The 287,336-nt window shown below is 48.2% G+C and overlaps 3 protein-coding genes across 5 annotated transcripts; 2 read left to right on the top strand and 1 right to left on the bottom strand.

Annotated features, from left to right (window-relative positions):
• Positions 1–77,824: 77,824 nt before the first annotated feature.
• HIPK2 (homeodomain interacting protein kinase 2) lies at positions 77,825–199,741 on the top strand (the record flags this gene model as incomplete). Of its 2 annotated transcripts, none has more annotated exons than XM_079710918.1 (14): positions 77,825–78,906; positions 152,105–152,228; positions 152,522–152,641; positions 154,444–154,530; positions 156,720–156,904; positions 162,273–162,435; positions 166,092–166,218; positions 167,303–167,424; positions 176,710–176,849; positions 179,623–179,802; positions 182,876–183,157; positions 192,807–193,051; positions 198,082–198,215; positions 199,280–199,741. In XM_079710918.1, 14 exons carry the CDS (start codon positions 77,825–77,827, stop codon positions 199,739–199,741), a joined length of 3,453 nt encoding a protein of 1,150 aa, XP_079567044.1. The 2 variants fall into 2 exon arrangements, with proteins under 2 accessions (XP_079567044.1, XP_079567043.1); XM_079710917.1 differs by having other exon boundaries at positions 166,011–166,218; positions 176,707–176,849.
• A 25,596-nt stretch (positions 199,742–225,337) lies between these two features.
• On the bottom strand, positions 225,338–239,832 carry CLEC2L (C-type lectin domain family 2 member L; the record flags this gene model as incomplete). Of its 2 annotated transcripts, XM_079710920.1 has the most annotated exons (5): positions 225,338–225,449; positions 227,051–227,151; positions 228,025–228,191; positions 230,547–230,621; positions 239,643–239,832. In XM_079710920.1, 5 exons carry the CDS (start codon positions 239,830–239,832, stop codon positions 225,338–225,340), a joined length of 645 nt encoding a protein of 214 aa, XP_079567046.1. The 2 variants fall into 2 exon arrangements, with proteins under 2 accessions (XP_079567046.1, XP_079567047.1); XM_079710921.1 differs by lacking the exon at positions 230,547–230,621.
• Positions 239,833–266,919: 27,087 nt separating this feature from the next.
• Positions 266,920–282,569, top strand: KLRG2 (killer cell lectin like receptor G2; the record flags this gene model as incomplete). Its single annotated transcript, XM_079711044.1, has 5 exons — positions 266,920–267,703; positions 271,232–271,333; positions 272,267–272,412; positions 280,432–280,535; positions 281,012–282,569. 5 exons carry the CDS (start codon positions 266,920–266,922, stop codon positions 281,130–281,132), a joined length of 1,257 nt encoding a protein of 418 aa, XP_079567170.1. The 3' UTR covers positions 281,133–282,569.
• Between the last annotated feature and the right edge of the window lie 4,767 nt (positions 282,570–287,336).

Below are 287,336 nucleotides of genomic sequence, written 5' to 3'. Positions count from 1 at the left end.
GGGAGGAGAGGACTTTGGGAGGTGGCTGCCATGTGTACGAGATACACACGGGATGCAAAGGTCGAGACGCAAGAAGACTTACAGAGTTTGTGCATTTAGAACATAATTCTTCTCTGAAGTTCTCTTGAGCAACAGTAGCCAGGGTTTAAATTTACCTTTCTTACTGTGATGATTTCTTGAGGCTGAACCTATGTTTCTTTGAACATGACCCAGTGCAGAACTGGGCCCTTGGCGGTTCAGGGACTGTATGGTGCTCCTATAACTTGCTCTCCTTCTCTTGGAGAAGATCCATTTCCCAGCCCACTCTTGTTAGGTAGAGCCACGTGACTGAGTTGTAGCCCTTGGAGTGAGGATGGAAGACAGGGACACCACCCCTAGGCCTGGCCCACGAAAACCTCCCATTGCGACCCCCCATTCTCTCCTGTCTGCCAGCTGGAAGCAAAGGGCTCTGAGGTCCCACACACCAGTGGGGGAAGCCTTGGTCCCTGCATCATTGCACGAAAGGTCGCCTGCTGAACACCCACTCTGGACTGTTAGGAGAAATCAACTTCCATTGTGTTAGGCCATTGTTAGCTTTGATCTGTTACAGCAGGTGTGTGACGTAACCAAGGCCATGGCTTCCCCCGTACGTATTAGGGTTTCGGTTTGTTGTTTGTTTGGGTTTTTTAAAATGAATAACCAGATAGGAAATCCAGAACCTGTCTCAATCAATAGTGCCATCACTGTTACCCATTCTGTTAACATCCACTAACTCATACAAATTTCATATAGAGACCTAAACCTCCCACCTTATCCATGAGAATGAATGCACAGGAGCAAGGGGAAAAATGGTCTGACATTAAAAATTTTCCTTACTACCATGTAACTTAGTTCAGTCTGATCACAGTGCAAACTTGATTTCTTTTCTCCAGAAGTTTAAGGAATCATGTCTCTTTTTGGAGTACTTTTTGTCAATTGCTCTTGCCTGAGAGGTTTTGTTGTCTTGACAGGAGGGGAGATTTTCTAAATAATTATTTCAGTTTTTCTTGCTTTAAAAGTAGGATAAAAGATGAATAGAAAACAGTTGGGGAGGAAAAAGAAAGGAGGATGAAAGGAAATTAGCAGGACTTGAATTGTTCCAGTTGTCAAAAATCATCAGCATGCTGTTAGTGGTAGTAGTAGAAGTGGGGGACGTTTGAATACTTCATTCAACCATGAAACCCAAAGGATCCCCCTGGTCCCTACTTGCATTTTAAATTAAAGCTCCACTGACTCTGTAGCTAAGACAAATTATTTAGTAAGCCTAAGATCTTGATGCAGCTGTTTGGGATAGAATGATTACCACGTGGTCACAGGTATGTGGGATAAAGGGGAAGTTATTGTAGAGAGATATGTACACTTGATGTTGAGGAGGAAATGATGGAACATATAAACAGATGCCTTGGCATTTCACCCGTGGGCCTAACTAACCATACTGTTCAGATGACGAAGCAGCAGTTAAAGCTCAGTGTCAGTCGAAGGAGGAATTGACCTAGAACTACACATACAGACCTAAAAATACTCTAGAAAAAAATACTCTAGATAAAAATACTCTTACAGGATACAGTGAGCTGAGACCATAGTAAAAAGATCATCAAATCCTAGTCACTCGGTTGGCCATTTCATTAATAAAGAGATACTAAAAGGATAGGCATTTTCTGTAATTTCTCAAATTATTACAAAGCAGACCAAAAGGTGAGTCTGTGTGTCTGGGGTGTGGGTGTGCTAAACCCGGTCAGAATGACACACCATCACCCCAAGGACCATCATTCAGCATATAGGCAGGTGTCATGCACAGAGAGCTGGGGAGAGGGGTTAAGTCTTCTTCTGATAATAGTTTACAAGGTAGGATTGACCTGGACTCAAAACCTTATAGCTTTTGTTTCCCAACCCTTCCTTTCCGTTTTTCACTCTCTACCAACTTGGACTCCTGCTGGAAAATATTCAGTGCTCCTCCATTGCTTATAGAAATAGAGTCGAACATCTCTGCTTGGCACTAAAGGCTGTCCCCAGTGCAGGCCCAATGTAACTGTCTACATGTGTGTTGTATTCAGTCTTGCCTAACCTCTGTCCCCTGTTGGGCAGGGCACTCTCCATTCAATGCACTACGTTCATCCCTCCATTCTCATCCCTGAGCCTTTTCTCCCCGTTTCTCCTCTTCCCTCCAGTCCAATCCTATGGTGCTCTGGGCACAGCTCAGCATTCTAAGCCCCACCCCACCCCCATGGGTCTGGCTGCTCCTTTCCCAAGGGCAGGTGCACAGGACCATGTGCTTGGCTTGATGCTCTGCTGACACTGTCCTGAAATTCTCAATAATTTCTGAACCAGGGGCTCACATGTTCAACTTGCACTGGGCTCCACAAATTATGTCACCAGGCCTGTGGGTGGGAACTATTTGTGTGGGCAACTCCAACACATGACCTTGTGTTTTGATTTAATTAAAGTGAAGACAGAGCTTTCACACACCCAGAGCACTTTACGTGTACAAAACAATTTTACACGCATCACCTCATCTAAACCACCAGGCAAACCCAGGGGCTGAGGAGACTGAGTTCCAGCAGCAGCTGTGGGGCTTCAGGCATTTCTGAATTGATGTGAAGCATTTTGGGGTTTTCCTTTTAATTTATGTTCATATTTTCCAGCTCCTCTTTCTCTGTAATGGTTGTAATAATAAAAGTTCAGAGTAGCCTGCATGTTCACCGCTCTGGTGTGGCTTAACCGCCTCCTGTACGAGTTTCCTTTAGCTGCTGTAACAAAGTACCCGAGACTCAGTGGCTTAAACACCAGGAATGTATTGTCTCATAGTTCTAGAAGCAAGAAGTCTGACCTCAAGGTGTCTACAGGCCATGTTCCCTCTGAAACCTGGAGGGGAATACTTCCTCGCCTTTTCCTAGCTCCTGGTGGTTCTCTGGCAATCTTCGGCATTCCTTGACTCATGGATGCACCCCTCCAATTCGCTGTCTCCACATGGCCTTCTCCCTGTGTCTCTGCCTTCACACGGCCATCTTCTTATAAGGACACCAGTTATATTGGAGTACAGCCCACACTACTGCACTATGACCTTATCTTAATTGAACTAATTACATCTGCAATGGCCCAATTTCCAAATAAGCTCACATTCTGATGGTTAGGACGTCAATATGTCTTTTTTTTTTGGTGGGGGACACAATTTAACCCGTAACACTCCCCCTTCCTCCCCATACGACTAGTCATTAAGGCCTATAGATTCCAGCTCTGGAATGTCTCTTTTTTTGTGTGTGTGGTACCTTGGCCTCTCACTGTTGTGGCCTCTGCTGTCCGGACGCGCAGGCTCAGTGGCCAAACACGGGTTCGTGCCCCGGTCTGGGAGGATCCCACATGCCATTCGTGCCCCGGTCTGGGAGGATCCCACATGCCGCGGAGCGGCTGGGCCCCTGAGCCATGGCCACTGAGCCTGCACGTCTGGAGCCTGTGCTCCGCAACGGGAGAGGCCACACAGTGAGAGGCCCACGTACCAAAAAAAAAAAAAAGTTTAAGAACACTGGGTAAGGGAAATGGGGTTCAGTGAATGACAGCGGGGGTTGGGGGACAAGGTGGGCAGGGTTGGTCTCATACCTAATGCCCTGTTGAGCCCGTTTCTAGCACATGTTCTCCAGGCATGGCCCTGGCTTTGCCCAAAGTTCAGACTCAGGTGCCCAGTGATGTATTCTTGTTACTCACCAGCCTATTTTCCTGAAGAAAGAACTCTGACCCCTCCCTGCTGCTCACCACCTTCCCCTCTCAGTGGTTATTTAACCCAGAATTTAACGTTCAGGAGTTAGAATCAGCAAAACAGTGTTGAAAGAACACAAGGAAATTTAAGAATATTAAAAAGAAATCTTACTTTTTGTTTTTGTTCTGCCTTCTATTGAAACATCCAACTCAACCAGACAAACTAGCTCAAATCAGCCAGGCAGTATATGTCTCCTCAAGAAAAGATAAGCAAATCAGCAGTTTCTGAATGTTGATTAAGTGTATCACCCACAGCAAACAGAATGTGAGCTGAAGATACTGCCATATTTCAAAAGAAATTCTTTAAAAATTCAAATTTATCTCACATGTACAGTGAAAGTCCTCAGAATTCTATGACAAAAGAACCTTTTTTTTAAAAGAAAAAAACTAGGGCCTCCCTGGTGGCGCAATGGCTGAGAGTCCACCTGCCAATGCAGGGGACACGGGTTCGTGCCCCAGTCCGGGAAGATCCCACATGCCGCGGAGCGGCTGAACCTGAGAGCCATGGCCGCTGAGCCTGCGCGTCCGGAGCCTGTGCTCCACAACGGGAGAGGCCACAACAGTGAGAGGCCCGCGTACCTCAAAAAAAAAAAGACCTCACTTCTCTCATTTAACAAGATTCTTGGAAATTAGTGGTTCCAAGTCAGTTCATCTCCAGGATGTCAGGACTCTGGGGTAGCACCTAATCCTAGAGAAAATCACACAGCCTCTTGAAGGATTAGGTGTTCCCCTTCTGAGTTCCATCCTTTAAACTCTTAGCTTCTCATACCAGTGGCTGCCCCAGACCAGTGGCTGTTGAACTTCCCTATTATAACTGTATTCTCTAGGGGGTGAATTTAAAATGCAGATTCCCAGGCACTACCCTCAGAGATTCCTGAGTCAGTAGGTTTGGGGTTCCCCCTGAGGAATCTGCATCTTTAGAAAGTCCCTGTGTGGTTTTGATGCAAGTGACCCAAGGACCACACTTTGAGAAACACCACCATGTATATATAACCTCTCCCTGTGTGATCTCCCTGCTCCCATGGGATTAGCCACCCATGATATACTGATGACTCAAAAATTTTTTTATCCCCCAGCCCTCTACACCCACTTGGCAACTGAGCATTCCTATCTGAATATCTCATAGGAACCTTAAACTCACCAGTTCAAAATTGAGCTCATTTTCTCCCCACACCTGGCACATATAGAATATGTACCCACATTCCTTGACTTGGCTTCCCTCCCTGACCACTGCTCTTTGTGTTTAGCAGTATTCTGACTTCTTACAGATCCTGGACACACATGCCTTTCTACATACTGTCCCCAAGCCAGAATTCATGCTGCTGGGCACAGACACCCATCTCCCCCCCTTCCTATAAACACACTCCTTGCCATTTGTCCCTCTGTGCCAGCTTTTGACCATGTGCATCTTTTAATTGTTGTACTCACCATACTGTATTGTACACTTTACCTGGTAGTTTTGAACTGGAGCTCCCTGAAAAGGGGTTCTGTGGCTTATTCCCTTTTTACTCCCAGCTCCTGCTATAGACTCTAACACATAGTAAGCAATCACTGAACATTTGATGAACGGAATTTCTTGGTGAAAAGAAAGAAAGGGAAAGAAAGAAAGAAAAAAAGAAAGAAAGAAAGAAAAGGAAGGAAGGAAGAAAGGAAGAGAAAGGGGGAGAGAGTGAAAGGGAGAGAGAGAGAGAAAGAGAGAGAGAAACAAAGGAAGAAAGAGAGAAAGGAAGGAAGGAAGAAAGGGAGAGAGAAGGAATGACCAGGAGAGTTGAAGGGAAATTTTAGAAGTGCATTGTTATGAAAAGGGAGGGGATTGATTCAAGAACAATGAAGGGATTAACAGCATCTAACTAATGTTTTTCTAGAGATCAACCAGGGGAGGAGATGGAAAAGGGCACTGGATTTGGCATCGAAGCGTTCAGGGCAACATCAGAGCAAAGAGCCAGCCCTGACAGCCCTCTGCCATTCCAGTCAGTCTCCCTCTGGGGGCTACCACATAGGGGCAGGCTCTTTCATGCCGGGGGAGGAGACTTTATGATACAAACTGTGCACAGCACAGAAATGCTCAATCCCGCTGATTAATCACTGAGCTAGGTTTAACTTGGCTTAACAGGACCCTCGGGCTTTTAAAGGAGCTCTTCCTGTGTCTGCCCTCCTTTCTGCATCCACTCTTGAGCTAGAGGCTTCTCTCTGTGCCGTGTCTGCCTAGTTTATCCAAGTTCAGCCTGGACTGCATGTCAGGCAAACCAAGCTATTACCCATCTTCCCTCATCACAGAAATTTCCCTGCAGGGCTGGATTGCTTCTTTTTCTCCTGCAGATCCACCCTAATCTGCCATTCCTGAAACCTCCAACAAAATCACCCTATCTTCTGTGTGTCTACATCATAGCTTGTTTTACATTCACAGGCTGATTGTGGTTTTGGGTTTTTTTGTGAGTTTGTTTGTTTGTTTGTTTCTATGACTCTTTTCTGCTGAATGCCATTCCTGCCTCTCTTTACCTTTCCCGTATCCCCGTTCAGGTGTCTGATCATTTTTCTAGGAGCAGAAGCAGAAAATGAATGGTTTCCCTATTCCCCTGATTTTGCTGGTGTAATTCCTCCAAGGCTGCCATTTCCACAAACAGATTCCCGTCACCCTGCCAAGCCTCACTGTACCCTTTGCCCTTAAAGCCATAGCTCCTGTTTTTCCTGATTTGAATGCAGTGTCCAGCCTTTCACATCCTCTGTGGTATAATGCCCTGCCCCTGAAGCTTTTAAGGAGTCCTGTAGTTATCAAACACCAGTTCCATGCAAAATGTATCATTTCAGACGATCGAAGGTTTAAAGCAGAAATAGGAAGTAATTTCTTAAGAATAACTAAAACAAATATAGGCCTGCATTGTGACTTGTTAAGAAACAGAATTATAAGAAAGGGGAAAGGAGAGAGAGAAGAAATAATGTGTGGAAGAGGTAGAAAGATACAGAGGAAAAGAAGATGAGACAGATACATTGTCAAAGAGAGAGAGGAAAACACACAAAGAGCAAAACGCCAAAAAAGAGATGAGATCTGGAAAGACGAATCCTGAAAAGTGAACTGCCTCCCGCTGGCCACATCCTCAAAGACAAAGCCACAGCCTCTGACCCAGAAATAAGGCCCAGGAAGGCAAATGAGGGCAACACACACCAAGTCTGAATGAGGTGCAACCTGCAGGGGCAGCAGACGGTGAGCACCCTGAGAGTGAGAGCAAGACATGCACACCTGAATGTATACACCACAAAGAAAAATATCTCCATCTTGTGGCCTTGAGGATATTGTGATGCTGTGCATTTTCACAACTGCAGGCATAAATGAAGAAAAGACCCTTTGTTACTTGTCCTGTGAGCAAAATGAATTTGAAACGAGGTCCAAGCTCCCCCATGTTTACTCTACTGATCCCTGGGAAAGATATTACTCATGCCATTTTGTAGAAAGCAGATTTAGAAGAGGTAACTGCTGTAGGTGGTTACTAAATCCCTTCCAGTTCTCTTGCCTTTATTATGTTTCTCATAGCATACCGAAGTTGAATGGTCTTTCGGCAACCTAGAGTTCTACGTAGTGTAAATTACTGGATTTGTTAAGTGAGCTAATATTTGTAAACATCTTAGAACACTGTCTAGGTGCTAATGTGTTTATTAAATAAATAAGATACAATGCATACTATCTCTGGGCCAAATGTGCTAGTTCCTGGGCCCATCTCATGTCTCACCCGGGGACTTTGGTCATGCTCTGGGTCTGGAATGCTCTCTAGTGCCCTCTTCTGGCACCTCCCTGATCCTCCTCCCTTCTTCCCATCTCTCCCTATCAAACACTACGCATTCTTTGGAGGCTGAATTTAAGAACCCTATATGTGCCCCATAATTAGTCTTACTAAAGGCACTAATGTAACTCTCGTTGCTCAGACCTTTGGTTGCTCCCCACCCGCGTCTTGTGCGACCCCTGATTAGCACACAGCACTGCTGACCTCACCTCCCTTTGCAATGGTCTCTGCCCTAGGATGTCAAGGGACCATCCATCCAGGTTTTCCTCCTCCTTCCCTCTCTCTCCTGTTCTTTTCCCTCTTCCCATCTTTCAAATGCCCCCTGGGACTCCGTGTCAGATTCTCTCCCTTCCCGCTCTCCCTCAGTGGAGTTTCGCTGTTGGGTTTATATCCCCCTCTCACCTGACTGCTGTCACTGGAGGGAAGGGAGACAGGCAAGCAGATTCAATCTGTCAAATCATGAAAACGTATCTAAATTCATTAAATAACATTTCCCATCTATACGATGCCAAGTACGCTAGCTCAGTGGAACGTTTTCTACTGCAGTTGTGCATCACATGGGTCAGCTTTGGTCACCGTGATCTGAAGAGCAGGTGGGGGGGGCTTGTCTGTTGGGCCCCATCTTCCTCTTCTTTCATGGGACTCCATTTCCACACCCAAGACGGTTCCCTTCCGGTGGGAAGGAGGCCACCCTCAAGATGTTTTCAGTTGACACAAGTGATCTTTCTTCATTTGAATTTGCCTTCTAGTGGGGTGTATTCATTTGCTTGGGCTGCCATACTAAAGTACCACAAACCGTGTGGCTTTAACAACCAAAATTAATTTTGTCACAGTTCTGGAGTCTCTGAGATCAAAGCGTAGACAGGGTTGGTTTCTTCTAAGTCCTCTTTGCTTGGCTTGCAGAGGGCCTCCTTCTCCCTGTGTCTTCATATGGTCTTTCCTCTGGTGTCTCTGTCTTAATTCTCTTTTTATAAGGACCCCAGCAATATTGGATTAACGCCCACCTGAATGACCTCCTTTTAACTTAATGACCTCTTTAAAGAGCCCCATCTCCAAATACAGTCACATTCTGAGGTACCGGCGGTTAGGGTTTCAACATATGAATTTTGGGAGGACAGAGGAGGTGTTCCAGAGAGTGAGACCACCTAGAATCACTCATGGCTAGACAGCAGCGGGGACGAAGTTAGAGGCAGCTACAACACATGAATCAGTGCAAGACCTGAGCCGAGGGACATCCAAACAAGTATGCCATGGACCTTGCCCCAAGATGCTGCCAACCCAGTTGTGGGGACAGGGTGCCAATACAGAAAAGGAGAGTCAGCCATCTAGACTGGAGTGTGCTGAGTCCAACAGAGTGTGTGTGATGGGCAGGAGAAAGAAAAGATAAAAAATCAGTTGGATTTTGGTCACAGGGAGGTTTTCATGATAATAAAATCCACCTTTCATGGAACTCTACTATCTGCTAGCCCTCTGTACAAACTCTGTCCCTAATCTAATCCCACCCCAGGGGCTGTAGGGAGGACTGTATGAAATAAGTTACACCAAGCTCTTGGTGTTGTGTTTGACATGAGGGAGCATGCTATAAATGGTAGCTATTATTCATCGAACAAATATTTTTGCAGTACCTACCATGTGTCAGGCAGTGTGCTCATTGCTGGAGATATCACGTCAACCAAGATGGTCTCTGCCCCCACTGAGCTTACAGCTTAGAGATGCATTATCCAGTATGGTAGCCACTAGCCATATGTTGGCTATGAAAATCAATTAAAATGAAAAATTCAGTTCCTCAGTCACATCAGCCACATTTAATGCACTCCACAGCCACAAATGGTTACATTCCCAGCACTGCATAAAATTCTATTAGATAGTGCTGGAAAGGGGACGAGAGATTATACCTGTATGGTAAAGGTCATGATAGAGACTTGCAGGTACAAGGGAAGAATATTATTATTATTACTACTCTCATTATAATCAAGATGCAGAAACTGAAGATCAGAGAGGTTAAGTAATTTGATCAAGTTCACACAGCTACTAAGCGGAAGAGCTGGGATGGGAACCAGGTCTGTCTGAATCTCACGCTACCTCAGGCCATTTTGTGGAGGAAATGAGTCAGGCACAGGTGGAATCTGGTTAAAGAGAGAAGATGGAGAAGGCATCCTCGGTGGGAAAACAGCAGCTTGGACAAAGGCACAAAGGCACAGCTGGGCAAGGTTGGGAGAGGACCACGAGTAAACCAGTCTGGCTGGAGAGGCAGGGACTTGCTGAGCTCATGTGCTTAGAAAGGTAAGTCGGAGCCTGCCTGCCTTGATTCAGAGCCAAGGAGCTAGGAAACTCAGCCCTAGGTGCACAGGTTGACTCCTTGAAGGTTGTTAGCAGGAGCATGGCATGGTCAAAACTGTATGTTTTGAAGGTGGAAGTGTTCAGGGTGAACTGGGCTGAGGACCAGTAAAGGATGGCCGGGGGATAGAAAAAAGGGAATGAATGAATGGTATGAAGCAAAGAACACCAGAGTGGGAGCCAAGAGCTTAACCCTAAGATTGACTGATTGATTGATTCTTGTTTTCTCCCTTTTAAAAAAAAATTTTTATTGGCGTATAGTTGCTTTACAATGTTGTGTTAGTTTCTACTGTACGGCAAAAAATCAGCTATACGTATACATATGTCTCCTCGTTTTTCATTTCCTTCCCATTTAGGTCACCGCAGAGCATTGAGTAGAGTTCCCTGTGCTACACAGTAGGTTCTCATTCCTTTTCTATTTTATACATAGTATCAATAGTGTATATAGGTCAATCCCAATCTCCCAATTCATCCCACCCCAGCCCTTTCCCCTTGGTATCCATATGTTTATTCTTTACATCTGTGTCTCTATTTCTGCTTTGTAAATAAGATTGCCTATACCAAGTTTTTCAGATTCCACATATATGCATTAATATACGACATTTGTTTTCCCTCTTTCTTACTTACTTCACTCTGTATGACAGTCTCTAAGTCCATCCACATCTCTGCAAATGACCCAATTTCGTTCCTTTTTATGGCTGAGTAATATTCCATTGTATATACGTACCACATCTTCTTTATCCATTCCTCTGTCAATGGACATTTAGGTTGCTTCTGTGTCTTGGCTATCGTAAATAGTGCTGCAATGAACACTGGGGTGCATATATCTTTTCGAACTATGGTTTTCTCCAGATAAATGCCCAGGAGTGGGATTGCTGGATCATATGGTAGTTCTATTTTTAGTTTTTTAAGGAATCTCCATACTGAACTCTAAGATTTAATACTGTGTTAACACTGGGCAATATACTTCATTTCCCTGGGCCTCATCCTTTCAATTCTAAAAGGGCATGGCTGGCCCACATGATCTCCGAGACCCCCTTTAGCAATGGTAATCTAGGATTCTGCAAATGTGAGTGACATTAGGCTAAGAGAAGCAGTGTAAAGTGTAGCACTGAATATAGGGGCAAGGAAGACGGCAGAGTCAAAGGTCATCCTGAGACAAAGGGGGAATGATGTGCTACTAACAAAACTAGGTAAGTGTGTGAAAGGGCTTGTCTTTGGGGTTTTTTTTGGGGGGCGGTGACAGGGTATGGAGGTTGGAAAGGATAAGAGGTAGTGGGAAAATAATGGGTTTGTTCATTATTTTATATTCCCCAAATACAGATTTCAAACTTTTGACCTATGACCCACAGCAGGAAATACAACTTGTATCCTGGTCCTGCACAGTTGTCCAGTATATATAACCGAAACAAAAGGTTTATGAAATAAACAGGTACTCTTACTAAGGGCAATGGGTCTAATCTTTTCTATTCTAGTACACTTCATGTTTTTAAAAAGCTGCTTGCCATCCACTGAATATCTTTTATGATCAATCTATGTGTCACTGACTAAGAGGAGGCTCCAGTCTTCTTAAGTTGGGGGCGATGGCAGGGCATCCCATCACAGAATCCAAGAAGAAGCTGCAGCAGTGAACTGGCGAGGCTTCGGACTGGGGAGAGTCTGGAGCGTGTTTAGTTGAAGCCCCGTTCGGAGAGAGCGTTGAGGCAGGTAGAGGGAACCACCCGTCCAGGTTATGGGGGTTGGGGGGGGTGCCCTCAGGACACCACAGGCGTGAGGACCGGGCGGAAACCTGATTCCCGCAGGAATCCAGCGACCACCCGGGGGCTGCATTTCTTAAGCGTGCTCGGAATGGCTTCTGCATCTCTGACCTCATTTGGATTTCAAAAGCTCCTCCGCTTACTCATCCTCCCCCCGAGGACGGCGTGCGCCCACTCCTCCATTCATTCATCGTACACCGATCTCAGGGAGCGCCAACCAGGTGCGAGAAGGGCGAGCCGCTGCCGGCCGGGGCTCCCCTTCTGGTCTGTTCTCCCTCCCGCCCAGCTCGCGCGCACACACAAAGTTCTGGCTGCTACCCCTGCGGACCGGCTCCCCTTTGCCAATCAGAGCTGAAGCGTGTGCACACCGGGCCGCGCCGAGCCTCCCTGGCCTCGCCGAGCCTCCCTGGCCTCGCCGAGCCTCCCTGGCCTCGCCCGCTCCTGCCCTCGGCTCGGCCTTCCCCGCCTCGCATCCGTGCCATCGGCGCTCGATTGCGCGCGGAATCCGCTCTCCGGGCTCGCTCGCTCGCTCGCTCGCGCTCGGCCGCCGCTCCCGCCCCCGCCCCCCGCCCCTCCCCCGGCTCCTCCCGCCCCTCCTCCGCCTCCCGTGCAACTTTTGCCGAAGCCCCCACACACAGCCATGCTGAGCTGAGCCCCGGCCGGGGACTGGCCGCGCGCTGCCCGCCCCGGCTCCCGCCCCACCGCGGACCCGCTCGGGGGCCGCGGCCGCTCGGCCCTCGGCCTCGGCCGCTGCGCCCGTCCGCCCGTCCGCCCCGGAGCCCCGCGCAGGGCCCGGGCCGCGGCGGCGGCGGCGGCGGCGGCGCCCGGCCCCCTCCCCCGGCGCCGGCCAAGTGAGGCGGTGATGCGGGCGCTGGCGGCCCCGGCTGCACGGAGAGCGGAGACACAGGCTCAAGATGGCAGATTCCGACTGAGGCTGGGGGGGCCGAGCTCGCGCGCCGCGTTCCCTTCTCCGTTGCCATGAATCGCGGACACCCCGGCCCCGATGGCCCCCGTGTACGAAGGTAAGCGGCGCCGGCCCGCCGACCCCGCTCGCCCCGCGCCGCCTCGCTGCCGCGGCCCCCGCAGCTTTGTTCTGCCCGCCGCCCCTTGCCGGGCAGCCCCCGGGCCCGCAGCCCCCGGGCGCCCGGCCTCCGCGCCCCACCCCCGGGGCTCGAACCGGCTGCCCGCCCCCTCCACGCCGCCCCCACCCTCGCCCAGCAAACGGCCGGGATCCGGAATCGAACAGATCTTATTTCCAGGGTGGAGAAAGAGGCGCGGTGGGGGGGGGGGGGTGTTGGTGGGTGCGAGGGTGGGCTCCTGGCCGAAGAAAAGAAATTAGGAGGGGGCGCCGGGGAAAAGACAGACCCATGACGGTGCTCTTTATTTATTTGGAATAAATAAAGGTGATACGGTGTAGCTTTCCTCCTCCCCCCTCCCCCAAAGAAAATTACCTTTAAGATGATGTGCTTTCCACTCTCTGTCCTCGCAGCTCCCTTCCCATTTCCCTCCACTCCCACCCCACGCTCCTTTATTCTTCGCGAGTCTCTGATTTTGGGGGACTGTCGGGTCGGAATGTACGGGGCTAGGTGATGAGAGGGGGTAGAGAGGAAAAGTCCATTTCAGACCCAGGCAGAACAATGCAGTAAGCTAAAATCTCCCCGCATTAGCGTGTGTAAGGGAAAAATGTAGTTTAGGTTTTCAAGTCGGGGAGGCAGCCAAGACGTCTGTTCGTCTCGATCGGTCTGGGTAAACCTGCGTCGTGCACCTTCACCTGGCGTCGGGTCCTTTTTCTGATCTGTCTTTAGGAAGAAAGAAAGGAACGGAAGGCACGAGCGCTCCGTTTTCCCCTGCACTCCCTCTCTCTTTCGTTTCTCTTCAGTCAGTTCTGTCAGCTTCCAGGCAGAAATCAAACTGAAATCAACTAAGTTTTTACACTTCGGTGTGTTTTTTGTGTGCTTGTAGTAGGAGGAATTTTGAAGCAAAGGGTGCCTGATTTTTTTCAGTCATTTTCGTCGTGGAAATGTTTTCTCGTGCAATCACTGAAGTAGCAGCCTTTACATACTTTTAGCGTCAATCCATCCGGCTTTCTTTCGGTTTTGTTCAGATATTCTGTGGATGAAATAGCAAATGAGAGGGGCAAGGGTTTGTGGGGGAACAGAGAGGAGGGGCGAGGAGATGTTAATCCTCTGTAAATCCGGAGAGCTGTCCTGGCGAGTGAGACAGGGAACGCATTAATAGTTTTATCTCTGTTATAAAGGCAGATTAAAAAAAAACTTATCTGAAAAGAAAATCTGTTATTAGTTCCAGGGCTCCAAATGAATTAGGTTTCTGGGTGGAATAAAGTTACCAGTCAGGTCCTGGATAACGAGGCTGTAAATAACCTATGGACTGTAAATATTTTTTTTCAGACTCTCTTAGAAACAAAGGGGCCTGTTTAGAAGGCAACAGAGAGATGTTATTCCAGGGGCTTTCCTCTTTGATTCTGAAGAACACAAGGTCCATTTAACCATTCAACAAAACAAAACGAAATTTCTGATCACTCCACCACGCAGAAAAGAGCGAGCCGGTGGCTCTGTGAACACGCTAGGAGGACCCAGTCGGGCGTTCATTGTTTGTCTGTGTCTCTGGGAGGGGGCTACAGTCAATGCTTCCACTGTCTGTGGAGTGTTAAAATGAAACAATTTTCTCTTTATTAAGTACCTCTTTTGAGACTCCCTCTGCTGGACACTCCGGGTGAGCACTGGAGAAGGAACTTGGCATTGAATTCAGAACTATAGTAAAGGGCTGCTTTCCCTTTTCACAGGGGGCTGGGTATGTGGGTTGGGATGTATTTAGTCAACTTTGTGGAAAGCCATCCTGGGAACTGTGCTGTTCTCCTCCTGTCCCTTGCGTTCTAAATCCATATGGAATGTAGGCCATACCCCTGAGGCCAAGACTTGGCACTCCTGTTCTTCCAACAGTGCTCTTCTAGTGCATGATACCAGATAAAGACCTGTGGGTGTGTAAGATGTTGTGGTGTAAGAATCATCACCGATCTCAAAGGTCTCAGGAGCTCACTTTTAAAATTTGCAAGCCTGCCGTCTGTGTCCCAGGTGACCTGCGTGGTCACCCCGTCCACCCTGGGTTTCCCTCAGTCTTGTCTGTGTGCTCTCTTAATTATTCCTGTGCTTTGTGCCCTTTGATTCTGAGACAGTTTCTGCATACCTTTGTAATTCTTCTCCTAGTCTTCTCACTCCTCCTCAAGCAGTCCCAGCTTCACTCTGCACAAGCTTAGGTCTGGGTCTTTTTTGAAAGAGACTGTTGGTCATGCTCTAAAACAGACAGGTGACCTCTATAATCAGGCATTGTATTGCGGAACCCACATTCCCGTCCTGCTATGAGTGCCTCGAAGACTCCAGTGACCTCCTTTTTCCCTCCTTGGTGACGTCTGCTTGATTTAGCGAACCTGATTTTTACCGTATCCCCATCAGAGCACATGGACTCCTTGCGTGTATCCTGGAGGAGCAAGGCTTTTCCTGTGGAATTCTCCAAGAAGAGTGATTTCTAATAGTTTTTAAGCTACTGAAAGATTGAACATGGGGTTCTCAGGAGAAGGATAATGACAGGTGAGGCATTTCAGCTGGAATTCAGGGGTGTACTCATTTGTTTAAATGGGATGCAGTTGCCCCAAGCTGGGATTTGGTGTGAAGACCCGAGTGCATTAGTGGAGCATTCTGAGCTGCCAGGTTTTTAGAGAGAAATGCTCTGTTGGAAACAGGGTATGTTTGATAATACAAATTAATGGGTAGGAAAGTATAATCAGTCTTCTGTGACTTGCTTTTAAGGATAGGTTTATAAATAGCACATTCGTTTTCAATGGCTTGGTACTGATCAAGGTAAACTTCTTTAAAAAGGTTTATTTTCTTTAGAAGGTTAAACATTCGCCTTGCAATTATGTTTACTCCATCAACTTGCTTAGCAAGGCTTTTTCCAATATGTAGTGCAAAGGCCAACCACAAAGGTCTATAGTGCCATAGGTTCTGAATTAGAGGACCCTAAATCCCACGTTAATTGTGTTCCACTGTCCCTGGGCTGTGCCATGTCCACTAGTGTTGGCTTATACAGTCAGAGTTCTCAAAACTGTAGCGCTGAAGTCTATCATCAGATGGGCCTGAAGACACCTACCAAGAAGTGGATTCTGAATCATCTTCCATTAAAAGAATTTGATGACACATGTTCAAAACTATCTTTTCCTGTGTTTATGTTTTATATTTTTAAAATGAGGAAGTATAAATATTGTTTTCATTCTTACCACACTTGAGGAGTGAATCAAGGCTCATTAATTTTATCCCTGATCCTGGACAGTGTGGTACGATACTTGAATCAGAGAAACCTGGGGTTTGAATCTAGCTATATGGCTTTGGGGCATGTTACTTAACTTCTCTGAGCTTTTTTTTTTTAAAACCTTGTTCGATTGTGCCGGGGCTCCATTAGAAGCGAGTACAGGTAAAGCGCTTGGCTGTAGTAGGCATTTTCTCAGTGCATGTTAAATCCCTCTAGCTTTTGAGCTGCTTACAGGCATGATGACTCCAGGGAAAGAATAACCCACAAATAGTTTAGAAAACCAATAATAGCAACATTCCAATTATTGATCTCCTGCTATTCCTTTTCCAGTTTGGGCACCAGCAACAATAAACCCCCTATGGCCACAGAAGAAAGAGCCTTTTTTGACCCCCTCTGTGACTTTTCTAGATTCTTTATTCCCACCGAGCTTCTGCTGGTTTCAGGTAGAGGATTTCTCTTCTCTAGTGGCACATTCTATTCCACTTTAAAAATGAGGCAACAAGCCGTTAGAACAGAGTTTCAGGGGCTGCAGCTGTGCCTCTGGGAAAGTATCCCAAAGTATGAAAGATAATCTTTGCCCTTAATCAGGATGCATTCGTAACCCAGGCAGCAGGCCAGGAGAGGGAGCGCCCAGAGGTGGCTTCCCTACCAAGGGCTCCTCAGAGGGGAGGCACCCGCCCCACCATGAGCCAGGCTCTGGATCAGTGCACCAAACAGTTTTCCTACAGAAGAAAATTGGGTGCTTTATGCAAGTTGCAGATGCTCATAGTCTTCGTATTTTATTTTATTTTAATTTATTTATTATTATTATTATTATTATTATTTTATTTTATTTATTTATTGGCTGCGTTGGGTCTTCGTTGCTGCGCGCGGGCTTTCTCTAGTTGAGGTGAGTGAGGGCTACTCTTCGTTGCTGCACGCTGGCTTCTCATCGTGCTGGCTTCTCTTGTTGTGGAGCACGGGCTCTAGGCGCTCCGGCTTCAGTAGCTGTGGCATGCAGGCTCTAGAGCTCAGGCTCAGTAGTTGTGGCACACGGATTCAGTAGTTGTGGCCCGTGGGTTCAGTAGTTGTGGCTCGTAGGCTCTAGAGCACAGGCTCAGTAGTTGTGGCGCACAGGCTTAGTTGCTCCGCAGCATGTGGGATCTTCCCAGACCAGGGCTCGAACCCGAGTCCCCTGCATTGGCAGGCAGATTCTTAACCACTGCGCCACCAGGGAAGTCCCTGTGTTTTATTTTTTATGTTTCTTTATTTCTCTCTTCCTTCCTCCCGTAGAGACCAATCTTAAAGGAACCGCCTTTGAGGTGTGTATGGAACAAAGTAGTGACAATCAGGAGGGTATGATACGTGAACATTTTTTATTGTTCTCTGAACGTGTCATTTGCCAATGCTTTTTGGTGGTCTTACGATGACAATTCAAGCTCTTCGGGTTGCTGTCAAAGGCGAGGTTCAGAATAATGCCAGCAGATGTCATATAACCTCTGATGGAGTGTGAACTTGAAAGGCCCAAACTCATAATAGTTCCATTTTGTATGGCAATACCCTATTGGGGGTGGGGGAGGGATTGGAGGTAGAGAAAGAAAATGGAAAACCTGGAATATAGAAAGGTCTTTTTTTTCCTCTAAAAGAAACCAAGATGCCTGAAGTTAATGGCAGTAATTGCGACTTAGACCCCACTTAGTTTGTGGCACACGCTCTACCCACATTGACTTGGTTGTCCTCCTAACAGCCACAAAATAGGCACCGTCACGCCCACTTTACAGGCAGGGCACGTCTTTAAAACATCCATTTCACAAACGTTTATGCAGGGTCCCTGTCCTCGAGTTCAGGGTGCATGGGAAGTGAAAGTCAAAACTAAACATGAGCTCACCGGACCGTGGTCTGACTCAAGATGGAATGCCTTTAATGTGTGTGTGTGCGTGCACGCACCCTTGCATCGGTTCTTAATTCTTAGGTGCTCATGTTTCTTGAGTTATAAAGGGAAGACCCCACTTCTCTATTTTCTCTTGAAATATTTTCTTTATTTGGAATCAAAAAAGTATTTCTGAATGTAGAAAATAGCTATTACAAATTTCCTTAGAAATATCCCTGGAAATTACCATCTCTCATTTGCAGAAGAGTCCATCTTCCTCTTTCATTACTTACATCTTATATCTTTGTAAACATATTACACTTCTGATTTGCACATGCTGCTCAGAGACTTTCTGTTTTTGGCATTTGGCATTACCAGCGCCGTTGCCAATGGACCCATTCATCTTACGTGGCTGTCGGAGAATTAATTCCTGGCTTTGCTGCCTGGCTGAGATCTTTAATTCCAGGTAGTTTTGTGGTACTTATTGGTGGGGATATAGATCGGGTGGTCACTCAGCAGATCCCTCAGGGAAGGAAGTTGTAGAAAAAGAAAACCTAGCTCCACCTGTTGGGAGCGTGGAGCCCAGAGCAGGAAAGGACCTTGGGAGAATTTAGTCTGACAAACAGAATGCAGCTGACATAAGTCATAAAAAAAAAAGTTGAACTACTCTCAAAAGAAGAGGAGAGAGTGCACAGAAGAATCTTGACGATTCGGTGTAATATTCGGTGTAATTCATCCAGGTTTAGAAAGGACAGTTCATCAAATTCTTCAGAGGTTCTGAGTCAGCGAAAGCCATACCTGTTTTTCCAGGTTCTCTACGAGTAAGTGAGGTGTTCATGAGAGTGGCTACAAGTCAGACTTGCAGCCCGTATTCCTCTGTCTTTGGTCTAGAGCCAATGGAAAAGGCAAAAGATATGATGGGCAAAGCCATTCAACTTGCGATTTTCTGATGGGTAACTTTGCCATTAGAAAGTAAGCTAGTGAAATAGTTGCCAATAAAAAAAAAAGCAGCAACCTTTTTTTTTTAACATCTTTATTGGAGTATAATTGCTTTACAATGGTGTGTTAGTTTCTGCTTTATAACAAAGTGAATCAGTTATACATATACATACATCCCCATATCTCTTCCCTCTTGCGTCTCCCTCCCACCCTCCCTATCCCACCCTCTAGGTGGTCACAAAGCACCGAGCTGATCTCCCTGTGCTATGCGGCTGCTTCCCACTAGCTGTCTATTTTACATTTGATAGTGTATATATGTCCATGCCACTGTCTCACTTTGTCCCAGCTTACCCTTCCCCCTCCCCGTATCCCCAAGTCCATTCTCTAGTAGGTCTGTGTCTTTATTCCCGTCTTGCCCCTAGGTTCTTCATGACCATTTTTTTTTAGATTCCATATATATGTGTTAGCATACGGTATTTGTTTTTCTCTTTCTGACTTACTTCACTCTGTATGACAGACTCTATGTCCATCCAACTCACTACAAATAGTTCAACTTCGTTTCTTTTTATGGCTGAGTAATATTCCATTGTATATATGTGTCACATCTTCTTTATCCATTCATCTGTCGATGGACACTTAGGTTGCTTCCACATCCTGGCTATTGTAAATAGAGCTGCAATGAACATTTTGGTACACGACTCTTTTTGAATTATGGTTTTCTCAGGGTATATGCCCAGTAGTGGGATTGCTGGGTCGTATGGTAGTTCTATTTTTAGTTTTTTAAGGAACCTCCATACTGTTCTCCATAGTGGCTATATCAATTTACATTCCCACCAACAGTGCAAGAGTGTTCCCTTTTCTCCACACCCTCTCCAGCATTTATTGTTTGTAGCTTTTTTGATGATGGCCATTCTGACCCGTGTGAGATGATACCTCATTGTAGTTTTGATTTGCATTTCTCTAATGATTAATGATGTTGAGCATTCTTTCATGTGTTTGTTGGCAATCTGTATATCTTCTCTGGAGAAATGTGTATTTAGGTCTTCTGCCCATTTTTGGATTGGGTTGTTTGTTTTTTTGATATTGAGCTGCATGAGCTGCTTGTAAATTTTGGGTATTAATCCTTTGTCAGTTGCTTCATTTGCAAATATTTTCTCCCATTCTGAGGGTTCTCTTTTCGTCTTGTTTATGGTTTCCTTAGCAGCAAACCTGTAAAACTGCAAAATAATTTTGTGGTTTTACAGCCACTTATTTCTAAACACGGCATTTAAGAGATTTGTAGTGTTCTTGAAAGTGGCCTGTTTTAGCAATTCTTGCCTAACTTATTTTGCTCTAGTAGGTTCTGATTAATTAAATGCCACCGTGTTTAAGTAGAATTCACATTGATTGACTCTTGCATGTGCTAATGCTGTAGACTTTATAAAACCTTCATTGTCACAGAAAGAATACAGTTTAATCTATGAGTGGACAAGGGCATCTCCCCCCAGGTTGTGCTGTCCATCCTCAGTGAAAGATCACTGTAGAACCTGCCATAACATTGGGTTATGACACTTTGGATTCACAGAGTGACAGACTGTATTCTGATGAAATAAGGTTTTTTTCCCCCTATATTTTTACCATTTTCCTCTAGATCAATATTACCCTTTTGATTCAACCTATGGAATGGTTATTCACAATATAAAATGATTTTCCAAGGGCTCATCATAAGAAAAGTGATCCATCATGCCAGTTCTGTATAGAACTTCTAGTTTCATAGCATTAAGGAAGCAAATTTTAATGATATGTGTGTCTGGAATCCTTTTAAAAGTCACATGGTAAGGCAATTTGGAAAACTCTGGTTCATTGCTTGTTATGGAAGTTTGATCTTTTTTCCCCTAATGAAGAATTTACAGAGCTCTGACAAAAAGCAGCATGTAAGTTCTTAAAATTGTGCAGAAAGGCAGCAAGTTACACCCTCGTTCTGTGTCACTGCACCTACTCCACCAGCATCCAGGCTGATAGCAGGAGCTTCTGCAGGAAGGTGAATTTCAGGGGAACTCATAATGGGGGCGGGGATTGGGGGGGCACACGCCCCTGAGGCAGGTGCATTTGAAGTTCCTGCCCGTGAAGCACAGTGTGATCACTGTTATTCATTAAGGATGACCTGCACCATCAGGAAAAGATTAATCAATATTCATTATGTTCTGTTAACTGAGACGGGGAGTTTCTCTAACGTATTACAGAAATGTTTCCATAAGAAAAGGGTTAAAATAAAGAAACTCTTTCGTTTAATTAAATCATGACTTACTCCCCCGAAAGGATTTAAGGCCTCTTAAAGGGTTAAGTTACTGGAAGAGGGAAAATTAATTTATATAGATCAATTCTGTGGATCGGCCTATTTCCAAAGATGTTGGGTAAGTGAGGTTTTCCTATCCAGAGCGACAACAGAAACAGTCAAAGCTCTTGTGCCGGTGTAACCAGGTGAACAAGCAGAGTGCATAATGGAATTCATTTGCAAGGTCATTTTTGCTTGGCCGGAGGGGTAAGCACAAAACAGTCCAGCAGCCGAGAACGGTCAGCGTTTGGGATCAGTTGTTGAAAGGCTTAAAACGGGTTCTAATTCGAGAGACATTTTGTGGTGTGGAAAAGGGAACCAATATAATCAAAATGATACTTGAACCAGGTAATTTTTTTCCTGGCCTGGATGTCATAGAGGGGATGAGGCAGCAGAGGGTGAGCCACGTGGTGCGGGGGTGGGAGGGGGGAGGCGAGCTCGCCGCGGTGATGGAGGTGGGCTGTTGCTGAGGTCACACGAGACAGCGTGGCGGAGCACCTAGCCACGTGCCTGATCCGGGCATTCAGTAAATATTTGCTCCTTTCCAGTTTCCTCCCCACCCCTCACGGCCATGGTCTAGGACCAGGGAAGCTTGCTGGTGTTAGCAGTACCATGATACTTAGAGTCTGCCCGCTATATCCACAGCTTGCACATCCATGGAGTCAACCAACCATAGATTGAACATATTTGGGGGAAAAATCCAGAAAGTTCCAAAAAGCAAAGCTTGAATTTGCTGTGCACCCGTCAACTATCTACGTAGCATTTACATTGTATTAGATATTACAAGTAATCTAGAGATGATTTACAGTAAACAAGCAGATGCGTGTAGGTTATGTGCAAATACTGCACTGTCTTATGTAAAGGACTTGAGCATACTAGGCGTTTGGTATCCACAGCGGTCCTGGAACCAGCACTCCTCAGACACCGAAGGACGACCGATTCTGTTTTTCTCAAGACTCTCTTCTTTTGGTAGGCTCTCTTACATTCTGCCCTGGGATCACAGTATCTCAGGATCTTACTGGGTCAGTCTTCACACACTCGTATCAATTTGACACTTGAGGAAACTGAGGCCCAGAGCACTGAAGAGGCTGCCTCAACATTGCCTTGAGAGTCACTCCGGCCGTGGGCGCAGAAACTCCAGGACAGTGCCCACTGAGTGGGGCTTCACTGGGCCGCACTGCCAGTGGGAGCTCCATGGTGTGCTTCCCACGAGGCTGTCACAGCCACGAACCTTCTCCCAGACCTGGGGGAGGTCCTGGGCCTGGTCCTCCTGGGTGCCCTGCCGCCCACGGTACCTCCCCGAGCCCATCCCTGGGGGGCTGTTTCCCACTGTCCCGAGCAAAGTAAGGCCACATGCCCTCAGCTCTGGTTTTTTGTTTGTTTGTTTGTTTGTTTGTTTTTTGCGATACGCGGGCCTCTCACTGCTGTGGCCTCTCCCGTTGCGGAGCTCAGGCTCCGGACGCGCAGTCTCAGCGGCCATGGCTCACGGGCCCAGCCGCTCCGCGGCATGTGGGATCTTCCCGGACCGGGGCACGAACCCGTGTCCCCCGCATCGGCAGGCAGACCCCCCAACCACTGCGCCACCAGGGAAGCCCTCAGCTCTGGTTTTTAAAGAGTCTTCTGTTAGGAAGTTGTTCCTTATGTTTCCCTGAGAAAGTTCGCAGCTTGTCACCACGAACTACTTATTAACAACAACAACAAAAAAAAAAAACCACAGAAGAGAAATCGGTACAATTGTGATGAGTTTCACAGAACCTCAGAGCACTTTTCAGTCATTAAGTGGCTTAAAAAAAAAAAAAATGCTGGGACTTCCCTGGCAGTCCTGGGGTTAAGACTCCACGCTTTCACTGCAGAGGGACCAGGTTCGATCCCCAGTTGGAAAACTAAGATCCCACAAGCTGCGCTGCACAGCCAAAAATAAAAATTAATTAATTTTTAAAAAATGCTGATTTCCCAGGGTAGAGCTTCGAGTCATTCTTTCTCTTTGATGTGACCAAAACTTGAACCCCATCCCTGTTGTCAGGCATGCCTTTCTGACCCCACAGAGGATCCTGTTGGGGTCCCTTCCGTCTTGCGCTTCCCACCTCCCTTGGAAGCTCTTCCATCCCAGTGAGTAACCCTTCATAGTATTTGAACACACAGACTTTCACACAAAGGGATGGCTTGACTTGACATTGCTGAATCCCAGCGTGACGGTGCAGGGCAACCTGCAGCCCACTGATTCCTGGTTTGTGTGTCCAACCTACGACCACCTCCACCTCCCTGCGGACCTAGGGGTGCCTCCTGGCCACCTGCTCGGCCCCTGTGTGCACCCCACAGGCCCTGCCAGGGGAAGGCCGGCCTACAAGTGGGTGCGAGGCCTTTTGGACGGGGATTACCAGGGTCCCAGGGATCCGGAACAGGGTCTGGAAGAGGACAGGGGCCCAGCTGGTGACCCTGGGGACACCTGTCCCCTTGGGGAGGGGTGTGGCTGGGGGTCTTGAAAGTATGGGGCTCAGGGCTGGAGACCCTGTTGCCCTGTTCTCAGGGCAGTGCTGATAAGGGGACTTCTTGCTGTACAAACTTGGGCAACAGAGGCACCTCAAAATGTTCCCTGTTGACACAAGTCATGGCTGGTGATTGCTTCACTGGATGTTCTGCTCCTTTCTGTCCCTGCTCAGCCTTGATGTTGTGCTACAGTTGCTCCATAAAGCACGGTTGATGCAAGCGCCCATTTCCCGTTGCTGCCTAAGGAAAGCCCGGGAACCAGTATGCTGTTCCCACAGTGAAACGTGACAGAGAGCCTGGTCAGTCCAGCAGCTCTTCCGTTTTGTCTGTTTCAGCCCTTGACGTTCGCTGCCTCTCCCACTTCTGTCCTCCCTTGACGTCATCTCACCTCCCTGCTTCCACCTGCTTACTATTCCCCACTCACCTACCCACAGCGAGCCCGGCTTCTTACCTGCCTGCTCATCGTTTGACTCTGTGTATCTTGGCTGTGTCTCTGCCTTGTCATACTCGTAGGTTGTCAGGGTCCAAGTGCAGGTACACTGGGGCTCACTTTGGGGAGTATTTGTGCAGGGGGCTGTTTTGGAGAAGCGCTTCTCCAGCTTTGGAAACCGTCAGTCACCAGGAGGGCTTCTTAAAACAAATCGCTGGGCGCCACGCTCAGAGTTTCTCTTTCAGTAGGTCTGGGGTGGGGCTGGAGAATTTGCATTTCTAATTGAGAGCCCCTACTTTAGAGGAATGCATTCAGAATGAGAAATCAGTGTATATTTAAAATCAGATGTAGTTGCTTTGATGAAAACTTTCCTTGGGCGTGTGGGAGTCGGAGACCTGGCCAGGGTATTAATTGCTGGTGGCTGAGACGGCCTCGAGCCTCCAGCCTTTCTGCCTCAGCTCCGGGAGAGCTGAGGCCCCATCTCCTCCAGGGCCCGTCCATGCAGGGGCTACTTTCTCTTGTTCTCTCTCTCCAGAGCCGGCCAGTCTGTAGTTCATCCAGTTTGGCCTGGGGCCTCAGAGTAGAATGGGCAGATATCATTCTCACGGTAATAATCTATTATTATTAATCGACATAAAGAGCTCTGTGATTGTCTCCATTTACGGAAGAGGAAATCGAGGCTTAGAGATATTAAAGGACCTGTCCAAAGTCTCCTGAGCCAGGCCCTGAGCCCTCCTGACGCCAGAGCATGCTCTTGTCTTGACCGGCCGGCCGGCCGGCCGGCCGGCCGGCCGGCCCTCCAGCTCCTCACGGGGCAGTTGGAGTGGTCGGTGCAACATGCGGCACGGGAGAGCCACAATTAACTCGAGTAGGAAGGATCCGGGATCCTTCCTGGAGCAGCGCAGCCACGGCGGGGGGCTGGCGGTGCTGGAGCGTTGATGTTGCCAGACACACATCCTCCCACCCCACGCTCACCCCCGCTCTGCTGTCCCATCCGCCTCTTCTCCATCCATTAGGGACCAACGAGATGGTGAGTGTAAAGCACTTAGTCCGGGAGCCGGCATGTAGGAGGGTATATAGTAAGGGGCAGCCACGCCATGAACCCATTTGAGCAGCTAAACCAGATATCTGAGAATAATCTGCCTGAGACCTCTAAGAAAAAGAGTTATGAAAAGGTGGTAACAGCTCATACTTATCAAGCCCTTGGTATTGCCAGTTCTGGTCTAAGGTTTCAGTTATATGAATTCATTGAATGCTGTAGTAATGCTGCAGGGTAGGTTCTGCCCAGCTGTGTTACGCTGCGGAGGCCCTGGAAGGTTCGGCCGCTCACAGGCGGCTGAGCTGAGGTTGCCCCCCGGCAGCCTGGATCCAGAGCTCCCACCCCTACCCACCAGGCTCTAGCTGCAAAGCAGAAAGTCTTCCCAATCCCTTCCTTGATAAGAGAGCGGAACTGGTAAATCCGTTGGTTCTGCTCCCAATGTAAAATGTTCTTTGTTTCAATCAGAATCTGAACAAATGTTTTAAAATTTGAGAAACTGATTTCTGTTGGTCTTCTTGAAAGATAAGGTGGCCGGCGTAGAACAGTCAGGTCTGAAAGGTAAGAGCAGCGGAGGGGCCAGCTCTGCCATGTGTTAAACCAAACCATACAGGTTCAGATTCAGCACGAAACTTGACAGACCCATCAGTGGGCAGAGTAGGTGTGCCAGATTTAAGATCCTGTTGTCTGTGAGCATTTAATAGATGATGAAGGAGGTTCCACGAAGCGGTGGGGCAAGGAAACCTGATTTAACAAATGGGAATGGGACCACGTGATAGCAGTTTGAAAAATCGCAACGGGTATTATCACCTCACAACATTATACCAAGATAAATTCTATGTGATTAAAATGTTAAATTCAACAAAAGTCTGCTGAGCACATTAAGTATGCCGGAGACTGTTCTAGGTGCCAGAGGTGCAGCAACGAACAAAACAGATGTACACCCCTGCCCTGAAGCAGCCTGCATTTTAATGGATAAAGGTAAATTTATCAATGGATTTAAAAAATCCGTTTTTTAAGAAAGCTTGAAGGAAACAGAAGTGGATATTTATTAAACCTCTGGAGGGGTTGAAATTTCTAAGCTTAGAATCTGTTGAAGAACTCGCAGAGGAGAATATCGGTAGTTTTATTAGTGTAGCATTCCCCAAATGTAAGGTTGTTTCTGGTTTTTCTATCATGAATCATTTCTCAGTGTCATTCAGTGTACCATTAAGGGCTGTCTGAATTTTAGGATCGGCTCTTCAAAGAAGCATTACTAGGTGAAGGGGTGTGAACATTTGTCCAGTTCTAGTCATAGACCACTGGATTAGTTTCCTCCCCTAAGTGTTTTTATATTAAACAAATCAAACCACCTAGGTAAAGGTTTAAATTCACCTGCTGTTGATTCAGGAAGGCACAGAGTTCCTCCTGCTCGGGGGTCGGGTGGGGGGCACATACCACTCCCAAGGGCTTTCAAACACCATCGTCTCTGTATGTCAGTGACTCCCAAAGCTGTGCCTTTACCTAGACTTCTTTTCTGAGCTCCAAAGTCATAAAGCCAACAATTTACACGACATCTCTATTTGGATGTCTCACAAGCATCTCAAACTTAACATGTACAAAGAAAAAAAATCTTGGTCAACCACCTGAAATATGTGCTTCTCCCAGAAACCTTTATTTCCATAAATGGCATCTCCTTCCACCCAGTCGTTCACATCAGAAACCTGAGTGTCATCCTCGACTTCATTTCACTTCATATTTAATCCATCACCGAATTTTATTGATTTTTGCTTCCCAAATATAGCCATTCTTGTTTTTCGCTATAGTTATGTTCTATAAAGTCACCGCAGAGGCTGGATTAGGGGATGATGGACCACCACTCCTAGGATTAGCTTCCTGCGAGCCTCTGCTCATATTTTCATCAACTGATCAGTACATAACCTTGTTTTATGTGTGTTTTTGTTTAAAGACACCTTATTTAATATGTATCGTTGATTGATTAGCATTGAATCACAGCCCACAGCACTGTAACTCATGCCCGAATGAAGCTTACCTAACATGCATTTTTCTATGAGACACGTCACAGCTTCCTTGCACTTAGGAACACTAGACAGCCCTTCATCACTATGCTTGGGGGTCATTTAAAAATCCCCAGCAAAAAAGTACCAAAAAATGTGAAAAACGTGGTACTAAATAGACCACGGAAAGTAGGCTTGCTTATAGTATAAGAGCTGAAGCAAGAAGGCAGAGCCTGACCTCTTTTGACCTCAACTGGGAACACAGGCATCAAGCATCGTGCAGCCCGGGTTTTTCCTGGCAGCGTGCGCGTGCCCAGGGATGACTGAAAGCACCTGCTGAGGATTGGTTTTGAAGTTACAAATAAATTTTAGCAAGGTGGTGAATTCGCAGATACGGAATCCACAGATAAATACAATCTGCCTTGTATGGTGAACCTGTTTCTCTCTCCACTGCCATCCGCTAGTCATCGGTCAGCAGGCGTTCTGTAAAGGGCCACATAGTAGATATTTTAGGCTTTGCAGGCCAAATGGTCTCTGTCACAGCTACTCAGTTCTGCTGTGGTAGTGAAGGCAGCTGTAGACCAGACGTAAATGAGTAGGTGGGGCTGTGTTCCAGTAAAGCTTTACTTACACAAACAGGCTTTGGGCTGAATTCGGCCTTCAGGCTGTAGTTTGGACCCTTGCAGCCTAGTCTAACCCGCCTCTGTATCTCGTCTGCACTACCTGCCTGAGCTGTCCCCACCCCGCCCCCCATCCATTCTTGAGCCTCCAGCCGATTTCCATGTGGATTTTAAGTGTAACAGATCTGATCACTCTCCTACTTCAGATGGCCAACCGCTTCCCATCACACTTCTAGTAAAATCCCAAATCCTGAGTAACACAGCGACAGCACGGCCCCTGCTGACTTCTGCAATCTTACTTTAGGTCAGTCTTCCCCCTTGTCCCCTTCGTGACTGTCCCTTGCTGCTTCCTGCTTCAGCACCTTTGCACACAGTCTCCCTGCTTGGAATGCTCGTCTGCCCTCTGCCTGGCCAGCACCTGCTCACTCTGCAGTCACAACTGAAATGTCACTTCCTCCTGTAAATTAGATGCCCCTGTTCTGATCGCAGGGCACGCCGCTCTTTTCCCTCGTGACACTTAGAGTGTTCAGGTGTCTGTGTGTTCGGGTGTATTTGTTTTCCACCTGCCTGCCCCATTGGACTGCAGGCTCCGGGAAGATGGGCCGAGTCTGTCATTTCTGTCTTCTCTGCTCGTGTCACCTTCACATGCATTGTAGACACTTTCCAAGACTTGTTAACTCAGCACATGATTGTACAGCACACTTTTGTTCGTACAGATCTTTGTATGATGCTGCAATATAGAAACCTGCAAAAGTCACCCTTTTAGAGCCTCTAGTATATCTTCTCAGTTTGAGAGTGATGATTAAAGAGAAAAGAAATCCTGATAAGTGAGTTTCTAAATGGGTGTGAACGTGTCTTTATTGTCAGAGGGTGATTCTCCATCAGGTACACCTAGTCCAGGGCTTTCTCCCTGGGACTTGAGTGCTGTGTTCAGTCCTGCTGGTCTCCCTTTTCTCCTAAAGAGTTTTTTGAACTTTGCTGGTAACGTTTTTCACACAGGGAAGTGGAGGTGAAGCGTGCTTGAGGAGCCATTTAGGTACCCTTTTTAAAAACTGACTTTCGTTTCTTATCTTAAACCATCACCTCATCCCTCTGAGACCTTAACTGGTATTAGTTTTTTCCTACAGCATTGCCATCATCTGAGGAAGAAAATCTTTGATTTGTCAGAGAATCATCCAAGTAACAAAGCTGCAAATTGAAGAACATCCCAAGGATCCTGTGTGCTCTCAATGGACAGACCACTTAGCATATTTTAGGAAGATCATGCATCATTTCTTAGGTGGTCTTTTGTAGATTAGCAGTGATGAAATATAAAGACTTATTTAACTACTTTTATTTTTTCAAGAGATGTATTATAGAAACACCACTTGTGCATTACAAAAATTAGAAGATTAAGGCAAACAAAACATACACACACCCTTTCTCTTTCCTTTCTCCAGAGATTACCACTGTTATCCTTGTAGGTCTTTTTCTGTGCATATATATGTACGCATACTTTTTTCTTTAACACCAAAATGATGTAGTACTGTTTTGTAATCTGCTTTTTTCAATGAACAATTTACAGCCTTTATTTCAGTAAACTTTATTTCCTTTAGTTCCTTGTCCATATTCAGATTTCCAATATTGGCCTTCAAATGTCCTTTGAAGCCAGTTTGTTGAAATCAATATCTAATCACAGACCACGCACTGCATCTGGTTGTAACTTTCTTTTCATCTCCCAACCTGGCAGTCTCCCTCTAAAGAAATAGGCCAGTTGCCCATAGAAGCTGTCACCTTCTAGATGTGTGGGGCTGCTTCCTTAGGGTGGTGCCGAGCTTGATTCTTCATCTCCTTTATTTCCTGTGTCTTAGGGGCTCAATGAATTCAGGTTCATCATTTTGGGCTAGAATACCCTAGAGTTGATTCTGGGCGCTTGCTTCACCTTCCAGAGACCCACTGTTAGTGAAGCTCAGATTGACCCCTGGCTGAGGGTTATGGCAGCCTGAACCCTTCCCTGTCCAGTTCCATTTTCCCCCTTGAGACCAAAAAGTGATCTGTGAGGTATAACTTTGGCATACAGACCATTTACCGAATGGTTTTAGCACCAAATGATAATTCTTACCTGAACTCATACATTTCATTAGGTTTTGTAAAATGATGTTTTTGTAATTCTTTCCTAATTCTTATATAAAGTAGAGCTTTTCCTCTTCAACTGGGGCCAACTGGTTACCCCGAAATAATAGTTCTCACTGGAAAAGCAGGATCTTTGCTAATACTCACCCTTTAATGATTAATTTTCAAGTTAAGGAGTTGCATGGTAGCCATTTCAAATAGTGAGAAATGAGTTTTTTCTGCCTTTTTTATCATTAAGTAGTCGTGGATTTTTATTGATTTGGTATGTTTTGATCATTAATCTTTTTGTTACAACTTTAGGCAGTGAGGCCCCCTCAGCTAGCTCCTGTGACCTCTTGACAGGGCCTCACAATCGTGAAAAGCTTTCTTGCTAAATGGTACAGAGGCCCCAGGCTCATCTTGGACTTTGTAGTGGTATTGGACAATGGTGTTAGGGACCACGATCTGGGCATTAGAGGTGGTTATTACTACAGAGGTGACTTTTTTCTAGAGAGTTTCAGTGGACAGACCTAGAAAGTACATGTTGTTAAAAACTAAGAGTTCAGACATGTTTAGTTTTAATTACCCTGTGCATTTGCTTACTTCCCTCAATTTTATCATCGTAACTCCTTTCTTTTCTAAAAAAAAACTTTTATTTCTTCTATAACCTATAAATATAAGAATAAAGTTTCAAAACACCAACATTTATATTATTACAAATGCTGAAACTACAAAAGAAACTTTAACACATCTTTGTAATTTTGTCTTCTCTTTAGCATGCATGCAACTAAGGATATACAGTTGACCCTTGAACAGTGCAGGGGTTAGGGGTACCAGCCTACACCCCCTGCACAGTCACAAATTCACATACAGCTTTTGACTTCTGCAGAGCTTAACTACTAATAGCCTGCTGTTGACTGGAAGCCTTACCAACAATATAAACAGTTGACTAACACACATTTTGTATGTTACATGTATATCTGCATATATCTTATGCATTCATGACATACCTAACTTTTTCTTGATTTTTTTGTGGATATTTCTAGGGCTACACAGTTCATCTGCAGGTTTTTTCAAATTATTGCAAATCTCTAAAAAAAAAAAAATTCCAGTATTTTTACTGAAAAAACTCACATAGGTCAAACCTGCGTTGTTCAAGGGTCAACTGTATAATTAAAAGCTGCGTTCTAAAATCTCTAAAAATAAATTCTTCTTCAGTGTGACTGTGTCACCAGTTTGACGTATGGTTAGGTTCATATCTTTCAGCTTCTTTTCAGTTTAAGAAATTTTTTGATTTAGCTTTTTTTGAGAGAGGTGATGCATTTATATGACCGCAACGTCAAAACTACACCAATGTTAAACGTAGATGACAGGTATATGGGAATTTGTTAAGTTATTCTTTCTACATTTCTTTTTTGTTTGAAAGTTAAAATAATTAACCTTAAACCATACAGGGACTTACCTGGTGGCGCAGTGGTTAAGAATCCACTTGCCAATGCAGGGGACATGGGTTTGAGCCCTGGTCCAGGAAGATCCCACATGCCATGGAGCAATTAAGCTCATGCGCCAACAACTACTGAACCTGCTCTCTAGAGTCCACGAGCTACAACTAGTGAGCCCGCGTGTCACAACTACTGAAGCCCGTGTGCCTAGAGCCCATGCTCTGCAACAAGAGAAGCCACCACAATGAGAAGCCTGCGCACCGCAACGAAGAGTAACCCCCGCTCACCGCAACTAGAGAAAGCCCACGGCTGCAGCTAGAGAAAGCCCGTGGCCACAACTAGAGAAAGCCCACGTGCCGCAATGAAGACCGAACGCAGCCAAAAAGAAATTAATTAATTAATTTTTAAAAATTTATAAATTTAAACCATATAGAAAGATATACACAATGAAGTCTTTACTTTGTTCCCTCATAGATAGCCATTTTTATTAGTGTCTTGACCCTCTTTGAGTCTTTCATTTTGCATATTCAAATTGTGTGTGTGTGTGTGTGTGTGTACACTCTTACTCATTTATACAAAAGGTAACATACAATATATATTGTTCCACATCTTAACTTTTTCTCTTAACAATGTATTCTGGAGCTCTCTCTATAGTAGTACATAGAGATTATCCTCAGGCTTTTTTACAGCCACAGAGTACCTATTTTGTTGACATACCAGGTTTATGGAACATTAACATAATCTTGGATTGTATCCAATCCTCTGCTATTTACAAACCATCTGTAGCATGTCACCTTATAAACTTGTCATTTCATACTCATGCAGGTGCATCTGTAGGATAGAATCCTGTAAGTGGGATTGTATGGTCAAGGGGTAAATACATCTGTAACTTTTAAAAGGTATTGACAAATTCCTCCAGTTAGGATTTGTACCATGTTTCACTAGAACAAGCATTCTACGAATGTGCCTGTTTCCCTAGAGCAGAGCCCATAGAATCTGTTGGGAAACTTTTGTATTTTTGCTGGTAGGTGAGAAATGGTATTTCAATGTAGTTTTCATTTATATTTCTTTTATTATAAGTGAGGTTGAGCATCTTTTCATTTGTTTAAATGTCATTTGATATTTATTTTATGCAAACTGTGTTTTGAACTTTATACGTTTTCCTACTATGTTGGTCTTTTTCTTCTTTATTTCTAAGGGCTCTTTATATATTTTTTGTGATAGAAGTTGCAAATATTTTTTCCCAGTTGGTCATATGTGTTTTTTGTATGTGTGTATTTATTTATTTATCTTGAATTTTTGAATTTTATTTTGTTTTTTTATACAGCAGGTTCTTACTAGTCATCAGTTTTATACACATCAGTGTATACATGTCAATCCCAATCGCCCAATTCATCACAACCCCACCCCCAGCCCCCAGCCCCCCACCGCTTTCCCCCCGTGGTGTCCATATGTTTGTTCTCTACACTTGTGTCTCAATTTCTGCCATGCAAACCAGTTCACCTGTACCATTTTTCTAGGTTCCACATATATGCGTTAGTATATGATATTTGTTTTTCTCTTTCTGACTTACTTCACTCTGTATGATAGTCTCTAGATCCATCCATGTCTCAACAAAGTACCCAATTTCGTTCCTTTTTATGGTTGAGTAATATTCCATTGTATATATATACCACATCTTCTTTATCCATTCATCTGTCAGTGGGCATTTAGGTTGCTTCCATGACCTGGCTATTGTAAATAGTGCTGCAGTGAACATTGTGGTGCATGTGTCTTTTTTTTTTTTTTTTTTTTTTTTTGCGGTATGCGGGCCTCTCACTGTTGTGGCCTCTCCCGTTGTGGAGCACAGGCTCTAGAGCGCAGGCTCAGCGGCCATGGCTCACAGGCCCAGCCGCTCCGCGGCATGTGGGATCTTCCCGGACCGGGATACGAACGCGTGTCCCCTGCATCGGCAGGCGGGCTCTCAACCACTGTGCCACCAGGGAAGCCCCATGTGTCTTTTTGAATTATGTTTTTCTCTGGGTATATGCCCAGTAGTGGGATTGCTGGATCATATGGTAATTCTATTTTTAATTTTTTAAGGAACCTCCTTACTGTTCTCCGTAGTGGCTGTATCAGTTTACATTCCCACCAACAGTGCAAGAGTGTTCCCTTTTCTCCACACCCTCTCCAGCATTTGTTGTTTGTAGATTTTCTGATGATGCCCATTCTAACTGGTGTGAGGTGATACCTCATTGTAGTTTTGATTTGCATTTCTCTAATAATTAGTGATGTTGAGTAGCTTTTCATGTGCTTCTTGGCCATCTGTATGTCTTCTTTGGAGAAATGTCTGTTTAGGTCTTCTGCCCATTTTTGGATTGGGTTGTTTGTTTTTTTAATATTGAGCTGCATGAGTTGTTTATATATTTTGGAGATTAATCCTTTGTTGATTCGACTGCAGATACTTTCTCCCATTCTGAGGGTAGTCTTTTTGTCTTGTTTATGGTTTCCTTTGCTGTGCAAAAGCTTTCAAGTTTCATGAGGTCCCATTTGTTTATTTTTGTTTTTATTTCCATTACTCCAGGAGGTGGATCAAAAAAGATCTTGCTGTGATTTATGTCAAAGAGTGTTCTTCCTATGTTTTCCTCTAAGAGTTTTATAGTGTCTGGTCTTACATTTAGGTCTCTAATCCATTTTGAGTTTATTTTTGTGTATGGTGTTAGGGAGTGTTCTAACTTCATTCTTTTACATGTACCTGTCCAGTTTTCCCAGCACCACTTATTGAAGAGACTGTCTTTTATCCATTTTATATCCTTGTCTCCTCTGTCATAGATTAGTTGACCATAGGTGCACGGGTTTATCTCTGGGCTTTCTATCTTGTTCCATTGATCTATGTTTCTGTTTTTGTGCCAGTACCATATTGTCTTGATTACTGTAGCTTTGTAGTATAGTCTGAAGTCAGGGAGTCTGGTTCCTCCAGCTCTGTTTTTTTTCCCCTCAAGACTGCTTTGGCTACTCGGGGTCTTTTGTGTCTCCATACAGATTTCAAGATTTTTTGTTCTAGTTCCATAAAAAGATGCCATTGGTACTTTGATAGGGATTGCAATGAATCTGTAGATTGCTTTGGGTAGTATAGTCATTTTCGCAATATTGATTCTTCCAATCCAAGAACATGGTATATCTCTCCATCTGTTGGTATCATCTTTAATTTCTTTCATCAGTGTCTTATAGTTTTCTGCATACAGGTCTTTTGTCTCCCTAGGTAGGTTTATTCCTAGGCATTTTATTCTTTTTGTTGCAATGGTAAATGGTAGTGTTTCTTTAATTTCTCTTTCAGATTTTTTTATTTTTTTTGCGGTACGCGGGCCTCCCACTGTTGTGGCCTCTCCCGTTGTGGAGCACAGGCTCCAGACGCACAGGCTCAGCGGCCATGGCTCATGGGCCCAGCTGCTTCGGGGCACGAACCCGTGCCCCCTGCATCGGCAGGCGGACTCTCAACCACTGCGCCACCAGGGAAGCCCCCATCTCTTTCAGATTTTTCATCATTAGTGTATAGGAATGCAAGAGGTTGCTGTGCATTAATTGTGTATCCTGCAACCTTACCAGATTCATTGATTAGCTCTAGTAGTTTTCTAGTGGCATCTTTAAGATTCTCTATGTATAGTATCACGTCATCTGCAAACAGTGACAGTTTTACTTCTTCTTTTCCAATTTGTATTCCTTTTATTTCTTTTTCTTCTCTGATTGCCGTGGCTAGAACTTCCAAAGCCATGTTGAATAATGGTGGTGAGAGTGGACATCCTTGTATTGTTCCTGGTATTAGAGGAAATGCTTTCAGTTTTTCACCATTGAGAATGATGTTTGCTGTGGGTTTGTTGTATATGGCCTTTATTATGTTGAGATAGCTTCTCTCTATGCCCACTCTCTGGAGAGTTTTTATCATAAATGAGTGTTGAATTTTGTCAGAAGCTTTTTCTGCATCTATTGAGATGATCATATGGTTTTTATTCTTCAATTTGTTAGTATGGTGTATCACATTGATTGATTTGTGTATATTGAAGAATCCTTGCATCCTTGGGATAAATCCCACTTTATCATGGTGTATGATCCTTTTAATGTGTTGTTGGATTCTGTTACTAGTATTTTGTTGAGGATTTTTGTGTCTATATTCATCAGTGATATTGGTCTGTAATTTTCTTTTTTTGTAGTATCTTTGTCTGGTTTTGGTATCAGGGTGATTGTGGCCTCATAGAATGAGTTTGGGAGTGTTCCTTCCTCCGCAATCTTTTGGAAAAGTTTGAGAGGGTTGGGTGTTAGCTCTTCTCTAAATGTTTGATAGAATTCACCTGTGAAGCCATCTGGTCCTGGACTTTTGTTTGTTGGAAGATTTTTAATCACAGTGTCAATTTCATTACTTGTGATTGGTCTGTTCATATTTTCTATTTCTTCCTGGCTCAGTCTTTGAAGGTTCTACCTTTCTAAGAATTTGTCCATTTCTTCCAGGTTGTCCATTTTATTGGCATAGAGTTGCTTGTAGTAGTCTCTTAGGATGCTTTGTATTTCTGCGGTGTCTGTTGTAACTTCTCCTTTTTCATTTCTAATTTTATTGATTTGAGTCCTCTCCCTCTTTTTCTTGATGAGTCTGCCAAATGGTTTATCAGTTTTGTTTATCTTCTCAAAGAACCAGCTTTTAGTTTTTACTGATCTTTGCTGTCGTTTTCTTTGTTTCTGTTTCATTTATTTCTGCTCTGATCTTTATGATTTCTTTCTTTCTCCTAACTTTGGGTTTTGTTTGTTCTTCTTTCTCTAGTTCCTTTAAGTGTAAGTTTAGATTGTTTATTTGAGATTTTTCTTGTTTCTTGAGGTAGGCTTGTATAGCTATAAACTTCCCTCTTAGAACTGCTTTTGCTGCATCCCATAGGTTTTGGATCATCGTGTTTTCATTGTCATTTGTCTCTAGATTTTTTTTTGAGTTCCTCTTTGATTTCTTCAGTGACTTCTTGGTTATTTAGTAACGTATTGTTTAGCCTCCATGTGTTTGCGTTTTTTACGTTTTTTTCCCTGTGATTCATTTCTAATCTCATAGCATTGTGGTCAGAAAAGATGGTTGATATGATTTCAGTTTTCTTAAATTTACTGAGGCTTGATTTGTGACCCAAGATGTGATCTATCCTGGAGAACGTTCCATGTGCACTTGAGAAGAAAGTGTAATCTGCTCTTTTTGGATGGAATGTCCTATAAATATCAATTAAATCTATCTGATCTATTGTGTCATTTAAAGCTGTGTTTCCTTATTAATTTTCTATTGGGATGATCTGTTCATTGGTGTAAGTGAGGTGTTAAAGTCTCCTACTATTATTGTGTTACTGTCGATTTCCTCTTTTATAGCTATTAGCAGTTGCCTTATGTATTGAGATGCTCCTAGGTTGGGTGCATATATATTTATAATTGTTATATCTTCTTCTTGGATTAATCCCTTCATCATTATGTAGTGTCCTTCCTTGTCTCTTGTAACATTCTTTATTTTAAAGTCTATTTTATCTGATATGAGTATTGCTACTCCAGCTTTCTTTTGATTTCCATTTGCATGGAATATCTTTTTCCATCCCCTCATTTTCAGTCTGTATGTGTCCCTAGGTCTGAAGTGGGTCTCTTGTAGACAGCATATAGATGGGTCTTGTTTTTGTATCCATTCAGCAAGCCTGTGTCTTTTGGTTGGAGCATTTAATCCATTCACGTTTAAGGTAATTATCGATATGTATGTTCCTATGACCATTTTCTTAATTGTTTTGGGTTTGTTTTTGTAGGTCTTTTTCTTCTCTTGTGTTTCCCACTTAGAGAAGTTCCTTTAACATTTGTTGTAGAGCTGGTTTGGTGGTGCTGAATTCTCTTAGCTTTTGCTTGTCTGTAAAGCTTTTGATTTCTCCATCGAATCTGAATGAAATCCTTGCTGGGTAGAGTAATCTTGGTTGTAGGTTCTTCCCTTTCATCACTTTAAGTATATCATGCCCCTCCCTTCTGGCTTGTAGAGTTTCTGCTGAGAAATCAGCTGTTAACCTTATGGGAGTTCCCTTGTATGTTATTTGTCATTTTTCCCTTGCAGCTTTCAATAATTTTTCTTTGTCTTTAATTTTTGCCAGTTTGATTACTATGTGTCTCCGTGTGTTTCTCCTTGGATTTATCCTGTATGGGACTCTCTGCACTTCCTGGACTTGGGTGGCTGTTTCCTTTCCCATGTTAGGGAAGTTTTCGACTATAATCTCTTCAAGTATTTTCTCTGGTCATTTCTCTCTCTTTTCTCCTTCTGGGACCCCTATAATGCGAATGTTGTTGTGTTTAATGTTGTCCCAGAGGTCTCTTAGGCTGTCTTCATTTCTTTTCATTCTTTTTTCTTCGGTCTGTTCTGCAGCAGTGAATTCCATCATCCTGTCTTCCAGGTCACTTATCCGTTCTTCTGCGTCAGTTATTCTGCTATTGATTCCTTCTAGTGTATTTTTCATTTCAATTATTGTATCGTTCATCTCTGTTTGTTCGTTCTTTAATTCTTCTAGGTCTTTGTTAAACATTTCTTGCACATTCTCGATCTTTGCCTCTATTCTTTTTCCAAGGTCCTGGATCATCTTCACTATCATTATTCTGAATTCTTTTTCTGGAAGGTTGCCTATCTCCACTTCATTTAGTTTTTTTTCTGGGGTTTTGTCTTGTTCCTTCATCTGGTACATAGCCCTCTGCCTTTTCATCTTGTCTTTCTGTGAATGTGGTTTTTGTTCCACAGGCTGCAGGATTGTAATTCTTCTTGCTTGGTCATATATGTTTTGATTCACTGATGGTGGTGTCTTTTGCCCTTCAAAAGTCTTTTTAATTTTATGTAATCACTTTTACCTTTTTGTTTATGGCTTCTATATTTTGAGTCAGAGTTAGAAAGACATTTCCTGTTTCAGGTTTTAAGTTCCCTCTGGTACTTCTGTAATTTTATTTTTCCACTTACATCTTGGTTCATTTGGTGTTTATACTAGGGTATGTTCTGAGATTTTGGTGCCAACTTTATATTTTTCCAATATTCAGTTGTCCAAACACCATTTATTAAAAAGTTTACATTTTTTCCACAGTATCATGATGTCTACTTTATCATATATTAAATTCCTGTAGGCCCAGGGGTCTATTTCCAGATTCTGTATTTTTCCACTGGTCGATCTGTTGTTAATTATTGAGGTTTATATTGTCTTTTAATATCTGAAAGGACTAGTTCTCCCTCATTGCTATTTCTTTTCAGAGTTTTCCTGGCTATTCCCCCTGTTTGTTTTTCCATATGAACTTTGGAATCAGCATGTCTTGTTTTCAGAAGAAATCTGTTGGTATTTCCATTGGGATCACGTTAAATTTATAAATTGCTTGGGGTATTAACATCTTTATAAGGTGTTGAGTCTTATCTAAGATCATGTTTTCTTTCCATGTGTTCTTTTCTTGGTGTGTGCTTTAGTAATGTTTAAAGTTTACTGTATATAGTTTATATATATCTTAAGTTTATGCTTATAGTTTTTCATTGTCTTGTAATTGGTTGTTGTTTGCATGTATGAAGATTGTTGATTTTCATATATATTTTTAGCAGGCTTATTGAGCTGTAATTCACCATTTAAAGGGTACAGTTCAGTGGTTTTTAGGATATACACAGCATTGTGCAGTCATCACCCCTATCTAATTTTATAACATTTTCCTCACCCCAGAAAGAAACTCTGTGCCCATTAGTAGTTATTCCCCAGTCCCATCTTCCACTCATTCCTTGGAGACCACTAATGTATTAATACTTTCTGTTATGGAATTTCATATAGATGAAATCATACAACACATGGTCTTTTGCAACTGGCTTCTTTCATTTAGCATAACATTTTCAAGTTCTTCCATGTTGTAGCCTGTGTCCATCTTTTTTTTTATCATAGCCATCCTTGTGGATGTGAAGTGGTATCTCATTGTGGCTTTGATTTGCTGATTTCTTTATGTATTTAGTTTCCTTTTGCCGCCACCCACTCTAGTGAGACTTCATGAGGGCAGGGAGTGGGCTTTCAGTTCTTATTGAATGAGTGATTGGATCTATTATATTTCTAGACCACCTCTACTTTTGAAAATTACTGTGTGGTTTAGCACACATAAATTAATTATTTTACCCTAGGCAGAATATAATTAGAGAGTGTTTTTTTTTTTTTTTCCACTAGGAGAGAAGGTCATGTGTTATATCCAACAGCCCTGTAAAAACAATTTTGTGTGATACATGATTTGTGATGGCCAATGCTACCTTCTCTTACATTAGAATGAATGACTGAGAGTTGCTGAACATATGTCTAGGAGACTCATTATCTTTGCAGGAGGATGATTTTAAGCCCTAGATTCTATTGTTGTTGGAGACTCCTTGGTAAGATATATAAGATAAACATGAGAAATTAGGTAAAGGTGTTCTGAGCCTGGGAACAGGGAGTTTTGAGTGAGGTAGATCAGCTCAGGTATATTTAAGAAGTCCTAAGCTTACCGGGGGGCTGTGTTCCAGAATTTCTTTTATAAGGTGGTTGTGTGGACACAAATCACATTTAACAATAGAAAAAAGTGGTATTAGTTAAGATCAGGGTCTCAAGCAAGCCTTAAAGAACATTAAAGAGAGCGTGGCTGATGCGTGGGTGGGGGCAGGGCATATGTGGGAAATCTTCATGCCTTCTGCTCAATTTTGCTGTGAACCTAAAACTGCTGTAAAAAATAAAGTATTATAAAAAATTTGAAAAAATAGCGTAGCTGAAATACATATATTTTGTAGGAAAAGAAATAATTTAATGTCAGAAAAATAAGATTGAATAAGAAATTATTTCTCTTTAATGTCAGTGTATGAAGAAAGATATTTTAATAACAGAAATAGGTGAGATCTTGTGTGTGTATGTGTGTGTGTATGTGTGTGTGTGTGTGTGTGTGTGTGTTTGCAGGAGACTTTTGATCACCATCCAAGGCTGACAATACTGGATTTTTATATTGCTCCAATTTTGTTCAAAAGATGTGACTTTTAACAAGATTATTACCCTCATATTATTATTAGGCATGTTTGGGTTGAGGGTAGGAGAAAGAGAGAGATTGATAAATTCACTGATTCCTTCATTTAGATAGATTTTCCTAAAGTACCTGAACCTGAGGAACAGGGATGGTAGAATATTGTTCTAAAGCATCTGCATTTGCTGTAAGAAAAGATTCGTCTGAAAGGCACTGGTTGAGAATTGAAATGTACGAGATAGAAGCCGTATCTGAAGGGGAGATGGATCAAAAAAGGTAGCTGTGGACCCACCTGGAACCAGTGATTTGGGGAGCTACAGAGAGCAGAGTTAATCAGACTGTCAGGAAGAACGTTTTAATGCCCAGATCTCTCTACAAATGGACAGTCCTGGGGATCAGAGACTCCTTTCGTGCTGGAGGTGTTCAAGATGAGCACCTTTTGACGGGACTGCTGGGGAATAGGATCCAGTGTAAGATGGACAGTTGGGCTAAGGGACCTTTAAAATTCCTTCTGAGAGAGACGGTATAGTCCTGATATACAGGACTGTAGAGAGAAGCTATACACTCCTGATAGGAGGGAATGTGTCTGAAGTGTGTGGGTCCAGCCCTTCTCATGACCTCCACCAAACCTGATGCATCGGTTCTCTTCTCCAGCAGCACACATGAAGCTTCAGCTGGGCATTTCCTTGACCCAAAGCCAGGTGACAGCACCGAGCACCTCCCGATCACGCTCCTTCTATCAGGAGAGACTTATAACTATTTTTCTTTAAATGGTTCTGAAATGAAAGGACAGGGCCTGGTGTGCCGTGCCCTCTTTCCAGCCCTCAGTTCAGGCCTGACCTGCAGCTTTTCCCCACTTTCTAAGGGTGTAGACGCAGAGATAACCAGGACGCGACCCTGAACTGGAGCAGGGAGCACGGCCCCGAGCTGTTCTGGCTCCGGCGTGGCGCCCGCCTCTGAAGTCCGGTTGAAGCCCAGCAGCCCGGGCTGCTGCCCTCATGCTCCTTGGTTATTCAGTGCAACCTTTAGTCTAGGAAACGTGCCAGTCTTCCTTTCCAAGAATCATATCTCCCTAAATGGGGCAATCTGCTTTAAATGCCTTCTCGGCTGGCGCCTTCCCCATCCTGCGATCGGCACAATTAAAGCAACAGTTTCACCTTTTTAACTGCCTGTACTGTGCTAGATTGGGTGGGTCGCTGTGGGCGTGTGTGTGTGTGTGTGTGTGTGTGTGTGTGTGTGTTCCTGCCTGCCCGTGCGTACATGCCCATGTGCACCAACACGTCATCCTTCCACCCTCAAAATGGTCATTTTCAGAAGTGCTAAGAGTCACAGATAAGCCCTGCATTTGCATTTTCCCTATTGTGCTCAACCTAAAAAAAAAATTTTTTTTAAAGCAGGCTGGCTACTGTGATGCACAGGCTTTTTGTATCTCGCTGGGAAGACCTTCTGCTGAGCTGAGAGATACCCTTCTCTCTGCATGGTCCCAAGTCGGAATTTGCTCTATCACTCATGACATTGGGCATCTTTCTCCAGGCTCTCCCCTTTCTCCTCCTGCACTCACCGTTCACCGTCCGAGGGAGAGTTGGGGCTGCTCTCAGCATGATGTGAAGAAGCCTCCTGTGGTTGCTCTGTCTTCTCTCTGATTCCCAGTTCAGCTAACAAGCCAGCCCCTGTTCAGCTGAGCTCCTTTGGAACCTGGTTTTTATTACCTGCCACTCGGCTTGAACCAGAGGCTTCTATCAGGGCATGCCGGTGACTGCTTTGCTACCCTCTGTGCCATGAAGGCAGCCAGTTATTTGCCAGCACTTCACCCTCAGAAGTCAACCTTTCAGCACCATTTGAGGCCCACTGGGTGTAGAGCCCTGTGTTAAGTGGTTCAGCTGGGAACAGAAGACACCACCTTACCTTCTGGGTCACCTAAAGAGGGATAGAAGAACCTTGGGGCAGACCCCCACCAGTGCTCTCCCAGTAACGCAGATGGAGACACCCTCCTGTGGGACATGGGCTTGGAGTTGACTTCCTGGTCGTGGGGACAAACCTGTACTCACTTCTGCCTTGTTTGTCACCTAGGTCCCCTTGTGATTAAATCAGCTGTGCAGACGTTCAGCCTCTAGCAGTGGCATTGGACTCATGTTGTAAGTTAAGTAATTTTCAGCCTGGCGAGTCTGGCGAAGTAAAACCCCTCACATTTCAGCCGAGCAGGTGTGGCCAGTACCCCACGTGTTTCAGCAGAGTTTACTGTTTTGTTTTGTTTTGGTTTTTTTCTGCCGTAAGGAAATACAGGTTAGTGAGAAGTAGGATTTGCTTTGCAGAAGATAACTTTGGAGAATCATTTCCTCCAAAGCAAAAGCCTAAAGGTGTGAGCACTGAGGGGCTATTGGGTGTAGTGGTCCTGACCCCAAGGAGTTAGCTTTGAGCGCCTTCAGGAAGATTTCTGGCTTTTCGGCGGTTCAGAAGGGCAGTGGACGTGGTTTGGTGCAGAAGGGAGAGAGGTGAGTGTGGAAGTGAGAAAATCACGTGCAGACTCCACACCAGGGGAAGGACAGGAAGGGTCTGGCAGTGGGGATTACTGGATTCCTGGAATATATAGGAATGTTACTTTGTTCTGCTGTGTGCGAGGCCATCTGGGGAGTGGGGAAGAGCTGTGTGAGGCACTACGTCTCAGGTGTCTCTGGGGCAGCAGTATGGCGTCCTCGGGACCGCTAGAGGAGCAAAGACTCAGGGTGGGAAGCTACTGACACCTGGGGGCAGAGGACGCAGGGCGATGGCGAGGAAGGAGACACAGCCCCTGCCCAACCAAAGGAAGACGCATCTGTGCGCAGGAGGGGGCGGGCGCGTGGGTGGGTTGGAGAACGTTTAAAATATTGGAATGTTTCCGAGCGTGTGTGTGTGTGTGCCGCCCACGGGTGTCTGGTGTGGAAAAGAGAGAAAAGGCAGCGTTACTGGTGACCTGAGAGCAGTTGATTTAAACGTGGGGGCAGTGGTACCTGGTCCAGAGAACACACAGAGTGTACTTCCCGGCGGGGTACTAAGTTCCCCTGGCCTCCGCCATCCCTTTCCTCTGTTTTCCTTTTGTGGAAGATCGAGAGCTGTTCCTCTGTTGGTGGTGGGGAATTTGGTGCTTGTGTAGAGATCCTGAGAGCGCTGACCAGAGGTGACCCTTTAGGGCTCCCTATGTTCCCGGGAGAATCTGGAGAGCTGCGTTTGGAGCAGCGTCCTCAGGAGCGTCTCAGCCCTTAGGGCGTCTGCCTCCTTGAGCCCTTTGTCGTTTCTCACTCATCCCGGTATCTCCCAGTGGGTGTGCTTTAGTATCCAACACTTGGTGATGGTAAAAATTAGTATGTTTGGTTGGCCCAGGAGAAATCCATGTTTGTTCATCCATTCACCCATCCATCCATCTGTCTGCGATTCTAGCTGCACCGATAAGCCACTCATCAAACAAGGAGGCTTCCCCATGGCCCCCAGCTGTTCTTCTCTCCCTTCTTACAGGTAGAACCAGGTGTGTGCCCCGCCCGGATCCCTGACTGGCAGGCACAGGAAATGATCAGCTTAGACTCATCAGGATTGGATTCTGAGTCACGAGGGGGAAGGTGGGAGGTGGTTGGCGGTGGTGACGGTTGGGGGCGTGGGGCTGGTGACGTCCGAACCAGATCCGGGCTTTGCCAGAGGAAAAAGTGGAAGTGGCTGTTAGGAAGGCAACTTACAGTGTCTGCTTCAACATCTTAATTTTTTTTAATGTTTTGTTCTGATTGTGTCACTTTTTTTTCTTTTTTTTAACTAAAGCATTCTCTAAATTTGACTATACTTACTATGGTAATTATTTCAATTGAGTTCTATCCAATTAATTATTTATACCTCATCTTGATCTGTAAATTCTGATTGGTTTTATAGTATAATAAAAACATAGACTATAATAACCCATACAATACAAAAAAGAATTTAAGAACAGGACCAGGAAAAATGCAAATCAATATAGAAGCTCAAAGCCAGGAGGAAAAAAGAATCACAAATGTGCCAACAATGAGACCCCTGCATTGCTTTAGCTGAGCCTCACATTTTCTCTGAGCTTCATAGGATCAAAGGGAAGTGGTCACTTCAGTAATTCTTGCTGCCAGACAAGGAAGACATACCACGTCCTCAAGAGAAGCAAAGAGTTTTTTGTCTTTTAAACTCAATTTTGCATGTGAACTTTTATCTGGGAAGAACTGAGTGGTATCACAATCGGGCTGTTCCACATCCCCACAGCAGACAGACAGCTGAGCTCTTACGGCTCTTTCTCACATCGGTCCTCTGCGGAAGCGTGAGGCATAACATCAGAATGCGACTCAGCAAATGGAATTCTAGCCTTCTGGTGTGGTGTGATGCAGTGCCCCAAACAACCAGTGGAAATGCTGCTCTGGGTGTCCATCAGACAGTCTTTACAACCATTACTTCTTTTAACTGGTGTGTGTGTGTGTGTGTGTGTATGAATAGGTATATATGTATACGTGTGTATATACATATATAAAGTACTATATATATATATATATATATATATATATATATATATATATATATATATAGAAGAGATAGTTTGAGGTTATATTCCATCGCCTACCATGTTGTTTTCTAGCTCACTGATTGAGGCTTTAGGAATCGACCTTGTAAGGTTGACATCTTTTGTAGAAATTAAGGATTCTATTTGAAACACTCACGGAGGAGAGTTCTATTTTTGTAAATAGGATAATTAGGTGGAAAACTGTGCTAATCTCTATCTTTATTTAACTACTCCCAAGGACGAAGCCTAGCAGTTAAAACCATGAGGTTATAACCAAGAAACTACCATTCACCCAGGGTCAGTGTCATCTGTATACAGGCTAAGTAGATAAAAAGAGTGGGGACGTCAAGAGCCATACCATGCAGTCTCATCCTGTTGTCTCAGGTGTGTGAATGAAGGGTGGGAATGAGTAGGGAGACTGAAGCAGGCTGTGCGGTGAGGGGTGGGGTATTCAGAGATACCACCCCTAAGTGCCAGGAGTGTTCTGTAGTGAGTAGGAGGTTACAGAGGAGGGAGGGTTTGGAGAGGTGGCAAATGAGATAATAATGGTGTCCTGACAGAGGTGACATTTATTCTAACTGACGTTTGATGATCTTTTACCCTTGTGCAGGTGTGAGGAGTGGTGGCTGGCAGCACGGCGTGGATTGTTACACAGTGTGTTCAGTCCCACGGAAGAGAGTAGGGGTGGGATGGAGAAGGGACAAGCATTTATAGAGCTCCCACTGTGTACCAGACCCATCATGAAATGGTTAGGGGCGTGGCTTTGCCATCAGAGAGACCTAGCTCTAGGCTCTAAGTCTAAGTTTGCTCATTCAAAAATGGGGATAGGGACTTCCCTGGTGGTGCAGTGGTTGAGAGTCCGCCTGCCGATGCAGGGGATGCTGGTTCGTGCCCCGGTCCAGGAGGATCCTGTGTGCCGCGGAGCGGCTGGGCCTGTGAGCCATGGCAGCTGAGCCTGCGCGTCCGGAGCCTGTGCTCCGCGGCGGGAGAGGCCACAACAGTGAGAGGCCCGCGTACCGCAAAAACAAAACAAAAACAAAAATGGGGATAACGGCGGCACCTTACCCCACAGACCGGTTGGGAGGCATCATGAATACATCGCCAGTATTCAGTAAAAGTCGTTATTAGAATGATGGCCATCAGCAGGTCTTTCTCAACATAATATGAGGTGGGTCTTGTGCTCCCCCTTTTACAGATGGCTAAACTGAGGCTTAAGGAGGTAATTACCTTGTCCAAGATCTTTCTTCTCATAAGTATTGAGGCTGGGATTCAAACCAGGTTTTCTAGCACTAAAGCCTGTTGTTTTTCTCTGCTCCAGGCTGTCCGGATTTGTAGATAACCCTCTTGTATCTTGTAACTCAGATGTGTGGGCTGTGAACCAAAGCGCCTTTCTGGGTCCGTGTGCTGGTGGATGACTTTCTGTCCCTTATGATCACATTTGATGAGCTCGGACAGTGATTTGTATGATGATTGTGAAAAGCAGCCCTGTGTTAACGAGTCTGAGTGAGGAGAGATTTTTCTGCATCTGTGTTTGTCACACTGCCTGGAGATCATACCTGTACAGTGAGGTGGCTTGATTGAAGGAACGTAGAGGGACTTCCCAGCACTGATTTTAGGACCATGACAGTTGTGACAGTTTTCCTCTAGCACTTCTGGCAAAGTCCACGTTTTGGTTTTTGCTTTTGGACCTTATTAAATCTAGTATCGTGAGCTTGAATTGCCTCGATGGATAATGGAAACAGTGTTATGTAGTACGAGCTTCGGCCTGGGTCGCCACCTGCCCCCACAAAGCTCAGTAGCCAGTAGCTCCTTACGGGTTGTCTCATATTAATAGAATAAGGGAAAACAGTGTGCCAGGAGGAGTGCTTTTCCTTGGAGGCTTGAGGGCCCATGATGGGTTGAGTTGTGTCCCCTTCAAGTTTATATGTTGAAGTCTTAGCCTCCAGCACCTCAGAATGTAACTTCATTTGGATATAGGGTCACAGCAGATGTAATTAATATGAGTTCATACTGGAATGGGGGGACCCTAATCCTATATGACTGGTATCCTTGTAAAAAGGGGGAGATTTGGACACAGACATGCATGCAGGTACTTCATGTGAACATAAAGACAGAGATCGGGGTGATGCATGTACAATCCCAAGGAGCACCAAAGGTTTCCAGAAACCACCAGAAGCTAGGAGGGGGGCCTGGGACAGATTCTTTCTCAGAGACTCAGAAGGAGCCAGCCCTGCTGACACCTTGATCTTGAACATGTAGTCTAGATGATAAATTTCTGTTGTTTTAAGCCACCCAGTTTCTGGCACTGTGTCCCAGCAGCTCTAGCAAGCTAATACAGGGCCCGTGGAGAAATAGTGGCTTATAAACTCCAGAAGAGGAATGAGAATCACTCATGTGCTTTGGTTAATGTTTCCATCGGAGAGTGGGAGCTGGATGTAAGGCTATGAGGTCAGGAAGTAGAAAGAAGAGAAGCACAGACAAGCAGACCACCTTCTGAAGAATGTGAGTGTTTGTTGTATGAGGGACATTGCTCTGAGGTGACCTTTTGCCTTGCTGGGTTTTTTTTTTTTTTAAGGAAAGCAATTTGTCCATTAGAGTTGGAAATATATTTTCTTCAAGACCACAAGGTGATGGTTTAAAAAAAAAAAAAGTCCACCTCTAAGTTTAAATTTCACTGTGTAGAACTGCTTTGTCTAAAGAACTTTCTGTACTGATTATAGTGTTCCAGATCCACGCCATCCAGCCTGGGAGCCACGTGCTGCATGTGTAGCTGTTTGGCACTTGAAATGTGGCTAGTGTGGCTAAGGAACTGAATTTTTAGTTTTTAAAATTTTAATTTAAGTTTCCACTCGTGGCTAGTGAACAGTTGGACAGTGCGGATCCAGAACATAAGGGCAGCGGTGGGAAAGGACCCAGAGGACAAGACTGAGGTGTGGGCTCTTTACTGAGGCTCAGGGGACGGTTGGGTTAACGGGTCACCGTGGGTTTGCTGGTGCCCCTGAGCGTGGCCTTGTCCTCAGCTAATGGAGCACTGGTGGCAATAAAAGTGAAGTAATGCAAGCAGACGTTTCTAGGTGCTTTGCTAAAAAGATGCTTAATACAGGGCTTTCTTTTTGGAGCCCAAATCATCTTAGACGGTTCAGTACTCAGTAGAGAGGCGGGGCAGATGAACGAACAGGAGAGGAGGGGTCCAGACGGGCCGAGAAGTTGCTTTCAGGTTGTGTGTGCTGACCCTCGACCTGTCCTGAGGGACCCGTCGTCGCAGATTAGGAAGCCAAGGATGCCCAGGTTAGACCGCCTTCTCTGATGACGGCAGAAGGTTGCGCCTGGAGTATTTTGTGCTCGATTTGCTGTGTGCAGATGCCCAGGAGGAGCCCCTGGAGCCCAGCCTCCCCACCCCCCCACCCCTCCACCCCTCTGCACTGACGGCCGCTGCATGGAGCGTGTGGCCAGAGGATGCTGGTTTGGAGAGAGTGCAGGTGGGAGGTTTCAGGACCTAAAATGGAGCCAGAGCCGGGCGTTCTCAGATGCAGTTTCACACCGAACAAGAACGGATCCCCACGCCTGTGTTGGCCAGCCCTGGACAAATGACTGTTGTCATTGCTCACCACTGGCTTTGGCTCAGGGCCCCATATAATTTTAAAATTGCTCCTTTTTCCAACTCTGCTTAGCTATCATTTTGATTTCACAGAGAAGCAAACGGTTCATCAAGTCTTGTGATTTTTCTAAACCCTGAGTCAAAGGAGGGGCGTCATGCGGAGACGCTTTATGTCAGGATGGTGCCTGCCTCTCGCCCTGCCCCCTTCACTCCAGCAGACGGGACTCTTAACGGTGTAGGGGCTGCCTTGGAAGGAAGGGGCGGGCTCTCCTGACTGAGCAGTGAGCTGCTGGACGTTCAGCCGGAATGTCTGGGCCTTAGAGGGCAGGGGTTTTCGTTGGAGAAGAGGTTAAGGAGAGAAACGGGGTTGAGGGAAAGCTGCTTGTCAACAGCGCAGTCGGTAGCTTGTACCATGTGCACGGCCTCGTGCTCCGGGGCTTGGGGGCAGCAGTAAGTAGTGCTAGCTCGTCGTGGCTCACGCCCACACAGACGGTGTGACAGTGCCCGCCGAAGCACTCGCCTGCTTTTCGCCAAGAACTCATCAACTCATTGCAGACGGGATTAAACAAAGCAACAAAAGAGATCAAGGGATGCAAGGTAAGATGTGATGAGCACCGTCAGCGAGACACAAAGAAAAATCCCTGAGGTCCCGAATGACCAGGGATGCTTGATTCGATCTGGTCTTTGAAGGATGGCCTTGATTCGGCTGGGCGGCGGGGAGCCCGAGGTCGCTGCAGGCGCGAGGCTTGGCTGGGGACAGTGGGTGTCTACTTTGGTCCAGCTGGCGCAAGTTATAGGTCACAGGTTTTTCCATTTGAATGTAATGATTTGACTGTAGTAGCCATCAGCAAATGGAGAGTTCAGGGGGACCACACTGAAATAGTTAATAATTTACAGGTTCAGGCAGTGGCCCCGCTGTCTTGGTGTGCCTTTCCGTTCCAGCAGAATACACGCAAAGAGCGGCATCTACTCTGCTCTTCCCGGCTCTGTCTTTTATTTAATAACCTCTCTGTGACCTATTCATGTGAGGTCACCCATCTCCTCTTTTTCTGTGTTGCAGTCCTCTTGGCCGCCACTTGCTGGGAAGGACTCAGCTAGTCGTGGATGGGATTGGCCTCTCAATTCAGTGAGCATTTATTGAGTCTGGGACAGGGCTTGCGGTGAGCACACGCGGGCGGAGGTGGACCCTAGTGCCCAGTGGGTGGGGACGTAGAGCCAGGGGACCCCAGGCAAGCCCCAGGGGTATGTGAAAGGCAAGCAGCGTATTTCGCTTGGGCCACAGGGAGAATGGTGATGATCGTATAGTCATGGGAGAAAGGGAAGACAGAAGGAAGAGCAGGTTTGTGGGATGGAGAACAGGGCTGTGAGCTTGATTGGGGACATTTTAACTTTGAGACAGGACATCCCCATGGAGCCATTAAGCAGGCATTGAAAAGACCCCCAACTTAGAGCATTCGAGACCCCATGGTTGCAGCAGCAATTCCTTTGGCTTCAGCTTTCCTCCCCTTCCCTTCTCAAGTGGCTCCCCATAGTGTCACTTCAGACTAAGGGGGAGGAAGTTTCTTAAGTCTCCAGTGCTTTATCCTCACACTTAAATGCTAAATCCAGAACTCCCTGTTCCTGCTAAGTAGTTCAAAAGCTCCGAGGGATCCTTGGAACAGTTGCACCCTAGTGGGACTTTTCAGAGCACTCCTGGGGTTGGGAGAGAAATTTCAGGGTAACCGTAGAATAGTGTTGAGCTATAACCGGCTTGAGTGATCTTCTGGCTGGGATACGGGTGTGAGGCCAGCATGTTTGAAGGTTGCTGAATACCTGTTGACCTGTGTGCCCCGACTGGGTGAACTCCAGCTACCTTTTCATTCCTGGCTAATTGCAGCGAACAATACGCCAGCTCGTCTTCTGTAAAAGGAGAGGGGTGAACGTTCCCACCAGCCTTGCCGCCTTGGTTGGGCAGGTCAGTTGACTGCCTTGAAGCCCTACTTATTCATCTGTAAAATGAAGGGACTTGGCGAGATGCCCCGTAATGTGACTTCCAACACTAGCATTTTATGTCGGTCAGTGATTCTTTATCCAGGGAGTGCTATTTTTTCCATAGGAACCGTTCTGCAGTTGCCAGTTAGCTTATCATCTTGGCAAGAAGCAGCATGATGAGGTGGCCAGAATGTGGCCTCTGGAGCCAGTGACCCAAGTTTAGGCCCCATCACCCCGTCACCTGGCTAGCTGGGCACTTCTTGGCAATTAGCTCTTCCTTGCCAGTCCTCAAGTTTCCTCACCTGCAAAAAGCGAATGATAACACACTTCAGCTTCACTGGGTGTTAATATGTATCAAGCATTTACCCTTGTGCCTGTTTTTCAGCTTTATTGAGATGTAATTCACATACCAGAAGGTTTATCCTTTTGAAATACAACGCAGTTTTTAGTATATTCACAGAGTTGTGCATCGATCACTACTCTCTGATTCCAGAACATTTTCCTCACCCCCAGAAAGAAATCCCAGCCCCATTAGCAATCAGTCCCCATTCTCCCTTCCCCCTGGTCCTTGGCAACTGCTCTCCGCTTTCTGTCTCTATGGATCTGCCTGTCCTGGACATTTCATATGAATGGAATTCTAGAACATGTGGGCTTTTGTGTCTGGCTTCTTTTGCCTAGCATAATGTTTTCACATTTTGTTCACATTGTAGCAAGTATCAACACTTCATTCCTTTTTCTTGCCAAGCAGTAGTCCATTGTGTAGATGCACCATATTTTGTTTATCCATTGATCACTTGGTGGACATGGGGTTGTTTCCATTTCCTGGCTATTCTGAGTAATGCTGTGAACATTGGCGTACAAGCTTTTGTTTGGACATGTGTTTTCCCTTCTCTAGGTATCTCACTGTGGTTTCTATTTGCGTTTCTCTAACAACTAATTACGATGAGCGCTGTTCAAGAGCTTATTGGCCATTTGTGTGTCTCCTTTAGAAAAGTGTCTACTCAGATTCTTTGCTCATTAAAAAAATTGGGTTATTTGTCTTTTCATTGTGGAGTTGTAAGACTTCTCAATATATTTTAGATACTGTGCCTGGCTTTTAAATAGGCATGCAGTCAATGTTAATCACTCTTACCAGGTTTCTCACAGAAATCTGTAACCTTTTAGGTGACATCTAGAACTAACTGCCCAGATATTGAATGCCCAGTATCCTGAGTCTTAACGCCTACCCTTATGTCTTGTCATGAGCTCTTCTAAGCACAAAGCTCTCATCGTAGAGCCCACATTTGGAACCTAGAACAGCAGGGATAGCGAGGGTCTGGAAGGGAGCTCTGGCAGAATCTGTAGGGCAGTGGCTATTTCTAAGTCTTGGTTTTTTTCTAGATGGAGAACTTAGGGGGTAATTGTACAGCTTTTTTAGTTGCTGCAGCACCACGGTATCCTCCATCCTGCCCCCATGGTCTGGGCACCTGGATGTCGGGGCTGAAGACCCCATGGAGGTATACCTGAGAACATCATCTTCCTTCCACAGTGCCACTGCCACGATGAGTCATGTATTTTCCAAGAGTGATCTGGCAATTTTAAGTCATATATAAAAATGTCCCGGGACGTCCCTGGTGGCCCAGTGGTTAAGAATCCACCTGCCAATGCAGGGGACACCAGTTTGATCCCTGGTCTGGGAAGATCCCACAAGCCCCGGAGCAACTAAGCCCGTGTGCCACAACTACTGAGCCTGCTCTCTAGAGCCCGCGAGCCACAACTATTGAACCCACACGTCACAACTACTGAAGGCTGCATGCCTAGAGCCCATGCTCCGCAACAAGAGAAGCCACTGCAATGAGAAGCCTGCACACTGCAGTGAAGAGTAGCCCCCTCTCACCACAACTAGAGAAAGCCCACACACAGCAACGAAGACCCAGCGCAGCCAAAAAAAAAAAAAAGTCCCAAGGAAAATCATGGGTTTATTTTAAGGAGAAGGGAGTTTTATGGGGAACCCTTGAAGCTGCCAAGAGGACCTGGAAATTATTCTCTGTTCTGAGAACTGTACTCAGCATCCCCGAGACATGTTCTGTACTTGCTGCCCCTTGGCCTTTGCAGCCGTCATCCTCTCCCTGCATCCCCCCAGCCTGACACTTATAACCATCCCTTTTCTGCCAGTTCAAATCCAGGTCATCCCTCAAGACCCAGCGGGGCTTCCTGCCCCTCCCAGAAGCCTCTCGGGGCCTCTATAGTTGGGGCCCCTTCTCCCTGCACACTGGGGGAAGGGAGCCTCCAGAGAAGTGAAGGCCTTGGCAGTCTGGCCTGGACTGTCCTCTAGAGAGCCAGCGCCACCAATTTGTGAAACTGCCGAACCACACATCTGCCCTGACAACTTAGCCTTTCCTTCAATGTGGATTTGAAGTGTCGTGGACAGACATTATTGATTCCTCCTCTTAAGTCAGTCAGGACAGTTGTAAATCTCTTTAATACCCAGCAAATTTGCTTTGGAGGCCAAAGCCAGTCCAGTTGCATTTGGATGATGGTTACTTATTTTTAAAGGGTAGGAGGTCCCTCCAGACATGCATGTCCATTATTGTGCAGCCATCTCTGTCTCCTTTTGCTTCTCTGATGAACATTTGGACCTGCCTCTACCTGGCTGCCATCTTCTTGATGTCACAGAAAAGCACATTCTACCCTCAGGACGTGTGTCATCTACTTGGAAGGGTAAGATAAATCAGAAAATTATTGACTGTTAGAGCTAGAAGATTCCTTGGAGATTATCCAATCCAGTATTTTCCAATCACCCATCTTGACCAAAAACCATTAAATGCTTTATGTGGAAAAGAAAAAGTTGTCCTTTGATAAATAACTTTGGGCTGTGGAGCATATTGTGTGGCCCTCTTGGAGATTCAGTGCGCACTGGTGCATTAAAGGCTCTGAGAAGTCTTGCAGTAAAGACAACAGCTTAATTTGATTTAACCCAGCCTTTCTTAAACTGTTTTGGTCTCAGATTTTGTTCTTTTTTTTCATAACAGATATTAACAGTTCCCAGGTCACACAGCACACTTTGGGAAATGTTGCCTTGTTCACACGAGAAAACCTGCGTTCAGAAATATTAAGTGACTTGCTCAAAGTTAACAGAAAGCCAGACTTGAAACCAACCTTTCTAACTCCTACTCCATTGCTCTTTTTACGAATATTAGCCATATCATGCTCGAAAGGGGGTGTATGATGTTTAAAACGTTGCCACTTATGTTATTAATGAAAACCACACAGGCTTCAGGGTATAGTGACATGCATGTGAACACTGGCTCTGTCCTTTTGCTAGCTTATGACCTTTGTCAGCTAAGCCTGTGAGTCTGAGTCTCTTTCTTCTTCTGTAAAGAGAGGGTAACGATAACGGCCTCACAGTGTTGGTGTGAGGATGAGGTGAGATAGTAATGTAAAGCTCGAGTCTATGTTCATATTGGTTTCCTCAGACTTTTCTCCTTAGATCAGGTGTGGGACCCACTTATCTATGATTTTAAAAGGCTAGGCATATTATAGACACCACGAAATTAATAATGGTGATCGTAATGGATATTTACTGAATGCTGACTTAAAGAGTGAAGGCACGTGGGATACAAGTAATTACCTATGGAAATTCAGAGCTGTATTGAACTGCTAACTATTCATGGAACTGAGGGGAAACTGTTGGAGGGATGGACTAGAACATGTAGATTGCATGGGGCCCAGTGGGCAGACTCTGTCCAAGTAGGAGCCATTCAGGATCTCAAGCCACCTGCCTTCCCTTTTTCCATCCCCACAACACAAAAATGTGGTTGAGGTATCTTTTAAAATAGATCGCAGGGACTTCCCTGGTGGCGCAGTGGTTAAGAATCCACCTGCCAATGCAGGGGACACGGGTTCGAGCCCTGGTCCGGGAAGATCCCACATGCTGCAGAGCAACTAAGCCCGTGCGCCACAACTACTGAGCCTATGCTCTAGAGCCCATGAGCCACAACTACTGAAGCCCGCACGCCACAACTACTGAAGCCCACGCACCTAGAGCCCGTGCTCTGCAACAAGAGAAGCCACCGCAATGAGAAGCCCACACACCACGACGAAGAGTAGCCCCCGCGCGCCGCAACTAGAGAAAGCCCGCGCGCAGCAACGAAGACCCAACAAAGCCAAAATAAATGAATGAATTAATTAACCAATTAATAAAATAAAATCGGTAGCCATTTTCCTTTGAAATACCATTTATTTAAAACATTTGGCACCAAAGTTTGTCCAAGGTGGGAAAGGTAAAGGACAAGTGACACGTTGCAAGAGAACGGGACGGTGCAGGGCCCAGAGTTCAGGATGGCAGAAGGGACCCAGGGGCTCCCCAGAGCTGTGACGGAGCCACAGAAATCATCCTCACCTCAGCAGCCCATCACCCCAACCTCAAAACTTGCTGGTGTGGCTTCGGAATTTGCACTTCTGCCTAGGAATTTAGTCCGGTGCCCTAACATGAAGCTCAGGCATTTGTCTACCACCAGCTTGGCGGGGGCCACAGGCCTGTTACTGAGCCGCCAGTTGCATCGGTGGGGGCCTGGCTGCTTTCCTGGGCTTCTGTCTTAGCCCTCACCCTGGAATGTATCAGGACTCACAGGCCCCGAAGGCCCTGTCTCTTTGACATCGCCCCCCGGCCCGCCCCGTCTGATTGCTCTCTGGATCCCTGATGGCCCTCACTCTCTTCACGTCTTTCTCTGCCAGTTTCTCAGTGGGCGGTTGTAGGAGCTCAGTCTGCGGGTGACAGTAAATCACTCTCCCTGGGCTTTGACCGGTAGCAAGACAGCCTCGCCATGGTGAGGGGACCGGCGGAGAGAGTGCCAGCTTGCGTCCTGCTGCAGCTGCTCTATGCACAGAGAGCCTCTTCATCTGGCACCAGCGCGAGACGTGCCAGCCTCGCCTCCCATGCCAGGTGCTGGCTCGGCCTCTGGACGGTACGAGGCTAAGCGTGCTGCTGGCACCGAGCGAGTCACAGCTTCTCTAATTTATTTACCTCGAATCAAACAAACCCGGACTCCTGCTTTGAATGGAGACTGTGCTGTTTCACAGGATGACAGAGGGCAGCCGTGTCTGTGGAGTTGCCTTCCGTGGGCTTTAACCGGGACCGCTGTCTGCCATGACTCTCGGGGACTTCGGAGTCCACTTTGGAAAACAGTGTGGCACTTCCTCAAAAGACTGAACCTGGAGTTACCACACGACCCAGCAGTTCCACTCCTAGGTCTACACCCAAGAGAATTGTGGATGTTTTTCCACACAGACTCTTGCACGTGAGTTCTCAGCAGCATTGTTCATAAATATAGCCAGAAACGAGAAACAACCCAAATGTCCACCAGCTGATGAATGGATAAACGAATGTGCTATATCCGTTCAATGGAACATTTGGCAGTAAAAAGGAATGAAATGCTGATACACGCTACAACATGGGTGCACCTTTAAAAATCAGGTTAAGAGAAAGAAACCAGACACAAAAGACCACATATTGTATGATATTATTTATATGAATTGTCCAAGATGGGTAAATCCACGGAGACAGAAAGTAGATTGGCTGTTACCGGGGACTGGGGGAGAGGGAACTGGAGGGACTGCTAATGGGTGTAGGATTTCTGTTGAGGGGGTGAGACCGTTTTGGGATTAGATAGTGATGATGATCGCCCAACTCTGAATATACTCCAAACCACTGGACTGTATGTTTTAAAAGGATGACTTTATGGTATGTGGATTATTGGTCACTAAAGCTGTTATTTAAAACACTGCTCTGAACTTGCCACTGCAGTCAAGTCTTTTGTGGACATAGACGTATAGGCTCGGAACCCAGTGCAAAGAGAGGAGAAGCCCTGATCCTGCCCCTGGTGACAAGCACCAGGTGGTGGGTGCGGATGAGCCATGCTGTGAGGACACATCGAGGGTTGTCTGGGATCCACGACATCTGTTCAGAATTTGGGGATGCCCTGAACTTCCTGGTTCCAGCCCCCTACCTGAAAATAAGTTCCAGTTGGACCCTGTTAGGTTTCAGTGATTAATGAATAAATGTTCACCCTCATATATTGAAAAAACATTTTATTTGGAAATAATTGTAAACTTACTGAAAATTTTCAAAAATAAAAATAATACAAAGAATAGCCCCGTACCTTCACCCAGGTGAACCGGTTATCCTTTTGCACCATTTGCTTTATCATCTGCATTCACTCGCGTGCTCCCTCCCTCTCACTTCTACTCTGTGGTCGCACGTGTGTGTGTACGTACGTATCTAGATATACATAAATGCTACTTTTTCTGAGTGATTGAGCGTAAGTTATAAATGTCATGGCCCCTGACTTCTGCACCATCCAATACAGTAGCCATTAGCCACAAAGGACCATTTAAATTAAAAGTAAATAAAATGTAAAAGTCAGTTCCTTGGTCATACCAGCCACACTTTCAAGTGTTCAGTAGCCACCTGTGGTTAGTGGCTACTGTGTGGGACAGAAAGGGTTACGGGCATTTCCAGCGTCGCGCAGAGTTTGAGTGGACAGCACTGGCTCCCCCGCCCTCCCTGCGTGTGTTCTGTGTCCTGAGAACAGGACGCCATGCGGTTCCCGACTCAGGAAGACTTAGCCCTGATTCAGAACTCCCACGTAACCCGCGGTTCGTACTCCAGTTTTGTCAGGTGACCCAGTGATGTTCTCATTCCTTTTGGAATGAGGTCTTCAGTCTTGTTTGTGGCCCACATCAGCTTGGCTTGTGCTCAGGGGAAGCATGTGGACTGTGTATAGACGGTTAAGCTTTGAGTCGGGGGTTCCTTGACTGTGGCCCTTCTTTTCGCAAACTTGAACCCTTTCTCTAAGTCATGTGCTGGGGCCGGCTCGCGTTCCCTTAGCTCAGGAGTGACTTGGTGTCTTCGTCACTGGCTGAATAACTCAAGGTGCAGCTCCCCACCTCACCCCCCATTCTGCACTGACATTTGGTGTCTGAGCAGGTGCGGCTCTGCTCTTAAAGCAGCAGGAAAGATTTCCTGTGAGAAGAAGGAAAGCGACCTCCCCGGCAACCACGGTCTTTTGCTTTGTTCTGATAACTTTTCCCAAATTTTAGCCTGCAACCAAAGAAAGGCTCATCTTGTTCCCCTTCATTTTCTGTGTTGTGGCTGAGTGGTGATCCCATGGCTCTGAATCGCTTTGCGGGGCCCAGGACCAATGGGGCGCGGCACCTTCCTGCCTGGACTCCTCGTGGAGTGGAGGCCAGATGGTCACAGCCCGGGCTGCCCAGCCCACATTCCCAGGTGCTACCAACCCTGGCCCATCGTCAGCTCACTTTCCTCCAGTCCAAGGGAAAATGGACTGTGGTGATTTGCAACCATACTTTGGACGAAATTCAGGGAAGACAAAGAAATTGCAGAGTGGTTTCTAGTTCTGAGCTAACTGGTATTAGAGCTTTTCCTGCAAGGAATTCCTGGTGACTTCCTGGAATTTTACTGCAGGGGTAAGTGTGGAAAACAGATTCCTGGGCTGCTGACTTCACTTCCATAGGGCACTACCCCCATGACTCTTAACATACGGAGGGGAGTAAAAGCTGGGAAACAAGAAATCCACAGGCTTATTCGTTTACCTTTCTTATATTTCCATTTGCCCCTTAGAATGTATTCTCATACCGTCTCCCACCTTTTATTTTGATTCAGCATTTCTTAGAAAAATATTTAGCAAAGTAAGAGTCACTGAAGAACTCAGTGGGAATCTTATATGAGCCATATAGCTTGAGCCAAGAAAGAAAGAAGAAATGGATTCATGCAGAGAGAGTGGAAATGGAGCTGAAAGCTTCATTTTCTGCTTAACTAAAAAAGAATGCAAAGGGCTTGAGTGGCAGGGCCAAGACCACACGGCGTCATCTGAGGGCCGTGAGGTGCAGCGTGAGCAGTGCAGTTTCTGCCCTTTGCCGCCTTTTGAGAGCTGCCTTAGAACGAACTTGCAGCACCGGGTCCCCTCAGCCCCTCTGGAGGAGTAAACAGGGCGCATTTGATGCTGGTGAAGGAGCCAGAGCACTTCTGCTGCCTCTGGCCGTCAGCAGGAGAACACACATTCGGATGTTCTCCGCTCACATCTTCTGTGTAATATGAGGTGTCCTAACTGGCCGAGTTGTTCTGATCGATCCATGGGCTTCTATAAGGGTTTCCGTGTGTTCTCACTCAGGGCCATAGGTGCCCAAGCCTAAGGACTACAATTCTGTGTTCTCTGAGAGTGTTCCCAGCTTCAGCTGAGGCCAGCGTCACAAGTCAGTAACTCGTAGGCCCAGCCTAAGCGCTGATTAGTTTCAGGTCACCTCTGGCTTGCGAGATACATGCACCGAGAATCGGGCAGGCTGGGGGTTAGGGGGGCAGTCTTTGCCAGTGAGTGCCTCTTGCATTCTGCTGTCTGGGTTCCCCGGGGGAGCACTGCAGCCACCCGGTCCCTGGTGTGTCTGAGCTCTTTCTGGCAGCAGAGTCGCCGTGCCCCGTGAGCCCCTTTGTTCCCAGGGCCCACCGCCCAGCCGGCCTGGCCGTGCACACCACGCCGTGCCTCCCTCTGCCACGCCAAGAAAGGGACCAGCCTTCCCCTCGATCTGTCACCGTGACCTATGCGATATCCCAGACTCCTCTCCTGCCCTGTCTTCCCCTTTAGTTGCCCAGGTCTTTAGCTGCCCCTTCGTCTCCTGTCTGTGACCTTGCTTTAGTTCCCACTGACGCCATGTTTCCTCCAGGATCTTCTCTCCCAGATGCACCTCCAAGGTGAGCAGGTTACCGCTAGGCTTCTGCCACGAGTCCATGTACCATCCAGAAGCCCTGCTAATCCTATCCTCCCCCCGCCCCCACCAAACACCCCTGCGACTCCTCACCACCTCCCGGATACAGGCGAAGCCTGGCGCCGAAGGCCCTCCGCATCTGACTCCAGTCTTTCCAAGTTCATTTGCACTCTCTCTGCAGGAGCCCTCACTGCAGTCAGACCCTTTCTGTTTCCTTGTGTTCCCTTTAAATGGCTTCCGTCCTGCTTTATCTCAAGTTATCTTATTTTTATATTGTACCTGCAAACTACCCCAGGTCCTTTGGGGAGTACATGGCTTATAAAACTTATATAAAACCAGGTCTCGGGCTTCCCAGGTGGGGCAGTGGTTAAGAATCCGCCTGCCAATGCAGGGAACACGGGTTCGAGCCCTGGTCTGGGAAAATCCCACATGCCGCGGAGCAACTAAGCCCATGTGCCACAACTACTGGACCTGCGCTCTAGAGCCCATGAGCTACAACTACTGAGCCCACGTGCCACAACTACTGAAGCCCATGCACCTAGAGCCTGTGCTCCTCAACAAGACACTGCGATGAGAAGCCCTCGCACCACAATGAAGGATAGCCCCTGCTCGCTGCAACTAGAGGAAGCCCGCGCGCAGCAACGAAGACCCAACGCAGCCAAAAATAAAGAAAAAAATAAGTAAAATAAATAAAAATTAATTAATTAAAAAAACCCAAACAGGTCTCATCTTATTCCCTAAGCCCGCTGTGTGTCCCCTGGCCTCTGTGCTTCATTTGCCCCCTTCTTCCTCTTGGGGTGCTCCCCTGTGCCCCATATCCCTCTGACCCCTGCAGTCAGTCGGTAACCGTTACGCCGGCCTTATATGGTCAGTTATCCTTTCCCATGTCACCCATCTCGTCTTGTTGGTCTCTTGAAAAGCAGTGGTACTGTTTTTCACGACGCCTGTAGCCTTCCTACAGCACTTGGGGTGGTGCTTAGGCATAGCAGGCACTCAGCCAATATTTCTGGCCGACCACCACGGCCTCTAGAATCCTCAGCTTGGCATATTTGGAAATGTGACTTCATAAATTTGTCAAGGATTATGACGTTCAGAAGGACGGATTCCTACTAACCGATGTTATAGAACAGGGATTCCCCGACCCCTGGGCCACGGACCGCTACCGGTCTGCGATCTGTTAGGAACTGGGCCGCACAGCAGGAGGTGAGCAGCGGGCGGGCGAGCGAAGCTTCATCTGTATTTACAGCCGCTCCCCATCGCTCGCATTACCGCCTGAGCTCTGCCTCATTCCTGTCAGTGTTATGGTGAGCTGCATAATTATTTCATTATACATTACAATGTAATAATAATAAAAGTAAAGTGCGCAATAAATGTAAGGTGCTTGAATCATCCTGAAACGATCTCCTGCTCCTCCTCCCCCCCGCCCCGCCCCGCATCCGTGGAAGAATTGTCTTCCACGAAACCAGACCCTGGTGCCAAGTTGGGACCGCAGTTACGGAAGATGATTAATCTGAATTATTTAAAGAAAGATAACCCTAGACATGCATATACAAGGGCATTTCCTCCTTCGTCAGAAGGTGCTTCCTGGGGTCCCTGTTAGAAATCAGAGATTGCTTTACTAAGCATAGAATTTGAGCAGAATGCATTACGTGCTTTTATGGATACCTATAAATTATGAAAACATTCTCTGCTTCAGGGATATTTCTCTCTGAAGAACCTGTATCCGGCATCTAGGTTCAAATACCTTCTTTCCCCGCTAAACAATGAAAAATCTCAGACTCTTTTTTTATAGACTTCGCTGAGACAGCTATCACTTATCATTGTAACATCAGCCCTCTTTATTTTGGTATGTTCGGCATGTTTGGTATAGTTCCCAAATTTATATATATTCTGGCTATTTATATTTTAGGTTCATCATTTTTGAGTCACAAATAAGATGGCATCTTAAATCCTGGTTTGTAATTTTTGAGAATTCCTTCTTTTAGGATCTGCAGATCTCTATTTATAAGACAGTACAGCGTAACACCCCTACTAGGGGAATGACAGATGCTGTGTGTGCCTCAATTCTAGGCATCTCAATCCAAAATCCCATATAAGTAAGGAGTCCAGAATAGTGTTTGTTCTGCCATTAATGAATCAGTGGTACCCTGGGTGTGTGAGAAATGCTATTTTTAAACCCATTGCTGACTTCAGTGATAAAGAGGGTACAGACTGTGCCTTGCCAGGCTTGTGAGCTTCCCATGAGTAATACTCATGGTTATTATGACGTCGGAACTTGACTATTCTTTACCAAGAACATAACCGTTGCATCATGCAACTGGGGACAGGGTGTGAAAAGTCCATTTTTCCCAGAGAACACGGCAGCACAGGGCATCAGCTGGTTCTCCCACGAGGGCACGTAAGCCTAAATTCTGTGGTGCCAAACTCCTGTTTGGGTTTGGAGTGCAGCTTCCCATTTTTGTCACTGCAAAGTCATTTGCCTCAAAGTTTCCAAACCAAACGAGAAGCATTTGTGATGGGTGATCCTATACCTTCCACTTGTTCAGGAAAGTTATTGGGTGGGGATTAATACATGTACACCTGAAGTCACTCATAGCTGTGAGAGGGTCAGAGCTGTTCCATCATTTGACCCACTGATCTCAGGAAGCATTTTCACAAAGCCCAGAAGTGATGCTAAAATATGGAAGTCAGGGACTGAACTACTTAGAATTTTTTAAGTTGTCTCTAAAAATGTGGGCTCTGATTTTGGTGGGTGAAGATGCCAAGCATCAAAAGGTAATTATAATCAACCTCATTAATTCAGGCTCATTAGGGATAGGAGCATTAAGGAAGGTTATGGGGCTGGTTAGGATGGGCTAAGTTATACTGCGGCAGCACATACCCCCCCACATCTCAGGGACTTAAAATAACAAAGGTTTGCTTCACCATCTTGCTGCCTGTGCCCCTTGAGTCAGCTGGGGTCTCCGCTCCTTCTAACCCTCATTCCATCCTTCCACCCACCCCGGGATCATCTCTGGTTACGTTCCCAAGGAGAAGTGGGACCAAATAGGCAAACTGCACACTGGCTGTAAAAAGCTTCTGCCCAGAAATGACACTTGTCACTCCCTTTTTATTGGCCAAGTTTAACCATATGGCGAAGACTAATTCCAAGTTACTTGGCTTTAGCCACTCGAGTTATAACAGGGATTTTCAAAATGCAGGGCTCAGAACAATTTATTGGGATGTAGAAGAAAATATTAGAATATGTATATTTTATCTCATCCTTTTAAGTTCTCTATTTGTGTGTTTTTAATAAACCTAAGAGTAAAGTAGAACATATATAATTTATTAAACATAATTATCACATGTATTAGAGTCTTCAGTTTTTTTACTGATTGTCAATCAGAAATGCTTAGGTCATAGTTTATACAGTAGATACAAATGTGCAATGAGTACACTGTGCATAGAAACTGGGTCCCGTTTATGACCAGGAGTAGTGCTTTTTTTTAAGTTTTTTAAAATTGAAGTATAGTTGGTTTACAGTGTTTCAGGTGTACAGCAGAGTGATTCAGTTATACATAAATATGTATATATATTTATGTATTTTTCAGATTCTTTTCCATTGTAGGTTATTACAAGATATTGAATATAGTTCCCTGTGCTATACAGTAGGTCCTTGTTTATCCATTTTGTATATAGTAGTGTGCCAGAGTAGTGCTTTTGATTAAAATGTTACACAGAAAAGAAGGACATACACTTTTAAAGTAAAGTAGGTAAAATATAGAGTCTGTATCTGAATCTTCTGAATCCCTCCACGTTTCCCCGGTGTCCTCTTCAGAATCGTTGGAAGTTGCTTCCTCCTGTCCAAACCTGCCTTCCCTCCAGGAATAGCATTTAAGATAAGTGACAAATGAGCTCTCGTCCCATTTCATTGTCTTTTCTGTCTTTCCTCGTCCGGTCATTCAGAAATAGGGTACCGAGGCCCTCGTCCGGCCACGCGTGGTGCTGAGGGGACCCCTGGTACCCTGTGAACTTGGTTCATCTCAAGCAGCCGGCGTGTTGGCCGTGCTGCTTGCCAGATGGGCCTCGGCGAGCCAGCTGACCTCCCCCTCCCCCTCTGTCACCGGACACTTACGTAGAGCTCACTCTGGACCAGGCACTGCTCTAAGCGCATGATAGACACTCATTCCCTTCACACCAGGACCCTATGAGATACTGTCTCCATTTCAGAGAGGAGGAAACTGGGGGGCCGAGGCTGCATCACTTGCTGAGACTCTCTCAGCCTGCAAGGGGCAGAGCTCACGTCTGACACAGTGGCTGGGAACTCAGGGACGATCCGAACTGAGCCCTTGGAGCACAAACCACTGTTAAGTTGGGACCAGCTATGTCCCCAGCTGCCATCCTCTGTGCCCCAGAGCAGGACACGTGAGAGCTTTCTGACGCCTTTGCTGTGCTCCGGGGGAGGGAAGCAAGACCCGGTATCATCAGAGTGGGCACCTCCCCTCAGGCCGTGTGCCAGTGGCCAGCACTGTGGGGTTGCTGGGTCACAGCAACACCAGGACTGGTTTGATGACAGTGACTCACAGCATAAAAATGTCCTCGCAGCGGCCCAAAGAGCCTGCTTTAATTTGCACGGCTTAGAACGGGCTATTGGTTGTCCTGCCAAGGGATCCCTGTGCCAGCTGGTTTTTATATCTGCAACATCCACACACAAATACATGCCTAAATATTGTGAATAATGCCATGTAGCATTTTTCTTGTGCTTCATAGTTTACAAAACACATTGCAGTGTTCCTTAATTATTCTGCATGTGCTCACAATACCATTTCACTTGCATTCTGTGTTCTCCCTTTCTTCCCGTCTTGTATTTCTTTTTCCTTTTCCTCCTCCCCAACCTTACTCCCTCCCAGCATCCCAGCCTGCTCTTCCCCCATCCCTCTGGCTTTTCTTTGTGTCTTTCCGCCCCGCTTCCTCCCTTTACACCATCGGGCGGCGCTTCCTGCTTCCTCTACCTTTTCCCAAATTCATCGCTAGTTGAGTTTCATCAGACGTCAGTGAAAGGCAACTGAGAGTAATGAAAAACTTCTCCGAGGAGCAAAGGAGCTGTAACGTAGAGTTACTGTTGTAAACAGCAGTCACCATTTAAATCAAGTAGGAAGGATTATATTACTGTGCTTTTAAGAGGAGGGATGAAAGAATAGTGTCTCTGAAGAGAACCCAGGAAAAAGAGCTCTGTGCACTTGGCCTCATGGGCATCCCTGGGTCTGTATGACATCTTCACAAAGTTTTCTTTGCAGGTAGGTAGCAGCCCACGAGAGAAATGTTCAAAGAAATACATAAACATGAGTACAAGAGGCAGCGACAGGTGTTGCACTGAAAGCAGGACGCAGATGGTGGTCTCTTGTCCTGGTTTGTCTGTACAACAGCAAGAAGCTGAGGTTTAGAGAGGGCAGGTCCAAGGAAGTGCTGGCCGGGACTCCTTAACTGTTGCCGTAGCTGGTGAGAACAGACTGAACTTTTCTGTGCCTTCCAGAGAAGTCACATGTTGATCACGAAGAACAAATATACTTGCATAAAGAGAAGAGGTGTTTAGCAACCCCCTTCCAGGACTCGGACTTCAGATGGGGGCGTGTAAGGCTGAGGATGCTTCTCCTGTCTTTCAAGTGAGAGGCTGCGAAGACAGGCTGTCAGGGCAGACTGCTGTTCGGCCAGCGTGACTCTGCAATTGTTATAAATACTTTATCGTAGCTTGAGTACAAACATGTTTTTTCAATGAAATATATCCTGAGTTACATCACAAAGAGTATAGTTTCCTAGGGCTACTATAATAAAGTACCACAAACCGGGTGACCTCAAACAACAGATATTTATTCTCTCAGTTCTGGAGCCTGTAAGTCTGAAACCAAAGTGTCAGCAGGGCCATGCTCCGGCTGAGACTCAAGGCAGAACCCTTCCTTGCCTCTTCCTAGCTTCTGGTGACCCCCAGCCATCCTCAGCGTTCCTTGGCTTTTGCAGCTACGTCACTCCAGGCTCTGTCTCCGTCCTGATGAGGCATTCATTCTCTCTGTGTGTCTGTGTCCTTTCTCCTTTTCTTATAAGGACACCTGTCGTATTGGGTTAGAACTCACACTACGGCCTCATCTTAACTTGATGACACCTGCAAAGATTCTCTTTCCAGATAAGGTCACATTCACAGGTACTAGGGGTTAGGACTCCAGCATACCTCTTGAGGGGTCACTTCTTAATAGAATTTACCCAGAGTAACAGAGTAATAGATTTACATAATTTGTTGGTGTAAAAGAAAGTTGACAGTGGCTCAGTAATAAGAACACCAAAATGGAAAAGAGTAAAGTAGGTTTTCAATTCCGATTCTGAGTGCGCCAAGCATTGCTGTAGGAGAAGCTAATTAAATCCACAAGACAGATTAGTTGTGGGCTGGGCATAGGATGGGTAAGGTTAAATAAAACACATAATTTGGTAAGAGGAATCTAAGAATAACTACTTCTTTTTTGCCTAAAAGAGAAAACAAGCCTACCAGATTTTTAGTCTTGATTTGGACCTCATAAACCATTTCTGAAGGGTAGAAAAATTCAATCTGAGGCTTACCCTAGCATCGCCAGACACGTAGCTAACCCCTCAGTACCTGCCCCCACTCCAGCTCACCGCTTTCTTGAGGTATTCAGTCCGGGGACACAGTGCTTTTGTAAAGATTTGTTGTGACTCAAACACCTGAAAATTAATGCTGCTGAGACTTTAACTGCCTCATTTAGAACATTTCAGGGACAATGTGAGCAGCCTGCTAGATCTTTGAAAAATGTGTATTTCAATGAAATTCTGGGTTAAACCCAGAAGTACAGCTGATTTTGTTTTTACGGTTTGTGGGTGTGTTACCTTTTTCATCCCACCAGATGTGTTTAAATGTTATCTTCTTGAGATCCTCAGTTGGAAAGAAGATGCAAAGTTGAAAAATGTAAGCCTCTACCACCTTTGGACTAAAAGGACAACATGGGTAGCAGAAGGGAAGTAGAGTGTGTCTGAGAAAAGACCCATCCGAGGCTCTATTAAGGCGAGAGTGGCCCTGAAGAAGGAAAGTTCCTCATCCTCGCCCAGCCCCCAACTGATTTGCCTCTCGAGTGTACTCGTGTCTCCTTCAGAACTGTTTGGAGCACTCAGAATCTGAGCTAGAAACTTAGTTTACTTTCCCATTTTGGTGTTATTAATATGTGACTTTCAATTCTCTTTTATACCAGAATGACTACAATTATCCCTTGATATACATTGCAGAGACATTCCTGCATGGCCTTTTCCGGAAGCACTGCATAAGTAACGTAAACTTATGCAGAATTTAATTTGAAATAATCACTTTGCTTTTGCTTGTATAATATTTGACTAATTGAAATCCCCTCCTGGGTCCATTGAGGCAAGATATAGGGAAATTACAACATGGAATGTCTTATCTCCAAGGAGGGAAAAACAGAGAGAGTTCTTTTAAAATATGACAATATATCCTGAAACAGTTATGCGTTAGTAAAATGCATTTGATTTCCTTAAACCTTCTGTTAAGGGTTGAATTGTCTCCCTAACCGCCTTGCCTGTAAAAACGCATGTTTAACTCTTAACTCCATTACCTCAGAATGTGACCTTATTTGAGGAAGGGTCTTTACAGAGGTAGTCAAGTTACAGATTATTAGGGTGGGCCCTAACCCAATATGATTGGTGTCCTTAAAAAGGGGAAATGTGGACCTAGAGATATGCACAAAGGGAAGACAGCCCCCTGCAAACCATGGAGAGGCCTGGAGCACATCCTTCCCTCAGGGTCCTCAGAAGGAACCAATCCTGCCAACACCCTGATTTTGGACTTCCAGCCTCCAGAACTGCAAGACAACAAATTTCTGTTGTTTAAGCCCCCCAGTCTGTGGTGCTATGTTATGGCCATCCTAGCAAATACATACACCTATGTTGAGAAGTTTTTTTTTTTTAATAATTAACATTCTTAATTAATGCAATTATTGCTTGAAAACAGAGTTTTTGAGGTTTTTTTTTTATACACTTGTTTTCCTTTCATTGATTCTCCAGTTTCCTGGAGAAAGAAACTGAAAAGCATGTTTGTTTTATCGGTATCATTCTTTTTTTTCACCAGAATTATCTTGGATTGGTAATTTTCAGATTGCTTATGAACACTTGGTAACATGGCCTCTAGATAATCAATTTATAGGCTACATTTACTTACCCGCTGCAGTGAAAGGCTGGCACATACATAGTGATTTATGGCTTAGTCCCAGGCAATGAGGAGAGTCACAGGAAGGGGAATTTGAGAGAGGCTTGACTCTGTTATAGGTGAGGTTAGCGACTTTCAGAAAGAGAAAATAAGTCTGAACATGGATAAGGGCTGATTTGGACAAATAATGAGCCAGTAGGTAGATAGATATGTGGAGAATTTGCAAATGGTAGGAAAAGGATGTTTTCTCAACTGGAGAAACACAGCTTATGGTAGAATTTGCAGATTCAAGGCAGATGACGTAAAAGATTTTGAAAGTCCTTAAGAGAATCATATTTCTTGGGAAAGCAAGGGGCATAACATGGTGCACTGGTTCTTTTCCCAGGGGAGTGCCCCTTCTCTCTCTCTCTCCTCCTGACCCTGTGGGAAAAGAGGGCTGGTGGCTTATTCCTAGCCAGGCCTAGTAGCGCTTTCTCTGTTTTCATTCTCCTGGATCAATCCCTTAATTGGTTTTGTTTTTTTTTCATCGTTTTGTACTTGACTTCTTCACTGTGACTCATACTGTCCTCCTCATACTGTTTGACAACGTCTGTGCCCCCCGAGGATTACTTTATTTGCCATCTGCTCTACTTTCTACACCATTTCTCCTGGGAAACAGCTTTACCCACATGGATTCCATTTTCATCTAGGTGTTGTTGGCAGCCCTCAGGTCAACGACCCCTCACTCATTCTCCCATCCTGGTTTTTCTGTTGGTACATACAGCACGTCGTCTCCTCTCTGTTGTCACTAATGCCTTCCGTGAAATCTCTCCAACATTGAGCTCTTCCTTGGGACTTCCCTGGTGGCACGGTGGTTAAGAATCCGCCTGCCAGTGCCGGGGACACGGGTTCGAGCCCTGGTCCAGGAAGATCCCACATGCTGCAGAGCAGCTAAGCCCGTGCGCCACAACTACTGAAGCCCGCGCGCCTAGAGCCCGTGCTCTGCAACAACAGAAGCCACCACAATGAGAAGCCCGCGCAGCGCAACGAAGAGTAGCCCCCGCTTGCCGCGACTAGAGAAAAGCCCGCGTGCAGTAATGAAGACCCAACACAGCCAAAAATAAATGTTAATAAGTTAATTAATTAATTAATTAATTTTTAAAAAATCGAGCTCTTCCCGCTCACTTGGCTCTCGTCTTCAGCAACATCGTTCCTTTCCCAGTCTCTTTGGGATGTGCTCCTTTGATGTCAGTCTTTTTCCCTTTCCATATTTTTGTCACTCTGTCCTACTGATCTTTGTTTAGCCATATTTTTGACTCCACCCCTTTGTCCTTGGTCTTATGCATGGACTGGTTCAGGGTCACCTTGCCCTGTCCCCGCTCCGATTCATCCTGTGCAAGCTTAGCCCATCTTATTGATTTCCATTGTCTTTTCAAAATGGTTTCTTCATTCAGGATTCAGCTCAGCAAATGGGAACTAGATGCTTGATTGTCAATGACCAGCGGCTCCTGACACTGTAACTTTGGTAAATTAAGCACTTCCCTGCCTCAGAGTTTCAGTATGAATAGCTGAACAGTGAAGGTTTCAACTTGGATCTCTTGTCAGTGCTTGTAATTCATCTTGTTCAAAACCCATTCCATTATCCCATCCCCCAAGAGAAACAACACTTTAAGACCACCTCCCATCTTCCATGTCACGGTCTGTGGAACCCCCACTCCTTTCAGGCCCCCAGACATATTCGATTGCTCCCTCGCCTTTGCCCTTGCGTCCCGTCTGTCCGTGCGTCTTGCCTCTCTTCTCTGCACAGTCTTATGTTTCTGCTCCTTCCTTTCTGTTTTCTCAGGCAGGGTCCTTAGTCCAGGTCCTCCTCACCTCCCCGCTGGACTGCTAGGACGGCCCCGGTCAGCTCACCCAAGACCGGTGCTCTGTCCACTGTGCCACTGTACATCAGAGAGGTGAAGTTTACCTCTTTCAGGAGGTACATTTATTTTATTTGAACAGTTTTGAGTGGTTGTATTTCCCAAATGTCATCATAACCAGAGGATAGAGAAATGCAGGTGACTTGGGAGTGCTGTCGTGGGGTCCATTGTTTTACCAGGTGGCGTGCAGTCTGTGTGCCCCATACTTTAGATCAGTCTCCTCTCACACACCAGCTTTCATTTTGCCTTGGCTGTTTTGGTACCTGTCTCCTTATTTGGTGCTTTAACTCCGAGACCCTAAAGCATGAAGAAGAAGGGTTAACAGCACAGATTTGGTAGTCAGGCAGACCTTAGTTCAAATCCCAGCCCTGCTGGTAGTAGCAAAGTGAGCTTGGACAAACTGTGTCATCTCCCTGCACTCCACTTACCCATCTGTAGAATGGGAAATGCACCTGACCTTACGGTTGTAGGGTGTGTGCACCTGGAGTCTGACACAGAGAGCAAACCCAGTAACGACAGTCCCTCTACGACTTGTTAATTGAGTGTTAGATGACAGTCAGAATAAAGTGAGTGGCTTTAGTGGTAGGGCTTCACACCAGCCTTTTCAGTATTTAAAAATTATTTCTAGAAGATTGAAATTATCAGAAGAGGACAATTCTGGGTAAGTAGGCTGTTGGTGCACACAGTGTAGACTGGTAGTTACGTTGGGGGTGAGCATTTGTTAATGTATTAAATGTTCCTAAGTCGTCTCCAAGCAAAGCTTCAGCTTCCTGAGGGCAGAGACCACAGTGCTGGCTGCAGGCCCCCAACACCCAGTTAGCAGGAGCTGGAACACTGTCCTTATGCCCTTCAAAAGATATAACATCTTTCTAGTCGCAGCTCAAGTCTTACTTACCTGCCCTGTAAACCCTTGCCTAACCACAGCCCATAGTGATTCCTGCCTCTGAACTCCTGTTGCATTTACTTTGGCAAGTTGCTTATGTTGCCCAGAATTGCCAGTTGTCCTTTTTACTTTGCACTGAACTTGGCACCCCCATGAGATTTTAAGCTCCTTTAGCACAGTGCCGATGTCTTAGATGTCTTGTGCTTCCTTTTGTCCCCAACTCCAGTCTTTTTATATAGAGGGCCCTTAATGGAATCAGTAGTATTGTGATTGTCATTATTGATAAAGAATTCTGTAGAGCTTGTGGTTGATCCTAAACTGTGCTCTGGTGGAATATACTACACATTTAACATTACACAACTAGCAGATAAATAGACTTTGATGGAAAATGATATACAAGCCCCATAGACATTTAGGATACACTGTTTTGTAAATGTATTATTTAGAAATGGGCTAACCTGAAATTATCTTTGTACTACTTGTGAAATATATAAACTTGACAAGCAGGATTACTGTCATTAAAATTTTATGAATATTGTTACATATATCAATGAAGAAATTTTTTCTATTACTTTTCAACCCCTGAGGCATCAAATTATGGTAATCAATGATTATACAGATTAACCCTTTTTAGGCGTTTTTAATGTCCATTCAGATGTGTATTTCTAACATTCATATATTTTTTGAAATATTCTATAATGTTATTATACCTTACGTACATAATGTGATATGTAAGAGATATAGCAGTCAGCTGGGTATGGGAATTAATCTGTCCTTTGAGTTCTGGATTACAAAAAAAAGAAAGATCTGTAGCTTCTATCAAATACTTACTATTTGGTAGAAATGTGTGGCCAAAGAACTATAGGAAGTGGGGAAGTTGGCACCTCCTAAACTAAGGTGTTCTTTTTCTTTTTTTGGTCATACTGTGCAGCTTGCCAGGATCTTAGTTCCCTGGCCAGGGATGGAACCCATGCCCACAGTAATGGAGGCATGGAGCCCTAACCACTGGACTGCCAGGGAATTCCCAAACTAAGGTGTTCATGATTCTGTTCTCTTTAATAATATAACTGGATTCTGAGTGGTGATCTGCAACACCAAAATTAAACTTTACATACTGATAAAGATGGTGCCACTATTTCACTTATAGTTCCTTCTCTCGAGCTTTGATAGAGTCCAGTGAAATTGAATTCAGCTTAATTATTTTTTTTTTTTTTTTTTTTTTTTTTTTTTTTTTTTTTTGTGGTACGCGGGCCTCTCACTGTTGTGGCCTCTCCCGTTGCGGAGCACAGGCTCCGGATGCGCAGGCTCAGCAGCCATGGCTCACGGGCCCAGCCGCTCCGCGGCATATGGGATCCTCCCAGACCGGGGCACGAACCCGTATCCCCTGCATCGGCAGGCGGACTCTCAACCACTGCGCCACCAGGGAGGCCCTTAATTATTTTTTTAATCATAGTTGAACCCTCACTCATCCCTGTAGTATCGGCAGAGTCTGATCTTCCAGTAGATAATTTTAGGGTGGTGAAATGGAAAGGAAATGTACTCAGATGTGAAGCAACTTTTCAGTTCATCTAATTGTGAAATATAAAATTATGAAGAAACTAGGCAAATATGTGGAAAAAAATGAACTAAATGAGCCAATCCTTTAACAAATGACCTTTTAAAAATTCTTGTGACTTAAGAGCTCAGGAAGATCACGAAGATTTTTAACTATCCTTTTTTTTTAAGGTGGAAAAAATTATTCTTAACCCTAGAAAAATAAATTTCTCTTTAAACTATTAAGACAAAGCGGCACATAGAATTATCCAGATTTGAACTTCTGGGGTCAAGTTCTGGTTTTTCCACTTATTATAGGAGCCTGAACCCATCACTTGACTTCCTAGTTTTCAAACTAGGAGCCTCGTAAGAATGAAAGTGGAGAGGGTGCTCTTACTAATTCATTTGGAATAACAAGGGTAATTCCGGATTGTCCCAAAGTCAGATGTGCATTTACCCTGTTCGTAAAACATCCTGCCCAGAGCCTGGTACTTACTGGGTGCTCAAGATTTTAAAATCTGGAGAATCATGAGACTCCTGAGTAATAGGGTTTGAATTCAAGTGTGATAACATTTTATGGACATAAGTGGCAGCTCTAATAAAGAGTAGAAGGCAAATGTTTTAAAAATATTATTTTGAAATGCAGACTTTTGTGCATATCTTTTTAAAAATGCAAAGTGAGCATGTGGATAAAATGGCTAAAAGAGGGCCCAGTGCTTTCACTGCCTTTAGCAGTGTCAGAAATGCACCCTGGGTAGCTGGGACCTGGATTTGTTTGGGGCATGAAAGAAGCAGTCTTTCATCTTTGTGGTAATAAGAAATGACTTCTTACAAATAATGGAGTTTAATTCTGCTAACTATAGGATGTATTTTAGTGCCTATTTTATAGGAGCTGTATTTCATTTGCCATATTCAAGGAAGGACATATTACATACAGTTGTGTAGTACAAGTTGACTTAAATTTTAATAAATTAGTTTTTAAATGCTTTTTACTGGTCACTTTTATAACATCTGCATAAACTTGTATCAGTAACATTAAAAAGCATGCAAGGCCCTGATGACTATCTAATATTCAGTGTTTATAATTTTGACCTTCTTATGAGACAGGTGGTAACAGTGATGTGCCTTTTAGAAAGTTTAGTTCTAAATTGTGGTGACTCACTGTGCTTTCACATGAGTGACAATGCGGCAGTCATGTCAGGAGTTATTTTGGGAGGCTCCTCGGGCTTTTGTGGAACGGTCTGGGTCTCGTGGCCCCCTCTAGGGAGCAGGTGTGAGTTTTGCAGATTTATCTTACAGTGATTTCCCTGGTGCCTCACTCCCCATGGGCTCAAAACCTGCCCTCACACCCATATGGTAATAGCCTCCCAGTCTCCCAAGGAAGGTGGAGAAAAATTCACTTTCTCTTCCAAGAACCAAATAGGAAGGGCAGAGATGACTTAAAAAGTGATTGAAATGGTGCCATAGGATCAAACTGAAAATGCCCATTAAACCCCCTGCCTTTTCTGAGCAGAAAATTGACAGATAAGGAGGGCAGCAGGCCTTGAAGAGCACAAAGGTCAACACAGAAAGAAATGAGAGGAAACAGCTCTTCCTAGAGTGGAAAACACAAAGGTCCTCGCCTTCCTTGGCCCCAGCCTTGGGGATCTGAATAAATAGAATGCAGAGGGTGTGGCCTCGGATCACGGAATCTCCATGAATCAGGAGAACTTGTTCCAGAAAAACACTCTCAAGGAGACATGTTTGGCAATAAGTTTGGTTATTCCTGTAGGATTGTTTCAAGACTAAGCTACGCAACTATCAGCCACGGTTTATCACTTATAAGATAGTTTAGAGATTTAAAAATAAGTAACAGTAGTAGTAGTAATAATAATTGCTATTATTTTTATTATTGAAGACTTTCTTTACCTGTATTTTCTTTGAGCAGTTTGCTTCGCAGAACAAAATGGCCTCTGCTACAGAATAAAGGTAATAAGACTGTAATGGCAAACTTCCAGCTCTAAGATAAATAAGTTCTGGGATGTAATGTACAGCCTGCGACTGTAGTCAACAACGGGGTATTGTGTACTTGAAAGCTGCTAAGAGAGTAGATCTTAAATGTTCTCACCACACACACACACAAAGGTAATTTGGTGATGGAGGTGGTAACTAACCTTATTATGATCATCGTTTTGCACCATATATGTGTATCAAATCATCACGTTGTACACATTAAACTGCCATGATTTTATATGTGTTATATCTCAGTCAAGCTGGAGGGGGAAATAAGGCTGTATCGGGAATTGCTAATCTAGTTCTTAGAAGAGTGGCTGCTGACCTTATAAAGGAGCAGCAGTGGCCACACCAGGCCAGGCCAGAGTCTGCAGTAGGCGGTGCGGCGAAGGGTGTCTCTAGCCATGCAGGTCTCCTCTCTGATCCCGCGAATCTGTCACCAGAGGTACCCAGTGACAGTTTCCACAATTTTATGACCCTTGGCTGTCATCCCAGTAGCAAATAAGTCATAAGCCATTCTCTTCCCCTCTGTAAAATTCCACTGCTACACCCTGGCCTTTCCACCAAGATTTTTCTGAAGCAGTGAAAACAGAGAATAGAGCTACATCTCCTTTATGTAACATCAGCATATTTCTTCTGCCACCTCTGACCCCTCGCTGCCCCCCTCCCTGTCCTCATGCCACAGGGCACTGAGGATGGAACAGTAAGGGACGAGCTCGATACCAAAGAAGAAAGGAAATGCTTATTGCTCTGCCTTTTCAGTGGATACGTTACTAAAAGCTGAGGGGTTGGTCGTTTCTATATTGTATAAAATATCTAGAACAATGTGGTTATTTAATACTGATACATATAGGAAAGCTATTTTCTGTGTTATTATAGAATTAAGGGGAGATTGACTTGAACAGAAAGTACCATAGGAAGAAACAGGTAAAGTGTGAATTCTGAATGAGCAAGCCAAAATAGTCTCTGTCAGGCAGAAGGCTGTCTACAGAAGTGTAGTCATATTACACAAGTAGATATTGGAGTTCAGGAACCAAACAAGAAAGGAAGCTTCTGTCAGATCTGTGGGATCAGGGTCAAGGTAGGGTTCAGAGCAGGTGCTGGGTGTTAGACAGGTTGAGGTTGCCCTTCAACCTGAGGATGAAGTGCAGACAGAACATGACTGCTGACCCCAGGACAGGAGCTGCCTGGACTCTGCCTTAGTGTGGGTGGAAAAGTATTGGCAGATTTTTCTTTATTCTCCAGAGTGAGGCCAGGTTCCATAGGTGCTTGTGACCGGTAATTGCTCTATAGCTAGAAAACTAAGCTCTCCTCGAAGCCTGATCAGTTAGAGTGCTTTATTCCATCAACTGAGTGCCTCCCATAGGTAACAAACCCGGCTTAATGCTAGGGGGAGAAAAGAAGTATAACCTGTAGCTCGCGCCTTCCGAATATAGCCTGGTTATGGAAACATGACTTAAACGTATAAAAAGTTATATAGCACAAAAGATAAGTAATTCAATTCAAGACAAGAGATTCCTCAAGGCAGAAATGCAGTTTGTGGGCAAATGGGCAGTGCACATGGTAAGTGCCTTAGGAATGGAGAGTTGGGAATATCAGTGTAGGTTGGAGTTGTCTGGGAAGAGGAGGCACCTGAATTGTCTTATCTTTGGATAAGCTGAGAGAAGAGGTGAAGGCATGTCGGACGGGGGAATTGTGTAAGAGCATGGAGGTAGGAACTGTAAGAGACATTCTAGAAACAGTGAGTAGAACAGCTTAATTAAAATTGAGGGTTCAGGAAGGTTAATAGTTGGAGGTGAAGCCAACAAAGCAGTTGAAATAAAAATGTGAAGGTGTTAAGAGTCCTCACATTTATCTTCTAGACACTAAGGAATCATTGAAAGTTTCTGGACAGAGACGTGACAGGCTTAGAAATGTTCTAGGAAGATAATCTGGTGGCTGAATATGGGCAAATTAGAGGAAGAAAGAGTGCTCAGGTAGACCAGATGTCTGTGCTTGCTTTTGTCTAATGGAGAGTGATAAATGCTTTAACTATGGAAGAGGCAGCAAGAACAGAAACAAAGAGATGGTTACAAGAGACATTTTGAAGGACAGAGAAATGAGACTCCAAATCTTCTTGTCCATCCATGGAGGCAAAGAAGAATCCTCAAAGGTTTGGAACCAAGTGACTAGAAGAATATTTTATGAACAGCCATGGGGACATTATCATGGAGGGTGAAATGGCTAGATTTTTAGGAAAAGGTAAGGAGTTCATCTTTGGAAGATCATCCTTGATTTTGTAGCAGGAGGCAGAAATACGTCACTGGAAGGCACGAGGGAGAATTTCGCCTGTGATGAACATGTCAGGGTCGCCTGCATAGAGGTGACAGCTTCGATCCAGAGAGAACAGAGTCCAAACATTGGAGACGCCCACATTTTAAAGGAGGAAGAGGAAGAGGAACCAGCCAGCACACAATGTGCAGTCAGACGTGGGATAGGGAGGTTACAGATTCACACAGCCCAGATAAGAGCATCAAGAAGGAAGTCGTGGTCAGCAGTATCAGATTGGTCAGTTGCCGAGAGGTCAAAGAGATTAGAGGCTGAAAAAAGGCCATTGGATTAGGCAATTAGGAGGTCGTTTACCTTTAAGAACAGAGTCCTGTAGTGTGTGTATGTGTTGGGGGAGATGGATTAAGGAGTGAGCCTCGAAGAAAAGGGAGCATAAACGATTGATTACAGATGAGAAGAAGGAAAGTATCAAAAGGAAGAATACGGCTGTTACTCCTCTTACCTTCCAAGTTGGGAGTTTCCATGTGCAGATGTGAAGGCAGAAGAGAAAGATTGTCACTGATTCTTTTGGCAAAACTTTATTAAGTACCTACTAAGGACTAGGATCCAATTAACAGGGAGAAATTGAAAGCCATCAGAGTGGACAGCGGAGGGAGCATAGCATTCAAGAGAAAATGAGAGAGGCTGAATCGTGAGAATAGGGGGAACTTTTAGTGTTGGAACAGAGAGACACCTCTTCCTCTGAGACCAGAAAGATGGAAGAGAGGATGGAGGATGGATGCAAATTCAGGAGTGTTTTGAAATGAAGAGAATAAAGATGGACAGCAAGGCTGCTGGCCTCAGGCTTCTGGACAGAGTGGAAGGTGGGTTGTTGCTGAGAGAGAGGGTGGACTAGGGTGGTGGGTGACGAGGAGAAAAGGAAAATGTTAAATAACCCCCCTAGGTAATGCCAGGGGGTCAGACAGACACGAACACTGGGATCGCTAAACACCAACGGCGCTTGATAGAAACCCCACTTTCCTTATGCTTTTATAGGAAATGTTTCTCAACTGCAGCTTAGAAGATGGGCAGTGTTTCTGCTTTTACCTGTAAGGACTTATCCTTCCTCATCACCTTGTTACTTTTCCTTAATTCACTTTTATGAATTTTTGTTTGTTTCCACTATCACCATAATTATAAATTGTACAGCCATTCCAGAGTTATGGTCTTACAGATTTCTGAGGTTATCTAAATTGTGGGTGAGGTTTTGATATGAAATAGTATTACTTTCTAGATAAATTTATTGATAGATAAAAGCAGGAACGCTGAGTGAATAGAGCCCATGAATTGTGCTGTCCACTCCTCCCCTCCAAAAAAAAGCTGATAAAATGATTCAGACAATCTAAATGAAAACATCGGACCAACTGCTGGTCGATTCAACCCTACAGAATTATTTAAGGTGACTGAGATGCCAGGGGGTAATTATGGTTCATCCAGAAGCCAGCAGATCACGAGTGGCTCTGTGATTGGACCTGTATGGAAGCTGTTTCCTCAGATGAGTAAGCCTGACAGTCTTAGGGCCTGTGACAGAGAGGAGCTGGCCATGTGAGACAACTAAGTATGTGACAGCTGGGCCACCTGATACAGCCTTCAGTTTTAATAGGATTGCAGCCCAGTGAGAACTGAGGAAGAATTTGTTTCTATCACAAACAATATTTATTAAAAAAAAACACTACATAATGAACTAAGTTCTGGTATTCTAATTGTGTTTCTGAGTCTTGACTGTATTCCCACCCTGCAAGTCTCCCACCCTCCTGATGGTGGCGGGCACAACCCTGGAACCCCTGGAGCCCACAGACTGAGCGACCAGCCGGTGCTTCTGGGTGGAATAGATTCACTTTTCCGACGTTGTTTCGAAGTGAGAAGACAGTATTCACTCTAGGACCCATGCCGCCGGTCAGACCTGAAGTGGCTCTGTCGCGTTCATTCGAGTAAGGGTGACTAAGCTATTTCTTTTCGCCTTTCACTTTCTCACAGGTATGGCCTCACATGTGCACGTTTTCTCCCCTCACACCCTTCAATCAAGTGCCTTCTGTAGCGTGAAGAAACTGAAAGTAGAGCCGGGTTCCAACTGGGACATGACCGGGTACGGCTCCCACAGCAAAGCGTATGGCCAGAGCAAGAACGCGCCACCATCCCAGCCAGCCGCCACAACCGTCAGCGCCTCCCTGCCCATCCCAAACCCCAGCCTACCGTACGAGCAGACCATCATCTTCCCAGGAAGCACCGGGCACATCGTCGTGACATCAGCAGGTAGCACTTCCGTCACCGGGCCAGTCCTCGGCGGGCCGCACAACCTCATGCGTCGCAGCACTGTGAGTCTTCTGGATACCTACCAAAAATGCGGACTCAAGCGGAAGAGTGAGGAGATCGAGAACACAAGCAGCGTGCAGATCATCGAAGAGCATCCACCCATGATTCAGAATAACGCGAGTGGGGCCACTGTAGCCACTGCCACCACCTCGACCGCCACTTCCAAAAACAGTGGCTCCAACAGCGAGGGGGATTATCAGCTGGTCCAGCATGAGGTGCTGTGCTCCATGACCAACACGTATGAGGTCTTAGAGTTCCTGGGCCGAGGGACATTTGGGCAAGTGGTCAAGTGCTGGAAACGGGGCACCAACGAGATTGTGGCCATCAAGATCCTGAAGAACCACCCGTCATACGCCCGCCAAGGTCAGATCGAAGTGAGCATCCTGGCCCGCCTGAGCACAGAGAGCGCCGACGACTACAACTTCGTCCGTGCCTACGAGTGCTTCCAGCACAAGAACCACACGTGCTTGGTCTTTGAGATGCTGGAGCAGAACCTCTATGACTTTCTGAAGCAGAACAAGTTCAGCCCTTTGCCCCTCAAATACATTCGCCCGGTCCTCCAGCAGGTTGCCACAGCCCTGATGAAGCTAAAAAGCCTAGGTCTTATCCACGCTGACCTCAAACCAGAAAACATCATGCTGGTGGATCCATCTAGACAACCGTACAGAGTCAAGGTCATCGACTTTGGTTCAGCCAGTCACGTGTCCAAGGCTGTGTGCTCCACCTACTTGCAGTCCAGATATTACAGGTAAGGCCGTTTGTCCCGAGACAGGAGATGCTGAGTGCCCAGCGGCATTCACAGAGCATGTGCAGTGTTGGTCACTGCCTGGGAGGTAAGATTGCTGCCCTCAAGTGATCACGATGTAGTCAAGAAATTTAGGACATGTGCACATTGAAATGATGATTAGAAGCCGTGTAAGAATGGAGCCAAGTAAGATCCTTGGTGTAGAGGTTCAGAGTTGGGAGGGATTCCTGGGGGCTGTGGGCAAAGAGCAAAGGCATGGTCGGGGGGTCAGGTTGTCACGGACGGGTGGAATCCAGACACGGGTGAAGGAGCGAGAGAGGCACGCATTATGAAGTCACTCTGGCAAGAATGCGCAGGACTCAACACTGCAGACCAGGAGGACGCCCGCCTGGCAGAACAGAGAATCCGTGGGTGGTGGAAAATCTGATGGCAAGGATAGGTTGGGACCAGGATGTTGGGGTCTTAGATACCAGATGAAGGGGTTGCAACTGTGTCCATAAACGTGGAGCGAGTGCGGAAACATTTCAACAGCAGAGGGTGGGTGATAGGATGAAAGCGATGCTCTGAGGGGCTGGCTCTGTGTCCGTGTGGAAAGGGGATGGGAGGAGGGAGGGTCTGTAGCCTAGGGACCAGTCAGCGGGCTCCGGCGGTGGGAGAACTTTGGGGTCAGGAAGATGAAGGATTGTAGCACCCTTGGTGGGAAAGTGTGACGCTTTCATTCCTTCACTCGTTCAACAAGGATTTATTTCACCTCTAACATGAGCCGGGCACAGCGCTGGGGACTGGGACACAGCCAGGAGAGCAGAGGCAAGGCCCTCGCCATCCTGGAGTCTGTGGCATACTGCTTCCCACCCTTGGCTCCATGTCAAAATCACCGGTGGGTGGAGCGGGCTTTTAAAAATAACCTGATTTAGGTCCCAGTCCCCACACACTGAATCGTCGACATCTCTGGGGGTGGCGTCCTACATGGGTGTTTGTCACAGCTCTCCTGGGGCTCCCAGTGCGCAGCCAGGGTTAGGAATCGCTGCTCTGGTGGGACCCAGATGAGAGCACTGGCTCTGGGGTCAGGAAAGCCTCAACCCTCCGCTCGCTGAGCTGTGCGACTGGGCTGGTTGCTTCGTTTCTCTAACCCCTTTGTTCCTGACCCCTAACCTGGGAGAGTCCGGGCAGCAGCCGTGTTGGGGCTGTTGGATGACGGAGCCGGGACGCAGCTGGGTCCTTGGCTCCGTATCTGGCGCGCCGTCAGTGCACAGGGCTTGGATGGAAATGGGAAGCGAGTGAGTCTGTTCTGGGGAGATGGTGATGGGCTGTGTCTGCGGGGATGTTGAACGGCCTGGTGAAAATGGAAGTTGGCAAAATACGAAACTAAAACTCCCATGAGAAGATGGGGCTGACAACACATTTAAGAGGTTGACACGTGCGCAGTAGAACCAGGATCCCACGACTCCTCCGTGCCCGAGCCCTGCTGGCCCGACCCCCGAGTGAGCACGTGCTTTCCCCACACCTCCTTCCCGGCCATGGAGCAAGGCGGGGAATGTGCTTGAGCCGCGTCAGCACAGTGGGCCCGTCACACGTTCTGAGGCACACCCGTCCCCCCCACACCTTGTTTGCCGATTTGCTCACCCCTCCGGCCGGCCGGCTGTGTTGCAGGTGCCCTCACCCGGCCCTCAGCCCGTAGGTCTCTGTCCTTGACCTCGTACCCCTTCCGCTGGGAGGTCTGTGGCCACAGGCCACACATCCACACTGCCCCCTCACCTCCCTCATCTCAGTCCTGAATTAGACAAGTCTCTAAGCCCCTCCACCCGTGCTGTCCTCCCCCCAACCCGCCTGCCCTGAGCATCCAGGGAGGAGCCTCGCATCTGCGTCCTTGCTGGGCTCCGGGAGGGGTGGATCTGTACTGCTCACCCGGTTCCTCTCCGCTCACCAGCTTCTTAGACCTCTGCGGTCTGCTGTCAGGCCCGCAGCCCCGGAGCCAGGCAGAGGGGGAGGCTGTGAGCCCAGGGCTGTGGCCACCGAGGAAGGGGAGCCTGGGCCTGAAGGTGGAGGGAGCAGGCCCTGCGGACCCCCGGGAGAGGGTGAAGGAGGACGCTGGCCAGGGGCTGGAACCACAGGCGTGCTCTCGACAAAGTGCCCTTCTCTGAACGCAAGCTCTGTTCATCTAGGGTCACCAGCCCATCCGAGGGATAGCCAGTGCCTTGGCCAGCTCCCCGCCGCCGCTGTCACTCTACACTTGAGGGTGCCAGTTCAGCATGCCAGGCCGCTCCTTCCTAGGTCTTGGCCTGAATTTAGGGTGAACTGCAGCGAAGTCAAGGCTGCTCGGGCTTTTATTATTTTGTTAACTTGATGCCGTTTAATGGACGATACTGGCTTTACTCATGTTTTCTAAAACTTGAGCGGAGCAACTTGTAAAAAGGCTTTTAAAAATTCTATTTAAAAGGCAATGCAGGGGCTTCCCTGGTGGCGCAGTGGTTAAGAATCTGCCTGCTGGGCTTCCCTGGTGGCGCAGTGGTTGAGAGTCCGCCTGCCGATGCAGGGGACACGGGTTCGTGCCCCGGTCCGGGAAGATCCCACATGCCGCGGAGCGGCTAGGCCCGTGAGCCGTGGCCGCTGAGCCTGCGCTCCGCCACGGGAGAGGCCACAACAGTGAGAGGCCCGCGTACCGCAAAAAAAAAGGCAATGCGTACTTACAGCCAAACTTGATGCACTGGGTAAGCTGACTTCGGGACTCTTGGCCTCGCTCGTGTTCTCACCTTCCTGTGCCCACGTGACACGTGGCACCCCTCTCGCAGCAGACAGACTCTCCAGGCTTCCTGCGCTTTCATGTCGGCCCTGGTGCCCGGGTACGGGGGACCCCAGCGCAGGAGCTATGGGCGGCCCGAGAAACCGCCCCGCCGGGTGTGGAAGGCTCGTGTGCCGTGAGTCCAGGGCTCTCCTTAGGCCCCCTCTCCGTCTTCCACTTCCGGCCCCGGTGCCCCCATTTGCCTTGGAAGGCCCTCCCTCTGGTTGTGATGTGACCCCTTTCTTTAGACCTCATGTGACTGTTGCATAAATTTCTGAGCAGGACCCCTTCCTCCTCTGGTCGGTTTGACCAAAAAAGGCGAGTGTCCTTCGGGTCCTCCTGGTGGCCCCCCTGTGCCCAGCTCTGCTTTCAAGGGCACAGTCAACATGAAAGCCAGCCCAGTGTTTCTGCCTGAAGTGATGCTTCATCTCTAAATTGGTCACAGCGTCCTGTTCCTCCCCCGGGTCTCGTCTGAACCCCGGAGTAGTTTGCTACCACACACGGCAGTTTGAGGGTTTGAGGACAGCCTCCAGCCCGGTCGGCATCAATCCTTGCCGTGGGACAGCCAGCTCCCGGCCACATTGGTCCAGTTGATTTTCCTGATTGTGTTGCCTCTTACAGGGGAGAGGAGGTGGGTAGAGAAGGCTCCTCAGTGGTCCGTTGTTATCTGAGAAGGTCGGTGTTTTCAGCTGCGTCGTGAGAGACTCTGTGTTTGAGCCACCTGACGTAGAGGAGTCATCACCCTGTGGATCCAGCCTTCGGCAGGGCCTGGGTCCCCCGGGCCCCCTGTATCTGAGTTGAGCCATCATCCCCTGGCGACCTCACTTTCAAAGAGGAGGACATTTAATGTCCTGCCCTGTTTTTAAATGGACAGTATTAAATGTCTCAACCCACCGTTGTCCCCGCCTAGTGATGTGGAAACAGTCTGATGTAAAGAGATGTTCCTGTCCTCGTGGGGCGGGGGGGATGTACCTGGAAAAGTAGGTGTGTCTCGGGGAGCAAACGGTGTCCCCCGGCTATTAGGCGCGTGCTTGGTCGAGGCCGGGCATATTGCCGTAGGTATCCTGTGAAGCAAGCCTGACCGTGTGTTTTTCAGGAAACAAAGGCTGCTTTTTTCATTGTTTAACCCTGATGTGTGGGTAGCCCCGTCCAACCTGACCTTCCAACTCGAAGGTCAGTTACCTAGTTAAACCATCAAACCACGCTGGTCACAGGCTTTATTGTGCATAAGAATCACTTGGAGAGCGTGTTAAGAACACAGTACCACCACGGCCCTGCCCCAGACCCACTGCACCCCGGTCTCCAGAGCGGTGTCCCTGGAGAAAGTTCTCGCCCTGCACATACCCCAAGACTCGCCACGGGGAATCAGAGGTGAGCTTGTGCGGGTTGTTGGAGGCCCACTGAGAGAGAAAGGGGTCCTTAATGGTGTCTCCTTTGAAGTGTTCACACCCTAAGAGATGGAACTGAAGCAGATCCTGTGCACTTCTGTGAACATACCTTGGAAGTCCCTGCCGTTTCCCTACAGCAGCCCTGCCTTATCCTCCAGGTTACGTTCCAAGACCCCCAGTGGATGTCCCTGAAACTGAGGATAGTAAAGAATCCTATGTACACTGTGTTTTTTCCTATGCATACATACCGGTATGCATAGGCAATTTACAAATTAGACACGGTAAGAGATTAACATTGATAACTAATAATACAATAGAACAGTTACAACAATATACTGTAATAAAAGTTATGTGAATGTGGTGTCTCTCAAAATATCTTATTGTACAAATTCAGTGCCTTTTCCATCTTAACCAAGCCCTATCACACACTGTGGCCGTAACTTGCAGTTTGAGGTGCGACAACAAAACTAGCACGAATTTCTTTTTTCCTTCTTCACAATTTAACGGATAGAAGATTCATTCTTCATTCTTACCGTAGATCTTAGCAACCTCAGCATACTTTCTTTTTCCTTCCTTATTAAATGGAGAACTTTCACCTTTTCACTTAGAGGAAGCACTTTACAGGCTTCTCTTTGGAGCATCTGGATCGCCAGCATCCGTGTTCTTGCCATTTGGGGCCATTATTAAGTAAAATAAGGGCTACTTGAACACAAGCACCACGGTGCCCTTCCCGTCCTGCGTGGGATAGAATGGGACTTTGTGAGACTTTATCACGCTCCTCAGAACAGCAGGCAATTTAAAACTTAAGAATGGTTTGTTTCTGGAATTTTTCACTTAATATTTTTAGATCGCGGCTGACTGTGATTAAGGGGGGACTACTGCATTTGATTCTACATTGATGCCAGTTATTTTTTTGGAGCAAGCAATAAATTGATGCTGGGGTATTTCCACTGTCAGTGTGACCAGCAAACTGAAAACAAGACTAAATATTAAGCTCTACTCAGGAAAAACAAACAAAAAGACGTGCCATTCAGGCAGGAGATAGTGATTAAAATGTGTGGATTTTTTTGTTTCTGCTCCGGTTATTCAAAATGCTCTTGTCTAGACTTAATTTGAAACACTTAAGACCATTACCAGGACCAAAGAAAAAGGGTGGGGCGTGCATAAAAATTCAGGACATGAAGGCCAGTAATCTGCTCTTTCAGAATAATGTAACCTTTTTTGCCTGGTTCTTTCGGTTTCAGACACTATCTTCAAATTGATTCCATGGTTGTTTTAGGTCGGGGGGAGATAAATTTTAATTCCGTTCAATTCATCAAACATTCATTGGGTGCATACTGTGTGTCCTGTGATGTACTGACGGGTAGGAGATAAGGCGCAAGATTTCGAATCTGGAGGAGTTTATGGTTTCTCGGAGGAGATTAAAAGCCACAAATTGCCTAGAGTGTATTTCTGATACTTTGATATTACAAATGTCTGATCACTCATCAGATATTCATTGAGACTCTAGGGAACCGGTGATGAGAAAAACCAGTTAAAGAGATTCAAAGTCAGTGAAAGATTTTGCGAGATGGGTTAATAGGGAGGGTTTTTAGAGAATAGGCTATATTGAAGTACTCTTGAGGTCCATCTTAAAGGAAATGTGAGATGGGGACGGGGGGAGCCTGAGAGGCACAGAGATTGGAATTAATAAGGGAAGATGGGGGGGAGGGGGTGACAGTGACACCTGCAAGGAGTTGGAGGCTCGGGCTGGCAAGTAAGGATCAGATGAGGGAGGCCTGACCGTGGAGAAGGTTGATGGAGGCTTGAGGGGCTTGGACTTCACAAAGGAGTAATTCAGTGAAGTTAAGGATGTGAGTGAAGTTATCAGTTGAAACGGGGGCAAAAAGTTGGGGAGCACCCAGAGGCTAGGAGACAATAGTAGTTATTCATAAATAAAGGGAAGAGGCCCTAGATTATAATGGGGATCCCCTCCCCATCCCCCGCCATTAGCCAGTATAAATGTGAACACTTTTAATGCTTTTAAATTCTGGTACTGTGATTGCAGAGTTGGCTTAGAGGGAATAGGTTTTGTTCGTTTGTTTTGTTTTGCTGTCTTTTGTTTCTGGACTTTGCTTTCCCTGAGGCACAGTTGTGAAGCTCTGGCCTCCAGAACCGGGTTTCAAGTCCCACCACTGCTATCAAGTAATAGCCTCTGGAAGGAGAGTTAAGAGACCGTAGCTCCAGTCCTGGCCCCGTCCATCCCCAGCTGACTGTGTTCCACTGAGTCAGTATATTGGTAGAATGTCAACTGTGGGCCATCCACACCCCCGTGTCTGGATCTCATTATGACAAGGGCCTGTGCTTAGTCCATGGCCAGGGGACAGTGTTCTCTCCTGTGGGCTGACCTTGGCCTCATTGGCTCACACTGGGGACCCTCCATCATCTCCTCCCCATCAGCAGGAAACACGGCATCTTCCAAAATGTCTTTAGCTAAGTCACTTCAAAAAAGGGGCATAGGGCTTCCCTGGTGGCGCAGTGGTTGAGAGTCCGCCTGCCGATGCAGGGGACACGGGTTCGTGCCCTGGGCGGGAAGATCCCACATGCCGTGGAGCGGCTGGGCCCGTGAGCCATGGCCCCTGAGCCTGCGCGTCCGGAGCCTGTGCTCCGCAGCAGGAGAGGCCACAACAGTGAGAGGCCCGCGTACCGCAAAAGAAAAAAAAAAGGAGGCGTAACTTAATAAAGTCATAAAAATAGTTTCCAAAATTGCGTAGCTTGTGCAGATTCCTGACTAGAAGTTAGGTTTGATTGAAAAGAAGAGCTCTGAAAGCATCTGCATTGCAGGCATTAGCTTTTTAAGTTAATTTGTTTTTTATTACTAGTAGATACAACAGGAAAGGGTTCTAGTTTACCCTTGAGAATATTGAGTGAAATATTCAACCCACTGACAGTCTCATTCACCAAGATGAGGGAGGTGGTTATAAATATGTAAAAGCTTTTAGAGTTGCAGTGTCTTTTCTGAGGGGAAGTAATCAATAAGTTATCTGGGCTATTAGGTTATCTTTAGTTTTCCCTTACTTATCTCTAGGACCTTGAGTTGTGTGGTGAAATAATTTGAAATCGAATTTTTTTTTAGTATGAAATAATTAAAGGGAGAACCTCTCTGTGTATTTGAGTGTATCTCTGCCCTGGTGTTCCAGTCCTGCCTACATACACACACGTGCACAGTCACACGAATAAACCCAGATAACACAATATAAGCCCATGCATGACATACGCACAGCTAGGTGAGCTTGCAAGCACCTTGGTGACAGAAGCTAATGCTCAGCTGTAGCAAAGATGCTGATGTACATAGATGCCTGCCACATGGAGGGAGACACGCAACAGACATGCGTATACACGCAAGGACACACACACAACTTCAAAGACATTGAAAAACCATGTACATTCACAGACCACATGAACCAACCAGAGCGACCCCAGAGGTCAAGGGCCCAGGTGCAGAAGCAGTGTTGATGCCCCAGAAACTTGGCCCAGTTTTCTGCCTTGCTGCAGAATTGCCATCTACATGTCCCCAAACCTGAGGACAGGAGGGCTGGAACCACTCTTGAGCTCAAGGTATAAACCAGTTGTTTTCAAAGGGTGATCCAAGGACCCTCCTGCCAAAGTATCACCCAGGTCCTTGTTAAAAATGGAGATTCCTGGGTTGCAAAAGAAATCTAAGGAACAGGCTCTCTGGGGGGTGGAGCCAGATGACAGATTTAAGCAAGCTCTGGGGCGAATTCTTTTTTTAAAGCCACTGTATTGAGGTATGATTGACATACAAAAAGCTGTACATATTTAATGTGTACAGCTTGGTGAGTTTGGAGGTAAAACCATCACCACAGTTTATGCCTTAAGCAGATCCATCACCTCCAGGAGTTTCTTCCTGCTTTAGTTATTTATTTACATTTTTAAAATTATTATTTTGTCCCTTAAGAACTGTTGCCAGAGGTGGCTTGGATCCCAGAGTCGGTTGCCCCACAGAGGGGGTTACCACCTGCCCCGTCAAAATGGGAGAAGTGGGGCGCCGTGGGCAACCTGGCACGGGGCTATTGCCCCTTTACCTGGGTGGCTGAGAGCCCCGCCGAGGGGCCCAGTTGTTAGATTCCTTGTGGTCCAACCCCTTACGCCTCAGTGGTGGTGACAGTGAAGATCCAAAAATCACTGGTGCGTGCGACAGGAGGGGTTACTGGGTGGTCTGGTGAACTGGCAGGTGGGTGGTTGGGAGAGGAAGCAGATGGACAGAGGAGACATGAACGCACGTGACTTTTTGCATAATTTGCAGTCGACGGAGCACTTACCACTTAGTAGCTACTGAACTCTCCCTGTAGCCACAGCTGGGTTTGGAGCTATAATCCTCATTTATGCATCGAACAAGTAATTTTTTGAATTCCGAAGATATGCCAGACACTGTGCTTTGTGCTGAGGTTTCAAGAAATGAGTAGGAGTGCCCTCAGCTATGCAGCTCTGCCCCCGAATCTGTCATGGAATGAGCTGTCCCTGGGGAGCCAGCGGTGGGCGTGCCAGGCTCCACTGTCCTCGTCTACCCCGGTGTCGACGTCTCTCCTTGAGCCGAGAAGGCAGAGCATGTTGCCTTTGAATCACTTTGCCCAGTCTCCCTGGGCCGCTTGTATTATATGTTCTGAGCCCCGAGTGCCCTCCCCAGTGAATGGGCCCCCTCCCCCCTGCCCTTGGCCTCCCCCCGGCTGCGGGTCTCTGCATCACAGCTGGGACAGATCGGGCCAGCCTTTCCCCACCGCCTCACCAGCTCCCCAGAGGAGGAGGGAGCACCCAGCCACAGCCTCGCCAGGGCAGCTCGAGCCTGGCGTTCCCTTTCTTCCTTGGCCCCATTGGCCTCTGGCTCATGGGGTCTTAAAGCCAGGTGGAGGAGCAGGACCCTTGGTGATGAGTACTGGGCTGTGGCCCTCATTCCTGAGCAGAGATGGAGGTGGTGACATTGTAGAAGCAATTTGTCGTAGGTGAGGTGTCCCCAAAGCAGAGCCTGAGGCAGGGCTTGGGTGCAACATGTCTGTTTGGGAGAAAACCTCAGGAGGCAGGAGGAAGGGAATGGGGTGGGGGGATCCCGGGAGGAGTTAGGGGGTGGCTGCGTTCTCCCTCCAAGGGGCCTGCTGTAGGCCTCAGGGACTGTGCCCCAGGATGGGGGAGGCTGGGGCTCTGGGCCCTTTGAGACTGAGGGCCCTCAAGGGTATTGACTCTCCTGTGCTTTTGTTTGGGCCGAGCTTGTTCGAGGACTGGGTGGGCTTGAGGAGACTCAGGGGAGACTGCGAGGCAGAACAGACCACATGACTGTGGCCGAGATCAGCGGGAACGTGACCCGAGCCCAGAAGGACCCAAAGTGTGAGCACCAGCCCTGTGCTCGGGGATCCGCTCTGTCCTCCCCACCGATGACCTGTGTGTCGTTTTTAAATGGAAGGGGAATACAGGGGAAATGCCTTCGTAGGCAAATTTAAGTATTGCAGGCTAAGAATTCAGAGTTGAACTCCAAATTTTGGTCTTGGGGGGAGTTGGGAGATCTGAATGAAACGCTAAAAAAAAAAAAAAAAAGAATCTTGCCTCCACCCCACTCTCCTTTTTATCTGGCCAGCCTGCCCGCTAGAGGTGGGAGATGGAGGCTCTGTCTGAGAGAGAAGATACCTGAGCAGGGGGAGGTGCCTGAAGTATGAGTTTGTCAGAACCGTGGGGTGAGGTGGAGGCGGGTTACTGTCTGCTGGTGCTCGTAGCTGTTGTAGGTGTGTTCCCCAAGGCGCCTTTGTTGAATGAGCGAGTGACTGGCCGATTGAATGGATGAACGGATGAATGGATGGATGGATGGATGGATGGATGGATGGATGGATGGATGGATGGATGGTATCAGTGGCCTCATATGTTTATAGCTGAACTCACACTGTCACAGCAGAAACACCCACGTGCCCAGCTTCTTGTAGTCCTTCCTACAGTCCTTTCACTGTTGCCCTAAACCTCAGGCCCATGGCATCCAGCATCTCCAAACCCTGGATCATACGGGCCCCCTTTGTCAGCCTTTTGGGGAGCAGACACATCTCATCAAAAATGTTCATTCTGTCAACCTGTGAGATTTCAATTTAAAACCTGAAGACAGCTGACTCAGCTTTTAACAGATTAGTTCCCTGAAATCAGCCAACATCTGTCATGTCCCATTACACCTTTACAGAAAATTAGAAATGACTTCCCAGTATGAAGAAAGGGCCGAGCCCAGCAAGACCTGACTAGGGAACCTTGCACGTGTGGAGACAGCCCTGTCCTCTGGGCCGCTAACCCCTTATCTGCTTTTCTGTTTTTGAGATGTTAACGGACATGCTAGTCGTGTGCCCCATGACTTTGTCTTCATACTTAGGAACTGAATGAACAAAGATCTCCCGCAGAGGATAAAGCTCCTGACACACTACTCAGTGTGTGCCTGGCACGTGGCAAGCGCTCAGCCCATGTTAGCTGCTATTATTACTTTTACTGCCACTACTGTTATCATCGTTATCATTATTCTTATCGTCATCACTCTATTGGCAGAGATCTGGATTTGAATTCCAGATCTCCTTTATAGCTGTGTGACCTCAGGCAAGTTCCCAAACCTCTCTGAGGCTCATTGTTCTTTCTCTTACGAGGGAAGTACGACAGCAGTTCCCGAGGTTGTTCTAAGGACTAAGCGAGGTGGCTGTGGTGCGTGCTCCCCTGGGTGCACCTCGCCTCTGCTGTAAGTAACCATCACGCTCTCCCCTGGGCCCCCTTCCCGGTGTATGTGCCTCTGGCTTAGCATTTATTTTATTTGGCCTGGTATCATTGTAGGCTATCGACATCCCCAGTATTCCCGAGCTCCTTGGGATCACGTGTCGTTTCTTTTCCATCTCTGTGGACACGTGGAGGCCCAGCACATACTTCACATCCAGTAGGCGCTAACGGAGTGTGTTTGGTGGGTTTCCTCTGGTGTCAGGAAGGGACAGTGTCCTGTGCCGTGGTGAAGGGGTTAGCGCTTGAGGAGGGGAGCATCCTCTCTTCCTCTGAGTCAGGAGGGAGACACGGGTGCAGCATCCTTGACTGGAGGGCACGGGCCCGGCCCTCTCCTGCCGCTGCTCGTGTACCTGCAGTGAAGCTGTGGATCCTGCACTTGGGCTGGGCACACAGGCCTCACAGCAGTGGGGAGCAGGCATGGGAAGCCTCAAGAGGTTACAGTGCGTTTGCCACCTGCCGTGCTTCCTGTATCCACTGTCCGTCTCCGCCGACATCAGAAGGGTCCAGGAGCCAAGACTGGAGCGATGGGCGGGGCTCTGCTCAAGGACTCCCTGAAGGTGTGCGTGCGTGTGCGTGCTGGGTGTGTGAGTGTGTGTTGGTATGTACTATACGTGTGGTGTGTGTGTTGGATGTGTGAATGAATGTGTGTTAGTGTGTGTCATATATGTGAGATGTGTTGGTATCTGGGGGGGTTTGTGTTGGCTGTGTGTATTGGGGTGTGTGTGTTGTATACGTGGGGTGTGTGCATTGTATGTGTGGCATATGTGTTAGTGTGTATTGTATATGTGATGTGTGTCGCTCCCTGGGGAGAGTGTGGGTGTACGAGTCCAGTGGCAGCAGGTAGGCTGGTCCCTAGGGTTCCCCGTATTTGGAGCCCCTTCTGATCCTGCTTCGTGTGACTCGGGAAGTGTACTCCCCAGTCACAACCTTCTTTATGTAATTATCGACTCTAAAAATCAAAGTTGTTTGGCCAGAACATGGGGGTAAACTGTTGGTGCCGCTTCTTTGTCATCCACTGACCACCAGTGAAGGGTTTCTAGTCCTCTTCTCTTTGTAAATTAGAACTTATATTGGCAAAAATGAACTAAGTGTGAACCCCCAGAACAGAAATAGCTCTGGCCCTGAGAGTCAGATGTTCTTACTGTGAAAGGTGAATATTCACCCCGCCGAGCGGCAGGGAGGTCTTCGGGAGGTGGCGCTGCTCTGCGTCCTGACTGCCGTGGTGGTAACAGGGTAAAACTCACAGAACTTACATCCGAAAATTAAATTTAAAAAATTCCAAGTGAAAATTTAGAATCCATTTACCCTTAAAGATCTCTAAGAAACTGGTGGTAATATTAAACCCTGCAACTTTATCTTGCCTAGTTTTTCTTCCTGTTTTTGTTGTGTTGTGTTTGGGTAAAAGAGATACCTTTGTTCATCCTGGAACAGGATGGCCAGCAGGGCAACAATCATTTCTGGAAACTGCTGGGCCAGGGAACTATGAAAACAACTCTGGGGAATAAACAGCTGTTGATGACGGAAGCATTTCTCTCCCCCAGTTTCTTTACATCTGCCGTTTCATGTATAGGTCATGGACTTGCCCTCTAAAAGTGAAGGACAGTGACCGCTAGAAACAGAGAAGTGAGGGACTGTTCCCCCTGAAATGCCGGAGTCCAGGAGGAAGATGATGTCTGTGGAATTTGGTCATCCAGCCTTACTGTGCCTACAGCGCCCTGCCCTTGGCTCTTACATTATCATGGCCATGGCCAGCAAACCCAGCTGTGAAACAACATCGTTTTCGATAAAATAGCTTTCCTAAAACCAGCTTTTCCCAACGGCAGGCCTCCCATCTGTGGGGACATTCATGCTTATTACAGAGAAGTGGCTGGTTTTGTAGGAAAGGTCTTTTATCCCCTCTAAAGAGAGGGCACCTGCGTGCCATCTTGGATGCAGTGGGTTCTGTGGTCTGCATTCTGAGTGATGGGCCTTGGAGAGGGGCTCCTGTCCCCGGCAGTGATCCCAGGCGTGATGAGGCCAGTTCCCTAGAGCACGGCCTGGGCCACGCACCCCAATAACTGGGCCGTGACCCAAGGCCACATGCTGGGCACAGAGCCACGTTCCTTCCGTTCCCTCCCCACTGACAGGAACTTTTCACTTGTTTCCTTGGAAGAAACAAGCCCACAGTATGTAAATGTCGTTGCATGGTGTCCTCTGCAGCTCAGAGCGGCCGGTTGAAGACAGGGGTTTTCTGTGACTCCTGGCAATGAGAGGTCCGTGCGTTTGCAGATCTGAGCTCGTGGCCACCCCACCCGTTTCCCGTGCCCCGTGATGCCACCCAGGCTGCTCTCTACATGAGTTCCGAGGAGAACTGGGGCCTCCTTCCTTGCTCTTCCACGTGCCCTTTTCCTTCTCAGAAGACAGCCCCTTCTCCCTCCAGCTCCCTCCTTGATTCCATCTTCCCTCCTCTGTTGCCTGCTCTGGCTCCCACATCCCAGTTCCCAGCCCGGAATTCGGAGTCCTGTTCCAAGGCCCCAGCCTCGCCCTCAGCACCCATGTGAGCCCACAGTGTTCCCAGGATGCCTCCCCTGCCCGCCGCTGCACCCAGGCCCCAGAACCCAGCCCTGTCCGGCTCCTGTGGTGGAGCCCAAGTGCCAGATTTGCCACAGCCAGAAATGTTTTCTTCCTCTGGAGACATTCGGACGTTGTATAATCTGGCATGTTATGCACTTGTTCCTTTGACCTCCAAGGAAATTATGCACTTCCTGGGGCCAGAGTCTGGCTCTTAGACCCTGTGAAAGAACCAGGGCTGATGTTATCAACCCACTTTACAGCGACCTGAAATGACCAGCCACCACTGGCATCGTCTAGGGAGGTGACGCAGAGACAGAGACCCGGGTCTCAGTGTCCCACCAACCGTGTGACTCAGGTGAATCTCCTAACCTCCCTGACGTGCCATCTCCTTAGCTGGACCAGGTGACGTAACACACCAGGGCCGTGGGCACCTTGAAGGTCTATGTGAGTTCGCCCCACTGTACTTAGCCTCACGTAGCCCCTCCGAGCCTTGGGCACAGCGGAGACTGTAAATAGGTTACTATGTCTAACCATGCCCAGCCTTTCCTTTCTATCCTGCCTTTTCCTTCTTCTTCTCTTCCCCTACCTGTGTCCCCAAGGTTCTCCCACACTAATCCAGGTGGACACAGCAGTGGTGGGACGTCTCCAGGCACCGAGGCACCACCATACGTAGACTCTGGGGACACAGTTCAGCGAGAGCTCGGTTCTTAGAAGGTTGCCAGTTAATTGCTTTGCTGCCCCTGCAAGAAATGTATTCATGTGTGGCTCTCAATTTGGGGCCATGCGGACCCAAATGAGGTTACTGCTGGCGCTGACAGAAACAGTAAGATTGAAGATAGATTTTTCTCTGAAAATGAGCCATTAGAATTTTTTTTCCAGCTTTTCCTGTTCATATTCTGTGTCATGGTTTGTATAGAAAGACCCATATCCTCATCTCGTTGCTTTACTTTACAAGCTCTCTTCAGCAGGCGATGTCAGACACCTGTGTGCATGACACTGCAGATGCTGTGGGTACCACGGGCCCCCTACCCCCACCTCTGGGGAATGTGCCACAGCTCCTCCGGAAAGAGCATCTCTTAGGAACACACCCATTTGGACGCAAGTCTCAGGAACACGAAGCCACCAAAGAAATCAGCAGAAGTGCCGAGTGGGGCAGACCCTGTCGGAGGGGGGAATTCACCGTTTGTATTTGCCTGGGCCTTTGGTTACGATGGTGACTCGCATTTTCTGTGTTCCAGGAACTTTAGGTGACGGTTAGCATAGCTCCGAGGGTAGCTCGGGCAGCGTTGTTGTCCCCATCTCACTGTGCGGTCAGTGCCTTGTCGGGGGTCACCCACGTGTTGGTGACCAGCCCCACGAGTGCAGCCTGCATGTCCCACTGTGTCCAGGCCATTCCTGCCCTGGTGGAGGGCCCCGGGCCAAGACACCTAGAACAACGTCGGATGCAGAGGCACAGCCTCTAACTCCCGTGCACAGGCCCCGGCCGGCCCGGGAATGTGTTTGGTCTGAGCAGGCTCCCGTCCGCCCTCCCGCCCTCCCCACCCTCATACAGACTGGCGGCGTGTCCTCTGGAAGGGGCGCCGCGGAGCCATGATTCGTTTTCCCGTCACGTTGGGAGTCTGTGCTTGGTTCCGCACGCACACTGGGATTTGCATACTGCTTGGTTTTGTTTGTTGCTCCCTCCCTGTCCTGGTGGTAGCGAAAGGTGGTGTCCTTGACTCGAAGAAACGGACGGCATCTACACCAGCTCGAAAATGAACGAGTCCGGGTGGGAGAGCCCACGGGGCAGGCGCGCGGCCACAGTGCGCATGCGCGTCCTCCGGGGCGTGCTGCAACCACGCACCTCGGCCCTCAGTGCGTTCGGGGACCCGTCAGCCTCGGCCCCAAGAGCCTACACCCCCAAAATGTAAATAGGATGGATGCAGACAGCGGCAGTGCCAGGTAGAGAGCAGTTGATTTGTCAGCTCGCTGAAGTTCAAGTGCTGTGGAGGACCGCGCCCGGGCGTGGGGCGCAGGGACCCGCACTCCAGGCCCTGCCCGGCCCTCGGACGGCAGGGTGTGCCCGAGTGTCACACTGACCTGCGCTTTGATGAAGCGTCCCTCCGCACAGAAATCTACCTTCTTGCTGTGGAAGGAAGGCACACGCAGCGTAGGCGCGGTGGAGGTGTCCAGGCACTGCGGGGGACGCGGGGAGGGACCTTGTACACACTCATGTGATCCCTCCTTCCATCTAGCAAGCCAGGCTCACCGCATTTAAATACTTAGTTTTGCCCCGAAACACGACAACGTCGCCTTTCTTAGCAGGTGGGAGGGGGTTCTTCTGCAGGAGATTTGCTCCCTGCCGCCCTTGGGAAATGAGGTAGGGCTCTGCTGGCGAGGCAGGTTGAGGATCCCAGCTCTTCGTTTCCTTCCCAGGACGCTTGCTGCCCAAGCTACCCTGAAGTAACAGAGCAGAGTACCCCTCAGTCCATGAGGCGGCCGTTGGATGGAAGCCAGGGGTTATTGTGTTTCTTATTTATTATACCCGTCCTTCAGCGTCTTACTCAGGCTTCATTTCTCTATTCATCTTTCTTTGGCCACTTTGCTCTCCGTGCATCTCTCCCTTGTCTGCTATAAATTCTTGTTGCATTTAAAAATCTGTATTTTATGCCTCCTTGCATTTGATGGAACTTTTAGACTTAGATTTGTTTTGTAATTGTGTCCTGAGTGTTAGTCCTGGGCAACTACCTAGATTGTAAATGTCCTGGGTGTCTGTTCTGGTGATTAACATATTCTCCATACTTGGTCGGGGGGTGGGGGGGTGTTGAGGATTAGAGATTTCACAAGGACTGTTAAAGGAAAGCTGTTACATAAATCCCCTAAGCCTTTCATGAGCTGCAAAGGTCAGCATTAATAAAAAATCATTTCAGGAATTTTTTTTCATAAATTAGATATGTTTAAAAGAACTTTCTCAGGAACCTTCATACATTGCTGGTGGGTATGTAAAATGGTGCAGCCACTATGGAAAAGTTCAGCGGTTCCTCAGAATTTTAAATGTAAAATTACCAGATGATACTCACAGTTCCACTCCAAAGAAATTAAAAACAGGTACTCAGACAAATACTTGTACATCTATAGCAGCATTATTCACAATAGACCAAAGGTGGAAACCACCCAGATGTCCAGCAGTGGATGAATGTGGTATATCCTTACAACGGAATATTAGTCAGCTATGAAGAGGAAGCAACTTCCGACACACCCTGCCACATGGGTGTACATCCAAAACACCGTGCTCAGTGCAAGGAGCCAGACACGAGAGGCCTCATGTTGTGTGATTCTTTTTATATGAACGGGACAGATAAACCCGTAAAGACATAATGCAGGTTGGTGGTTGACAGGGTGGGGAGCGGGGAGGAATGGGTGAAACTGCTGAAAGGGCAAGGGTTTTCTTTGGAGTGATGGGAATGTTTTGGAACTGGGTAGAGGTAGTGGTCACTCAGTATCGTAAATATACTAAATACCACAGAATGGTAAATTTTATGTTATGTGAATTTCACCTCAATAAATTACTTTTTAAAAAGGAAAAAAAAAAACTTCTTCAAGCTAAAAAGTTGGAGTGGGATGAGATTTTACTGGGAACTGAGATTTAGGCCCTTTTTGGTTTATTTGTACGTGGGACCCAACATTGTTAAAAATGCCAGCTTGGATATGAGTAGCTTTGAGAACTGTATTTGTGCGGTAACTATGGAGCTGATTTTAAAATCCTTACAAAAGCAGATTTTTTAGGATCATTTGTACTTTTCTGGTGCTAGGCTGAAACACTAAAGAACATTTTGTTTTGTTTTTTCCTTGACTTGGGAAGAAAAGGAACAGCTTTATCTTCACTCTCTTTGAGGGCCCCAGGCACCAAGTGTGCAAAAGTGGAGGTTGGTGCTGTTCTGAGGAACATGATCTTACCTGCAGAGCAGGTGCAGTGTGGATGGTGAGCCGGGGGTGGCTCTCGCTCTCTCCCTCCGTCTTATAAGGGAGACTAATCTTGGTCTAAAAAAAAAAAAAACACCTTTGTTTATGACATTTTTAGTATTCTTAAAGTATATGGTATTGCTGGTTTTAGAGCAGGCAAACCTGAAATAAAATTCTAGTTCTGCACCTTACTATGTCCTTGGGCAGGTTATTTAACCTTCCTAATGCCTACATTTGGGACAACAACCCTGTTTTAGAAAAGTGTGAGGATTAAATGAAATCCACGCATGCAAGGCCTGGCCCGTGGAAATGCATGGAAATGTCAACCTCTCTGAAGAAGAAAATGCTGAGAGTATGTCCCCTGGGGAGTGTGGACCCCAGGGAGGCGCAAGTGCTTTCCTTTCATCCTTGCCTCCCCCTGGCCCTTTCTGCCCTTCCTCACCTCTGTGCCCGTTGTGTGTGACACCCTTTCTTGGCCCTGCCATTTAGAGGACGTACAAAGTACCTGGGTTTTGTTTTCACATTACCTGTCTTCCCTGATCAGTAAAGACTCTGCGTTTCACCCTCCCCCACCCCTGGATTGCCACGCAGATAATTAGATTTTATTCTCACAGGCCTTTAGGTGAAAAAGGAATTTGCATATTACCACATGTAGATTTACGTATTTGCTTTTTTCCCCCTACTCTCCATAAAACCAACCAAAGTTCCACAAACATTATCTTATCCATGGCTTTCCAGGTACCTGCTCCTTGCCTTGGTGTCTGCTGGTCTGCAATGCACTTTCCCCTTCTGGCCAGTTCTCCCAGAACTGTTGTAAACGTTCATAATATGTCTGCTCTTCTCCAAATCTTGACTTGCAGCTTTTCGTTCCCCCTTCATTCAGGAAACGTTTATTGGATACCTGTCATAAGCCAGGCAGTGTGCCATGATGAATCAGAAGTAGACCCCTCTCTCAAGGAGGATCCAGTAAGGAAAATTAGAAATCACTGTGATCAAAGTTAAGCTGTCTTAAGTGGGATAAGATTTCATTAAACTCTATTTTTACAGCCATTTTATTCCCCAGTCATGCTTCCCCATGATTTGGGGCAATTTGTCCAAACCATCTTTTATGGGGGATACTTAGTGACTATTTGTACATCTCCCTTCCCTACAGTTTTCTCTTGAGTGTACATTCTTTGCCCTCTTGGGAGTTTGTATTGGTTGTAACAAACTTTCCGTCCTGTAAATTGTCCAGTAGAACAGCTCTGATTTGTTCTGGTTCTTTGCTTTCCTCTGGCCCCCTTGGAAAACTTTCTAATGTCCTCAAGCTCAGCTAGATCCATTTCTGTGTCATGCGTACAGAAGTTTTCCTCCTGGTAGCACTGACGTCAGGTAACTGGGTTGACATCATCAGTCCCATTTCACGGATGGGGTGGCCCCAGGAGGTGGTGTGGTGAACCCCCCAAGGCCACCCAGCTGGCCGGTGATGAAAGGTGGCTTCCGACCTCTCGATGGCTGTGCAGTTGTATTTAGGCCTCACCCTTGGCTCTGGAGCTGCCCGCTGTGATGGTCCCTTTGACGACAAGGACCGCTGTTCCCGGAGAACCGGCTGCCAGCAGCCTCCCCCTCTAATGCTAGAACACATGTGGCTGCTGGCCCACCAGTGGGAGACAGTGTGAATATTCATAAACTGTATGTCACTTTTAATTACTTTCTCCTTGGGTTTTCATGGAGATGGTGTTGGTGAGGGAAGCCCATGCGCTGAGCTGAAGACGGGCATTTTGTTTTCTTGACGAATTGGCGAAGTCGCGGCCAGAGGAGGGCGTGTTGAGGAGCAGCTAGCCAGGAGAAGCTGGCTTCTAAAATGGGGTGACCCTGGGAATTTTTTTTTTTTTGCGGTACGCGGGCCTCTCACTGTTGTGGCCTCTCCCGCTGCGGAGCACAGGCTCCGGACGCGCAGGCTCAGCGGCCATGGCTCACGGGCCCAGCCGCTTTGCAGCATGTGGGATCTTCCCAGACCGGGGCACGAACCCATGTCCCCTGCATCGGCAGGCGGACTCTCAGCCATTGCGCCATCAGGGAAGCCCGACCCTGGGAATTTTTATATTGTGACCGTCATCTGAGGCAGATAAGTACCATCGTTCAGCAGTTTTGCAGGGAATTTCTCATGTGGCTGCGGCAGCATCTCGCCCCATAAGTGATTCCCAGGCACTTGCCCCAGGTTGACATGGGACCATCGCCCTCCTCCCAGCCCTCCTCCCCCACCTTCCTCCGCTCATCAGCATCCTTCCACCAACTCAAAGCGGACACTGCTTCCCCCATCCCTCACGTTTCACCATCTTTCTCTGTTCTCGCGTGACCATGGACAGCACTGGAATGTACAGGAGTGATCGGGCCGGCAGGTGACGGTAGTCTTGTCCAGACCGCTGAACCCTGGCCCGTGGCCCTTTGAGACTCAGGTAGACCAGGGCGGTGTGCCCACGTGTCTCCAGAGACAGGAGGTGGTCCTGCGCTGGAAGAATGTGCCTTTGGTCCTGCCCTGGGGGAGGGCACCCCACGGAGCTCCAAGCCGAGTGTGGCTGGGATGTCACGGTCAGTCCATGTTATCTCTGTGGTGGAGAGGAGGGTGTTGCTCGCTGGGCTGGGTGACAGAACCTCACTCTTGCCCCACATCTGGTGTCTGGTGGCACTGTGAGTGCACGTGTGTCTGGGCAGGACAAACTGTGTGAGAGCTGTGAGGGCGCGGATTTTACTGAATACATCTCTTTCATGAGTCAGGAAAATGAAGTGAATTTCTGCTAACTCGAAGTTAAACAGTCAGTGTAAGCCAGGTCAAAAGAGAAACTTGAGAAACCCAAAGTACTGAGTTGTGCAGCGCACCTAGACTAAACCATTCTTGATTATTTATTGAATAGGAGAAAAACTATTGATTATTTATTGAATAGGAGAAAAACTATTGATCATTTATTGAATAGGAGAAAAACTATTGATCATTTATTGAATAGGAGAAAAATTATTGATTATTATTGAATAGGAGAAAAACTATGTTCCTGCTTTTTCGGTTCCAGATTTTTTTTCTCAGTTTAGAACGAATTACTGGTTTTTTAAAATTATTTATTTATTTTATTTATCTTAGGCTGCATTGGGTCTTCGTTGGTGCGTGTGGGCCTTCTCCAGTTGTGGAGAGTGTGGGCTACCCTTCGTTGCGGTGCGCATGCTTATTGTGGTGGCTTCTCTTGTTGCGGAGCACGGGCTCTAGGCTCACGGGCTTCAGTAGTTGTGGCACACGGGCTTAGTTGCTCCGCGGCATGTGGGATCTTCCCGGACCAGGGTTTGAACCCGTGTCTACTGCACTGGCAGGCAGATTCTTAACCACTGCGCCACCAGGGAAGTCCCAAGACTGCACTTTTTATGCACATAAAAGTTGCTTGTTTTTTGGTTGGATTATCACTCCTTTCATGTATTCAATTTGCAGCAAGTATTCATTAAATGCTTACTGCATGCTGCATACTGTGCTTTAGTACTCTAATGAATGTAGATTTTTTTCAGAAATGCTCACACGAGTCACAATACTGAAGACTAAAGAATATCCTGTGTGTATAAGTTTTCCAGGTGACTGAAACTTACCCATTTCAACACCATACTTAAAAATGTTTTCATTTTTCTGGACAGAAATCTAACAAGAAGGCATCAAAGCACCCACTGCCATCTGATATGGAGTAGAAGACAAAGGGGGAAAGGCCCCGACATTTAATAAGCACCTGCTAAAGGCCAGGGGCCTACATTTAATTCTCATGACAACCGTTATTATCCCCATTTAGTAGATGAGAAAATTGAGTGTCAGGAAACCAATGGCCAGTGTCACAAGGCTAGTAACTAGGGCTGCTGGGATTGGGACCAGAGCGTCAGACTCCCAAACACAGGTTCCTCCCACCCAAGGGTGCTCTCCCCTCAGCTGAGCCTTTTCTGAATCCCTCAGGGTTATCATTATGATGTGATGAAATGTGCTCAACTACAGAGATGCACTTATGTATTCTATGTAGATGTTTCATTCTCTTTGCTCCAGAGTTAAAAGGCTCCTGTTAGCTCTATTCATTGAGTTCTTAAGATAATAACTAGAGCTGCCATTTATTAAGTGCCCATTATGTGCTGGAAACTTTACGTACATCATCTCTTTTCTGCACAACTCTTGCAGCTAGTTATCATCGCCGTTTTATAGATGAGGAAACAGGCTCAGAGAGGTTAAGAAAACTGCCCGTGATTGTGTAACCACTAAGCCATAGAGCCTCCCAGGGTTCAGTCATCTCCGCTCACTGCTGTCAGTGTGCCGAGCCCTCCCCGCTTCCAGTGCGATGTTCTAATCCGTTCATGACTGCAGAGTCAAGTAGCCACCTTGTTAAAGGTAATGAAAAAATACTGACGCAGGAACCAAAGGACCTGGATTCTGGCCTCAAGGCCGGATGTGTGACCTTGAGAAAGTCATTAACTCCTGGGATTTCAGAGCTGGAGGCCCATAGTTTCTGCTTCCCTGCCTGGGCCTCGGTCACAAAGGTAGGGGGACTCTCTATGCTCCCCCACGTAGTGTGTGTACACTAGTTATGTTTGGTACAGGTGCACAGGACTTTTTTTTTTTTTTTTTTTGAGGCATACAGACGTTCTTGTGATGAATATATTGAAGAGAATTACTTGGCTGTCATTACTTGGCTTTTTGGCATTTTATCTCAGTGGGAAGAGAGTAAGAAAAGTAAAATTACTATCACGTGGCTCTTACTTCCCCCCCACCCCCATTTTGCAGAAAAAGACAGAGTTCTCCTGAATGTCTGGGGCCACAGTCCCCACCGCGGGGAGAGTACCCGCCCTGTACCCCTTAGCAGGATTGCTGTGCGTGTCCAGGATGTGGAACATTGCAGGGGGCACCGAGCCAGGCCCATGGCTGTACCCTTGCCCAGTGGCGTTTGTGTGAAGCAGGCTCTTGGGGAGGGCCTGAGCCCCTCGCCATGCGGCGCGCGCGAGCCTCACGTGTGGACTCCAGGACACCTGTCTGTGGCGCTCTAAGGCCTTTTGGAGTTCACTTCCGGTTTCTGGATTATGTTCTAGGTCGTCGTTGAAGCCAAATACGTGAGCTCCAAATGTTACTACATTTATATATCTCAACTAAAAAGAAAATACTGTTTCAGATACTTTATGGTTAGAGATTGCATCAGACTGGCATTGCTCTGAGCACTAGTTTTTGTTTTTTTTTTTTTTTTAAAGTAGATTTTATGCCTGTCGGTACATTTTACCTTTCTTAAGTTTTATTTTTGAATAGGGAATTTTCTGGAAACTTCTTTTTGTACAACCGGGTTGTGATAGTTTCAGTACCTTCCCTGAAAGGAGACATAGGTGTACCACATGCATATTTCTATTCCAAAGAATATCTGGATTTCTTTCATAGGACACAGTTCTTAATTTATTGCTTGTTTTTAATATATAAATATAATTGTATACTTTACAGAGCACGGTCTTGTGTACAATTCCCTCTACTCATCAGAACAGCTCCGTTTCATTATCCCCACTTACACATGTGGAAGCTGAGAACCTACCTTGCCCCAGGACACAGAGCCAGAAAGGAGGCAAGCCAACGGTCCCCAGCCCCAGCCTGCTCCCCCGACACCCAGGCTTTCATGTTAGTCCAGTTTCTCATGCATAAATTGTGTTCCATACAGTGGTGCCAGGTCAGAGTTTAAATGATTCCAAGCAACATATTACTATGAGGGGCGAAAAAGATCTCTAAAGAGCAAGCCTCAGTTACATTGGATATCTAGTGTGTTGTCTTATAAAAAGAGAACGTTAAGTTCGTTGGCACTCTCTCCGCAGACCTGGACGCTGAAGCTTGTTAATGCTGATGGTAAAGGGCTCATCCGAGTGCTAAATGACCAGCAACTGCCATGTTGCTGGATGCTCAGTTTTATCAGCAGTGGTGCCAGATGTTTGCACGATAGAAACTATAGAAGTCTAGGGGCTCTGCAGCTCACCCATATATATCCAATAGTGGACGGTGATAGCAAGGAGGGGAATTTGCTTTTGTCTAAAGAGAACCTTTCCCACAGAGTGCCAGCACCGGGGCGCCAAAAGCCATCTGACAATTGTGTAATCCCACCTCCTTCGGTGTAGGTCCCACTCAGCACATTTACGTCTAAAACATACTAGGTTTAGGTTTAGGGTTCAGGCCCCCGGCCAGGGGCTGAATAGGAGTAGCTGGAAGGCCTGCACGGCCGAGTTTGGCCAGGATCAGACCCCAGGTTGGGAGGGGACTCGGCATCCATCAAGGGCCCGAGTGTGTGTGTGGGACCGCAGCCCGGCTCTCCTGACTCCGTGTCCTGTGCTTATGACACTAAACACAGGCAGGCGTTTCCACGTTGGTGTGGTCCCTGCTCCTTTAACCGGCCAACATGCACTCTGTGGTGCTCCAGAGGCCCGCCGGGCACGCCTCCTCCAAACACTTGCCCTGCTGTCCCTTTGAAATCTGTTGTCTTTGCTGCTTCCTGTCCTCGGGTCCCTGACACTGGGCCCCCATGTGCCCCTGCGCTCCGTGCCACCTTTGTCTCTGACCCCATCAGGGAAGCTCTGTGTCTCTCAGGGTTACTGACTCATTTGTCCCGACCCTTTCCTCCTCCTCCTCTTTTTTTGATTTCAAGTTAGGTACCTCTAGACCCCAGTTAGTCTCTAGCAAAGTTCAAGCCATGACATTGGAGTTCTGAGCCACGTGGTTCAGTGGAAGTCAGGCGTCACCCTCAGACCACCCTTGGACCAGCGGGACGTGGGGGACAGGCAGGGATGGGCAGGTCTGTAGCGGGGGAGCTCCGGTCTGGGCTCATTAGGTGGGAACATTTCTGAACAGCTCCCCTGTAGCAGGCAGAGTCCTGGGCACCTTCAGCAGTTCCGCGAATACATGTAAATGACGTTGTCTGAAAATAATTTGGGACCATTTCACAGGCAATATTTATTTTTCATTCCAGAACGGATAGCAAGTTGATTCTTCTCATAAGAGAAGATGTGACATAAATAACTTCAAGGTGATGCACTTGTACTGGCTAAACCTTAATCATGAGAACTTCAGGGTTCTGTTCTGTGCATGAACTTCATTGTGGTGATTGGATTAGGCAGCCCCATGAACACTAGCAAAATGGGGCCACTTCTCTCTGATTGCCTGGGCCCGACTTGGTCAGTGTTCACCTGTAGCAGAGCAGGCCTCCCTGACAGAAGTCCCTTATTTCCCCAGCTCTTGGGGAGGAGACCACAGGGTCCACGGCTACATTCACACCCTGGGCAAATTTGGCACTCAAAAGGCACCTCCTGGCTATAACAGGATTAATCTTTAGCTATTGCTCTGAGTCACCAACTGGCAATTACGTTTTTTTCATTTTGAGAATTTCTCTTCATATGCCTTGCAAATACTGGGGTTTGACTTGCAATGATACCTGAAGACATGAACTTAATAAAACTAGAAGTAAAAGTATATTTTAATACACGAAAACTCCTGAAAGTACCCCAAAGTCTTGTGTGTTAATGGTCCTTTTCACCAACTTTTTTCAAGTTCTATACTGGTAACATTAAATATACACATAAGCAGAACTCACCTTGTAGTGAACGTTAATATTTTTAAGTTGGTTCTCCGGGTCTGGGTTGGATGGGAGGCAAGAAGAGGGAAAATGGGGCTTCCCTGGTGGCGCAGTGGTTGAGAGTCCGCCTGCCGATGCGGGGGGCACGGGTTCGTGCCCCGGTCCGGGAGGATCCCACGTGCCGTGGGGCGGCTGGGCCCGTGGGCCATGGCAGCTGAGCCTGCACGTCCGGAGCCTGTGCTCCGTGGCGGGAGAGAGGCCCGCGTACCGCAAAAAAAAAAAAAAAAAAAAGAAGGAAAATGATTGTACATGGAAATTCATCTCTGATGTTAAAAAAAATAGTAGTCAACGGAGACATACAAGTGATAGGCAAATATTATCTCGTACCACATTATTCAGGGAAAGATTTGATGCCAAAATTGTAGGCTGTAGTAGAAAATAAGTAGAAGACCAGCCCTCTGAGATATATACCTGTAGCTGGGAGCAGACCCCCCAGCACAGCCCTCGGAAGAGACCCCGACGGCACCCATCAGCTCCCACCTTCTGGTTCTTGACATCTGACCCAGACTCTAGAGGTGGGAGAGTAAGAAGCCAGTTCTCCCAGACCTTCCTGCGTCTTCCAGTCTCGGGCTGCCCTCCACTGCTTCTGACATTCAGAGGTCAGGTCATCACTTCCTCGACACACCCAGTTGGCGGCAGCGGCCAGAGAGGAGCCAGAGAGGATGAATGTGGAGAAGTCTGAGGGACCTGTAGAGCCAGGAGAGCATCCGGAGGATGAGCGTCATCCGTGCCAGACCCACACGGCCAAGTAGGAGCAAGACCTCCCCAGGCCGGGTCCGGTCAGGCTTCAGGGAGAGCGGGAGGGACGCAGCGTGCGCGGGTGCGCACACGCGGTGGGCGCTGGACTTGTCCCTGCAGGCCCAGTGGGACGTTTGTGTCTGTCTGCCAGCCTTGGCTGCACCTGGCAGTGGGTTGGGCTGACAGGAACCCGTGTGCTGGAGAACAAGGCCAGACTTACCCTCGGGTGTGCTCAGACTCAGCTGTTCAGAGCATGGCTAGGAAGGGCCCTAGCTGGCTTCTCCTCAGAGATCTTTGCCTCTCTGCAGGAAATCTTGTTTCATCTCGTATCTAGATTGTTCTCCCATCCACCCATCCATCCACCCGCCCCAAAACTGCCTCAGAATATTATTGAGTACAAAGCTGGGCTGTTTTGGCCAGAATTGTGTTTAGTTTGGAGCAGGAGGAACTGATAATGAGACCCGCTCCGTACTGCTTGATGTTTGCAAGTTTAGGAATCCAAGGAACTAGTATTTCCTCCCCAGTGCTGGCCTCCTGGCACACGGAAGGGGGGGGATTGAGACAAAGCTTGGAGATAAGTTATCACCCACGCTCTTTGTTAAAATTAAAACCGAAATTCTTAAATAACGTCAGATGTCCTGTGTTCAGCACATTTGTCTGTTTTCTTCACCAATGTGCTCCATATCCCAAGTACCTAACAACGCCTGGCACGTTATAAAAATTCAATAAATATGTTGTCGAATGTTACAAATTAATTTTTTTAAGTGGTAGGCGTTTAGAGTTTTGAAAAACATGTAAAATTCCATCACTGACCACTGATCTTTAATCCTTATCATTGACAGCTTGATTAAACCCTAGATGAGTGGATATGCCTTTAGACACCCGCTCCGTCTTCTGTGGAATGGCCCCAGGGCTTTGGATGTTCTGGCCTCAGAAGCTGTCTTAGGCAGCGGCTCTTTCCCCCCTCATTTACACGGAGCCCTGTTTCACCTTGTGATGGGTACCCATGGCCTAGTAAAGGAATTGTTTTATAGGCCAGATGGCCGTAGTTTGCTTTCCTACTGGAGAGGAGGGAAGAACTTTTCTCTTTATATATTTATTGATTTTTTAATTTTAAACTTCCCACCCCAGCTGTTTAGTATCATTATCTGAGTTTTGTAAGAGCCAAAGTTGGGTTGTAATTATTGATATTTCCTTTGCAGAGGCTCTAACTCAGGATCTGTTGTAAACTTGTCTCAAGAGGGCTGTTTGTTTGGATTTTGAAAGAACACATATATTTTACTATAGAACATTATTTTTTTAAGTGTTAACCAAAGTGTTACGTTTTTAAATAGAGGTAAACCTGAGTTTCTTTACGGTCATTCTTGATACTCACCAGGTTGCCATGCCCCAGCCTGCACCAGGTGGAGAGCCAGGTGGAGAACCAGGTGGAGCCCAGCCCAGGGCGGGTCCAGAGAAGATGTACCCTCATTCCTTAAAGTTTCCCAACCACTAACCTTGGCATTAATTCAGAAACAAGAATACTTTCTACTGAGGTCTTGAAATGATACTGTATCAGTGACATGGATGGTTGAAAATGTTTACAATGTTTACATATTTAAAAACATTTAAAAATAATCTTCGTGGACTTCCCCAGTGGTTCAGTGGTTAAGATTCCACCTGCCAATGCAGGGGACACGGGCTCGAGCCCTGATCCAGGAAGATCCCACATGCCGCGGAGCAACTAAGCCCATGGGCCACAACTTACTGAGCCTGCACTCCACAACTACTGAAACCCTTGTGCCTACAACCCGTGCTCCGCGACAAGAGAAGCCACTGTGATGAGAAGCCCGTGCACCGCAACAAAGAGTAGCCCCCCGCTCGCCGCAACTAGAGAAAGCCCACACGCAGCAATGAAGACCCAATGCAGCCAAAAATAAATAACTTAATAAATTAATTTTTAAAATAATAATAATCTTTGTAGGGAATACCCTGGCACTCCAGTGGATAGGACTTTGCACTTTCACTGCAGGGGTCCCGGGTTCAATCCCTGGTCGGGAACTAAGAATCCTGCAAGCCGTGCCGCACGGCCAAAAATAATAATAATAATAATTTTTGTGCACCCATGTTCATAGCAGTATAATTCACAATAGCCGAAAGGGGGAAGCAACCCAAGTGTCCATAGACGGATGAATAGACAAACAAAATGTGATATACCTATACAGCGGAATATTATTCAGCCTTAAAAAGGAAAGAAATTTTGACACGTGCTACAACTGGATGAATCTTGAGGACATTACACTAAGTGTAATAAGCCAGTCACAGAAGGACAAATATTGTATGATTCCTCTTATATGAGGTACTGAGAGTACCAAATTCATACAGACAGAAAGAATGGTGGTTGCCAGGGGCAGGGAAAAGGGGAGGGTAGGGTGTTATTATTTAATGGGCACAGAGTTTCAGGTTTACAAGATGAAAAGAGTTCTGGAAATGGATGGTGATGGTGATTGCACAGCATTGTGAAAGTAGTTAATGTCACTTGCCTTACACTAAAAATATACATACATACATGTTTATGTGTGTGGGGTAGATATAAAAAATATACATACATGTTTATGTGTGTGGATAGATATAAAATATATACATACATGTTTGTGTGGGTAGATATAAAAATATGCATACGTGTTTGTGTGTGGGTAGATAGATATAAAAATATACATACTTTATGTGTGTGGGTAGATATAAAAATATACATACACACATGTTTATGTGTGTGGATATAAAAAATATACATACATGTTTGTGTGGGTAGATAGATATAAAAATATACATACATATATGTTTATGTGTGTGTGTTTGGATAGATAGATAGATAGATATCCGTCCTCAGATTCTGAGCCTATTAAGTATTTCACAACCATTCTCTAAAGCATCTACAGCCTTCAAAATCACAGGAGGGAAAAAAAATGTATCTGTGTTTGTTGTGAGCAGCCCAATAGAGTCCCATGTAGAAAGAAACCGAGGCCTCCAGCCAACAGCCAGAGAGTGACTGAGGCTGAGGCTTCCTGCCAGTAGCCATGTAGGTGAGCTTAGAAGCAGATCATCTTAATCACAGCCTCATGAGACACCCTGAACCAAGCCACACAGCTAAGCCGCTACTGTATCTCTGACCTATGGAAACTATTAGATAATGACTGTTATTTTAAGCCACTGAGTTTTGTGGTGATCTGTCACCCTGCACCAGATAGCTCATGCAGTGTCTTACAGTATTTTTATCTCGATACATGTAGCATGTGCGTGTATAGGAAACACATGAGCGTGATGTGCCCCCAGTGGCCGTAGTCCAGACTCTGAGTTTGAAAGCCAGGTCCCCCTGGGTAATGCTCAATATCACACAAACAACAAGGTTTTGTTCAGTAATTAGCGAGTGACCTTATTGAAGGGATGGTGTGTGAGTGGTGAACATGCTTTGTCTCTAAGGGGGGCGGTGCGTTCTCCGTCCACCACCAGAAAGTCTCTTCCTGCTGCTGTGTTGCTCCCCTGAGGCCTGGACCTCTCCTCCCACCTGCTCCCCATCTGGGGCCTCTACTGCCCTGCAGATACAGATGGGGGACAAGGGCCGGAGGGGTCTGAGGAGAGTCTTTGGAAAGCACACAACTCAGAGTGGAGAGCTGGGGCCGGCAGGCAGGCTCCTGACTTCAGTCATCTGGCACACTTCTGCCCCCTTCCATCAGAAGAAGGAGGAATGTGGGTCCTCAGTGCAATACTTTGGGAAGATTGCTGTCGACCCTGAGCCTGAGATTTACTATTAGGTACATTTGAATCAGCCGTAGACATGCACGGAGCATTCACCGTGTACAAGCCAGGGTGCCAGTTGCAGCAGAGAGCACAGTTCCTGCTATCGAGGACTGTTCGTGCCTGTGCGGGCCGAGGTTGAGCACATTCATTACTGCCCTGCCCCCCAAAAGGATCCAGAGGAGGGTGGGTGATGAGGGAAAGCTTCCCGTCAGAGGTGGCATCCAAGCTGGGCCCTAAGGAGCCAAGAACTGCCATCTCCGTCCTGGTGCCTGGATAGAACCCTTCGTCCGGACCCTTTACTGCACATACATGCTTATAGGTCTGGCTACCACTACTCAAGTGTGAGTTTCTTTTTTGTTTGTTTGTTTGTTTGTTTGTTTGTTTGCGGTACGCGGACCTCTCACCGTTGTGGCCTCTCCCGTTGCGGAGCACAGGCTCCGGACGCGCAGGCCCAGCGGCCATGGCTCACGGGCCCAGTCGCTCCACGGCACGTGGGATCTTCCCGGACCGGGGCACGAACCCATGTCCCCTGCATCGGCAGGCGGACTCTCAACCACTGCGCCACCAGGGAAGCCCAAGTGTGAGTTTCTTGAGGAAACTCAGCTAGAGATGCATGTTATTTAGTGTCTCTGGTGCCAGGCACAATGCTTGACTTGCTGTAGGCCTCGGGGGATCTTTATGAATGAATGAACAGCTGAAAAAGGGAGTGAGTGAATGTACGTGGTGGTGATTGATGAGACTGGCAAGGTAGCTTGGACTGAATTATCAGGGCCTGGGATGCCCTGAATATTGAGCTGGTAATTGGCAGTCAAGAATGTTTTCCTTCTAGGGTGGAAGCAATGTGGCCTGCAATGAGCAGCACCAAGGAAAGTTGGAAGCTGGGGCAGTGGCCACGTCAGTGTGTTACCACGAGCCCAGCATCACCCAGGGTCTGTACCAAAAGTGGCACAAGCTGTGGGCCAGCAACAGAGGTGGCAAATTAAGGGAAGGAACCAGACTTGAAGAATGCAGTTGTGATTCCTGGGCTAGAAAGAACAAAACCCACTCAGGCCAAGCAGCTGTGGGCTGGCACAACTCCCACTCCACAGGGAGGCTGTCCTGCAAGCGAGGCCCCGGGTCACCGGGCAAAGACCTATGGGGGGATTCTGGCTCGGAGAACTTGAGGCCTTCCACTCCCAGGAGCGGTGGGTGCTGCAGTGGACTCGGCTTGGCCAGCGGAGAGTCCAGGCTGCATTCTGAGACTTTTCTTAAAGAAAACCTTTTGTCCCTGGGGTACCGGGACATGTCATGTGAGAATCTTTAAATGCGCTTCCTGGGAGGGGCTGCGGCATCCTTACTTTTCATTTAGAGCAAACAGCTTAATTTGGCTTCACAGAAAATGTGACTTTTTTCCTACATGGCATTTAGCAATCGCTGGAGATAATTTTCCATGGTCGCCTCTTGATCGTCCAGGCCGAAGGGAGGAGGAGATGGGAGGGTGGGTGGAGCACTGGGACTCAGTGTGTAAAACGGCAGATAATCCAGACATGGGCTGTGGAAGTGGATTTGTGCTTCTGTTTATATAGAGGGGTTATACCTGGCGTTCTGAAAATTCACCACAAACTTTTGAAATCAACTTTTAGTAAGGACAACTCAGAAGGACCCAAAAAGCAGGGTTTCTTCCTCCCTCCTCCGCATTCGCCCCCATCCTGTCGCCAGTCCTCACGTTGGATAGCAGCAGGCTTGCGTTATCAAAACAAGCCAAGAAAGAGAACGATTAAAAGCCAAAGTCCGAGGGGCTTCCCTGGTGGCGCAGTGGTTGAGAGTCCGCCTGCCGATGCAGGGGACACAGGTTCGTGCCCCGGTCCGGGAAGATCCCACATGCTGCGGAGCGGCTGGGCCCGTGAGCCATGGCCGCTGGGCCTGCGCGTCCGGAGCCTGTGCTCCGCAACGGGAGAGGCCACAGCAATGAGAGGCCCGCGTACCGCAAAAAAAAAAAAAAAATGAAGCCAAAGTCCGAGAAAACATCGCAAGTTTAGTTTTCAAGTTGGTTATGGGATGTGGCAGTGAAGACATGGACCCAATTAAAACTTCAGAGGCCTGCATTTAATGGCCTCTCCTGTACGTTTATATTAGGAGAGGTGTGTTACCAGCTCCCCGGAAGTGCATAGTCTACCCGAAATAGAGATTGAAGAGTGGCTTTATCATATAGTGAGTCAACATCAGCCAAGAGAAGGATGAATATAGCATCATGATATTCTCCACGGGAAATTCACGAGCAGGTACCCCGGGACAGGGGGTGCTGTGTAACCCAGGGACCCTGTGGTCTAAGCAGAGTCCTCGTGACGGGCGGGTGACACAGCCCGTGGAGACGGCCTTAAAAGGACACGCAGAGCCACCATCGGTGGCTGTCCTCCGAGCTTTCTCAGGTGCCATGTTCTGAACCCGGGGGGGCTGTCCCCTTCTGTCCTGGCTGGGAAGTTCAGCAAGCACATGTAAACATACACATACCCACGGACGTGAGAAAGATCCCGTCTTCTGAAGACTCTTGGCCGATCTTAACATCAAGTTAAAAATGGTTTGCCACACTTGAGGCATTCTTCAAGCCAGTTTTGGATACAGACTCTGATAATTCTGTTACTGGGGACATTCAGTACCCATGTCTGTCACGGTCTATACTTTTCAAAACAACCCCTTGCCGCCACAAAAGCCTTCATAAAGCAGCATCCCCAAGACACCCAAGGCACCCTGTGAGGCAGGATTTTAAGTCAGCAACATAAACTCAGTATTGGCTACCTGAGCCAGAGGCTGCTCCCTCCCAGGTGCCCCAGGTCAGGGCTCTCCTTCTGAAGGCCCCATGCCCACCAGAGCTGTCAGGGCAGCAGCTAAGCTGGGGTGTAATCAGCTTCCCAGCTGGGAGGAGGCTTCGCGGAGTCGGGTCCTTGGGAAGCAGTCTGGATCCAACACAAACAGTCCTGGAGCAGAGAGGACCTTCCCTGGGACCTGCATCCAGAGTGGTTTGAAAACACAAGACTGAAAGAGTCTTGGGGAGGGGGAGGGGTGCTTTTCAGAGATCAGTTTGCCTTAGAAAATTCTGTGTTCACCCTTGCTTTCCAGCCTTCATACCCTGTACACACGGTCCCTCAGCATCATCTGCAGAGAACTTTGCACCTCCAGGGTTCTGGCTTTGGGGACCGAGAGAGACTAGTGTCTGTCTCAAAATGTTTCTTGATAAAGGCGTCCTAGGTGTTAAATATTTACTTTAAGCGGAAGGTTCTATTTCTGAGAGGTTAAAGAACAAATGAAATTTCATGCAGAGCCTCTTACTAGTCAGGGTATGAATGTCTTGAGGCTTTTCTTTTTATGGCTCTGCAGCAGCCAGCTAACAAAGTACATTCCTGAGATGAGCTGACAAGAGTGCAGAAATGAAGAAATAAACAAAAAGCCATGTTAATTTCAAGCTTCAGTAGGAATACAAAAAGAAATATTAACATTTGCTGAATGACAAATGTTGAAACGGCTAGGAATTTTTAATGCTTCTAGCGAGGTTTTGTAAGCTCTCATGGAATTTTCTCCCAGTCGAGTATAGCACATTTATAACTGGCAGTGCCCCGTGAAGGTGTTTTGATAGGAGGTTTAGTTTAAAGGTGGTCCCTCCAAGCATATGGCGTTCCTAATATGATTCCATAGCCCCATTTCCGCTTCTCTAATCTACTCGGAGTGGCCACGTCTCCTCAGGGTAATCTTCGCAAGTGCCTGTCCACAAAATAAGAGTCACTTCGCCAGCTAGAAGGATGGTCACAGAGCTGTTGTGTTGTTGTTGTTTGACACATATGTGAAAAAATACGTATGTCAGCCTCCAGCTCCTACTTATTTCCTGTTTCTTTTATGGTCCTATTCTTTGGAAATCGGTCCCCTCACCTTAACATTGTATTATATTTATTGAAAAATATTAAAGTTCTAAAATTTTTTATTATTTTTTTAAATTTATTAAAATTCTTTTCAGCCTTACTGAGATATAATTGGCGTATAGCATTGCTTAAATCTGAGGTGTACAATGGGTTCGATACACCTTTTTTTAATTAATCTTTATCGTAGCACAGTTGATTTACACTGTTGTGTTAGTTTCTGCTGTACAGCAAAGTGAATCAGTTATACATGTACATATATCCACTCTTTTTTAGGTTCTTTTCCCATATACGTCATTACAGAATATTGAGTAGAGTTCCCTGTGCTATAAAGTAGGTTCTTATTTAAGGTTCTAAAATTTGTATGCGTGTGTCAGGTAGACATAAGGCACTATTAATTTAAATTTTAATTAATTTATTTTAATTCACTTTATGAACTGTTTTTTGAGTACCCACTGTGTGCAAGGAACCGTGTGAGGTGTCTTCTCCGGAGGGGCCTCACCTCCAGGGTGTAGATGCGGAAGCGCGAGGTGTTTCGTTGTAGAGAGCAGGTGCCGTGGCAGGTCCGAGGCAGGGGAGCTTCATCCGGCTCCTCCGTGCTGCTGAGATCATCCTCCCCTGTCTGTCATCCCTACTAGACTCTAACACTCCCACGCGGGACCAGCCTTCCACTCTGTATACTTGGCGCTGAGCACACAGTGTGCGGCCCACAAATGTCTGCTGAAGAGGCTGGTTGGGGGAGCAGACGGGTGTAACGGTGGAGGGGGCTTTGAGGCAGGCAGAAGAGCGTGTGGGATGTTGACAGCCAGTAATGAGTGTGAGGGGACTCCGTGGAAGGAGGTTGGTCTCTCAGCTGGAAGGCCCAAGGGGGACGGCCAAGGGCTCAGCATGGCTGGGCCCAGCCTTGGGATGTCTACAGAAGGGTCAGCAAACCATGGCCCACAAGGCAGCGCCATCCACTCATTGCCAGGTGTCTGTGGCTACTCTTATGCCAGGCCGGCCAAGGTGAATAGTTGCAACAGTGTGGCCTGAAAGCCAAAATTATTTATCACCTGTCCGTTTGCAGAAGGAGATTGCTGGCCTCTACTCAGACGAAGGAACCAGGATGAATACAGTTACCTTAGGACCATATTTTAGGGTGACAGCCTGTACTTGGTCCTCCAGAGCAGGGGACTGACCTGATGGGAGGTGTAGTTTGGGAACATTGGCTGTGGGAGTGATTCATACTGGGGAAGGAACTGGGTGTAGGAAAACCACCGAGGAGAAGCGTAGCACAGCCATCTGTTGAGGCATCATTGAAAGAAGTAGGTTGTTTTGAGTCTCATCAGAGAGTTGGCTTGTCACACTTTGTCCCTGGACTGGAAACCCTTGCCTTCTCCTAGCTCTTAGCACTAGCTTGAGGGTCCACCTCAGAGCTCCTTCCAGAAAACTCAAGTCAGCCCCACCCAGCTGGCCAGGCCCTGACTTTTCATGTTGTTTGTTAGTAGGTGTGTGTCCCGTCTCACAAGCTGTCCACACCCTGGGGCCAGGGACTTCAGCCCGCCACACCTCTCTCAGTGGTTAGCTGGTATTTTTAACATAGCTTCAGTCACTTTGAAATGTTTGGTGATGATACAGTCACTGAGCAGGGTGTGTTGCCGGAGAAAACGTACCCTACCTCGTTCCCATAAATTAGTCAGAACGCACCAGGCTAATGAGTGTAGGAGCGAGCATCTGTCCGTCGGATGAACCAACACGCATGTGAGAAAGCAGTTAAACCCACATCAGTCATTTTGGTACAATAAAACTAAAATTAGACACGGCACAAATACAGAAAAGATGAGAGCACATATCCCAGTGTTAGTTTTAAGACTGATAGAGGCAGACGCTAAGGCACCTGGATTCCAAGGACAGTTCAGTTCGATGGTTCTTACAGAGAAGAGCCTGGATGGATGGAGGGAAGGTGATGGCCAGGGCTGGAGTCCCAAGTTCATATCCAGCACTTCTTTCTCGTCTTGACCCTAAGCCCTATCAAGCGTATGAAAAGCGAAAGTTGTAGACATACAAATCCAGTTTTACTTAGTAATATTCATTAATGACTGAAATCAAGGGAGAATCTCCTACTTAATGAAGTAATTAATTTGCTCTGGTAATTGAGGTTGAAAACAGAAGACTAATTGATGAGTATGATTACCGTGTTCCTTTTTCTTCCTCTCATGGAAAGGAGCAGGATTCGGTCCATGCCAGGTTTGATACTCGCGACCAGACTAGGTCAGTCTGCCTGGGATCTGCTTTTACTGTTCTGTTCTAGCCGGTCTGGCTCCCCTCTCTGTGCCCCTGTTGCTACTTTATCCACAGGCAAAGGCCCCCTCTCTCTACCGCGTTCCCTCCAACCCCTTCCTTGCTCAGGCTCAGCTCACACCTCGCTCCCTGGATGGATTCGGGCTGTCTTGTCCTTATGGATCTCTCCTTTGTTTAAGTCACCATTTTACCTAATCAATACCAAGCAGTTTCTCGTTTAATTTTTCTTGCTGCTTTCTATGTGGGATAACGGAAGAGGATTAAAAGATGAAAAACAAAAATCTCCCCTCACTTTGCATAGTGTGAAATCTGACCTCACTGAACCCATAAGCCGCCGTCAGCACAGCTCTGAGGGACGGACGAGAGGGTGTCGGGGAAGACGCCTTATAAACTGTGAAGGGCCACACAAATTTTGGTTATCGGCATCACTGTTATTTTTGGCTATATATAGCTTCTTTACTACGTTTATACCGAAGATCCCAAAACCGAAAGACAGCAGGTGTTTGAACACCACCCTCTATGAATGGGCTTTACCCGGTGCCAGACAATGTGCTGGAAATAAACATTTAAAAAATAGACTTCTTTAGGGTACCTACTGCCCTTGCAGGTAGAAGGACAGCAAAGACCCACTTGAAACAGTGAGAGGGAATTCGAATGCAAACACCTGGGGCCACAGCCCGGCCAGCATCTCCACCTGACCCCCAGCCCGCCCAGAGCCTCACACAGGTAGCCCCACAGACCTCAGTCCCCAGGGGCTCCCACAACCTCATCTTCCTCCATTTCGTCTTATAAAAAGAAGCAGGCTTTGCTGGGCTGCTGCTCCGGGAGGGGGGATTTGGCAGTGTGCTCAGAGCACTGGTGCCTGACTGACTTTTCCTCTGTGAGGGAGAGAGAGAACTAACAGAGTATGAATGAGAGCGAGAGTACATCACTGTCAAGGTCACGAGACTGCCACCACTCCCTTCATTTGCTGCCAACCAACATGCTCCTTCTGTTTCTTCCCGTTTCTTCCCGACTGACACTCTTTTCAGTCTCTGGCATTGTCAGCTCATCCTTTGCCCACTCTTCACCTCTACCCGGGCCTCAGAGCAGGTGGGGTGACTCTGTAAGTCTCTAATGTCATTTACTGGCCATCCTCTCCCCCAACCTCCCCTCCCCCCCCCTTTATTTTTTCCATAAAAATGTTCTAACCACTGCTTTTCTAATCACCCCTGTTCTAACCACTAGGACTTTCTGTTCTAGACAGATTTATGGCTGTTAAAATATTTGTCTTAATTGTTGCAGGTGGTAATTTTGCCTTCTAGGCTTTGTTCCAACTTGCGTTAATTTTTTTGCAAGGAGGATACTGAATATGTTATAAAATACTAAATCATACCATGTCTGAGGATAGTAAAAGTGTAAATTCTTTATAATAGGAGTTAAAGATGAGGTAGTCATGTAGAGGACAACCCACAATGACTAAATAAATCATGATTCTGGTTTAATGATCTTAATTGACCCCAGAATTAATAAAAATTAATAATAATTACTTTTAATTATTTTTTTAAGTGCTTATGTTCTGAAGTCAGGACTTGAACGGACCTTTCTACAGTAATTAATGACTAGTTGATATGACATATTTAAAACTTTCCCAGTTATTCTTATAAACCTGACTGGTCTTCCATATCAAAGATATTGTATAATTTCATGCCAACTTAAATAAATGTAACGTATTTTCAAATCACTAAGTCAACAGCTAATCAATTCTATTAACATGCCGTGTGTTATATGAGGTAAAATGTAAATTCCATGAGGGCAGGGAGGTTTGCAGTGGGTGTGTCTATTTTATTCACTGTATTATCTCTAGCATCTAAAACAGTGCCCAGCATGCGCTGTGGTCACTAGATAAATATTGAATGAATGAATGAATGAATGAGCTGTAGACAAACTATAAGAAATTAATAAAAATTGTTTTACAAAAATCCAGAACAATGTATTATAATGTTAAAATTCAAATGTGTCTTTTTTTTTTTTTTTTTTTTTTTGCGGTACGCGGGCCTCTCACTGTTGTGGCCTCTCCCGTTGCGGGGCACAGGCTCCGGACGCGCAGGCTCAGCGGCCATGGCTCACGGGCCCAGCTGCTCCGCGGCATGTGGGATCTTCCCAAACCGGGGCACGAACCCGTGTCCCCTGCATCGGCAGGCGGACTCTCAACCACTGCGCCACCAGGGAAGCCCCTCAAATGTGTCATTTTAAACTAGATCTATAAATACAAGCATACCCTGATTTATTGCACTTCACAGATATTACAGTTTTTACAAATTGAAGGTTTGTGACCACGCTGCATTGTCAGATAATGGTTAGCATTTTTTAGCAATAAAGTACTTTTCTTAAGCACAATAGACCACAGTATAATGTAAAAATAACTTTTTATATACACTGGGAAACGAAAAATTCGTGTGACTCACTTTATTGCTGTGTTCCGGAATCAAACCTGAAATATCTCTGAGGTCTGCCTACAGTGAACAAATGGGAATAATTAAAATAGTCTGCGTTGCCCATCTGAACTATAGCACTCAAAGCTCAGAGTCTGGCAAAGCCCGTTTTTAATAAATACATTGAAGTCACTTCATTACAACTTTACTCACAACTGAAAGCACTGTAAGGGAGTCCAATCCATTTGGGCACACAGATCGTATAAATAGTTCTCAATCGGCTTTGATTTTCTGATCTGCATTCAACACTCTTTTTTTTTTTAACATCTTTGTTGGAGTATAATTGCTTTATAGTGGTGTGTTAGTTTCTGCTTTATAACAAAGTGAATCAGCTATACATATACATATATCCCCATATCTCCTCCCTCTTGCTTCTCCCTCCCACCCTCCCTATCCCACCCCTCTAGGTTGTCACAAAGCACCAAGCTGATCTCCCTGTGCTATGTGGCTGCTTCCCACTAGCTATCTGTTTTACATTTAGTAGTGTATATATGTCCATGCCACTCTCTCACTTCGTCCCAGCTTACCCTTCCCCCTCCCCGTGTCCTCAAGTCCATTCTCTACGTCTGCGTCTTTATTCCTGTCCTGCCCCTAGGTTCTTCAGAACCACTTTTTTTTTTTTTAGATTCCATATATGTGTGTTAGCATACAGTATTTGTCTTTCTCTTTCTGACTTACTTCACTCTGTATGACAGACTCTAGGTCCATCCACCTCACTACAAATAACTCAATTTCGTTTCTTTTTATGGCTGAGTAATATTCCATTGTATATATGTGCCACATTTTCTTTATCCATTCATCTGTCGATGGACACTTAGGTTGCTTCCACGTCCTGGCTATTGTAAATAGAGCTGCAATGAACATTGTGGTACATGACTCTTTTTGAATTATGGTTTTCTCAGGGTATATGCCCAGTAGTGGGATTGCTGGATCATATGGTAGTTCTCTTTTTTAGTTTTTTAAGGAACCTCCATACTGTTCTCCATAGTGGCTGTATCAATTTTAGAGACTGGCATAAAGATGGATGCAGAGCAATCACAATATTAGAGAAAATGTCACATTCACAGTTCTTTTCAAGTCTATAAATACAAAGTTAACCAGTGTGGTTTTCTATAAACCTGTCTTGGGTATAATTACTGTTTCTTTTAGTTATTCTACCTTTTACTCTTACAGTCTTCTATTGTGTTTGACGTGCCAATTTCACTTCACCAAATTCCAGTTGTAATACTTGGTTTTCAAGTATTACGAAAATATCTTAATGTTCTTTCTGTCACAAATTACTCCTTTGGTTCACTGTTCCAAATTGTGGGTTTTAAGAATGTTGCTTTTCAAGTTATCATCAAAGCTAGAAGATACTTAAACTTGGCTGAAAACAATCCGATTTGAGTATCAAGAGTGAGCGGTGCAGCTCCCCCTCCACTGCCCGCTATGGGAATGATCAGTCATGACATCATGTCGCTCCTGCCCCCTGAGAGTCCAGAATCTTGATTAGGGTGCAGACCTGGGGGACCCTTGGACTCTGCACCCCTCCACCAGTTGTGCGGGGAGAGGTGTCCACTGAAGGAAGAGCAGCTTCTTGTATGACTTCTGGACCTTCTCAGGCCAGCCTCTCAAACCCATTATGAGAGTTGAAAATGTTTAGCGTTTACCGTATCAGTTCTCACTTGCCCAGTGTCTGAAAGCAATTTGAGGGTAATTTAAACCAAATCTTTTAGTAGAGCTAGTAAAAAATACATTTAACCTGTTAACTGTGCCGCATTTTGCTCTGTCTTGGAATCTCCATAAATAAAAGATTAAAATGATGGGCATTGCAAGACATAAATAAAGCTTAATTATCCCAGTTTAAGATTCAGCCAGGTGCGCCTGTGCCTGGCTCTTGTGCTGACCTCATTGCCGTATGACTGCCGTCAATAGCTCTTTATATTTCATCCGTTTCCTCTAAAAGCCACACTGACACATTTATAATGTTTGTAGACTATTTTTTTCCATCATAGTTGATGTAGTTTCACATTATTGAAGTCTTTTTTGAGATATAATCTATTTGGTTAGCCTAGGCTTTAGTGCTTTTCTACTTAATTTTTGTGTGTGTGTGAGTGTGGTAGTATCGTTGCTCGTGAAACAATTCAGTGACATCTAGGAATTTCCCAGTGCATTTATGTGGTTTCAGGTCATCCCTCCATTTGCCAAATATCATCTGTGTAAGAACCATACTCATCAGATAATTTATGGAGAACCTTTTATAGTCTTGTTTTCTCATTCACAAATGAGTCTTGAAAAGCTGGATTTAAGAAGAGAATTTTTAAGATCTTTCCCTGTTACAAAAGAAAAAAATGGGCTTATTAATGGTACCGCTGTCTTTAATTATGTGAAGTCAGTGTAGCTATCACCCCTGCCAGATCACCAGCTCCTCAAAGTGAGAGATCAGGGCTTCTGTTTATGGTTCATCCTTTTAAATGACTTAACAGCAGGCTGAGTACACAGTGACCCACTGGCCTAGGGGATAGACTGTGACCTCCTAAGTGGGAGGAGGGCTCTGAGATTCTTCCAGAAAGGTCACTCCCTAGTCAGAATGATAAACCTCCATTTTTTAAAGTAGTTGTTAGCTAAAGGGATTAATTAACCCAAAGGAAGGGATTTTAAGGCCATGTTCTTGGTTTTGTTTTTGATAAGAAAATTGGATTGGCCCTTCTGTAAATTCTGCACCTCACATTAGAAAGCACAGGTTAGGTTGATCCTGCCACTTCATGAATTCTTCCATGGTCTGTTATTTTCAAAATATCTTGACAGTTGAAAGGCATATAGACAAAAGCCAATCAGTGTAAATAGTTACATTTAGAGGAATAAAAGATAGTCATCAGTCCTTTTTTTTTTTTTTTTTTTTTTTTTTTTTTGCTGTACGCGGGCCTCTCACTGTTGTGGCCTCTCCCGTTGCAGAGCACAGGCTCAGCGGCCATGGCTCACGGGCTCAGCCGCTCCGCGGCATGTGGGATCTTCCCGGACCAGGGCATGAACCCGCGTCCCCTGCATCAGCAGGAGGACTGTAAACCACTGTGCCACCAGAGAAGCCCCATCAGTCCTTTTTTACTTCACCATTTTTAACCACTTGGATTCAAAGCTGGATTTTGTCTCAATGAAATAGAACAGCTAATATCCAATCAAATGTGCAATTTTAACATTAGCCAGACAGTCCCAGAAAATCTGAATTAACATTTGTAATTTTAATCACAAAATTAATGGCATTAAACTCTAATAGAATTGATTTCATTTATTAATTTCTTCCAGTCAATCTAGAAGAAATAAATGTGATAAAGCACACTTATCAGTGCTTTACGTGAGTGATGTCTCACCAGACACCCAGTTAAATAAAAAGTAAATCATGTCTGTTTCCCACAACATGTAGCATTAATCAGACTTACTTGGTTAATAGTAAGTTATCTAACTATTGTTGCATAAGATAGTGTTAATTTTAATTTATGTGTAAATAAATGCTCTCTTCTGTCCTACCTAAAAGATAACCCAGGTAAAATAGAAAGTATTCACAACTTATTACATATGAAACCAGATTGTTCTGTGTGTAAAGGAGATTAACCAATATGTTTTGTACATTGTACAAATGTACAAACTTTTTCCAGGATATATGGCTTTTTTTGCCAGAGCTTTCCCTTTGTTACTGTTTTTCTTATTACAAAAGCCAGCAAGTCAGTGCTGTTTCTGAAATGGCAGTCACTATTTTAGGACCCTACAGCAGTGACTCAACACAAGAGGTAGATCAAAAATTATAAAATTGAATTTAAAACTATATGTTTGTACAGTCCTACTAAAGATCAACTTGGCAAATTATAACAGCAGCCATAAATATATTTATATCCTTTCACCTGATAATCTCATTCCTTAAAATTACAAATAATTGATTTTTAAAAACTGTATGCATATATATAATTATCCAACTATTTTTTCTAAAAATTGAATATTAGGGACAACAGAATCAGCAAATGAACAATGAAGAATAAAAGTTTGAAAATGGAATATTAATAGTTGGGTGGAGTCTGGGTTATAAGTATAAAGATCAAAAGTATACAAGAGTAATTACAAACTATCAGTGACAAAAGAAAGCGAAATTGTACGTGGACTGTGATTACAACTATATAAAAAATTGTAAGTGAAAAACTTTTGTGTGAGTGGCAATACAGATTTTTTTTAATATAGTTTTTTAATATTGTTACAAGGTTGTTGAATACACTTCCTAGCATGTTTTTGTTCCGTACCACTTTAAGGAGGAATTGAAAGGATCAGTCAAAATGACTGCAGGTCATAGCATCAAAAACAAGGTGTCTCATGGTGCCATTTAGCAGATGACTGCATCTATTTGTGGCATCCTCAAAGAATGACTGCACTTTCTAGGAGTCCTTTACCAACTCCCAGAGAGTCACTTACACTGTGGGACAGTTCCTTCTGAGTGTCTTATCTGTCTAGTTAAAACTTCAAGGAAGAAGATGATATTTGCCAGTCCATAAAATGACATTTGGTCACCTGACCTTTGACTTTTAAGAAGTGCCAGAGGGAGTAATAAGATTTAAAGAGGTGGATAAGCGTATACAGTGAATTCCTTTCAATTAAAATCAGACATCTTTATGTTACAAAAAAAAATAAGAAGAAGTGCCAGAGTATCCTTAATGGTTCCAGTGAGGCTTGGGTTTTCTGTGACATAGTGACAGCCCATCTCACAAGGGTACACCTTGGCCAGCCCCCTCTCAAGTCTCAGAAGGCCCAAACTCATGGTCAGTGAGTTGCAGGTTAAAGATAGCTTGGCATTCCTACCCCATTTAAAACTCTGATTTACCTAGTACTCATCTTGACCTTTTTAATTAAAGGAGGGAAAGCCCAAAGGGTAAAATATTTGCTCTTCACGTAGACCAATGAATAATTTTGAAAAATTGCAGCGTCCAGAAACATGCTCACCTCTATCCTTTTCTAGATGTCCTTTTGATTGTGCATTATTCCTAGCCCTCGTAGAAACTGGCTTCTGGCTACTAGTGGTCACTGCCCATCAGCAGGGTCTATCGAGTAGTTGCCATATCGAAACCACCATCTGGGCATCTCAGTGTATAGATCTGCTTACTGGCTTACTGATTTTTTTTTTGGCTGCATTGGGTCTTCGTTGCTGGGCGCGGGCTTTCTCTAGTTGTGGTGAGTGGGGGCCACTCTTCGTTGCAGTTCATTGGCTTCTCCTGTTGCAGAGCATGGGGCTCTAGGCACACGGGCTTCAGTAGTTGTGGCGCACAGGCTCAGGAGTTGTGGCGTACGGGCTTAGTTGCTCCGCGGCATGTGGGATCTTCCCAGACCAGGGCTCGAACCCGTGTCCCCTGCATTGGCAGGCAGATTCTTAACCACTGCGCCACCAGGGGAGCCCTGACTTACTGATTTTAAAGAGCTTACAGTCTCGTTGGAAACAGAACAACTGAAGAACGTTCTCAAAGCTCAAAATGAACAGGCCTCACCGTAAGCATTTGCACTGAAATCCCAGTCCTGGGTGATCCTCAGATGAGCAGCAGGGTCAGATTAGCTGAGCCCTGGGTGTCCCAGCTGGGGTGACTATATATGTAAGGGAAAGTTAAGTACCAGGTACTAATTTAACAGGGGATGAGTTTGGTAATGTAGTGAGAATAAAGGGCAGTTGTAGATTTCTGGAAAGTGGGTAATGGAATAATAATTGTGACTAGGGGGTGAATTGATTGATGAATGTGACCAGGGGCTGAAGACAGGAGTCCAGGCAGAAGAGCTGGGTCAGTGCCTGCATAGCTTGGGTGTCTGCTGAGAAAATGGGGAAGACACAGCAACGTTAGATCTTTTACAGAAAAGGAATCTGCTGGGTTTCATAAAGTATTGAATGTGAGATAAGGAGAAGGAAGGGTAACCAAGGGAAAGGAATTTTAAGCATTTGGAAACCGTTGTTGTGTTGGTGTTGATGACAGGCTGGGGACAGAGTACCTATAATAAGACAGAAGAGGGATTCCGAGCTGCTTGTTTGGTGTGTTGTCTCCATCCGGTATCAGCAGAATGTTCATCTGGACAATTAAGGTATAGAATTCAGGAGCAGTTAGGAGCAAAGATTAGATTTGTCAGTCTTGTGTGCTTTGGAGGAGTTTGCACTCAGAAGGAAGACGCAGTTGAAAGTCAAGGGGAGGCTTAAGTCTGTGGTGGAGAGGGGAAATAGGGCCATAGTGTGGCCTCAGACCCACATCACTGCCGCCGCAGAGACCATCAAAGGGGACGCTCCGTGGCCTCCACAGGAATGTTCTAACACAGCAGCGCAGGCAGAAGCCATGCTGTAGGGATGAGGGAGAGAGTTTTCAGGGGAAAAAACTTACTGGAGTAGTTGAGAAAGGAGGACAAGAAAAATGCAGATGACGGGAAAAAGGAAGATGAAAGCAGGGTGATTACTACCCCCGTGAGGGTCTTTTCAGTTAGGGGAAGCCTGGGTGTTTAGGCATGAAGCGGTGAAGCCAGTGACCAAGTGTGAGGAGAGAAAGTCCCCATGGGAGCAGCCTCTTGGAGAGAGGCCCAGGCACCACTTCATTCTGCTGGTGACAGTGGCTGGACGGAGCACTCTCAAAACAAAGGTGGGCTTGAGGGGACCTGGAGATAGAGTGTAGGAGGTTTCTGGGCTAGTTACTTCTTATCAGTTACTCTGTCGCTAGTTTCCAGGGTTGGAAGGTGGAAAGTGCTAGTCTCTCAAGGTTAAATTGTACCCCAGAGTCTAACTGAATTTAGCTTTCACATGTTTTCTGTTTGTTTGTTTCTAATGTCTCATGAACCCAGTTTTACCTGTAGCTGTTATTTAAAGTTTGGCCCCTAATGCTTATAAATAGCACTATTTAAAGCTAAATAAAGCCCCCCTCCATGCGCAGTGAACTCTAAGATTTTCACCCCCTAGCTGAGGGTACTAGTAATAACACTGGCAGCCAACAGCCGTGTGGCTCTTTCTAAAGAACTTGCTCTATGGTCTCGTATCTGAGCCTCGAGCAGTTGAGGAGCCCATGGGATGTGTCTTCCAGCTCCTATGGCAGCACAGTCACTCAGGCCCAGGTCCTGGGGCCCTCCAGCTACACGCGCTGCTGCATCTCTGGGTGTAAACTCCCTTCTGAGCTAAAGGGAGAGCTCGGCCTGGTGGTCTCCAGTCCAGTCTTCCAGGTTGTAAAGGCCATTCTTCTATGACTCCACAGCTGTAAACATTCAAATGAATATTATATAAAGAAGGCAAAGGTCAGTGAGGACCAGAATTGAGAGGAAAGCTTCGTGGAGGAAGGGGCTTGAGGTGCACCTTGTAGAGCAGGTAGGAATGAGCAGGGCAGAAGGCAGGGAGAGTTTACGGGCTGAGGATGGTGGAAGCAGGACTTAGCGTGGCCAGCAGTGGACAGACAAGAGGCGCCAGGCATAGAGCCGAAGGGGGGCGGTGGCCAGGTGGGGGGGCGGAGGGCGACATAAAGAAAGTGGCGTTTTAGGAAACTTGGTTTGGCTCTAACACACAAGAGAGTAAGCTAGAGAGATCTGTGGGAACCTGGGTGAGAACCTGGGTGGTAAACCTGTTGTTAATTCCCAGGAAGATTCTAAAAGGGATTAACTGGAAAGTGGTTTATAAGCAGCTATGGAACCATCGTAAGGTCCCCGTTATTTTCTTCGTAACGTTTCTGGAGGGATAGATCCGCAGGGGAGTGGGGTGGATAATAGGCAAATCCTTACCTTTATATAGTGCTTTTCTGCTAAAAGTACATTCTAAATTTCAGCGCAGCATTTGACAGGTGTTTGAAACTCTAGGAGCAAGATGAAATATGGACTGGACAGTGGTAGCGTTGGTGGGTTTTAGCTGGTGGGAGGAACACGCTCAAAGATCGTGGGTTAAAGAATTGTTCAGTGTAGAAGGAGGTCTTTTACAGCTGCTGCAGAATTCTGTCAAAGTGAGTGAATTGGATGAAGACGTAAACGGCTTGTTTATCAAATTTGTGGGTAACACAAACTGTGGAAGAATAACTACATTACTGGAAAATTGGAAAAGATCTCAGTAGGATAGAAGCATGAGCCAAGCTCACCATATAACATTTAGTAAGAATAATATAGTCATAGCATGGTGTTTTTAAAAATCAATTAATGGGGGCTTCCCTGGTGGTGCAGTGGTTGAGAGTCCACCTGCCAATGCAGGGGACACGGGTTCGTGCCCCTGTCCGGGAAGATCCCACATGCCACGGAGCGGCTGGGCCCGTGAGCCATGGCCGCTGAGCCTGCGCGTCCGGAGCCTGTGCTCCGCAACGGGAGAGGCCACAACAGTGAGAGGCCCGCGTACCGCAAAAAAAATAATAAATAAATAAATCAATTAATGGAAGAAACCTGAATTAGTTGTGGAATATATTAAAAGACTTTGGGATGCAGGGTTGGCCAGGTTGGGGGGCTTTGGGAAAGACAGTTGTGTAAGGATGAGTCGTCGGCATAGGATGGCTGTCAAAAGAGTTAATGCAACCTTAGGACAGAGTAAGAGAAACGTAGTATTTAGAACAAGGGAGATGATAGGGATATGATTCTCATTGAGTCATATTTGGGTCATGTTACATACAGAACATTTTCTTTTCATTTTACTGTGGGGGGCCAGTTTTACTTTTGATGTGAAGGGTGGTGATTGAAGAATCTGAGGATGTTTGTTTAGTAAGGAGAAGAAACACTTCCGGGTTTATGGTAACTGTCTAAATATGTAGAGGGTTGCCATGTTGAAGACACCACCCAGACAGGTAGATTTATCCTGCACTCTTCCAATGGGCACACGTACGGGATTTTAGGGTGAGCAGATTTGGACTCAGTGAGCAGCTCATCCGTGGAGGATTAGACAGAGCTTTGATGAATAGTTGTCAGGGATTCTGTAGAAGAGACTCTTATTGGTTGTAGGGTTATACTCCATGGTTTCTAATGTGTTATCCAGTGGTGTGCAGGTGGCTTGTACCAGCTTTCAGGGGCTAGTGGTTAAATAATCAGGAATTTTGCAAGCCAGGAGTTCAACTGTTGGTGGCTAGAAGTCAGCCATGGGGGCAGTTTTTACACCACAGAAGTCCACAAATATTACAGATGACCTGCTGCACCCCCACCCAGTGCCAGCATACCAGCACACCCCGGGATTGTCCCAAACAGAGTGTCTGTTAGGGGCTTCCCTGGTGGCGCAGTGGATAAGAATCTGCCTGCCAACTCAGGGGACACGGGTTCGAGCCCTGGTCCGGGAAGATCCCACATGCCGTGGAGCAACTAAGCCTGTGCGCCACAACTACTGAGCCTGTGCTCTAGAGCCCGAGAGCCACAACTACTGAGCCTGCGCTCTAGAGCCCGAGAGCCACAACTACTGAGCCCACGCGCTCTAGAGCCCACGAGCCACAACTACTGAGCCTGTGTGCCACAACTACTGAAGACCGTGTGCCTAGAGCCCGTGCTCCACAAGAGAAGCCACCACAATGAGAAGCCCAAGCACCACAACGAAGAGTAGCCCCCATGAGCAGCAACAAAGATCCAACGCAGCCAAAGATAAATAATTAAATAAATAAATTTTTTTTAAATTAAAAAAAAAAGAAAAAAGAGTGTCTGTTAGAAGCCATGAGCCTGTGGAATGTGAGACAGCAAATCGGAGAAGGGAACGTCCACGTTTATGTTCTTTGGACTTTTCAGATTCTGTTTCCTTCCATTGTACACAGCTCCCCTTGTTGGTGCTCAAGCCACTTCCCATCTCCTGCCAAGATCTGAGGGCTGGGAGTTTCTCTGTCACCGGATCTGCCAGGGAAACTCAGATACCTTCTGTTTCTTGGAATAATTCTTTCCTTGTTAAGTATCTAGACTGGCTAGCCCTGGGCACGAGGCAGCCCCACTCCGTTCTCAGCACCAGCCTAAAGAACTGTGAGTCACAAATGAGTTCAGCCATCGAAAAAGGATTTGGAAACACCTGGGCTGTGGAGGACAAGTGATCACAGGTGCAAGGTCCAACTCACAAGTGTAACAAAGCCCTGGAAGCCATATAACAACAGCAGACCTCAGATCAGCCTCTGTCCCCGTGGCTTGTGGGCAGAGAGCAAACAATGATTTTAATTCTGTTTCTCTTATTTCTTTTTACAGAAAGGATTTGAAGAAAGTCTGAATCGTGTGTAAGGGAAAAGCTAATGTCCTGTGGTAGACATGACAGCAAAGTCAGCTGTGGTCACGCAAATAATACTATTTGAGTGTGTTCTGAAGTTCTAAGTCAAAAAATTGTTTTTACTTTTCTCATATGTCTACGATGTCCCACTTGAAGCCCCCAATGCTTTTCTTTCTCCCCCGATGTTGCCTTCTCCCCACTCCCACCTGTTAGTGGTTCCCCAGGAGACAGACAGTAGCACCCAGGAATGGTTAGGCTGTACACGGGGGATGGCCCTTCCAGGAACCTTCATGTGGCTAGCCAGCGAATGGCTTGTATTTGATAAAAAGTTTTCTTGCCAAATAAAACTATCCAAAGGTGATTTTTGAGCTGTGGAGCAAGCAACTCTGAATCTCAATATCCAAATTATAAATAAGGGAGTTGAAGTATAGGGGTTGCTTTTACCATTCAGTAATGTGTTGTGAAGCTGTAAAGAGGTCTGTTTTAGAAGTGACAAAACCCGTGAAGATGAGCTATATCCCCGAATGGAGATGGAGTGTGAAGAGGGGTCAGAGAGAACTGAATAAAGGCATAAAGGCAAGACAGGAAGGGCAGGAAAGAGATGGAATGCAGCTGTAGCACCACAAGGTTACAGGCTAGGGACCCACCCTTAGAAAGGTGTAGGCCAAGGACAGGGAATGAAGAGAAAACGGGTTCCTACTTCAGAAGCTGTAGGATGACAGGAGGTGGTGACTTGATGATCATTTTAACCGCAGGCCGGGCCTGGGACCCTAGGAGCCCAGGGAAGAGCGTCACTCTAGACTTAGAGAAGCCACAGCCTGGGCTCGGAGCTCTGCCGAGCCCTGGGCTCAGGGCCTGGAGAACCTTGCAAAACGATGGACTTGAAAAGGATTGTTTAAGACTTGCACTAAGTACAGAAAGAACTGAATGCCGTGCAGTTGTGCCCGTGAAAATCTTCAGCTGCGTGAAATGCATACCTGAGTGCAGAGTAGAGAGTTTGGTTCGAATGGCCTGATTGTGATACAAGTCAGGGAGAAGGTGAGGAAAAGGGATGCTCCCAGGAAAGACGTAGGGCAGCGAGGGAAATGTGGGCACAGGGGTATAGAAAATCGACTGAGTTCCTTAAGGTGGGGCTCTTGAGTAAAGAAAGTCCCTCCTGCCCCCTTGCCCTTGGCGGCAGCAAAGAAACAGGGACCCTGTTGGTTTTGGTCGACCACGTGCTGTTGGCCTCACTGAGAAACACATCCACTGGTCAGCATCTCACCTTCTCCAGCCAGCGCTTCAGGGCAGAATGAAGTCCTGCCGCCGTAGATGTCCACTGTGTGTAAAGAGTCAGCTTCTGCCCTGGACACCTGGGGTGCTGCCTAGAAAGGGGACAGTGATCATTTTCTGTCTTCTGTGGTTCAGGTGGAGAACCCTCCTTGAGGAAGACTGGCAGTGCCTGGCCTTCTGATATAAAATCATCAGTATTTTAGCAACCTACTGGGGTCCTGCCTAAAGAGGACTGCAGAAAGCAGCTGGCCTAATGGGCACTCGGGATGGGGAATGTACAAAGCAAGGTCTTACCCACCTTTGAAGCATTTCCCAACTTTGCTGTACCCATCAGAACCCCAACTGTCCCCTCTCTTTACCCAAAATGAAGTCTTTTATTTTTATTTATCTATTTATTTCGTGGTACGCGGGCCTCTCACTGTTGTGGCCTCTCCCGTCGCGGAGCACAGGCTCTGGACGCGCAGGCTCAGCGGCCATGGCTCACGGGCCCAGCCGCTCCACGGCACGTGGGATCTTCCCGGACCCGGGCACGAACCCGTGTCCCCTGCATCGGCAGGCAGACTCTCAACCACTGCGCCACCAGGGAAGCCCTGAAGTCTTTTACTAGTAAACCAAATCTATGCTTCCAAAGGCTCACCCCTGTCAAAACTTTTAGCATTTGGTTCCAGTCGTGTTGGCATTAAGTTAGTTTCTATGAAGGAAATTTTGGTTTTGCCTTCCCATTTTCTCATGGAAATTATTCCATGAAAATAACTTAGTGGGATTGAAAATTCTTGACTCATCATCCCATAACAGCTTTGTCATTTCTATAGTGTACATTGAATAATTGAGTGAGTGAGTGAACCGAGCTTATGATTAACAGTCTTTCACGTATATTGACGCTCTGTTGATCTTTACCCCAATATATAAGGTGACCAGGTAGGAATTATTCTTACCATCTTCCATTTGAGAAAACTTAGGCTCATAACAATGAAGAGACTCAACCAGGAAAACAAAGTACGTACATGGCGAAGTTGGGTGTAGAACCCAGGCCTCCCGATCCCTGATCCAGAACTTTTAAAGGGAATCTAGAAGAATGCTGGCCAGGTGCGTGGTGTGAGACAAAATAAGACAACCAGTTGTGTCTTGGTGAGCACCTAGTATATAACACTGGGTCCTCTGGCATGGGTGTCCAGGAACAGAAGATGCCATGGTTTCTCATCAAGAAGCTAGCAGCTTCATGGGAGGGCTCAAACTGCTACACCTACAAACAATTAGGTTTAATGCAAGGTGAGTGGAGGGAAGGAAGAAAGTTCTGGAATGCACCAAAAAAGTTCCTGGGGGAAGAAATGAAACTGAATCTCGGGCAGAGATAGGACTGCATAACCATACACCAACAAGAGTGAGGGTCTAGCAAGCAGGGCATTCTGGCCAGGGGTCATTTGGGTGCAGGCAGGCTGTGCAGGTCCTGTCATGTCTAGAGATGAGCTAAAGGTGAGGTCTGAAAGCTCCAGAGAGGTCAGGCCCGAGAGTTTGGACCAGTAAAGTGAAAAATTGAGTAGATGAGGTCTGAAGGGACATTTGGGTCAACTCGACCCACTGTAAACAGCGTGATCATGAGGTGTCATGGCAAAGCAAACATTGTCTAGCAGAAGGCTCGGGGCTGATGTAATGCCTCCTGTGGAGAGACCGTGGCAAGGGGGGGCAGAGAGCAGTCTGGGGCTCCTGATGGGGCAGGCCTGGAGGAACGGCCAATAAAGGGGGTGGAGCTGAACCCCGAGGATGTTTCAGATTTGAATCGGAGAGGGGAAGGCCTTTCGGGTGGAGAAGGCAACACGCACAAAAGTATGGAGTAAGAAGGGAAGATTCTGGCCTGAAAGAAGAAGTTATGAATTGAACAGAGACAGGATGGGGTAAAGAGACGGGAATGGCTGCTCAGGGGCTGGGAAGCACTTAGAATTTGGATTGCATGTGATAAGCAAATTGGTTCTGGAGGAAGGAAGTTGGTATGATGAAAGCGGTTCTGGGAAAACAAGTCTGGCAGCATCTTCGATGGGATTGGAAGGGAGAAAGATTAGAGGCAAACCAGCCAGGAGACTCTGTCAGACATCTGGATAAAGCGACGAGGGTCGTGGCACTGAGAAGGAAGAGGAAAAGGTGACTGAGGAACAAAGAAAGCAGAAACTTGCGACCTAAGGGAAGATGCCATGGCAGAGATGACTTGAGGGTCCTAATTTTGGAAATGAAAAAATAATGGTTCTACTGGGATAAATGGGGTGGTCTGGAAAGGAACCCCATTTCGAAGGGGGAAGGTGATAGTTCAGTTTGAGGCATCCAAATAGAGATACTTCCGTCTTTGAGAATATGGACCTAGAGGCCGAGAGGTTGGGGCCGGGGATGCATCTGTCTGACGGCCAGTGCCGGACAGTGAACCACAGTGGACGAGTCCCACAGGAGGGGATGGGGGTCCAGAGTGAAGAAGAGAGAGAAGGAAGAGGAAGGCAGCAAAGGAAAGAGAAGAGCGATGGGAGAAATCAGTGGAGAGCCAGCAAAGCACATTATAAATCTAAACGGACTTCCAAAGAGTTGAAGGTTATCAGGGTCTGTTATCAAAGAAAGGCGAGGCTAAGGGTGTGCGCAGAGGGAGGTCAGGGCTGGTATGAGAGCAGTCTCCCTAGTTTCCTTAGGGTGGGCCTCCCCGGAAATTATCTGCCGGGCTCCACACTCCCTGCCCGCAGCCTTCTCAGCTCTGACTGGTTCTCTGGGGGCCTGTCAGGAGAATGCTCTTGCTCTAAAATCTTAATCATAAGCTATTAATAGTTATGTTTCTAAACTACAGATCTAATGATACATCTTAAATTGGATGGGTGAGTTACCTGGGCAGAGGAGGAAGGTCTTGTGGGCTCTAGGTCGGTGGGCAGAAGAGGAGCGTGCCGAAGAAAGGGAGGGCGGCGCAGGCAGCGCTGCTAACAAGGAAAGGAGGGACTTCCCTGGTGGTCCAGTGGTTAAGACCCCGAGCTTCCACCGCAGGGGGCGCAGGTTCCATCCCTGGTCCGGGAACTAAGATCCCACATGTGTCGCAGCACGGCCAAAAACGAAAAGTAAAAAAAAAAAAAAAAAAAAGAAGGAGAGAAGGGAAAGGAGAAAACAAAGAGGGAGCGAGCACGTCTGAACCCGAAGCACAAACTTTGCAGCCCGCGATGAGGTGCGGCGGCTACAGCAGGAGACAGACGGCCCTGCAGGAACTGGCCGCCACCTCCGGCGGAAGGCCTCTCCCACCTCGTCTCCCCGCGAAGCTCCGCTAACCTCCTCTGCACTGCGGCTTACAGCTTACCTGATGGTACATCTTCCCTTTGTTCCAGAGGGAAGATTGACATTTGCTTATCGATCATAAATTGCTTCATCTGCTCTGGATTTGTTTGCCTTCTCAGTACTTCCGTCCGCTGTTTCCCCGGTTTGCATTTATCGTGAAGGTGCTCCCTCAACCAAGCGTGGTTATTGCCGTTGACTCTGCACTTTGTGGGTGCCTGGAATTCAGTCACTTGCTCACAGCCCTCCGCTCCAGCCTTAGACCCTCATTCCCAGGGACACTTTCTGATCGTAGTGGGTTCCCTCTGCAGTCATACAGCCCTTTGTGCAAATGCGTGATCTGCTGCTGCTCTGTGTTGCCTGTGCCTGTGTAACTGTGTGGGATCAGAAGGAAAGCAGAATTGAATCCTAGAACCGTGATGTTGGCAAGGACTTGAGAAACCGCCCCATCCCGGCTCCCGCTCACAAGGAGCCCCTTCAACAGCCTTTGTTTAACTTATTAAATAAATAGCTTTTCTCTTGATTTAAACTGTTCCCAAAGTAAATATTGGGTGGGTGATCCAAGGAGTGGTTTGAGAGTTGATACTATCAGGAATATCGAGACGAGCGTGCTTTCTGCAAAAACAGAACTTTGCTGAATTTGTGAGAATCTGAGTCTCACTTGCTGCCATCCCCTCCGTGGAGACGGTGCTGGTGCTGTCATGGGGTGGGGGCGGAGGGGACCAGATGACAGGCTCAGTGAAGCCCTAGTCCAGAACAGACCCACCCCTTCCTAAATGCACGAAGCAGCTCCAAAGATGTGAACGATGTTTAACCTTGAAGAGCTGCATTCGTGCAGCAGCCGCTTTTCTGTGTGTCCCGTACCATTAAGCCCACGTGAACACGGGCCCCGTGAAGTCTCTGTGCCGTTGGGACCCCCGTTTTGCCTCTTTGTCACCCGACATGCTGGGCCACACATGCGTAAAACCGTCTCGGGTTGTTACAGACGCGGTCTTCGGGGCGGGGGGGCGGGGGGCGTGGTTTGCTTCTTGCCTCCCCACCTTTGAGAGGGAAGAAACACTGCCCAGGTGGAAAAGCCTTGCTAACGCGACAGAAAACTTGGCAATGTGCATCACGCGGTGCCGGCGGTCCTGGGCTGTGCTCCCCGAGGCCGTGTGGCTCACTTCCTTTGTCACTTCTCAGCTCTCAGTGGCATCTCCAACAGGAGAGCTTGGCCTCCTTCCAAGGTCGGTGTGTCAGGCGTTGACGGTATGTGCTAGGAGCGTGGGAGTCCCATCGGATCTCTCATCCCACCATCCATCTTACAGCGTCTAATAAGCCTCAGTACCACCTTTCCCAGTTACTCATATTTAGAGACAAACACCCTTGTGTCTGTACTTTCTGAGTAAAGGAATCAAAGAATAGCTTATTGTCTTCCCTCAGGGCCGGGGCCCCAGAAATGCAGAGTTAGTGTTTGCTGCCCTGGTGTCCGTTGCCCGTTACTCACGCCGGCCTAGCCCATCGTGTCCCTTCCTTGTCCTCTTGGACGTTCCTTGTGTTCTCCTGCCTCTGCGACTTCGCTTATAGTTTTCCAGTCTGCAGGCCCCCTGCCTTCTCTGGACCCTCTCAAGTCAGCTGAACGTCTCCCCATCCCTAGCAGTCATAGTTAAATCCTACCTTCTTGTGTTCTTCCGTGTTCTTCCCAGCCTGGAGTGAGTCACTGAAGTCCGCTAGAGTGTAAGCCCCATGAGGACGAGACCACCTTTTTTGTTTATTGCCAAATACTCAGCGCCCAGGACAGAGCAGATGCTCAGTAAGTTTTGTGGAGTGAAAGACAGAGTGATTGCTCTCGGTAAACTTGGTGGCCATCTGACATATATCCCTTCTGTCTGTATTCATCCTCTCTACATGTCCACCAGATGCTAAGCTTCTTGAGAACGGAATCCATGACTTTGTATCACCCTGCAGCAGAGTCTGGAACACGCCAGGAGCTCAGTAAATACTGGTGATTGCGTTTACGACTTAATCACTTAGTAATGTTCCCTGAGCGTGGGGCGGGGTAGGGGTGGGGAGGCAGGCAGAGTGTCTTTCTCTTGCTCTTATATAAAGCCACCCTGAGCAGCTTTCTGAGCCAGTCCAAGGGCCCCTGTCCTCCCACCCAGCACTTGAGTGTTTAAGGACATTCTTAAGAGCATGATGTTGTTATCATTGCATTCCTCTTCCGGTAAATTAGTGAAGGATTGTATAGAATTGTTCAAGAATCAGTTATCCAGGGGTTGGCTAGTTAATTCCTGAGTAAGCCGCTCTGAAAACTGATTATAATCCTATTTCAAATGGAGAGTTGGACGAGGGCCAAAAAAGGGTATATTTTTGTATCTTGTAGGAGGGAAGAATCCAGCAGATAGTCACTGAGTTATGGCGCCAGAGCCTTCCTTTCTTCTGTTATTGTAAATTATTGTTATAGTAGAAAGCCAGGTCAGCAAAGTGAGACTCCAGCATCACACTTCCTCTCAGCTGAGGTCTTGTATAATGGAGACTTTCATAAACACACACTGCATACACTTCACGTGGGATCCTTTAAAGTTCATGCTGTTCAGTGTAAAGTGTAATAATTGTTTTATATTCCTTCTAAGTTCTGAAGTGTCCCTTGCTTCTGGGGTAGCTGCTGTTGACTAAACCTTCTTTGTTTAATCAAAGAAAACTAGTTTTATACCATCAAAAGTCCCCAGTAGATAGCTAAAAATAATCATTTTGCTTAGCTACCCCATTTGTCTGGCCTCTCGCCTCTTTCTTAAGGGTTGCAAACTCACATGCCTGTAGGGCCAGGCGGGTAAAGTCAGCGAAAGTCAGCGAGCAGTGAGGATGCAGCAGGGGGCACACCTGGTGCCATTCAAGGGGGCAGCGCTACTTGGCCCAAGCTGATGGCTGCCAAGCACAGACATGTAGCCCTGAGTTGGGAGAGCTCTGAATTTTCAAGAGAAGCTGGAAATCCAAATTTTTAGGAGAGTTCACTTGATTTCTAAATGTTAATAACTAATTCCAAAAAAAATTTTAGCTCTTTACAGGCCAAACAGTTTATGTGTCTGTGTCAGACGCTTCCTATGGGATAGCAGTTTGCAACCTTGGCTCTATCCCTCAGGCCTTCCTGCCTTTGGGCGCTTGAAAGTCCTCCTTGGGCATCACTTTCATTGTGCCACCTACCTTTTTTTTTTTTTTTTTTTTTTTTTTTTTTTGCGGTATGTGGGCCTCTCACTGTTGTGGCCTCTCCCGTTGCGGAGCACAGGCTCCGGACACGCAGGCTCAATGGCCATGGCTCATGGGCCAAGCCGCTCCGCGGCATGTGGGATCCTCCCAGACCGGGGCACGAACCCGTGTCCCCTGCATCGGCAGGCGGACTCTCAACCACTGCGCCACCAGGGAAGCCCTTGTGCCACCTACCTTTTTAAGAGGGTGATCGGGGCTTCCCTGGTGGTGCAGTGGTTGAGAGTCCGCCTGCCGATGCAGGGGACACGGGTTCATGACCCGGTCCGGGAAGATCCCACATGCCGCGGAGCGGCTGGGCCCGTGACCCATGGCCGCTGAGCCTGCGCGTCCGGAGCCTGTGCTCCGCAATGGGAGAGGCCACAGCAGTGAGAGGCCCGCGTACCGCAAAAAAAAAAAAGAGGGTGATCGTTGATTGACATCCAGAGTGTCTGTCCCTGCAGGGGAGGGACCAGGTGGAGCATGAAGTACAGCATTGGGCACCAGGCAGATGCTCAACTGAGGCTTATCAAATGAGCAAGTCTCAAGCTTCTTTTGCGTGATCCCTCCTCTCTTAGAGGTATGGTCACACGTGGGTGTTAGTTATTTACCGCTGCATAACACATGACCTCAAAATTCATTGGCTTAAAACAATAATAAACATGTATTATTTCACAGTGTCTGTAGGCCTGGAATTTGGGAGCAACTTGGCTGGACAGCTCTGCTCACGTTCTCTCGTAAGGTTGCAGTCAAATTCTCAGCTGGGGCTGCAGTTGTCTGAGGACTTGCCTGGGCTGGAGGATCTTCCACGGTGGCTCTTTTGTCATGGCTGGCCAGCTGGTGCTGGCGGTTGGCAGGAAGCCTCAGTTCCTTGCCGTGTGCGTCTCTCCGTAAGACTGCTTGAGCGTCCTCACAGCGTGGCTGCTGGCTTCTGCCGGAGTGAGAGATCCAAGAGGGAGCAAGGTGACAGCTGCAACATCTTTTATAACCTAGTCTCAGAAGTCACATGTTATCATTTCTGCAGTATTCTGTTGGCTACACACATTTGCCCTATTCATGTGGGAGGGGATTCGCTGTTGAATACCAGGAGGTAAGGATCATCACTAGGGGCCATCTTGGAAGCTGTCTGTCACAGCCGTGCTCACAATAGTCACTAAATCCTTTTTAAACAAATGATCGAACACTGAGAGTAGTGTTTGATCTCCCCAAAAAACCTAAGGGAATAATATTTATGTCCTCGTGATTTGTACCTAATATTCATCTCATTTACTACTGTGTTCTTGAGATCAACCTCAGAAATTACATATCCTATTTTCATAGCCCATCTTAAAACTGTCATCCCTGAATGTGTCAAAAATCACTTTTTAAAAGTAGATTTTAAAATTCTGCCTGTTTCACCTCTTAGAGTGATAGACTCAGGTGTACCATTTGCTTTTCAAGGAAGCCCTTTCAATTATTGCTTCCCTCTGTCTGCTCCATGGGGTTTCCTTGTTCTCGTATTCTCTCGGTTGCCTGAGATGACACTCCTCTACTGAGCCTAATGGTTTTTTTTAAGATTTGAAAGGAACATCCCCAAGAAGTAGTGTCCTGAACAAAGAATAGTACCCTCTTTGATATATTAATAGCATTTGTGAAGACAAATAGCCCCCTGAGATTCCCTGGGGCCCTCTGAATTGGTAGGAGAGGGGTGCCAGTTATCGGAGGGTCAGACAGAGAGAGGGGTGACCTCAGTTCCTGCCACAGTATCTATTTCAGGTACCCCCTGTGCAGCTCCCCACCCTGACTCCAACCGCAGGACCAAGTGGGAGCTGCTACTGCTTCCAAACATACACACACGCACACACACACACAGTCTCTCTCTCTCTCTCTCTCTCTCTCTCTCTCTCTCTCTCTCTCTCTCTCTCTCTCTTTCTCTGCACCTTTCCTCTGTTGGAGCTGCTGCTACTTTAAACATAGACACACACACACATCCTGCACCTTGCCTTTGCCCCCTTTTAACCATATTTCGCCTGAATACAAATGCTCAGGGGAAGGAAAAGTGCCCCACTGTGATTTCCCCTAGGAAAATCCCCGCTGGTAGCTAGTACTTATTTGTTCAATAAACAAAACCTTAGGCTAGGAACTGAAGGGGAGCACAAGGCGAGTCCACACGTCCACACTATGCGCGGGGCTCAGGGGCGTGGAGGGGGCAGCGTTTGGGCGCGCACCTGGGGGCGGGGCCCACTCCGCCCCGCCCCGTCCCATCCATCCACTCTACCTTAGCGGTGGTCACCGAGAAGGGTGCTGCTAAATGGAAATGACATGCATAATTCATAAGGCCGTGATGGCGTGCGATCTGTGGAAAGCGGGGTGGTAATTACAGAATTGAGAAATGAGGCTGCAGGCGGGTAAGTAACCTTTCTAGGTTAGAGGCTGCTGTGATAGATGGCTGGCATTGTTCTCTTCCTGACCTTCTTCTGAACTTCCCCTTAGAAGAACAGAGGAAATACAGTTCTGCCTTTTCCCGTATTGTTTTTGAATGATACCTTCAGATGCCAGCTTTTAGCGTTTGCGTTCTTGCATTTGGGGTTTTGCTTTCCTGACCGCCCCCCCTCGGGCACCCCCCTACTCCGTCCCCGCCGCGCCCCGAGCTTTGCAGCTTCCCATAGTAAAATCTAGTCACTAATTACTTCATCCCGGTATTAATGGTAAATACAGAGGCTACACAAGTATTTGTCCATATTGAACACAGTGTGTACAGGGAGAGAAAAATACCCCTGCAGCATCCTTTCCCCACCTCTGCCCCCTGCCTTTCCCTCCCAAAGCTGGCTCCCCCAGCCAAGCAAGACAGGCCTGCGAATGGTCCTCGGGGATGATGCAGATGGGCCGGTGAGAAATGTGTGGGATGTGGCCTCTCAGTAGGAGGGATGACGGAACCGATGATGGACCTGAAGCCCCAGCTTGCAGAATAGACTCATTTTCACCAGATGTTAAGGTGCATGCAGGAATGAGACTCATCTAAACTACTGATGCAATCGCAGAGAAAAAACAAACATAACTAGGCTGGGGAATATGTGCCATATTTCTTTCATCAACCTTTCCTCTCTGAAACCCAAAATACTCGGTGTCGTACACTCCACACTTCCTCCACTGATATTGATTTCCTGGTCTGAACTGTGAGTCCCCGGCAATGGCCCGTAACTTTGGGCTCTATGATCATCTGAAGCCTATCAGCCTCTGTAAAGTCAGGGGACCCCAGAAGAGAGAAGAAGGAAGACATCTGTTTGATTTTCACGCAAGTAAGCATCGTTAAAGAGTCAGGCAGAATTGTTCCACTTAGCCTCAAAGTTGAATCTAGAGTTGAATCTTTGGGGTATGTGGTGTTGTTTTGTTTCTTGAAAAACCGACCCTTTTTGAGGCTGAAAGACGGTTCTGTGTCAGAGGCTTTCAAACCGGAGGGGACGGAATTTGGTGAGTTCCATTTAGTTGGTTAATGCCGATTGAACACCTGCTGTGTGCAGGGCACCACCGGGCTGCACGGCAGCTCAGCACTTCCTTAGGAGGCAAATATAGGCTCTCTCTTCTCAAGGAACTTTGGATCTCGTGGGGGAATCCAGGACAAGCCTAAATGTGTACGTACAAAAACCTACTTACACAGCTGACACTCTACAGAGGCGAGTGTGACAAGCAGCCGCTCGGTTACTTTAAATGATTTTTCAAAATTTTTATTCTTTGGCCAAAAAAAAAAAAAAACCCCAAAAAACTGAGCTCTTCATACCAAGGATGACTGCCGTTCTTTCAAACATCCATTTAATTGCTTGTGGTTTTTTTAGTTGTATTTTTAAAAATCTCCCTGGCTGCCTCTTCTCTTCCCATCTCCATATGTTATTCCTTTCCTCAATTCCAGATAAATAGTTTCTCCTTCTCTCCCACCATTCCTCTGCTTACGTATCTTTTAAGGATACAAACTTCCTGTGTCAAGCTTTTCCCACTAAAAATAAATAAAGCTTTTTAGGTTTCTCTTCGGATTTCTCCGTGGAAATCCCCATTGTCAGAGAAGTACTAGAAAGGGCTTGCTTGTTCCCTACCCCTTCTTTTTCCTTAAACGTAAACACATACATCCATAAATACATAAACAACAAATAGTAGGAAGTCCCCGTGTTTACTTCTTTCTCAGATCATCACTTCCGTTCAGCACGCATCTGTATGTTGAGCATTTACTGCGTCTTGCGTGGGGCTTGTGGTAGGAAAAAGAGTGAGCCCGTCGCTTCTCCCGGCCTGTGAGTATGAAGCATGACCACCCATATCTGTGGAGAACTCACCCCACAGCACCTGTGCCAGGTGTACAGATGAATAATGAACAATCCACTGCCTCAAGATGCTTCCAGTCCAGCTGAGAAGCTGCCAAAAGATTTTTCTCATTTTAATAAATAATTATCAGGGCAGGGATGAGTGAAAGACGGAATCGTCAGGAGATAGATGTGGGACACAGACTAGGAGAGAGCCTCAGGGCAGAGTTCTGGAGGAAGCAGGATTCGAGTTGGAAACCTTGCCGTCCAGAGGAGTGCTTTCCAAAGAGGCAGACTGGGGGTGGGAGTGGCGGAGGCGGGGGATGCCTGAGGGTGTCCAGGGCCTCGTCCTGACCACTCTGGCGAGTCTGGAGGGTTCTGCCCTGTTTCCTCTCGTGCTCCCAGCAGGTCAGTGCCTCCCTCCCTCTCGAGTCCTTTCTTCCCTTCCTTTGACTCCCCCTCTTGAGCCCCAGCTGACTGGTGTACAGCGCCCTGATTCCACACGCGGGTTAGCTCACTCGGCTGGAGTGGGGTTCGGTGCTCGAGAGACCAAAGTGAATATTTTCGTCTCTTTTGCTGAAGGCTGCTCCATTCCAGAGGCAAGATCCAAGAGTCTCATCCCTTGGATTACAAAGAAGCCTCCTTGTTATGATGAGAAAAACAGTTTCTGGGCAGATGAGCAGTGGTATCCTCGTCTGCGAGGACAGCCTACTCCCGTTCCACTGACAGAAACGTCTTCTGGGCTCTAGTCTGCAGTGTGCTGTGCATCTGCCACCGTGAGGTCGCGGGCGGTCCCCCGTGGGCTCCATCCCTCTGTCCCGCAGGAGCCGAAGGTCCAGGGGCCTTTCAGAGGGTGTGTCTGCTGCCCTCCGGCAGCCCCTGATGTCAGCTGCAAAGAGCCAGCTTCGTTTTCCCTCCGTCACCCAAGCGAGCACAAGAAAGCAAGCTTGAGTTTTGTTTTGTTTTGTTTTCCAGTTCCTTTAGGAAGAGTTGAATATTGGAAGGTTTTCCCTAAATCAGCTGCCCTTGGTTGGAGACCTGGCACGTATGCCCGCTTTGTTTGGCGAAACTCTCCCGTCCTAACGCCTGCCGGAACCGACAACCAGCCGCCACGGGTGCGGCCTCCTTGTCCTGACTGTGGCAGGTCCTAACAGACCGTGATTCAGTCCACTCTGCAGCATGTCCTGCTGTAGGATTGGGTGAAGGATGTGTCCTCAGTCCTCCTCTGCCCGTCTGGTCTCCTGGCAAAGCCAGGACGGTGTGCACGTCCCCAGGGAGCAAAGCCAGCCTCGCTTTCCCCTGCTCACGCCTGTCTGCTTGGAGACGGGACGCATCCTGCACTTTGTGGGCCAGAACCTACCCAGTCGGCCAGGATAGCCCCTGACTTTAGTTGAAAACTTGCTTAGGTAGCACATTAGCTGGCTTTGGCCCTTCTTTCTCTGTAATTCTATACGAACAGCGCAGTATCGGGAGGGAAGCCTCCTCTGAGGAAATGGGAATATCCCTGTGGCTGCAGGGGAAAGTCACCCCCCAGCGTGCATTCAGCATCTTTACACAGCGGATTCCTTTTCATGTATCAGGTTTCGGCTCCCGCTCTCTCAATTGGTAGTTCTCCAGTCAGTGACACCAAATGCATCTCCCTTTCAGAGAAAGCAGGTTTCTGTCTTCAGGCCCTGTCTTCCTCACCCCCATCCATCAGCCATAAAGAACGCCTCGGGATTTAGCCCAGCGAGCCACAGGATCAGCTGGTGCTGCTGCAATAAAGGAAATAACCTGAGGATGAGCGTTGTCTTTGGTGCCGTCCACTTGCTGAGAGCTGGGCGCTCAGGGGCCTCTATGCAGGGCAGGCCCAGGGACCCCTGGGAGGACAGCATCCTGATTCTCCAGCCTTGTGCTGGTCCAGCCCTTCCCCCGACAGACGTTTCTGAGTACTCAGTACGAGCCAGTCGAAGCTAAATGTTAACCAATAGAAAGTTTTACATTTAAATGGATACTTTGCACATACGTAAGTAATAGTACCTTCTCAGTGTGCTTCCCCTGGGGTAGAGCGTGAGCTTTGAATTCACTGACTCAAAGGTGTGAAGGAGGCCCGCCTGCCTTTCTTGCCGGCCTGATGTCCCACTTTCACTCCACTTGGGGGTGACACATCACCACTCTGAATAAAGTGGAGGGGCTGCATCTACACCTGGTCCACGGGAATTGAAATTCCAAATTCCCTCCTAGCGCAGAGAAAAGAGGCATGGCCTCAGGAAGCCAAGGGTGACAGTGTGACAACATGAGTTAGGCCTTCCTGGTATCAGCATGCTTTCCAGGGAAGCTCCAAATGCACGGTTTTAACCCTCAGCTTCAGTCAGCAGACTAGCAACAAAGCAGAAGAAACAATCAACCAAAAGAACTAACGGGAACGTCTGAGGTTTTGTCTCCTTGCTCTCCCTCAGCCAGCCGCCCCGGGCCTTTGTGCTGAGCCCCTGTTACTGCAAGCTGGGAGAAGGCAGAGCCCGGCGGAGGCGTGCGGTCTGCACCCCGATGTACGTCACCACTGCGTGCGGAGAGGGGACCGTGTACGGGAGGGGCTTTGTGATGCCAACCGCGTCTCTCTACCCGGCTGGGAGTGACACTGGGCGTTGCCTTCTGATAAGTCATGGAGCTGTATGTCTTTGCTCTGTGCACTTCTTGGTACGTGTGTTATCTTTCACAAAGTTTTTTTTTTTAACTTTATAAGAACCTGGAGCAGGACATGTGTAACATGAATCATTATGTGTGCATAGTGCTGAAACCTGAGATTCCATTTCCCTGGCTGACAGGTGCTTCCACAGACATTTACTGAGCATGTTCTTTGGCCAAAAGTATGAGTATAAAACCTGATAACATTATAGTCCTTTGGGGTGTTAGAAAGCAAGATCCGGCTTTCTCCAGCAATCCTTGGCTTCATGGTAGAAGCCCCAGAGACCAGACTGAGAGATACAGGGCTTGGGACAGGCCGAGTAGACACAGTACAGTGATACGTGTCAAGAGGAAAAGGAAGGCCAGGGCAGTGTGCATGTCTTTGAAATGACCCATTGTGGATTCCAGGTCGTTCTTCCTGTGAACATTTCTTACTGAGGTTTACAAGGAAATTAGAGGCTGACGTCAGATTATCCTCCAGATTCCTGAGAACTGATTTCCAGTTTACACCAGCATCATTTAGAAGCCTTTGGAGATTTTAGGCATTTGAGTTCTAGATCCAACCTTTTTTTCTGGTATATAATCAAGAAGGTTAGATTTTGGCACTGCACTTTGCAGCGTTGAAGCAGTGCTGGGAACCAAGGGTCGGCACAGGGGTGGGCGATGGGAATGGAGAGATATATACGTTTATTTAGGGCACACCAGGAAAGTCTTATTCCGAGCCAGGATGTTCATTGCCAATCCAAATCCAAAAAACTTCCACTCTGATTCTAACATTGTACTGAAAATGGTCAGTTTAATCAAGGAAGCTCGCTTCCTTTGGGAGGCTGTCCAAGTGTGGCGTGAGAATGACGTCAACACCACAGCCAAACCCACAATCAACCGAAGTTGATTATATATATATATATATATATATATATAAAATCAACTTTCCATATGGATGTGATGCTTCATTCTGATGTCTTGAGCATTTCTGTTGGTGAGAGCTGGAGATATTCAATTACAGCAGAATCACCAGTGAGGGTCTTTAATCCTCATCAGCTCACACACAGTTTTATGGATATCAACAGTGGCCCCGAGGGAGAACTTCTAGAACCTCTCTGCAACAATTTTGTTGCATATGTAACATCAAGCTGGGACCACCACAGGCACGAGTGGGGTGTCTTTCCTGGCTTTCCTTCTAGAGTCAGAGCCATGGTACTGTCAGATGACAGTGCCATCCTCAGCTTATTACAGGGCTGAACTACTCTTCTTTGGGGTGTGTCTGGAGCTCTTAGGGTGCACAGCGTTTGGCTAGGCCGTTGCAAGGACAGTCCCCTTATTACCTTGGCTCAGTGCAGGCTCACACAACAAGGGGGCTCCTGGTCAACCACACCCTGTGTTTTGTCCCAGGAGCTCCATCTCTGAGTCCCTTTGTCTTTCACCTCATCTTTCTAGCACCCCAACGACAGAGCTGTTTCTTTCATATCTCCTGTTCACCGAGGAAGCTGTGTCTTTTTCAAAATCAAGTCCCAGGTTGACCTGAGATTAGCCAGGCCTCTCTTGCTATGTTGATCTCCACTTGGACCTTTCTGGATCCCCCAGACATGGTATGAACCCATGCTGTCTTCCATGCAGATCCTTTGGGCTTTGGGATCCAATTTCTCTAAAATAGCCTCCTCGTAGCCCTCAGATTTCTGCCATTTCTAGGGTCCTGTGTTGCTCTGATGTAATCCTTTGCCTTCTACTCCGGGTCACCAGCTCAAATAGTGGCTCCGAGAGTGTGTCAGCATTTCCAAGTCTCCTTATTTTTGTGGTGGAAACATAAGATCTAACAACCCCTCTGAAATACAGTTTTACATTTTGATTGCTTCTGCCCTAGCCATACCGAGGTTACTGTCAATCTACATATATTTGTGGGAACAGGCTTTTTTCACTGCAGTTCAGTTCAAGTACACCTTATAATATCAGTGAGTATAAAATACCACGGACTAACAAAGTGTCTTGCTTCCAAGGAGTTCAAAATGCCTTGTAATTCTGCTGACCATAATTTATCTTCACAAGCTGCTGTAGAGGCAAGAAAAAAAAAAGGCAAGATTAATAATCACATTTTATAGATGGTGAAATAAAAACTCAGAGCAATTGAGTAACATTTTTCCAGAAATGCACAGTTCTTCCTGTGCTCTCTGATTAGTGTTGCAGATTTATTACCCAAGCTGGGAGTGGCCGTGAACCTTGCACTTGTTTTATTAGTGTGCTGTGTGGTTGATGGAGACATGGACTTGGCCGGGGAGGTTGGGTGAGGAAGAGACTGTACCGTGAAAGGCAATGCAGACTTAGAGCTGTGCTTCCCTGTAGGAGGAAGGGGGCGGGCTGCGGATGGACAGTTTTCTTTCTAAAGCTAAATGGTAGCGACTTAGTTGTTGGTCATATTAATCTTTGTACCTTTTTCTTATAAATAAATGAAGCAAAATGTTTAATGTGTATGCTTCAATATACTTAAACAGTTTTCCTAATGTCTCAACTTATAAGGAGGAAATGGACCTTAAAAATGAGGAAAAGGGATGCTCTTTATTGAACTGCTGTCACATGGACTTAGACACGTTACAGACAAGCGATGTGCTATCTGTTGATTGCCTGCTCCATGCCGGGCCCTGTGCTACGTGCTTCCTGTGATGCTGTTTCGTTTCATCCTCCTACCACCGTCAGGAAATCGGTCTACAGCCACAACCTAATGGCACTGGATTATTCTCCCTGTGAACACGGGATCTTGAGTGTTTCCTCTGAACTCGGGTGGTGTCCACACCTCAGTTGGGTGTCATTCCCCTATAGGGTCACAGGATCTGGACATCTGGGAATGCCTTATCAGCCACATACACTGTCAGGAGAGCCAGTGGAGTGAAATATCGAAGCTTAATCACTGGTGTGTCCAAAATGATAGTTGTCCATTCTCTTTCTATAGAAAAGTAGAATTTCCCATGTCTTGCTATGGGAATGTTGGAAAGGAACAATCTCTCTCTTTCTTAGGTGCAAATTTTGTCTGACACTTCATGTATGTTTAAAGTATTTTTGATGTTCCAAAATAGCACCAAAGAGCCTCTGTAAGACGATTCCACGGGCTGGTGAGTGAAGGGTGAGTCACTGACAGGACCTGGGCGGTTCTGAGCCCAGAGGGAAAGGCCGTTTCCCAAGCCAGCCATCCTACCTGCTGTGGAGCCGAACGGAGAACAGAAACGGCCCCCATGCAAGAAACTGGAATGTGATTTTTTTTTTAAGCATGTAAACTTTGAAGCAGAAAGACCAAGTAGTCTGTCTTTTGTCATAGGAGGTGTTGCCAAGGAGAAGGTGCCAGCTTCAGGGAAAACTGGCACCTGCTGAGGGTGTGGGGTTGAAACAGAAAGATGCATTCTTTCTACAGATGTATAGTGAGCACTTACATGCCCCAGGCGCTGTGCTAGGTGCTGGAGGTACAGCAGCGACATGGGCGAGAAGCCAGGGAGGGACGTGCACTCACCCTGCCCTGTACCTGGAGGCCACCCCACCTGTCCACTTCTCCTGAGAAGCGCCCTGGGCTTTGCCTCTCCTCCCCGCAGTACCCCCTCTTCCGTGTGCCGGGCTCGCGTTTTGTGTTAGCTGTAGGCCCGCTGTTGCCTCTGACTAGATGGTGAACTCCTAGAGGAGCCACAGGGTCTGGCTTCTGATCTTCAGCACCCAGCACGGTGCCTGGCACATAGTAGGCGCTTAGGAAAATGGCAGTTGAACTGTTCCGCTAGGTGAGTGAATGAGTGACGCTAAATTCTGGCATGGAATAACCCTTGGTAAGAGTGGTTTCTTCTTCACTGAAGAATAAACGCACCTTAGCAACCATCGAACATGCTTCAGGTGTGCTAAACAAAAAGAAACAGATTTTAGACTTGACTTGGAACATCCAGGAGCTCAGAGCCTTATGGACCAACAGAACAGGGGCCAGGCATCTGCCAGGCCACAGCAGAAGGGTCTTCATTCCCCCAAGGATTACTGAGGGGCCAGAGAAGTGCCTTCCTTACCCGAGGGCTCGTGGCCTGGGTTTTGAGCAGATTATTATGGAGCATCTGCTGTGTGCCAGACTGAGGATCAGAATGCACGAGACAGGGCTTCCCTGGTGGTGCAGCGGTTGAGAGTCCGCCTGCCGATGCAGGGGACGCGGGTTCGTGCCCCGGTCCGGGAAGATCCCACATGCCGCGGAGCGGCTGGGCCCGTGGGCCATGGCCGCTGAGCCTGCGCGTCCGCAGCCAGTGCTCCGCAACGGGAGAGGCCACAGCAGTGAGAGGCCACAGTAGTGAGAGGCCCGCGTACCGCAAAAAAAAAAAAAAAAAACACACGAGACACAGACTGTGCCCTTGGGAAGGTTTAGTAGAGGGCAGACACACGGACATATATCTCCAATAGTGGGTGGTCAGTTAATACTTATTGGACCGATCTGGTGGTTCGTGTCGATATGTTCATCACGTGGTCCACCAGCACAGAAAACAGGGTGTGTTTGAGTGAGGAAGGAGGCAGGGAGGGGACAGGCTATATCAGAAATATGACCAACGTGTCATGCATGCAGAGAAAAGGACACAGCCTTTGAATGAGGGGGAGTTTCGGGGTAAATTGGAAAAAGTTGAAATCCAAGGCAGGAGGCCAGTAGGGAGTTACAAGAGAGGCCTGGATTGCAGAGGGCACCAGCAATCCCGCAGCCGTGGAGCTGAGAGGGTGGTGGCTTCAAGAGGGAGGTGAGAAGGGATGGGCCTCTGCAGCCCTGTGGTCCTGACCCTATATTCTCCTGGTGCCACCTCCAGCGCCCCCCCCACCCCGCTACCTCCGCTGGCTTTTTTGCTGTAATTCGTTCGTGAGCCCCCTACAGGTAGGTGTCCTCCGTGCCTCGGTGCCAGCCCCGCTGTGGGTGCCGTGCTCGGCTGAGCAGGGCCGCATGCCCACGCCTGTCTCTGGGCCTCCACTTCTGCGGGTCCCGCCCGCACAGAGGCCTGCTCTTCCCCGGGTGAAAGCCTCGTGCCCTGGCTTCCATCCTCCTGTGTTTTGTGCTGCCTTAGAACTTTCCATCTGAATCACGTATTTCAGCACTTCCTTATATTTAATAAAGGTTTATTCAGTCAACCAATCCTTACTGATTGAGTGGCTGCTAAATGCCAGGCACTGTGCTGCACTGTGCTGCCCTTGTGGGCTGAGCAGGGGAGACAGACAGTAAGCAGGTTATTGGGAAAGTGCTGTAAAGTGACATTTATGGCACTGTAGACGGAGACTAACTGGTGCCGAGGGACACCTGTCTGTGGCGGTGACGATTAGGCTGAGGTTTGACGGATGAGAAGGAGGCCACCACCTGAGAGGCAGCGGAGGGAGCATTTGAGGCAGAAGCAACAACAATGCATGAAGGCTCCAGGTCCAGAAACTGGAAGCTGGTTAGCCTGGAGCTTATTGAACCTGGACAGTGCCAGGCTGGGCAGGGCCCGGCTGAGGAGGTCTCCGTGGGCCTGGAGGGCACTGAGACCTCATTCTAAGTGTGGCAGGGAGCCTCTGAAGGGCTTCAGGCCGAGGGACGTGTGACCTGTTCAGCCAGTAGACACTGGATTGGAGGAAGGGGTGACGAAGTGGAAAGACCAGATAGGAAGCTCCAGGTGAGATGGGTGGCCAGGGCCAGAGCAGTGGCAGTGGCAGTGGAGAATCAGGGGCCAATTTGAGATGTACTTCGGAGCTGCCATGTTGATGGATTGGGTGATGAGGATGGAGAGGGAAAGAGAGGAATCGAAGGTGAATTCCAGGTTTCCAACGTGAGTAACAGCGGGGTAGGGTGGTGATTCCATTGAGTGAAACAAGGACAGAGGGAGGAATTATTTGCAGGCGGGGTGGGGGGCGGGTGCAGAAGGGAAGAGTTCCCTTTCAGACGTAGTAAGTTTCAGATGATTGTGAGACATTCGAGTGGAGATGCCAGGCCATCAGAAACATAAAGCTGGAGCTGAGAAAAGTCCAAGATGGAGATAGACATTTGGAAATAACACAAAATGGGATTTAAACCTGTAAGAACGGATACAATGACTCTCTCAGTTTCCTAGCACTGCAGAAACAAGTACCACAAAATGCATGACTCAGAATAACAGATATTTATTCTCTCACAGTTCTGGAAGCTAGGAGTCCAAAATCAAGATGTCAGCAGGGCTGTGCTCCCTCTGAAGCCTCTAGGGGAGGAGGCTTCTTGCCTTTTCTAGCTTCTGCTGGCTCCTGGCATTCCTTGGCTTGTGGCAGCATCACTCCAATCTCTGCCTGCATCTTCACATGGCCATCTTCCCTCTGCGTCTGTGTCCAAATTTCCCTCTTCTTCTAAGGACACCAGTCACATTGGATTAAGGATCCACCCTACCCCAGGATGACATCACCTTAACTAATCTGTAATGACCGCATTCCCAAAGAAGGGCACATTTTGAGGTAACAAGGATTAGGACTCCAACGTGTCTTTTGGGGACACAATTCAACCCATAAGAATTACCTAGAAAAACAAAGAAAAGAGAGAAGAGAAGGGGTCCTAGGGCTTTGCCATCAGGTAGCAGTTGGATAAAGGAAGACAAGCCATGAGCAGAGGGGCAGGACAAACGCGGCAGTGCGTGGTGTCGTGAAAACCAAGACTGCGTGTTTCAAAACAAGACAGAACGGTCAACTGCATGGAAGAAATGCGGCTCTCGGGGTCCAGAGCTTACAAGCCGACCCGGGGACGTGATGTGGTCCCTGCTGGTCTTGGCGAGCTCTGCACTTGCGTGGAACAGAGGGGAAAGTTCAATTAGAGCAGGGAGGGAAGATGCGTGAGGCAAAGCAGTGGAAGCTGCCGGAGATGACTCTTTAGAGGTTCAGCTTTGGAAGGAGAACAGAGAACCAGGGCAACAGCTGCAGGGAGCTGAAGGGATTAGGAGAGGTTTGGTGTTGGGTTTGGCGTGTTTCGTCCTTGCATTCTGCTTGATTTTTTTTTTTTTTTTTTGCGGTACGCGGGCCTCTCACTGCTGTGGCCTCTCCCGTTGCGGAGCACAGGCTCCGGACGCGCAGGCTCAGCTGCCATGGCTCACAGGCCCAGCCGCTCTGCGGCATGTGGGATCTTCTCGGACCGGGGCACAAACCCGTGTCCCCTGCATCGGCAGGCAGACTCTCAACCACTGTGACACCAGGGAAGCCCTGCTTGATTTTTTAAAACGGGAGATGCTGGAGCGAGTTTGTGTGTTTGGATCCGCTCTGTTTTCATATCTGTGTGTGTGTGTGTGTGTGTTGTGTACGTTTTGTGCTCGACCTCACTTGCCACGTGTGCTTTTGTGCTGCCTTCCCAGCATTGGGGCCCCCATGGACAGGGCTGCGCCCTCTGTTTCTTTTGTCTCCCGGCCGCCCTGCCTGACTGACGCTCAAGCATTTGTTCACTATGGTCACGGCAAGAGAAATCCTCTGCTGTATATGTCACGGTACCACGAATTGCTGCCGTTTCCTTTTCTGATGGAGAATGGACTGAACGATTTTCACAGGCCCTGTCCGTGTAACGTCAGCCGATGGAATCCACGTCTAGTGTTTCTCTCCAGAGAACATTGCTGGAGCGCCCTTTGCGGGACAGTCTTACTTGTTGGATTCTGCTAGGCAGAACATCAGGGAACAGAATCTGGAAAATGGGTTTCCAGAGGTTCCCAGTGGCCTGCTTAGGGGCATGAGGACCAGCTGATTAACCTGATCGGAAGAGCAGCCCCATGGTCACATCCAGAGATTCCCCATGGAACAGCAGCAGCCTGTTCCTAAGCCCCAACCTGGAGACTGGAGTGTCCAGGCTGCAGAGTGCAAAGGGACAGGTCACAGGAAGAGGGGACAGAGGTGCCGAGATGCTTGATCCTGAGGCAGCAGCGGCTGCCACAGGAGGGGCTTCTCAGGGCCAGACCAGAATACCTCTCCCAGGGAGAGGAGGCAGGTGGACACATCTGACTCTAGAACAGAGAGAGCAGAAAGCAAAGCAGCTTCTGGCACATATGTAGGAAAAGCATGTTGTTTTCTAATGTTCTTTTCAAATACTCCCTTCTTTTCTAAACGATGTGGTTTTTTAAATAAACCAAAACCACCTCTGAAGAGATTGCATTGCCAGAGGCAACCTGCAATAATTTGGTCGGTTACACACAATGATTGGGTGGCTCCGGAAGCCCTGGTGTGGGGCAGCAGCACTGGACACAGTGACCTAGGCCAGTTGTGGGATCGGAGGCCCCATGACACAGGACAGTCCAGCAGTGATGTGTCATAAAACCACCCCCAGCGTCCCCAGGGCATCAGTGCCAGAGGGCAAGAGCAGCCTCCCGTATTCACAACGGACCGTCAGCTACTAGGCTTGGAGGAGAAAAAGACCAAAGACAGGGCGAAATGTCAGGCAAACACTGGCAGCTGAAGATGCCCAGCAGTGAGGGGATGGGGACAGGGCAGACCCATTAAGCAGCAGCTCGCCCCCCAGCCCCCGCCCTCCGCAGCAACTCCCTTCTCCGAAGCCTGGGGAGACCCAGCCTTGGGCTTCAGGACAGGCACTCTTACCTCCCAGACCGTGACTGTGGAGCTCTGGAAGCACCAGCGGCAGTGCTGACTCTCCAGCTCCAAGGAAGTGAAGAAACTCCTTTTTACACCTGAAAAGTCAAAAGACTTGGTAGCAAGACACTTTGGTTCTCGTTCGGTTTTTTTTCAGTACCATGATGTAGAGAAAAAGAAGATTCGCATTGAGAGCAAATTTAAAGGAGCAGGTGGGGGCTTCCCTGGTGGCGCAGTGGTTGAGAGTCCGCCTGCCGATGCAGGGGACACGGGTTCGTGTCCCGGTCCGGGAGGATCCCACATGCTGCGGCTGGGCCCGTGAGCCATGGCCGCTGAGCCTGCGCGTCCGGAGCCTGTGCTCCGCAACGGGAGAGGCCACGGCAGTGAGAGGCCCGCGTACCGCAAAAAAAAAAAAAGCAGGTGGGGAGATGCTTTTGAAGCAGGGAAAATTCAGCTTGAAGCTCCAAGTGGAGGTGTCTCTGACGCCCCCTCCCCTGCCACCCCCCCGCCTCTCGTGCTAGCTGGGCGAAGGTAACGTAGGCAGAGAAAGGTGTCCCCGCTCCCTGTGCTCCCCTCCAGGCTGCTGAAAGGGTGGAGAGTAGCATCTTCCTGTATCGCTTAATCAAGGGGACAGTTGAGAGAGAGAACAGAAGTTGGGCTAATGTATCAGCAGAGTGCCTCGAGCCATGTTTTTTAAAAAAACATAAACTGGGTTCGTATCTCATACTCGGAATGTGATTTTCTCCAAAATGTACCCCTAGCAATCATGACCAATTCCTAGAAAAGAAGAAGTACTCTGTGGTCTTTGGTTTTGATTACCAACTGCATGTGAAATTTTCTCGTTGAGTTTAGGTGATTTCCTTTAGAAGTTCCAGCATGTAACCTGGTTTATCATGTGAAGGAACATAATTTCTACAGTTAGGAAAGGGTTTATAATGGAATTCTGATTGCTACCCAAACTAGGTATTGCGAACAGGGTTCTATAATTGTCATAGTAGAGAACTTTTTAGAAGCTAATGAAAAAACACAGTGTTTCCTTGGGAAAGTGATACAAACTCCTAAGGATTGTTGACTTAAACAGATATTGGATTTAATCCCATTCTGGGTGGAGGCAACTTGTTTTATATATATTACTGAAAATAGAATACCTGTACTTAAGAATTCCTTTGTAAAAACTGGGCACTCTAAAGGTTGGTTTCCTGAGTTTTCAGCCACAAAACATAATTCCCCAAGTGTCTCTGAAATGATACTTAGCTCATCTGGCTGGAGTGTAATGGTAATGAAGTCAATAGCTGTGGTTCCCTGGGGGTCTGTTCTAGAGCCACAGACCTTCCCTTCTTCTCAGCCAGTCATTCAGCCAGGCTCCCTGCTGATGGGGAGGACCAAGTCAAAGGATGGAGGGGTCATTTCAATCCAGCTCGAGAATGAGAGGCCCTTCAGGGGGTCAATAATGGTACCTCAGGTTTGAAAGACTGGATTTTATGTACAATTTATGTAGAAATAGCTGCCTGCATTTCCAAATTGCTAATGATTTTTTTCCATTCTTCCTCTTCAGGGCCCCTGAGATCATCCTTGGTTTACCGTTTTGTGAGGCAATTGATATGTGGTCCCTGGGCTGCGTCATTGCAGAGCTGTTCCTGGGCTGGCCGCTGTATCCAGGAGCTTCAGAGTACGATCAGGTGGGTCCGGAGAGCACAGGTGTGCACAGCAAGCCCTCATTCTTCTTCTGGATTGGCACCTCATTTATAACCTGATGTATGGACGGGGCTACGCGGTGTTATATTGTCTCCCGAACCTTGCTTCCTTTCACCTCGCTTTTCTTTCTTTATTCCTCTTTCTTTCTCCTTTTCCTTTGATTACTTCTTTCTCTCCCTATAAAATTGTTGTTTTTCTCCAAGACACTAGAGCCATTAGTGTCCCACATGTATGATGACAGGAAAAGCCCTGATCTCATTCTCATCTTTTCTTGCAGATTCGGTATATTTCACAAACACAGGGTTTGCCAGCAGAATATTTATTAAGCGCAGGGACAAAGACAGCTAGGTTTTTCAACCGTGACACAGACTCGCCGTATCCTCTGTGGAGGCTGAAGGTAGGAAGAGCGTCCCCTCCAGCACCCAGCACGCAGGGAAGAAGTTCCCGTCGGTGGGGAGCCTTTGACAGCGGCCTGTTGGTCCTGGACCTGATTGTGATTCGGCCACGGGGGAGGCGCGACTGTGGTTGATACATGGTGGGGATGAATCTGAATGTTCAAAAAGCACCACTTTGCTTGACCTGCTGCCTTTTGCGGCTCAAACTCTGATCGCTAAACTCCTGAGATTTAATCCAGTGCATCTTAATGACCTGTCTGGTTGGTTACTAGACAGGGAAATGAACCACCCCCTGCCCTCAAGGAGCTCCCAGTCCAGAGGGAGCCTGAACCTGTGTGGCAAGCCCTGCCTCCTCCCCGTGACCAGCGCTCTGTTCCCGGCAGGAACAGAGCGTGGGAGGCCGGAGGAGGGAGCCTTTAATCCCGCTGTGGCAGAGGGTTGGGGAGGAGCATTCGAGCTGGGCCCTAAAGGATGAAGAGGGCCTTCCAGGCAGAGGAAGCAGCCTAAGCAACACAGCAACCGAAGGCTCCGGGGAGGGGTCTGCTGGTCCCGGCCGGCAGGTGGTGGAGTGCACCGTTGCACACCGTAAACTCTGGTGGTTTGACTTTAACAGAAACATATTTTGCTTTCACTTTGATCTGTGCCTAGTAATTAAAATTAATGTTTTTTTCCCTGGGAAGGAGAAAATAATACAAGTCTTAAGTGTGTTTTGTGTTCATTTTAGGTGCTTCTTTTTTTGCAAGAGTGTGGGTGGGTGTTTTTTTTGACAGAAACCACACTATATTCTAATACATTTAAAGATAATGTGTGGCCAATGGTGGCAAAAGACTTTGAAAAGAGATCTGGAAGCTAAACAAGGGTCTTAGGCTATTGACGGGGGTGCTGGCGATTGGGAGCTGTGAGGGTGAGCAGCTCAAGGTCAGGTCCGGTGAAAAGGAGTCCCGGGGGGGAGGAGGCCGAGGCCGGGCAGAGGCAGGGTTCACTTCTACGTCTTAGTTAAGATCCTCAGGCCCACTTGGCCAGCTGTTCCCAGATCGAAGCCTGGATCTTAGCAGCTCCAGGTGTGCTGTCCTTGAGTGAGATCTGAAGGATTAATTACCTGTGATCCATGAATGAGTCCAAAAATCCATAGTAATTGGAAACAGCAGCTTCCTAGACTGAGGCCAGTTCGGGAACTGGGTGTGTGTGCCCCGGGCGCAGGCGGAGGGGACACACAGAACAGACTCCGGAGCCAACTGCCATTTACTGGCCCTGGGACCTTGGCAGGCTCCTCAAGCTTTCTGTTCCTGTTTCTCCCTCTGGAAAATGGGCTGGCACCTGCCCTCCCTAAGATGGTTGTGAAGGGCATTACATGAGTTCACGTGCTTTAGAATAGTGCCTGGCACATAGGGAGAGCTCGATGTATACGAGTTTGATAAATTAAATTAACATTGTAAGACAAGTGGAAAAAGGGCTTCTGCTTTTCCACATATGGAACCTGACCTTATTCCTTAAACTTAGGGGAGAATGCAGGGCTGTCAGGGTTGTGGCATATCTTGCTCATCTGGGGATCCTCCAGACCTGACTCAGAGCAGGCCTCCAACAGGTGTTCATGGGAAGGAAGGAAGGAAGGAGGAGGGATGAGTTAGTGTGGAGGCTGAAGAGAGGAAGGAATTCGCACACAGGTCACTTTAAGAAGAATCCTAGACTCCTTCTCTGAAAGGTGGGAAAAGACCCTCTGGGAGAAGCAGAAGCTGGCAGGTTTGAGTCACAGTGACTAGGAAATAATTCACATTACCAATGGGCTTTTGCCTCTCTTGACCAGACACCGGATGACCATGAAGCAGAGACGGGGATTAAGTCAAAAGAAGCAAGGAAGTACATTTTCAACTGTTTAGATGACATGGCCCAGGTAAGCTCCGTGGGTGAGTATGCAGTGTTAGCCCTTTAAAAACCAAGCACAGCAAGACTTCTGGGAGAGCAATTAATATAGGATGGCGGGTAGAAATCCACATTACTCAACTGTGGTGGTTGACCTTGACCTTAAATAATGATATGCCAGCCTTAGGAAGAATACCATTGGGTTTGTGGGACATTTTTAAAACCTTACACCAGGACTTCCCTGGTGGCGCAGTGCTTGAGAATCTGCCTGCCAATGCAGGGGACACGGGTTCAAGCCCTGGTCTGGGAGGATCCCACATGCCACAGAGCAGCTAAGCCTGTGCGCCACAACTACTGAGCCTGCGCTCTAGAGCTCGCGAGCCACAACTGCTGAGCCCATGTGCCACAATTACTGAAGCCCGCGCGCCGAGAGCCCATGCTCCGCAACAAGAGAAGCCGCCGCAATGAGAAGCACGAGAAGCCCGCGCACCGCAATGAAGAGTAGCCCCTGCTCACCGCAACTAGAGAAAGCCCGTGTGCAGCAATGAAGACCTGACGCAGCCAAAAATAGAAAAATTGAAAAAACCTTACACCAGCTCTTTAAAAATGGCTTCAGTTTATTGGTTCCCAATTGTAAAATAGTACTGGCCAATCATACTGATGTCTTCATGAGAAGACTTCAAGCCCATTAGTACATTCGAGTTTAATACCCATGATTAGTTCCCTAGGGCTACCTTAACAAGGGGCCATAAACTGGGTGACTTAAGACAACAACATTTAGTCTCTCGCAGTTCTGGAGGCTGGAAGTTTGAAATCACAGTACCAACAGCCCATGTTCCCTCTGCAGGCTCTAGGAAAAAACTGTCCATGCCTTTCTCCTAGCTTCTGGTGGCCCCTGGCAATCCTCGGTTTCCCTTGACTTGTATCTGCATCCCCCCAGTCTCTGCCTCCTTCTTCATGGGTCTTCATCCCTATGTTCCCTCTTGTCTCTGTGTCCCAGTCTCCCCTCTTTCTCTTATAAAGACGGCAGTCATTGGATTTATGGCCCACTCCACTCCAGTATGACTGTAACGTGGTTACATCTGCAGAGACCCTATTGCCAAATGAGGTCCCATTCACAGGTACCAGGGATTAGGAGTTACATCTTCTGCGAGAACACAATTCAGCCCACTGCACTCAGTCTCTCTCAGCTCACTGGAGGGACCACAGGCTCTCACCTTTGTGCCCAGAGAAAATTCTAGAACGTCAGCTATTTTTAGGGTAAAAACTAGTCTGAAATTAGGGCAACCCAAAGTGAGTTTTTCTTCAAAGCAATGAAAAATAAAGCTACAGACCAATAAACACTTAGCACACCTCTTATGGAAGAGAAGTGTAACCAAAAATCATGACTCTGAGTAAAGTGTACTTGTCAGTTGATTAGAAGCTTAGATTGTCTGAGAAAACCGAAATTGCTTTCCCGCGCATGTCTTGGAAAATATAGAAAGCACTACAAAACAAGGCTTTTAAAGGCCATCCTAGTATAAACTTGCTCTTGGAAGAAAAATCCTGTGTTCACATGTCCTGCCTGCCTTGGCCAGAGGTGATCCCAGCGAACCCAGGGACTTGAATAATTGGGGCCCTAGTTCAGGACCTGCAAGAGGACTGACACACCGTAGGTTTGGGAAGAGGGTGCTGAGGCCCCAACATCGCCCTCGGAAGGTTAAATAAATAAACCTTTTTGCATCTTATTTTTTACTGCTTGGTTGTAATTATTGTTTTTCTTAACTGTGGGGAAATACACGTAGCATAAATTTTATCATTTAAACCGTTTGTAAGTGTACCATTCAGTAGTATTCCGTGCACTCACATTGTCACGCACTCCGTCTCCAGGACTCTCTTCATCCTGTGGTTCTTTGCAGTGAGGCGTGATGTGAGGTGCATTTCCGCCTAAGTGATGAACAGGAGCCGGGTACCCCCGGCACGTTTATACATTTGCAGGTGCCGGCAGTGGCCTCTCCCTTCCCCGCCTGCCCTCCCTCTGTCTCTCCTGCTGAGAGAACAGCCGCGTCCGGTGGGCAGTGATGACCCGAGGCAGCGTCTCCCACGGGGCAGACACAGCCTTCCGGGGGTTGGGAAGGGGTAACCAAGAGATTAGGATGGAGCTGCAGGGCGCAAAATAAGAGGGGTCAGGGGGAGGGAGGCCACGCGGGGTCTTGGTAACCTGTCCCCGCTTACTTTCAGGTGAACATGACGACGGATTTGGAAGGGAGTGACATGTTGGTGGAAAAGGCGGACCGGCGGGAGTTCATCGACCTGTTGAAGAAGATGCTGACCATAGACGCTGATAAGAGAATTACTCCGATCGAGACTCTGAACCACCCCTTTGTCACCATGACACACTTACTCGATTTTCCCCACAGCACACAGTAGGTGTCCCATGCGATGCTTTTTTATTCCAGGGCTCGGCAGACTTTTTCCTGAAAGCCCCAGATAGTAAATATTTGAGGCTTTGCATCCATACGGTCTCTGTCTGGCACAGCGGCTCAGCGCTGCCATTAGAGCTGAAAGCAGCTGTAGACGATACGTAAACCGATGAGGGAGGCTGTGTTCCAGTAAAACTATTTATCAAAACAGGTGGCGGCCACATTGGGACCCTGGGCCGAAGTTTTCTTGACACCAAAGAGGGGGAACGGTGGAGCGTGAGAGGGCACGAGGCCGGGTGGGCCGGACCCTGGGGGTCTGTGCACGAAGCGAGGTGCTCAGAATGGCAGTGTCTGTGACGCAAAGCCACGTGCGGGGGCAGAGGTCACGAGTGGACTCAGTCCAGTTTGGATCTGGGTGTGTTCTTTCGTTTGTTCATTCATTCATTCGCTGTGCGGTGTGCTGTGCCAGGGGCTGGAGTATGTGGGGAGTAAAGCAGCTGGGACCCCTGCCCGCTGGCGCTTACAATCTATAGGAGAGAGGAAGGTACTAAACCAGCGGTCCCCACATATACAGGATGCTATCAGGGGTCACATAGGACGGGGAGAGCATGTAACAAGGGGGCCTTGCTTGGGACATGGTGGGGAAGACCTGAGGACAGGACCGCCAAAGGAGAGGGAGGTGCCTGGTGGAAGGGCCGGCGAGAGCGGAAGGGGCGTTGCTATATGGAGACTCCAACACGGGCAGGACCAGCACAGGAGCTGGAGGACAGGGGGAGAGATGAGGCCCCAGGATAGGCCAGGGGCGGGCCTTCCGTGTTACGGATTTCAGCCTTTCTTCTAAGAGCAGCGGGAAGTCATTCAAGGATTGATGGCGGGGGAATGGCTGGTGAGAGTTGTGTGTAACAGAGATGTGTCTGCTGTCGCTTGATCAAGTCAAATAAGCCTGGAAAAAAATGCCCATCAGATTTGGCAACTTGGAAGTTGTTGGTGACTTAGTGAGAGCTGTTTCAGTGGATGGTAGAAGCAGAAACCAGTTTAGCAGGTTGAAAGACTGAGAGGTGAAGAAATCGATAGGACCCTTTCAAGAAGGAAGGCCGGGAAAGGGGAGGGAAAAAACAGAGGGGGGACTAGGGAGGGCCCAGGGGTGGGGTTTCCTTTCATATGGAAGAGACTTGAGCAATTTAAGATGCTGATGGGAAGTGTCTGGTAGTAAGAGCTTAGAGATAAAGGATGCTCAGAAGATGTTTCCCCGAGGTAGTGGGAATGACCGGGATTCAGAGGGCAGGTTGTGGACTAGGCCAACCCCATGGGACGGGCGGATGGAGGAGGGGCGTGTGGCTGGGGCGGGGGAGGAGAGGTGCGGGGCTTCTTCAGCCGGCTTCTGCGGAGAGCAAGGTGGTGGTGGTGGTTTAAGGAGGGTAGAAAAGTTGAGGTAGTGGGAGGTGGCAGAGTAAATGGAACAGAGAAATAGAGCAGAACCGTTGAGCGCGGAGGTTGGACATGAATAGCGCGGCTGTAACTGAGCTCCCCAGGTGCAGGCATGGAGAGACATGGAGGGATGGAGGTAGCTGGGTCCGTCAGGTGGAGTGTTGCCGGGCTGCTGAGAGAAGAAGGTTGACACGGAGTTAGACGTTGGCAGTGGAGCAGCTGAAATCCAAAGTGATGGCTACGGGAGGCTTAGCCAGAAGAGAAAGGAAGTGAAGATGGGAGGGGTCCAAAGAGACTGAGTGGTCTGATCAGCTCCAAGATCGGTTCGTATAGTAATAGTCGAATAAGCCAGGTGGGTAGAAAACGTGACCAGATGGGAGGCTTGAATTTCTAGGCTTGAATTTGGGGGAAGCGAAGCAGTTTCCGGTTGGACAGTCTAAGGAACGGGTGGCTGGAATTGACCACAGGTCACTGGAGGTGAGAAGGAACTAAGAAGCCGGGATGTCTGACGAGCAGTCAGGGTGACCTCTGAAGTCGCCCAGGTGGGCAGGACTGAGCTAGTGGCCCAGGCCTCGGCGAAATGAGGAGGAAAGGACCACTGAGTGGCTGAGTGTCTTAAACAGCAGACGTTTATTTTCTCATCATTCTAGAAGCCCAAGATCTAGGTGTTTGGCCGAGGTGGCTTTTTCTGTGGCCTCTCTCCTTGGCTTACACATGGCTGGCTTCTGCCTGTGTCTTCACATGGCCTTCCTTCTATGCACGTCTGTGTCCTAATTTCCTCCTCCTTCTGAGGAATTGGATTAGGGCCCACCCTCATGACCTCGTTTTACCTCTTTAAAGATCCCATCTCCAAATTCAGTCACATTCTTAAGTACAGGGGGGATTAGAACTTTAACTTAATGTGAATTTGGGGAGCACAGTTCAGCCTATGACAGAGAGGAATGAGAAACAGCACTTCAGCCTCTCGACCCCCAGGCGCTTGGGATGTGAAAGAATAAACAGTCACCTCCCTGGGTGTCTGCTGGGAGAAGCAGGGTGCTCGAGAGAGCAGCAGATTTTAGATAGGGTCAGGAGGGAGAGGGAACACACGGGAAGAGGCCGCGGATCAGAGACCGCTGCAGGTCATCATGGGCCCTGCCACGGCCACAATCAGATTGGGCTGATTAAGGCTGGATTTGACCTTAACCAGCATATGAGAAAGGATGGTGTGGCACCTACCATAGATGGTGCTTCCTCAGTTTTAAGTCTGTTCCTTGTTAGCTGTTGTTGAGCAAGTCAAATTGTATTGCAACGACCAGACATTGCCTCTAATTCAGAAGCACGTTTGAAACAAGCAAACTCCTGTATAAAGAAGGAACTTGGACCCATCCCTTGCAAACTCTCATTACGGGATTTGTCCTTTTTCTGGGTGTGGTAGGGGCAAGTCAAGGGGTGTCAGTCTATACCACAAAAGAAAGGCTAACTTGGTGATTTACCGGATAGGGCCCCGTAAGATCAGTCTTTGCGTATTTGGGGTGAAGTGAGATGACTGAGAAACAGCTATAGATAGGAGATGGAGGGGTGCTGACTAGAGGGCTCCCGTTACCATCTGCACCAAGTCAGTGAGACAGTCCCCTGCATAAAGTTGGGGGCTTGGTTGAATGACCTCAGGGTGCTGTCTGTCTCTGGGTTCTGTAAGGAAACAGATATATAGGGTGCTTCACTGTGTGGGATGAAGACCAAGCGTGGAATCCATGGGCATCAGCTTCCAATTCAGAACTTGGTGTGAGACCAAGAGAAGCACTGACAACTTAGATTTCGGAAAATAAGTCTCGGAAGGAAAGAAGGGTCTTTGCTCATACCCAGGCTTACCTGAGAGTAGGCCTGATCCCCAGGTAACCCTAGAACTTATTGGGCAGACCATGGAGAACTCTGGGGCTAGAAGAAACCTCCAGGCCACCCCCCCCCCCGCTAGAGACCCCACCTCTGGGGCTCGGCCAGGGTTACCCCAACATCCAGATTAACAGGTGAAAGAGACTCCATTCATTTCTCCATGCCAGGATTCTAGTGCACAAATTCCTTAAAAACCATTCTCAGAATTAACCCAACGTGAAAGTGCTTTCCTCTAACTGAAACTAAATACTCAGACCAGGGCTTCCCTGGTGGCGCAGTGGTTAAGAGTCCACCTGCTGATGCAGGGGACGCGGGTTCGTGCCCCGGTCCGGGAAGATCCCACATGCTGCGGAGCGGCTGGGCCCGTGAGCCATGGCCGCTGGGCCTGCGCGTCCGGAGCCTGTGCTCCACAACGAGAGAGGCCACAACTGTGAGAGGCCCGTGTACTGCAAAAACAAAACAAAACAAAAAAAAACTCAGACCATTTCAGTTAGAAGATTCTGAGTCTAAAAGCTTTGTGTTGAATTGTCAGAAAACCGTTGATGCATTAAATACAGTCCAAAAAGAACACAAAATCTATTGTTTTATTCCTTCAGCCTCCACGTGAAAGCACTTAGCAGTGGGCTTGATACTTAGTAGATGCTCAAAACGTGTTGGCATTACCAGCATTAGTAATAGTGTTTCTAGCTCTTGGTTACTGGAGATACGTTTTCCTTCCTCTCCAGGGTTGTCAGTCAGTAAATGTTTATTTAGTGTGCATTGTGTAGCCAGTGTAAGTAGTCATCAACTCAGAAAGAATGTCTAAGTCAGTTCAGAACATCTTTCACGGAGAGGATGTTTTGGGATAGCCCACAAGCACCTGCTTGGCCCAGGATATAACTTACCTATAGTATGTGGAAACAGTATGCATTTGTAATCTTAAAATAGTAGAATTTTATATTGTTATTAAACTATTTATAATTAAAATAAGTATTTTAAATTGAAATGTAATATTCATTATCTTGAATATTACCATTTGAGGAAAATTAAGTTTAATTAGAAGAAGACACAAGTGAATGAAAAACAATGTATAAATTCTAAAGGACACTCTACGGTGGATTTTCAAAAACTTGGTCAAGGCCACTCGTGGCTTTCCTTGTCCTTGATGCTGGTGTCAGCAACACTTTTATACTTGACTTTCATAATTAAGAGTTTTGTTTTGATTCACAAATGCAATGGAGGAAGAAAAAGAGGAAGAGAAATTTTACTTCATGTAACTGGGCAAGAATTAGAAAGCTGAAAGGCAGAATGCAGGAAGGTAAAGAGAATGTACATGTGTATGTGAAGACTGCCAATAATTAGCTCTTGATCTTGACAAATTACCCATCCTCTGTCTGCTTCAGCCTTACTCATGAAATAGGGCCAACAGTCGTATCTCTTCCCCTCGTGGTTGCTGTAGGACTGAACGAGACAGTGCTTGCAAACAGCTACCACGCTGTCAGTAAAGTTAGCCACTAGCAGTGATCATTAAAATCATTGTTCTCATTCCGTACACAATCCAGGGAGGAACAAGAGCGGCAAGAGGTCCCGATGCTGGGTTGGTTAGTTCCTTGGCTGACCCCTAGATGGCGCTGGTGCCCTAGACTAGCTGGAAAGGGTGAGCGCGAGGAAGGTGGAGGCAGGTCATCACCTGCTGTTCAACGCTCCCAATCAGAGAACTTATACGTTTGTTTATGCGCCAGAAACCACCTTGAAAGCTGAGAATGAGCAGTGAAGGTGGAGGCAGATCAGCAGCATGAGGAAATGCAGTGAGGGCCAAGAGGTCTGTTGTGCTGGTGGAGAACCTTTACCCACCAGGATGGGGAGAAGAGGTAGTGAGACAATGCGGGGATTCATCTAAGTACCGCCGACTCTTGAAATGCAGACGCTGCATGAGAAATCCAGGAAATTGAGACCTAACGTGAAGTGTCCCGGTTGTTTTGTTGATTAGATTAACTGTTCTCTCTTTTTCTCTCTCCATTTTCTCCCCTGTATTCCACCTTACCCTCTTGTCTTTCCCTAATGCCTCTGTCTCTGCCTTTTGCATGAACAGCGTCAAATCATGTTTCCAGAACATGGAGATTTGCAAGCGTCGGGTGAACATGTATGACACGGTAAACCAGAGCAAAACCCCTTTCATCACACACGTGGCCCCCAGCACATCCACCAACCTGACCATGACCTTCAACAACCAGCTGAACACCGTCCACAACCAGGTGAGTGGGCAGCGGAGGGGAAGGCAGGCGGGGCTGACAGTGTGAGCGACAGGAATTCTACTTTCCCACCAAACCGAGTCAGGAGACAAAACTCCTCCAATATCACGTACAACAGACAAAATCCCTCTGCTGTCACATTCAACTCTGTAAGAAAGTGTGTGTTCCCAAGGTTATTTCCTTTGAGAATCCCAGGCACTCTTTATATTGACTACTGGCTCATCGAAAGGTCCCAGAAATGACTCACTAAGGGAGTTACTTCTGAGATGGTACCTCTTACTCCTCTCCTGTCTTGATGTGGGAATAAGGTAAAGGAGATGCTGTGATCCTTTTATGACCGACATCTGCCTGATAGAGAATTCTAGAACTGGAAGGGATGCTGGCAGTCCCCCAGCTCAGGCCCCTGCTCCTGGTGTCCACACTGCTGGGTCCACATGATCTCCTTGCAAGACAGATAAAACCTGTCCTTTTCCAGTTCTTGGGGAGGATCAATTCATCAGTCTTGTCAGCAGAATTCCAGCAGTTAGAACTAAAAAGGGACCGGGAAACTGAGCTTTTCTTCCCACAGCTTTCCAACCTTTTGCAGAAAATTAGCAGAGTCTAGCACCTAATACACTGCTCGAAATATGGATGACACCCAGGAAATAGTTACTGAATGAATAATCCCCAAGTCCTCACTCAGGCTGCCTCTGGTATCTAAGAGACTTTTACTTTTATTCCCACCAACCAGCCTTACCAGTTCCACCAAATAAATGTCCCTAGATTTTTTTCAGTCTTAATATCAATCTTTAATGACAACAGCACACCTGTGTGTGTACACACACACACACACACCCCACCCCATAGGAAAGGAGTGTATATGTTCTAATCCTGAAGTGTGAATACTCTGCTTGGCCATTTACTCTTTTCCGACAGGTCCCCTACTCCCACGGAAGAGTCATTGACCCTGTTTTCCAGGCCATTCCTGGCATGGTGTGTTGCTAAGGCCCAGCTTTACTTCCCAGCCTGTCCTCTCCTGCCTAAACTCTAGGAGAGGCTGCCTGGAATCTGCTGCCCCCTGGAGGCCCTTGGTGTTCTTACAATTCTCCTTGGTGGGAAGAGCTAATGTTCTCTACAGCCTGGAGTCCAAAATAATAAACATTCCCACCCGGTGCCTAGCTCAGTCCTCAGGCTAAGGCAGCCACAGCCAGTCAGGTGAACTCCTTGACAAAATATCCCCGTGGTTTTGTTCTTCATAACCAGAGCCCCATCACAGTGAGTGGACTATCTTGCTGGTGCCGTAAGCAGGGAGAGTAGAAGACACGTTGAAATGGGAAGGTTGGCCTGTGAGGAAGGAGGGCCAGACTAAGATGCATATACAGCATTCGTTAGGCAGCAATTGGAGATTTTTGAGCAGCGTGGTGACATGCACAAAGTAGTCTTTTGGAAAGAATGTTCTAGCCTCTGTGTCCAAGAAGAATTGGAAGAGAAGAAGCGGAGGCCAGAACATCACTAGTCAGGGCCTTACAGGTCCCAGGCACCAGGACAGGCCTCAGCTAAGGAAGTAGTGATTAAAAAGAGGGTTCTGGGGACATTTTGAAGGAAGGAGCAGCAGTACCAGTGACTGGCCAGAAGGGGGAGTAGTTGAGCGCCAGCGTGGGAACCTGGAGGAGAACGGTGCTAGTGCCCTGAAGAGGGAAGCCCAGAGGCAGGAAGATGTGAGGAGGGTCTGGTCTCTGGTGTGTAGAGTGCACGCAGGTGGTGGGAAGTGTGTATGTGGGGAAGCCTCCCGGAGAGGTGAGGCCATGGAGAGAACAAAGAGGAAACACAAGTCGTGCCATCAGTAGCAACACAGATGCTGGCCCAATACAGACGACTGTATATAAAACAGATAAACAACAAGGACCTACTGTGTAACACAGGAAACTATATTCAGTACCTTTTAGTAACCTATAATGGAAAAGAATATGAAAAAGAATATACACACACACACATATATATAACTGAATCACTTTGCTGTGTACCAGAAACTAACACAGCATTGTAAATGAACTATACGTCAATTAAAAAAAAAAAAAATTAGTTTGGCCAAAAAGTTCGTTCAGGTTCCTAAGATCTCATGGAAAAAGTTCATAAGATCTTACGGAAAACCCAAACGAACTTTTTGGCCAACCCAATAAAAGATGCTGGCCCACACGTGTCACACGTGCATTCCCAGTCACACTACCTGGAGGCCGATTGTGTGGTGCTGCAAAAACAGACACTTATTGTTACAATAATATCTTAAAATCTAAACATGGGCGCCAAATAATTCAAGTGATTACTTTCAAATTCTTTTGCTTTGCACTGAAATTCAGCATCAAATATAAGTATAAAAATCATGTAAAATGAGACTTTATCCTTTTTATCAGATTTGGCACACATGCATACCCTTCTTGAAATCCTAATTTTGTATGTGTCCACGATATCCTTGTGGCTCTTTCCCTCCTTACTTTTTTAGTCCTTGTAACCTCTAGTGGCAAAACCTCTTAGAAACAAGGTTGAATTTGAAGCCATAGGTAACTCCACCTATCTTGCTAAAGGATCAGCATGAAGAAGACTAAGATGGGGTGAAACTGGAGAATTCCCAATTTAGAATTTCTTTTCCTTCCGTGTGTGGCTTTGCTTCACGTGGAATTTCAGTCTCAAATGCTGTCTCTTTCTGGAAGAGAAAGGAAAGAGGACATAAGTTCAGTATCTGTCTAACCCATCTCCATTTAAGTTCTCTTGGCCCACTGGCATCTTTTCTCCCTGCCTTCCAGCTTTAGTAGTTGAACACCAGCATGAGAATGCACCGAATTCCAACAAGTAACCCCAGTCTCAGCATGTCCCTCTCCGTCTCTATTTCTGCAGCGTATTTCTTTACAGTAACGGTGCTCTGCAGACATCTCAGGGCATCTGTAAACAGTGCTGCCCTTAGACCTGAGAAAAAGGGCCCCCTGCCTGGGCCCTCCCCAGGTATGTGTGCTTCCATGCCAAGCTCTGGCTACCTGGCACCCCAGGCTTGGTTTCATCCTCCCCAGTATGGACTGTACCACCAAGTCCAAATACATGCACTCAAAGGCCCTCAAGTTGTGGTACAGAGCTGGGACAGGGAGAGAAGGAAGGCAGGCATTCAGCTCCACGTTCCAGTGGCCAAGCCAAGGAATCCAAGAGGGATTCAAACTCAAACCCAGTCTTCCAGGTGGTTTTGAAAGTGTACGTGTCCAAGTGGAAGGGCAGAATGTAAGTCCTTTAGCCGATTTTTAACTTTGCAGTATTTAGACATGATATGCAGGCGTCCATTTGCATTTGCAGGCCCCATAAATGTTAGGAACAGGCCTGAATGTAAGCACCGAAGGTGGTTCTGTGTCTCATGGGGCTGCAGGTGCCTGCTTTTCCCTGAGACTTTCCAACTGTATTTCCACTCCCCTGTTTTTGCTTTTTTGCTCTTGGTTTTCGTTTGTTTGTTTGCTCTTCTTTGAGTTCATTTATTTGATTTAGATTCGTGTCTCCCAACATGCCACCTCCCTCATTTTTTATTTGTGTTTATTTTTGTTTAATCCCCACCATTCCTTTAGGCTCCCACCTCCACCAGTGCCACTATTTCCTTAGCCAATCCTGAAGTCTCCATACTAAACTACCAATCTGCACTCTACCAGCCCTCAGCGGCATCCATGGCTGCGGTGGCCCAGCGGAGCATGCCCCTGCAGACGGGAGCGGCCCAGATCTGCGCCCGGCCCGACCCCTTCCAGCAAGCGCTCATCGTGTGTCCACCCGGCTTCCAAGGTAAGGCTGAGCAGACACAGCTTCTCACCTGCTTCCAAGAGGACCACCTCTGGGGCGCCGGCCCCCAAACTCTTCTGTCCTGCTAAAGCCCTCTTCATTTCTTTTGGTGAGAGCCCTGGCATCACTGAACTTGAGGGCCCCCGTACTGCGGTGGCCAGCCTAGAAACAGTGGGACTTACGTTTCGGCACCAAGTCAGTGCCTTGTTATTCTCATCACCTGCCAGTGGTTTCGTCCCAGGCCCAGCTGCTGTCTGTAAATCAGCACATTGTGTGTGTTCCCATTGTTATGCTGATGTCAGCTCTTGCATTTCCTCACATGGAATATCCTGTGTGGCTTATCTGTAAAAAATTGCCGATCTCCAACAGCCAACTAGTCCCAGTTCTTGTGAAGAATATAAATCTGTCTGAAAAGCATTTCCTGGACACCACCCCCCGACCACGTGCCCACCAGGTGATCCTTTGGCCATGCACCCCGGCACTCTTCTCCTGAAAATTCTAAGCTGGAGTTGACTGCTTGGTTACAGTTTACACAGAAAGCTCAAGAATTTGTTTCTGAAACCCTCCTGGTGTAAGTCTACGTGGTTCAGTCTGAATCAGTGCAATTCCAGCCGCCTCACTCCTCCCCCAAGGCCTGGCTTTGACATACGCAGATATATCTTCATGTCGAAAGCAGTTGTTTTCCTGCTGTAATTTGCCAGCATAACTGTTCCACTTTTGGCTTTAAAGATTCCTTAATTTGACCTAGTCTTTGAAAACATTCGAGGCTGTTTTCGTGGTTTTTTTAAATTTTAAGTTAGAGGGAATTCCCTGGCAGTCCAGTGGTTAGGACTCCACGCTTTCACTGCCAAGGGCCTGGGTTCAATCCCTGGTCGGGGAAGTAAGATCCCGCAAGCCATGCGGCACAGCCAAAAGAAAAAAAAAAATTTTTTTTTAAGTTAGAAACTAAAGGGGAGACTTCCAAAGGACCAGACGGTATCTAGTGCCGAGGGAAGCTGAGAGCTGACACAGCGGGCTAGGAAGGTTCTCCTCGTCCAGCTGTTTCCAGTCACTTAGCCCTTTTCCCCTTGCCCGTTGTCTGGACTAGGATTGCAGGCCTCTCCCTCTAAGCATGCTGGCTACTCTGTGAGAATGGAAAACGCAGTTCCCATCGTCACTCAAGCCCCAGGAGCTCAGCCTCTTCAGATCCAACCAGGTCTGCTTGCCCAGGTAATTCTTTCTTTATTATTACTGGTATTACCATGGTCCATGTTAATGTTGTTCACAAAAGAGCTGTATCTTTGCTAATTCCCTCCCTGGCAATGGGTTAGATGCTTCAGATCATTAGAATATATCAGTAATATTCTGAATGATCCCCAAGTGAATTACCTTCCTAAGTATCTAGCTTACAATTACAAGAAGAAATTTAGACACAGGGAGAGCCTGGGGAAATTATCATTGTATCTTTGTAATGCAAATTAATATGGGAGACCTAGGGTTTAATCCTACCTCTCTGTGACCCAAGGCAAGTCAGTTAGCATTTCTTCCTTGTAAAATTGAAATGATTTTTTTAAAGCCCAAAAGAGCCTTGGAGATTATCTCTTTGTTTTATAGTTGAAAACCAGGATCACAGAAGCTTTGGGATGGAACCTTCCTTATCTGTTCACACAGGTACTCTGACAGATTCTTAGAATGAAATCACAGAGGTGAAACTGGTTGAAAATTTGCAAAGTGTCGTGGAAATTTTAGGTAACCATAGTGGTGTAATGATAATAGTAATCAATCCTTAATGTCACTTGAACCTTAATAACAAATACATCCTCATTTTGCCAGGCACTTTACAGTTGTTATTGATTTAATCCCCACAACATAGTACGGTATTTGTCTCCTTCTGACAAATAGGGGAAGTGAAGCACAAGCACTGGCTCAGAGTCACACGGCAATTAGGTGGCGGAACCAGAATAGAAACCCAAGACACCAGCATCTGTATTTTAACCGCCATGCTGTACTGTTTCTGTTGTTGGGCGTCAAGGACAGCTTGACCAAAATGTTAGTGTAGAAGCACTTTTGTTTTTAAATAAAGTTGGTTCCCAAAGACACTTACTTACTTATGGTGTCTTTTGTTGAATAGAAGTTTGGGGTTTTAATTTTAATATAGTCACATTGCATAGGTCTATTCTGGACTCACTCTATTCTATTCCATTGTCCGCTCCAATATCGTATTGTCTTAACTATTATGACTTTAATATATGTCTGGTATCTGGTCAGAAAAGACCTGCTCCTATATTGTTCTTCAAAATTTCTCTGTATTCTTTTTTTTTTTTTTTTTTTGCGGTATGTGGGCCTCTCACTGTTGTGGCCTCTCCCGTTGCGGAGCACAGGCTCCGGACGCGCAGGCTCAGCGGCCATGGCTCACGGGCCCAGCTCCTCCGCGGCATGTGGGATCTTCCCGGACCGGGGCACGAACCCGTTTCCCCTGCATCAGCAGGCGGACCCTCAACCACTGCGCCACCAGGGAAGCCCCTCTCTGTCTATTCTTATCCCTTCGCTTTTCCATGTGAATTTTATCACCACCTTTACGTAAGAATTTTGGTGCCAAAACAAGCCAAAACAAAACCCAAAACCCTGGTTTGTATTTATTGGACTTGCATTGGATTTATATTTACTTTTAGGGAAATTGACATCCTTATAATATTAAGTCATCCCTGAACATGGTATAACTGTATATAAATTACCTTTTATTCCTTGCACTAAAGTTTTCTTTTGTTAGAGTAATTCCTAAATATTTTACAGTTTTCTTATTAATAACTTTATTAACTGTATGTTCTAATTATTTGTCTTTGGTTCATAGAAATGTAACTGATTTTTCTTTATTGAGTTCGTTATCTAGCAATCCTTCCAAACTCTGATTGGTTCTGATTGTTTCTGTGAATTCCCTTGGATTTTCTATGTAGACTATCTTTTCATTTACAAATGATACAGTTCTGTTTCTTCCTTTACAATCTTTATAACTTTTATTTATTGTTCTTATATCACTGTGCTGACAGCCCCTCCAAAACAACATTTAATAAGTGTTAATATTGAGCATCCTTAACTGGAACCTAACTTTTTTTTTTTTTTACATCTTTATTGGAGTATAATTGCTTTACAATGGTGTGTTAGTTTCTGCTTTATAACCAAGTGAATCAGTTATACATATACATATGTTCCCATATCTCTTCCCTCTTGCATCTCCCTCCCTCCCACCCTCCCTATCCCACCCCTCTAGGTGGTCACAAAGCACGGAGCTGATCTCCCTGTGCTATGCGACTGCTTCCCACTAGCTATCTATTTTATGTTTGGTAGTGTATATATGTCCATGCCTCTCTCTCACTTCATCTCAGCTTACCCTTCCCCCTCCCCATGTCCTCAAGTCCATTCTCTAGTAGGTCTGTGTCTTTATTCCTGTCTTACCCCTAGGTTCTTCGTGACATTTTTTTTTCTTAAATTCCATATATATGTGTTAGCATACGGTATTTGTCTTTCTCTTTCTGACTTACTTCACTCTGTATGACAGACTCTAGGTCCATCCACCTCATTACAAATAGCTCAATTTCGTTTCTTTTTATGGCTGAGTAATATTCCATTGTATATATGTTCCACATCTTCTTTATCCATTCATCCGATGATGGACACTTAGGTTGTTTCCATCTCCGGGCTACTGTAAATAGAGCTGCAATGATGAACCTAACTTTAAAGGAAATTCTTCTGGCTGCTTGCCATTAGGGATTTTGTTTACTCTGAAGAGTTGATAGGGACACTTAATCAAGTTTGCTAATTTTTTAATGAATTAATATTAAATTGCATCAAATGTTCTTTCTTCATCTATTGAAATACTCCTGTGTTTTTGTTCCTTAATCTGTTAATGTACCAAGTTACTTAATAGATTTTGTAATGTTACACTATCCCTGTATGTCCAAGGTGAACTTTATTTAATCATGTTGTGCTTGATGTGTTTGTATGCTTTTCAATTCTGGATAGTCTGCAAACACTATAGCTAGTATTTTTGCATCTATGTTCATAAGTGAGAAGTGGCATGAATTTCTCTTTCTTGTAGAATCTTTACCTGCTTTGGGCATCGAGATTACACCAATCTCATAAGATATGCTGGATATTATTACCTCTTCTTCTGTTTTCTGGAACAGCTGGTTTGAGATTGATATTAGCCATTCTTCATCTCTTTGTTCTTATGTCCAAATTGAGACTGCAAATGACCACTAACACCAGCTTCTGATGGCACAGGAAGCTGTGTCTTGCTGAAAGTTTGTAAACAGAGAGCCTTCAGTGTATAAAGCACACCTTCTATTCCTTCCTCTGTCTCTGGTCCTCATAGCTCCCTTTTGTTTGCACAGTTTGGTAGTAGGGAGTTTAAAAAAAGGCCCTGGTAGATCAAGAGAACCACAGCTCCCTCCAGGGGCAAAGCAGCTTGCTCATACTTTATCTGACTGGCAGAAATCCAGGCCACTTTCCCACTGCTGCTCATCTGTGAGCCAAAACCTGCAGAATTCACATGTACTTTAAAGGGTACTTATAGATCCTTTTTTGTGTTTGCACACTTAACTCTAGTAAGCCAGGAACCATCTCTGAAAGAAAGAATACTTGGCATCTCTTACTAGCTAAAATAGACGTTCTTCATTGTTCAGTTTGGTGGAAACCAACATGCTTAGCATTTCTGAATTTCAGTCCTTTAATCATAGCAGGGAAGGGCTTTACCTACTGCGTACTTGAAAAGGAGTCCCGAACGTGCTGTAAATCTCCAAGTGAATTTAACCTAAAGCACTAAGTGGGAAAGTGAACCAAAAAAAAAAAAAAAAAAAAAAAAATACATGTACAAGGATTTTAATTGCTACAGTGTTTATAACAGGGAACTGCTGGGAGCAATTTGAATGTTCCTCAGGAGGAGATTTGCTAAATAAATTGATACATGCATAAAACAGAACACCATGTAGCCATTAAAAAGGGCACAGTAGGGCTTCCCTGTTGGCGCAGTGGTTGAGAGTCCGCCTGCCAATGCAGGGGACACGGGTTCGTGCCTCGGTCTGGGAAGATCCCACATGCCGCGGAGCGGCTGGGTCCGTGAGCCATGGCCGCTGAGCCTGCGCATCCAGAGCCTGTGCTCCGCAACGGGAGAGGCCACAGCAGTGAGAGGCCCGCGTACCGCAAAAAGAAAAAAAAAAAAAAAAAAAAAAGGACACGGTAGACCAAAGTGTCTTGACATGCAGAGACGCCTAAGAGAGATTTAAGTTTAAAAAAAAAAAGTCTCGTCCTATCTAGCATCACTGTGTGTCTTTTTGTTTATTGGTTGCTTTTGATTTTTCTGTCACTCAATTCATGCCAATATGTCAGCCTATTAAGGTCGAGCTTTCCTAGGTTTTGGGGTTTTTTCTCTTTTTTTGGCTTCATTGGATCTTTGTTGCTGTGCACAGGCTTTCTCTTGCTGCGCACAGCCTTTCTCTAGTTGCAGTGAGCAGGGGCTACTCTTCATTGCAGTGCCTGTGCTTCTCATTGCGGTGGCTTTTCTTGTTGTGGAGCACGGGCTCTAGGCGTGCGGGCTCAGTAGTTGTAGCTCACGGGCTCCAGAGCACAGGCTCAGTAGTTGTGGCGCACGGGCTTAGTTGCTTCGCGGCATGTGGGATCTTCCCGGACCAGGGCTCGAACCCGTGTCCCCTGCCTTGGCAGGCGATTCTTAACCACTGCACCACCAGGGAAGTCCTCTCCTAGGTATTTTTTAATGGTCCCTTCAAAGGACGAAAATAAGCTAACTTCTAAAACTAGTAGGGCAGCTATAAAAAAAAAAAAGCAATAATTAAACATGGAAGCTGACACCTTCATTTATCTTGGGTAAATTTCTAGGTATCAGGCAAAGGCACTCCAAAGATTATTACTTTAAATATATCCCAAAATTCTGCGTATTTCTTTTTTTTTTTTTTTTTTTTTGTGGTACGCGGGCCTCTCACTGCTGTGGCCTCTCCCGTTGCGGAGCACAGGCTCCGGACGCGCAGGCTCAGCAGCCATGGCTCACGGGCCCAGCCGCTCCGCGGCATGTGGGATCTTCCCGGACCGGGGCACGAACCCGTGTCCCCTGCATCAGCAGGCGGACTCTCAACCACTGCACCACCAGGGAAGCCCTGCGTATTTCTTTTTATCTAAATAGTTATACCTTTTCAAGGAGTTTATCTGTGAAAGTTTAGAGAGTCTTTTAAATCCATCCCTCATTAGCTTTGTTTGCTCTGCCCTTTTCTGCCCTACCTCCCAGCAGCATCACATGTCCCTCAAAGGGAAACACTCTCTCTGGGGCACTCCAAAGATGTGTTCATGGAAGAAGAGGGTGTAATGACACCCTCTCATTTCAGTGACAGGAGGGTGATATGGATTGCCTTACCAGTAACGCTTTTTTGGTACCGCCTAAAAGGAGCTGTCACCTCTCTCCTTCCAAGCCCCAGCCCAGAGCTGGCATCTTGACCACCATCAGAAACTGTGAATGAGGAGGTAAAGGTAGAGAGATGGGAAGTACAGTTCTTGATTGATGCAGTATTGAATTTATCTCACTTTTCAAATGGCAAGATCCCAAACCCGCTTTGACCTTTCAGAGCCCCCAGGATATGGAGATTTCTGTTTGCCAGATACTTGTAGACTCTGCCCTGCCATGAAGAACTTTTGTGCATTCTTGTAGCCAATCAGCTCGTATCACCTGAACTCCTTTAAATGTTTCCCTAAGAATAAACCACTGGCTTGGACTCTTTAAACTGTTAAAATACAAAACTTCGATGCTTCTCAAAACCTTCTCTGGTTATTTTCAGCCAGTCTTTCCAACCATTCTGTCTTGCTGTCTGTGTCAATCTTGCTTGGTGCCTGATATTGTTAATGAATAAGGAAGACTTTTTCATACCACTTTTATGCAGTTACCACCAACACCTGATCCTGAATAGGGCCAGCATTTTTATGTATCATCTCCGTAAAAAGAGGTAGTAGTTTGGCTGAGAGCATGGGCTCTAGAATTTGACTGCCTGTGTCCAGGTGCCAGCCCCACCACTTACTGGCTGTATCACTTTGGGGAAGTTATTTTTGAGTTTAAATTTAATTAATTATTATCATCGATACTGTATCATATTATTTTCAGCTGAGCCTCATAATATACTGTGATTCCATTTCTTTTCCTGTACAACTTGTTTTTCCTGGAATTAATGGTTGTCTCATCTTTTCATTCGGTTAGTTTCCTCTATTATTATGCAGCCCCAAACTCTTCCAGAGTTCTAAAAGGCGTATGTGTTTGATGTGTTGATGTGTTTGAGCATATTGAGAAGTTCAGTGGTTGTTATTTTTCTCTCTTTCTGAAATCTTTTAAGACTCTCCTTTTCTACAGTGGTCTGAGATTTCATGACTGCATGTTTCCTTGTGAGTCTTTTAGAATACATTGTCCTGGACAACCTATTTGCCCTTTTTACCTGGAGAATTTTCTTTTATTTTTGCCTTTGTTAACTTCTTCCCTTCCATTTTCTCTGTTCCCTCTTTGCGGAATTCTTATTAATTAGATGCTGGTGTTTCTGAAGTGATCTAATGATTTTCATATCTCCCCCCCACCCTGCCCACCTTTTTGTCTCTATATATTCCATCTATGCTACTTCCTAATATTTTCTCAACTCTATGGAATCGTTCATTTCTGTTGTCATAGTTCTCATTTCCAAGAGTTCTTTCTTCTCTGAATATAGATATATCTTCTTATACATGATCTTGTTTCATGGAGATAGATAGATAGATAGATAGGTAATTTTTTTTTACCTCTGTGAGGACATTAATTACATATTTTTTTGAAAATTTCTTCTGATTCCTACACTGTTGTTGTTTCCTCTGAGTTTCATTTTTTTGTTTTAGTCTCTTTCATGTTAGAAGCGTCCTTTAAAATCTGGCGATCCCTGGCTGTTCATTCATATCTAAGACTGAAGCACTAAAATAACTGGAGAGCTTCAGGGGCAGGGCAGTGGACTTCTCCATAGCTGAATGTGGGCTTCTTTATAGACCAGTAAGGAGTGAGCTCAGCATTTTCACTGGCAGATCCCCTCTCGTCAAATGTATCTATATTTTTTTCTCTTGGAATAGTTAGTTTCCCTAGAGAGAATCCTCCAGGCTCCTGCTTTGAGACTGGGGAGGCCGGGTAATAATTCTACATACCAGGGATCTGGGGGTGAAGGCATCTCATAGTTTAATATACAGACTTGTCCTTAGATTCCTTCAGTCTGTGAACTCAGTAGTCGCCCTTCAGTTTAACAGCTTCTAAAATGTTGTTAACTGTTATTGTCACTTCCTGTTCTCTTTGTCCTATGGATCTGTATATTTTTTTCATTCCTTCACTATCATTTTAGTTGAGCTTAAAGAGGAAGAGCAGTAAATGTACGTTTAATTTACCATATTTCCAGGCAAGCTATGTAACTTCTCTGTGTTTCAGTTTACTCATTTGAGAAAAGGGAGAGGAAAGCAGTCCCTACCTCACAGGATTGGTCTTAAGATAAAGTCAGAAAATCTATTTATGGTCTTAGTTCTATGCTTGGCACACAGTATGCATCCAGAAATATCAGCGCTAATCTTATAAATTATAAAGTAGTAATAAATTATAGAAATATCTGATGAAGTGTTGTCTGAAATGAGTTGAACACATCAATCAGTGATAGAGGTACAAAAATATCTCTCTTTGAAGTAAAATGTTAATATTCATTTTAGGGAAATAGGGAAAAAATAATGTCCTTAGCTTGATATCAAGATTTATTATTTAAAGATGACATTAGTCAAAACACATACTTTTTATGAGATCGGAAATAAGTTCCAGGCAAAATCAGTAGAAATCTTACTGCCAGTGAAACTTATTCATTTAAGCTTTTGAGCTCATAACTGTTTCAATCAATTAAATTATTTTTCTGCTCACTGTGTTTGAATTCAGTAAACCTGAAATACAGTTAAGTATAGTTAATTGCCTTGGTAGCACTGCTTCCTTCATCAACAAACATTAAGCATTTACTGTTTTATCTGTGGTCCCTGAGCTTTCTGCCTCTATCAAAAAAAGATCAATAAGCAAACAGGCAATATCTACGAGGTATAAGAGATTTCACTGGGTCTCATCTGCAACAGAGATGACAGGATAGACCAGGTGAACGAGCCACTGAGGTCTAAACTGCGGCTATATCATTTTATACACATCACTGTTTATTAAGCCTTGACTCAAATTTGTAATCCATTTCCAGAAGTGCTTTTTTGTACATGTGAGCCACAACACACATATTAAACACATGCACAGTTAGTGGAGCACTACATTATATTCCTTACCCAGTGTCAGTCATCTCCATCCTGATGGAAAGAGAGATATAACTAAGATCCCAAATGTTTAAGTCCTTGACCTGCCCAAGAGGAATTTTACCTTAGTGGTGTTCCTTCAAGTGTCCAACTTTGGACAGCTGTGTTCATTGTGAATCATTTAATAACCAAAGGCAAGCAGAATAGTGATTGAAGATACAGAGAGTTCAAAACACAATACACGCACATGCATGCACACATGTAAGTCTGTTCAAGGAGGAATCAAGAAAGTTCGTTTTAGACTTCTTAGAAAAAGCTTAATATTTACGAAGAATCAAGCTGTGACTTCCTCACTGTCTCAGTTCTGCTTTGAGGAAGTCAAGATAATTCTCAGTTAAGCTTAAGGTTCCAGCTAAGAACTGTACTTCACGCTTGCCTGCCCTCAGATGCAGGCAAGTATCAGATACTTGGTGATCTCAGAATTATGTTAACTTAGATTCAGAAGATAACACAAGTTGGACCTCTAGATTCTAGCTGATAAACAAAAGGCAAAATACTAAATAAAGGATACTAGACAGAAAACTTCTTGCGGGCAAGAAGTTACCCTTGTATGGCCCAATTCAACTACCTCAATCTCTTGCACATAATTGTGTGACAGAATAAATCAATAAATGAACTCTTGGAAATTTTAAGCATTGTTCATTAGAGCAAATTTATAAATAAATCATTCTTCAATGTGAATGAATTGCTTCCATACAGTTCTTTGCCCATATACTTATTATCTTCTACATGACGTCCCATGTGCTAATTTTATCTCCCCTGGTTTTTTGTTTTGTTTTGTTTTTGCGGTACGCGGGCCTTTCACCGCTGCGGCCCCTCCCGTTGCGGAGCACAGGCTCCAGACACGCAGGCCCAGCGGCCATGGCCCACGGGCCCAGCCGCTCCATGGCATGTGGGATCCTCCCGGACCGGGGCACGAACCCGTGTCCCCTGCATCGGCAGGCGGACTCTCAACCACTGCACCACCAGGGAAGCCCTCTCCCCTGGTTTTTGAGGCCAAAGAGCAGGTCTCCACTTTCACAGCTATCACAGGGTCTAGCACAACCCTGGGCACAGAATAAGTGCTTGACTCATGCAGATTGATTTTATGACTAACAGACATGGTGACAGCAAACGTCCTCTGTCCTACAGCAGGCCTGGCCAAGTGGGACCCAGCAGATCCTGCTTCCCCCGGCGTGGCAGCAGCTGACTGGGGTGGCCACGCACACGTCGGTGCAGCATGCGACTGTGATTCCCGAGACCATGGCCGGCACCCAGCAGTTGGCCGACTGGAGGTAAGCAAGGCAGCAGGCATGTCTGGGATGGGAGGCACGTCTACCACTGACCCAGAGAGCTGGGCTGGCAGAATCCCCTACTTTTTAAATTAAAAAGATTATTAGGTGGAATAAGACAACAGTGTAATGAGAGGTTATTTTTAAATAAATGTGTACCAGGACACTAGAAAATCAGCTTCATTACATTATGGTCAGTTGTCATTTTCAACCCACAATTCAGTTCCATTATTTGATCACCAGTGTAATTCACCAGACTTGGCATGGGATGATTTTTTAGTTGTTTCTCAGAATTAAATTCCACTCCCAGAAAACAAAGATTTGTCACCAGTGAAAGGATGCGGAAGAGAGTCCCCGGGGCTGCTATGCAATTCCAGAAAGTGTTCTCGAGGTGTTTTTGAGACGCGAGCACACTGGAGTCATAGCAGACCTCCCAGGGGAAGGCTTGACAGAAAGGGCTTTATTTGGGATGATAAACTCTGGTGTGTTTGCTGAGTGTGTCTCTTCAGTTGATAGTCATATCTTCGAGATCCAAGTGCACTTTCCGCAGACCCCAGAGGCAACCAGCTGACAGCCGCCAGCATGCCACACCCCCTGCATCTGTTTCCAGAGCCCCCCACCCCATCCCACTCGCCAGCTTCATCACTGACACATTGCTCCGTTGTTTTTATGGCCTCTTTCCCTTGTACCTGCCGCCCACCCCATCCCAACACCACCACCATGGCCCCCTGCACCAGGCAGAGCCAAATGGCAGCCCCCAAGTTGTCCCCAACTTCCCGTGGCCCTCTGCACTGTCTCGCTTTCAGCCCAAACATCAGGGCAGGTCACACCCCTCACCCTCTTGATAGTCTCCATACAACCATGGAGCCTCCTGACAGCTCCTTTTCTGACCTGAAAGGCTACTGTGAATGAAGAGCTCTGGATGAAAGGTAGAGAGGTAGAGAGACAGGCCCCCAGTCCAGCCTCAACTGCAGCTTCCTCTGTTCTGCCAGTTAATTTTCTAATTACTAATATACTAATTCTAATTTAATTTAGTAAGAAGAAGAGAGGAACATGGGCTGTTTGTCACAGTCCCAATTCACTTCCCACTGACAGCACTCCCCCTACACCAACCCCACTCATTTTGGAAGCCCTTTCAAACCGGGTAAAACTGGGGTCATGTCTGGCCCTGCATGACCTGGGAAAAGTTACTTAACCTGTATGAGCCTTGGTTCTTCTTCAGTAAAGCGGGGATATTCATGTCTATTCATAGGATTGTTGGGAGGGTTAAATTTAAGATAAAGAAACAAAGCACTTGACTGAAGTTAACGTACCGTACCAGTGCCTGGTATGTGACAGGCAGTAAATAGATCTGTTATCTGCCCTTCCCCCATTCACACTGGTTCCTGCTCAGCAAGACCACCTTCCCTCTTCAGCTCATTAGGGACAGCAACCAAGTGGAAAGCTGTTTGGCCAGCTGTTTTTTTTCCTCACCCCTTCTCCTAAAAGACCACACATAACGCTGTACTCCTTCTTTCCTTTGTCTTTCAGCATTTCTAGCTCATTGAATTTCAGCAGTACTCACATACTCACTCACTCATGCATATTTTCTTACCCCTCATCCCTCTTTCCTCCTCATCTCTTATCTGAAGACACCTAAAGCCAACAGTTTCTTTTCAGTCTCTTCTCCATTTCATGTGTGGTCCAAAGAACATCTGTAATCATGGCTAATAAACAAAAGAGAAGTACCAGTGCTAGACCTGTATCAAAGGAAAAAGAGTGCCATGTCTGTAGATGAAATAGCAACAAAGTAAAGAAGCTACAACATCAGTTTCTAAAGTTCATGTAAATGTCCAGAAGACTATCAAAATCTCTACAAAAGTGTCTCCCTACTTCTTTTTTCCTATTCATCTTTCCCCCTAAGTTTCAAAGATAAATTTCATAATATTTTAAAAATTCAGATGAATTCTATACCTTTTCATTTTATTATGTATTAAATGGGTTTTTATGGGCAATTCTCTTAATTCATCACTACTCTTAATATTTCTGTGGGAAAATAAGCCTTTGAGCACCACACAACCCAGATCCCATATAACCCATTTTCAGGATAATGACTGGCAGTATTTCTTATCAACATGTGTCTGACGTTAGTAATTTTCACTTAGTACCAAACTCTATACATGTCTAGTCAACCTTCAGTTAATCTGATAGTTCATTCAGGAAGCGTATAACTCATTAATCAGCTGCTACACGCCTAAGCATTGTGCTAGACGCTGAGAAAATTCTAAGGTGTTAACACTTCCTAATGCCAGAAACATACGGCTCCCAGTCTTCGAAGTTTTTCACATAAACTACAATATCCTCCCTTATAAAATGGTATTACTAAGATATCCTGCCTCCCTCACAGAGTGGAATCACCCACTGAAGGCACTTGGTAAATTCTAAAATAAAATACACAGCACAGTCACCTGTTCAGGGACTTGAAAAGCTGGAAGGAATATTTATTTTCTCTCCCCAGAACTTAAGCTGAGTCTGCCCACTTGGCATTCTCGCCACTTGAAATGCCCTCATTCTGACTCACCAAGCTGTGTCCCTGCCACTTAAATGTTACTGCACCAGGGAAACTTACCTGTTGAAGTCATCTGGGGTGGCTCCTCCCTTCAACAGCTCTCCGGGTAGTGAGAGACCCACCTTTTGGTTTTAGTTTGCCTTTTAATTGGGGAGGGAACTTTATCTTAAAAACGAGCTCTGTTTCTATAAAACCAGTAAAGAGCCTGTTTTCCCATCTTTCTTTTAGGAACACGCATGCTCACGGCAGCCATTACAATCCCATCATGCAGCAGCCGGCGCTATTGACTGGTCATGTGACCCTTCCAGCAGCTCAACCTTTAAATGTGGGCGTGGCCCACGTGATGCGGCAGCAACCTACCAGCACCACTTCCTCCCGGAAGAGTAAGCAGCACCAATCCTCTGCGAGGTAGGTGGTGAGAAAGAGTCTATCCCTGGAGGAAGGAGACCTCAAGGAGCTTGGAAGTTAAAGATCTGGATCCCTGGAGTGGGACAGAAAGTGGCCGGTAGAATTTGCTAGACCATGTGGGGAGCACTAGGGTTTGAAGGAGGCACTCATTCTGAGGTCTGAGTGCTGACCCTACCAGCACCCAAAGGCTGGGGGCCTGGGACCACAGTGTTCAGTGTCTGGGCCTTGAGCGGTTCTCCACTTCTCTAGAAAACACTCAGGCTGACCTCTGAAGTTGCATTTTCAAAACCATAATAACTTTATTTAAAAGTAGTAGAGGGAATTCCCTGGCAGTCCAGTGGTTAGGACTTGGTGCTTTCACTGCCATGGCCGCCCTGTCAATCCCTGGTCCTGGAACTAAGACCCGGCTTGCGGTGCAGCCAAAAAAAAAAAAAAAAAAAAGGTAGTGCAGAAATGTGCTTTTTTTGAAATCTAAGGTCAGAAATTTAACTCATTTAGCTACTTGTTTAAATATAAGCAGTAACTTTGGTTAATCCTAGACACTAACCAGCAGAACAATAATCTTTCCCATTTCCTTTAAATCCAGTTTCATCTCCATGAACTCTTAAAAATCAAAATTGACAAAGGCCATGTGCTGTTTAATTCCATTGATAAGGTATTTTGGAAAAGGTTAAACTATAGGGACAGAGATCAGATCAGGAGCTGCCAGGGACTAGGGTTGGAGAGGAGAGGATTGACAAGCAAAGAGCATAAGGGGATTTTTCAAGGTGATGACAGAGTTCTATATCTGGATCGTAATGGGGGTTACCTGACTGTACATTTGTCAGAACTCATCAGACATTTCAAAACGGTGTCTTCCCAGTGGATGTAAATACCTCAAGAGACCTGACTTTTAAAAAATAGAGATTTCCAAACAAACGAACAAACAAAAAAATCAAGATCAAGATTGTGTGGATACAGAATTTTTCCTACATCTCTCTCCAGTGGCACTGGCTGGGAGGTACCTAATTGCTTATTTGGAATAGGCTAATGAAGAGAAGTCTGGTATAGGAAACGTCTAGTGAATTTTGGTTTTCTACTTCCTTCTATAAGAAGGTGCCATAAATTAGGCCTGCCTTTTTTCATTCTTTTTCACTTGAAAACTAATCCAAGAGCTGACTTCCTTAAGTTGTCATCCTTCCTGAACAAGATTCTTATTTGGATGTTTCTGACAACTTAGGGAAATTCATGTCAGATCAGTGGCAGGCTTCCAGAATGCTTTTGCGTGGCAGCCCTGTGACAGCACACCTGTGTCTTTGTTAGATTGTGTGGCAACAGAAGCCACTGTCTCGATCCTCACGTGCTGTCATGCTCACCCTGGTAGGTGGTCGCCAGAACCCTGGTCTGGCCGGGAGGTGGGGTTTAGCCTCCTTGTAGCTCACCTTGGCCAGGTAGGGGCAGGAAGAACCCTTGGCCTCTGACCTGCTGGCAAGTCCCTCTTTCTTGCCTCCTCACCACCCAGCTGCCTTTAGGAAGGCTCATTGCCAGTGCATTTCAAGATCAGTATCACTATAGTGAAAATTAGGTGTTTTCCTATTTTTAAGACCAGTGCCTTAGGCATAACAGTTGGGAAGACCAGAAGGCTTTCCCCGTCAGGTGGTGCCATCAGGCATACTTTTCTTTAACAACACCAAATGGACCATATTTTAACTGCTCGAGTAGTGAAAACATAATCTCAAAATTGTAACATATTAGTAATAACAAATACATAGTTCTGTGGTAAGTACAAAGAATGGAACAATCTTATCAGTAACACTTCTTATTACGAGCCCCCCAAAAGGAACAAGCAACATATCTGATATCAACTAAACAGAAAATTAAATAGATCTGCCTTTATGGAATTATTTTCATCTTTATTGCCATCCCTTTAGCTAGAAGATGCTAGAATCTCTAAGGACATATCACAGTCTTAAGTTTCATTATAGGCTGGCTTTGGTCTCACTGTACAGATATGACCAAGGTCAACAGGGGTTGATGGGGAGGGGAAAAGGCAAGGTATTTTTTTCTCCAAAGTTACCAGAAACTACATTGGCTGATGTGATAAGTAATTTTGAGTTGATCAAAATCAAGATTAAAAGGTCCCTCTTGGGCTTCCCTGGTGGCCCAGTGGTTGAGAGTCCGCCTGCCGATGCAGGGGACACGGGTTTGTGCCCCGGTCCGGGAAGATCCCACATGCCGCGGAGCGGCTTGGCCCGTGGGCCATGGCTGCTGAGCCTGCGCGTCCGGAGCCTGTGCTCCGCAACGGGAGAGGCCACAACAGTGAGAGGCCCGCGTACCGCAAAAAAAAAAAAAAAAAAAAAAAAAAGGTCCCTCTTTAAGCATACATTTTCCTCTTGCATTTTTCCTGATTTTTCATTGCAATTGAAACAGACTGGTAAGCTTCCTGTGACGCCCATGTGTCAACATCCAAAAAAAATCGTTTTTTGAAAAATTATAGCCACACAGATACTTTTATGGTCATGTCCATAAAAGGAGGAAGAAGGGAAAGCTGAACTTTAACATTAGATCCTTTAGATCCAGGAACTCTTTGGAAGTGTTTTAGTTTAATCAGTGGTAAACCAGCCATTAGCAAGGAAACTAAAGCTTTCTGTGCAGATACCTTTTCTTCCACCCCTAAAACAAGAGCTAAATACATTGGGGAGGGTGACCAGATTGAGCTTAGGAAGTTGGGCCTCGACCCTGAAGACGGGGCCGCATTGGGGCAGACACCCCTGAAATCCTGGGCGTTACGTCTGCCCCCTGTGCCCTCTCCTGAGAGCCCTGACTACTCCCTTTGTCCCGCTGGGGGCGGGTGCAGGGGGCCAGGCCGGAGCCCAGAGAAGGCCAGGCTGCTGCCCCCGTCTGTGTCACAGCTAACTGGAAGAGAGAGCTCCACAGGCAGCCGCTTCTGCAGTCACATTAAGTCTGAGTGCCCTGGCCCTCTACCTGTTTTACGGAGACTTGGCAAAGCTGGTGTTTCTAGACAGTTGAGCTCCTCGGAAGGAGCTGCCAAGTCTGACCCTCTCCGTGCGCGTGTGTGGCTTTGTCGTTCCAGAAACGTCTCCACCTGTGAGGTGTCCTCCTCTCAGGCCGTCAGCTCCCCGCAGCGGTCCAAGCGTGTCAAGGAGAACACGCCTCCGCGCTGCGCCCTGGTGCACAGCAGCCCGGCCTGCAGCTCCTCCGTCACGTGCGGCTGGGGCGACGGGGCCTCCAGCACCACCAGGGAGCGGCAGCGGCAGACGATCGTCATTCCTGACACCCCCAGCCCCACGGTCAGCGTCATCACCATCAGCAGCGACACGGATGAAGAGGAGGAGCAGAAGCATGCCCCCGCCAGGTGAGGCTGTGCCACCTTCAGACTCCAGGAAGGAGCGCGGTTGCGTTTCCGTCTCTCACGGAGACAGTTATGGTGGATCTGGACCACCTTCCATCGTCCAGCATGATGACCCCTCTCTCCCGGCCCCTGAATTTTGGCTTTGCCGTGTCCTGGAGCCCTAAGGTGATTTCAAGGGAATGTCAAACAGATTTTCCATAATTGTTGAAAGCCGAGATAATTTTGAGTCACTTTGGTCTTAAAAAATAGTTACAGGGGCTTCCCTGGTGGCGCAGTGGTTGAGAGTCCGCCTGCCGATGCAGGGGATGCGGGTTTGTGCCCCGGTCCGGGAAGATCCCTCATGCCGCGGAGCGGCTGGGCCCGTGAGCCATGGCCGCTGAGCCTGCACGTCCGGAGCCTGTGCTCCGCAACGGGAGAGGCCACAACAGTGAGAGGCCCGCGTACTGCAAAAAAAAAAAAAAAAGTTATAGGCCCTTTACATTTGAGGGACGTGAGACCATAAAAATCAGGCACACGGTGCCAGGGTATTTCAACCCTCGTATGCTAAAAATCTCTGCCTCGGACTATTGAATTTATTCCTAGTCGGTCAGGCTGTTTCTCTAACACTGCCTTGGCTCTCAGAATTTGAGGTAATTGTCCAATTAATCAGAAAGTTTCCTGTGTCTGATTAACCCGGTCTATCGAACTGCCAGTTGGCTCTTCACTCAGAGAGCATTACTGTTTATTCCAAAGTAGTAAGAACTCATTTTAGTCTCTATATGCTTCCCGGGGAGAGGGAAGAAATATTTATTATATTTGCGAGACTGTTCACCCTAGTGCCAGAGCCTCTTTTGTACACTTTCCAGCCAGACTGCAACGGAGCGCGGTGTGAGCTTGGGCTGTCTGATAGTCCCCTGGAACTTGCCCCTCTGAACAGTCGGTCCCCTGGCCTTCAGCACCCCCGGGCCTCGGGACCTTGTAGATCCAAAGTCTCACAGTCCCAACCTGCTGGCTCCTCCCTTTGGGACCCAGGACCTGGGAAGGGAGGCCTGCCCCACGCTTCCAGTCAGCGCATATCCCATGACCTGATGTGAAGCTTAACATTCACAGTTAGGCCCAAATTACTAATTCCTGATTGGATACAATGTCGCTGATTATAATCACAAATCCTTTTGATTAGATAATAAATTCCTACACTTAAAATCATTACAAGATATGCAGATAGACTGATTCAAACATTCTCACTACAGCTATTTCTTCCTGCATGGGGCATCCACTTCCCATCTTTATAATGAACTCAGTGTCTTACCTTCTCATGATAGGGCTAGTGTATCTTTCATTCCAGTGTCCTCTTTAGTGGCCCAGCCTAGTCTTCAGTGTGTCTCAGAGAAGCATATCGTGGAGCATTTCTGGTCCTAGCATTGGGCCGGGCGCTAGAGGGGCCACGGGGCTGGGGGGATGGGGCTCAGTGCTTCATTCCCAGGCTGCCTGTTCCAGAACTGGGCTCAGTTTCCTTTTGGAGAACAGTCCCAAGTTGAGTCAATACCCCGTCCTGCCCAGTGCCTCGCGCCTCGCAGGCCCTTCCCAAAGAGAAAGGCTCCTCCCGGCTCCGGCCCGGTCCCCGGCCTGGAGCAGCTTGTGCACACATTTGTAGCATCAGGCACAAGAAGGACCAGCAACCACACACAGCCCTTTGCCACGACTGGAAAAAGACGATTTTAAAATCTGACAACTGACTAGATTGGAATATCATTTTGACCTTTGAATTGACACAGAATCTCGACCTATGTGCTCAGGAGAGAATTGAATAGTGGGTCTGAGAAGAAGGAGGATGAGAGAGGCATCTCTCCACCTGTCAGGCCGCTGCCGGGCCGTGAGCGCAAAGCGAGCCAAAGCACAGGCTGCTTCCGCAGCAGCTCCGGGGCCCAGAAAGAAGAGAACTGGAGTACTGGACAGCATGTGAGGACCTTGGTGACTTCACAACTGAGTCAAGACGTAGGGGAGAGCAGGGAAGGAGCTGACTGGCAGGTGCATGTGTAAGCGACAACCACAGACAGCGACAGTGGGCTGCTGAGTACCAGAGCTTCATACAGTGGAAAGTGCAGGGGACGGCCTGCCTGCCCAGGGGAACGAAACGCACCTGAAAGGTTCCGCCAAATGGGGGAAGCTGCAGGCTGAGGCCAGCGCGTAATTGAGACAGGAGGCGCATAGAATGGGATGATAGTGTTTTCTGGATAGTGTTTGATAGTGTTTACTGTTGCCTTAAAGGAATGTTTTAGGACCCAGGAAGACAGGAAAGTGTGTTTGAGTCTGAGGAGGATCAAACAGAAACCAGTAGCTATTTTATTCATAGCGAAACCACCGTGTAATGTGACCACGTTGATGTGACTGCATTTTGTAATGAGGGAAAAAACGGGGAAATACGATTACTCGTTCTTAGCTATCAGAATTATGGCAAAATTTAACACAGTAAATATCTATTGGCCCCGCTGGTAAGATATTACGCTCGGAACCACAGGTGCTGCATAAATGATGTAGACAGCCTCTGTCCTCAGGAGGTTTGCAGGGTAATAAGCCAGGTAGGACGCGTGCAAATCATCATAACACAAAACAGAACATAAGCCCCCTAAAAACTAGCAGAGGCCTGTGGGGATTCAAAGGGGAAATAGCTTGAGGAAGTAGCAGGGGAGAGGAGGCTTTTCAAGGTCAGAGGTCCTGATGGGTGTGGACAGTGGGTAGAGGAGGTGAGACTTGCAAATTCCAGCGAGATAGGTGGTGGGCGGAGCCTCAGAGGTGGGCAGAAGGGATCAAGAGCACGTGGGGCCACTGATCAGAGAGAAAGCAGGAGGCAAGGAGAGAAGGGACTTCCGATTGGAAAGGGAGATCGAGGGTCTCTCCTTAGGTGGGCGTGGCCAACTTTGCGAGGAGCTGGTGGGAAAGCATCAGTCCTGGGAAAACAAGGACGTGCCCCCAGGTGCAGCCCTCCAGCCGGAAGCTTCTCTCCCTGTCAGTGCTCCAGTGTGAACCGTGGAGACTTCCCTCCTAGACCCTGACCGTTCTCGTTCCCAAACCTGATTTCTCCCAGCCGTGAGCATCTTGATTCTGATCTTCTGTGTTCCTGACCTCATTTCCTATTTGCGGCCCACCCCCAGCGCTAGCCCTGTAACTCTGCCTGAAATGCCGATCACTCCCCCTCACGTGACTCAGCCTCCACACAGCAGCCAGAGGGCGGGGTGGGGGGGTGATGATGCGAACAGGGTTGGTGAGCGCAGACCACAGGGCAGCGTCTTTAGAGCCAACGTGAGGCAAATAATGGTCAATCCACATTTTTTAGGACTAAGCTTGTCACTAAATCTCCAGGACCAGCTGATAATTGCCTAGAATTTTCAGAAGAATGCCAAAGCAAAATTATCATTCCTGACCCCTCTCACTGTTGTGGCCTCTCCCGTTGTGGAGCACAGGCTCTGGACGCACAGGCCCAGCGGCCATGGCTCACGGGCCCAGCAGCTCCGCGGCATGTGGGATCTTCCCGGACCGGGGCACGAACCCGTGTCCCCTGCATCAGCAGGCGAACTCTCAACCAGTGCCACCAGGGAAGCCCTGGCAGGCGGATTCTTAACCACTGCGCCACCAGGGAAGCCCGTGTGCTCAATTTTTAAGCTGACTCGTTTAACAGCTTCTCACTTGTTCTCTAATCTGCATAGTACATCAGGTAGAGCACAGAGATTTCTAACAATAGAAGAGATTAAAAACAGAGCTATCAAATTAATTCACCTTTTCCAAACCTGTCACATGTAAATCCAAAGAGGCAGGTAAATCAGCATTAGACTGTGTTGTACCTATCTGCTCCCTGGGCATGGGGACTGCCAGATCAGAAAAAAGAGATGGGACCCATGAAGAGTTTGGAGAGGTTTTCTTCCACACTCCTTAGTGTAGATGACAAGATACCGACATGCAGAATTCCTCAACATTTCCGTCGGGAGATGGCCCCCAATTCTGAGGGGTCATCTAGACCAAGCTGTCAGTTGTTAGAAGATTTTTGCCAGAAAGCCTTCCTTCAGTGACAAGAAGCTCACTGAGTCATTAAGCGGCCCATTGTATGTTCAGATAATTCTAGTTGTCAGAGAATTCGTACTCGTATTGAGCTGAAGCTTCTCCACAATTTCTAAAATTGAGTGAAGAATTCCAAATATGTCCAACTTGAATTTTATTGCAGCTTGGCCAAACTCAGTGGTGTGTGTGTGTGGGTGTATGTGTGTGTTTAGTTTGCTCATTTTCTAAACTATTCAGAACCTAAGGAGGATATATAGTCAGCAGGAATTGTCTGGGTCTGGGTCTACATATAAGGTACACTTACTAAAAGGATTTATTTTCTCTCCAAATTAGGAGTAAAGCGAATCCTATTTTAAGTGTCTTTAATAATAAACCTTCAAGGGACCATCACAATGGCTCCTTTAAGGCCACTCTCCCTAACGGATGTCATAGCAGGTTAGAGCTGGAGGGACATCCAGGGTCACCCCAATATCCAGGCCACTGCCCGAGGTCACACCAATAAATGAACAGCAGCGCCAGGACTAGAGCACGAGCTCCCAGGACACATTTGGGAGCAGCCAGCCTCTGTTCTTCACGTGGGGTCCGCCACCCACAGACCATGCATCTGCAGCAGAACATTTCTGCGTTTTGTGAAATGACCAGATGAGTCACTGTGTGTGTGTGTCATTTAATCAGGCAGAACTGGCTGTGACCGAAGCTGAGAGTGAAGGTCAGGACACTTGGAGCTACATGCTCATGGCCTCCGGCGCTGACCCTGGTCCTGGGAGCGTTTTGTGATGGTGCCAGGGGTGGAGGTGGAGGGCTGGGCGTTCCTTTAACAGCGTCTTAACTACACAACAGACTGCTCGCAGACCAGCCCCGCCCCCCCCACAGAAAGCAGTTGCAGGTTTCACCTGTCTATGCTTTTTAAAATTTTTTTAACATCTTTATTGGAGTATAATTGCTTTACAATGGTGTGTTAGTTTCTGCTTTATAACAAAGTGAATCAGTTATACATATACATATATCCCCATATCCCCTCCCTCTTGCGTCTCCCTCCCTCCCACCATCCCTGTCCCACCCCTCTAGGTGGTCACAAAGCACCAAGCTGATCTCCCTGTGCTATGCGGCTGCTTCCCACTAGCTATCTATTTTACGTTTGGTAGTGTATATATGTCCATGCCACTCTCTCACTTCGTCCCAGCTTACCCTTCCCCCTCCCCGTGTCCTCAAGCCCATGCTGTAGTAGGTCTGTGTCTTTATTCCCATCTTACCCCTAGGTTCTTCATGACTTTTTTTTTTCTTAGATTCCATATATATGTGTTAGCATACGGTATTTGTCTTTCTCTTTCTGACTTACTTCACTCTGTATGACAGACTCTAGGTTCGTCCACCTCACTGCATTCATTGCAGCTCTATTTACAATAGCCAGGACGTGTCTGTGCTTTTTAAGGCGGCTCTCCTTCCTCCCAGGGTTCCTCCCGCTTCCACAGCTTTCCACAATTCCTGCTGCCCTTGGGTCCCTTGTCCCTACTTTCCAGGCATGGGGACCTTTCCCTGGTGCCCCACTTTCTAGTTCTTCTGCCAGATCTCAGTCGTCCCCTCCCCGCTGATCCCATTTGCTTCCTTTTTTTAAAAATTTATTTATTTATTTATTTATTTATTTATTTATTTATGGTTGCGTTCCGTCTTCGTTGCTGCACACGGGCTTTCTCTAGTTGCGGCGAGCAGGGGCTACTCTTCGTTGTGGTGCACGGGCTCCTCATTGCGGTGGCTTCTCTTGTTGCAGAGCACGGGCTCTAGGCACGCGGGCTTCGGTAGTTGTGGCACGTGGGCTCAGTAGTTGTGGCGCACGGGCCCTAGATCCACGGGCTTCAGTAGTTGCAGCAAGCAGTCTCAGTAGTTGCGGCTCGCGGGCTCTAGAGCGCAGGCTCAGTAGTTGTGGCACACGGGCTTAGCTGCTCTGCGGCATGTGGGATCTTCCCGGACCAGGGCTCAAACCCACATCCCCTGCATTGGCAGGCGGATTCTCAATCAGTGCGCCACCAGGGAAGCCTGCTTTCTTGTTTCTGAATAAGCATATGGACTTTTAAAAACTTGAGATAGAATTTGCGTGCCATACAGTTCACCCATTTAAAGTGTACAATTAAATGGTTTTTGGCCTATTACATTAATTTTTTAAGTTGTGGTACTACATATATAATAAAATTTGCCATTTTAACCATTTTTAAGTGTACAATTCAGTGACATTAAATACATTCACAGTGTGTGCAGCCATCACCACTATTGCCAAAACTTTTCATTCACCTCAAACAGGAACTCTGTACCCATCAAGCAGTAACTCCCCAAACTCCTCTTCCCTCAGCCCCTGGTAACCTCTAATCTATGTCTGTCTCTATGAATTTGCCTATTCTAGGAACCTCATATAAGTGGAATCACACAGTATCTGTCCTTTTGTGTCTGGCTTATTCCACTTAGTGTAATGTTTTCAAGGCTCATCCATATTGTAGCATGTATCAGAACTTTATTCGTTTTTATAGCTGAATAATATTCCATTGTGTGGATATATCACATTTTGTTTATCCATTGATCAGTTGATGGGCACTGAGGTTATTTCCACCTTTTGGCTGTTGTGAGTAGTGCTGCAGTGAACATTAGCATACAAGTATCTGTTAGTTTCTGCTTTCAGTTCCTTTTTGTACTTAACCTAGAGCAGAATTGCTGTGTCATACGGTAACTGTTTACCTCAAACTATGTTTGAGCAACAAGCATATGGGCTTTTTGGATTTAAACTGTTATAAGTAGGAAGTGTAGCTCTTTATTAATTAAGATATACCCGTTTTATCAAAGTTAGCATGAAGAACTATAAATATATGCAATCAGTTCATTCCTCACCTTCTTTTGAGTTCTTAATTATCATCTGCACAGCTCATTTGACAGTTCATCGTGGAAGTCTTTATGACATCCCTTCTCTTTAACTGATTATTTTAAAGCTTTTACTGTTTAACTTGTCATGTTTTTATACAGTCCCCCACTGAGATGTTAATCTCCTCCAAGAGTGGAGACATGTATTGTATTTCTTTATACAGAAATTCCCTGTAGCAGCTAGCATAGATCTCTAAGATACCTAACTGATGAGTTTTAACTTCTTTTATATCAATCTCTGGTTTATTCCTAGACTAGAAACTTTTCCAGCAAGTATGTACCTTCATAGAATTCATTTTGCCTAGAGATGTTTTTTGCAAACCTCTTTTCACCTGTTTTTAAATGAAGTAACCCTAATAATAATCATGATAGAAGCTAGCTTTTTTTTTTAACTGGAGTATAGTTGCTTTACAATGTTGTGTTAGTTTCTGCCACACAGCGAAGTGAATCAGCCATATGCATACATACATCCCCTCCCTCTTGGACCTCCCTCCCGCCCCTACCCCGCCCCCATCCCGCCCAACTAGGCCATCACAGAGCACCAGGCTGAGCTCCCTGTGCTATACGGCAGGTTCCCACTAGCTATCTGTTTTACACATGGTAGTGTATTTATGTCAAACCTAATCTCCCAATTCATCCCACCCTCCCCTCCCTGCCGTGTCCACACGTCTGTTCCCTGTGTCTGCCTTTGTATTCCTGCCCTGCAAATAGGTTCATCTATACCATTTTTCTAGATTCCACATATATGTGTTAATATACGATATTTCTTTTTCTCTTTCTGACTTACTTTACTTTGTATGACAGATTCTAGGTCCATCCACATCTCTGCAAGTGACCTAATTTCATTTCTTTTTATGGCTGAGTAATATTCCATTATATATATGTACCACATCTTCTTTATCCATTCATCTAGAAGCTAGTTTTTTGGGGTTTTTTTTTTTTTTTTGCGGTACGCGGGCCTCTCACTGTTGTGGCCTCTCCCGTTGTGGAGCACAGGCTCCGGATGCGCAGGCTCAGCGGCCATGGCTCACGGGCCCAGCCACTCTGCGGCATGTGGGATCTTCCTGGACCGGGGCACGAACCCGCGTCCCCTGCATCGGCAGGCGGACTCTCAACCACTGCGCCACCAGGGAAGCCCAGAAGCTAGTTTTTATAGTATACTTACTGTGTGTCGTGCGCCATCCAAAGCATTTTGCATGTATTTTCTCACTTCTCAAAACAAGCCTGTGACATTGGTACTATTAATATACATCTTACTGATAAGGAGACTGAATCGCTCAGAGGTTGGAACAGCTACACCACCAGCACATGCTGAAGTTAGACATCTGTCTGCCGGGCGTGTGTCCTTATCCACAGACACAGTTAGGGAGGGACGCTTCTACCCTGAACTGGGGAGGACAGGATATGCAGCCCCAGAAGAATTATCTGGACCAGATGTCAGCAGGGCAGGGTCCAGGGAGCAGGGTGTCAGGCCCCCTGCGGGCTCGCTCCCAGCCCCTCAGCCTGTTGTAGGCTAGCAGCCCTGCTGTCCTCCCACTTCCTGGGGCTCGAGTTCCCTCATTTCTCTGCCGCCCTTAGTGGTGGTAGGATTGACCTTGGAATCTGGCCTGTGGCTGGCTGTGTGACCTTGGGCAAGACACCTGGAGGGGGTGTGGTGGCTGCATTAGGTGCTCTATAAATACCAGCTTCTTCTCTTAGCAAAGTCGTTGCAAACTGACCGTCTTATTTAGGCAATCGATATTTCTTAAAAATAGGCCATCAATATACAAAAATAGATGAAAATCCATTTTTAAAACCTTCCCAATAAGCAACAAATTCCATATTCGTCATCCCACCAGCCTCTCACTAGCCTGGAGGCAGACAGAATTGGTTCCCAAAGGAACCAAACATAAATATCTCCAGAAAAAATGTGCTGGCCCAGAGCCACTGATACCTCCTGGTATCACTTATAGGATGAAGACCAGGGATTCAGAGCCACGCCCTCACAGACTCAGCATCTCTGCCCTCACCCAGACGTGGTGCCGGTCCCCCACCGCATCGTCGGCCAGGCAGAGGGGAAGCTGCAGGAGGGCCGGGCCTCTCCTGAGAAGGGGACTCAGAGGTCTTGGGTCGCTGCTGTGTGTGGGATCAGCGTGCTCAGAGCCTCACTCTCTCCCGTCCCTCTCACTGCGTCCCGGTTCCTCTTGGATGTCCTCTTCCCTCCTGCCTAAATTGGCTGGCTCTTCCAGGTCCCGAGCCTCACGAGCTTATGTTGTTCCCTTCCCGGCGGTGTTTTTCTCCTACACCTGGGCCTCAGGTTGCCTGGGTCTGGCTGGGTTCTCTGTTTGCTTTCGTGTCCCCTTCCGGCGGCTCAGAGGGCACTGCCCCACAGCTCTGTGCTGCACGCACCTCCCCGGTAGGTCAGCTGAGCCCGGCTGCACAGGGGACAGCCCAGGCCTGCCCGGAAGTTTCTCTCACCCCCATGTCCAGAAGCTTCTGTGGGCCCCCCTCCAGCCCCTTCTCCCGTCCTCACATATTTCCCCACCCCCACTGGTCAGACTGGTGACACCTGTGCCTCCCCGTTAGGGTTCTGGAGAGCAGAAGTCACATTCCTACCCCGCCTCGGGCTCTGCCTGCCCCCGCCCCTGCCCCAGAGCACAGAGAGGCTCTTTACCGTCAGTTTGGTGTCTCCCTCCCCAGCCTCTCACAGTCCTGCTTTCCCCCTTTCCATCTCCAGCCCTGTGTCCAAGCAGAGAAAAAACGTCATCAGCTGTGTCACGGTCCACGACTCTCCCTACTCCGACTCCTCTAGCATCACCAGCCCCTATGCCGTGCAGCACCGCTCCGGGCACAGCGCCACCACCTTCGACAGCAAGGGGAGCCTGGAGTCGCACTGCACCGGGAACCCCCGGACCATCATCGTGCCGCCCCTGAAAACCCAGGCCAGCGAGGCGCTGGTGGAGTGTGACAGCCTGGGGCCAGGTAATTTGGGGCTGGGGCGGCCAGGAGCATCTCTCCGGAGGCTGGTTTTCTGGTTCCCTGCTGCTCGCCCTCTTGTTACGGGGGAGCTGCTAAGCCCCGGGTGGTAGTAGATCCTCACCCAAGGATCCTGTTGTCAGCCCAGGAGGCCAGAGCCGACCTCACATCTGTCAGAAAAAGTCCTCCCTGTGATGGCCACCTCACTTCTGAACTGTATCTCATGAATGGATGGATGGATGGGGTAGGGAGTTTGCAAAGAGTTGGCTGCCTGAGCGAAAACAAGCCTGGTCAGCCCTCAGCATTTCCTACTGAGAGTGGCTTGTCTTTGCTCTCACGGGACTGTCCCTCAGGAGCCATTTGTTCTGCAATTATCCCATTTGGGCGCCCCTTAGGGTTCCCACGCCTGGAGGCAATGCACCATTTTAACATTCAGGAGAGTGAGAAGGAAGCCTTTCTTTTGTAATATGAGAGAAGGGTGAATGTGAGACAGAAGGCGAGTAAGGGAACCCTCGGGTCCCAGGGCTGGTGCATCTGTTTAGGAAAAGATACATCTGAAAGGTGAGACTCTGGACCCCTCAAACCTCTGCTTGCCGTGCACCCGCAAGTCCTCAGGTAACCCCGCACGTACCCCAGTTATAAAGATCGCAGCCTTAAGTGCACACAGCTTGGTGTGAAGGGCTCTCCTGCTTAATTAACAGTGAAGGTCTCAAGACTATGTTGTTGAAAACCTCAAGTCCAGCCCTTTTACCGAACAGGAAGAGAAGGAAATATTCCTTTTCATCTGTAATCTAAAATCCAAAAAGCTCCAAAAACCAGATTTTTAAGTTTACAGCAAAGTCAGTTGGTAAAACCTGACCTGAACTAACCAGAGGCTATTTATAGTCCCTTTGTCATATTCCTGTTTGTCTCACTTGGTGAAATGTCCCAGTATTCTGTAGCAGAAATAATCACTTTTTTTTTTAATTACGTGGTAGTGCACAGGGCTCCACTGGGGGTAACCTAATATATTGAATATATACCAAATGACCTTCTAAAATCAGAAATTCTTGATTTCAAAAGTGTCTGACCCCAGGAATTTCAGGGAAGTCCCTGGCGGTCCAGTGCTTCGGACTCTGCGCTCTCACTGCCGAGGGCCCGGGTTCGATCTCTGGTCAGGGAACTCAAATCCCACAAGCCACACAGCGTGGCACAAAAAAAAAAAAAAAAAGTGACACCAGGGATTTCAGATCAGAGACTGTAGACCTACAGGAGGAGACGACGCGTGTTGTAAATCGAGGATGCCCATGTTCCAGGACATCTCGGGGGAACTCTGTAGTAGTAACGGTCCCTTTACACTTCAGGACGATGGTCTATAAGAATTGGCTCAGGAGAGACCTTATGCAGGTCCTCTAGGAATTGATAAAGCGGGGGGGAAAGGTAGCTGGTGTTGAATTTCCCTTGGCCTTTTAAATACGGTGGAGGATGCACAAGGCAGCGGCCAGATCATTGCAGGCTAGATGTCTTCCAGCTCGGAACTTTGTCGGCCTGGGTGCTGGCGCCACAATGTGGAAGGTGACAAAATTGAGAGCTACTGAAATTTTAAGACTAGTCCAACCCCCTAGTTAAGACAGGTCAGGGGACTGAGGGCCAGCTTTGCCCCACATAACGCAACAGTTTTCTGTGGGGAACCACGACGGTGAGAGGGTGGAGGCAGGTCTGTGGAGCCCACAGGTCACGCCTTTCACGCTCCGTTGCCCGTTTCCACCATCAGCCGTCGGGCTGTGGGCCGCCCGTGGCGGTTTTGAGCACTCACCCCACTGCATTTCCACAAGGACTGCTACAGCTGAAGGGCTGAGAATCTCTCAGGGATGTTTTCAACCAAAAAAAAAAAGGAAGGTTATTCTCAGTAAGGCTGCTGGTTCTAAGGCACCTAGTGCCACTGTCTCTGGGGAAGCCCATGGTATAGTTTCCCATTGTAAAGAGAGATTTATGTTCCCTTGTGAGGACACGCTGCACGGTCTTTCTAGTGACAGGCAAGGGGCAGGAAGGAACTTCATGCTGGTGCCTGTCCGCCCCCAGAACGTGGTCCTTCTCAACGCTGATCTCCTCCGTTAGCTCAGTCGTCCTAGGCTTGGAGGAATCAAGCAAAGCAGCCTTCCTCAGCCTCCTGGGGCCCCGCTGGGCTGCCAGGCTTCCCTGAGCCCCCTCAGGTCAGGACGGAGGCTGTGCAGGTGACGGTCCATCTTCCCTCAGTGCTAATCCCCTCTGTGGGTCTCAGCTCAGGAAGGATCCCTATTTCTCACGTAGCCTCCTCGGGTCTCTTGGGTCAGTTAAGGTTCTTCTGGGAGGCAACAGAGTGAACTCTGCACTGCCTTAAGGCAAATAAGGAATTTATTGGAAGGGTGCAGGGCTGAGAGAAAGTTCAACAACTAAGTCCCAGGTGGGACGGGAACCAGGACTCCTTGATCTGAGCCACTGGGGGCCTGACACCTGCCCTCTGGACACTGCTTCACCCTGACCCAGTGAGCCCCGGGCTCCCAGTTTCCCAGTCCCAGGAAACAGAACTTGCTGGTCCCAGCATGGGGCAGACACCTGTTCCTTGAGCGTCCGCTTTGGCCAGGGGACAGGGCGGTAATAAAGACATCAACCGTAGTTAGCACAGCTAACACCTTTAAGCGCTTAACACGTGCCAGATACTAAGCGTTCTACGTGCATTAACTCACGTAATCCCCGCAGCGACCCTACATGTAGTCGCCATTACTTTCCCAGTTTTCCAGATAAGAAAATGGAAGCACAGAGAGGTTAACTAACTCCACCACAGCCATGCGGCTGTCCCTCCAGGGCTCACCCAGGATTGAAGCACTCTCCCACCCGCCTTGTACAGACAGGGCCACCAGGGGCCATCCGTGAACCCAGGGCTCTTCCCGTGCAGCAGATCTATGAGAGCAACTAGGCAAGGCTCGAGCAGAGAGCTCTGTACTGTCCTCCCAGCTCCGAAATGCGCCTCCGGAGCTTGACCTTCGGCACTTGCCTTCTCCACTCCATGGTCACTTTCTCTGCAGGAGGAAATTACTATTTTAATCTCTTGGTCCCTTTCAGGACCCCCTCCCTGATTCTGGGGTCCCCTGCTCTGGCAACTTGACAAGCTCTGACCCCACTTCCTGTCCCCGCGATGACGGTAGCCTGGTTCTGTCACACCCATTTCATCTGAAGCCCTCTAATCTCTTCGCTTGCAGCCTCACGCTATGGATCCCTTGCACTCAGAGTTTCTCCCTCAAATATAATTACCACAAAATGCCCAGAGAGTTGAAATAGGAGCAGAGAGGTGCCATTCACAGCTGGGCCCAGGCAGCAGACACAGCTGGTGATCCGCTGCAGGGCAGGACGGAGTTGGATGCCTGTACAGTGGCACCATGGCTGATCGACGGAGACAGAGTTCTCCTGATGGGCAGCACTTGCAGCTTTGCATCCCTCACCCTACAGTGGGTCCCAGGAACCCCGCCCTCCACCCCCCAGGCTTTGGAAGGCCTTTGAGAGTCTAACCAAGCTTGGCCTGAGCACCAGACCCCAATTCCACGATGCAGGTCAGCTGTGTCCACCAAGGCCTGGCTGGCTCCTGCTCTCCTGGGAAGCTTGTGAAGAATACGAATTCCTGGGCACCCCCGACTGGGGTGCACTTCAGTGGGTAGGATGGGAGGGCCGCTGGGCCCCAAACCACGGTTGGATTTGGGGTCTCTGTTAGGACGTGCTGCCCCCTTCCCAGTGAGGCAGCTCTCCCTTTACTTGAGGGGGACTGTTGCCTCGGGGAGGAGAAGGCTCCTCTTGACTTCATTGTGCTCCCCAGTCTCCTGTCCCCCGGTTTCTGGTTTGCCTTCTTTTCAGCTTTCTCTCCATCAACAATTATCAGCATTCTCTCTTGCCGGCCCCAGCCTCAGGCGTCTCCTCTTTGACTTTGATCTCATCACCCTGGGATTCGTAATAGAATTGATCCAACCCAGTTACGTCAAGGGCCTGACCCTTATTATGTGTGCTTCATTAATTCTTAGCATCCTTCACCCCCAAGAACTGCCAGATTTGCCCATTTTACACTCGCGACCCCAGGGTACCTGATTGATACCATATTAGGCTTTTGTGTTTCCCAACGATGCTCAGCCCCAGTAAATCTTCTGAATTCTCTGCTGAACAGCACAAGAAATAGACCTGCCTCTGAGGTCCTGTGTACGTCTTGCCGGTTCTCCCTTAGCTACCAGGGTCTCCTCTTGAACTCCCCACTCTGGGCAGCTCCTTCAAACGTGAGTGGTTTTAGAGTCGGGGAGTCTGCGGAGGACAACGCAGGTTTTGGCGGATGTCTGGATTCCCTGTGCCAAAGGCTCCTTGGCAGTCACTGTGGATCACTTCCTCTTGATCTAGATAGAGCTTCAGCACAGAGATGTCTGACGTCAAGAGAGACACCGAGAGGCAGGCGAATAGTTGCACTTGATTCTGCAAATCCTGTACCCGAGCGTACAGTCCTCTGACTTTGCCCCCTGGAGACATGAGTCCCACTCCGCCAGGAGCTGGTGTTCACAGACCACTCAGCACCGAAACTGACTAGAATGGTTTCTTTAATATAAACCTCCTCGCCTTATTCATTTTATTCCGGTTGTTTTTCCCCCTGGGACACGTAGTCCCTCTTTTGAGACTTGGTTTTCTGTACCCTGCTGCATCTGTCAGCGTGTCTCTGCATCTCAGCAGATGGCCCCCCCGCTGCACCCCTGGCTGGGACACGAGGAGCTGCAGAGAGCTCTCCTTCTGTCTCTTAGACTCTCCTTATGCTTTTCGGTCTCACCAGATAGTAATTCTAAACTCCAGCAGGGTTTGCTCCCAAGCCACAGCCCAGGTGCCAGCCCAGAGTCGGCATTGTCACCAGGTCTGGGGGCGATGCTGCCAAATGGTGATCCCCCAGTCTTGGGAAAGGGTTCTTGGAAGACCACTGTTGTCCCCCAAGGAGTAGGGTCTTCCGGGCAGCTGAGGGCCTGTGACGGACCTGTGACCTTTTCCTCCTCCCAACACAGTCACCACCAGTCACCACTCGTCCTCCTACAAGTCCAAGTCCTCCAGCAACGTGACCTCCACCAGCGGTCACTCTTCAGGGAGCTCATCTGGAGCCACTGCCTACCGGCAGCAGCGACCTCTCAATCTCAGCCAGGTAAGCCCGCCCGACCCTTGGCCACCTCCCGGAGCCTCAGCCTCTCCCGTGGCGGCAGGAGGCGCCCCGAGTGACCTCTGGTGTTCTCGTTCTGCTGTGGGTCACCTTGGGGAAGGCGGATCTGCGATTCACAGAGAGCCGGCCCAAAGCAAAATGACTCGTCTGATGCTCCAAAGTACTTAGTGACGTGGTGCCAGAGCTTAAAAATAGGCTGGCCCACGTCTTGCTATTTCGACCCAGCAAAGGGTAAAACACTGTGTCTGGGTCCCATAGTCCGACCGTGCTGGGCCTAGTGAGTCATTACAGTGAAGGAGGCCTCCCACAGGGACCTCAAACCCAGGAAAAGAGCCGGAGGATTCGGAGGTGGGTGACATTCAGGGGGAATGTAAACAAGACAGAGTCTCCACGGGCAGCGCTCAGCCTGTGTGTAGAGGGTCACTCAGGTCTGAGTTGCAAAGTGGACTCCGGGCCCTGTTTCCTTAGAAGCTCAGAGGTAAGATAAGGGGGAGTTTGTGTTGAGAAGCCCTTCATCGGAAGCGGTGCCCCTGGGCTGTCAACCGGGGCCGCGTCTATGTCATGACTTAGGTTCTCCAGGTTAGAGAGGGCTGCTTCATGTGTACCTGTGACTTCAGACAGCGAAGTGTCTGAGAGCCTGCAGTTTAGGGAGCAGGACTTCACGGTGAGAGAGAAAGCAGTCTGCACTCAAAGAGGGGCTCCTTTCGACACTTCACAGCTGCAGGATGCCCTTGGGGCACCTACTGGCTCCCGTTCCCTTTGCAGCTGGCTCTGAGTGTCACCCAGCCCGGCGCATGGCGGGCACGGCCTTCCTTCTCAGCCCAGGTTAACTGATACTTCGCGGGCACGCGAGGGAGGCGTCTTCTGTTACGCCTGCTGCTCCTCTCCCTCCGCCTTCCCCCCGCGCCCTCCTCCCCTCCTTGCTCTCCTCCCCACTCCCCGCTTCTCCTTCCTTTTCCCCGCCCGCGCCGTCTCCCGTGCATGCGCGTGCGTGCGCGTGTCCAGCCCCCCGATGACGCAACCCTTTCCTCGTGCTTCTCCCCCTCCAGGCTCAGCAGCACATCACCGCAGATCGCACGGGGAGCCACCGACGGCAGCAGGCCTACATCACCCCTACGATGGCCCAGGCGCCATACTCCTTCCCACACAACAGCCCCAGCCACGGCGCCGTGCACCCGCACCTGGCCGCCGCCGCCCACCTCCCCGCCCAGCCCCACCTCTACACCTACACGGCGCCCGCCGCCCTGGGCTCCACTGGCACCGTGGCCCACCTGGTGGCCTCCCAAGGCTCGGCGCGTCACACCGTGCAGCACACCGCCTACCCAGCCAGCATCGTCCACCAGGTTCCCGTGAGCATGGGCCCCCGGGTCCTGCCCTCTCCCACCATCCACCCGAGTCAGTATCCAGCCCAGTTCGCCCACCAGACCTACATCAGCGCCTCTCCAGCGTCCACCGTCTACACTGGATACCCACTGAGCCCCGCCAAGGTCAACCAGTACCCTTACATATAAACACTGGAAGGGGAGGGGAGGGGAGGGGAGGGGAGGGAGGATGGCGAGAGGGGAGGAGGGAGAGGAGGAGGGCCGAGGGGCGAGCTGGGCTCTTTATACTGAAGGTGCCGCACAGAAACAATGCAAACGGGGCAGGGGAGGGGGGCAGCGGGCAGGGACACAAATGAAACTTGAACTAGGAAGTAGGAGGACTGGGAGCGGAGAAGAGAACAGTTTAAGAAGGAAGGGATTTAAGGAGGGGGGGAAATCTATGCTTTTTATTTTAAACAAGAAAAAGAAAAAAAAAGAAAACGTCAGTAACAAAAAAACCACAGCTCACGAACCCATTCTGCACCAGACTGGAAAGGAGAAGAAGAAGAGAGGCACGGAAGATTCCAGAAATTGGGGGGGGGGGGGGAAGGGGGGCCGTCCAGTGTGTGAAGAACTTTATGAATTTTTCAAAGATTATTTTCATATGGCAGCAAGTGGCGTTTAAGAATTTGCTGTCAGGGACACCTGATATGATTTTTAATCTATTGGATTCAAAATCCAATAATAGGCTTTTAATGATTGAACGTAAGAATTAGGGATTTTTCCAGAACTCTAAAGGGTCAGCAACCGTCTAGAAAGGTCAGGCCGTGGCCGGAGGAGGCTGGTATCTGGGGGCGGGTCCGGGGTTGGGGAAGCCCCGATCTGGCCCACTTGCTGGGAGCAATGGGGGCAGCCAGGCCGCGAGGACCCCTGGGAGAGGAGGGCGCGTTTTCTCTTTCTGAGCACTCTGGATAAAATCCCTAAGCAGTGATATTCCTCAAATGTCATTAATGATTTTTTTTCTTTTCTGAAGATTTTTTCTCTCTTTGAGTCCATCCCTCGTCACGTAGCGTAGGGCCCGCGGCGTCGCCGACACCCTGGTAGATGTCGCAGTCTGCATCTGTCTGTGCTACTTTGTGTTCACCCCCAACGATACCAAGAGACTATTCCTCAATGTAATTGCACAAGAAGAGCGATCTCACCTAGGCACGTGACCCGCGCCGTGGTCCAGGTGCACGCGCGGGTGCCCGCGGTGCCGCGCTCCTGTCCCCGGCACCGCCGCCGGCTCTCGCAGACTTGGTTTTACATCTTTCCCTCCTAGTGCCTTAGCGACCGGGGACGCGGTTGAGGGTTTACTTCCACGGTACTCCAGGAAGCCGGCTGAGGCGAGTCACATCATCTCAGCCCTTCTTCTGTGCTGTTGCAACATTTTACTCTGGTCTTTCCTCTTTTTTTTTTTTTTTTTTTTTTTGTTTGTTTGTTTGTTTAATTTCTATTTTATTTTAATACCTGTTGTCTTTCCTGGCCTGTTTGCTAGCAGAGGGGTGTCAGGCAGCTGGCAGGGGCTAGGATAGCCCGTGGATCTGGAGAGAGATGTGCGAGATGGATAGTGGTGGGTGAATCTGACGATGGTGATGGCTTTGGATGACTTTTACTTTGGAGACAGAGCAAGAGAGACTCCCCACCCTGTACCCCCACCCAGTTCTGCCCCCAGGGTTGGGAGGGTGGGGGGGCTCTGCCATTCGTTGGGACCGCAGGTCCCATCTCTGTTTTAGGAATGTTGGCCTTGCCAGGCAGCCGCCGCCTTCAGCCTCCAGTCCTGGCACAGCCTTCCTGTCGCTGTCCACGGGATGGAGAGCTGGCCTGGTGCCCGGCCCAGCCCCGTGTTCTCAGACTCGCCCCCCGCTTCACTCTCGGAGCCCTGCCCCCTCTCCTCTGGTTCCACCAGCTGTGTTTTGCTCTCACCGTTTTGCCGGGTCCTTCCCGCTGTAGACAACCATCAGCCGTCATTTGCTGCTGAATCGTTCCTCGCGTTACCCAGGCCTCCCCAAGGCACGCCTGCGTTCTTGGTTTTTGAGGAGTCTGGTGGGCAGAGGCTGGAGGGACATTTATGAGGGTAGCCGTGTGGTCCTGTACTGCACTTTGGAAAACACTCCCTTGGGCAGTTCAGTTTCCAAGGAAATTTGCCCTTTGCCCTCTTTGCACCTTTGATACATTCTGAAAACTTTCTCAGGCTTTGAACACTGGTGGGGGTGAGGGCAGGGCTCTGTCCATAGCAAATTATTCTTAAAATACGTGAATGTTGGGAAACGCTATCTGGCCATCAGTGGGACTTGAAAGGGTGGTCCTAATTGTTTGACTCTTGATGCCGAGTCCTTAACTGACCCCAAAGCCAAGTTTCCAAGGTGCAGAGAGCTGGCTCCCAGTTTGGGACAGCCGTCCGTCCTCGTCCTCCCTCCCTTTCTGTCCTCGTTCTGTGGTCTCCCTTAACGATCGATCTACTGTGAAAGGTGTTTTTATCGCGATATCCGACCTAATTCAGTAACGGAGCCAAGCCCTTACCTTAGCTCTTAGCTGTGAAATGTGAAATAACTCTGGAAATTTCCCCTCTCCAAGCATGAATTCTACTTATCCTACAAAGAAATCGGTCCCCAGGTCGGAACCAGCCTAGTCCCGGCCTTAGGCCGGAAGGAAGGAAGGACACCATGTCCCCCTCGAGGCAGGGCAGGCTCGGGCAGAGCCCCAGGGACCCAGCAGGCCCGCCGGGGAGCCATGGGCAGCAGGACAAGATTCTCTCCTCGTGGTGCCACGCTCAATACGTCTTTATCCGGACGTGGGGAAGTGCGGTCGTTCTGAGACAACAGAAACATGGCCCGTCCAGAGAGAGTGAGAGGAGGAAAGTCTTTGGAGGCCATGTGAGCCAGAGTGCTCCCAGAGCCGCGCCAGCCTGGGGAACCATCTCTGTTCTGGACTCTTGGCATCCGGGGGGCAGCAGTGCCCCGTCCGATCTTCCTGCGCCCAGTTATAGAAGTCTTGGCTGCAAACGAGCCAGCATTTTTGCCTTATTGGGTAGCATCCTGGACCCCCTTGTACAGTTCACTTCCAGCCCTTTCTAGATCTGATCTTTTACAGGAAAAGACAACATAGCCTTCCATTTTAAAGAAAATTATTTTGTCTACTTAAGTTGGAAGTTGCTCTTTCACCTGACATTTTCTTTCCTTTTCTTCCAGATCAGGAATGAAAGTTTCATGCTGCTCATAAAGATAATATTATTGTACTAATTATTTTGGTTATTACCATTGTAATTATTATCGTAATCATCATTTTGGTATTTTAGTTGGGGTTTTAAAATGCACATTTATTCCAAGTATCTTTGTGTTTTCTCTTTAATATTTAAATTTATTTTATTATATCTGTGAGTATCTGAGTAAACAGGAGGGACATGCAGATGTCTAGTTTTGTCAGACCAAAAAACAAAAAAAAAACAAAAAAAAGGAAAGGAAAGATCCAGGAATTAGGAAAATGTCAAGAAAGATCCACCACAGAACAAAAGTTTGAAGAATCAAAGCCTTTATCACTATACAGGTCAAATTGGGCTCTGGACAACATGGTCCATGGTCACCATCAATACTGCATTCTTCTAGATTCTCAGTGGCCTGAGAGGAGATGTGAGGAGGCATCTCATGGGCTGAACCCTTAGCTGTGGTCCTCTCCCATGTTCCCTGCGCTTCTGAAACCTGCTAAATAGATCCCGGGCATGCCTCGATTCTGATACTGACCTGTCAAGCAAAAAAAAAAAAAAAAAACTCCCCTCTGCCCAGAGCTGACTCAGCCCCTTTCCCAAATGTCCCCCCTTTGCCTATCAGCACACCAGGAGTATGGCTTACATCCTTCAGTGCAGAGATAACTGTCCCCTCCTAGAAGCCACTGGAGGTAAAAAGCTGATGGAAGGTGCTAGGCAGGTGGTACCTTCCCCTGGGAAACATCAGCCTCCCTTCCTCTCACTAACCACACTGCCCACTTCTTCAGTGCCCCCCAGACCCCGGTGCATGTTCTCAGCACACAATTGTAGGGACAAACTATGGAGCCCAAAAAAAAAGGTGGAGGGTTAATAGGCCAGAGGGACACTGACAAAAGTCCAGCAGCTCCTTGGACATTGCAGGCTGCTGCCCCCCTGAAATTGTTGGCCGACGGAGGGGCACAGTGGGGCCTCGCAGCCAGGCCCACGGGGCTCCGACTGTGCCCCTTAGGGCACGGTGCTGTGTGCCATAGGCTTTTTAAATCAGCTTGAGGTGCCCACATGCTGCCCACCAAACCCAGAAACTGCCGGGCCCCGAGCGGGTAAAGGAAGGTCTGGAATGGCGGGCTTCACCGAAGCTAATGAAGGGAGACACCAGGCCGTGCCCAGCCCAGAGCCGCTCAGCAAACATTAGCGCCCTCCCCGAGTCGCTATCTGCCTTCCTCTTCCAGCCAAACACAGAGCTGTGGTTCCGAAGCCCCAGGAGAAGACCCCAGTGGGAGAGGCCAGCCCCTGCGTGGGGTCCTTAGCATCTGCCCCAACTCCCATCCTGCCCTCCAACTCCGAGTCGCCCTGGCAAGTAGGATGAATAAAAGGCTGCCCGTCCCTCACATAAGAGGGATGCCGACCTAGTCCTTATTTAGATCACAAATAACTTAGGACATCATCTGCTCTGGAATTGGCTCTATCCCTCTTTACTGAGGAAACGTGGTTAAGGCTAAAAGGGAAGGTTGAAAAGGAGCGGTCAAGGAGAGCCTCATAACTGGAGCCTTAGGAACCGCAGGTCGATTTGCTTCTGCTCGGTGGGGTCTTGCAGACCCCTCTGGGTATTTGCACCCGGATCTCTGCGCTTAGTGCCTCTTCCGTGATGTTTTGGCTGTTTCCAAGGAAAGGGGTGAGCAGGCCGATGGGTGGGAGAGTCTGAGGCTTGGTGCCAGTTAATACTGTGAAGTGGAACATGTGGTTGATGGAGTGCAGAGGGAAGAGAAGGGTTGGGGTAAAGCAGCGGTGGTCTCCTGGACTGTATTTGCATTCTGGCCTTACTGGCGGTGAGTGGCTGGCGGGCTGTGGGAGCCAGCTGGCCTTGTCCTCTTCACCCTGGAAGACTCAACCCGCCCAAACACCAGATTGTGGGATGTAAGGAAGGGAAGGCGAGATCAGCCCAGCTGCTAACAGGCAGATTTCCCTTGACCAGATCTTTGGTGTGGCAAACACTCATTTTTGAACAAGCTTGCGGTGGAGGATTTGGGTTGTGTGAGTGCGTGTGAGTGAGTGGAGCAGACTTTCTTGGAAACTGGAGGAAGGAGATGAGGAGGCTCAAGGAGCTATTGCTGATGGGCTGTGGTTGATGAAACGCGGTGCGTCGACGGGCTCGCCCCGGCTTTCCTCCCGGGTTCTCTGGTGCTGGGGCGGGGTAGGATGTGGGGCTCTCGCTAGCCTGTTCAGCAGCTGCTGGGACAGAGAAGAGGAAAGCGAGGTGCCCCCAAGCAGCAGGGAGGGCGCGGCAGAGAGGCCGGGGCTCCTTCCGCAGGTCACGGGCCTCGCCGGGTGCCGCTCAACACCAGTCCAAGCGATTCTGCCAAGAAATATGCCAGCGCCAGGGCCGTGCATGCTTCCCTCCCTTTTCTTCTCCGTCTTTTCCTTCTGGTGTGTCTTACGGATTTCAGAGGGGGAAGCCTCAGAGTTGAGCAGGCCCGAGCTGTCCTAACCAAACTGGAAAGGAAAGTGAAGTCTTCCTTTCTTTAGCCAAAGAACCCTTCTCAAAGACACCCCAGATACGGACAGAGTGGCGTTCCTCTCCCGGAAATAATGACTTTGTCAGAGATGCGATCCCATTTGTCTCTTTCTCTTTCGTCTCTATCCTGACTTGGATTTTTTTTTTTTTTTTTTTTTTTTTTGCTTTTATTTTAAAACTCTGCTCATCTTGTAAGAGGAGTGGAGGTTCATAACCCTAAATGCTGCTGCTGTTGGGAAACTGGAGGCACCGCATGGATCTGTGGGCTTAACTAACCTCACGTTACCTCGGGCATCGGCCAGAGCAGACCTTCTGCGAGGAGGTGCGGCCGCATCGGGGTCCGGTGCACGCTGGGGCCGGACTCGGGGTGTCAGTACTTTTCCGCTTTGCTGCCTTAGGACGCTCACTTCTGATCTCCACAGACTGGATTCAGTGGAGAAGTGGAGACGGTGAAATGACATTTAAACGCAGTAGAAACCTTTTGAAGGCTTTCGGCGCCCTCGCTCACTAGAGTGACCCAACCTAGGAAAGGCTGCTCACATCCTTCCTGCAGCTTCCAGAAGCCCAGGAGAGCCAGCTCCAAGCCAGTTCTTCCCTTGAGACCCAGTGAGAATTTACAGAGAAGCGACCCTCCTGTGGGGCACGCTTGCTCTGGGTACCTCTACCAGCAGGGAGCTTCCTGATGCCCCAGCTTGACTCCTGCAAGCCTTCGAGAGCCCCTAATCACAGGCCCTTGCATTAGAATGCTACGTTGACTGTCTCTTCCTGGTAAAACTTGTCACATCCGTCCAGTGAATAAGAGCCACCATTTGCTGAATGCTTTCAGTACTCCAGGCTCGTGCCAAGCCCTGTGTGAGCTCGTGGTGCCCTCAGATCCACGCCATTTACAACACCCCCTGCCCCGTTTACAGAGGAAGGAGTTGATGAGACCGCTGACCCTCTAAGAAAGCAGCATGTGTTAAAGGAAAGAAAATACCATGGTGGCCCCAAATCCCCAAGTTTCTAGTGAAGTTTTTTGTTAATCAGACCTTTACTAAAATATGAATTGTTGCACTTCTTAAATTAGCATCAGTAAGTGGCCTCGTGTTTCTGATGAACCATCTAAGGATGTTCCCATGGATCGTGTGCCAGGCACTGTTCGGACAGTCTCTCATGTTTACCCCGTTTCCTTCCGTCTTCATAACGACCCTATGAAATTGGCAGTACTAGTCCCTTTACAGATGAGGTAGCTGGCTTGGTGAGCTGGTAACCAGCCTAGGATCACACAGCTAGTAGGGGAGCCTAGCCTTGAACCTGGGCCTGCCCAGCTCCAGAACCGAGCTCGCAGACACCAGCCTCGGCTGTCTTCTGGGTGTGTGAGCAAAGAAAGGTCTCGAAGGAACGTCGCCCCGTGCCACCCTGCCCCATTGCGTGGAACTCAGCAGAAGGTCTGTGTGTAGAGAGAGTCCTGAATTGGATCCAAACAGCAGGGGCAGAATTAGTTTGACTTTTAGAGAACATCTTAGGGGAGTTTCTTGATTCGTAGTAGAGTTCATTTTCTATTCCTTTCCAGTGTACCAATTAGCTTGAGTAGTGCTGCTACAACAAACTCTTATAAGAGTGAAGAAAAAAAAAGTGTTCTTTTCTTTAAAAAAGAAAATAATTTTTTTTCTTGCTTATAGTTAATTCTAGAAAGGCAATACTAAAGGTATATATTTTTTTCAAAATGCTATTTTTTACTGCACTGATAAATATGACAACTCTGGTCTCTGTAATCGATCCACTCTTCAGCTCTGGGTAGAACCAGATGCGGGATTCACACCAAATTTGTAAATACCGTATGTGGGTCTGGTGTCCAGGAACTGTTTTCTTTGTGCTTAAAAAAAAAAAAAAAAAAAAAAAAAAAAAAAAAGAAGAAGGAGAAAGACAAGATGACTTTCAGAAAGAGGAACAAAGTTTTCTTTCGAGATAGTCTTCTCAAAGAAATGGAAAGCAACAGTTGTGTAAACTGAGAAAAACTAGCCAACTTTCAGGAGATAAGGAAGGAGAGTCTCTTGCCGAGGTATGAGATTAATAGTAACACAGAAGATTTTTACTTTGCTTGAAAGGTGGCGAGAATTTAGAAATGCTTTAGGACTAGATTTTTAATTTTTTAGAAAACTATCACCATTTGTTATGAAACATCTCCTCAGTTGTTTGGGGTGGGGTTTTCGTTTCTTTTTTACTTTAAAAACTACTTTATTGACTGGCTCCAGGCATGTTTGCCTAAATTCTTAGGTAGTTTACACAAGTTCTAGAATCTTCTAGAACTTAAATTCCATTGGAAGCAAACCCAGCTGATCAGAATTTGAGATCCTGGTTGGTTTCATTCAATAGGTATTCTGGAATTCTGACAGAACACCTAAAGATTTTTTTAAAGAAGGTTTTAGATACATTATCTTACACAAACTGTGACCTGATGGCAATAATTACCTCAAACGTGGGCATTCATCCTGGTTATAGCCTTTTTTGAAATCATGTAGCCAGCTTGATCTTGGGATTTAAAAGACTATGAACTCTGTGTGGGCTGAAAATAACGGTTAATGCACACCCGGTCATTGTTGCTTAAGTGAACTCTGAAAATAGGTAATCTTCACAACAAAAATGGAACCAAGGAAGAGATTATTCCTTGTGTTTTGTAATCAAATGTGATTTTCAAATGCACATGTTAAGTATATATGTTTTTAGCTACTGTAAAATGCTGTTAGGCTTCTAAGATATCAAGAGAGTCACATTTTAAAATGCGTGAACTAAATAATTGACTGTGGATACTTAAGCATATTTCTGGCTACGTTTTATAGTTAAAGTGTTTTATAGTTTACATGTAAACTGGTACTTTTTAAAGAAAATTTCTGTTTGTAACTGACATCTTCAAACCCCAGCAGTTTCGCCTCTTTAGTTGGAGGCCACGTTCCCCCAAGGCACCCCAAGGCAGGTGTGTTCTACCCGTACTGTTGTGTAGCCTTCCATATTACTGGTTTCCATGGGAACGCGAGAGAATGTGAAAGGATTTCCAGGTCGAGCAGGGAAGGGGTGAGTCCACAGCCTGGGCCAGATGCGAAGATCTTGTGCCACGTTGTATCCACACTGGTCGTCTTGGAAGAGGCAGAGAGAACAGATACCTGGTTTGTTGATTCTGTCTTGATTTGAATGTTTAATTTATTCATCGGTCCACTGACTTCCAGTCACCGGGCAGTAGAAGACACTGGGATTCAGGTGGCCCTGAAGGTACAGCTGCTATTTCTGGGCCCCCAGCAATATTCTGATTGGCGTTTTGCAGGGGAGAGTCATACACCCCTGTGCCCATATTTATTGGTTGGGTTTTCCATCTATCTGCTGTCATTTATTCCTTTTCTCCTTTAAAACAAAATAAGTGTAAAAGGTTGTGTTTCCTTTTCACTCTTTGTCAAACTTCGTTTTGAAGCCTAGGTCATTAGGAGGGGGTATCTAGATTCTTTGCTGGAGATTGTAAGTGCTGCTGAGTGGGAGGAGGGGACTGGGGACCGAGGGGCAGTGGGGGTGGGGGGAGGAGCCGTGAGATCCATCCGAGTAGAGGTCATAATTGAGAGGGCCCATCACCATGATGCAGGAGCCAGTTTCCCTAAGAGTTTTGTTCATTTCTTCTTTTCTCTTGTGCCACAACCTCAGTGCAGAGGACCTGCTGTGATCTGAAGGGCATTCCTTTAGCAGATAACACCTTGAAAACTGCAGAACACCTGGGACCAGGGAACTAACTGGTGGTGGTTTTTAATGCATTTGCTTTTTCGCTGTGAACTCTGTTGATAGTATGTTCTTATCACACTTTTTGATTAGAAATGTCATTGTAAAATATTTTTCATCTTGCCCCTCCTAATTATCCTCTGCTTTCCTCTGTTTGGTTTTTTTCCCTTTGATTTAATTAACCAAATGAATTTTATGTCATTGTCTTTGGGGCTTAATCATATTTTTTAAAAATAAAGGTATAGAAATTGGCTTTTTTTTTTTTTTTTTTTTTTTTAAGTAAATATGCTGTATCTGAAAAAGGACTCTGCCTTCGCTCTCTGGTTGCCTTTCAGCCAGCCTCCACACGGACCTCCTGGCACTCCCTCCCCCTTCTTGTGTTGGGTCACTGTCCCCGTGGCCACCTTGGCCTCTGCCCTGCTGTCACCACAGCCCCATGCCCAGGCACCCAGGACTCCCAGGAAGCTCTCAAGAGCCAGGAAGAAGGACCCACTTAGCCTTGTGAGTGGTGGTCTTGCCTCCCTGTTAGATACTCACCTGCTTGGTTGAAGGGGCAATGGATTTACTATTATTGTTATTATTATTATTATTATTATTAATTATTATTTTAATAGTTTGGCTCAGGAAGAACTTGGGAGATGGAAAGTGACTTGACCATTCCCATCCTTCGTAGCTTTCTGTGACTTCTGGATGGAACCTAAAGTGTCCCCACCCCACTCCCCCTTGTCCCTTCCTGCAGATATTCCTGTTCGCCGTCTCCACGGCGCATGGTTTCTCCCCACCGTCTCACTCCCCCTGTCACTTTTCACCCTTTCACTGTTGTGTTACTGCTTATTTAAAGCTTTCTTCTGTGGCTTTCCCAGGGCACAATCATTTCTGGCCCCCAAAGCATCTCCTCATCCTCTTTCTGTGCGTTTTTTTTAACCAAATGAAGTAGACCAGGAAGTCATACTTTGGGGCAGCAGAGTTTCCAGTCTAGTAGAATCACTGTATAGATATAGATGCTGATATATATGTTTGTGTATATATATATCAAACCAAATCTCTGATAGGAAAAGTATAGCTTTACGGATGAGGGGGGGAGAGGAGCTTTTAGAAGTCGGAGTCAGCGTTGGGTGGTGGATGGGGGGAGCCCGGGGCGGCCCAGGCTGCACCTTCGCACGTGGCCTGAGGCAGAGCGCCGGGTCCCGGCCACCACCCTGCCACAGTGGAGGCAGGTGGCCCCAGAGGGAGCCGCTGCTCTCTCTGGGTCCCCAGCGACAAGGGCATAGATGAGTGGGGGGGGCGGGCAGCACATCAGAGTGACCGGAATTTTCCATCCTGTTTTGCTTTGACCACATGTATTGAGCTGCAGCCTCTGATATTATATCACGTTTCCAAAAATGGTATCCATTAGGATGGAAAGAGAACGGATCTGTAGAAATGTTTACCTTTCAACTGCCCACAAATTCAGGACACCCTGGATAGAAAGCCTCACTCCCCAGAACGAGAGCAGGGAAGAGGAGGCCCGGTGAGGCTCGGTCATCGGTCCCAGGAACGCGGTTCCTCCCCAGGGCTATCTCGCCCAGATCTTTCTCTACCAGGTCATCTCAGCTCAATTACCCTATGGAAGCCCTGGCCTGTTGTGTTCCTTCACTGTACGGTTTCTGTAATAAAAAGTGTTAATCCATGTTAATCTTTGTGAAAATTATTGCGTGCAACAGTATTTTCTCGTGTACCTCTTTTTCCTATGTGAATTGTCCCTCTTTTCTTTTTTTATTTATAAATGTCTACTTTTTTAAAAAGACAAACCAATGTGTTGTAGGCCTATATGTAACCTATCCCTTAGTCTCATATTATAGGTATGTTATAAGAATGGATATTTTACTTGGCTTTAGAATGTTTTACAAGAAAAATAATTCTTAACTGATCAAGTCCTTGCTACTAAAATGCTTGTGTTTTTCATCATGACGTCGCGTGCTTCTAAATTAATGATCATTTTCGTTGTAGAAAAATGGAGTGAATTTATATTAGTCTTGGAAACTAATAATAGCATTGTAAATTTATGAGATGATTTTAACAGAAAAAAAATTATAGAAGAATATAGTTATTTTACTTGTAATATTACTAACTGTAGGGTGAGAAAGGGGGGGTCCCGTTGTGGTGAACTATGTTATAGCTTGTTACTTACAGTTTCTTTTTGATCAGTTTTTCGGTCTCTGAGGTGAAACGAGTTATTAATTAAAATTTGTAAACTCACATATGCATATTGTATATGTGTAGAAATGTAATCACACTTTGTCTTGGAATTACATTAAACTGTTTGGAATCACTGTACGCTCAGCCTGGCATGCTTGTTTATTCTAGAACCAGACCAGTTCTGAGGCTGCAGAGGTTATCGTTACCAGCCACGTCTTTTGTAAGTTATTTAGCCCTCCGGAAAGCATTTAATACCTCTGAACATGTTCACGACCCACCACTGCATTTAAAATTTGCCACTGTGTGTGGCGGTAGAGGGCGGGCTTTTTTTTTTTTTTTTTTTTTTTTTTTTGCGGTACGCGGGCCTCTCACTGCTGTGGCCTCTCCCGTTGCGGAGCACAGGCTCCGGACGCGCAGGCTCAGCAGCCATGGCTCACGGGCCCAGCCGCTCCGCGGCATGTGGGATCCTCCCAGACCGGGGCACGAACTCATTTCCCCTGCATCGGCAGGCGGACTCGCAACCACTGCGCCACCAGGGAAGCCCAGAGGGCAGGCTTTGAGGTCGTTTCACTACCTGCTCCCGCGCAGCTGGGCCGAGGGCGGGGAGCATGCGCACTGCCACTAACTCGCCCGAGCCGTTCCAACCCCCACGGCTCCCCAGCTCCAGCCGTGAGGCCTAAGGCGCTGCTGTCATCTGCCGTCCGAAGAGCTTCCCAAGTTCATCCCGGATCTGGGTGCGGAGCCGCCATCCTCTGCACCCAGGCCTTGCCCTCTCACGAGACTTCAGTGCCAGGCAGGCTCTTGCTCGCCGGCCTCACCACCAGGGCCTCCCCGGGACGGCCCACCGGAGCTCCACCACGGTGAGTCACCCCATCCCCTCTGACTGGGCCTTCTCACCCTTCCAGCAGTCATTTTTTTAAACATTGTTGTTATTGTGGTAAAATCAGTACATAACATAAAATTTACCGTTTTACCCACTTTAAAGTGTACTGTTAGAGGGACTTCCCTGGCGGTCCAGTGGTTAAGAGTCCAAGCTCCCGGGGCCTCCCTGGTGGCGCAGTGGTTGAGAGTCCGCCTGCCGATGCAGGGGATACGGGTTCGTGCCCCGGTCTGGGAGGATCCCATATGCCGCGGAGCGGCTGGGCCCGTGAGCCATGGCTGCTGAGCCTGCGCATCCGGAGCCTGTGCTCCGCAACGGGAGAGGCCACAACAGTGAGAGGCCCGCATACCACAAAAAAAAAAAAAAAAAAAAAGAGTCCAAGCTCCCAATGCAGGGGACACGGGTCCCATCCCTGGTCAGGGAACTAAGATCCCGCATGCCACGGGGTGCAAATAAATAAATCAACTGTACTTCAATAAAAAATAAAATACATATTTTAAAAAAAAATTTTAATAAAGTGTACCGTTCGTGGCATTAATTACATTCACAGTGTTGTGCAAACATCACCACCAGCTCTTTCTAGAAATTTCATCATCCCAAACAGACTCTCTGTGCCCATTAAACCATAACTCCCCATTTCCCCTTCTATTTGGCAGCCACCCTTCTACTTTCTGTCTCTGAACTTCCCTTCTCTAGCTACCCCATTTAAGTGGAATCGTACAATATTTGCCCTTTTATGTATGGCTTATTTTACTCAACAGTGTTTTCAAGGTTCACCTGTTTATCTTATAGTGTATATCAGAATTTTATTCCTTTTTAAGTCTGATAACATTCCATTGTATGTGTACACCACATTTTGTTTACCCATTCATCTGTTGATGGATAAGTGAGTGGTTTCCACCTTTTGGCTTCTGTGAATCATGCTGCTTGAACATTGGTGTGTAAGCATCTGTGTCCCAGCTTTCAATTCTTTAAGACATAACACCTGCAAGTGGAATTGCTGGATTGTATGGTAATTCTTAACGTTTTGAGGAACTGCCACACTTTTCCACAGCGGCTGCCCCATTTTAACACTCCCTGCAACTCCAATATCCTCATCCAGCCCTCTTATCCTGGCTTCCATGGCCAGTGTTCTCGGGCCTGAGGACTGCCAGGCTCCTGGGCCTGCCTTTTCTGTGCCTCCTGGTTTCACAAGGTCCCCAACCAGCCTAAACTCCACCCATCTTCTCAGCCATACCCTCAGCTCCCTGCTACCCACTTCAACCATCTACAGTTCTGCTTCTCCACCCAGGCTCCCAGAACTGCAGGAACCTTGGGCCAGCACCTGTGCTCATCCGTTCCACCTGTGGCTACCTGGAAACCCACTACTCCCTCCACCCCCAACCCTTACCCTCCAGAGTAACCCAGAGAAATCCAGGCCACCGCAGGGCTCCCTCAACCCCTCCCCTTCCCACAAACCTGTGCCTCACACCTCTTTCTCCCTTCAGCCTCAGAGGAGTAAGGCCCTGTGCCCACCCCATCCCTTCCTGTATCCAGAGCTCTTTCTGTCAAGCATCCGCCCCCTACCTGGGATCCTCCTGCTTTTCTCACACCTGTGCCCTTCAAGAGCCAGCCTGAGTCATTTTTCTGGGAGGCTCGTCCTCAGGCTCCTGATGAGGTGGGTGTCCCTTGCCCAGGTTCCCAACCCCTTGTGCATAATTCTCATTATGCCATACTGTCAACCTTTCTTTCCTGATTTTCCTTCCCCATGGAACCACAAAATCCTTGCAGGTAAGGATTTGTCTTTTCATCTGTATTTCTAGGGCATCTGTTACCCTGCCGGGCAGAGTAGGAAGTCAAGAAATATTTGGATAAATGAACAAGCTACTCAGCCCGTGTTATTGTCCAATCAACCCACCTTCCCACCCTCCAGATTCCGTGTCTCCCAGAATTCAGGTAATACTAATAAACCCTAAATGCAGCCAAGGTTAAATGCAACTCAACCAAAATTCAAGTTCCATAAAAATCCATGCAAAAGATTTTGACAGAATTCGGAACGCTTCCAACATACTTTTTTTTTTTTTAAGTTAGAAATGCACTGCCAGGGATCACAGTCCGTGGAAATGGAGGGAGAAGCAGACCCTATATTCCAAGTGAGATAAGCGTGTCAACAGGGGAATGCAGTGCAGCTGTGTTTAAGGATCTCACCACCAGCGTCTCCAGAAAGTTATATAAATCTAAAGTGAAAAGACAAACTTATTGTGCTCAATTGTTCCTCCAAGCATATTCAGTACTGGGGAAATGAAAAAAACAGATTCTTTCCTTGAACTGATAATGAACAGGAAGCAGAGTTCTAGACGCCCATAACAAGTGCTATTTCCCAGCAGAGCCAAGGAGCCCCTGGGGGAGGGCCGAGCCACAGATAGATGGTGCTCTCACCCAGCAGCCAGCTCGGGACTCTGCCCACTGGGGCTTTGGCTTTGCGGGGAGGTGCTCCCACGTCACCAAGCTCCCCTTGCTTTGGGGGCACGTTGTTGTGTAGTGGATGTCGTGCCCAAGAGATGTTTCCAAACAGCCAGGTGTACTACATTTTTTTGTGAGAGTCTGACTTACATGTTTTCTAACCCTTCCCTGGAATAGCTAAGCTTAAGCAAATATCAATAAGTATAAAAGCAGAGAATACACTAAGAGCAAAGGGTAAATGTAACACTGGTGGGGTGGTGTCCTCATGACCTCTTCACTGTGTTCAGTCCCTCCCTTCTGCCAGTACTCAGCTTTAACGAAGGAGCCTCGGACCCTTCCCCCCGCCCCCCACCTGGCACGCTTTAGGTCCAACTTGGTCCATGCAAACGGCCTCCAATAGATCTTCCTTAGAAGATCTATTTTCCTTACACGGTCTGGCACTGCTTGAGGATGGGAAAAAACCCACTGTTCAGCAACAACCCTAATCCTCATTCTATAGGGAAGAAACAGCCAGGAGCGAGATAGTCCTCCAGTTCTGTGAGACTGAAACGGTGCGTGATGAGTCAAATCCACTCCACCTGCCTTCACTAATCAAGATCGCTTTAACGCTTGCGTGTCCTCCAAGCCGCATGTAGCCTGAACAGCAAGATCTTTGCCCGAGTTGTTTTCTAGGAACTTGGAGTTGCAGCTGCGTCTAGTTCAGCTTAGCCAGTTAAAACTGGATAGGACCAGCGATCCTCCAGCTGGGCACCTACAGAGACCCGTAGCTTAGTTACGCCTGCGCCTGCGCGGAACCATGATTCCCGCACCTTTTTCCAATCAGCTTTCCCCGTGCGCCCACGCTTCACACAGCCCTGCCTCTTTATTCGTCGTCCCATGAATACCCCAAGCCCCTCGCCTTTGGGGAGGCAGGTTTGAGATCTGAGATTTTTCTCCCATATTCTCTGCTCGGCTGCCTTGCGAAGAACCCTCTTTGCTGTGAACTTCGGCGTCTCGGCGTTTTGGCTGGCTGTGCGACAGCAGGACAAGTTGCTTTGGTAAGGAGGCCATCTAATGCCCATTCTTTTTTTTTTTTTTTTTAAAGCAGCTTGGGTACACTTTTTTTTTTTTTTTTGTCTGCGTTGGTCTTAGTTGCTGCGCGTGGGCTTTCTCTAGTTGTGGCGAGCAGGGGAGGGGGGCTACTCTTTCTTGCGGTGCGTGGGCTTCTCCCTGCGGTGGCTTCTCTTGTTGTGGAGCATGGCCTCTAGGCGTGTGGGCTTCAGTAGTTGTGGCGTGTGGGCTCAGTAGTCGTGGCACGTGGGCTTAGTAGTTGTGTCTCGCCGGCTCTAGATCAAGGCTCTGTAGTTGTGGCGCACGGGCTTAGTTGCTCCACAGCACGTGAGATCTTCCCGGACCAGGGATCAAACCGGTGTCCCCTGCATTGGCAGGCAGATTCTTGTCCACTGCGCCACCAGGGAAGTCGTAATTCCCATTCTTAAGTGCTTTCTTTACACGCGCTGATCTATAGATGTGGTCTCTTCTACTCAGACACTTTGCATTTGACAGCACTTGTAAAACAACACTGGAAGGCAGATACCCTGTCAATAAACCACTTGATATCTGCTTCTGTGTCTTTTTGTGTTCTGTTTCGATGTCTTCTTATGGCTTATTGCCATGGCTCTCAGACTCTTTATCTGCTGCAGACTAAGCCCGTGGACCAGGCTGCTTATAAGCAAACAGATTACCCATTAATAAAAGCCAGAACTAGAAGGAAAAAGTGGATGCTTGGAGGAGACCCTTCTAAGGGGGAAAAGATTGCCACAGGTCTTAAGATTGCACAGGCCAGTGAGGCAGTAGGAGAGAAAGCATTATGCATAGCAGAGCGATTCAGAGCATGGCTTTGGAGTCAGCCATATTGGGGTTCAATTCGAGGCTCTGTTGTTTATGACTGTAAAAGCTGGGAGATCACTTAAGCTCTCAAGCCTCAGTTTTCTTATCTGTAAAATGGAGATAATGCCACATGTGGCAAGGACTGGGTGGATATTCCCCATAGCCATTTCCTGTTCTTGCTGAGTACAGAGGTAGATTATATTTCCTAGCTTTCTTTGCAGTTAAATATAGCCAGACCTGACCCCTAAAACAAAACTCACATACTTTGATCCACACTCTCTGCCCTCAATTTCTGCCCACATGTGGAAGAGCTGATGAAGCATTCTGATGAAGAAGCCCAGATCACTGAATGATTTCATGGCCTCCTAATAAAACCACTTTGGACAAAACCAGAAAAAGTAAGAAAGAAATCTTTTTATTATATTTAAGCCACTGAAATTTTAGGATTTTTTATACACCAATTAACCTACCCTGACTAATATAGACATTAGTTCCTGAAAGTGAGGTACGGCTGTAGCAAACAGCTAAAATAAAATACATGGCGGGCTTCTCTGGTGGCGCAGTGGTTGAGAGTCCGCCTGCCAATGCAGGGGACACGGGTTCGTGCCCCAGTCCGGGAAGATCCCACATGCCACAGAGTGGCTAGGCCCGTGAGCCATGGCTGCTGAGCCTGTGCGTCCGGAGCCTGTGCTCTACAATGGGAGAGGCCACAACAGTGAGAGGCCTGCGTACCACAAAAAAAAAAAAAAAAAGCATTGGCTTAGCAGCTGGACAGAGAAGTAAGGAAATTGATTTCAGGAGCTGGAATCATGGTGGCCCATGTTATGCTTTAATAAAAACATTTAGATACACATGCAACTAAAAACCCTATTCAGTCTACCAAAAAATCTAGAACTAACAAGCCAATCTGTAAGATTACAGGATAAAAAATCAGTGTACAAAAATTGATTCCGTTTCTTTTAATAGAATTTTTATAAAGGTTGCATTCTGGGGCTTCCCTGGTGGTGCAGTGGTTAAGAATCCGCCTGCCAATGCAGGGGACACGGGTTCGAGCCCTGGTCCGGGAAGATCCCACATGCTGCGGAGCAGCTAAGCCCATGTGCCACAACTACTGAGCCCATGTGCTACAACTACTGAAGCCTGAGCACCTAGAGCCCGTGCTCTGCAATAAGAGAAGCCACCTTAATGAGAGGCCTGTGCAGCGCAACGAAGAGTAGCCCCTGCTCGCTGCAACTAAAAAAAAGAAAGCCCGCATGCAGCAACAAAGACCCAACGCAGACAAAAATTAATTAATTAATTTAAAATAAATAAATATATATATATAAAGGTTACATTCCATTTACAGTCATTACAAAATATTGGCTATCTTCCCCATGTCGTAAAATACATCCTTGTAGCCTACCTTACACCCAATAGTTTGTACCTCCCACTCCCCTACCCCTAGGGTGCCCCTCCCCCTCCTCTCCCCACTGGTAGGCATTACCAGTGTTTGTTCTCTATATCTGTGAGTCTGCTTCTTTTTTGTTATATTCACTAGTTTGTTGTATTTAGATTCCACATGTAAGTGATATCACACAGTATTTATTTCTCTGTCTGACTTATTTCACTTAGCATAATGCACTCCAAGTCCATCCAAGTTGCTGCAAATGGCAAAATTTCGTTCTTTTTGTGGCTGTGTAATATTCCGTTGCATATATATACCACATCTTCTTTACCCATTCATCTGTTGATGGACATTTAGGTTGCTTCCATGTCTTGGCTATTGTAAATAGTGCTGCTATGAACATTGGGGTGCATTTATCTTATCGAATTAGTGTTTTTGTTTTTGTTGGATATATACCCAGCGGTGGGATTGCTGGATCATATAGCAGCTCTATTTTTAGTTTAAGGAACCTCCATACTGTCTTCCAAAGCAGCTGCACCAATTTTCATTCTCACCAACAGTGTATGAGGGTTCGCTTTTCACCACATACTCGCCAACATTTGTTATTTGTGTTCTTTTTGAGGATAGCCATTCTGATCGGTGTGAGGTGATATCTCGTTGTGGTTTTGATTTGCATTTCCCTGATGATTAGTGATGTTAAGCACCTTTTCCTATGCCTGTTGACCATCTGCATTTACTCTTTGGAGAAATGTCTATTCAGTTATTCTGCCCATTTTTTTAATCAGGTTGTTTGGTTTTTTTGATGTTGCTGTTTTATATGAGCTGTTCATATATGTTGGTTATTTTTGAGCTATTTATATATGTTGGATATTAATTTCTTATTGGTCATATCACTTGCATATTTTCTCCCATTCGGTGGCTCATCTTTTTGTTTGGTTGATAGTTTCCTTTGCTGTGCAAAAGCTTTTAAGTTTAATTAGACCTCACTTGTTTATTTTTTATTTCCTTTACTTTAGGAGATGGATCCAAAAAAATATTGCTGCTATTTATGTTAAAGAGTGTTCTGCCTATGTTTTTCCTCTAGGAGTTTTATAGGATCCCGTCTTACATTTAGGTTTTTAATCCATTTGGAGTTTGTTTTTGTACATGGTGTTAGAGAATGTTCTAATTTCAGACTTTTACATGCAGCTGTCCAGTTTTCCCAGCACCACTTATTGAAGAGACTATCTTTTCTCCATTGTATATTCTTGCCTCTTTTGTCGTAGATTAATTGACCATATGACCATAAGTGCATAGGTTTATTTCTGGGCTCTCTATCCTGTTCCATTGATCTATGTGTCTGTTTTTGTGCCGGTACCATACTGTTTTGATTACTGTAGCTTTGTAGTATAGTCTGAAGTCAGGGAGCATGATCTCCCTAGCTCTGTTCTTCCTTCTCAAAGTTGTTTTGGCTAATTGGAGTCTTTCATGTTTCCATATAAATTTTGAAGTTATTTGTTCTAGTTCTGTGAAAAATACTATTGGTATTTTGATAGCAACTGCATCAAATCTGTAGATTGCCTTGGGTAGTATGGTCATTTTAACAATATTCATTCTTTAGACTAGCAACAAACAAACTATGAAATTTAAAAAAATTCATCTACAGTAGCATAAAAATTAAAAATATTTAAATAATTTAACAAAATATATGCAAAAGCTCTACCCTTAAAACTTGTAAAATGTTGCTGAAATTTTTAAAAAGTTAAATGGAGAGAGCTACTTCAGTCATTGATTGGAAGAGTCAAATTGCTAAAAAGTCATAGTTCATCAAATTGATGTGTCAAATTGATCAAAAGACAAAAAACTTGAGCATTAGACCTTTGTGACAATCTCAAACAGCCTTAATTGGAGTCCTGGAAGGAGAGAAAAGAGTCGGGCAGGTGAAATATTTAGAGACAAAGGTGATGAATCTTCCAAAATTGATGAAAATCCTCAACTTTTAGAATCAAGAATCTCATGTATCCAAGCATACAGCTAGAAGTTATTTCTCAGCCTTCCATGACTGTCCTGGCCAATGGACTGTGGATGGAATGTGTGCCACCTCCAGGCCTGGCCCCTGTCTAGTCTAGGGTAAGATATGCTATGATCACAACAAACCCAAAACCTCAGAGGCTTTCCAGGAAGCTTCTCCCCCACACACTGACTTAGCATCCCAGGATGCTTCAGTCTTATGGAGCCTCCAAATCAAAAAATCACGACTGGGGGGAGGGAGAATATGGAGGAGTATGCACTGGTTCTTAAATGTTTCCACCTGGAAACGACATCTGTCACTTTTCCATGGTTAAAGCTCTGATGTCACCTGACACCTACCTTCAAACAGACCAGGAAATACAATCCTTCCATGTACCTAGAATGAGAGGAAAGGAAAAATTCTCGGTGCATGGCAGCCACATCTACCACATTTCCTAAAACACATCCTGTGTGAGCCTTTATGTTCAAAGACCCTGGCAAAGACCCTGGATGGAGCAATGCTTTTCCCTGTCACTGACCTGCATTAGTCTGTGGTGCAAGCCAGAAAGGGATCTTTTCTTGGGTAGGCCTCTGAAATGTGGGTATTACAAAAGCTAGCATGCTCTAAGACCCTACTCAATTTACATCATAGTGAAACAAGATGATAATTTTTTTTTATAATAAATGTATTTATTTTTGGCTGTGTTGGGTCTTCGTTGCTGTATGCGGGCTTTTCTCTAGTTGCGGCGAGCGGCGGCTACTCTTTGTTGTGGTACACAGGCTTCTCATTGCGGTGGCTTCTCTTGCTGTGGAGCATGGGCTCTAGGCACGAGGGCTTCAGTAGTTGTGGCACGTGGGCTCAGTAGTTGTGGCTCGCGGGCCCTAGAGTGCAGGCTCAGTAGTTGTGGCGCACGGGCTTAGTTGCTCCGTGGCATGTAGGATCTTCCCGGACCAGGGCTTGAACCCGTGTCCCCTGCATTGGCAGGTGGATTCTTAACCACTGCGCCACCAGGGAAGCCCAAGATGATAATTTTTAAGCACTTACTATGGGCCAGGCACTTTGAGTGAATGGCTGGCCCTAATAAGCTCTTAACTAGTGTTCATTGTTATTACAATTTTGTCTTAGATGTGTATGTCTTTGTTCAAATGGATTCTGTGCTCTAGACTACAGGACCCTAAAGCACATTGCAAGGCAGTTGAGCATCTTATCTTTTTCTCTCAAACATCTGCAAGTTTTCATACTTTTTGTGGGCAGTTGGACTGGCAGTACAGATTTCTGAGATCAGAGACAGCGTGGTGTAGAAGAAGGAGCACTTGAACTAGGAGTCAAGATCAGTTTAGGTCAACACACGTTTATTAAGCACCGTTAGTATGTACCAGGCGCTAGAGAAAAAAGGGGCGTGAGAGTGGATCCCTGCCCTCTAGGGGCTTACACTTCTGGGTGGATGGTGGCCAAGTAAACAAACAAAGCATGATACGTGCAATAATAGTATCAACAACAAATAGAGGAGCCACAAGACCTGAGATCTAGCTCTGCCACTAGATGCGTGACCTTGGACATGTTATTTAACCTCTCGGGGTCTCATGGATAGTGAGAATGGGGTCGATAATTTCTAATCCCTGAAATTCTAACATCTACAGGCCTCAAAACCCTGTGAGGTAGGCAGGGCAGGCACGATTTCTACTTTATATTAGCGGTGAAGCCTGGGGTCAGGGAGGTTGAGCACAGCAGGCTGAGCTACACGTCTGCTTGTTGGTAGAGCTGGCCCCAGACTAGACTCGGGCAGGTCTTCTGAGTCAGGCCAAGTGCGTATCCACCCCAGGCTGAGACGTGGGATCTCTGATGGGCACGGCAGGAGGTTTCCTGGATGACCCCTGTTTGAATCTCCTACTTGCTCCCACTTTGGAGTTCTTTACGGACTAAGGAAAGAGCAGTTACCTCCTCTACCTCCACCGCGTCCTGGTGTAAGTGCACAGCAGACAGTGGGCATTTCTGAAAACCAGGTCGTCTTTCACAAACAGCACAGTGACGTTAGCATAATTATCCTGGTGACCACAGGAATCTTCAGCCGCCAACCCCAGTCACTGATGGAAACCCTCCCCGGGCCTGGTGTCCACTCACAGCCAGCTCCTTAACCTCGCCGGCTGGGCTCTATGTATGATGCAGAGGATGTTCTGGAGGCGAAGGCAGCTCTCCCTCAGGGCCCAGGTGCTCCCTGTCACCTCCACTCAGCCCGCGCAGTATCTACATGCTTAGGGAATGTGAGCGAGCTAACCTACCTGAAGCAAAACAAACTAAAGAGTGCATCTTGCCGGGCCTCTAAAACCATGCCACGCCCACCAAAGCCAAAAAGACGAGCCTCTTATGATGGCCGGCCACTGCTGTCTCCCACCATGGCAAAGAGTTGCAGAGATGACATTTGGGGGCAATCTTATTGTCATATACAACAGTTCTTTTTGAGCACATGCTGTGTGTGCTACAAAGAGGCCAGTGACACATAATCCCTGCTATCCGGGGGCTTATAATCAGATGCCAAGAGCGGTCAGATGACTTCAGAGATGAGTCACAGATGAAAACTTCCGACAGACTCCGGCGGTGTGAGAGGCTCAGTCTTAAGTGCTGGAGGTGCTGGGGTGAGGGAGTGGTCACTGAGGGCTGTTGCTGTCCTGGAAGGAGTCCCAGGGAGCCTGAGCTGGGCCTTGAAGGGAGACAAGGACGGAACTCAGTGTTTGCATTACCCCCTCCCTATGGGAAGTTCACCTGAAAACCATACGACGACGATAAAAGTGCACAGGAAAAAAATCGCCTGTGGGCACCCCACGTCCTCTCCCAAGGTGGCCCCTTCCACCCCGCCTCCCCTTCCACCACCTCCTAGGCCTGTGATGTACAGCAGCAGAGCAAGTCCCTTAACCGCCCTGAGCCTGCGTCCTCATCTGTAAGGTTGTAGGAGGGTTTACTAAGCAAACACTAGTGAAACCCACCAGCACGGCAACAAACGCTACCTCCCAGTGAGTCCTCCTGCAAAAAAAACCCCGTCCCTCCATCTTCGCAAAGGACGGCTGAGGGTGACCTGGTGCGCGTGCTCCAGCCTTCTACCCGCATCCTGCCGGCTCCAGGGGCTACGCCGAGGACAGGGCTGCCGTGCGGGGTCAACTTCACCCAGGGCGCAGCCGCCCAGGCTCCCAGCCAAGCACCTTCTCAACTCCAGGGGCGTTGCCTCAGAAGGGAAAATCCTCCAAAGGGGCTGAGGAGTGGGGCTGGAGGAAGGGTGGTCCCTTGGGCCTGCCCCCAACACCTCCTTCCACGCTCCACCGAGGGCGGCCAGCTCGAGCTCCGAAACCGGCAGAGCGTGCGGCCTCCGTGCTGCCACCTGTGGCCGCCGGCCCCAACTGCACCCGACTCCGCGGCCCCGCCCACCCAGCCTGGCTCCGCCCACGTGGGAGGTGCGGGTGCCTGGTTGGTGTATAACCTTTGCAAGAATTCTCAGCTTTTCTGAAGTTTGGCGTGCCAGTGTTTTGTTTTGGTCTTCCTTGCAGGAACAGATAAGAGATCCCTTAAAACACCCATGACCTTGGGTCAGAGTTCCTCTTAGCTCTACCGGACTTAGAATTGTTGTGCAGTCCCAGGGCAAGCCCAAGGCTAGAGAGCTCATCTGCCAGTGTGCCTTGAGGCAGCAGGCTGTGGATATTGAATGAGAACTAAGATCCCAGTGGCCCGGGTTCCTCGGTCCCTGCCCTCCCACACTGCTCCCTCCCCACCCACGTCGTGGCGGCCTTCTTCCCACCGGAACCCACAGGACAGGATGAGAGCACAGCCCTAGTCCTCCCCGTCCAGGACCAGTTTTGTCACCCGTGGCGGCATTACCTGCCTCAGGGTCTTTCTGAGAGACTTAAATGAGGTGCCACGTGGAAAGCAACGAGACCATCTTTGAGGGGAAGATACTGGTGAGAACTGGCGTGAGGGAGAGACGCCCTCCCACTTACCACCCCGACCCCTGACCAACCCAAGCAGCAGTAGCGGCAGCTGACCGCTTCCTCAATCCCCAGCCCCTCAACACACTTCCCCACAGGGGCTGGGAAGGCGGTGGGCTCCTGCCATCCCTCCACAGGCCGCACTGAATTCCCTTAGCTTCTTTATTGCACAGTCAGGTTCCACGCTGGCTTCCCCATAAAGATAAAATATGAAACCACAAAATACCCAGATTTTACTAAATAGATCAACGAACCCAAGCTGACAGTTTTGTCTGAAAACTGACAGTAAAAGGACTGAGCCGAGCAGAGCAGGACCTGTTTCCCTGTGAGCCATTTTCTGAAGATGGGCCGGGACCCAGATTCATACACGCGGCTCCCAGGCAGGCTGGCTGTATCTCACCCGGCCACAGCTTGCTCTGGGCTCCACGTGTGTGCGTTGGAGAGGGTGGCACTTGCAGCCCCCGTCGGCCCAGGGGAACCGCCAGCCTCCCCCCACCCCCTTGTCCCTGCTTCCTCTCCAGGCAGACCAAGGGGGGACAGGAAGGGGCCCTAGCACCTGCACAAACTCTTAACCGGCCCAACATGAACATCATCTCTTCTCCGTGGCTCATCCTCCTGCCTTCTTCACCCCATCTTCCCCTAAGGCAGAATAAGCCATCCTTCAACTGGGTTCCAGAATGTTCTGGTGCTTTCCAGGCTGTTTCCTCTGCTCCCTGTGTGCTCCTTGGGGGATAAAGCTGTGGATCCCCATGCCTAGTGTGGTGTCTGGCACGAGGTAGGTGTGGATCAATGTTTGTCACGCTGAGTTGAATAGTAATGAAGGAACCAGATGGAGCACACCCCTCAGACATCTGAGAATAACTCAGTGGCCTGGCAACATTAAACGGTGCCCTGAGGCCACAGAGTGTGTTTTTGGCCTTGCTTCCCACACATGCCGCCTGCCACACCGGTGCCTCTTGGTCATGTCCCTCCAAGGACGGGCACCCAGAGACATGCCCCTCCCCCAAGCCATGATCCTGGAACAAACGGCAGCCGACTTCTCTGGACACGAGTCATCTCTTTAGTCCATCAGTGGCCAACACAGCAGCACCACGGACACAGCAGGGGCCTGCCTGAGACCCCGGGCGAGGCAAGGACGGTGGATGCTGGGCCCAGGTGAGGGGGGCTTCCCTTCGGCCTCCCCAGCAACCAGGAGAGAGACGCGTGGGGAGGGGGCCCGTCTGTGTGGGCAGTACCGCAGCCTGTCAGCCCCCGGCCTTGCTCAGAGCACCACGGCCTCCGGAGGAGGGAATGTTCCAGGGTAGGGCCAGGGAGGGACTTGTTGGGGTGACTAAGGGTGGACTCTGAATTTGAGCGGGGGCTGTGTGCCGTCGTGGGCATGTGTGGCTGGGGACAGGTGCCTGCCGTACTACTGACTCATGGGATTTGACTACCGAGCCACAGGACCTGCCTGGGGCCAAGGAGACCAGGGACCAAGACTCCGGGGCCTGGGAGAGCGCCCAGGGGCGGAAGGCACCCTCCTCACTGCTTCGCTTGGAGACGAGCCCAGGGCTGGCAGGTCTCGGAGGCTGGCTGGAGGGCCGCCTCTGGCCTGACCCACCTCATGTGTAGGCCATCTTGCTGCACACCCAGGGCCGGGTCATCAAACACTCCGTCGACACCAGCCTGGTGGGCTCCACGAAGACGCACTCCCCCGGGCCCGAGATGGGGAATCTGTGGCGGGGAGAGAAGAGACCGGGCACTCACGACCTGGCAGACACGGCCTGTCACTGGGCAGCCCTGGAGGCCCTATGACTTGTCCCTCCCTCTGGAGCAGCCTTCCGGGACAGTCGGCCCTCACAGGCCTTGCTAGCGTGGCTCCCGTCGCCTCCAGACGGTGCATCACGGCTCCAGCCCCCCGGTGATGCCCATGGATGTTTCCTGGACGCACCCTGCACTCCTCCATCCGGCTCCGCCATCCTGTCGGGCCCAGCTCACTCGTCCCAGGAACCCGGGGCCCTGTCTAGGACCATGCTGCACACCCGCCTTCCCCACAGCGCCCTGCCTGCACCTCCTGTGTCTAGCACAGGGGGAGCCTAACATCATCCCTTTTGAATCTCAACACTTCTTCTTCACCTCGTTTGGTCACCCTGACCTGAGCCCCCTGCCAAGGCTGGAGCTGGGGTCTCATAAGAGAGGGCATCAGAAGGACCCCAAGAGGGAGGAGGGGGGCCAGGACCACCTCGGTGTCAGAGAGGCGTGGCCCCAAGGCCCGCTGGTTGCCAGGTAGTCAGCGCTCTGGGGACCCCAGCTTCCAGGGCTCCCTGGATTCTGGGAGCAGGAAGCTTCCAGAAGGGGAGAGGTGGGAGCAGCAAGGGTAGGACTTTCTCAGCAGCTCTAAGAACAGATCTGGGATGAGGGCAGGACAAGGAAAGAGAAGGAAGCAAAAGAGAAAAAAAGGAAGAGGCAGTGAGGACACAGACAGGTGCAGGAGGCAGGGAGAAGCCAGCACAGGGGAGGAGCTGTCACGGGGAGAAGCCAGCACAGGGGAGGAGCTGTCACGGGCGCAGTTCACGTCAGGTCAGCAGCTGGGCCCCCGCCCGGCTCCCCGAGCCTAGTCCTCCAGCCTTAGAGTCTCCCGCAGAAGCTGAGGTTCTTACTCCCCTGTGTGTGCTGCTCTGCGTCTCCCTAAGCCTAAACTGCCCCTACACCCATGACTGCTGCCACCATCGCCCCGCAAACCGTCCCTGGCTTTGCACACACACCAACCCATCACACACTCCCCGCCACAGCACTTGGGCCACACAAATAATACCACCACTGCACATACCACCGACACCCTCAAGAGGTGTTTTCTCTAAGGGAACCCTCCTGGTGCCCAGGGGTCAGATCCCCTTTCTCCCACAGTGACAATGTTTAGGTGGCACGTGGCTGCCCCACCTAAGAACAGAGGCCCCACCTCCCACCCTCCCTTGCAGTCAGGTGTGGCCATGAAGCTAAGTTCTGGCCGACGCAGAGGGGTGTCCAGGGCACGTCCTCTCTTTCCCTGAGCCGTGCAGGTGGACTGGGGAGCCACAAGGTGGAAAGAGCCCGGGCCCTTTCCAGCAGCAGGAAGCTCTGTTGCCTGCGTGGAGCAGGGCCACCAAACCAGGCTGGACTTTACCAGGGAGAGGGTAGTAAAGCCATGATCACGACTGGGTCTCTGTCCCACACCCCTGACCCTAGAGGTGAGTGGCTCCAGCTGGCACAAAACCAGGTTCTTCAGGAGGTGCGTCTGGGAGGCTATGGCTTCCCCGGTCTAAGCTCCTTGGCCAGAAGATGAAGCCTCAGCTCACGTGTCTGGGTCAAACGGGTCCCCGTTGACCCAGTGGAATTCGTCCCCCACTCTGCGCAGACCAATCCAGGGCTCCCTCCGTGTGAACTTGAACATGAATTCCTGCACCAAGGAAAGAGGGAAGCCTCAGAGTCAGGTGCGGTCTCCTGACTGCTCACACATCCCCAGACTAACCTCAGCTTGGAAGACTGGCTCCCAAGATGTGTAGACACGGAGAGGGTCTGCATCCCATCACTGCATCCCAAGTGTGAGGAGCTGGGGTTACAGACACCCTGCGCTCACATGGAGCGGCCTGCAATGGCCTCCAAGGGACCCGGGCTCTGGGAGTGCACCACTGGGCCAGGAAGCCTGGAACAGGGTTTGTCTCCTAGCTCAGTGGGCCAGCATGCCTGCGTTCCTCATTTTCAGGAAGCCTGGAACTGCCTACTTGATGGATTATCTGGGATACATCTCAAGGCTCAGGCTGGATGTCCTTCTACCCGCGTATTTCTGGGCCTTTCTCTGCCGAAAGGAGCTATCAGACTGTGTATCGGAGACAAACAGAAGTGACTTTTAGATTTTCTGCTATTTTGGATTGCATGAACTGTTGCCCTCAAAACCCAGAATGGCCAAGAGACCCACTAATTGTGTTTCTTTCACATTTCTAGTGATATAACTGTTTGGGGTGTTAAATGAGAGATCAGGCCCTGATTTGGACTAGTAGAAGAAGCCAACGCGATTTTTCATTTCACAAGTGCGGGTATCATTTGTAATGCTCACGCTTCAGTACTGAGTTGAGCTTAGCAAACCAGCCTCGGGTGGACATAGTTGGCCTCGACAATAGCAGTGGAAACGAGCCCCTCGTGGACCTGCTCAGACCCCATGGAGCCCACCTGCACCCCCCACCCCAGGCCATGCTCTGGGAACAGGTCACAGGGGACACCAGGTCCTTGGGGCAGGGCTCTCCCCGAAGGTCCCCGCCCCACCGGCACGCACCAGCTCCTTCTGGCTCTGGATCACAGCCAGCGCGGCCTCGTGGCCGTGACAGTACTGCCTGCCCGTGTTCCAGTCTCTGGGTTCCTCAGAAAAGAAGTAGCATTTCCTTCCGTAGAGCAGCCAGTCCTCCGGGCAGGGCGCCTCACACTTGATGCAGCCCTTGGAAGCTGCAGGGAAGAGGAGTGGCTCAGTATCCACCAGCACAGCGGGCCTCTGTCCGGCCCCCCAAGGATCCCACTCTGCTCCCCGCCACCCCTCCACCGGCCTCCACTTTGGTGCCCATCAGCCACATGCCTCAGGGGAGCGCCTGTCACAGTGCCTGGCAGGTAAAAGGCTGGTGACTAAATGAGTAAGGAAAAGGAATTTGGGAGACTGGCAGGGACACCGCCCCAAGGGGAAGTGACAGCAGGTTAGGCCCCTGGGTTAAGCTCTCCTCTCTCTCCCCGAACTCCCCGAGGCGTGGAACCCGAGAAACTCGGACTTGGAAGGGACCTGGGGGCCATGCGTCCTCTCTCTCCGGCCAGGGTGGGAACCATCATCGGCGGACTCGATGGGCCTGCTCTCATTGGCCACACCCTCATCAGCTAACACTGCTGAACTGCTGGAAAGATCCTTCGCAATTTTGAGTCCCAACCTGCCTTCCCATGACCTGGAACCTGTGGGTCCAGGATCTGCCTCTGGAGTGACCCGGACAGACCTGGTCTGTCTTCCACCTCCTACTTGAAGAAGGACCCCTGCCTCCCCTCTTCCAGGATTGAACAGACACCATCCCTTCCACAGTCCCTTGCAGGGGGTGCCCTCCAGGCCCTTCTCCATCCTGCCTGGCTCAGTACGGTGTGCCCACATCACCAGTAAAATGCTGCCACCAGAACAGGCTGGGACACGTCAGCCGTGGTCCAGCACCCAGCAGTGATCACCATACCCCTTCCAGCTGCTGTGGGCTTTCCAGTCTTCAGATGCTCCGATGAGAAGAATCTGTGGATATGTGTCTATGTGCACTTCTCTGGGAAGGAGGCCCAGAACTTCCATGAGGTTCTCTAAGCCTCCCTGCCAAAAGGAATTCCGCCATACTCTTCAACTATTTTCCTACGATCTCTATCTAAGCCAGGTCTCCCCTGTCCAGAACATGTGTAAATCACATTTAAATCCAAGTGCAGGATCTTGGGTTTATTTCTTCCACAGTCATCTCATTCACATTGGCTCATTTGAGTTTCTGAAGATAAATTTTAATCTTGATTTCTTTTTCATCTGTCCTATTGAGCATCCCTCTTTAAATTGTTTCACCTGCAAATTCCATAAGCATATGTTTTTGTTTGTTCTCATACAAGAGATTGACGAAAATGTAGACCAGGACAGAGCTGAGAACAAGTCCATGGTACTCAAGCCCCCAAGGGAGCTACCACCACACCAACACCAATTAATTAACGGGCACTCTGGCATTCCTGCTCAGTGAGCTACAGGCCCACTTAGACTTACTGGCCATGCATTCCCACGAGGATCTCCAGGGACTCTGTTGTGTTTTACTGCAACCTCAATCTGCTGTGTTTACACATTGCCCTGTCCTCCCAACCTAGCAATAGAACAATTGAATTTGTAACAATTAGTCTAGGTGAATCCAAGCTCACCCCAGTGGTCACCACATTCTTTGCTAAGCACTCTCAACTCCCTGCTTAGCCTGCATGCCCTACAGGTGAGGGTTTGGTAGGAATTGATGTTATCCGTGGATTTTCCTCCCATTTTGAGGTCTTAGGGTGCTTCTCAAAGATTAAAGGCAGAGGTCCTGAAGTCACTTTGCAAACCCTTCAGAAGCCATGACGTACTTTGACTTGAATCCATTAAAAGCAGCAAATCCCAGGGTCCTATAGCCTCGCCTCCCTTGCTTAGTAGCAGTTTCCTCTTTTGCGTTCCTCCTTCAACCCTTTCAGTCCTACCCTGCCGCTCCGTGTTTTTCAGGCCTCTCCCCCTTGGAATGCTCTGGTCCCTCTACCTCCTGCTCTCTAGGAAACTATTCATTCTTCAGGGATTAGCCCATGTGTTCGCCCGCTCTGGGAAGCCCCCAGGCAGTAACACCTCTATCACTGGACAGGGAAGTTGATGTCATACATTTAAAAAAATCTCCAGCACTTAGCCCAGGGCCTAACACACAGCCAGGCTCGATAAATGTTTGCTGAGTGAGTGAATGAGATCTTTAAGGCCCTTAACCCCAAACCGTCTCCTTCAAGAAGCATCACGTGACTAACACACCCCAAGTTTGTTCTGCGTTCCCGAAGCATTTTTGTGAATGTTCCTAAGTTAACATCTCCGCTTCCGCCGCATGGCTTAGCCAAGAGGACGGGTATAGTCGATGTGTGAATGTACTATTGTAGGCTAAAATCTCATCTAGAACCAACACTCTATTTCCTATTTACTTTGACCCCACAGAATTGGCGGTATGTCTGGAACCTTTCTTTACCTAATTAGACGTGCTTTTGACAAGGTGTGTAGGAACTGAATGGCATAAATGCTCTGACGTCCATGCTCACCCAGTATGCTCATCACCACCAGGATGGCAAACAGAAGCACTGCGATGGCCCCCAGCAGGAGACGCGTGGTGGTGTCTGAGGAGAGAGAAAGGGGTTGATTACCTGGCACATCCCCACCACACATCCCCACCTCCAGCCCCAAGTCCTGATAGTGAGAAACTCTGGGGCTGTGTTTGAACAAGCCCTCCAGGAGATTCTGATGCTGAAGCCTGAGGTGCCGTTCTAAAGCATGGGTCTGTCTGATTCTGCGATCCCCCTGCTTAAAAACCCTCCCTCCGGGGCTACGCACTTGAACTTCTTCTGTGGCTGTCGGAGCTTTCCAGTCTTTCATCGCCTGCTGCTTCTCTACCTCATCCCTGGTTTTAGCCAGACGGACTCCTTGAAATACCCCAGTCCGTCCTCACAGCCCTTCAGCTGGGTCTTTGTTCCCAAGTTTCTTCTCCTCCACTGCAGTCTCTTGAAATCCTGCCCCACACCCTTCATTCTCTTCATGAAAGCTTTCCTGATCCTCTGGCTTCTCCCTTTTAAATTTATATTTATTGTTCTCACCTAAAATTTTAATTCGATGTGTAATGAAAGAACCCTTTTAGACTTCAGACACAGGGTCTTTGAAAGGTTTTTTGTGATAAAATATACATAACATAAAAGTTGCCATCTTAACCGTTTTTAAGTGTGCAATTTGTGGCATTAATTATATTCACAATGTTGTGCACTGCGAATTTGCAAAATTCCACTGCCTATTTGCAAAATGTTTTCATTACCCCAGACAGAAACTCTGTACCAACTAAGCATTAACGCCTCATTCCCACCTCCTTCCAGCCCCTGGTAACCTCTAATCTACTTTCTGTCTCTATAAATTCACCTATTCTAGGAACCTCATGTAAGTGGAATCATACAATATCTGTCCTTTTGGGTCTGACTTCTTTCACTTAACATAATGTTTGCAAGGTTCATCCATGTTGTAGCACAACAGAATTTCATTCCTTTTTTATGGCTGAATAATATTCCATTGTATAATTATATACATTTTGTTTATCCATCCATCCATTGATGGACACTTGGGCTGTTTCCATCTTTTGGTTATTATGTATAATGCTGCTATGAACATCGGCAAATATCTGTTTGAGTCCCTGTTTTCAATTCTTTTATATACCTAGGAGTGGAATTGCTGGATCATATAGTAATTCTACATTTAACTTTTTGAGGAACCACCAAACTGTTTTCCACTGCTGCTGCACCATTTTGCATCCTACCAGCAATGCTATCACACAAGTGTTCTAATTTCTCCATCTCTTCACCAACACTTGTTAGTTTCCATTTTTGTTTGTTATAGCCATCCTAGTAGGTGAGAACTCCCTTTTTATTTTTAACCATTTTTAAAACCTTTTAACAGTTTTATGTGTGCATAGATGAAAGAAGTGTCTCCACAGCCCAGTGCTGGGCTGTCCACCATTACTCACCCATGATGAGCTAAGTACCAAAATCGAGAGAGAGGAAGTATCTAGAAACTTTTACAGCAATTCAGCATTGCTGTGACTTCCAAGTGCCTGATACTGTTACTAGTAATTTGTCTGTATTGTACTTCACAACAAATTGGGAAAAGAAACCTGGTCCTTTATCAAGGATCTGAAAAGCAACAGATCTGAAGTCAAGAAATTCTACTAGGCTTCACTAAACAAACTAACAACCAAACAAAGAACATTGCCCCTTCCACAGAGGCAACTACTTCCAACCCTTTTAGCTAATTCTTTTGGTATTTACCTCCAAACCTCTAAAAGCTTTACGTATGTCAATACTTTTTGACTTTTCTATTTAAGACACTACTTATTAACTTCCCACAATAATGAGGAAGATTTAATTCCCTGCATTACTGTCCCCACCCTGACCGCTCACACACTACCTGCTCTCTCAACATCATAGTTTGGGTTAGACTGATAATTAGGTGTTCTTTTCGTATGGCAATGTAAATGCTACTCCCAGGAAAGCTATGCAGTGTATTATGATCTTTATTTCTACACAGCTTCTTGTTTCCCTGTAATTAATCATTTTCCTTTGCTTACACTTCTGTGTGCTCATCATTATTTCAACTTCAAAGCTCCTTTAAGCTGATGAGGCAAAATCAGGAATTCTACTTCACCTATGACTTAGTCTGCACAGGCTGCTCTAACAAAAACCACAGACTGGGTGCTGAAACAACAGACACTTCTCTCTCACAATTCTGGAGGCAAGGAAGTCCAAGATCAAGGTACCAGCAGATTCCATTCTTGGTGAGGGCTCCCAGGATGGGATTAGTGCCCTTATTAGAAAAGGAAAAGCCACCAGAGAGGAGAGAGGAAGCTCTCATATCCACTTTGCCTTTGCTATTTCCTGAAGATTTTTTTCAACTTTATCTCCCACTCTCTACTGAATCTTTTATTTCTACAATTATTTTTAACTGCTAAGGTTGTTTTGGTTTGTTGATGCTGTTCCCTGAATACTCCCTCTTAAAGCATCCTGTTCTTATTTTAATGATGCAAAATTTTCTCTTATCTCTCTGAGGATATTACTGATAGTTTTTTAGGGGTTTTTTTTGGGGGGAGGGGGCTCCGGAGGGCCTGGGGGAGAGGTGGGCAGAAAGTTTAATCTGTATAATCTCTGTTTTCTCCAAACTGTTTTTTTTTTTTTTTTTTCCCTGTTCATTTGTTTTGATCTCTAGCTTCCATGTCAGAGACTTTCCTGAGATGTCTGGAGATCCTTGGTTATTTGTTCATGATTAAGGCAGGAGGAATAAGACTTCACGGGCACCTCTGAGACAGGAAGAGGGGCTTATTAACTGTGAGGGTCGTGGCAGAGTGACGGGCTGGTCCTCAAGGCTGTCTGTTTGTTGACCTCCTTGGGTTTTTCCTCTTGGGTCAGTGTCCCTGGAGACGGCTCTTCTGTTTTCCCTCCTGGAGGGTGTAGGCTTGGCTGGGAAAAGAGGCTAGGAGGCCATCCTGAGCCCCTCCATACATAAATGTCGCCTTAACTGCTTGCTCTCAAATGTGTTGGTGTCCGGAGGCCCTCTCTCCCCAAGGAAGAGGGCTGGGGATGGGCTTACAGAGGGGGGAGAGGATTTGGGGATCTGAAGTCTTCCTAACAAGTGTTCAACCAGCCCTCCTGATTTCACCTCAGCCGTGCTGACTGGTGCCCCGGTCTCTGCGCTGTGGGGTTCCTGGTTGTGACTCAGGTTGTTCCTCTGCTTCCTGAACTTTCTCAGGCCAGTGGATTCAGTGTCAGTTACACCATCGTTGATCCCTATGTGTTTGTTGGTTTGTTTTTAAATTTTATTTATTTATTTATGTTTGGCTGCATTGGGTCTTCATTGTACTGCCAGGCTTTCTCTAGTTGCGGCGAGCGGGGGCTACTCTTCGTTGCGGTGCGCGGGCTTCTCATTGCGGTGGCTTCTCTTGTTGCGGAGCGTGGGCTCTAGGCACGTGGGCTATCAGTAGTTGCGGCTCGGGGGCTCTAGTGCACAGGCTCAGTAGTTGTGGCACACGGGCTTATTTGCTCCGCAGCATGTGGGATCCTCCCGGACCAGGGCTCGAACCCGTATCCCCTGCCTTGGCAGGTGGATTCTTAACCACCGCACCACCAGGGAGGGAAGCCCCTCATTGCTATTGTTTTGTCTCCTGTTCTTGTTATCCTTGTGACCTTTTAAAAATCCCTTTACTGTTGTATTAATGAGCTTTGGAAGGGAAAGAAAATAAACGCACGTATTCAGTCTGCCATCTTTACTTGCAAGTCCAACAAACATCCAGGAGTCCTTCCTATGAGCACGGTCTATACTGGCAAGTGACCAGGAGTCCAGAGGTGGGTGGCTTCCGGCGCGGTAAGAACAGAGGCTCACGCCTGCCCTCGAGGGCTGGGCTCCTTCTGTATCTGCTCTGCTGTCCTCAGGGGCAGCTTGTTGTAAGACTAATCCCCTTGAGCTGCATATGAATCCTGCCTTTCCCTTCTTTATTTTTATTTATTTATTTATTTAGGCTGCACTGGGTCTTTGTTGCAGCTTGCGCGGGCTTAGTTGCGGTATGGGGGATCTTAGTTCCCCGACCAGGGATCGAACCCAGGCCCCCTGCATTGGGAGTGCAGAGTCTTAACCACTGGACCACCAGGGAAGTCCCTCCTTTCCCTTCTTTAAATGCCTCTCAATCCCCTTCTATAACCCCGGCACCGCAATAAGAGCATAGCATCGTAAACCACTTCACGTGGGTTCAAATCCCAGCTCTGCCACTTTTTAGTGGCAAAGCTACTTAGCTTCTATTTTATTTCATTTTCCTCATCTTTCAAATGAAGTCATAATAGTGTCTCCCTCTTAGAATTTTATGAGGATTCAACGTATAGGGCTTAGAGCAGTGCCTGGCATGGTACGCTCTCCTTCAGTGTTAGCAATTACTATCATAATGATTATCGGCCCATGGGCTCCTTTAGGGTAAGGGCAGTGCTCTACTCACGTTTGGGTTCCCTACAACAGGGCTCGGTCATTGCCTTGCATGTTACAGAGCACCCTGAATGACAATGTCACCCTGAATGACAGTGTCACCGTGAATGACAATGCCCTTGGCCATGCGGATATACACCTGCTTTCAGGGAAAGGGGAGTCTGTGCCTGTGTCTCCAGCATCACCAGAACTGAGGACTCTCTTCATTCTTTCGTGGGGATAACTGCTCTGGATGCTGCACTGTAGACAGAGAGAGGGTGCGCTACAGAGTCTGACTCCTTGTTCACCCTCGAGGACAGCTGTGAGCCTGGACAAGCCAAAACAATGTTGTATTAGTTTCCTAGGTTGACGTAACAAAGCACCACAGAGCAGGTGGCTTAAAACCCCGGAAGTGTGTTGTCTCACAGTTCTGGAGGCTAGAAGTCCACAGTCAAGTTGTCGGCGGGGCCGTGCTCCCCCTGAGACCTGAAGGGAAATCCTTCCTTGCTCGGTCCTCGTTTATGCTGGTTGGCTGGCGATCTTCAGCACTCCTTGGCTTGCAGCTGCATCACTTCAGTCTCTGCCTTCATCGTCACATCCTTCTCCCTGTGTGTCTCTTTGTCTTCATGTGACCACCTCTTATAAGGACACCAGTCGTATTGGGTTAGGAGCCCACCCTGCTCCAGTATGCCCCCATCTGAACTAATTACAACGGCAATGACCATATTTCCAAATAAGGGCAGATTCTGAGGTGCTGGGGAGTTAGGACTTCAACATATCTCTTTGGGGGGGGATACAATTCAAGCCATAACAAGTGTCTAACTCAGCAGTCCTTCCTTCTATGCAGTGGCCCTTATTAGAGGGAGTTTGAGGGTGCAGTTCATTTATGTTATAAATGTATATGACTCAGCCTGATGTTAGAAGGAACAACTGAAAACAACCTGGCACCCAAGCCCAGACAAATCTCCCAACACCCTCATATCCACAGTGCAAAAGAGAATCATAGCTGAGGTCTCTAAGTTGCCAGGGCCACAGCCTGGAAGGCATACTCTTGACTGTCACAAACTATCAAATGTAGAGTTTGGTCATTTTTAAATTTTTAAGAGGCTTTGCTAAATGCGTGTGTGTGGTTTTGAGTAGGAAGTTGTGGGTTCGTGTCTTATCAAGAAACTTTCAACATTAAAAATTCAGAACTGGTGAGCCCTGGAAAATCTATAGCCTGAGATTTGCAGAATCACTGTCCCCACTCCTGTACCCCCAGGCTGCTTTTCCTCACCCTCCCTACCCCAATGCCAGAAATAGATTCCCATCTCCAATCACCTCCAGTCTTTCCAGAACGCAGGCGGGAGCTCTGGATCACTTTTCCAGCCTGTCCCCCAAGGCTGAGGATGGAAGGAAAGGTTAATATCCACAGGGAGAGGACTCAATCAGGAGAATTTCTGTTTGGCTTCCTATTTACAAAGCTAACTGTTCATCGAAGGAGAGTCTTAAAGACCTGGGCTGTAATCTCAGCTTCAGATTTAAGACGTTTTCCACGTCACTTAACCTGTGACGAGGAAAAAGCATCTGCCGGAGGTGGCAGGGTTGTCTGAGGAGCGCACGGAGGAGGGCTACATGCATCAGAAGCACAATTTGATTCTCTCCAATTAGCCTCCCCAAGCCGCATGTTGGTCAGCTCAGGACAGAGTAAGAGGTTTCATATCAGAGGGCCTAGTGGCAAACCCGACGGGATTTCACATGTGAGAGAGTAACGTGCATCCTTGGGCAAGACACTCAGCCTCTCTGAGTCTCAGTTTCCTCATATATAAAACAGGTACAACATTCACCAAGCCCCTGCAAGGGTAGATGGGAGGGTTAAACAAGACAGCTATTGTGAAAGCCCCAGCACGGGGCTGGCACTTTGTAGGTACTTGATAAATATTCGGTACGTGGTAATACAGGAGCACAGGCCCCCTGAGGGTTCAGCTTGGTCAAATCAAGAAGTCTCAAGACAGATGCTTGGCTAAGCAAGGGCTGCAAAACCCCTTGGTCCCCAGACCTGGCAGACCCCTCATCCCATCACGGGTGTTTCTCAGGGTCTGTGGACTGGGCTCATTATGAGGACTTCAGTTTGGGGTGGGAAGTGGAGTCACAGTAGGCAGATGGGCAGTCAAAGGATTTCAGTTGAGCAGTTGGTCATACACTTTCCCTGGGTTCCCTCATCAGGGATGCCGGGCTCTAGGGACTGGGGAAAGAGATCACCCGCACACAGCCTACACCCCAGCACCTTTGTCCGTGTAGCTCCGAGAGGCAGAAATCCTTATCTTGCTCAGCAGATGAAGAAACTGAGGCTCAGACAAGTTTGAAAACCTGCCAGCCCACTGGCAGTTGAAGGATCTGGCTGAGGCTTACCCAACTCCAGAATCCGTGCTTTTTGCACTGCAGCAGGCTGCCTCAGCCCCTGTCGTGTGATTTCTGCAAGGGCAGGGATGTTCCCAGTGCCTAGAGCTGTGCTGGAACAGTGGGGCCTCCAGGAGTGTTTGTGGGAGGTGAGGAAGAGTGAGTGAATGTGGGGGAATCAGCACACGGCAGGACCCTGGAGAGCACCATCGTGGTCCGAGAGCTCCCCACTCCCCGCAGGAGACGCGGCGCCCAGGGAACACCCAGGAGATGCTCAGGGGACCAGTGGAGGGGAGGCCCCTGGCAGGGACACAGACTCCACATCCTAAAACCCCTGTGGGAAAAGGCCCACAGGCCCCAGATGCTGAGCCCCCAAGGTCCACAGGCACCAGGGTGGGGCTGCTCCTGGTGGGCCATGGGAACGAGGGCAGGGGCCAGAGGTGCCACGAGACACAGAGCCAGGCCAGGCAGGGAGCCATGCCCAGACAGGCGAGACGAGGCTGGGCCACAAGTGGGCACTGAGCACAGAGTGGGCTAGACTCCACAGGGCCTGGAAGACCCAGTGTCCTGAGAGGCCCCCTGGGCCATTTCCTGCCGGGCGTGCGGCTGCTTCTTCAGCCTAACTTGCAGGTGGTCGGCCCAGCCATGGCTGGGAGTAGGAAGCAGAAGGGGCCAAGGTCAGGATGGGAGGTAAGATGGGAGCCAGCCAGCTGGAGGCACTGAAAGAAGCCGCACCACCCCTGAAGTGGCCCCTAAGCACTGGGGGTTAGAATGAGGTTAGGGCAGCCCCTGGAGAAATGCTTACGAATGACTGAGTGGAGAAATACAGGCAAGAGGCGTGAGCAACTTCAAGAAGTAACTTGGGCAGGAGGGAAGCAGTGGGTCACAGGCAAATCTACCAGTGAGGGTTTGTCCACCTTTATTCAGCTCAGCTCTCCCCAGCCCGAAGGTCCTCTGCAGTGGCTCTCCTACACTGAGTTCCAACATCTTTGCCTCCTTTGTCCCAAATCACCATCCAGGTGTCCAGCTTTCCCCTCAGAGTCTGCACAGCCCCTCCTCAGGCCATCCGTGTCCCTGGCCTACCAGCCTTTGGGCCAAATGCTGACAGAACTGTCCCCACCTCTCCCTCCTTGGCCAGGCACCTGCCCTGGCTGGCACTGGTTATGTCCCTCCCCTGACCACGGCCCCGCCTTCCTCACTGACCTGGCCTTGGTCTGACCCCTCTGGGCCACCACCACTTTTCCAAGGGCCACCCACTGTCTCATTCTATGCTTCAAATCTCTCAACAGCCGCTTCAGACAAAGTCCAAACACTTTGGCAAGGCCTGGGTGGCCATTCACGGTCTGGGCTCTCCAGACTCCTCTCTTTTCACCGCGCCCCACCCCGATCCTGGTATTTTGGAGGTCAGTTCCCCACAAGGGACAGGCGAGTCCTCGCCGCTTGATCCCTGAACGTGTCACTCCTCGAGCCTGGTGCACCCATCTTTCTCTTTCCACACCTCCTAAGAGGTCACCTACTCCAGGAAGCCCTCCTTTTCTGACACTCCTTCCCTAATGGTTGGGTGATCCAGGTTGATGCCATCCAGGCAGGTCCTCGGCCTTTGGACTCCGGGTGTCCAGAGTACCGAGAAATGTCCAGAGGACCAGCCCTCCGGGCAGCTTCAGCACCTCCCACACCACACAAGTGGCCACACGAGTTAAGTGAAAGAACTCATAAACTTGAAATCTGTCTTCCACTTTGGTGACCGCCCCTTTGGCCAGTCAGGGGTCAGGCCGTGAGCCCCTCTGACTGGAAGAGGTAGGTGGGACCCCCGACTTGCAAGGAAGGCCCTCTGGCTGATTCGTCCTCCCGGCACCACCAGCGCCCCATCCCCCAACCCCCTTCTCACGGGGCATTAGCACCGCGTCGGGGTCCACAGCTTTTGTCACTTTGCCCAAAGTACTTTCACTGCTATAGGGTCAAGCCACTCTCTCAATATGCCTGTCGGGTGAGTGCCGGACAGTAACTGTCCGCCTTCACTCATAAGGAAACAGGCTCCGAGCATGAAACCTGCTCCCAAGGTCAAAGAGGGAGTTAGCTGCAGAGACAGGGTCAAGACTGTACTATAGGTGGTCTCCAGTTACCTGTTCCCCACCGCCCCACAATGTGGCATCTGATGCCCTGGCAATCCTCCGGGTTCCAGAGTCGCGCTCCCCGCTCTCCCCACCGGGAGACGGGCCAAGGTGACTCTGTCCCGCCTCCCGGGTCCCCGGCCGGGGGATGGAGGGCCGCTAGGCGCTTACCCTCCAAGGCCGCCTTCCAGCTGGTGCTGCCCTCGTAGCCCGACCCCGATCGCCGCAGCAGCCCCTCGGGACCGCGGCCCTCCGCTTCGGCGGGGGAGCGCAGCCTGGGCGCGGCGGGGGCGGACGCGGGGCGGACGGCGGGGGGCGGCGGCGGCCGGGCCCGCGCGGGGGGCTCCCGGGCCGGCTCCATGCCTGTCGCTGCGCCGCGCCGCGCCCGCGCTCCTGTGCCGAGGTGCGGGGCCCGGCCCGACGCGCACTCGGCGCTCCGCGCGCCCTGCGGGCCCCCCAGGCCGACCTCGGGTGGGCGAGGGTCGGGGCTGGCGCAGCCCGAGGCTGAGCCCGGCTCCCCGCGCCGGACCCGCTGCGCCCGGCGGCCGCCACCGCCTGGGTCCCTGCGCGCCGCGCCTGCCCCGCCGAGCCGCAGCCTCCGCGCAGAGCCGGGGCGGGGGAGGACGAGCGCGGGGAGGTGCGGCAGGGCGGGCGCAGGGAGGGAGGAGGCTCCGGGCACGAGGAGACCCAAAGCCCCGCCTCCCGGCGCCCCGCCCCCCGGCCTCCCGCCCCCTCGGCAGGAGTCCAGATGCTGCGGAGCCGGGAGCGCGGACCTTGGAGCCGGGAGCCCTGGCTTCTAATCCAGGTCCACCTGGCAGCCTCCTGCTTGTCCTCTGTTAAACGGGAATCAAGTTCATGCGGCTCAAGGAAGATGAGGGGCTTTCCTCTGGGCTACCCTGGAGCCAGAGCAGAGGGGTGAGGGCTGTGTCTTCGGCCAGAATCGGCGCGCACGAGAGAGCAAAGTGCCGATGGGACGCATGGAGCAACATTTCAGATTCAGTTAACATTGACAGAGCATCTAGTAAGTGCCAGGGGGTTTTACAAACATGAACTGACAACACCCCCAGTTTAGGATGAGGACCGGAATTAGAGAGGTCAAGGGCAGGGCTGAAGGCGGCACCGCACAAGCGCACGGTTGGCTGGTTTCTGACTCCCAGGCCAGGGCTCCCTCGATGGTCTTCACTCGGGCACTCTTTCCGTGGCTGAGCCCGGGCCACCTCCGGCTCCACGCCCAGGCCTGCATTTCCTTCTCCAGTCCCAGCCCCACGTCTGCGTCCTCTCTCAGCCCATGATTCCTCGTCCTCAACCTTCCTGCTTTGTCCCCACCACCAGATCCAATCAGTACCGACTCCTGTGAACTGTCCCTTTCAGAGGCTCCCTTCTCACAGCCCCTCGCCAAGTACAACAAGTCCATTTCATCTGTCTGGCCGCAGCCTCAGTCTCCTTATGGTCTCCCTCGGCTCTTGCTTCCTCCTGTCTCAGCACCAGAGGCATCTTCCGAAAATGTGAACCTCACCAGTCCTTCAGGGCCCCCTCTACCTGTGGGCTTGGTCCAACTTCTTTTTTTTTTTTTTTTTTTTTTTTTTGCGATACGCGGGCTTCTCACTGTTGTGGCCTCTCCTGTTGCGGAGCACAGGCTCCGGACGCGCAGGCTCGGCGGCCATGGCTCACGGGCCCAGCCGCTCCGCGGCATGTGGGATCTTCCCGGACCGGGGCACGAACCTGTGTCCCCTGCATCGGCAGGCGGACTCTCAACCACTGCGCCACCAGGGAAGCCCTGGTCCAACTTCTTACAAGGCTACAAGGTCCCTCATGTCTTAGCCTTGCTCCTATTTCAGGTTTCATCTCCTTCTACCCCTTGTCTGCTGGCCCCAGACACACCCAACTGTGTTCTGTCTTTCCTCCAGGTCAGGGAACATTCTCTCCCCTCTGCCTGGGGTACGTTTCCTCTTGGTCCTTCTCATCCCAACCTGTAGCCCCTTACACACCAGTTTGCCCACGTAACGTCTGCTAACGCTTCAGATCACACATCCTCTAGGATGCTGCATTCGTTTGGATTCGATTCGGCAGACTGTAAGAGAAGACCGCAAGAGCAAAGGCTTAAACTCGAAAGTCCAATAAGAGAAGTCTGGAGCTGGTCAGCCCAGGACTGGGCTGAGCTCCGAGGTCATCAGGACCCAGTCTTGTTCCCCTGGGCAGTGTTTTTACCACCTTCTAACACACTCCGTGTTCCTGTCTCTAGAGCTCCATCCCAGGTAAACCTGGGTCCTTCTGTGTCTCAGGATACAGGCTCCTTTTCTTAGGGTTAGATAATAGGAACGAGTCGTGCCCACAAACTCAGAGGCTGGGGGGGAAATTTTTCCTTTTCCTTTAAATCAACTTAATTGTAACTTCAGGTCACCATCCGCTAAGGTGGTAGCAAATTCCAGCTCATCTTTTAAATTGAGATAAAATTCACCATTTTAACCATTCTAAAGTCTACAATTCAGTGTCTTTTAGTACATTCATAATATATTCACAACATAGTGCGACCATCATCACTATCTAATTCCAGAACATTTTCACCACCCTAAAAAGAAAGCTGGTACCCATCAAGCGGTCACCCCTCATCTCCCTCTCCTCCAGCCCCTGTCAACCACTAATCTGCTTTCTGTCTCTATGAATTTGCCTATTCTGGATATTTCATATCACTGGAATCCTACACTATGTGGCCTTTCGTGCCTGGCTTCTTTCACTTAGCAGGTTTTCGAGGGGCATCTGTGTTACAGCATATGTCAGTCCTTCATTCCTTTTCATCTCAGTCTGTTTTGAAGGCTGTTGTCCTTCCAAGGTGGTATCAGAGTCCCTGAGGCTTATGAGGGAAATCCTGGCTGGCACCTGTCCTCCGAGCCGGGCAGGCCCTGCTTCCTGGCTTTCCTGGGATACAGAGTCTTTGCTGGGGCTGAGGCTCTGGGGCCAGAGCTGCCTCTCCTGGCCACCGAGCCATGTGGCTCCAGAAGGCTCTCATGAGTGGTAGTGACCCTGATGCCCTGGAGGAGTCCCCAGACCTCTCTGCCCTTCCCGGGCAGGGGCCCACCCTCCTCACCTCACCACTTCTCCAAGGGCCCCCTCTCTCCAGGACACCCCATCATCTCTTCAGTGGCCTTAGGTTTTTAGTACAGATCAGTTTCATTTTCAGGCTGCCTTGCTCTCTGCCCCACCACAATTATTAAGGCAAAGACATACAAAGCCTGGTGAATTGCTTACAATTAGGAGATAGGTAGAGAGCCAAACAAAAATTTCATGAGAGTAGGTTATCCTACTACCTGCCAGAGTGTCATGGTTGGCCCTGCATCCCCACATGCACTGAGCAGTTCTGGAACGTTGGCGTTTACTAGACCAGGAGGGCACAGAGTTGCGAACCCAAATGTGCAGGGGCAGATGTTGGAAGGAAGGAAGGAAGGAGTAAATCCTACCAGTGGGGGCTGTGGGGGGCCCCCTCACTCAGGTCAGTGGGTTATTGCCAAGTGGCAATGCTGCTCCACTGTTAACAGCGCTTCCCAGCATTTTGGTGTTTTCCACAGGGGTTGGAAATACGAGTTGTTATATGAAACTTCATAATTTGTAATTCTGGCAAATAATTCATATTTTAATAGAAAACTTGTATAAGCCAAAAAATAACAGCCACAACACACACACACACACACACACATCTACATGATTGATTCAGCCTCTGGGCTACCAGTTGACAGTCTCTGATTTAAGGATACACTTGATGTCAGGGACCCCATGTAGCACAAGACATCACAAACCCTTAGGTAAATTGTCACTGGATGAGACCCCTAAAGACAAATACCTCCTAATTAGGCAAGGGCCTCATTTGCTGGCCCATCTCCCCCGTCTGGAAGGAAACTTTCTCACTGCTTATTATGTGAGGATAGGGTATGGGTCCTCATGGTTCAGGTGCTGAACTTGGAGGATATTAGGAAAGGTATTTCCATATGGATGAGGGCTGAAGGTATATACGGGTTATAGATTTTTCTGCTTACTCCTTTGGAGTGGGCTTGAGAAATCACACTGCCTTCTCCCCATAAGTCAATGAAATCACCTGAGATCTGCAACCAGACTCCCTATTACTGTGGGACACCAGGAAGGTCTTAGCTCTTGGCAGTGAGAGGAGTAAGAACAGATCATTTATAACAACAAACATAAATAATTCACTTTACTGTCCGTAAGTTAATAAAGTGAAAAAATTGTGAAACCAACACAAGGAGAAGTAAGTACTGGTGGTAGAATATATTTTACTACCTGGCGGTATTTTGGCATAGTTTCCCTCGCAGAGTCTGTTCTTGGCTGTCTACAATCAAATTCTCATTGCCAAGTCCATGTGAGTATTGTTGTATAACTCACTACGCTGCTTGGAGCCATGGGGTCTTCAAGGTCCTTCTTCCTTGGGTTCAGGAAGACACTGTCCTTTTTTTTTTTTTTTTTTTTTTTTTTTTTTTTTTTTTGCGGTACGCGGGCCTCTCACCGTTGTGGCCTCTCCCGTTGCGGAGCACAGGCTCCGGGCACACAGGCTCAGCGGCCATGGCTCACGGGCCCAGCCACTCCGCGGCATGTGGGATCTTCCCAGACCGGGGCACGAACCCGTGTCCCCTGCATTGGCAGGCGGACTCTCAAACACTGCGCCACCAGGGAAGCCCAAGACACTGTCCTTTTTGTGGCACAGAGGAGACATCCTTCTGGTGAAGAGGTTCCTCTCCACCGGGGCAAAGCCTCCCCTCTGTCAAGTTGATGTGTATTTCTCTCTAGAGCGTGGCTCATCTTGCTGAAATAAGTCTCCACTCCCCTGTCCTGTCCTTCTTTGTCACAGGGCCCCCAGTGATGTGATGATGTGGTTTGTCCTCTGTTGGGTTTTGGTTTTGTTTTGTTGCGTTTTGTTTTGTTTTTGGCTGCACCACGCAGCTTGCGGGACCTTAGTTCCCCTGGGCAGTGAAAGCGCGGAACCCTAACCACTGGACCGCCAGGGGATTCCTAGGTCCTCGCTGGTTTCCATCAGGCCAGATGATGACTCTGAATCTTTCTCATCCTCAACCTAACCCTAATACACGGTCTATGCTGGCGACCCGAAGTAGCGCACACAAACAGATGGTTCAAGCAGAAATACTGAGGGTAGTCAAAAGACTTTGGCCAAGAGATTTTCCTATCCCAGAGCCAACTGTGAGACACACTGAACAATGATACTGTGGCCCAGGAAATGAGCGTCAGTTCCTGGACGTGGGCACACCAAAAGCGGATTGTGGTGAGTAAGTCTTCGAAGCACTGGAATAATTTTGTATGGCCAGCGGTTTCCCGAAGCGGCTCCACAGGTTGTTCTCTGGAAGGAGGAGAGTCCACAGAACTTAAAGCACGTGAAAGTGAAGGGGAGGGTAGGCAAGGCAGCAGCTGCGAAATCCCCGCGACGTGGGCTTTTCTGCATCCAGGGAGAGAGGCACCGCGCTGGTGCAGCAGGGCCTGGAGGTCACCCTGGGACTGAGGCTTTGTGAGCTGGTGTGGGTTTCTCTGACAACACGATCCGCTTGGGATTTCAGGGGGCTTCCAGGCTATTTGTGTCCCAGTGCCATGGAGTAGGAACAGAACCACCGACTGCCCAGGTCACAGTCCTGGCTCTGTTCCTTACTTCGTCGAGGTTTATTTGTTTAACTTCCTCCTGCCTCTGTTTTCCTCATCTGAAAATCAGCATCTACCCCAGTGAGTTGTCATAAGTAATGAGTTCATATAGGCGAACACATACAAGAAACGCCTAAATGTCAGTTCGCAGTACTCGCCTCCTAAGTCCCAACTTTCTCTCTTGCTGTTTTCTGCCTCTCAGCCTGTGGTCCCTGTGCTCTCGGCTTGTTGCAGAAAATTCAGCTTTTCCAATAGCGCTTGACCAGACTCTCAGCCGTATTGGATTGCAGGTCACAGGCAGAAAGGGCCTCTCATGATAAAGCTGTATCTTCTTCCTTCTGTGTATGTTTTATTTTAACTCTAGTAAAAAACACTCAACATAAAATTTACCGTCTTAACCATTTTTCAGTGGCATTCAGTACATTCATTTTGTGCAAACGTCACCACCATCCACCTCCTGAACTCCTTTCATCCTGCAAAACCGAAGTTCATTACCCATCGAACGACTCTCTGTTTCCATCTCCTCCCAGCCCCTGGCAACCACTGCTCTACTGTCTCTCCCTATGAATTTGACTAGTCTGGTCACCTCCTATAAGTAAAATAGTGCACCTAGTCTGAGTGGCCACAATTTAATTAGTTGCTTCATTACTGGGTAATGAGAATGGCCAACTTGCTGCCAAGAAGAGAAGGCTCTCCACCTTCCTTGACTCAGCCAATTCCATATTCCAGGGTCACTTGCCAACCCCCCCTTCTTGATGCCAGTTTCTATAGCAAGACTCTTCCTAGGGTGAGCTACAGAAAGCCCTGCCCAATTGGCTTAGGCAAAAAAGGAATCCATTGGCACATGTAACTAAAAGTCCAGGGTGGAGAGGGAGGGCTCCAGGTAAACCTAAACCAGACTCTTACACTATGTCATCAAGGCCAGCAGCAGCTCTGTATTTTGGTTCCATTCTTCTCCATACTGCCTGCATACTCAGACTCCACACAATGGAAAGTGCTCCAGGATCACATCTTCCCAGATGCAAGGTCATCAGGAAAAAGAGAGCTTCCTTTCCCTTAATAATTCAGATAAAGTCCTGGCCCTGACTGACCTTGCCCGCACCCAGGTCATGTGTCCACCCCCGAACCAATCTCTGTGGTAAGGTCTGGGTCATATGTCCAAGCCTGTAGCTGAGGTCAGGGTCATCCTCACCCAAATCACAGGACAAAGAGAAGAGACAAAGAAAATGCTACTGTCACAGGAAGAAAGGGGACAGACTGTTAGGCAGGAAAAAACAGCAAATGTTTGCCATATAGACAGTGGAATAGTAAAACCCTTTAAAAAGAATAAAGTAAATCAGTATTTGTTGATTTGGAGCAATCTCCAAGCTAAGTTAGAAGGAAGCAAGATGCAGAAAAGCAGCAGAGTGTATGTCCATCTGTGGCCGCCAAAAGATGCGTATGTGTTCATGTATGCGTGTGTGCTTGTACAGGCATGAAGATTTTTGTGAGAATATACAAGAAACAGTTCACGGGTATTTATCTCTGTACAGCGGAACTGGGGGGCATGGGACTTTGTTTTCTGTCCTTCTGAATTTTTAGCTGAATACGTGTACATTTTCATTAAATATCAACTTACCAGGCCCCACCTTTAAGTCGTATTCAGAGCATCTGTGTTAGAATTGTTACCTCACAGAAACTGGGGAAGATCACTGGGTCCATGGAATCTGTGGCCTGGCTGAGATTTTGACTGAGGGGCAATGGGTCTGGGATAGTGAGGCCCCAGGGCCCTGGGCCAGGAGCTGGGCAAAGCAGAGCCACCTGTCATGTTTTCTATGTCAGGGGTACGGGCTGCAGAGCCCTTCAGAGGGAAAGGGAAGCTTGGGACTCAGCTCTGAGAGCTCATGGCTGGGCACTGTCTTCCTTTTTCAGAAACAAAGAGAAAACTAGCGTCTGGGTGGGCCTGGATTTGGGGTCCAAAGCATCTTTGGAAGGATCTCAGAGCAGCTACAAGTCCCCTCTTTGGCACCCTGGTCCCAAAGATGCCCCCAGAAGTGCTTGATTTTACCTTGGCCGTGAACCCACTTACCATTATTTATATAAGGTGATTACCATTTACATCTAGATATCGTGTAGCAGAAACATTCTGCAAATTGCTGAAACGTCAAATCAACTCTGTGGTATCATTTCTAAGTCCAGGGACAGCGTCTGCTCCTGTGTGTTAAGACTTCATCAGGTGCTGCTCGGGTGGCTGGGCCATCTGCTTACAACCTTCCAAAATTAGGAGCCCAGGAGACACCCACAGACTCATGACCCAGGAACTGCCAGCCACCTTCACAGACACTCCACTTCCCCAACCTGAAAATCAAGCCGAGAGAGATCAAAAACTCTTCCTTCCACAAATTCTTTAACAATTATTGAGCATCAAATACACACTGGGCACATTGCTAAGTGCTGGGAAGACAGAGGCCAAGGACACACCCAGTCCCGGCCCTTGGAGCTTCATGATGAGAGCCTAATCAGCGGATGGAAGCTGGGCCGCTTGGTGAGCACACTGGCTACCAGCTCTGAGAGTGAGAGAGCAACTGTGCTCAGCACTTCCTGATGGAAGCAACCTCCGCAGGCAAGAAAAACTGTTCCCAGCCAAAAGATTGACTTCACAATGAGAACGATGTCTCAGGCATTAGCCCTCTCTCCCTGGAGGGTAACAGGAACCTGCAAGTGACCGAGAAAACTTGCACCAAATCTTTGTTGTAGTCACCAAATTTGACTTTGTACTTTTTTTCTAAAATGACAAAAATAAATTTTTAAAATTATAAAGTTAATACATAAGCTGTTTCATGCAAACAATATATAAATTTTTTCATTTTAAACTTTCACTTGAGTTTGGTATACTACATGTGCTTCTCAGTACTTTTTAATATATGTAAAATAAATATTTATGATTATTTTTTACAAAAGTTAATACATTCTGCAACTTGCTTCTTATGTCACTTCATATAGCTCTCTTGCATTCTTTTTTAACACTTACATAGAATTCCACAGTTTGGAGATACCATAATTATTATTACTTCATTATTCTCCTAGGGGTGGACATTTAAATTGTTTCTAATTTTTTAATAGCACAGGCAATGCTGTAATGAATATTCTAGCATATTTACTTTTGTGCCCTTGTACAAGTGTTTCTTTTTTTGTTTGTTTGTTTTTTGGCTGTGTTGGGTCTTCGTTGCTGCGTGCGGGCTTTCTCTAGTTGCGGCAAGCGGGGGCTACTCTTTGTTGCGGTACGTGGGCTTCTCAATGCGGTGGTTTCTCTTGTTGCGGAGCACGGGCTCTAGGCGTGCGGGCTTCAGTAGTTGTGGCATGCAGGCTCAGTAGTTGCAGCTTGCAGGCTCTAGAGCACGGGCTCAGTAGTTGTGGCGCACAGGCTTAGTTGCTCCACAGCATGTGGGATCTTCCCTGACCAGGGCTCGAACCCATGTCCCCTGCATTGGCAGGCAGATTCTTAACCCTTGTTCCACCAGGGAAGTCCCTGTACAAGTGTTTCTATGGAATAAGTTTCCAGAAGTGGAATTGCTGGGTCAAAAGTTCTCTGAAATGGTTCAGCTTGAGTTTGAGGTGAAAATACTGTGTAAGTAAACATTCTGCAGAGCAGAGTTATTAAATAATGCACAAGATGAATTATTCAGAGTGATATTTAAAGTGTGCCCAAGGGTATGCTTTGTGCCTTTGGGCTACCTTGTCAGAAATGTTCCAGTTTCCTTGTGAGGACAGGAAATCAGCAGAGCAGGATTCCTGAGCCGGGGTCTCCCTGATCCCACTGACAGGAACGTGTGAAGGGTTTTGATGGCAGCATCAGAGTTATTCACGGACTGAACGCATCAGTTGATCACACAAGAGGATGGATCTCACGTGCGCATGAGAAGCCCTCAGACTCCTAAGTGCTGTTCTGAAGAGAGAACAGCATACCCAAGAGGCGTTTCGGTGTCAGCACCTGTCCTCACACAGTGGGGCTGATCCTCTTCCTGCTTAGATAATAAGCTCCGGGTCAGTTTCTCACTTACTCAAAACTCACACTGTATATACTTGCTGTCTAAAACTCACACTGTATATACTTGCTGTCTAAACCTCTTTTTTTTTCTTTTGGCTGTGTTGGGTCTTCGTTGCTGCACGGGGGCTTTCTCTAGTTGCAGCGAGCGGGGGCTACTCTTCATTGTGGCGCAAGGGGTTCTCACTGCGGTGGCTTCTCGTTGCGGAGAGCAGGCTCTAGGCACGCGGGCTCAGTAGTCGTGGCACGCAGGGCTCAGTAGTCGTGGCTTGCAAGCTCTAGAGCATAGGCTCAGTAGTTGTGGCGCACGGGCTTAGTTGCTCCGCAGCATGTGAGATCTTCCCAGATCAGGGCTCGAACCTGTGTCCCCTGCATTAGCAGGCGGATTCTTAACCACTGCACCACCAGGGAAGTCTCCAACATCTCTCTGATTGAATAACTTTCAACCTGAGAGAAGTGAGGAACCAAGCATCATATTTAGCCCCGAGTTCCCTGAATCTTACACAGTGCCTGGCACACAAGCGGTCTTGGCAAATGCTTCTTGCAGTATGGCACAGACTAATGTCAGTGCTAGTTGGGCTGTTAATTTACTACTGGGCGTGGGCAAATCACCTCCCTGCTGTAAGCCTCAGTTCCCCATCTCCCTGCTGGAGTTGTTTCAGGGCTGAAGTGAAACATACACATAGCCTACAGTATTGTGAATTGATGTAAAAGGTGAGGATTAGAAAGTGGCCTCCATTTGTGACTTTTCAAATATGCCCAGACTTTAAGGAACATTTTGGGGTCTAAAAAGCAGGTTAGAGTTTTTTTTTTTTCTCACAGATATTTTACGATTCAATTAAGTAGGGATTCAAAGTGGTAAAAAAAAAAAAATGCCCTGTTTTCTGTAATACTAAAACTGTTTTCATTTTGAGTGGGGTAAGAATACAGCCTTTGAAACTTTTTAAAAATATATTTATTTATTTTTGGCTACACTGAGTCTTCGTTGCTGCACGCGGGCTTTCTCTAGTTGCGAAGAGCGGGGGCTACTCTTTGTTGAGGTGTGCAGGCTTCTCATTGCAGTGGCTTCTCTTGCTGCAGAGCATGGGCTCTAGGCGTGTGGGCTTCAGTAGTTGTGGCACGCGGGCTCAGTAATTGTGGCTCACGGGCTCTAGAGCACAGCCTCAGTAGTTGTGGCACACGGGTTTAGTTGCTCCGCGGCATGTGAGATCTTCCCGGACCAGGGCTCGAACCCGTGTCCCTTGCATTGGCAGGCGGATTCTTAACCACTGCGCCACCAGGGAAGTCCCTGAAACATTTTTATGTTCCCTGGTTTGGCTTTGGAACCGACTGGTGAAAGTTTCTCTGAAGCTCCGCCCCCTCCCTCATTCGTTTTGTGTATTACCCACAGGTGACACCGACGGCCTCGCGGAGCCTCGAGCCTGAAGTCCTGGACAGGCATGTTCTAGGATGCCTGAGCCCAGCATTTTCGGCATTTTCGCAGAGCTGAGTGAATTCACACCAAGCGTGAGGTCTAATCGGGCCACAGAAAATTCGCTCCCAAGGGCCATTTCTTCTACCTTAACAGACTCATCGATAACTCAAACGCTTCGATTTTGGTGCCGTCATATGCGTGACTGTGGAGCAATTCCACAAGCTTCCAAGCACACTGCAGAGCTTTTATTATTATTGTGGTGGCGGTGGTGGTTGTTTAAAGTGTACAGCTGTGAGCACACAGAGCCACTCTGGTTTTGTGTCTGGTCTTGCTGCTTCCGCGAGAGGGCGCCACCTTCGCGGTGGCCTTGAGCCCGGAGTCTGTGCCTCGGAGGCCCCCGCTCGGCAGGTGAGTGTTCTCTCCCCATCTCGCAGAGCTCACGTCCTTGCCCTGAGATACTACTTCACCTAAAAACAGCATTTGGGGGGCAAAACAGGTCCCAACCCGGTAACGAGGAGTCACTTCGCGTCTGCGCACAGCTCCGGGAGCCCCGGGTCGCTGGGCTGGCCCCGGAGTCGTCTGCTGGGGAAGGGCCCCGGGACTGGGGGAGGAATTGCCCTCTGGAGCCACGCCTCCCGAGCCCCCGGGCGGACCCGAAAGTAAGCACCTTCCGTATCCAGCCTCTGCTGTCTTGATTCCCTCCAGGGACCCCCGCCTCGAAAGAGGCAGCCGGGCGGTGGGCGGCTTCCAGCGGCATTTTGCTTTCCCTTTACACAGGGTTGCCATCTAGTGACAACAAGGATGTACTACCACGTTCTAACTTCGGCAGGCTAATGCTCCAAGTGTGGAACGTTCCGGTGAGTGCGGGAAAGCTCTGTGGTGGGGACTGGAGCCAGTTCCAGGCCTTGCTGGGGGCGGATGAGGGGTAGACCTTCCCTGCCCTGCAACACGCGGCCTGGGGCCATCTCCGCAGGGGGCGGTGGGTCTGGTGCAAACGTCGAGTCCGGCCTCGTGTGGACAGTGCCTTGTTCTTCAAAAGGGGAGGCTGGTAGCCCCCCTGAGGTCGGCTCTGAGAGCCACACTCGGCATAGGACCTGTCTGGAGGTATTCTGGCTTAGGATACCCCACTGTCTGTCGGGACTGGGAAAGGTGTTCGGGAAGACAGGGGTGCCAGATGGAGCACCACCCAGATGGGCCTGCCTCATGCCCTCCCTGAGCGCACCTCCAGTTAGAGACTCTGAAGATGGGCGAAGGGAGAGGGCTGACCTCCCAGGTTCCTGGAACAGTCTGGCCCTGAGCTACCTCACCCCCGCCATGTTCACTTGCTCCAGAACAGACCCAAGGGGCAAGTGCATTCTGCAACTCAGCAAACATTCAGGTGGAAAGAGACTCCAGTGTCCTCTTTTTTTAGAGACCCCGTATCTTTACTAGGGATTTTCTTGTAGCTGTCAACTTGGCTTCATGGAGGGAAAGCACTGCACCCCACATCCCCACTCTTTCAGAGAATAGCTTCTCTCCACAAGCACTGAGCTCCCAAAGGCGGCTGACCTCCTTCCCTCCTTGTCCTATGTTGAGGGGGATGGGAAGAGGGGAAAGAGGGAAAGTTCTCTGTAGTCACCGCTCACTGAGCCCTGTGGATAGGTCGCCATGTACGTTTGTGCAGGTTGCTCACTGCACAAGGGCGCCTGGCCTGGGGGGCCACTAGGATCTGGAATTCATCTCTTACCTGATCACAAAGCCATGCCACCTGGAGGAAGGGGTACACTTTTCAAGTTTACCTGCTTTCGGTGATCCTGCCCACAGGGGCCCCCTTTTCCTAATTCTCACAGATAGGGGCCAGCTGCAGCTTTTGGGGAGTTAGGTGACGCTCCTTGTAGAAGAGGCTCCTGCATGGAGCCCCAGCCCAGGACTCCTTGGCTTCTGTGGGCCCCAACTCACCTCTCTTCTCCCACAAGTAGAAATTCCCCCCGAGGTGCTCCGTGTATCAGCTGGAGCGGCAAACCTATTCCAGTGCTTGTGGTCTCCATCAAGGGGCTCTGCCGGGGAGGAACGGCAGTACTACTCTTGCAGAGGTCTGGTATTTGATTATAAGATTTTCAGGCAGAAAACATGTCTTTGCACCATTCTGCTGACTCTAGCCTAGTTCCTCAAGCCAGCCTGTGAATGGCTCACCTTCATTTCTCTTGTTCCCAGAATATCTCAGATACACAGACACACCTCTGTAGACAGAAAGGTCATTACAGTTCCAGTGGACAGAGATTTAGGTGTGGGCCCAAGGGTGGGTTTATGTTTCTGCCACCTGGTCTATAAAATCTGGGTAGTTGAGCACTTTTTGATGTTTGAAATGGGACAGCGAGGCGTTTCCTTGTGGCCTGTCAAAGGCCCGGGTCAGTGTGTTTGTTTCCTAGGGCTGCTGTAACAAAGTACCTTAAACAGAAATGTACTGTCTCACAGTTCTAGAGTCTAGAAGTCGGAGATCAAGGCATCGGCAGGATTCCTGCTGAGGGCTGTCAGGGAGAATGTTGCCTTTCTCCTAGCTTCTGGGGGTTTGCTGGCAGTCTTTGGTGTTCCTTGGCTTGTAGCCGCATGACCCCAGTCTGCCCTCATGTTCACATGGTGTTCTCTCTGCGTGCATGTCTGTGTCCAAATCCCCCCTTTTTACAGTGGGTTACGGCTCACCCTAGTGACCTCACCTGAACTAATTACATCTGCGAGGACCTTATCTTCAAATAGTCACACTCTGAGGTACCGGGGGTTAGGAATTCAACGTATGAATTTGGGAGGACACAATTCAACAGAAAACATTAAGATTCCCCCCAAAATATAGCACTAAACCCTCATCTTCTACCCATTGCCATGGTGACAGGAGGAGGGGAGGCTGGAGAGACAGGGAAGTTCAGCGCAGAGAAGCTACAAGAAAGCTTTTCTTTCTGTGTCAGGTTGGGATCAGGAGACTGTCTGATCCCCACGTAACTGAAAAAATCTTAAGACAGACAAGCCAGACGGTCTCATGTTTATGCATCTCCAGACCACAAAGGAGAGGGAGGTTTTGGTAGCCCAAACAGACCCTGAGCTGTCTCAGTGGCCAGAGAAACACAGGTCTGTGGAAGGCTGGCCTACTCAGCCGGAGCCGTCATGGTCCCTGCAGGAGGTTGCCCGTTAGGGTTTTGAAATTATACATTGTCTTAATCATCACTGTGAAGTTCTCCTCAAAATTAACAATAGCTTGGGGCTTCCCTGGTGGCGCAGTGGTTGAGAGTCCGCCTGCCGATGCAGGGGACACGGGTTCATGCCCCGGTCTGGGAAGATCCCACATGCCGCAGAGTGGCTGGGCCCGTGAGCCATGGCCGTTGAGCCTGTGCGTCCAGAGCCTGTGCTCCACAGCGGGAGAGGCCACATTGGTGAGAGGCCAATTAACAATGGCTTAACTGCCTGTTTTGGTTGTTGTATTTTGCTTGCAGAAATGGCACAGTTCTGGCTCAAAACCACAGTGTCTAAATCTCCAGCACTGTGGCCAGACTGACTCTTCTGCTGCCTGAGTCATGGTATTTAAATCTGCCACATATGAAAGTCACATAATCCCACTTTGGGGCTCTGATGAGACAGGTGAAAAACAGCCTTCCAATGGCCTGTGAAAGCTTCATGGGCAAACATGCAGTGGAATCGATAAGCCAGCTGGTTAGAGCTTCAGCCAGAAGACCAGGGGTCCTTACATTGCTGTTCGTGGGTGGGCTTCAGGGAATCTGTGACCCCCAACACTGAAAACTGTAAAATGTATGTATTTTATTAGGGAGAGGGTTCCCAGCATTCACTGAAGATTCAAAGGAATCTATAGATAAACCAGTTAAGAAATACTGCCCTATGCCTCCCGCGTGCTCGTGCCGCGGGAATCCCAGCGGTGGCCCCGACTGCGTGGACGCCTGGGCTCTCGACCCGCTGCCCTCCCGGGCCCGTGGCCCGCGCGTCCCTCTTGCTTTTAGTCCCAGCCGCGCTGATTGCTTGCGATGACTCAGAATAGTCCGCACTTGGTTAACACAGCGACAAAGATCTGCAGTGGCTGTCCGAGGATACCTACTTACAAACAGGACCCGCGCCCCCAACTGAAAGCACCCCAGGCCGAGAGCCCGGAAGTCTCGGTTCTCCTCCCGCGCTGCCTCTCTCTCTCAGTGGGACTGGTTTCAGGCCTCAGTTTGCCCATCTGTGTAATTGACGTCAACAATGTTTCTGGACAATAGAACAAAAGGTGTGCATTGTGGAAAAAAAAAAGAAAAAGAAAAAGAAATACTGCCCTATAAACTCCCATCCCCCCCCCCACATCTTTATGGTAAATGAGGAAAGTCAATTTTCTTCTAAAGCACAGAAGCTCATCATGAAATTTGGAATTGTTAATGACGGGAGCAAGACCTTTAAACATGACAATGGTTATCTCCCAGTCTGGACCCTGAAGTTCCTGTCAAGGTTATACATGTGGATCTATAATTGGGAATGTGCAGGCTAGGTTCTGTGGTCACAGAATGGCATATAATGTGCTTCCCTGTGGCCTGGGCTCTCTGATGGGTCCCCAGTAATAGAAACGTCTGTTCCTTTATGGAGAAGGGTGAACCTTGATGGAGTCCGTGAACTGGGTCCCAAGATTGTTAGGGATGCAAGACCCTTCCCCCAGAAGTGTGCCTCCCTAGACGGTTTTTGTTCACATCAACCAGACCTGAGTGGCAGACAACTTCTACTTGACCAAAGGATTCACGATGTTTGTATTTAAGACAGAAGCTGGTCCAGCGCCCTCTCTCTCTCTCCATTTTTCCATCTCTCTCTCTCTATTTGTCCAACCTGTCTCCACCACTCTACCCTATGATAAATAAATAGATGACAGATCGATATTAGATAGATACATGTACATCCATAATACACGGTAGGGAAAGTTCTCAGTCTGAATTATTATAACAGGGACAGCCAGATATCAACTTTTTTTTAAAAATTAATTTATTTTATTTATTTATTTTTGGCTTCGTTGGGTCTTTGTTGCTGCGCACTGGCTTTCTCTAGTTGCAGCGAGCTTCTCTTGTTGCGGAGCACAGGCTCTAGGCGCGAGGGCTTCGGTAGTTGTGGCACATGGGCTCGGTAGTTGTGGCACATGGGCTCAGTACTTGTGGCTCGCAGGCTCCAGAGCTCAGGCTCAGCAGTTGTGGTGCACGGGCTTAGTTGCCCTGCGACATGTGGGATCTTCCCGAACCAGGGCTTGAACCCGTGTCCCCTGCACTGGCAGATGGATTCTTAACCACCGTGCCACCAGGGAAGCCCGATATCAACTTTTACAGAAATAAAAGAAGAAATTTTAGCAAACTGTTTAAACTATTTTCTTAAATAGATTTCCTTCGCAGCCAGAGATCTTCAGTAGCCTCCGCATCCGACATCAGTTCTTCACCAACTGATGAATTTGGCTTTTATTTTGGGGAAAGAAGCCTCTTTTTCTCTACTTGCTTGCATTTTTGCTTTAACGTCTTCTAGCAAGCTGGGGTGTTTCGATGCACATGGACAGCACCCGGGAATATCTCCACCTCACTCTGTGCTGTGACCACCTCTATCTGGCCATCCCTCTCCTTGTACTTGACAGGCTGGCAATCACGTTACACTCATTACCGTGCAGGACTGGGTAGGGTCTGCACAAATATGCTCGCTGTTTGGAAAGCATCTGCATGACATCACCAAGAGTGAGGCCTAATGAAATCCCCCTCCCCAGCCCAGCCTTCTGCACGGGTGTTAGTGACAGTGTGTCACATTGTCATGTGCTCCTGGTCTCCCTTAAAGGCTGTGGTCTTTACCAGTGTTATTAACCTGGGCCAAGGAAGAGCCTCACAAATCCCATTTCTGTGACCATGAGGTGTGCTAACATCAGGCTGGCAGGGAAGAGGCAAGGCCAGGACTTGGAGGCAGCATATGGAGAATCCCTGGAGTCTCCCTCTTGAGGAGGGTGGGAGTCCCTGGGAAGTCTCAGTGTTTGTGTGAGAACCCTCCTCTTTCTCACGTGGAAAGTCCTTGAGTGTCTGGAACCCTTCCAATATCTGAGACAGGTCTCAGGAAGCAGACCCACCTGTGGCTGAAGGTGGCTGAAGGGGCTCAGGGGAGGCAGGTGAGAGGGAGCCATCACAGAGAACAGAACTGAGATGGACCAGGGCCTAGGAGGGCAAGTGACTCCATGCCTCCAACAGGCGACCCCACGCCTCTGACAAGCAGAGGTAGCCAGGTCAGTTCAATCCCGATAGAGCCAAGTCCAGGGCCCGCAAGACAGTCAGGGGATCCCTAATGGGCTGTGGGATTGCTGACACCTTTCGTCTGACCTTTTGTCCTGAGCGACCTTGGGCTGCCTGCTGGCTCCAGTACCACCATCTAGCCTAGCATCTAGCCCAGCATTCCCACCTGCCTGGGAAGACCAGGCTCTTTGTCCGCACTGAGGTCTGCACTGCCAGGCCTACAGAGGGTAGTTGGGGTCTTACAGGGAGACCCCACATCTTCCTCTGAGATCGGTCACCCACTGGGGCCTGGGCACAGGGTCTAGCAGAGGGTCTTGACCAGGGTGTGCATTCAACAGCACAGCCGTGAGCTGCTTAGCCCCAGGTGCCCCTCCTCTGGACTCTGACGTGAGCAGCTTGAGCGTCCCTGGAGTTGAGCATCTCATCACCACTGCTCCTGACATAAAGAGACAAAGCTGATGTGTGCGAATAGTGTGATGCGAAGTTAGCCGTCTCACCTTCCTATAGACTCATTACCGAAAACAAGAGGTATTTTCTGCTTCTTCCTCTTCAGAGGGCAGTTGGACTTGTTGTCCTGGAAATTGAGGTGTTTCTAGCCCCAGGAGAGTGTTGAGTGCTTTCATTTTTAAAAGCCTAGACTCATAAAATAATCATAACGCAGGAGGTTTAGGATAGAGGAAGACTCCAAGGACTGAGTCCAAAAACAGCCCAAGGATGGAGGAGACTGGGTGGGGACAGGTGTTCCCACAGTGCCAGAGACCTGCCCTGGAGGAACAGGGAGTGGGCAGGACCTCAGCCGGGGGAGGGCATGAGTGGATGCATGTGGAGGCTGGCTCTGAGAGGTGCAGCTCTGGACGGCTGGCCAGGGAGGAGGGAGTCTGTAACACAAAGGCTGGAGTTGTCGGGGTTCTTTAGAGAAACAGAACCAACAAGGATATGTGTGTATATATATTTCATATGTATATATTTCCTATTTGTACAATGAGGAGCTGACTCACCCCATTATAGAGGCCGAGCAATCTCATGATCTGTAGTTGGCAGGCTGGAGACTCACTAGAGCTGATGGTGTAGTTCCAGTCTGAAGGCAGGAGAAGACCCAGGTCCCAGCTGCCTGCACCCACATGTGAAGGGTGGGGTTAAGCCTGGTAAAGACCAGCACCTGGAGGCTACATCTGTCTCAGGCAGAAGCAGCGGCCCAATCAGGACCCAAAACGCAAGAATGGGCCTCCTCTTTCAAGGCACCAATAAATCCTGGGGTCCTTGTTTAATCTGCTTGCGAGAGGGGGCCCTGGAAATTGACTCATAGTGAAGTTCTCATGCATCTTCATAAGTGACAGCTTGAATTGGATATAGTATGACTTAGGAAAATAAAGAAAGGTGACATTTCTTGCCCTTGAATGTTGAAAAGCACATTACTACCCATTCTGAATTTTTAGGAGCCCTGTCCATCACAACAGTGATACAGAAATAAGAAAGGAAGTTGATAGGATTCAACTAACAAGTCGTTAATCTCTGCAGCTATTACCTAAGGTGAGGGATTGAATTTTTTTTTAATTTATTATTTATTTATTTAATTTTTTTTTGGCTGTGCCAGGTCTTAGTTGCAGCACGCGGGGTCTTCGTTACGGCACAAGGATCTTTAGTTGCAGCATGCGGACTAATTAGTTGTGGGATGTGGACTCTTAGTTGTGGCATGCATGCGGGATCTAATTCCCTGACCAGGGATCGAACCCGGGCCCCTACATTGGGAGCGTGGAGTCTTACCCACTGGACCACCAGGGAAGTCCTGAGGGGTTGAATTTTATAGAATGTGAGACAGAGGTCAAGGATGGTAAGGATTCTGGGTATCAGTTCCCATGTGGGAGGATATTCCCACACAACCAATCAATTCTCAGACACCAGCTGGTTATTCTACAATTTAGCTCAATTCTGACACTGTCTACCTGGAGATAGTCGGACCCCACAGATTAAGGACTGAGTCCCACCAGACTGCCACCACTTCAGGTGTCAATTGAAAGTCCAGGTTGCCACCTGTACTTATAACCAACTGGCTGTACAGCAGAGGTTCCCATGACCCCATCCTTGTGTTGGGTTAATTTGCTAGAGCGGCTCACAGGACTCAAGATACCAGTTTACTTACTAGATTACCAGTTTATTATAAAAGGATATAACTCAGGAACAGCCAGGTGGAAGAGATGCATGGGGCAAGGAGTATGGGCAGGGGCGGCAGAGCTTCTTCCATGCCCCTCTCTCCAAGGGCACCACTCTCCCTGCATCTCCACATGTTCACCAACCCAGTTCTCCAGACCCCATCCTTTTGGGTTTTGACGGAGGCTTCATTACACAGACATGACTGATTAAACCATTGCCCATTGGTGACTGATTCAACCTTCTGCTCTTTTCCCGTCCCTGGAGATCAAGGGTGGTACTGAAAATTTCAGCCCTCAGGACTTTCCTGGTGGTCCAGTGGGTAAGACTCCACGCTCCCAATGCAGGGGGCCCGGGTTCGATCCCTGGTAGGAGAACTAGATCCCACCTGCTGCACTAAGAGCCCTCATTCCACAACTAAAAGATCCCTCATGCCGCAACTAAAGAGCCCGCATGCCGCAACGATGATCCTGCATGCTGCAACTAAGACCTGGCGCAGCCAAAATAAATAAACAAATATTTTTTTTAAGTTGAAATTCTTAAAAAAAGGAGCAAAGAAAAGAAAATTTCAGCCCTCTAGTCACATGGTTGGTTCTCCTGACAAGCACACCCATCCTTTGGTGTGGTCCGAAGTCACCTTATAAACATAACAAAAGACACCTTTATTGCTCTCATCACTTAAGAAATTCCAAGGGTTTTAGGAACTATGTGCCAGAAATGGGAACACAGACCAAATATATATTTCTTTTTCTTTTTTTAATAAATTTATTTATTATTTTATTTATTTTATTTTTGGCTGCGTTGGGTCTTCGCTGCCGCGTGCAGGCTTTCTCTGGTTGCGGAGAGCGGGGGCTACTCTTCCCTGCGCTGTGTGAGCTTCTCATTGCAGTGGCCTCTCCTGTTGTGGAGTACAGGCTCCAGGCGCACAGGCTTCGGCAGCTGTGGCTCACGGGCTTAGTTGCTCCGCGGCACATGGGATCCTCCAGGGCCAGGGATCAAACCCATGTCCCCTGCATTGGCAGGCGGACTCCCAACCACTGCGCCATCAGGGAAGCCCCTATATTTCTTATAAAATGCAATATCGCAGATGGTATTTCCCCAGACACAGTGATTGAACCTGGAGATCTCTGGGCTCTCGTCTGAAAAACCAGGCTGGTGGGGCTTCCCTGGTGGCGCAATGGTTGGGAATCTGCCTGCTAATGCAGGGGACACGGGTTCGAGCCCTGGTCTGGGAAGATCCCACATGCCGCGGAGCAGCTGGGCCCGTGAGCCACAACTACTGAGCCTGCGCGTCTGGAGCCTGTGCTCCTCAACAAGAGAGGCCGTGATAGCGAGAGGCCCGCGCGCCGCGATGAAGAGTGGCCCCCGCTCGCCGCAACTAGAGAAAGCCCTCGCACAGAAACGAAGACCCAACGCAGCCAAAAAATAAATTAATAAACTCCTACCCGCAACATCTTAAAAAAAAAAAAAAAAAACCAGGCTGGTGGTCACCAAATCACACATATACCAGAATTCAAGACTATTCACACATGGTGGGGGAGGTACTGTGGACATGGCTGCCCGCTACTGGCTGCAGGGAGCTCCTTGAAGGGAGGAAGCCAAGAATAGGCAGAATAGGAGCTGGAGCCATCAAGATAGATGATGGAGCCCTAGTGATGGGGCCACTCAGACCACAGGAGAATAGTAAACTCTAGACCAGGCAGGATCCAGTCTAAGTGGGGGTGAGATGGTTTTCTTTTCTTTTTTAATAAGGTCTTTCCTTTTTTATTATTTATTTATGTATTTGTGTATTTATTTATTTATTTGGCTGTGCTGGATCTTAGATGCGGCTCGCGGAATCTTCATTGCCGTGTGGGGGATCTTTGTTGCAGCATGCAGAATTTTTAGTTGCGGCATGCGGGATCTAGTTCCCTGACCAGGGATCGAACCCGGGCCCCCTGCATTGGGAGCATGGAGTCTTACCCACTGCACCACCAGGGAAGTCCCAAGATGGTTTTCCATGGTGAGTTTTCACCATGGGCTAAAGGGCTCAGCTGTCTGAGTCCATAAGAGGAGGGTGGGTGGCCAGGACCCATCAAGGCACTGACAGCTGGGCCAAGCTTGAGCATGAGGCTGAGACCTCCAAAGGGTCTCAGTGGGAAACAGAGCAGAAGGCCAGGGAGGCAGAAGAGCCCTGTACTAAGGGGTTAGACAGGGAGGCTGATGAGAGATGAGAGATGTGCCCCAAACTTACCAGCTACCTGCACAGTAGTGTTGAGGGACCCCTTATCCTTCCCAGCTGGCCCTCCCCGCCCTTTGGTTCCAGGCCTCAGTTTTGTTGCAGGAAGGCGAACCCTTTCCCAGGCCCGAGAGTGGGGTCTTTTCTAACACTCGGAAATGAATTGTCCAAGGAGACACACATGCTGACAAAGCAAGAGACTTTATTGGGAAGGGGCGCCCGGGTGGAGGGCAGGAGGGTAAGGGAACCCTGGAGGACTGCTCTGCCATGTGGCTCGCAATCTCGGGCTTCATGGTGATGGGATTAGTTTCCGGGTTGTCTCTGGCCAGTCACTCTGACTCAGGGTCCTTTCTGGTGGCATGCGCAACCGCTCAGCCAAGATGGATTCCAGCGAGGAGGATTCCAGGAGGTTGGTAGGACATGTGGACTGGCGTCTCCTCTCTCCTTTTGACCTTTCTTGTATTCTTCTGGTTGGTGGTGGCTTGTTAGTTCCATGTTCCTTACCAGGACCTCCTGTTGTAAGATAACTCATGCAAATTGTTACTGTCTTTGCCGGGCCAGGGCAGGCGGTTTCAGTCAGTGTTTCCCTAACAGTTTGGGAGTGGGGACTGGCAGTGATAGGTTATCACCACCACTGGCGGCGGGTCGCATGGGGCAGGCAGGGGTCCCCCGCATCTCAGGGGTCTAGGATGTCTGGTGTGTCTGTATATCGAGCAGTGCTGGAAAAACTTGCCAAATTCTTGTATTTGGGAGACATTTTCTTATGTTCCACTTATTTCTCCATCCCTCTTTTTCCCTGAAAACGACTTTTTCTTTTTTCTGATTATATAAATAGTTACCACCTTTGTCTTGAAATACACATGCTCCAGCTGTTAACATCTTAGCTTAGACTTTACATCCACATTTAGTCAGCCTTCCTAGTTATATACTCTAGGCCTTTGTTTAGAGTTCACGAGGCCTGCTTTGACTTCAGAGATACCCGGTGCCTGAGGACTCGCTAGGAAATCTCTGCGGTGGGCTGATCTGGCTCAGAGGGGAGGAGGATCCTCCACATTTGGATCCTCCTCACCGAGGTGCTCCTGGGCGCTGGTGTCTTCTCCTTTTGCTGCTCTCAGACTGTGGCTATAGGGGTCCCACGCAGCCTGATGAAGAGTCTTTTACATAGCAGCAATGTGAGGAGGTGGGTGCTGCTTCTCCTGCTCTCATGTCCCTTTGTTCCGCCCTCGTCTCTTTCTGCCCCTGTCTCCTGTTCCCTGCACTGCTCCCATCCAGGTCTTTCTGGGTGTTGAGCCCCAGACCCAGAGAGATCAGCTGGGTCTGCCCCATATGTTACTGTCTATTCATCAGGGCTGTCTATTCACACAGGTCAGTTACTCACAAGCCCCAGTGCACTGCATTGTAGCAGATTCTGGGAGTGGCGCTCCCAGCAGGGGAGGATCTTTGTCTTGACATGCCAGGAGCAAGCAGACGGTGACTCAGGGAGCTGTTTTCCTGTCCTGTTATGGCTTCTAAGTCTCCTTGGATGAGCTTGCACGCATCCAGGCGGAATATTTTCTCACCCCCGTTGCAGCCTTACCCTTACCTGCTCACCTGACTGAAGGCCACCGTTTGTTCCTCCACTGGATTCACATTTGTCTTTCCTCTAGCTGCAAGTGGATCCTTCACCAAATAACTGAGGCAGAAACAGGATGCCTTGTCACTCCCAGCCGAAAGCTAATGTCTCAGAGAACAGCAGGGATAAGATCGGGGTAAGGAGGTAGCTGGAGGAACTTGAAAGCGAGGCCCCGGCTGCTGAGTAACTAGGTCAACTCCTGCACCTTGGCCCCAGCCCTTGATTTGCATATGGACCAGAGACTTGGAAAGAAACCTCCAAGAGCCCAGGGGACGAGGGGACAAGATGTAGGAAACAGGGAGAAAAGACGTGTTTGGCAGTCACAGATGTATGACGGCATCGTGAGTCTCCCACTTGGGAGCTCTGTGACCCTGGCAAGTGCCTCAACCTCTCTCACTCTCAATTTCCTGTAAAGAAGGAATTTTAATGTCTTCCTCACAGAGTTATTGTGAAGAGTATTTACTCATAACAGCCGAATGCACTGTGTGAAACTTGACTGGATCCTAGTTTGAAAAAAATTGGGGGAATTTAAATACGGTCTCTGTAATATCATCGAGTATGGAGTACTTGCTCATTTCTTGGTGTGAGGATGGTATGGACTTCTGCAGAATACTATATTCGCGGGCTATACACGCTGAAGTATTTAAGGCACAAGTTTCTCGAGGTCTGAAGTACATTCAAATGGTTCAGCAACAAAAAGTACACTAGCATGGAGAGAAAGACAAAGCAAATATGATGAAATGTTAACTGTTGGGTCTAGGTGGAGGGTCTTTAAGTGTTCGCTGTGTGTGCTTTCTATTTTTCCTAATGTTTAAAATTTGTCAGAGAAAAATCAGGGGAGAAAAAGAAGAAATGAGACAAGGTATGTCAAGTACCCCGCACAGCGCCCCATTCGGCAATGTTTATTTCATAAATATTCATAATATGTCACCAGGGTGACATCGGCCAAGAGCCGGGGATGGGCCTGCCAGGTACTGTCCTGGGGTTACAGCAGTGGCTGCCAGAGGGCCAGAGACAAATAGTAAACAACAGAACAAATATGTGAACACGTTGGCCGAAGACAGTGCCGAGTGCTATGAAGACAGTCACAAGTGAGGGACCAGGGACCCGGGGGTGGGAGTGCCACACTCGCTTGGCTGCCCCTGAGCCTCTGAGCAGGTGGAATGTGAGCTGAGGATGGACCATGCCAGGGAGCTGGCGGTGCAGAGACCTCCCCCCACCACCATCTGTGCATCCAAGGACCCTAGAAGGGCTCAGGATGCCACAGGGGGTGACATCAGCCAAGAGGCAGGGCTGGGCGTGTTGGCTTCCTCTCTAGGAGCAACCAGCCATGGCTCCGTTTATGCTCTTACACCTCCTCAGTTTGCTCAGGTGGCCCAGGTACCATCAGCCTCCTGGAGCAGTGAACTCCAGGAGGGCGTGACAAGAGTGCCTGCTGGGCCACTTCCTGGAACCAACCCGTGATCTGGAACGGGCCTTAGAGGGAAACTCCATGGCCCTCTTCACAGGCCCTGAAACTGGCAAAGACTTCTCAGTAACACAATTAACAAAGTATGTTCAGGGGGCTTCCCTGGTGGCGCAGTGGTTAAGAATCTGCCTGCCAGCGCAGGGGACACTGGTTTGATCTCTGGTCTGGGAAGATCCCTCATGCCGCAGAGCAGCTGGGTCTGTGAGCCATGGCCGCTGAGCTCGCGCGTCCGGAGCCTGTGCTCCGCAACGGGAGAGGCCACAACAGTGAGAGGCCGCGTACCGCAAAAAAAAAAAAGCTTTGAGAGGTAAAGGAAGCACTGAAGAATGTCTGCTGGATCTGGTGGCATTGGCAAAGAAGATTTGGGCAGACTAGCGGGGGCTGAAACAGACCGTAGTGGTTTAGGAGTGCTTGAGATGTGATGAAATGGAGAGAGCGTGGGGATAATTCTCTCGTTAAAGAAGGCTGGTCGTGTTAAGGAAGAAATAGACAGGGTATTGGCTGGAGGGGGATATGGGGTCCAAGGTGTGTAAAGCTTGATCATGTTGATGGGAAAGAACCAGTTGAAGAAGGAGAGACTAAACAGAGAGGAGATCATCGTGGTGCAGGCTCCCAAGAGAGCACCCTGGCTTTTTACCCACATGCCAGGCACACAGTCGGTGCTCCATAAATACTGGTGAGATGAAAGTGTGACTGCAGACAGGAGGGGGCGGAATGCAGAAAGCAGGTAGGAGGGATGGGCCAGGGCCGCGCCCTGCCGCCCACTTGTCTTGCTGCCCTCGGACTCTCCGCTCCTGACCCCTCAGCGCCAGTGCGTGCCACCAGCTTCCCACAGGCACTGTGGTCTATAGTTCAAATTCAAGATGGAATTTAGATGGCCCTGGGTGCCTCTGAGTCTGAGCCCAGCCCAGGGTGGTGGGCTGTGGCCAGGGGAGCCAGGCCTTGGCATCTCCCTCTTAGGGACCGTGACACAGTGACGCACATCATGTTTTCCTCACTGACTCACTCTGAGCCAAAACACTTGGAAGATAAGAAGTCTTTGATTTTATAAACTATATATGTGATGATCGTCATCCCAGGCGAAGATATTTAAGCAGGAAAGCCAGTCAGGATGCTCCTCTCTCAGCTCCAGTCCACACTGAAAATGGACAAGCAGCCCATCTCAACAGGGACAGCGGCTGCCTCTGAGAGGTGAAATAGAGGGACAGAAGAGACCTTTCCTTTATATTTTATATACTTTTTGAACTATTTTCATATTTTTAGTAATCTTTATTAGCCCTAAAAAAATAACTTACTATATGCCATCTCTTTAAAAATTGAATTTTTATGTAAGAATATACATAAATACCTTCTGTTTCTAGAAAGTGGAAACACTGCAGATAAGGTTAAGTCTCCTAGACGTTCCCCCTGTCCCCCCCAGACAGTCTACAGCAAAATCCACTAGTATTATCACTTTGGTATGTATCTATCTTTCCACATCTTTTAAAATGCATTTTCAGGCATATATATATCCCCACATTAAATATATAGCCTGGGTTTGGTAGAGATTAAACATAAAGTGTTTTCATATAGTGCTTTCTTTCTGCTGGACTTTTTCTCTCAGTTGCTTGTCTTCAGGGAGCATCCTCTGCAGTAGTTTACCTCCCCTCCTAAGATCCTTCCCCTCCACATCCTGCTTCCTTCCTTTCTCTCAGGAGTAGCGAGTCTGTGGTCTTTCCAAATGCTGCTCCCAAGATCACTCCAGCAGAAGTCCCTGGGGTAGAGTTGCCTGATTTGGCAAATAAAAATATAGGAGGCAGGTTAAATTTTAATTTCAGATAATGAATACTTTTAAAATATAAGTATATCCCACGGAGCACTTGGGACGTTCTTATACAAAAAACAAAAAACCTATTTTTTATTTATCTGAAATTCAGATTTAACTGAGTGGTCTGTATTTTATCTGCCAGTCCGATCCTGGGGCACTTGTTAAAAATTGGCCTTATCCCCTTATGAGATTCAGTAGGTCTGGGTGGAGTCTGCCAGGAATCTGTATTTTTTTCATGGTATTCAGATTACTGGTCAGGGCTGGGAACCCTGTCCTCCACACCAGGCTGGCAGGGGACCAGGCTTCTCTCCCCGTGAAAATACATATTTTCAAGCTTATTCATTTCTCAGTCTTTATTGAGTTAGCCCAGTAGGAGTCAGGCCTCCAGAGTACATGTCCCTGGGACTTCTGCCTTGGGGGAGTCCTCTAGGTGTGCTGCTCCTTCCCTAACTCTCAAAAGTCAGCACAATGGCAGAGGGCTGGAGGGGGAAATGCGTGGGGCCAGGGACAAGGAAGAGAGAAGAGTCTGCGCTCTGGGCTCCCCCTTACCCGTCTCCCGGCTCTTTCTGGGTAACCCCTCAGCCAGACCCTTCCGCCCCTCTCTTTTCCTTGCGCCAAGTGAAGGCGAGGCTGGGGGCCTGAGGGGGCGTGGCCAACAGAACCCGAGCCACAGCCAATCCCAGCGGGGTCCTTGGCTGGGAGGAGGGAGTGGGTGTGGCGACGGAGAGGGGCGTGGCTTGACAACTTACAGCGACCTGTCGGAACCAATCCCGACGGGATTGGTTGGGGAGGCGAAGCTAACTCCCTACCTGGGCCCAGGTGCACCCCGCTCGGCATCTCTCGGCTGCTCCGCGTCTAAAATGGAGGGAGCCCGGGCGGCGTCGGGGGAAGACCAAGCCGGAGCCGAGTTCCCAATGGAGCCCTTGGGAAGCCGGGTCCCGGAGCTGGAGCAGCCCCAGGTCCCCGCGGAAGAAAGACGTCCTGAGAGTCCCGAGAGCAGCCCGAGTCTGGCTCCCGCAGTGAAGGAGGAGGCGGACGCGGGCCAGGACCTGTCGGGCGGGAAGAAACTGCCCTCGCCTCGACCCGCGCCCCTGCGGTTGCTGCCACCCAGCCCGGGCTACAGCGCCTTCCGCCGTCAGCAGTCGGCCAGCCCGGAGCTGCCGTCGCCGGGCCCAGCCGCGGCCGAGCAGCCCCGGGACGGCGAGACGCCGGGGGCTGAGCAGATGCTCAGGGCCGCGCCCGGTGAGCCGGCTTGGAACGCCTGGGCCCCCGTGGAACTGCAGGTGGACGTGCGCGTGAAGTCCGTGGGCGCGGCCGGCGGCAGCCGCGCGCCCTCGCCGGCGCCCTCCACGCGTTTCCTCACCGTCCCGGTGCCGGAATCGCCGGCCTTCTCCCGCCACGCCTCCCCAGCGCTCCCGCTCCTGCGGCGGACCCCGTCTCTGGGAGGCATCTGGGGCCGTGGCACGCCGCTGGCCGCAGCCCGGACGGAGCGCGGCCTCGACGCCGAGGGTTGGGCCGGTCCCGCCGAGGGGCGCGCGGAGTCCCCGGGATCCCCCACGTGCCGCTGCCGCTGCAAGGAGGACGCCGTGCTCCACACCGAGATGGACGGCGACAAGAAGCTGTCCCGGGTCATAAAGCTCATAGGTAAGCGCGCGCCGGCGCAGGGAGCCGCGCTCCCGGGTGGGGGTCGACGAACGTGAGGACCCCCTGCTACCCACCCAGCGTTGGGCCACTGCGGCGGAGGAAACCCACCCGGCCTCTCTGGCGTAGAGTCGGTAACTTTTGGTCTACGTAATTATAATCCAACTTGTTGGCAGTAAAAGAATAAAACCGCTATTCTCCCTCCCCGACCCTCCAAGAACTTTCGCGTTCGCTCTTAGTGTGCGCAGCGTCTTTGAGAAGTAGAGGTGGAAGGAATTCCAGGCGAGGGGAGGTCTTGCAGGATCACGTGACGGCGGTGGTGGCCCGGCAGCACCGCGGTCTCCCGACTCCTGGCTGCGGCTCGCCGATCTCTCGCAGGCCCAGACTCCTTCTTTCCCTCCCGTATATCGAGGACAAGTTGACCCCTAACACTCATCCGTTCAGCAGCTACTGCTGCTTACTGCGTGGGGACTTCGGGCCAGACTGTGCTAGGGTGTGTGTGAGTTCTTTTGTTGCCGCGTGGGGGGTGGCGACTTGCAGGGAAGAAGAAAGAGCCTGAAAAATACAAAAATCCTGGACAAGGAACCAGAAGGGAGTGGTTGGTGAACTTGAGGGCATGGGAAAGCTTCCTGCAGCTAAAGCCCTGAAAGCTGAGTAGGAGTTGGGGGTGGTAGCGCGCCTTCTGGCTGGAGGGGCTAGAGGCCTCCCCAGCAGACAGCCTGCTGAAAGCTTGACCAGTTGAGAGGAGACCGGTCAGCTAGACAGGCTCCAAATCCCGAGGGCCTCTATGCCAGGGGTTCTTAGACATGGTAGAGTTCAGGGACTCTGATCACGCAGGAACTTTTGCAGAGTTGGGTGTGAGCACATTTTCTCCATGAGAGGTGTATCGTTTTCTGGTGCTGCTGTAACAAATAGGCACAAGCTGGATCCTCAAATGGAGAGACTATTCCTCTTTAGGTGTTGGTTCAGAGTCACCTCTTCTGGTCCCCACGGCAAGATCAGGTGTCCCTATTCCATGCTCCCCTGGATTCTGAGGCCCGCGGGGCATGGCAGGTGACAGTCTAGGCTTTCTCCGAATCTCCAGCACCTGGCACTTAAGTACTCTGTAAATCGTTACTCAATGAGTAGCACTAACCTCAGAGTGTAAGCACATGTCAGAGATGCTTAGTCCCCAGCCCCGTCTGGGGAAGGAGAGCAGCAGTTGGATCTCAGCGGTTGTCCAGCCTGCTGCCGCCTGTCACATTGTGCTCAACACGTCAGGTGTGGGAGATGTGAGGAAACAGCCGTCCTGACCCTGCCCTCCAGCAGTCCTCAGTCTGGGCAGGAGAAAACAAAAGCGCCTGGCAGTCTGGGATGGTGCCAGGAGGGGTACATTCAGAGGAAGAACGCCTGGAGGAAGTGGAGCTGGGAGAGGTGATGTCCAGCGTGGTCAGGCTCAGCCGGAAGAGCAGAGGCCACCGGCCGAAGTAGATGGACCTGAAGGCAGTGACACAAGCAGGCCTCTCACTAGCAGGAGCCCTCTGAGCCCCTGTGCTGAACTTTGTATTTGGAAGTTTGTATTTTATTTTTTTTATATAAATTTTATTTATTTATTTATTTATTTTTGGCTGCATTGGGTCTTCGTTCCTGTGCGCGGGCTTTCTCTGGTTGCAGCGAGCGGGGCCTACTCTTCGTTGCGGTACGTGGGCTTCTCATTGCGGTGGCTTCTCTTGTTGTGGAGCACGGGCTCTAGGCGCGCAGGCTTCAGTAGTTGTGACACGCAGGCTCCAGTAGTTGTGGCTTGAGGGCTCTAGAGTGCAGGCTCAGTAGTTGTGGCATGGGGGCTCAGTAGTTGTGGCTCGAGGGCTCTAGAGCGCAGGCTCAGTAGTTCTGGCACGGGGGCTCGGTAGTTGTGGCTCGAGGGCTCTAGAGTGCAGGCTCAGTAGTTGTGGCACAGGGGCTCGGTAGTTGTGGCTCGAGGGCTCTAGAGCACAGGCTCAGTAGATGTGGCGCAGGGGCTTAGTTGCTCTGCGGCATGTGGGATCTTCCCGGACCGGGGCTCGAACCTGTGGCAGGCGGATTCTTAACCACTGCGCCACCAGGGAAGTCCCTGTATTTTATTTTTTAAGATGCCCCAGTGCCCCAATTGGATAAACTAAGTCCCACAAAACCTGGCTCCACCCCAGCCATGGGGTTTGACTAGGAGGAAGCAGAAGGTGTTTCAGTTGTGGGGTGGGAAAGGTAGTTGAAATGTAGACAATGATTATGGGATGAGCAGTGAAGAAAAGCAGCAGAGGGTGTGACACTGGAGATGTCAATCCCAGACACAAAAAGGAAGTTGGGTGGTAGGTATATACAATGTCCATGGTTTTTTAAATGGAATTACTCTTTTCAAAATAATGAAATATTTGCCACAGACTAACCTCTGCTGTTCTTAGGACCCTCACACTGATTATGTGGCATTCCTGACCCTCATCCCCAAGATTTGGGTGGGTCCTGGGCCCCTTGCAGCAAGGTGTTTGCTCTGATTGATTTCACGCCCGAGCCGTGGCCGAGGTCAAATTCTGAGTGCTCAGTTACTTCAGATGGGTGTGTCTTTCCAGGTGGAAAGCTGCTTATAATTCTGGCTGTGATGAAGCATTTACTATGTTTTACTCCCCAAGTTTTCCCCTCTGACTTCCCTGGTTACTCCATCTACAGGGCAGGATGTGGCATCTGGACATGTTCTTTTTTTTTTTTCTGGCCACACAGCACAGCTTGCAGGATCTTGGTTCCCCGACCAGGATCGAACCTGAGCCCCCAGCAGTGGAAGCACAGAGTCCTAACCTCGGGACTGCCAGGGAAGTCCCTGAACATGTTCTGTCTCTGAGCCTTTGCACCCTCCTCCCACCTGGAGTGTCCTCCTGCCTTCCTTTCCCCTCCACAGCCTCATTCCAGCCATCTGGTCCCCTAGGTCCTTGGGCGGCTGACAACTCACATCTGTCTAGTGCTCTGAAGCCCAAAAGGCAGTCTCTGTGTGAAGCTTCATTAGTGGCCTCCAGTGACCTGGAGAGATAGAAGCGGCAGATGTGATTCCAATGTGAAAATGAAAAACACCAAGAACACTTGAGGGGCCCATAGAGTCAGGACTCGAACTTGAATTTGGGGGTCTGTTGAACTCTGAATCTAGCCTTCGTTCCTCTCTTGTGTGGCGTTTGATCTCCTGGTACCTTTGCCTGTCCCGTTAGCTCCCTGAGTGCAGGGCCCCAGCCCCATCCTTGGTGCTATTTGTGCCCTACGTCTGAAGCACATCAGATGCTCAATAAATGGTTCTTAGCCACATTCTTTCTTGAAGAGAATCTTATGTCTTCTAGCTATTTAAGAAGTGGAATATCTTCTAGCAGTTTTCTCCGAGGTATGAGGTTCGGACCTAAATTGAGTGGTTTATCCTGGTGTCTTGGGCCTGAGGGTGGACGATGAGGTGGGCATGATGATGGTATAGGGGTCAGCATGGTCCTGAGTTGGGACCGTCTCCTAACCTGTGTCTCCTGGTTGTCCCCTCCCCTCCCGCAGGGCTGCCCATGTACATGAGGTCCCTGCGCTGGGCCCTGGCAGTCATGGCCGTGTTCCTGGCGGTGTCTACGGTGGCCATTGTGGTCCTGGCCTCGAAAGCAGGTATGGCGCCTCCCCGTCCCCTCTCCTCCCCTGTTCCCCCAGCAGGGTGTCTAGTCCTTCTAGCTCCTTTGTGAGAATTAGAAAAAGACACGCCCCCCACACAGATGCAGCGTGAAGACGCAGGGCTCGATGAGCAGAGGTAAGGGAGAAGAGCCCCTTCCTTCTGTGGACACAGCCTGCGCTTGGAGAGGCCTTGTGCACAAGCTGTGCAGCCTTCCCAGGGCCTGCCCGCCTTGCTCGCCCCTCCAAGGCTTGCCAGTTCCATGCCTCCAGATTTGCCCCCTGATTTTTTTTTTAATTTATTTTTGGCTGCATTGGGTCTTCGTTGCTGCATGTACGCTTTCTCTAGTTGTGGCGAGCGGGGGCTACTCTTCGTTGCAGTGCGCGGGCTTCTCATCGCGGTGGCTTCTCTTGTTGCGGAGCATGGGCTCTAGGCGCACGGGCTTCAGTAGTTGTGGCACGTGGGCTCAGTAGTTGTGGCTCACGGGCTCTAGAGCACAGGCTCAGTAGTTGTGGCGCACGGGCTTAGTTGCTCCACGGCATGTCGGATCTTCCCGGCCCAGGGCTCGAACGCGTGTCCCCTGCATTGGCAGGCAGATTCTTAACCACTGCACCACCAGGGAAGTCCCGCCCCCCCGATTTTTTTTTTTTTTTTTTTTTTTTGTGGTATGCGGGCCTCTCACTGTTGTGGCCTCTCCCGTTGCGGAGCACAGGCTCCGGATGCGCAGGCTCAGCAGCCATGGCTCACGGGCCCAGCCGCTCCGCGGCATATGGGATCCTCCCAGACCGGGGCACGAACCCGTATCCCCTGCATCGGCAGGCGGACTCCCAACCACTGCGCCACCAGGGAGGCCCCCCCCCCGATTTTTGAACATCCACACATTCAGCTCTGTACAGTTTACCCTGCACTCACCGGTGGCCTCTGTGCTGCAGGGGCCAGGTGCCAGCCATGCCCCCAGGGCTGGATGTGGTCCATGGAGCACTGCTACTACCTCTCTGCCGAAGCTGAGGCCTGGGAGGCCAGCCAGGCTTTCTGCTCAGCCCACCATGCTACCCTCCCCCTGCTGAGACACACCCAGGTGAGGAGGCGGGGAGGTGGGCAGGAGAGGGGCGTGGTTATCGTTACAGATTAGATTCTCAGTGCTAGAAGGAGCCTCAAAGATCTAGTCCAACTCTATGTTATAGAAAAAGTCACCAAGGCCTGGAGGAGTAAAGTGACATGCAGGAGGACCAGACGTCAGGTCTCCAAGATGTTCAGTTTGCTCTTCATACTAAGAAGTGGAAGTGGAGCTGGGAAGGCTGGAGCGGAGATGCTCCCATCCAACCTGGTAACCAAGCACTTAACAGTGAACTCAGGAACAAGTCTGTGCTGGCCAGTCTGTGGGAGAGACACACATGTACTCTCTGAGAGGTAGTCTGGAAAATAAATTACATTTAGTGGGTATTCCAGTCAGGTATTGCTTTAATAATACTGGGTAACAAATCACCCCAAAAGTCAGTGACTTAAGACAATAAGCATTTCTTTCTTGATCATTGGTCTATGGGAGGACTGTTGATGGACTAATTTGGGCTGGGTTTGGCAGGACAGCTCAGCTTCGGGATGCAGATTGGCTGGGCTTGGCTTGAGCCTATGGATTGGGTTTGTGTTTGCTCCATGAATCTCTCATCCTTCTTCTTGAGAGAAACTCTTTGTAAGAAAAAGGGCAGGAGGGCAAGAACTGAGAACTTCTCATGTCATATGTGCTAACATTCCGTTGGGCAAAGCAAATAACATGGCCAAGCCCAACATCAAAGGGACAGGGTAGTGTACTCCATGCCCCACTCCCACCGTGGGGGTGGAGGGGGAGGAGTGAATATTTGCTGAATAATAATCCAGTCAGTGGGTCTGAAAGTGGCTACAAAAAAGGACCTATAAACTGGATCCAGCCCTTGGCTTAGTTTTATCTAACTTAGGGCAGGTGCCAAGAATTTATATTAGCTGTTCTAATATGCATGAAAAAGCACCATTCTTTCAGTCAGTGCCTTAATAAACATTTACTGAGCACCTACACTGCATTTGGCACTGGGAATTCAATGGAGAGCCAGAAGAGCACAGCCTCCACCTTCACATGACTAAGAGCAGTGAGTGAAGCAGAGAGTAATCAAGAAACCACAGAAATAGATGTTTAATTACTATATTGATCTATGCTATGAAGGGAAGGTGCACAATGCTCTGGTTATATATGACAGGAATATGTGATTGAAGGTCAAGGTGGGCAAGGCAGCATGGACCAGAAAAAAAAAAAAAAAAAACCGGAAACTAAAAAAAAGTTCAGGAGATGGACAGACAGCCTCCTGGAATCCTCTGTCTTCTGCTTCATTCTGGACTGGCTGCTCACTAGGCCTGCTCCCCAGCTATTGTCTTGGAATTTCTTTTTACCTTCATCCTCCGTATACCTTTGCCTCTTTCCTATGTGAGATCCCGTTTCCTAGATTCCATGTCTTTTCTTGGTGAAGCACACCCTCTATAAATTTGCTGGAAAACATTTGAGATCTTTCATGTCTAAAGATACTTTTATTCTAACCTCTCATTTGATTGATAGCTTGGCTGGGTACAGATTTCTAAGTTGGAAATAGTTTACCTCCAGAATTGTGCAGATTTTGCTCCATTGCCTTCCAGCTTTTAGTCCGACCACTAATAAGTCTCATTCATGCTGATTCCCAATCCTTTGTATGTGACTCTTACCAGCCCCCCTACCCCAAACTCTGGAAAATTTCAGGGTCTTCGCCTTTGTTCTTATTCAGTGTTCTGAAATTTAACAATAATATTCCTTTGTGGGTCTTTTTCTTCATTTTTATTTCTGCTGCCTTATTTGTAATTTTAAGAACTCTTTTTGGTTCTTCAAATGTTCCTTTTGTATGGTGTCCTGTTCCTGTTTCAGGGATGAAACATCTTGTCTTATCTCACTGTAAATACTAATTATAGTGTTTTGGAAGTTTTCTTCTGCTCCCTGCATTATCTCTGTTTTTATGCAAGTGCTTTTTATTCTGTGCCTTGGCATTTTCCTATACCTTGCCTCTAATATTTGAGCACTTTGGGGCTTCTCAGTACAAATTAGCATGTTTCTCAGCTTCCTCCCGCTCCACCCTTTCCTTGAAAAATCACTAGGCTTTCTTGGGTCTGCTAAGCCAATCAGTGTTGTCCAGCTTCCAAAATTTTGTCGACATTTCTCATCTGCTGTTATCTCCTCCCATTCTTATATCCTTTTTTCCCCCTTATGTTATTATTTAAGGAAGTTCCCTTCTATTCCTGTTTTACTAAGAGTTTTAAGCATGAATGAGTCTAATTTCATTGGATTTTTTTGCATACATTAAGATGGTAATGTCTTTTATGTTTCCTCCTTTAATCTTGTGGGTTTTTTTTTTTTTAATTCTTGGCCTCTTGTAATAAGGTTTATTTAGCCAAGATTTTTTTCTTCCCAAAATACTTCTGTATTTGAGTTGATAATTTTACTTAAGATTTTCTCACATATGAAATTTCATTTCCTGCCCAGTCCTAAAATCAAAGGTATTCCACCCCACACTGCAGGGAAGGCAGTTTCTGTATTTTTCTTTTCTCTGAGAGAGTTCTCATGAAGTGGATATAAAAATCTGCTGGAGAAAATGTTTTACAGTGAACATGGATTATTTTATTACCAGGAATAACACGTTTTTCAAAAAACATGGGGAAATGAAAAAGATACAATGTACATTAAAAAAAGTCATGTGTGATCCCAATATGGTAAATATATATGCAAAGAAAACGTACTGAAAGGAAGTATATTAATAGCAGTTATCCCTGGAGTCAAGATTACGAGCGATTATTTTCCTTCTTCTTTAAAGCTTTTTTAAATTGTCTAAATGTCCTACAAATAGTATGCACTATGATTAGGGGGAAATGCTAGAGTAATGGTAGCCCATGGAGGCAAGAGATCAGAATATAATGGTTTCTGCCCAACCCAGCCTGGTTGCATCTACAAAATGAAGGCCAGCGGGAACTTGGTGAGTCCCTAGAGAGTGCCTGGACCCGACGAGGGGGGCGAGCTGGGCAGGAACTTAGCGGCCCATCTCCTGAGTCAGACCCATTGAGCACAGCAAGTGTCATCAGAAAACTGGTGAAGTAAAAGTTCCCTGCCCTCGGGCCTCTCATCAGACGGGTTCAGTCCACCATGACCTCGGATGTCGGCTGAACAAATGGCCTCCCTGTGGCTGGGGGTCCTCAAAGAAGGGAGATGAGCTAAACTACCCACATCGCAAACGGAGCTTGAATTCTTTTAAAACTAAGCAAACAGGATCAATCATTTGTAACACAAGCATATATTCAGAAAATATATCACAAAGTTTGGATAAGCTTTTTCCAAAAAGGAGCTTCCAAAAAGCCCCTTGCAAAAAAGACCAAAGTGAATATTTGGGTCTCAGGCAGTTAAAATCCAGAATATGATGACTGTGGAGCTCTGGAGTCCTGCTGAGTTCTGGACAAGGGCCAGAAGCTGCAGGAGGCACCAAGGCAGGTATGGGGAAGATCAGCGGAGGACAGGCTGGCCGCTGGCAGAGTGGCTGGGCCGCTGGCAGAGGCCAGGCTCCACGAGCTGGGATGCGAGGCCCCAGGGACACGCCAAGGTGCCAGTAGTACACGCAGCCCCAGGATAGACAGGCCTCGTCCTCCCCGAGAGGTTAGAGGAAAGGAGAAGGTTTCAGTGCCTCTGTGCCATCAGCCATTAGACTCACCAGCCATTGGTTTAAGATCAGCTGTGTTTTGCAGGGTGGGGGAAGGAGGAAGCTTCCTGAAATGTACACATTGACTGTAAGCCACATTTTGAGTGCAGAAAGATGAAAACACGAATAAATATCATAGGATTCAGAAAATTAAGTAGTTTAAAACATTTAAATATTAAAGCAGAAATGTTCGAAGGCAGAAAGTAGAATGGTGGTTGCCAAGGGGAGGGGGAAATGGGAGTTGTATAGTGGGTGCAAAGTTTCAGTTGGGGAAGATGAAAAAGTTTTGGAGATGGGGGTGGGCGGTGGTCACACAACAGTGCGAATGAACCTAGCGCCACTGAATTATACACTTAAAAATGATTGAAATGGTAAATTTTATATGTATATTTTACCACAGTTTTTTACTTTTTTGTTTGTTTCTTTGTTTTTTTGCGGTACGCGGGCCTCTCACTGTTGTGGCCTCTCCCGTTGTGGAGCACAGGCTCCGGACGCGCAGGCTCAGCGGCCATGGCTCACGGGCCCAGCCGCTCCGCGGCATGTGGGATCTTCCCGGACCGGGGCACGAACCCGTGTCCCCTGCATCGGCAGGCGGACTCTCAACCACTGTGCCACCAGGGAAGCCCTACCACAGTTTTTAAAAAAGAAATGTATGAAAGCATGGAAAACAATTTACCTTAATTTTAATATGTAAAATATGAGAATTCAGGTAAATTCTGCTCAGGATCACATTCCCCTCCCCCCACGTTGGTGGCAAAGTTGGAGATGCACCAGCTGGAGTAGATGGAGGCCCCAGATGTCTGTGCCATTACGGAGCAGTCCTTTGAGCCATAAATTACACAAGTTTCTAGAATTTACTTATATCTCCAGGCAATGCTTTTCCCACACCATAATTTTTGCTAACAATGGGAACAGGTTAATGGTGTCTGAGCTGCAAGGAAAAAGACGGAATGGAGTGGGTGGAGCTGGGTGGGGACAGGCCATGGCTTCTGTCACCAGGAGGCCCAGAGGGAGAGCCGCATGGCCTGGGGCTAGGACAGAGAGAAGGGAAGGATCACCTTGGCAGTGCCAAGCATCAAATGAGGTCACATATGTTGGAGTCAGACACGAAGCTTTGTACACCATCCAACGGACTGGAGGCGCCTCATTTAATGAGTGTGTACTACATGCCCTTAGCTTTGTACACAAAACATCCCCCCATTTTACAGAGTACCATACTGAAGCTCTGAAAGGTCGGGTAACTTAACTAGGGTCACTTAGCTTGCAAGTCACAGGACCAGAATTTGAATATGGGGTGCCCTAGCCCCAAAGCTCTACTCTGCAGTCATAGCCCCCTTCTCGGCCCTGGGAGGAGCTCCAAGCTCTGGTGTGTCTTCCCGATCAGGCAGCTGATTGCTGCCAGGAGGTCGGGACTGGCCAGCAGGAGCTCCAAGTCTGCTGCAGCCACGGCAGTGAGATGCTTGGGGCTGCTCTGTCCTCTGACTCACAGCTCAAACCCAGCCCAGGTTCCTTCTCATCCCTTCCAAAGCTCCCACCCAACCCTGCTCAAGGGCCCCAGCCTGTGGAGTCCAGCCAGAGAGGAAGTGACCAGCCCAGGAGAGGCTGTACGTGTGCCTTATGCAGTCTGGTCTTTGGGATTTCAGAAGGGGTAAGGTTGGCACCCTTCAGTCTGGAAGTGCCTTCTGGCTCTTCTTCCAGCTGTTGACCGGCTGATGTTCCCTTGAAGGGGAGGTGGTCTGCACCAACACCTCTGGGAGCAAGGCTGGCCTGACAGCCCGATTGTTACCTGTGGCCCTTACTGGTTATTGGCAGTGACACAGGGGAGGGGGGCCAGTTTTGTTGAGCTGGTCTACTATGTGCTGGGCTGTCATGGTCAATGGTGAATAGGGCAGGCACCCGGTCCTCACCAGGTTCACTGTCTGATACAGGAAACTGACGAGGAAGCAAGCCAGTCAAATGCCGCACACCATGCTCTAAACTGTGAAGGTTGTGGCAGCCCAGGGGAGGGGGTCAGAATGGTGTCCCTACAGGAAGTGACCTTTAAACTGAGACCTCAAGGACAAATAGGAGTGTCACCAAGGGGATGGGCATCACTTGGTGCTTGCTTTCTAATCTCCAGGGTTAAATATAGAGGTTTTGTCTCTGTCAACATAAACACTTTTCTAGGGAAGAACTGAACATACATCAAATTTATGTCACTTCTCATCACTAATGCGAATGTACGCTGCTCGGCGTGGGCTTGCTGGCATGGTCTGCTTTTTTCCACTTGGTGTGATTTTGTATTTACGTTTTCTTGCATAACTGCATCTTCTGTGTGCTCATCATCTTTAACAGCACTGTAATTTTCCATCATGTTGATATCCCATAATCTGCCTAGTTATTTCCTGACTGCTGAGCATTTGGGTGGTTTCCATTTTTTCTTTATAAATAGCAGTGTGATAATTTCGCAAAAGTTCATTTTCTCCCCTTTATGTTCTTGGATTTCTTTCCCAAAGTGGAATTACCCATCCGAGCAATAGGAACTGTGTTGCCACTCTTTTTTTTTTTTGCGGTACGCGGGCCTCTCACTGTTGTGGCCTCTCTCGTTGCGGAGCACAGGCTCCGGACGCGCAGGCTCAGCAGCCATGGCTCACGGGCCCAGCCGCTCCGCGGCACGTGGGATCCTCCCGGACTGGGGCATGGACCCGTGTCCCCTGCATCGGCAGGCAGACTCTCAACCACTGCGCCACCAGGAAAGCCCGCCACTCTTTTTTTGTAGCACAGATTATGTTCTGGAAAGACTGGGCTGGTGTGGACCACTGTCCCCACCTCTATCTACCAGTCCCCTGCACCAGGACTTACAATATTGAAACATCTTTTTCCAAGTTGAAAATTTTTAAATACAAATTTTTGCTTTAATTTATTGCTAAAAATAACATGACGCTGAGGACAATTTTTTTTTTTTAGAAGATGTTGGGGGTAGGAGTTTATTAACTTATTTATTTATTTTTGCTGTGTTGGGTCTTCGTTTCTGTGCCAGGCTTTCTCTAGTTGTGGCAAGTGGGGGCCACTCTTCATCGCGGTGCGCGGGCTTCTCACTATCGTGGCCTCTCTCGTTGCGGAGCACAGGCTCCAGACGCACAGGCTCAGTAGTTGTGGCTCACAGGCCTAGTTGCTCCGCGGCATGTGGGATCCTCCCAGACCAGGGCTCGAACCCGTGTCCCCTGCATTAGCAGGCAGATTCTCAACCACTGCGCCACCAGGGAAGCCCTGAGGATAATTATTTAAAAGAAAAAAGCATCTCCGCTAGCTCTCTAACATACTTGTTTTGCTTTTTGTTGTCCCTTGTGTGTCTGTGCCCATGTGCGTACACATTTTTTCATTCTTATAATCATGCCATAACTTTATTTTTATTTTTTAAAATAAATTTATTTATTTTATTTTTGGCTGCGTTGGGTCTTCGCTGCGTGCGGGCTTTCTCTAGTTGCGGCGAGCGGGGACTACTCTTCATTGTGGTGTGCGGGCTTCTCATTGCGGTGGCTTCTCTTGTTGTGGAGCACAGGCTGTAGGTGCGCGGGCTTCAGCAGCTGTGGCACACGGGCTCAGTAATTGTGGCTCACGGGCTCTAGAGCGCAGGCTCAGTAGTTGTGGCGCACGGGCTTAGTTGCTCCACGGCTTGTGGGATCTTCCCGGGCCAGGGATCGAACCCGTGTCTCCTGCATTGGCAGGCGGATTCTTAACCACTGCCCCACCAGGGAAGTCCATGCCACAACTTTAATTCAGCTTTTTCACTTACTATAACCCTTCATGTACTATAACTTTTCCCCATGTTGCCCCAGGGACTTCATACTCACCCTTATTTTGAATGGTCTTCATAAGACTTTCGGAATGAATGCAATGTAGTTTATGCTCTTGCTGGCGATTGTATTGTTGACCATCTACTCCCTGGCCACCTCTGCAGCCTAATCAACCCTTACACTCTTCTCCTGCCCAGTGAGGCTACTTGCTGTTTGTCACCTGGATTTCTCATGCCCTTCACCCCCTCTTCTCTGAGCTGCCTCGTTTCTCTGTCCGCTCAGTACCCATCGTGCATTGCTCGTGGGGATGGGCGATCACATCCTGAGAGTCTCCCCTTGGGGAGGGCTGAGATGGGATTGCCCCCATTTCTGGTCCTCAGTCCTGAGCCCAATGCCTGTCAGCCAGCAAGCATCTAATACAGCTTCCCAATTCCTGGTGTTTTGGGAGAGATGAGTCGCTTCTCTAGCTTGTGGAACTGGGAACTTACAGAAACCTGGGATGGGAGATGGGGTAGGGGTACGGAAGCCCCAGGTGAGCCGAATCAGTGGCCCGAGAAGAATGACCAGCTGCTTTTCTCTCTCTCTCAGGACTTCCTGAGCAGATACCCAGTCACCAAGTACTCCTGGGTGGGGGCCCGACGAGGCCCCCAGGGCTGGCACTGGATCGATGGGACCCCGCTGCCACCCCAGCTGTGAGTGCCCGTGGGCCTGGGTGGGCGGCCCCTCTGTCCCCAACACGCTAGCATTGGGCCCCCAGTGTGACCCACGCGATAACCACAGCAGGCGCCAAAGGGGCCAGAGGCCTTCCCCTCCACGTGTCGCCAGGTTCACCCCCCTGCGCCACCCCCGGCCTAGGATGTCCCTTGGTTTCATTTAGTTCTCATCACCCCATCCCTTGTTTGGGTCCCACGCATTCACGCAAGAAGGACTGTCACCATGTTCTATGGATAGGGGGAGTGCTGCTCAGAGAGGTTTGGTGGTTTGCCCAGGGCCACACAGCTGACTCCCTGGGGCGAGAGGCGGGGCACATCATCATAACTCCTGCCTCAGAGCTCTTTCCAGACCCCCGGGCTCCATGCAGCGATCCCAGCAGTACCCAGGCAGCGGGCACAAAAGCTGGGAGAGCCCATCAGCCCGAGTGCCTCCCCTTCCTCTCGCCCTTCCCCAGACTCCCGGAGGAAGCCCAGCAAGAGCCGGATCTCGACTGCGGGGGCCTGGAGGGAGGCAAGTTCGTGGCTTCGGACTGTGCCTCCCCCAGACCCTGGGTCTGCGCCAAGGGGACCACGTGACTTGGGTTCTGCCCGCCCTGAGCCTGCTGGGGGAGGCCAGGCTGAGAGCCGGGGCAGCCTCCTCCCGGGACCCAGGCCTCCAGGTCTCCCCGCTCTGCTCAGTGGCCCTGCCTCGGCGAAGCAGGGGGCGGAGTCCTGGCGCAGGGAGATCGCATCCACGGGGAAGGAGACCTTCTGCGGCCCCGCGGCTGAGTGCCCATTTGAGTGTCCAGCTGCTGAAGCGGATTTGTTCTGTGCCCTTGTGGGGTTTTTTGGTTTTTGGTTTTTCCTTCTGAACCTCAGTTTCTCCCTCATTAAAACGGCCACTTCCCATTCTCCCACTTACCTGCCTAGTCACAGGTGTGCACCCTTTCAGTCCTGGAGGGACAAAAAGGATGAACGGTCACAGGTGATCCCAACCTGGCTTCTCATCGAGCCCATGAAGTGAGTCTCCCATTTCGTGGCATTGGGATTTGGCAGCGATGACATCATTGCTACAAAGGTCACTTCCAGGCGGCCGGGCACGCCGACAGCATCCGGAGGGCAGCGCGCGAGAAGTGGCCACCCCGGAGGAGAGAGGAAGGAGGATCCTGTCCCCACCCCGGGGGTTGGCAGAGAGTAAGGTTCTTTGCGGTGACTGGCGTGTGGGACTGGCGGGGCGTCCGGCCAGCTGATGCCCAAGGCTGGGAGGACGCAGAGAGGACACACCCCTCTTCGCCGGCGAAGCCACCGCAAAGCTGGGGTCCGAGGGAGAAAGGAAGTCAGAAATGTGGGGAGGCGTGAGGCTGGTCTTCCTGCCACAGCTGTGGGGACCCCGGCCTGAAGGTGTCTCCCGCTGGGGTTCAGTGGAGGGCCTCCGGCCTGGAGGGAGTGGCAGCAAGGTGGGGGGAGGGTTCGCTTAGCCTGCAGCCTGGAGAGACTTCCCCAAAGGGCAGGAGACTGACTGTACCTGCCTCTGGTCGTGGTGTCAATCATGTGCAAACCCGCCTTCCTCTTTAAAGGCAGACCAGCTGTCTGAGCTCCTCAGAGAAACCTTTACTGGTCCGGTTTTTTTTGTTTTTTTTTTTTTTCCGGTACGCGGGCCTCTCACTGCTGTGGCCTCTCCCGTTGCGGAGCACAGGCTCCGGACGCGCAGGCTCAGCGGCCATGGCTCACGGGCCCAGCCGCTCCACGGCATGTGGGATCTTCCCGGACCGGGGCACGAACCCGTGTCCCCTGCATCGGCAGGCGGACTCCCAACCACTGCGCCACCAGGGAAGCCCTACTGGTCCGTTTGAACTAAGAGCTTGTACAGAGTGTGTGGCTGCCCGGGAGAAAGGGATGGAGAGTCCTAAGAGCACACCTGACAAGCAATAAAAACCTTAGACGCACTCTGGTGTTTCTCATGGCTTTCTTCTTATTCCAACTACAGATTAACCCCAGAGCTTGATGACATGTTCAGGTTGAACTCGCTTCAGAGCCCTTCTCGGCGAACGTCCGTGTCTGGTGGTGTCAGGCTGGTTTAACGTCAGCTTCAGGGCCACCGGCTTGGGGCCCTCTGTGCTCGGTGCCGTTTACAATCACCTGTGGAGCTTAAAAGATCCAGGTGCCCAGCGTGGGTGGCGTGATCCTGGGGCCTGGAAATCAGAGAGTTTTTCAGCTTCAGTTGGTGAGGAAGGACAGCAAGAGAGTGACCTTCGACCTACCAAAGTAGGAAGCTTCTAGTTACTGTCCAGAGTTGGCAAACCAAGGAATAGCAGCGTGCGCTTATTATTTAGAAATACGGTGACAAATACTAGAAGAAATGGCAAAAATCATTTAAAGTGGTTGCCTTAAAACTAATTGGATGCTGACAGAAGTCAGGACAGTAGTTATCTTGGTCTGGGGGAAGGAGTATTAACTGGGCAGGGGTACCAGGGAATATTCAGGGGTGCTGGAATGCTCTAGATCTTGATCTGGGTGGAGCTGGGTACATACGTAAAAATTCATCAAGCTACATACCTAAGGTTAAAGAACTTAAATTCCTGTCTCCAAGGAACAGGAGTGAGGTTACAGGAGTAGTGAGGTTTTTCTTCTTTTTTTTTAATATACCGCCTTTGGTACTATTAACATAAAAACATATTCACTTTTTTTAAATACCCATATTCGTGTACTACTTCGATCCAAAGAGAAATTATATTCTTTACAAGGTCCAAAAGATGCTGATGTGCAGCCTGGTTTGAGAACTGCGAGCTTCAGAAAGCATTCCTGTGACTGCCTTTTCTTATAACCTGTAATTATTTCTTTCACCGAGGTACATTTTCACAAGTTGCAGCCTCACCTCACCTTCAGAGCGTGTCTTTCCCTTTCTACTAAATGGAAGCTGGAAAAGTTACACAGCAGGTTGGTCTGCATGGAATTCCTCTGAGTAATTTTTCTAGTTTCTTTTTCCACCAGGCACTGCCAACTGCTATTGTTTGAAATCCATACTAATAACGTTTCCACCAGTACCAGTTTGTTTTATGGGGCTTTGGAGAACTGCCTCTGACACAGGCTGGCCCAGCAGCTCACGGCGGCCTCCGAGGTTACAGCTGTGGACACCTTGTTTGTGGAAGAGTCACACACCTCATCCTGGGACCGGGCACAGGGAGTGACCCCCAAGTCAGGTTTTTACCAGTTTTCTGGTGATTCTGATGCAGACAGTCTGCAAACCACATTTTGAGAAAGGCTGTCTAAAAGAGCCCATATTGCCACCAGGAAAAAAAAAAAAAGTATGTAGATATTTTGTCAACTTCACTGAGGTATATAATTTGCACAGAAGAAAATGCACCCATCTGAAGAGTACATTTTGACAATGGTTGGCACCCATGTAACCAGAGCCAGTCAAGATGTGGAGTAGTTCCAACACTCCAGACAGTTCCCTCGTGTCCCTTTGTGGTCAATGTTCTCTTCTCCCTGATCTCCAGCCCCAGGCAAATTTGCATTCTGTGTCTACAGATTAACTTTAGCTTGTTCTAGGATTTCACATAATAGAATAGTAATTAAATATACTCTTTTGTGTCTGCTTCTTTAGCTTAGCACAAGGTTTTAAAGACTTGTTCAGGTTGCCCCAGGTATCGGTAGTAGTTCCTTTCTTTGTAGGGACAGATCACAATCTGTTTATCTTCTCTCTAGTCGGTGATATTGCGGTTGTCTCCAGTTTGGAGCTTTTATGAATACAATGCTGTGGACATTCGAATATCAGTGTGTGTGGACGTAGGCTGTCAATTTTCTTGAGTACCTCAGAGTAGGATTACTGGGTTGTATGGTAAGGATGTGTTTAATTTGTAAGAAAATGCCAAACTATTTTCCAAAGTAGCTGTACCATTTTACAGTCCCGCCAGTAACATACCAGAGTTCCAGTAGCTCCGCATCATCAGCATTTGGTGTTGCCAGCCTTTTCACGTTTAGACATTCTAGTGGATGTGCAGTGGTATCTCAGTGTGGTTTTCATTTGCACTTTCTTGACAACCGATGTTAACTTCTTTTCACGTGCTCATGGCCATTCGTACATTTTCTTATGTGATTTTCATACTGATGGTCCAGAGACCATATTTGGAGAACCCTGCCTAAATATGCCCACGAGGACAGAGCATTTTAAAAGTGATGATACAAATGGAAAAATCTAAGATCTCCCCCCAACTTTGTGAAAATTTTCAAAATACAGAGTTGAAAAAAATGACATGACAAACACCCAGCTGCTCTCTACCTAGATCTAACAACTGTTAACATTTTGCCACATTTACTCTATGTCTGTATATACAAAACTGTCAAACCATTTGAAAATGAGTTGCAGACATCAAGACACCTCACCCCTAAATACTTTAGCACGCATCTCCTAAAAATAAGAATATTCTTCTACATAGTTGCAATTCTGCCATTACACTTAATAAAATTAAGTTCATATTCAATCTGTGCTCCAACTTTCCTAGTTGCTCCATTAATTTAAACAAAGATCCAGTCAGGGTTTAAGCACTGTTAGGGGTTATCACTTTAGTCTCTTTCAACCTGGAACTTCTTTCCTGTAACGTGGACTTTTTTTTTTTTAATAATAGTGTTTATTTATTTTTACTTGTTGACAGTTTGCTTTATTTATTTATTTATGGCTGTGTTGGGTCTTCGTTTTTGTGCGAGGGCTTTCTCTGGTTGTGGCGAGCCGGGGCCACTCTTCATCACGATGCACGGGCCTCTCACTATCGCGGCCTCTCTTGTTGCGGAGCACAGGCTCCGGACGCACAGGCTCAGTAATTGTGGCTCACGGGCCTAGTTGCTCTGCGGCATGTGGGATCTTCCCAGACCAGGGCTCGAACCCGTGTCCCCTGCATTGGCAGGCAGATTTTCAACCACTGCGCCACCAGAGAAGCACTAACATGGACTTTTTGAAGAGACCAGGCCAGCTGTCTTGTAGAGTGACTAATATCCCGAATGTGTCTCATTTCCTGTAAACTGAAATTAGGCTTCGACTCAATATAAACATTAAAAAAATTTTTTTTGTTGTTGTTGAAGTATAGTTGACTTAAAATGTGTTAATTTCTGCTGTACAACAGTGATTCAATTATACATGTATATACACACATTCTTTTTTACAATATAAACATTTTTGACAGGAGTAGTTTGCGATTCACATTTCATCACCTGATAGAGTTTAACATTGATTTCAAGTAATTTGCACCAAACTTTCTAAAAAAAAAACTCAGGGAGCTAAAACGTGTAACTCATATATCCAAATTTGGATAAATATGGGCATTTCCTCTGTTATTCTCAGCTTTAGAGATAGTATAAAAGTAAAATAAGACTATATAAAAAGGTTTTAGAAATGATACAGTTCATTTGCGCCTTTGTTGTTCCCTCCTGGGACATACCATTCACAACGTTATGCCAGGAACAGCCTCAGGCTCAGGAGCAAAGAGATGTTGGGCAACTTTGTCGTGACCTTGATTAGTCACTTGGCTTCGCTCTGTTCCCTCCGTAAACTGGGTGTGATAGGACACAGCTCTCACCAGTTCCACAGTGATGCACAAATCAGATGAGATCAGGTGGGTCAATGTATGTCAGTAATTCACTGCACGTTTGTTGAACATCAGTTGTGTTTCCGTGCCAGCTTTGTGGGAGGATGCAGAGAACAAGGGCCATTCCCAGCACTTGGCCTGGCTGCCGGCACGAGGGTGTGTGTTCACGCAAAGGAATCACTGGGGATATTGGGGGTTCTCCCTTATCTGCTCCACCTCCTGCCCTCACCGTGGAGCAGCCGTGTGGTCTGACAGTGACCCCAGTTTGGGGGTGGAGGTGAGCAGGGATAACTTGGGAGGCAGACCTGACACATCTAAGCCAAACATGCAGGTGGTGCAGTCCCAGTCCCCTGGCCATTGTTTGGTTCTGGAGCCCAGGCCTAAGCCAGTTAGGGATGTCACTAACTCTGTTCCAAGTGAGAACACAACGCAACTGGGCCACAGATGTGAGAAAAGCTTGCCTTGCTCTTTACAGACACAGGATGCAATGGTATTGAAACGGTGCGTGATGATGAGTCAAATGCATTCCACCTGCCTCCGGTAATTGAGGCCGTTTTAACACCTGCGTGTCCCCCAAGCGGCACGTAGCCTGAACAACAAGATGTTTTGCCCGAGTTACTGTCCAGGAACTTGGAGTCTCAGCTCAGCCGGTTAAGGCTGGATGGGATCACCCACCCTCCAGCGGGCACACAAGGATGTCAGCTCTGTGACCTTTCACATGTGCAGAAGCCTGTAGCTTAGTTACGCCTGCGCAGAAGGATGATTCCTGCACCTGTTTCCAATCACCTTTCCCCACAAGCCCCACCCCTCACGCACCCTGCTTCTTTATTTGCCGTCCTATAAATACCCTGAGCCACTCGCTGTCCCAGAGGCAAATTTGAGATCTGAGGTTTGTTCCCCCCTCGCTCCTCTCCCCTCTCTCTCCCCTCTCTCCCCTCTCTCTCCCCTCTCTCTCTCCCCTCTCTCTCCCCTCTCTCTCCCCTCTCTCTCCCCTCTCTCTCTCCCCTCTCTCTCCCCTCTCTCTCTCCCCTCTCTCTCCCCTCTCTCTCCCCTCTCTCTCCCCTCTCTCTCTCCCCTCTCTCTCTCCACTCTCTCTCTCCACTCTCTCTCTCTCCCCTCTCTCTCCACTCTCTCTCTCTCCCCTCTCTCTCTCCCCTCTCTCTCTCTCCACTCTCTCTCTCCACTCTCTCTCTCTCCCCTCTCTCTCCACTCTCTCTCT

This window comes from Hyperoodon ampullatus (assembly GCF_949752795.1).
Source record: "Hyperoodon ampullatus genome assembly, chromosome: 9".
Taxonomy (NCBI): Eukaryota; Metazoa; Chordata; class Mammalia; order Artiodactyla; family Ziphiidae; genus Hyperoodon; species Hyperoodon ampullatus.
The sequence above is the reverse complement of the archived record's forward strand: the minus strand, read 5'-3'. Positions and strand labels throughout refer to the sequence as shown.